The sequence below is a fragment of the Ursus maritimus genome, unplaced genomic scaffold (assembly GCF_017311325.1).
Source record: "Ursus maritimus isolate PB19 unplaced genomic scaffold, ASM1731132v1 scaffold_20, whole genome shotgun sequence".
NCBI lineage: Eukaryota > Metazoa > Chordata > Mammalia > Carnivora > Ursidae > Ursus > Ursus maritimus.
Window position 1 is genome coordinate 51,819,507 of NW_024424453.1, and position 288,358 is coordinate 52,107,864.

The 288,358-nt window shown below is 41.3% G+C and overlaps 5 protein-coding genes and 3 long non-coding RNA genes across 18 annotated transcripts in view; 4 read left to right on the forward strand and 4 right to left on the reverse strand.

Moving 5' to 3' along the window:
- Positions 1-14,136, forward strand: part of LOC103680785 — a 25,048-nt gene extending 10,912 nt beyond the window's left edge. Inside the window, exons 2-3 of the long non-coding RNA XR_573164.2 lie at positions 12,478-12,558; positions 13,822-14,136. This is a non-coding gene — a long non-coding RNA (uncharacterized LOC103680785). The remainder of the gene's footprint in view (positions 1-12,477; positions 12,559-13,821) is intronic.
- Positions 1-18,307, reverse strand: part of GOLGA4 (golgin A4) — a 114,382-nt gene extending 96,075 nt beyond the window's left edge. The window contains 2 exon segments of the mRNA XM_040636973.1: positions 2,175-2,264; positions 17,917-18,307. Coding sequence (XP_040492907.1) covers positions 2,175-2,264; positions 17,917-17,988 — 162 coding nt within the window. The 5' untranslated portion in view covers positions 17,989-18,307.
- Positions 18,308-70,734: 52,427 nt separating this feature from the next.
- On the forward strand, positions 70,735-175,748 carry LRRFIP2 (LRR binding FLII interacting protein 2). 9 transcript variants are annotated; one of them, XM_040636982.1, is made up of 20 exons: positions 70,735-70,871; positions 90,312-90,454; positions 108,331-108,417; positions 115,194-115,238; positions 118,611-118,679; positions 120,439-120,480; positions 121,949-122,014; positions 138,895-138,939; positions 140,300-140,416; positions 143,234-143,305; positions 148,873-149,043; positions 156,113-156,205; positions 158,496-158,588; positions 164,512-164,613; positions 164,890-165,022; positions 166,597-166,646; positions 171,217-171,337; positions 173,628-173,707; positions 174,272-174,376; positions 174,808-175,748. In XM_040636982.1, the coding sequence occupies exons 2-20, from the start codon at positions 90,365-90,367 to the stop codon at positions 174,916-174,918; spliced, it is 1,692 nt and encodes a 563-aa protein (XP_040492916.1). In that variant the 5' UTR covers positions 70,735-70,871; positions 90,312-90,364; the 3' UTR covers positions 174,919-175,748. The 9 variants fall into 9 exon arrangements, with proteins under 9 accessions (XP_040492916.1, XP_040492909.1, XP_040492912.1 ...); XM_040636975.1 differs by lacking the exons at positions 158,496-158,588; positions 164,512-164,613; XM_040636978.1 differs by lacking the exons at positions 143,234-143,305; positions 158,496-158,588; positions 164,512-164,613.
- Positions 173,015-174,307, reverse strand: LOC103680805. Its single transcript, XR_573165.2, has 3 exons — positions 174,166-174,307; positions 173,744-173,875; positions 173,015-173,623 (listed from the first exon to the last, which is right to left on the reverse strand). It is a non-coding gene; the product is annotated as an uncharacterized LOC103680805 (long non-coding RNA).
- Positions 175,749-177,111: 1,363 nt separating the features above from the next.
- On the reverse strand, positions 177,112-219,971 carry MLH1 (mutL homolog 1). Of its 2 annotated transcripts, XM_040636974.1 has the most exons (20): positions 219,823-219,971; positions 217,918-218,008; positions 215,546-215,644; positions 212,642-212,715; positions 210,786-210,858; positions 209,541-209,632; positions 208,098-208,140; positions 207,868-207,956; positions 205,771-205,883; positions 203,428-203,521; positions 202,405-202,558; positions 195,178-195,551; positions 193,392-193,540; positions 186,141-186,249; positions 184,174-184,237; positions 179,267-179,431; positions 178,605-178,697; positions 178,207-178,320; positions 177,557-177,608; positions 177,293-177,432 (listed from the first exon to the last, which is right to left on the reverse strand). In XM_040636974.1, exons 1-19 carry the CDS (start codon positions 219,936-219,938, stop codon positions 177,558-177,560), a joined length of 2,157 nt encoding a protein of 718 aa, XP_040492908.1. In that variant the 5' UTR covers positions 219,939-219,971; the 3' UTR covers positions 177,293-177,432; position 177,557. The 2 variants fall into 2 exon arrangements, with proteins under 2 accessions (XP_008708566.1, XP_040492908.1); XM_008710344.2 differs by lacking the exon at positions 177,557-177,608 and having other exon boundaries at positions 177,112-177,432.
- A 344-nt stretch (positions 219,972-220,315) lies between these two features.
- Positions 220,316-228,152, forward strand: EPM2AIP1 (EPM2A interacting protein 1). The gene is made up of 2 exons (XM_008710371.2): positions 220,316-223,015; positions 226,330-228,152. Exon 1 carries the CDS (start codon positions 220,415-220,417, stop codon positions 222,239-222,241), a length of 1,827 nt encoding a protein of 608 aa, XP_008708593.1. The 5' UTR covers positions 220,316-220,414; the 3' UTR covers positions 222,242-223,015; positions 226,330-228,152.
- Positions 228,153-245,501: 17,349 nt separating this feature from the next.
- LOC121104231 lies at positions 245,502-246,388 on the reverse strand. The gene is made up of 2 exons (XR_005836519.1): positions 246,258-246,388; positions 245,502-245,834 (listed from the first exon to the last, which is right to left on the reverse strand). It is a non-coding gene; the product is annotated as an uncharacterized LOC121104231 (long non-coding RNA).
- A 31,663-nt stretch (positions 246,389-278,051) lies between these two features.
- The window catches only part of TRANK1 (tetratricopeptide repeat and ankyrin repeat containing 1), a 79,524-nt gene continuing 69,217 nt past the window's right edge, over positions 278,052-288,358 (forward strand). Inside the window, exons 1-3 of one of the 2 annotated variants that reach the window (XM_040636985.1) lie at positions 278,052-279,724; positions 284,146-284,272; positions 287,364-287,567. In XM_040636985.1, the coding sequence (XP_040492919.1) occupies positions 284,242-284,272; positions 287,364-287,567 (235 nt within the window). In that variant the 5' untranslated portion in view covers positions 278,052-279,724; positions 284,146-284,241. The remainder of the gene's footprint in view (positions 279,725-284,145; positions 284,273-287,363; positions 287,568-288,358) is intronic. The other variant, XM_008710395.2, reaches the window with a different exon arrangement.

Below are 288,358 nucleotides of genomic sequence, written 5' to 3' on the forward strand. Positions count from 1 at the left end.
ATTAATGTATCTATTAGAGGAGGGTCTCTAAAAAGTTTAGTGTCTTAGCAAGTGTGTTAAAGCAGCCCAAACTGACCAAGACAAGAAAGACCTGCTCTACGGAAGACAAGATTTAATATAAAACTACTGTTATTATGACAGTGTGGTATCAGATCAAAGACAGACAAAGCAAACAAGAGAACAGAAGAGAGAGCCCAGAACCAAATCCACTCAAATACAGACACTTAATTTCTGAAAAAAGGTAGCACAGTAGAGCAATGTGGAAAGACTGGGGCAAGTGGAGAGCCATACAAGCGGGGTTGGGGGGAGACACACAGACTTGATCCCTACCTCACACCATGTGAAAAAAATCATTTCCAAATGGAATGTAGATCCAAATGTGAAAAGTGAAACAGGATATGGGAGGATGGGCAAAATGGGTAAAGGAGAGCAAGAGGCTTCCTGTTATGGAATGATTAAGTTACAGGAATAAAAAGTACAGCATAGAGAACACAGTCAAAGATATTGTAATAGCATTGTATGGTGACAGACGGTGACAGGTGGCAGCCACACTTTTGGTGAGCACAATATAACTGACAGACTTGTCAAATCACTATGTTGTACACTACACCTCAATTAAAATAAATGATTTTTGAAAAGTAAAACAGGAAAATACTCTCAGGGTAAGAATTCTTTAAAAAGAAACAAAAACACTAGCAAGAAAATAAAATATTGATAAATTGGAATACATTAAAACTAAGAATTTTGGTTCATCTAAGGACACCATGAAGAGAATAGAAGGGTAAGCCACAGAGCAGAGGAAGATATCTGCTAGGCATATATCCAATAAAAAGCTTCTATCTATATATGTTAACTGGAATTTAAATAAAAACTTGAAACAAAAAAAAAAGAAAAAGAAGAAACATCGAGACACAGAAAAAAAAACTTCTCATTACAAGAAAAAAAAATTTGTAACTATATATGGTGATGAATGGTAACTTTAGACTTATTGTGGTGATCATTTCAGTGTATTCAAATATCAAATCACTACACTGTACACATGAAATTAGTGTTATATGCCAATTATACCTCAACAAAAAAACTCCTATCCAAACCATATAAAAAAGAACTACAAATCAATAAAAGACAAACCAAGAGAAAATGAGCAAGATACATAAACAAGCACTTTACAAAAAAAGATACCAAATGGCCAATACACAGATGAAAAGTGCTCAATCTTATTAGCCATCAGAGAAATGCAAATTAAAACTATAATAAGAGAACACTACACACCTATGAGAATGGCCGAAATTAAAAAGAGAGCACCAGCAACTTTCAGAAACTCCTGTTGGAAAAGTAAAGTTCTACAACTATTCTGAAAAACAATGGGCATTATTTTCTAAAGCGTTAAAACTCTATATACCTTTTGACCCTGTGTTCTACTCCTAGGTACAAAGCAAAAGAAATGCAGGTACATGTGTACTAAAAGAAATGTACAATGATGTTCACAGCAGCATAATTTATAATAACCCCAAACTGTAAACAACCCAAATGTTTATAATGTTCACAACAGAAGGCATACTTAAGTGGTACTATAAAGAAAAGGAAAGAAACAGATACCAAAAGGTCAGGATGATAGTAATCTTTGGGGGGGAAGAACACAGCGCTCTAATGCTAACAGTGTTCCTTTTGGAACCTGTGGTGGTTACATGAGATTTACTTCATAATAACTCATTGGTTTCTGCATCTCTGTTTTACTCTCTTCTGAACCTGTCTCACATGTTCACAGCAAAAGAAGTTCAAAAAAATCTAATCTGAGCTATGCAGCTAGCTACAAGTCTCACAGAATCAGCTAAATTCACAGATTCTAGTCAACAGCTTAAAAATATAGAACTTTTCCCTATATGACGCTATGTTAAACAAATTATTATTAAATTATGATAAGCCTCAACTATTAAAGGCAGAGGATAAAGGTATATTATCCATTCAAATTAAGATTCTCAAAGAAAACATACTTTACAAAAGCATAACTACTATTTACAAAAAAACAATACTAATGTTATTAATAAAAATAACTAGCAATTAAATAATTGACCTGTCAAAATAATTTTCCATTTTATTATCAACAGTAGCCTGCATTTTAGATTAATAAGCTTCTTATAAGAGGTTTATTAAAGAAGAAATTCCAAACTTACCTCTCTATTAGGTGTACCTTCATCAAGTTGCTCTGTAAATGAAGATGTCCTGCTCCTGGTTCTTGTTGGTGTTGAAGAATTGGAGGGAGCCTAGATTTAAAAATTATTGCACAAATTAGAAAGACTACATTGGCTAACGGACTATGTATTGTGTAGTCCTTCTCTCAGTTCATGACAAAGAACCCCATGAAAGAAAGGAAAAAAACAAACACATGAAAAAGAAAACAATACCTAAAACAAGCAACTAGAAGACCTAGGCTGCCTACTGGGTCCTTGGTCTGATTCTGCCACCAACTAGAATTGTGACCTTAGCCACCAACCAGAACTGCGACCTTAGCTAAACTAACTTTTTGAGGGCTATGTGTCCTCATATATAAAATAAGGTTGTGATGTTAACATAAGATGATAACATCAGGGGAAAGTGAAACCAGCTGAGGAGTATATGAAAACTGTACTATTTTGGCAACTTTCCTATAAATGAAAATTATTCCAAAATTAAAAGTTCAGTAAAAAAAAATAAGATTGTCAATTCAATCTTTAAAGTGCCTTCCAGCTCTAATATTCAATACTATGTAATGCACAAGTAAACATCTCTCTAGTTAAGGGCCTTGCTTTAAGTCTACCTCGCACACCACAGCTAGATCGTAAGATGCCAATCCATTTAGTTCTGTAAAGGAGAGCCTGACTCCTATAATTTTCAGTACAAAAACCCTCAGGAGAAAGGGCCCAAAATTTAAACTAGAAGGTTGAAGTCTACTCTAAGGTGAACTAAAAAGAGTCCTGAAAGTATAAACCCTCCCTCACCCATAATAAAATAGATCTGAACTCATCTACACATAGAAGTCTTGATGTCTTACCCTTTTGTAGTCTGCAAAGCTCTACATCAGTAAAAGGCCTTTAATAAATATTTGTTAAATAAATGATTGAATGAATGAACCAACGGAACCCTGATCTGTCAAGTGGGCACATACTGTTGCGGCTAGGCTGGAGCAGAGAGGTCATTAGGAATAGTGTACGCACATACACACACATACATATTTACGTTATAGTAAGCACAACATTTCAAATTAAGATAGATGTTCCATAAATGGTTTTGGGACAAATGGCCATCCATACAGGGGAAGAGACACCAATCAGATGCTTACTTCATACTTAAGCTATATTAAAGATTTCATTTTTAAGTTTTTATTTAAATGCCAGTTAGTTAACAAACAGTGTAATATTACAACAGCCGCTGCACATCACAAATGCACTCCTTAATCCCCATCACCTATTTAACTCATACGAGAGTTTATTTCTAGAATCACTGAATGGGAAAGAGATTTTTCTGTCAAAACCAGAATCAAAAGGAACAATTTAATTGGGTGGAGGGGGGGAAATATCAACAAAACAATGACAAAAATTTAATAACCCTTTTTTTTCCTAAACAGCTCTTGTAACTCCATAAGTTAGAACTCAGAAAACTTAACTCAGTCTCCCTCTCATCTAGGGCAGGTGACCTGAGCTCCACCAATGAATATATCCACTTATGACTCAGTGAGGGATGTGAGAAAATAGACGTACAAATTTAAAGTTCATCATCTGGTGAGCAATGGAGACAAAGCTTTATGCAGTTGTACAGAGGAATTATTGATTCAGCTTTCCAGACACCAGGAAAGGGCTACTTTTTGACAGTGACCATCCAATCACTTGGAAAGTATACCCCTACTATAAATATTTACAATCTTTATACTTTGGCTTCATGCGAGCCTAATCAGTAACTGAGAACCTCATCACTCTGGATTAATTAGCAAAATCAAATGTTGAAGTTTGCAAAGTTGAAGAATAGGTAGGTCATAAAACACACTGTCTTCAGAAAAGTAGTACCACCTGGCAGGCTTGGCCTGATGACTGGCAGGTCTTCCCCCGGAGTTGCAAGAGTAAGAATCACATACATTACGTATGATAGTAAAATATAAAACATGCATAAGAAAACTAACTGTACTTGACCATTTATCAGAAGGTCCTGGATCTTTAAAGGGCTATCCTCACTTCAAAATATAAAGGGATTTAGATTCCTCCAAACTAAACTTCGTCTTGTTAATTCTCATGGCCATGAGAAATCTGGACAGGTTTCTAAGCTATTTCTCACAATTAATATCTTTATTGCCCACCAACGGATTATTAACTAACCATTGGCCTCAATTTCAGTACAGGAAAACTATTTTAGTCACGGTGATAGGAAGAATTCTAAGATGACCCCAAATGACCCCTCACCCTGTGAATATGATGAGATCACTCCCCTGACTATCTCACATTACATAGTAAAAGGATTTCTACAGGCATATTTAAAGTTTCTAACCAGTAGTCTTTGAGTTAATGAAAAGATTACCCGGATGGGTCTAGCCTAATCACAAAAGCCCTTCAAGTAAGAGTCTAGAATGCAAAGGCAGACACAGAAGGTAAAGAAATGCACCCCTGCTGTCCTGAAAGAAAACAAAATGCCTATGTGGGCCAAGTGACAAGGAACTGCAGGTGGCCTCTAGGAGCTGAGTGGCCCCCTTCATCAGCCAGGAAGAAATAAGGGCCTCAGTCCTGTAACCACAGAGGACTAAATTCTACTACAGCCACATGAGCACAGAAGAAAACCCTAAGCTCCAGATAAGAACACAGTCTGGATGACACCTTGTGAAACTCTTCGCAGAGATGCCAGTGAGTGGCCCACGCCAGACTTCTGACCTACAGACTATGAAGTAACAACTGCGTTATTAGGCACTAAGATTGTAGTAATTTTGCTATGCAACATAAGAAAATGTATACAATCACTTTTGGGAATAATAAACCTTGAGTGGCTTGTCCCTATACCATGACTTTTCATTATCCATCAAGACTCTGCTCAGATGTCACCCTGACTCTCTCCAGAAATGCTTTCCTACGTGCAGCCACAGCACCCTCTACACACTACTACCATACTAGGCGTACTTGTCTCTCAACCCCATGGTACAGAGACTATATCTACCCTTCAAGGCAAATGCAACACCCAGCAAAGCACCTTAGGAGGCCCTATTCAATAAATAAGTGCTCTAAAATTACAAATATATATATTTGGAGATATATATATACATATATATGTATACACACACATACACACACACACATACACACACACATTTTTTTTTATTTGTATGTATATACTTAATTTATTGGTAGGCTCCACACCCAATGTGGGGCTTGAACTCACAACCCTGAGACCAAGAGTTGCATACTTTACAGAGTCAGCTACGTGCTCCAACAAATGTTTTTAAATACTTAATCTCTTTTGATCCTCACAACCAATCTGAAAGATAAGCAGGGCAGATATTACCATCCCCAACTTCTCATCTCTGATGAGAAAATAAGAAGGTCAAAATGCTTATGTAGCTTGCCCAAGTTGCATACAAGATCTGTGTGATGGGTCAGGACACAGGTCTTCCAATTCCCTCATCCACTTCCCTGGTATTCTTTAGATCACTGTTTCTCAGATTTTTTTCACTGGGACCCATGGTGTAAAAAGACAAAACAAAGCACCCATTTTACATACAGACACCTCTAAGACAAAAGTTTTACAGAACCTTAATCTTTATGACAGAAGTTGTTATATTTCCTGACCCAGTTTATTCTTTCATTTAAAAAAAAAAAAAAGCCAGGGGGTGGCTGGCTGGCTTGATCGCAGGGTTGAGTTCAAGCCCCACGTGTAGTGCAGAGTTTACTTAAAAAAAAGAAAAAAAAAAAGCTGATCTCAACCCACTAAGACTCCACAACCCTCTTAACTGCTTTCACTATACCATGTTGTCCTTATAAGAACAGTGTACATACACACAGCCACTAACTCTTAAATCTAGACTACCTCAAATATATCTACTATATTTTATCTTGAAAAATAAAAACTAAAAAGCATTAACCCTAGGCTGAACAATATAATCTAAAGATAACAAAAACACACATTTTGGATATTCGTATTACTGAAAAGGTCTATATTAAAGTCAAAACTATGTTAACCAAAGTTTATTCATTAGGGGCTCTACTATCTGGGAGTTTTCATGGAAAGAATTAATCAAGACAGCTGAATTATTAGATTTAGAAAAGTATAGATATAAAAAAAGACATAGGTAGAGATATAGATATCTATCTAAAATTACAGATTCAAAATGGTTACGCCTCATTCATACCTGAAGGGCTTTGCAGATACAATGAGTTGTAACCATTTTGAATCTATAACTTTCTGAAATCAATCAACTAATTCTAGTTTCTAAAGATAAAAGGAGAGGCACCTGGGTGGCTTGGCTGCTGAAGCGTCCACTCAGCGGGGAGCCTGCTTCTCCCTCTTCCTCTGCCTCTCCCCACCACTAGCGCAGGCGCACTCACACGCGCACTCTCTCGCTCTCTGAAATAAATAAAATCTCTAAAATGTTTTTAAGATAAAAGAAAACTGAACATAGGGGTGCCTGGGTGGCTCAGTGGGTTAAGCATCTGCCTTCAGCTCAGGTCATGATCCCAGGGTCCTAGGATGGAGTCCCGCATCAGGCTGCCTGCCTCTCCCTCTCCCTGCCACTCCGCCTGCTTACACTCGTGCTCTCTCTCTCTCTCAAATAAATAAATAAAATCTTTAAAAAAAAAAAAAAAGGAAACAACATAATTTAACATTTAACATTTTTTCTCTTTAAAAAGAACAATGCTATGAAAAAGGAAAAGACAGTAAGAAACAGCCCTTAGAAACTCTAAAATAAGATAGCCAAAATTAAAAATTCAATTGAAGAGTTAAATACGTTGTCACTCTTGTAAATACGCTACTTGTAGTAAGTCTTCGCTACTCATTTTAGCCTGCTACTAGTTTAGAAACTGGATCACTACATTTATTGGAACTGTAGACAAAATAAGCATAAGGAAACTCTAAATGAGGGTTTTTTTAAGCTTCCTTATGAATAACTTAGATTAGCTGTGGAATGTGAAGTTGGTGACACTAAAATCTGGGATGCCTTCTGACTTATTTCCTGGTTCTCAAGTTATGCCCCAAAGAGATAAGATGTTATCCTTATTCATGCATAAAAAAATCTGGCTTCATTTCTCCCTCCCACACCCACTGACAATCAATCATGGCAAGGACACACCACAGAATCTTTCCCATCACGCCCTGCTGAAAGTCTCTCCCCAATCTATTTGATATCCCAGCTCCACAGGAATGGCCAAAGTAACTTGGAGTTAATTCTTCACATAAACTTTTATATTCTAATTACCAAAAGTATTAGAGCTTTCACCATGTCCTTCGTAAAGCACCTTCTGCATCCTGACATCTAAAATAGAAGTGCCAGAAATGAAATATTGCTGCTCATGTTATAAATGCTTACCTCAAAACCAGCCCTTTAATATAGTCAAATCCACTCACCCAAAAGTAATTTAAGAAAACTTCCAATTAAACACAGCAGATGGAGTATAGGCTCCTATTTTCTCTGCCTCCCAAAGAGTTAAGAAATTTCAACCAGAGGTGCTTGGGTGGCTCAATCAGTTAAGCATCTGCCTTCAGCTCGGGTCATGATCTCAGGGTCCTGAGATCGAGCCAGACATCGGGCTCCCTGCTAAGTGGGGAATTTGCTTGTCCCTCTCCCTCTGCCCATCCCCACTGCTCATTCTCTCTCAAATAAATAAATAAAATCTTAAAAAATATATATGAATGAAAGAACAGTAAAGATTTAACACAACTGAGAACACTACAACCCCAAGGAGCTACAAAAGAGAATAGTAATGAGAAGCAAGCCTATTTTCATCCCCAAAACCATGAAAAGACTTAGAACTTAAAGCAAAAATATAACACAAGATGCAAAAGTGAAGAGACAAGACCAAAAACAGGAACACTGGTTGAAAGATCCCCAGGTCCCTGTTCTACCTTACAGAGCCTCTGAAGAACGAGAGGTTTATTTGTGGGAGCCAATAAGGCTCCAAACTGGTGAAACCAAGCACCGTAAGATAGGAGTGAAGGGCAAAGTATACGACTAACCTTAGTGGGATTAAGCGGTATCTGTGCAGTGAATCAGCCCTGCTTCCAGAAGGTTGGCAGCTTGGCTTATAACCCCCTCACCTTTTCTCCTCTGGAGAAACCAAATGACCTCCAGACCTGTGGTTACCAGCATGAAGATATTTCCCGCAATAATAACCCAGCAGAGAACCCCAGTGTCTCTGTCACATGCTACCTCCAAACAGCATCAGACTTTTAGTGTCTCACCCTTAAATATGAATGGAAAGCCCAGAGCACTCAATAAAGTTTCCAAAGTAAAAAAGTGAGCCAAAAACAAGCAAAAACACAGCAACTAGAAAAAAACAAAACAGGGGCGCCTGGGTGGCACAGCGGTTAAGCGTCTGCCTTCGGCTCAGGGCGTGATCCCGGCGTCATGGGATCGAGCCCCACATCAGGCTCCTCTGCTATGAGCCTGCTTCTTTCTCTCCCACTCCCCCTGCTTGTGTTCCCTCTCTCGCTGGCTGTCTCTATCTCTGTCGAATAAATAAATAAAATCTTTAAAAAAATAAATAAATAAATAAAGATTAAAAGAAAACTTAAAAAAAAAAATCACCATTATTCTGAGAAATAGCATATCTGTATAACAAGAACAATGCTATGAAAAAGGAAAAGACAGTAAGAAACAGCCCTTAGAAATTCTAAAATAAGATAGCCAAAATTAAAAATTCAATTGAAGAGTTAAATAAGTTGAAGAAATCTCTCAAAAGTAGAGCAAGACAAAACACAAGACACAATATCAAAAAACCCAAAATAGAACATAAATGGTAAAAAAAAGAAAAAAGAGAATCTACCTTGAAGGCACAAAAGCTACCAAACTGCAGCTCAAAAGAGAAGAGAAAAAATAAAGGAGAGGGAATTATCAAAGAAAAAATATGTAAAAGTTTCCAAGAATGTAAGCACAGGAGTGGCACCATACAATGCCCACTGAGTGTCCAGCACAATACATAAAGAAATCCATACACAGGCATATTTACCATGAAATTTCAGACAACAAGATGTAAAGGGAAGATCCTAAAGTCTCCAGAAAAAAAAAAAAAGCAGCAGAATGACAACGGACTTCTCAACAGCAACAGGGCAAACAGAAAACAATGGATCAATGCTCCCAAAATCCTCCTCCTTGGCAGGAAATCAGTAAATATGGTTTACAATGCACAACTCAACAAAGAGCAAAGCAACAAAAGGTTATTATTAGAAATATGAAGTTAAATATCTGAGCAAACAAAATATTGAGAACATGGAGAATAGGACTGGAGGGTTGGAGCAGACAATGGTTTTTTGCATAATATCCTTTCAGTAGTACCTCACCTTTTAAAACCATGTAGCATATTAGTTTGATAAAAATAAAAGCAAAATTTTATTTTAAAATTTTAATTAAAATCATAAGTATTTAGTGTGTTCAATACAAGATACCCAATAAAATTTAAAACATACAGATTAAAAGATCTATTTCTCAGCTTAAATCTCATCCAATAGTTGATAATGAATAATAAGTGGACTGATATTCTCAACACTTCAGATACTAGCTATTGTTAACAGCATATTTCAAGGCCAATCACATGGTTTATGCTAACTTAACTGAGTCTACAAAATAAATAAGATAGAAAAATCAGGTAATATCCTTACAATCGAAGGAATATACTCTTGTTGAGAATTTGTAATTTAAAAGTCTCCCTCTGTTGTTCCCCCCTGCTTGTGCTCTCTCACTCTCGCTCTCTCAAATGAATAAATAAAATCTTAAAAAAAAAAAAAAAAAAACACATAGGGGCGCCTGGGTGGCGCAGTCATTAAGCGTCTGCCTTCAGCTCAGGGCGTGATTCCGGCGTTCTGGGATCGAGCCCCACATCAGGCTCCACTGCTGGGAGCCTGCTTCTTCCTCTCACATTCCCCCTGCTGTGTTCCCTCTCTCACTGGCTGTCTCTCTGTCAAATAAATAAATAAAAATAAAATCTTAAAAAAAAATACACATAAGTTCATCTTCTAACATATCTAACTTTTATTTATTTTTTTAAAGATTTTATTTATTTATATTTATTTGACAGAAAGAGAGCACAAGCAGGAGGAGCCGCAGGCAGAGGGAGAAGGAGAAGAGGCTCCCTGCTGAGCAGAGAGCCGGATGTGGGACTTGATCCCAAGACTCTGGGATCATGACCTGAGTCAAAGGCAGATGCTTAACCGACTGAGCCACCCAGGCGCCCCTGAACTTATGTTTAAATACATCATGATGATTAGGTTTCTAATATAAGAGTGAAAACTGAATACTATCATTTACCTCCTCTCCCTCCTAAAAACCCACTGAAATGAAAGTTAAAAAAAAAAAAAAAAAAAGGAAAAAAAAAAGGTAGAGGGGCGCCTGGGTAGCGCAGTCGTTAAGTGTCTGCCTTTGGCTCAGGGCGTGATGCCGGCGTTCTGGGATCGAGCCCCACATCGGGCTCCTCCGCTGGGAGCCTGCTTCTTCCTCTCCCACTCCCCTGCTGTGTTCCCTCTCTCGCTGGCTGTCTCTCTGTCACATAAATAAATAAAATCTTAAAAAAAAAAAGGGGGTAGAAAAACATAGATTAATTAAAACTCAAGAATAAAACAGAGAATATCAACAGTGAAAAGATAATGACAAATTTCTGAAGAATCTAAAGCAAAAGGATTCAAATTGGTGGAGAAATCAGGACAAAGGTAGCCGTAACTCCAAATTTGCACAGAAGGCTGAAGAAGAGGCAGAAGCAAATTCTTCCAATGGGGGAGGGGGGGGGGAAGCAAGCACAGGTTTAGAGTATTAGAATGGGAGATTATTGTTCTCAGGGATTAATTAAGGGTTTGTGTGACAAACAGGTACTTGAGGTCAGCCTCCTTCAACCCAAACATATTTCCAGACAAAGGTAACTGCAAAATATAATGAGCAACCTACCTTGTAGGAGTTAGCTCTTCAACAGTGGGGGCTGGTACCACAAAGTAGCAGGGTACCGATACACCTGAGTTTGCCCACTGCAACCCCAGTCCCACCCAGTTTATGCCAGTTTATGTTCCAAGATCATTATTAGAAGTAGTGTCCCCTTTCATTCTCAAGAATGTTTGCATGATAAATTATATGGTCACCTTTCAAAGTAGGTAGACCCTCTTTGTTTGGGCTGGCAGAGGAGGGATCCTCTGATTGTTCCCTTTCCTAAACACTCTCCACACAGGGCAGAGGCACATAAGAGCAGAGAAAACCCATGTCAGCTGTCAAAACAAATCACCTGCCAGGACTTCATAAATACAAATGAACATCCAACAATCACAAGACATTTTTCTTAATAACAACAACAAAACCAACCAAGATGACCAGTAAGAATATAAGTGACCCAAAAAAATCAGATAAATCAAGAAACAGAACTCAAACATGGATATGTATATATATATATATACTATATAATGCTTATCCTCTCAGAGTTTTGATAAACTCTAGTTTCTTTAAACAACCATAAGCTGCTACTAAAAAGTAAAATAAAGCAACAAGTATAAGCACAGTGGTTAAAAACAATGGGCTTCTGAGCCACACTACCTAAATTCATCTCAGCTTTACCACAGATTAACTGTGTACCAGAGACAAGTTACTTTACCTCCCTTAGCCTCAATTTCTTATCTGTAAAATGGGGATAATACAAGTCATATGTCATATTATTTCAGGTTTTAATTTGGAAATCATGCAATACAACCAAGAAAAGTACCTGATTGATAATAATTACTCAATAAATGTTTACTAGTGTTATTTGTAAAAATTAAATATATGGTTACTAGAATAAATTTAATCATTTAATAAATTATTAAATTTATTCTAGTAATAAAAATTGAAAAAATCTCTCAAAACAATAGAACAAACAGGAAAAAGGGAATATATAAAAAGAAAGTTAGAATACACAAAGAAATTGTCCAGAAAGATTAATAAGATTTTTAAGGGGTGTGGGGTCAAAAAACAACAACAAAGAACTAAAAGAAGAAAATTGGGAATTTTCTAAAATCAGGGAAGAAGAGAATAGTCAAAGATCAGGTTAACTACAATGAAGAAAGAACAGGCTTGGAATTAGACTTCTCAACTGCAACACAGGATGCTGGAAGATGAGGAGAAAGAAAGATGCTCAACACTCTGAGGGAACATTTCCCACCTAGAATTCCACAAATAAATGAGAATGTCTTACTAATACCTTGTGATTTAGAAGGTGAAGGAACCAGCCACTATTGGTTAAAATCCTGTCCTTTTAGAGCCCTGACCTTCATTATTAACACATTAACTGAATTCTACATCAGTTTCCAGCCTTGCTCTCTTGCCTGGGCCCTGGATGATGCCCTTTGAATTCTCCTACAGTTTCCACAGGATGTAAAGTTGAGGTATGTAAAACTACACCCATGTCTTGGGATCTTTGACTCTCACAATTTAACAAACTGGGTTAATTCATCCCAAAAGCTAGAAAGACAAAACTTCTCTTAGAACTTTTTCCTCTAGCTCTATCAAACTAAAAAGCAAACAAAAGAACTCTGTATGGCCAGTACTCTATTCAAGTTTCAAGGCACATTTTTTTTAATCCCATAAAACTAGGATTGTTTTATTATTTAAAATATGAGAACTTGGGACGCCTGGGTAGCGCAGTCGTTAGGAGTCTGCCTTCGGCTCAGGGCGTGATCCTGGCGTTATGGGATCGAGCCCCACATCAGGCTCCTCTGCTGGGAGCCTGCTTCTTCCTCTCCCACTCCCCCTGCTTGTGTTCCCTCTCTCACTGGCTGTCTCTATCTCTGTCAAATAAATAAATAAAATCTTAAAAAAAAAAAATATGAGAACTTAATGCACATTCTATCTAAAGAATTATCAACTGCCACTATATGCTACTGGTCAAAATACAGATTATTATATACTAATGTTCTCCTTGGGAATTATGGTTTCCCCAAGTTCAAGGTGGAGGGTAATTATTTAGTAAACCTGGATTTACAGTAAGGCTATGTTCCTTCAGAAAGGGACTCTTTTCCCTGCTTTCTGGGCATTTTTTAAAATTTTCTATTACATAAACTATTATTCTGGAGTCCCACTTCCTACTGTTTTTAATTATTTTTATTGTGGTGAAATGTATATAACATAAAAGTTACCATTTTAATCAGTTTTAGGTGTATAGTCCAGTGGTGTTAAGTATATTCACACTGTTGTACAACCATCATCATCATCCATCTCCAGAACTTTTTCATTTTTCCAAGCCAAAACTCTACCATTAAGCAGTAACTCCCCAGTTCCTCCTCTATCCAGCCCCTAGCAACCACCGTTCTATTTTTTGTCTCTATGAATTTGACTAATTCAGGTACCACTAAGTGGAATCATACAATATTTGTCCATTTGTGTCTGTACTTTTAACTTTTAGTAATATTTGGAAAAGGCTAAAAATGTTTAAAAATATTTTTTATTTATGTTGGGGTGCCTGGCTGGCTCAGTCAGAGGGGCATGCAACTCTTGATCTCACGGTCATGAGTTTGAGCCCCACACTGGGTGTAGTGATTAAATAAAATAAAATTTAAAAATATATTTTTATTTATGAACTACATATATCCCAATTACAATGTATTCTATATTATTTTTTAATGTTTATTTTATCCAATTCATTCTGTAAGGTTGCCTTTAGATAACAGCTTGAGCAACAGAAACTTGATCAAGGCAAAAGGGCCCACAGCGACCACCTGGCTACATACAGGCAGGCCCATCAGACAACCCACCTCAAAATATCCATAGGCCCTAACTGACCAATGCGCTACTTACAACCAGGCACAGTTACCAAAAAAAGGTAAAATTCTGTATATCCCCATTTGTACTCACCTTCTTGCTTTAAATACAGCCCCCACTCACTGCCTCCCATTGCAGTCTGTTTTGCTGTCCTACCAGCTACTCCCTTGAGGTATATCCAATAAACTTCGATCTCCTTTGTTCTACCTTGTATGAATCCTTTCACCGCCCACGCCACCGGCCCCCACCTGATCAGGACACTCCACATTTGGGGGGCCCCCATCCAATCAAGACAGATACCACATAGGAATTTAAAAATTCAAAACAGATATTCATTGTTTAAAAATAGTGTAAGTGGGGCGCCTAGGTGGCTCAGTTGGTTAAGCATCGGACTCTTGATTTCATCTCAGGGTCCTGAGATCAATTGGGCTCTGTGCTGGGTATGGAGCCTGCTTAAGATTCTCTCTCTCCCTCCTCTCCCTGCTACGCCTCATGCACACACTCAAAATACATGCTCAAAATAAATAAATAAATAAAATAATAATAATGTAAGTGCGGGCACTTGGGTGGCTCAGTCAGTTAAGCATCCCCCTCTTGATCTCAGCTCAGGTTTGGATCTCAGGGTGGCGAGTTCAAGCCCTGCATTGGGCTCCACACTGGGCATGGAGCCTACTTTTAAAAAATAAATAATAATAATAATAATAATAATAATATAAGTGAACCTTGATTTAAAATTTTTTCAACTTCATTTTTAATTAGTGATAAGGCTGCAAGTCATCATCAGTGTTGAATAAATAATTACTTCAAACAAGGAATGGTGCAAATAACCTTAGTAGCAACCAAACAGAAGTGATTAGGGAACATTAAAAGGCTATTTCTTGTTTTTATTGAATGCTTTCAAACTCTTAAGGAACCCTATACTATATCATTATTATTATTGCTAGAAAGTTTTACAAATATTGTGATGTAAATGCTTCATTTATCCCAGAAGTATCTATGCCTGACAACTCAATCTATTGGAAAAATACCTATCAGGCCACCTCACCTATGAAAAGCAAGCTAAGAAACAGGAAGTATGCACATAAAGGCCTCCAAACACTCAAAATTTGTGTTGATATACTCCACTGCGCTAAAGAATCCCTCAGGTTCTTGCCCTTATTTCACACAAAATTTTAGAAGTTTGCGTATCTTAAAAAAAAAAAAAATAAGAAGTTGTTTATATACCTTGATTCAAAGCCCACAACAGTTCAAAAGCAGAAAGAAGAAAAACATGTGACAGATAGAGAGCGAGGTTACAAAATTACAAAAAGTAGACCAAGAACAAACAAACAAATCCTCTTGAGTGGGTAAAAGGGAAATGCCTTTCACACCCAGGTAAATTCTTGAGGGCATGGTGCCTTCAACACAAAATAATTTATACTCAAAAATGAAGAAATGATATTATACAAATTCAAGATCCTTTGCTTAAGAAAACAAGGGACAGTGTAATGCTGTGAAAGGACTGGCATCAAAAAAGGTTTTGTGTTTTGTTTTTTTAATTCACCCTTGAAAAAAAATCTTTTAACTCTGAAAACAGTAATCTAGACCGTCTCATCCCGAAGGGTTCTTAATAGCTCAAGATCTGAGACCAGAACAGAATTAAGTTTCTGTGAGCAGATAATCACTAGTTAACTTTTACCTTCTTGATATACATATTATACATACTGTCAAAGAGGACTGTTTTACATTTTTCATACACAGAGTGCTTTTATTTGATCCAGAGACACTGTCTCACCTAATACATTAGTTAGCTCGTTAGCTTTTTTACTATTCTAAAAACGACCTCTGTTAATGCATAAAAGCAATTCATTTTCATGAAGAAAAACTAAACATTATGAATAACAAAAATAATCATATCTCATGAGCACTTCCTTCTTAAACTAATTTCATTGCTTGTATATAAATATACTTTATATACATATTTTCCCCACAAAAGTGGGATCACACTTTACATGCTGCTTCTTAATCTGTCCTTTAACACAAATATCTTTGCATGTTATTACTTTCCTGTAGGCTCTAACAATAGGGGTGTTAGGCCAGTTAATCTCTTTGAACCTCACTCCTTCATCTGTAAGAGTATCTACCTCTTTGGTGTATGTAAGAATTAAATAAAATGATCTGTGTAAAATACAAAACAAAATACCTGTCACACAGTAAGAGCCCCAATAAATGTTGGCTTTTGTTAAAAGCTGCATAATAACAGACTACCTAAAACAACCTGTTAATCAATTTTCTATTTTTAGCCAGTTTTTACCTATTAGCACAATACTGAAATAAAAATCCGTGAGATTAAATCATTAATATATCCTAAGCTTTTTTTAAAAATATTTATTTATTTGAGAGACAGAGCAGGAGAGAGCGAGAGAGAGTGCATTAGCAACGGGGAGGGGCAGAGGGAGAAGGACAAGCGGACTCCTGGCTGAGCAGGGAGCCCTATGTCACATTTGAACCCAGGACACTGGGATCATGACCTGAGCCAAAGGCAGACACGTAACTGACTGAGCCACCCAGGTGCCCTATCCTAAACTTTCTTAGAATAAATTTAGAGGTGGAATCTTGGATCAATGATATTTTATACATTCCCAAATGTAACTACTTTACATTCACTAACACGGTGTTTCCCCATATATCTCATCTCTACCTCACTCTTGATTTTTTTGTTTCTAAATAAATGTGTTTTGTAAAGTTAGAAAAGCTTGCAGTAAATAGTATGCAAAGTAAGGTATTTACTATCTAAATTTTAATCACTATTTACATTTTACTTAGGAGAATGAACAAGCGTTCAGTGTCATATTCCAATGCATTCAAGCACTTTTACTCTACATGAGCTTTAAAGAGAACTTCAATTTATAGTTGATGGTTGTTTTAATGCAAGTTGATTTAATAATTGTTAGTTTAACAGTTGTTTAAAAGTTGTATAAGACAAATGTTGTATTTTTAAAACTATCTTTAAATGTCTCCAAATGAATCAAAATTCAGCCTTTCTTATAGAAACTCTAAAATTTGAGGAGAGAGAATTGCTCAATCTGTTGAGACTGAGAAAGCCTGGGGAAAATTTAGCAGAAGCCCTCATCTTTGCTCAAGAGACAAGTGCTGCTAGCACCAAAACACATTCTCATTGGTGTCTAGGAGACTGTTTCTTTAAAGTTAACACTGCTAACACGCCCCCTTTTTCCTAGAAACTGTCATTTCCTGAAGCAATAGCAGTCATGAAAAAACAAAGGGAACAAGACTCTTGAAGAAGCAGAAGCCCGGCTGGGGATAAGCAGAACCCCGGCCTGGCCTCCGAATGTCTGTTCCTACGCCTGTCCGGGATCAACCAAGTTATGCGAAGTGACTAACTCGTGACAGCCTCGGGCGTTGGACGCCGGCCACACTGCCACCTCTTTCAGGTCCAACGCTCGTGCAAGCAGCCTGGCCTGGAATAGCTCGACCCTCGGCCCTCACGTCTGGACTACGGGCCGGGAGTCTAGTGGGATCCAGTCCCCTCGGTACTCAATCTCGGGTCGGTGATGGGAGAGCAACTTCAACCAAGAAGTCAGATATTACAAAAGACCCAGGTTTTCCCATCCCACCCTCACTCCTGGGTTGGGGTCTCGGATGGGTAGGGGAACTAGGGGAACCTTCGACAGGGGTCAAAAGTCATGCAAGATAGGAGCCCTTCTAACTTATTCTCAGGCCAGGGTCGTGCGTTGGGGAAAGGCTAGAGGTCAGACGTCCCAAAAGATCCGGCCACCCCCTCCCACTCTCCTGCATGGAGTTTGGGATAGGGGCTGAGGGTCCCCAACACACAGGACCCAGGCCACCCTGGACTCGTTCCCAGTCCGGAGTTTGGGGGAGATTCTCAGGTTAGAGATCAAAGGTCACGGAAGAACCTTCCCTCCTCCTGGCCCCCGAACCTGTGTCAAGGGGTGTCGGGAACTAAACAAGAGCAGCGGCCATAGTACCTGAGTCGAGGCCAGCGCCTGCTGGAGCTGCTGTTGCTCCTCGCTTATCTTTTGCTTCAGTTTCTTGAACATGGTGCAGCGCGGGGTCCTGAGTGTGAGACCTGAGGAGCGAGTGCCCAGGGAGACCCGGCCGCGGCGGCGACGGCGGCTTCTCTACACCAGGGACCGTGGGGGCCGGGCCTCACCACCTCCTCCTTGGGCTCGCGGGCGGATCGGGACACTCGTCCTGCGGGTGTCGGCGTCGCCGCCGCCGCGTCTCTTTCTTCTGGGTGCCACTGGTTGGCCTATGCCCCCCATCCAGCCCCGGCAGCGGCGGCGGCGACAACGGCAGCAGGTGAACGGTGTGCCAAAGACGCCTGCGCGGCCTACGTGGAGCTCGCCAGGGGAGCTCTACGGAGCGCCGGAGGGGCCAAGCACGAAGTCGCGCCGGCACATGCGCGCTCGGGCTGTCGCTCCCGAAAGCGGCAGCGGGGAGTAATACGCCGTGTTCTTCGCTGCTCCAATTCATTGCGTGCAGGGATGCCCTCCGAGCTGGGGCCAAGGCTGGTCTGAGCACTGCAGTGACGCACACCCGGACTTCGGCACTGCAGAGTCCCGCACGGAGGGTGCTGCGTCTATTAAGGACGGCAGGGTAGACAGGCCCACCGCGAAGAGCCGCGTGTGTGAGCGCCTGGGGTGGGTGAAGCGGGGAATCCAGGGAACCTGCCTTGCGCTCTGAAGGATGGTGTACTTTTGTTCAGTATTTGTAGTTAAGAGTCTGTATCTTCAGTGCCTGGAACTCCTACTGCTCCCCAGAGGGGCCGTCTTTCCTTCCCTGGACTCTCCCAGAGGTCAAGAAGTGCCTGACACAGACTCCCAGGGTCCAAACGTTTCAGGACGATATTGTAAAATCTCAGCCGTTTGGACATCCGTCTTTATTTTTTATTTAACCGAAGTCGTATATTTTCATGTATTCATTCCAAAATCTTTATCATTCTAAGTGCCAGGTCCTTTGGAATGTGAAAAGAATTCACAGCTGGTGGAATACACAGATTTCCAAAGGGTCCAGGTTTCCCCCTAGCATCTGCAATCATCCTGAGAAAGTTTAATGTTTATGTGCCTAATTCTTCCAGCACCCTGAACTTGGGCAATCTGTGAACCCCCATATCCATCTCAGCAACTACCTCTGCATGCTATACCAAATTGCTTCACACTGCCTCGTAGGAACCTGAGAGAATATGGGCTGATCTTCACATTTCAGCAAATTTTATTTACTAGCAAATTCTGCTAGATTCCAAAGCCTGATCCCTAAATGCAGTAGAGCCAGAACAGGGCCTAGTCTGAACCCCGCATTGACAGCTGGGCCAAGTCCTCTCTTATCTAATAGTGAACACCTATATATTTACCAAGAAAGTTGTAGCACTGTGACCTTTGGCCACATAGTACAAAGTGAAATGCCTGAAGGGACAGAAAGATTATGAGTGACACACATATGGTATAAGACAATGGAGAATGAAGGAAAGTACCAAACTGGATAGTGCAAATCCACCCAGAGGTATTTTAAATCACTGCAGCAAAACAGCTCTTAGAATAAAATTCAGCCCAAAGGCCAGATTGTGACCTCTGAGTCTCAATTCTCTGCCCCTCGTTTTCCTCATCTATAACACTTTAATAATATTTCATAGGGATGTTGTGAAGTTTGTGTGCAGAGGGTATAGCTCATAGTAAGTGACACTTAAAAATTCTAAGAGTTTCGTTCTCTTCTTACTTCTGACACTCCCCCTCGCTGTGTTGAGAGCTCTAGCCTAGACCTCTCCCCTGAACTGCAGATTACTGCATCTTCGTTAGGCTGTCCAGTTCGGGAGGGCAAAAACCACGACTGTTATACAAATCAACCAGTGCCTAGTAGAGGGCCTGACACTAAATTTCCACAGAATTACTTAGTCGTAATACATCCAGCTGCCTACTGAACAATTTCTCTTAATACTGCATAGGCACCGCAATTCAACATGTCTGAAACTGGAATCATCTGCTACTACACCCCCTACGATCACCATCCCAATTTGCCCCTTCTGTGTTTCTTCTCACCCTCTTGCATCTTCTCCTCTTCACAAGCTTGCTTTGCCATCTGTATTTTCTGCCTTGGCTGGTGTCATCTCCATCTGCCCAGTTAGCCAAGTGAAAACTGTTGAAGTTAGTCAAAACATTCCTCTCATTCTTCACCCACATCCAGCAAATCACCAAGCCCTCTTTTACTCTGAAATAGTTCTCAAATTCATTCTCTTTCCTATTCACCCTGCCACTAGTTAGTTTCAATCTTCATTACATTTCACCACTTAAATGATCTCCCAGTTTCCAGATTGGCTTCTCTCCAGTCAATCTTCTATATAGCTGATGTTACTCTCCTGCTGAAACCCCATCAGTGACCTCCTTGTCCTGCAGGACACTATTCAAATTCCCAGGGAGTACAAGAAACCCTTAGCAGCCTGGTTCCTGCTTTCTCTCTCATTACACCCTCTCCATACTTCACACTTGAAACCTCCAGAAATTTCAAATTAGCTGGTAGTTCCCTTGCACATCCGGCTTTTGTATACCTCCTTGCCGTTCTTTTTTTAGTCCCCAGGTTATGCATAGTAGTTTTGAACACCTTAATGAATCCAGTATACTTATTATCTTCTGTGACTTTGTACATTTCTTCTTTTTCCACGTTTCTTATCTATCCTTGATAATGCTACCCACATGCCATCTTCCCTTTCGAGCATTTCCTAACACCAGCCTTAAAAACACACACACATCAGTGGACATAATCATGCTCCCCTCTTTACAACTTCAGTCTCACAAGCTGTTAATGTATGTATCACACTGTATTTTTATCTTTTATTTCAAAAGTAGTATAACTCACTGTAACAAAAACAAAAGTTCAGTTGACCCTTGAACAACACAGATTTGAACTGCACAGGTGAAATTATACATGGATTTTGTTTTCAGTAAATACAATACAGTACTGTAAATGTATTTTCCTTATGATTTTTTTCTTTTTTCTAGCATTCTTTATTATATGAATACAGTCTATAAATACACATAACATACAAAATATGTGTTAGTCAACTGTTTATGTTATCAATAAGGCTTTTGGTCAACAGTAGACCGGTCATCAGTGGTTAAGTTTTGGGGGAGACAAAAGTTACACACAGATTTTTCAACTGTGCAGGAGGTTGGCACCCTTAACTCCCACATCACTCAAGGGTCAACTGTATAATCTTATCCCCCCAAATAAGCTCTATTAATAATATCATTTGTATTCTTTCCATTTTGTTTCTCTATTAATGAAAATATAGAGATGTGTAAATGTAATTATGTATTTGTAGTTTTAATTTATTTTATTTCATTTTAATTAATTTAATTTAAATGTTTTATTAAAAATGGATCATACATATTCTTCTCCATCTTGCTTTTCTCAATTAGTATACCATGAATATAATTTCTAATCAGTACCTGTATTTCAGTCTCCTTAATGACTGCATAGTATCTTATACTATGGATAAAGGATTTATGATTGATGTGTCAGTGTCCACGTATTAATGGATATTTCACTTCTCCCCAGTTTTTGCTATTAAACAATATTAAAGTGAACAACTTTATAAATATGTTTGTGTACTTGTGTGTATAGTTCTGTGGAAAATAGTGGATTTCCAGAAAGGTAATTGAAGAATCCATTCATTATGTATAGTTAATGTCAACTTGACCTCCAAAATGAATACCAATTTATGTTTCTTTTTTTCTTTTTTTAAAGATTTTATTTATTTATTTGAGAGAGAGTGGGAGAGAGAACACGAGCGGAGGGGAGGGGCAGAGGGAGAAGGAGAAGCAGACTCCCCACTAAGCAGGGAGCCCGATGTGGGGCTCGATCCCAACACCCTTAACTGACTGAGCCACCCAGGCACCCCAATACCAATTTTTGTTTCTACCAACAGTGGAAATGCCCAGTTCCATTTTTTAAAAAGATTTTATTTATTTGAGACAGAGAGAGTGAGTACACAAGCAGGGGGAGGGGCAGAGGGAGAGGAAGAAGTAGACTCACAACTGAGTAGGGACCCCAATGGAGGGCTCCATCCCAGGACCCTGGGATCATGATCTGAGCCAAAGGCAGATGCTTAACTGACTGAGCCACCCAGGTGCCCACCCCCCATTTCCATACTTTTAAAAGTGTTTTGACAGTAAAAAGATGACAAATGGCATTTTGTTTTGATTTCCATTTAATTATAAGTAAAGTTAAAATTCAGTCACAACTATATAAGTTATTATAAATCTTTCAGATTATATTATAAAACTCATGTAACCCAGATATTAGCTTTTCCTTTTCCCCTAAGGGACAACCCCTCTAAGTAAATTTGGGGAAATGGAGTGTTCCTTGATCTTCCAAGGTTCTTCTAAAAGTCTCTACTAAATCCCATTCCACCATGAACCTCTTCATTTGTTATTGGTCTCAGTCTGGAAATCATGACTGCAGTCTCCCTGGGTACTTGGTACTATACCTCTAAGGGACTTTGTAGGATGAGAATCAGGAGGGAGGAGAAAAACAAGTTGCATTTGGAGGGGATATCAAATATCCTTATGGACCCAGCTCTCATTTCCTTCCATACAGCCCTGCTCAAGACATGTAGACTTATCAAATTTATTAGCAGACTGAAAAACACTAAAGGAATTATGGCACATTAAAGGAAGAAATTTAAACTATATGCTAAATAAGGGGTGGGGGATTGGGCAAAATAGGTGAAGGGGAGTGGGAGATACAGACTTCCAGTTATGAAATAAATAAGTCATTGGAATTAAAGGCACAGCATAAGGAATCCAGTCAATGACAATGTAGTAGCGATTTAATGGGACAGATGGTAACTACACTTGTGCTAAACATAGGTAACATATAAATTTGTCATATCACCAAGTTGTACACCTGAAACTAATGTAACACTGTATGCCAACTATATTCAAATAAAAACAAAAAAACTATATGCTAAATACAACTTTTCCCATAGTTGAAGGGGAAAAAAAAGCTCTTCAAGAGTTATAACCTTGGCTGGCTCAATCAGAAGAGCAAATGACTCTTGATCTCAGGGTTGTGAGTCTGAGCCCCAGGTTGGGTGTAGAGATTACTTTAAAGGGAAAGAAAGAAAGAAAGAAAGAAAGAAAGAAAGAAAGAAAGAAAGAAAGTTTTTTAAATATTATATCCTTAATAGGATATAACTTAAAACGATCCATTCCCAGACTTTAATCTTATTCCCTTGTCTCTGTCCATAAGGACCCCTCTGCTGGAGCATCCTCTTCTGGCTTCTACGTTGCAAATCTCTACCAACCTTTAGGAAAACTCTTACCTTTACCCACAGAAGTTGACCCATGCTCCTTCACCATCCAGGTAGTCTTGGAGACTCAGTACTCCTTAACTTCACATGGATCCCACCCTGAGCTATTCAGACTAAAATAACACCACATGGGAAGGGGACTGAGCTTCCAATAGTAGATCCCATGGTAGACTGCGGCACTCCAGCCCATCCTCTTCAAAGTGTCCCTTGAGAATTGAAAGTATGCCACTTTATGCTTCCCAACAGCATGGAAGACCTTAAAAAGCAGCCAGAGAAAAAAAGACATGTTATATACAGAAAACAAAAATAATGACTTCATGGAATAGCATCTTTAAAATGTTGAAACAGGGGTGCCTGGGTGGCACAGAGGTTAAGCGTCTGCCTTCGGCTCAGGGCGTGATCCCCGCGTTAGGGGATTGAGCCCCACATCAGGCTCCTCTGCTATGAGCCTGCTTCTTCCTCTCCCACTCCCCCTGCTTGTGTTCCCTTCTCTCGCTGGCTGTCTCTATCTCTGCCGAATAAATAAATAAAATCTTTAAAAAAAATGTTGAAACAAACTAAAAAATGCAGAGAAAGCATTCATCTATAATGAAAGCAAAACAAAGACATTTTCTGAAAAAGAACAGCTGAGAAAATTCTTTACCCACAAACTTGTACTATAAGAAGTGCTCAAGAAATGATACCAGATGGATATACAAGAGGGAAGGAAAAGCTCCCCAAATGAAAAATATGCAGATAAATATGAAAGACTATTTTTTCTCCTTTCTTAATTTCTTTAAAATCAAATTGACTGTTGGGGCACCTGAGTGGCTCAGTCATTTGAGCGTCTGACTCTTGATTTCAGCTCAGGTCATGATCTCAGGGTTATGGGATTGAGCCCCGCATTGTGCATTCAACACAGAGTCTGCTTGGGATTCTCTCTCTCCCTTTCTCTCTGCTCCTCTCCCTGCTTGCACATTCTCTCTCTCTCTCTCTGAAATAAATAAAATCTTTTTTTAAAAAATCAAATTGACCACTTAAAACAAATATCATGACCATAAATTGTACAAAGAAGTAAAATGTATGATAATAATAGCACAAAGGACAAAAAGTTGGTAAATGGAAGTATACTGCTATAAGGTTCTCACATTATATGTGTAGTATAACATTAATTTAGACTGTGATAAGTTCAGGAAGCATATTGTAATACCTAGAACAACCACTAAAAAAAGAAACAATAAAACAAAAGATTTAAAGTCCCATAGAAGATATAAAATACAATCCTAAAAACTCAAGTAATCAAAAAGAAGACAGCAATGAAAAGAAAAGAGAACAAAGAACAAATGTGACAAATAGAAAACAAGGAGCAAGATGGTAGACTTAAACCCAATCATATCAAAATTACACTCAATATAAATTGATTAAATACTTTGGTGAGAAGCAGAGATGGTCATGATGAATAGAAAAATAAGATCCAACTATATGTTGTTTTTAAGGCATGCGGTTTCAATATAAAGACACAGATAAGGGTGCCTGGGTGGCTCAGTTGATTAAGTGTCTGCCTTCTGCTTGGGTCATGATCCCAGGGTCCTAGGATCAAGTCCCGCATCTGGCTCCCTGCTCAGCGGGGAAGTCTGCTTCTCCTTCTCCCTTTGCCACTCTCCTTGCTTGTGCTTGTGCTCTCTCTCTCGCTCTCTGTGTCAAATAAATAAATAAAATCTTTAAAAAAAAAGACACAGATTAGTTAATAATAAAAACATGGAAAAGAATATACCATATATCACACATCAAGATCCCCTGGTAACAGACTCTGAGATTTACTTACAAGAGATTTGTTAGAACTTGTTAGAGGGGAAAGGATTTGGTGGGGGGGGGCAATAAAGACAATTGTGAGCCACACTACTAGCTGCTAGTGAAATGAATGCCTCAGTGCTGAAAGCACATCTGAGCAATGCACCAGAGATACCAATATACTATGCAAAACTGAATCATAGGAAAGCTGGTATGACTATATTAATATCAAATAAAGTAGACTTCCAGACAAGGAGTATTACAAAAATAAAGAACTTTTTCTTAAAAGATTTTATTTATTTGTCAGAGAGAGAAAGAAAGAACACAAGCAGGGGTAGTGTCAGGCAGAGGCAAAAGAAGAAGCAGGCTCCCTGCTGAGCAAGGAGCCTGATGTGAGACTCAGGACCCTGGGATCATGACCTGAGCGGCAGGCAGACACTAAACCGACTGAGCTATCCAGACACCCCCATAGAGAACTTTTTTTTTTAAGATTTTATTTATTTGAGAGAGGGAGGCGGAGGGGCAGAGGGAGAAAGGATCTGAAGCAGACTCCATGCTGAGTGCAGAGGCAGATGCAGGGCTTGAGCCCACAACTATGAGATCTTGACCTGAGCCAAAACCAAGAGTTGGACACTTAACCCACTCAGCCACCCAGGCGCCCCTAAAGAACATTTCAAAATAACAAAAAGGTCAACTCATCAGGAAGACATAATCCTAAATATGTATCTACATAGTAACATATCTTCAAAATCATGAAGCAAAAACTGACTAAAATGAAAGGACAAAATTTTAAATCCTGAATTACAGTTGGAGATTTTGATACCTCTCTTAGTCCTTGATAAAACAAGTAGACAAAAAAGTAGGTAAGGATATAGAGGACCTGGGTCAGCTAACTTTGCCTAATTGATCTTTTTTGAAAACTACCACCACCAACTGCAGAATACACATTTTTTTTTGAGTACACATGGAACATTCACCAAGATAGACCATATGCTAATTCATAATACAACTCTCAATAAATTTCAAGGAATTAATATCATATAGCATGTACTCTGACCACAAAGGAATTAAATTAGAAATCAATAACAAAAAGATATCTAGAAAATCCCCAAATATTTTGTAGGCAGCTAACTTCCAAATAAGCGATGGGTCAAAGAACAAAGCTTGAAGGAAATCAGAAAATGTTTTAAATGAATGAAAATGAAAATAAACAAATCAAAATTTGTGAGGTGCAACTAAAGCAGTGCTTAGAAGGAAATTTATAGTATTGCATGTTTATATTAGAAAAGGAAAAGATTAAAAATCAATAATCTAAGACTCCAACTCTTAAGAAGTTAGAAAAAAGAAGAGAAAATTAAAACCAAAGTAAGTAGAAGGCATTAAACAATAAAGATAAGAGCAAAAATCCATGAAATAGAAAACAGAGAAACAGTAAAGAAAAAACAACAAAGCTAAATTTTGGTTTTTAGAAAAGATTAATAACATTGATAAGCCCCTAGTAAGACTCATTGAGAGGAAGAAAAACACTAATTATTAGTATTAAAGAGGGGCTATCACCGCAGATTCTACAGGTAGTATGAGGAGTATCACAAAGAGGCTCAGGCCAACAAATTCAACAATGTAGAAAAATGGACCTATTCCTCGAAAGACACAAATGATCCCAACTCTGATGTTTCTCAGCCAGTGAATGGATAAACAAAGTGTGGTATATCCATACCATGAATATTACTTACTCTACAATATAAAGAACCAACTACTGATCCCCACAACCACTTAAATGGATCTCAAGTAAGTTTTGCTAAGTGAAAGAAGTCAGACTCAAAAGAAGCCATACATATATATGATTCCATTTATATGACATTCTGGAAAGACAAAATGATAGGGAGAGAGAACAAATCACTATTTTCTAGGACTTGAGTAGGGCAAGCGGTGGGGGTGAGGTGGGAGAGGTATTAAAAGGGCATAGTGAGGGAAACTTTGGGATGATGAAAGAACTCATTTCAGAACTATGGTGGTAGATATACAACTCTGTGCACTTCTCAAAACCCCAAAAAACCTATACACTACAAACACTGAATTTCACTGTATGAAATTTTTAAGATAAAAATTAAAAACCCAAAGCTCAGAGAGGTTAAGAATCTCACCCAAAGTAACACAGCCCAGACATGGTAGAGCAGCATTCGAACCCAAGGCTCTCGTGACTCTAAAGCCCACGGCACACCACCACCCATACTACACCTGGATCCTTTACTGTTGAGGCGCAGACTTTCCTTGACCTTGATTTCTCTGTGTTCTCTAACTCTGCTCCAAAATGATGTACTGATTGATACTGAAGTGTGCTCATTAAATACATATTATTTCTTGGTTGTCAGAAAAGAAATGTTTTACTTTTGTACATTCAGAGCACTGTCCTCAAATGTGAAAGTGGTACAGCTTCACACACCAGACTGGTATGGGGGAGGGGGATGTGTATGTATAGATATAGAGAGAGGGATGGGTCTGTATATATGTACACACACACAGTTTGGTTGTAGCAAGAAACAGATCTGGAGCACTTTGAAATACTTCATTACACTGTTTTAATGCACTTCATGAGAGCAGTTTAAAACATATTATGTTTTTAATATTTACTTTTGCAAAAGAACATTATACGTCTATGTAAAGTATAGTCGTAAAACAGTTGGAAAGCCGCCCATGAAAGAAAGGTCTCCGTATCTTCGTCTAAACTTAGGCTATGACTCTGTCAGGAATTTAGCCTACTTTTCTGCCTACGGCCTTTTTTTTACCTTTTTAAAAATAATTTTGGGGGGATATCTTTGTTTTTAATTTAATCCCTACTGGAGGCAGAAAGTAAGTAAACTAGAGAAAAATGAAGAGTTACATTGTCATTGCTATAGCCCCTGTTTGACAAATAGGCACAAAGAAGAGCAAAAAAATTACTCTCCTGAAGTCATATGATCTCGGTGACAGAACTGGAAAGTGACCTCAGGCCTTCTTGCTCTTTATCCCGGCCTCCCAACTGTCATAAATTTAACACTTCCTTCTCTTCTCTGAGACACACCCTGCTCAATTTTTAAAACTTCAATGTCAGCTTTAGCAGTTTTATCATTGTTTACGTGACATGTCCTGGCACTGTTTACACAGCTGATGGTAACAATTAAATGAGAAAAATCTTTTGAAGGGAAAGCCCAACAATGAGCTGAGAAAAAAATCATTTCAAGAATGAGGTCTTGGTAACAAAGACAAGGGTTGAGGGAATAAAGGTGAGAAGTGGCAAATTCCTTGCTCCTTACTAAGTAACCATTTGATAATCAGATTCTTTTTTTTTTAATGATTTTTTATTATATTATGTTAGTCACCATACAGTACATCCCCGGAAACCCCCGGTTTCCGATGATTCATTAGTTGCGTATAACACCCAGTGCACCATGCAATACGTGCCCTCCTTACTATCCATCACCGGTCCATCCCATTCCCCCACCCCCCTCCCCTCTGAGGCCCTCAGTTTGTTTCTCATAGTCCATAATCTCTCATGTTTCATTCCCCCTTCTGATTACCCCCCCTTTCTTTATCCCTTTCTTCCCCTACTGATCATCCTAGTTCTTATGTTCCATAGATGAGAGAAATCATATGATAGTTGTCTTTCTCTGCTTGACTTATTTCACTTAGCATTATCTCCTCCAGTGCCGTCCATGTTGCAGCAAATGTTGAGAACTCGTTCTTTCTGATAGCTGAGTAATATTCCATTGTATATATGGACAATCAGATTCTTAAGTAAACAAATTCACTCTTGCAAACATTTGGATACTGTGTTTGTGTTGCAGGAAAAACAAAAAGAGCCCTCCCCTCGTACACAAGATATCATGTTGGTAGAGTCCTTCCATATGGAAAGGCTGGGTAGCATTAAGGAATAGGCACACAGACATTAAACTCAACTGGCTGGGTTCAAATCCCAGCTTTGCCATTTATTATTCTGTGACGGGGGAAGTTAAGTTAGCTTCTCTGTTTGTTTGGTTTTTTTTAAGATTTTATTTATTTATTTGAAAGAAAGAGAGAAAGGGAGGGAGAGCATGTGTGGGGGAAGGGGCAGAGGGTTAGGGAGAAGCAGACTCCCCACTGAGCAGGGAGCCTGATGTGAGGCTCCATCCCAGGACCCTGAAATCATGACCTGAGTCAAAGGCAGACGCTTAACCAACTGAGTCACGCAGGCGCTCCATTTCAGTTTTTTCATCTGCAAAATGAAGACACATTATTATATCTATCATAACTTTCCTGTGAGGATTAAAGAAGTAGTTGGATAATAAGTCAGTATCTTGAAGAAGAAAAAAAAAAGTTGGATTCCTTCCTCACACCTACAAAATGAAAGTATGAAAGCACTAGAAGAAAATATGGGCTGGTTTATTCTATAATCTTGGAGTGGTAAAGACCTTTCTAAGTATAACACAAACCCAGAAACCACTACAATAAACAAAGTTGAAATGATCAATCTATATAAATGTTTTTTCTTAATTCTGCATGTCAAAAAATGCCATAATATAATGAAATGTTGTGGAGTGCCTTGCTCTGTCGTAATCACGTGGCAACATGAATGAATCTTATATAATGCTGGGCAAAAGAAGGCAAAGAAATGAATGTATACTATGTGATTTCATGCAGGCAAAACTAACCTATGGCTTCAGCAGTCAAAGAAACTATTGTCTTGGGGTGTAGGGAAGGCACTGCGACAAGGAGGGGAGATTGAGGGCAGATCCTAGGGCAGCTGAGGGTAACACTCTATCTTTGCTGTTGCTAGTGATTACATGGATATGCTTGAAATACGTGTTTCCTGATGGTGGTGGTGGGTATACAGATCTACACATATGTTAAAACTCAGAAAACTGTATACCAAAAGTAAAATTCAGTTTTACTGTATGTAAGTTTTCAAATAATAATAGTTTACCATGAAAATAATAGGCACAAAGTTTAAAAAGAGTGAGGCAGCTCTATGCATACAAATGTGGGAAGATCTCAAGATTTTTTAAGTGAGATATCAAAGTACACGACACCTTGTACAGCATGCTACCTTTAGTGCCATTAAAAATTGTATTCGTGGGGCACCTGGGTGGTTCCATCAGTTAAGCGGCTGACTTCACTTCAGGTCATGGTGTCGGGGTCCTTGGGTTGAGTCCCACATCAAGCTTCCTGCTCAGTGGGGAGTCTGCTTCTCCCTCTCCCTCTGCCCTTCCCCCTGTTCATGATCTGTCTCTTTCTCTCTCTCTCATAAATAGATAAAATCTTCGAAAAATTGTATTAGTGTATACATATGTGTTTTGTTGAGCCTCATGAAATTGCTGATTTTTTAACTCCAAAAATGGTAATTTCGTATGGTTCAGCATATGTGCGTGTATATATATTTATAAAGGCATAGATATCACAAAATACATCTCAAACGATGCATAAAAAGCCAATGACAGTGGTTATTACCAGTGAAGGAAACGAAGCAGCTAAGTATCAATGGTGGGGACATTTACTTTCACGTGCTTTTCTACCTTTTGAACTCATGCCCAAGCATGTGTTAACTATTCAAAATTGATTTTAACACGTTCAAGAAGAGGTAGTCAATGGAACATTACCTTTATAATTTTAAAGAGAAATTGTTTTCAAACTCGAATTCTTTTTGAACCAAATAATTTATTAATCATGTATGTGTCCACAAATGCTTAGGAAAAATATTGAAGGATACACACCAAACTATTAGTTGTGGGTGGGTTAATCCTGAACAGTATAATTAATCAAAATGGGAGGAGTGCAAATGTCACTTTTTACTTTGTGTGTTTCTGTATGTTTTGAATATTTAAAATGTACGTATAATACTTTTATATAACCATGTGGATGAGCCGCAGAGGCAGGCGCTGTCCCCTTCCTGCCTGCGTCTCAGAACAGGATACGACTTCAACTGACTCTCCAAAGGAAAACAGACTCCTCTCTATGCAATAGCAAAAACTGGGTATTTCAGTTCAGAATCTACAATTTCCAGGATCTAAATTTTCTAAGGAGAAAACAGATTCTGGTTTACACATTCTAGTGCAGACTATTTTACTCATTTTCTTAAACATGTCTTTTCTCCCCAAACCACCCTACCTGCGGCCCTCTGGGTGGATGTCTTCATCTCCCCAGGCATGGGTCAGCTCCGTTTGGCTCGGCTTCCTCTACCTGGGCCTCTAGCCATTTCTGCCTCATTCCTCAAGCAGAGCCTCCTCTGCCCCACCTCTCTAATCTTGCATTCCCACATTGATCACTTAACTCTGTCCTCATGGGCGGGAAAGGCCATTGTTACAGGGAAGTTGATTTTACACTTGGCAAACAGAAGAACTTCTGGTTACTAGGGACTGCCTCCTTAGGAAGAAGGAAGGGAATTGTAAACAATAAGGCTTTTTCTGTCATCAGTTTTTAAAAGATCACACTTGTAATTTAAGAAAATCAGAGCTAGGGAGCATCTCTCTATTGGCTAGATGGGGGGCTGCCCGATTCATGAATTGCTTAATAAAACCAATTAGATCTTAAAAAAAAAAAAAGTTGGGGCCTCTAGTCTCAGCCAAAAGCTCTACTGGCCCCACCTCCAGGTCAAGCTGTGTGCTTGGCTCAGAAAAGATAAAGGAGCACTCCTTCTCAGAGAGCGCTCTCACCCTAGACCACGCCCCAAGGGGAGTGTTCAGCAGCGCCCCAAGGGGAGTGCCCAAGGACCGGCAGTTCCTGGTTTAACCTCCAGAGGAAAAGGATTGGAGAAAGCACCTTGGCTGATGAGTGTCCTTACGTGTGCAATTCCTACCTGCCCTGTACTCTCAGCCTGAGCTCTATACTTCCAGGCACAGTATAGTTGTCATCTTGATCATGGAACACTTGAAGGATGATAACATACATATATATACATATACAAACATGCAATATTCTGAGTAAATACACTATTTCTGACCTTGAGGCTTACATTTCATTACGGAATCTTCTTGCAAAAATCATACTCAGTAAACTGCCATCGCTAACTGTTCCAGGAGTATGTGATTCTAGAATTCTATTCTTCCTCCATTTGAAAGGGCATTATTCAGAATGCACTGGCCTTCTACTTGAATGGTCTTTGAGAGTAAAAGACAGTCTCTCTTGTATCTTTTTCCATTATGTATGAAAGAATTGCCTGTCCTCTCAGGGCCCAGGGACAGATGCCAGGGTGAGCTGTAGCTCAGCAATGTGGGATGACTGTGAAAATATTGACACTTGACAATAGGCCCTAACCACCAACTATGACAACTCAGCAGCTGGTCCAACCCAGACCGGTTATGCATGCAGCCAAAAGAAGTTGTCCCCAACCTGTTCCCAGATGAAGAGGTTTCTGCTGGACAATTCCTCTGACCCCACCCCAAACAACTACACAACAGCACTGATTTATTTGTGACTTAAAACCAGACAGAGTCACTCGTGCAGGGAGATGGATTGTCCTCTGTAACTACCCTTTTCCCTATTCATAAAACTTTCCCACAACTCCCACAGAGTGGAAGACATTAGCTTTCAAAGGGAAGTGCTATTGGAGTGATGGTAGGTAAGAACTCATGACACAGGGGCGCCTGGGTGGCACAGCGGTTAAGCGTCTGCCTTCGGCTCAGGGCGTGATCCCGGTGTTATGGGATCAAGCCCCACATCAGGCTCCTCCTCTAGGAGCCTGCTTCTTCCTCTCCCACTCCCCCTGCTTGTGTTCCCTCTCTCGCTGGCTGTCTCTATCTCTGTCGAATAAATAAATAAATTCTTTAAAAAAAAAAAAAAGAACTCATGACACAAATATGCTGTCATTGCCTCCTGGGCCCCATTACCTGGGCCTGGACTTCAAGGTTGTCTATCGAGTCAAGTAGAATTTGCCTATTTCTTTAGGGATCATGCGTGGTTCAATTGGTTGAGTGTCCAACTCTTGATTTCAGCTCAGATCGTGGGCTTGGGGTCATGGGATCCAGCCCCACATCGAGCTCCGTGCTTGGCCAGCATCTGCTTGGAATTCTCCCTCTCTCTCTCTGCGCCTCCTCTCTCTCTCTCAAATAAATAAGATCTTTTAAAAAAAGAAAAAAGGAATGTGCCTATTTCTCAAATGTTCTCCCTCCCCCAACCTCCATTTTCTGATACTTCCATGTATCAGTCAGTCAGAGTATCCACTCAGGAAAGCATAACCCATCTCAGGTGTGGGGAACTAGTTACATAAGTATTGGGAAAGTCAAAAAGCCAAACAAGGGATAGTGAGGCCACCGAGAGATTAGCAAAAGCAGGGAGCTCTTACCATCCCTGGGGACTGGAGGACCAAGGGCAGGAGGCGGTGTTAACAGAGTCCAGGAGCGGGACCAGAACCACGAAAGTGGTGCTGCCTCCATGGAGACACTCCTCTCCTCCCACCCTCAATCTTCCACCAGTGCTTCCCACTGGCAGCACCCAGTTGGCAAGGGAGCCTGAAAATACAGTTGTAGGGTCAGCCCCTTGCAATCTCAAGAGTGGAGAGTAGACCTGAGAACAAACTGGAAAATGACTGACTCTGAGAATGTCATTTCTGCAACTAATCAGAGCTCAAAATCCTCAAGTGGACTCTGTACTCTGATCACATAGTGCAAAATGCACAGGGCAAAGAGCGACATGCTGTCACAAAGCTGGGACCGATGACTGCCCAGTGTTTACCAAAGAGGGTCCTTGGAAAACTCGATTTAGGAAATTAGCAGTTGTGGAAGGGAGGGAGGGTGGGAAGGAATCTGGGAGAACAGGATGTTTCTAGTGGAGATGAGATAAGATCTGATTTGCATTTTTACCGGAGAATCTTGGTTGTGGTTTAGAGCACATTAATGTGCATACAGATCTCCTGGAGATTTTGTGAAACTGCAATTAGCAGGCTGGGGTGGAGCTTGAGATTCTGCATTTGTAGCAGGCTCCTAGGTGATGTTGAGGATGCTGGTTCGTTGACCACATTGAAAGCTAAGGATTTAGTCTCTTGAGTTTGTGTAAATGCTGATTGGAAAGATCCAGGAAGGAGGTGTTAATCCAGAAAAAGATAAAGGGATGCACCCTGACAGTCCCCCAGATCTATCTCTTGCTTCAAGTGTTTGGACAGGACCCAGGGACATGCCTTCTTTCAGCCTCCAACCACCTTCCAACCTCTCTTCCAGCTGTCCCATCATCTCAGCCATCCTCTGCCTCTGGGATCAGTGAACACTGTTGTGTGGTGTGTGTGTGTGTGCATGTGTGTGTGTGCGCACGCATAGTTTTTCATTGCCAACCAACTGTGAACTCCCAGATTTGTCAGAATTATTCCACCAAGGTGGAGGCCACTGTCAGCCACCTGTCAACATGCATCTGTGGCCCTCCCATCCTTATCTCTCTCTCTGGGCTTCTATTTCGACCCAATGATGTGGCTCTGGAGTAGGTGGGCCGCTTATTCCTGGAGCTGGCCAAGGAGAACCACAAGGGCAGGGTCCATGCCCTCTTCCAGGACATACAGAAGCCGTCCCAGGATATGTGGGGTAAAACCCCGGATGCCAGGGAACCTGCTATGATATGGGAGGAGAACTTGAACCAGGCCCTTTTGGATCTGCATGCCATAGGTTCTGGCCAGGCAGACCCTCATCTCTTTAACTTCCTAGAGAACCGCTTCCTAGATGAGGAGGTGAAACTCAAGAAGATAGTCAACCGCTTGACAAATCTCCGCGGGCTGGCGGGCCTCCATGCTGGGCGGGTGAGTATCCCTTCTAGAAGGCTCACCTGCAAGCACAACTGGGTGCTTTGGGAGCTCAGTGGCCCCTTTGGCATTCCCCCGGTGTCAGGGCTTCTGCCTGAGCTTCTCCCTGCAGTTCCGAAGGAGATTTTTAACCACCCTGGAGCCCTCTCCCAAGCCCTGGACCTAATGGAAACATAAAGGTTTTCTTGCAGAAAAAAAAAAAGAAGAAGAAGACTCCTGAGGCTGGGGGAGGGAATAAGATGCTGGGCATTGATGAAGGGACTGGTTTTAGGTGGAAAGAGATCATCTGGGAAAACAGGAGGGAACAAGAGAAGATGGATGCGGAAGCGGAAGGTTTAGCATCCAATAGTTTTGCAAAATCTTTTTGTTCAACGTTAAAAAGAGCTCAGTTCATATAGGTTTTATAACTGTAGTTTCTTCCAGAACCTTTAACATACTAACATGCATTGTGAATCAATCAAAGGTTTCCTAACCATAACTGACTACGGGAACCCCTCTTCATGAATACTCAAGGAGCTCACATTCTGGAAAAGAAATCCTAGCAAAACACCGACCTGCTTAGACATTCCTAGTTATTGAATAGAGACAATAAGAACTTATCTGACAATGACTTCACAATGATATTGTGAAGATAAGTTTGAAAACTATGTTCCATAGTTAAGTTCTCAGTGTGGAGGAGATTCAAACAGCAACAGGTATAAATTCCATCAACAGTATAGTCCGGGTTGATATCCGAGAAAGTAGAGCAGACTGTGGTCCAGGAGACCTCCCAGGTTGGCATTTACTTATCGTGCTGAATTTGGCAAAACTCTCAGTCTTGCAGGCTCAGAGACTGTTTCCCCAACACACTGAGAGCAGACATCTCTGGGATGCAAGTGCGTGAGCATGAACCAGTCTCTTGAGAAAGAAACATCAACTACAATTTATTAATATATAACAATGGGGCTGTATCTGCCACATGGGCCATGATAACTTCATTCATTCATTCAAGAATATTTACTGATCGGGGCGCCTGGGTAGCGCAGTCGTTAAAGCGTCTGCCTTCGGCTCAGGGCGTGATCCTGGCGATCTGGGATCGAGTCCCACATCAGGCTCTTCCGCTATGAGCCTGCTTCTTCCTCTCCCACTCCCCCTGCTGTGTTCCCTCTCTCGCTGGCTGTCTCTCTGTCACATAAATAAATAAAATCTTTAAAAAAAAAAAAAAGAATATTTACTGATTGCCTGTTATATGCTGGGCCATGAAATGGACATAAGGTCTAGTCAGCACCTATCAGTGTCCTTCCTGGGAAGTGATACACAGACCTCTTTCTGCTGACATTGGTAAAGTTGGGGATTAAAAGTGTCATAAACGTCTGCCTGCAGAGAGAATAACATGAACATGCAAAGAAAAGCAGGACAAAGAGTGTCGAAAACTGGATGGAGAGAGAGTCCTACTGGCAACAAGCCCACAGTTCCATTTCATGAGACCCTAGGTTCTACCCCTTGAAACTGACAGAGCCCTGATCTGCATACCTGCTCTCTAACTTGTCTGGAACAGGACAGATTTGAAGTCATTAAGAGCAGCTGAGGTCCCCTCATGATTCATGAACCTTGACAGAGAAGATGAGAGATAAAAGCTAAGCAAGAGAGCTTTCTAAGATCAACATCTGCAAAATCTGAGAAAAGATCTTAAAGAATGGCATTTTCCTCTCTGCGGCTTACCAAAGCACGGTATCACCCCTTTACAGACAAGAAGGATAGAATTGAGCTAGTCTTTTAAATATCCAGTTGCAGAATGGATGAGTACCATCCTGTTCCTTACTTGTTGTTTCTCCTCTGCCCACAGCCGCAGCCCAGCCTCCTGCGCCCAGACCTAATCATAGCCTGATAAAGGAGGCATCTGACCAGCTCGGGCCCCATAAGCTCCGCATCAGCATGGATGATGTTACCCCACTCTGGTTGCAGAAATCCAGTTCTGATCAATGAGCTCTGGTCTCACCAACAGGATCACATCCCCAGCATCCCTAAGTGCTCTGATTATTTGGCTTTCGCCTTGCCTCTGTTCCTGAATTTCTATTCCGGTATGCCCCCTCCTACGTCATTCTGCCTCCTCTGTGCGATGTAGATTTGCTCCTCCCCTCAGGCCAGTGGCCAGCATCTAGCCACCCTCTGACCCATCTGCCTGAATTTTGCTCATCCTGAACTGCTACCTTTCTACCATGCTTATTGCAACAGTTTCAGGAGACTCAATTAATAACCTCCTACTCTCCTTTCAAGTTGTGAGCCAGCCGAAAGATAAACAGCAGGAGTTGGAGAACAAAGTTTCAGCTTTATAACTAATAAGAGTGATAGGGGGAAAAGTGATACGGAGCAACTGGTATGTTGTATGCCTCATGCACTTGCTAATAATCTTCACTCCAGAATAAAACTAACTATTCGGCAGATATGGAGTCAAAGCATTCTGCTCCAGCCCCTGTGCCCTGACAATGGTCCTAGGGCTCAGGCTGGGCAGCAGTCCCCAGGAACAACTGGCCTGGTGGAATTTACCTAGGATCATTATTGGGTTCCCTCCAGAAGCAGATGCTGAGACAATGACTCAAGTGCAAGTAGTTCATTTAGGAGCTAAAAAAAACACCAGTAAGAGGGGGAAGTGAGACAGTATGGGAAAGGCAGTCAAATAAAGGGAGCTCCGACACTGTCAAGCCAATTACCATGATGACAACTGGAGCGCAATCACGATGGGGCACTCAGAGCCAGTGTAGATTCACGCTCAATATCCTATCCAAGGGATGAGGAGCTTTGGTATTTATACGCTAACTTCCATTAATCATTGGTTGAAGACTAGTGGGAAGTGGGTGTCGGATGAGGGGAGGGACAGCAATTCCTGGACACCTGCAGCCTACCACACGGGTAAGCAAAACGGGCTTCAGTGGCCAGAGAACAGCCCTCAGACAAAGTTGCGGGTGCCCACAGTTGGAAGTTGGGCTGGTGTGCACCGAGGGAATGTGAGTGAATAGAACACCACTAAGATCATGTAGTCTCTGGATTCTATCCTTGACCCAAGGAGAAGAATCTGAATAAGCAGCTCTTCTGCTTCCTGCTCAGGGATGACTATGACTTAGGCTCATGCCACCTCCTCCTGCACCCCCACCCACCACCACCACAGACCAAACCAGTGATGGAACAGGTCCTCAGGGCAGTGAAGCCCTGACATGAGCTGGACCAGCCACTCTGGCAGCAGCAGGTATTGGGAGGTCACGGAGAGTGAAATCACATACTTGTGTTATCTGAGGACTTTTCCCTAGAGAAGAATTAACTCCTGATCAAGGAGCCGAGGAAGAAGAAAAGGATGTGTCACTTTCCCTAGCAAACGGTGGAGCTGAAAGCAATGTTTCTAAAGCAGCAATAATAAAACATTTTAATAAACCATGCAAGATAAAAGACTGAATTATCTGCTCTTCTCTTTATAGAAGATGGCATTACATGGCTAACAGACACATGAAAAATGTTCAAAATCATTAGCCATCAGGGAAATTCAAATCAAAACCACACTAAGATACCACCTTACACCAGTTAGAATGGCAAAAATAGACAAGGCAAGAAACAACAATTGTTGGAGAGGATGTGGAGAAAGGGGATCCCTCCTACATTGTTGGTGGGAATGCAAGTTGGTACAGCCACTCTGGAAAACAGTGTGGAGGTCCCTTAAAAAGTTGAAAATTGAGCTACCCTATGATCCAGCCATTGCACTACTGGGTATTTACCCCAAAGATACAGACGTAGTGAAGAGAAGGGCCATATGCACCCCAATGTTCATAGCAGCATTGTCCACAATAGCCAAAGCGTGGAAGGAACCAAGATGCCCTTCAACAGATGACTGGATTAAGAAGTTGTGGTCCATATATACAATGGAATATTACTCAGCCATCAGAAAGAACGAGTTCTCAACATTTGCAGCAACATGGACGGCACTGGAGGAGATAATGCTAAGTGAAATAAGTCAAGCAGAGAAAGACAACTATCATATGATTTCTCTCATCTATGGAACATAAGAACTAGGAAGATCGGTAGGGGAAGAAAGGGATAAAGAAAGGGGGGTAATCAGAAGGGGGAATGAAGCATGAGAGACGATGGACTATGAGAAACAAACTGAGGGCCTCAGAGGGGAGAGGGGTGGGGGAATGGGATAGACTGGTGATGCGGAGTAAGGAGGGCACGTATTGCATGGTGCACTGGGTGTTATACGCAACTAATGAATCATCGAACTTTACATAGGAAACCAGGGATGTACTGTATGGTGACTAACATAATATAATAAAAAAACATTAAAAAAAAGATGGCATTACAAAACTGGTGTGCTATGAAGAGGTAAGCAAAGACTAGACAGACAAAAAACATAGGAAAATGTGTTACAGAAGCATAGTGAGCACTTCATAACTTATATCCTCACGTTCTTTCTAGTAGGCCACAGAGGCTAGATGAGGCAGTTCTGGGAGCAGATCCATGTTCTGTGCAGAGTCATCACCCCTCTTTGACACTCGGGCACTTTTTCTAGGTCTTACTCACTGGGCCGTGTGCCTCTCTCCCTTAGAGGCTGCTCTCTGAGCCTCCATTGCCCCCCCTGAAATCTGAGTATCTCGAGTTGGTACACATCTGAAACAGGGATGGATATGGACCAAAGGTGCTCCCTAGTAGTAATCCCAGGAGATGATGAATTCCCAGATTCTGGATTAGCAGGGAAGCAGTGTTGTCTAATCACTCTGCCAAAAGTATTGCATCCCAGCTCATGCCCACTTGACACCAGGGTGGTAGTCATCATTGGTACTTCGCTTAGGTCCCTTTACGTAATGGCCAGTCTGGAGCTGCTGTGGGTGCTGCTGCTGCGGGTACTGTGACTTTCCATGCTCTGCCTGGGGGAATTGCCCTTGGCTGATTGGAGCCACCTCCTCAGGTCTCCCTGGAGGGGTTATGTCACCACTCCCCACAGGACAGCCATGACTGACCAACACTGCAATGCAAAAGCATCAAGGTGGGGCAATTGTGTGTTATCATTTACATTCCACAGAGCTATCCAGTAGGATTTTCCGTGATGATGGAAATGCTTCTGTCTGCTATGCTCAGTAGGGGAGCCATTGGCTCCCATGTGGCTACTGAGCACTTGACAGGAGACTAAGGAACTGAATTTTAAATTTTAATTCCTTTTAACTAATATAAATGTAAATAGCTTCACGTAGGTGGTAGTTACCATATAAAACTGCGCAGATCCAGAACTTCTCATGGATCAGGCCGAGGACAGACTTTGCCTGAGACTACTTGTCTCTTCCCTTTTCCTATCCTCTCTCACTCCCTTCTCCTTTACTGGCTTGTCCTGAGATCACAACCTCGATAAATCACATACACTCGAACTTCTATCTCAGATTCTGCTTCTAGGGACCCCACGGAGACACTATGTTACAATTATTCAACAGTAGATTAGAGAAAGCTTAAACCCTGAATCAAAAGTGCACATTCGAATTCAGGAGGACCAGTCAGAATTATTTTAGCAGAAAACATAAAAAAAACTCATCCGGCTAAACAACAAGGAGATACCTGGAAGTCCAAGGATAGGACAGCTCCAGGATAATTCCATGACTCAGTGACATCTTGCCACTCTGCCACCTTCGTGGGCAGGCTTCATCTTTGCACTAGCCTCCTTCTTATTGTCACAAGGCGGCTATCCCAGTGCCAGCCTCCACACCTGGATACAGCCATTCCNGGGGGGGGGGGGGGGGGGGACTATCTTCTCCAGTGTGTCTTTTATTAAGAGCAAGAAAATCTTTCCCAGAAGCCTCCTGCAGACGTCTCCTCAGTTTCATTGGTCAGAACTGTATCACATGGCCATGTCTAAGCCAATCCCTGAAAAGGGGACGGGAAAACCGTGACTGCCAGAGACCAATCGGGCCCGCCCCGTGGGTGGGTGGCCTGCCTCTTCCGGAGCACCTGGCTGAGCAGACAAGTATGGATACCAAATACAACTTACCTTCTGCGTGTACGGGCTGGGAGCAGGATAAAATGGATGTTAGCGAGACAACCGTAGGATCAGTTATAGGTTTCTCTAGGCCTGCTTCTCCTACAATGTTCTGTGAACCACCTACACGAAAATCAATTAGGAGGCTTGATAATATGCAGATTCTAGGGCTCGGTCATTGTCTTATACACTGGGATGGAAGGGAGGGTGAAAAAGCGGCCTACTGAGTTAGAGTCACCCTCGGATGGTTGTTCTGCTCGTTAATGCTAAAGAAACCACTAACTTAAGCTGAAAGCTAAAGACTCCCCGGTCCGTTCACTACTAGGCTCCCTGCGAAAGGATGCAGCACGTGACCATGTTGCCACATGTACGCCTCTTTGGTCTCACACTCTCAGTGATGTTAAGACGACAAGAGTGCCTATCAGTTGTACTTAACATGCATTATTAATATGACTTTCAGCTTCACTTGCTGAATCCACGATTCCTGTTACAACACTTTTGAAAAATAAATGAGTGTGGTAATGGCTTCCACTTTACTAGTTAATATATTGAAAAACATCTAAGAAGACATAAGTATGAAGTTTGTGGAAAGCAGCACCTGGGACCATTTTTTAATGCAATAAAAGGTCTCAGGGGTGATAATGGCATCTGGGGAGCATCTGCCACCAACAGTAAAGCCGAGCCGTTTACGTTCTCAGTACCGCTAAATGGAGTCAGCTATAATGCTCAGTCTCGAGTTAACCGACATCAATCCCAGGGAAAGAAAGCCTGGGTAGTGACGGAGATTACGTCAGAGGAGGGACTTGTTGCTGGAGCAACTAGACAGTGATCAGCTCCATGGGAATAATTTGACCATTTTACCAAATGCCTGCTTCAATTCTTCATCGGATGTCTAAAAATCATTTCAAAATTTAATATACCCAAAATAAAATTCTTTTTTAAGGATTTTATTTGTGTATGAGAGAGAGAGAGAGCACAAGCAGGGGGAGAGGGGGAGCAGCAGAGGGAGAGGCAGAGGGAGAAGCAGGTCCCCCCCCCCCCCCAGGCAGGGAGCCCAATGCGGGACTCCATCTCAGGACCCTGAGGTCATGACCTGAGCTGAAGGCAAATGCTCAACTGACTGAGCCACCCAGGCGCCCTTCCAAAATAAAATTATTGATTCTAGCTTCACTGCAGATGTTCCTGTCTTAGTTCTTCTCCCTTCTTGTCTGTCACCACTCCTTCATTCTGTAACCCGGCACCTCCCTAATTCAGTGCTTTGCCCAAACCCTTTCTTGCTTCAGTCTGTGCTTTTGAAGAAACCCCAACTAAGACAGGTGACATGAAAAGAACACAGGTTTCTTAAGACAATACTGGAACATTATTTCAAAGAATTATGAATATAGGATGCATACAGCCACTTTAATAGCCACTATTAAAGATGCGCAAGAAACTGGCAATAACATTTACGTCTGCAGAAAGGAACTGGAACCAAGGGAAGGAATGAAAAGGGACCTTAGTCTTCACTGTGACCTTTTCTAACTTGAATGCTTTTGCCTAGTTAAAAATAATTACCTGTTTTAAATGTGGACAGACATAGCAACTCTGAAATCAAGGGCCTGGATTGAATCACCCCAGTATGGAATTTGCCTTGTATCAGCATTTGGGGAGTGTATTCCTTGTTCCTGGAATCTCTGTTTTTGTGATAACCACAATTGGTTTAAGTTGCTTTGTAAGGAGAGTCCAAGTATGTAAAGACCTACTGAATTTGGTGAACAGGGTAGCAAATAAGAGAGGATTTGTCGTATGTAAAGCTCCATGGCTCTAACTAGGAAAAAAAAATGTATTTCACAATTCAAAGTAATTAATACAAAAAGTTTCTACTGTGGCTTCCACTGTGCAGTTCCATTACCCTCAAGGTTTTTAGGTCTTTGGTCTGGAAGTGACTCAGGGCCTGGAGGACGGAATTACCAAGGAATAGTTAGATGATTTTTCAGAATATACACTGCAAGTAGGTGTTTCTCAAAGGGTGGATGGGACACACAAATCTCTAGGGTACAGGAGGTGATTTTAGGTGGTCCCTGGCCTTTCCTAACTGATCTGCCTTTCACGGTGACTCATTTCGTATGTGCCTTCTGGGGGAAAGGATTTATTAGTTCTGAACAAGGCTGGCAGAGAGAGTAGCAGGACTGCTGACAGCACATGTTCCTTCCACTGATGGAGGCCTGGGCAGAGGAGGCTATGACCGACACCTCAACCAAGGCCACGGATGAGGGTGACCTCTCTATCCTAGTTCATGGATAGAGGGAAGGAGAAAGCATCATGCTGCTACATTCTCTGGATCTGATACAGAAATTGATGCTGCAGTTGGATACATGGAAAACATTGTCCTAGACAATGAAGGAGGCCAATTATCAAGGATAATTCTCTACATATTGTAAAATTCAAGGCAATCATACACCACTCTGCAATGCACTTAAGTAAGTTTAATATTAGTTGAATACATTCCCTAAGTTATTCTCAGACACCTCTCCATCTCCTGTCAAGCTACCAAAAGGCTCAGGGCTCCTGTGCTGGTATCCCTGAGTTTTCAGTGTTGGTCACTTAGTATGGCCTTGAAACTTGGTTGGGTTCCTGGCTGTTTGCTTATCTCAGACTCAGGTTTCTGTTAGACCTTGGCAGACTGTCTTGAGCCCTGGCTTCAGGCCTGCTCCTGTCCATTTTTAACCAAAGTTAAAAGGGGATGCTGAATGGGTTGCAGCAACAGAACAGGAATGTTCAGGCAGGGGCAATGAGCCAGACCTCAGAAGAGCCGATATTGAGAGATGACCAACCATTAAGTGTCAAGAATGGACAAGAACGTTGAAAGTCATCAAAGAGATATATTTGTCATATATGTGGGTTACAGCAGGCAGTGCTGGGTTAGGTGATAAAATCTAGGTTCAAAAAGAACTCAGTTGGCTAGAATGTGAACTTAAAACATCAACATGATATTTTAAAGTAGTAAAAGTACTTTTGCTTTTGGTATCACCATGCCATACGCACTGATGGAAGACACTTGGCTTGGGAACAATTTTACGTGGAAAACATCTTGGGGGTTAGATTAGCACAGCCCCAATGTGAGCCCGGACTATGGATCCTGGGCTACGAAGAATGGGATTTAATGGCCCTCTCGAATTCTACAGGTCAGACCACATCTGGAATATGTGGGTCTTGGTCTGGTATCTTAGCGGAAGGTTGACAGATCCCCTTTCCTAGGCACCCATTCCCCAGATGCCATGACTGTTGGCTGCTAACAGCGCCCAGCTGTACCTTGCTCCTGAGAACCCCTTACAACGGGAACAGGAATCACTTTCCTTAGGAAGGTTGCTCCTAACTCCCCATACTCCCAGAGCCAATGACGGAGAGGTGTAGAATACAAAAGGCTGAACCACACATCTCCTGGTGACATCTCTTTGGTAACAGTCATGCTCCAGATCTGCCCTGAGGATCACCCTCAGCCTCGTCTCCAGCTGAGACCACATACTTACTCAGCTCTGTCCCTTGTTCCATCCAGCATCCCTCGTATCCCTACAGGTGTACCCTGAGGGCTCGCCTCCAGTAAATCACTTGCACTAAAACCCCTGTCTCAGATTCTGCGTCTAGGGAAACTGACCTGAGAAAGAAGCACAGGATGATGAGGCCTCTGGAAATCGTATCATGTAAGGAGGGATAAAGGAGCTGAAATAGTCAGTCTAGGAATAAAAAATGTGGAAATATGATAAGCAACTACCTTCGAATATGAGAAAAAGAAACAGACAATAGAAAAAGGACAGATTAGATGGAGATGAGACCAAGGCAGAGTTTGGCTCAGTATCAGACAGAACTTTCTAATACTCAAATATTTACAACACAGGTATAGACTGCCTTGCAAATTGGCAACCTGCACAGGAAATGTTCATTCAGAATCCAAAGAGCATTGGATGAGGTGTAGGAGGAGGAACTCTGGGCATTGTCTGGTGGGTGATTGGTAAGACCAAAGTCAACACTCTAATTGTTATTATTCTAAGTGGCCACAAGATGGCAGCAGTGGAGAATTCCTCAAAAGATGATTAACCAGAAAATTCTAGTTGTTTCCACAAATTTAATTCAGATCTTCAGACATTATAGGAGGTATTGTATATACCATTTTAAGCCCTTATAGATTTATGACACACAAAATTGAAAAGTAAAAACATTTCCCCCAAATTGCGTATTTTTACTATTGGAAAAAACAAAACCTCAGAGGTCAAAGTAGGTAAACCTTAATCATTAAGGTCACACTGAATCAGGGTAAGCACACTTCTTACCTTCTGATAATGATGCTACTTTTATCTTGTCACACAGGTTTCTAGGTCCAGTCTTTGCGTACCTTCCAGGGAAGGGGGTCTGTGTTTGAAATAGGCTTAACAATGGGGCTATATGGCAGGCCTCAACCTGTCCTAGCTCATGGTCCTCCAGAAAAAATTCTCCGCGTTGCTAGGCCTCTTCCTGCATCCACCTCAAAGTCTGCAGGAAGATGTACTGGTGCTGAGGGCCTGACCCAACTCTATTGGGGAATCCAAATGCACCTGTGAGTCCATGAAGCCAATTTACATCAGCGTTCTGTCTGCACCCCTGAGGCCAATTAATCTCACCAGGCCTCACAACCCTCCATGTCTGGTCTCCATCTGTGGTAGCTGACCTTCAAGATGGCCCCCTAGAGATTCTCTCGTCTTGATATCTGTGCCCTTGTGTCACTCCCATCCACATTGAATTATGGCTGGTCTGTGTGACCAATAGGATGTTACAGAAGTGAAGGTGTGTGCCTTCTGAGGCTAGATGGTGAAAGACGTTGCATTTCTACCATACTGTTTTGGGATCACTCACTCTGGAGGAAACCAGCTGCCATATTGTTAGAACATTCAAGCAACCCTATGGAGGGTTCCTCACAAGGAAGAACTGAGACCTCCTGCCAACAGCCAGCACTGACTTGCCATCCTCATGAGTGAGCCATCTTGGAAACAGGTCCTCTAGATCTAGATAAGCTGTCAGGTGACCACAGCCCTGGCCAAGATCTTAACTGCACCCCCATGAGAGACTCTAGGCCTGAACTACCCAGCTATGCTGTTCCTGAGTTCCTGATCCACAGAAGCTTCGAGACAATGTTTACTGTTGTTCTAAGTTACTAAGTTTCAGAGTAATTTATTACGTAATAATAATACAACACCCTAAATGCCAGCTTCCCTGGCTATATACACTCCTTTTCCAAACATTTTCCTCTCTATACTCTGGCTGCTGTCCTCACCATTCTAGGTAAGTTACAATAACCTGCTAACTTTGAAATGCAACAGCCATTTTCCAACACCTTTCCAACACTGACTCTCTCTGCTTTATGTGCCAATGGGGAATCTCCTTGCGAATTCCTACTCCCAGGCTTCCATGACACTACCAACCTGGTTCTACAGATTTTCTCTTCCAGGTCTTCCTGCTTCCTTCTCCTCCAAAGAGGCTCCTTTTCCACATGCTACATAAATGTTGGTGTTGCCTCAGATGATAGCCTTGTTCTCTTCATTTGACCCTGAGCCAACTCCTTGGGCCATCTTGTCGTTCCCCTGACCATCACTCTCCAGATGACCACCAAATCCATCTCTCCAGCCTACATCCCACTCCCGAGCATGACACCCTCACATCCACCTGCCTGCAGGCAGCGGAGTGCAGGAACCCTTCGCAGCAACTCCCGAGAACCAATTGTACACATCTCTTCCCGACTCTCTAGTTAGCATTGTGTCACAGGGAGCCTGAAATGGGCCACCGGGGGAGTAGTTACACCATGGCATTCAACAAATGCTACTCATCAGGTCTTTATCAAGAGCCAGTTGATAAACACTTATCAGCACAACACTGTTCAACCAGATGCTTTGCCTTCTGCGTCCCATAAACAGCTCAATTCAATATGTCCCAAACTTGAGTTTTATTTTTTCATTCATTTATTCAAAAATGTATTTCTTTTATTCAAAAATATTTCTTGCAGTTTTTTCAGGTTCTAGCGAAGGAGAAACATTCTGTACCTTCACTAAACTTGCACTCCGTTGGAGGAGGCAAAAAGGTAAATGGGCAGTTTCAACGGCTTGGAAAAGGCTGGGTGAGCACAAGAGGCTCAGTGGGCACAGAGCAGGGAAGACTTTGAAGAGGCTGTCTCATCTAAGCCAAGACCTGAAGGGTAGGAAATGTGCTCTGGGTAGAGGAAGAAGCACATAAAGTTTCAGTGTGAAGACACAGCATCCCATGTTTACGGGGCAGCAGATGCTTCAGAAAGGGATAGGCCTCGTGTGAGGCAAGTAGAGGCCGTGAAAGGCTTTAGAAGCCTGATCATTGCCTTGGACTCTTCCTGAGGCGGTGGGAAGTCACTTAAAGTTTCAAGCCTAACGACATGACTTGGTTTGCTTTTTGGAGCATTCACTGCCATTGAAGTCTTGGAAAGGGGCTAAATAAGACCCACTTTCTGCTTTGAAAGTCTTTCTTCTCTTGGCTTCTGGGAAAAGAGACTCTGGTTTGTTTCCCACTTCTCTGTCCACTCTTTTGCTGATTTCTTGTCTTGTCATTGACCTGTTGGTAAACCCAGAGGCTTCTGCCCTTGCTCCGTACAATCTCCTCCCAATACAGCAGCCAGGGTTATTCTTTTAAAACTTGAGTCAGACCATGTCATTTGCTTAGGACCCTCCAATGGCTTACTATTTCACTCAGAATAAAGTCAGAGCTCTTACAGGGGCCCATGAGGCCCTAAGGGTCTGCCTTGCTTATGTCTCCTATCCCTTTGCTTACTCCGCTATAACCACCCTGTCCGCCTTTGCACACACTAGAAATGCCTCTGCCTCAGGGTCTTTGCACTGGCTCTTGTGTCTACCTGGAATCCTCTTTGCCCAGATATCCCAAGGTTCAGTCCTTGATCTTCTTCAAGTCTTTTTCTCAAATGTCACCTTCTCAGTGACACCTTTCCTGACCACTCTGTTTAGAGTTGCAACCCTTCCTCCCATCCTGATACCCATTCTCCACTCTAGGAGTGAGATTAGGCTCCAGACAGAGTGGGTCATGGTCACAAGTCCACTTAGGTGGGGGAGGGACATACATGTCATGGTCAGGGGTATGGAGAGGATAAATCCTCTCAGATAGGACAAATCCTAACAGACTCTCTGTAAAATCTAGGACTTCTAACTCCCAGGTCAGCACTTTCTCCGTTCCATCTTCTTGAACAGTGATACATGAAATTATGTTAACAATATAATTACATTTTCAAGTCCAGTTCCTTGGGCTCACTGGGTACTTCCTGGACCACCATTCTCCTGTTGAAGTTGTATGGCCTATGTCTGTATCTAGTTTCCAAGGATCTTTATTAGAACAGGAAGTATTTTAGGTTTTGTCCCAACTCTGCCAGTTAGCTGGCTCCCTGTCTATGCCATAATTCTATGTATCGGACCACCATTTCCCTTTTAACTTAATGGTAGAAGTCTCCACCTGTTGGATCTTTTTTTTTTATGTTATCTTATTGGCTTTGTCTCAGGTTTATTAGTCTGTAATGTCAGGCTGGGCCCCGGGGGCATTTCTGAAGTATAATTGTGTTTTGTGTGTGGGTGGCTGTATGTAGGGATGGTCTGGGACTTCGAATCTGAAGTTTAATTTGTGAAAATGATAATTGATAATTAACAATTTAGATTCATATAATCAGATTTTATTGACAACAATAATAATATCAATAATAACTATCATTTACTGAGTGCTTATTATTGGCCAGCCACTACATTAAATTGAAGTAGGGACTGTTTGAGGGTAAGGAATTCACTCCCACACAGTCAGTGATGGAGCCAGGATTTAGACCAGGCAGACTGACTCAGGTCTATTCTATCCTCTGACAATCACCACCTTCTTATATTCTCTCCTCCACCATAGGTCTTGTCTTCGTGAAGGTTCCCATCTTTTTGCTGCCTCAACTTAGCAGACAGGTGAGATTGCCCAGCAAGACCCGCTTCCCTGGCCCATCCCCAATTTCTAATATGTACAGTACAATTCTGCTGGCTGGCTCTCCTTCCATCTGCAGCTCTCACTGACTATGGCCCAGCAGTGTGTCCAACAGCATTGTGGGAACCTCTGCTGTAGGAGAAAGACAAGTAGGAAAGGACTTTCCCACACTAGCCCCACCCCAAATCTCCCACCTGATTTCTCATACTTCCTCCCCTAAAGTCTGCCCTTGAACCAGGCGAAGCAGAGTTCTTGAGAGCTTTGCTGATACCGTCCTCCTTGCCTGGAATATGTCCCATATCCTTCCCAGGTGGATGTGTCAGCTCACATCCCACATTTTCTAGGAACCTTTCTGTATAAGACAGGGTTCTCAGGTTGCCAGCAACAGAAACTGACCTTAAAATACCTTATTGGAATGATATTGGAAAGCTCACAGAATATATAGAGCCTGACCTGGCCACCCACTGAAAGAAGAGGAGGACCTGAGGAGTCCAGGTAGCAGGAGTTAATGGGTGGTCCTTTTAGGGAGCTTCAGGACACATTTTCCACCCTATGTTCCTGCGCTCAAGATTCAAATTCCCAGAAAAAAGAGCATGAATGGCCTAGTGGGTCACTTGGTAACACATACCCCTTGTCCACAGCAATTTAATTGACAATCTCATCAAGACTGTGTGCAATGGGTTGAGGGCAGTATTGGGGGAGGGGGAGATAACCAAAGTGCTACAACCAGAAGAAGGGGGAAGGGAGGCCGAGCAGGTCAAACATGAGGCCCACAGCCTTTTCTTCCTTCTTTGGAGACTTAGACCCACATTGCTGTCTTCTCTTGTGATGGCCTCTCGCCTGCCTGCCTTGCCTACAGTTGTCATTTAAACTATGTGCAGCAAAATCACCATTAGGGCCATCCACGTTCTTGTTTCAGAAGCACATAGGTTGCCTTCCTCTAAAACCTGTAAACCCCTTAGAGCCAAGAGCTGAGGCTCCTAATTCTGTATGTTTGCTGAGAGCCCCACTATTGGTCAGGTAACAGCTGGGTGATCTGCTGCGTGTTGGGGGGAGGAAAAGGACACCAAGGAGGTGAAGGGCTCTAGGTAAATAGGAAGCTTTCCTGGAGGAGCTCTTTACCCCCAAGACACACCTATTCCCGGGGAAGAGCAACTAGTTCAAGAAGCTCTAGGGAATTTCTATAAATCATGTGCAGTCCAAAGTGGCGTCCACTAGGTCAGGCTCCTCTAGATGTGTGCCATGGTTCCATGTGCTTTTGAAACTGTCTCTGTCATTGAATCTTCTTTTATGCTCTTTTTTTTTTTTCTCACTTAGTCTTTTGTTTAAAGCCCTTATGAGAACCATTGACTTTCCCTTTGCTAGCCCGCGGTTTGGGAAAGAGACTGGACGCAGGATATGTGCATCCAGAGCCCACTCTGCCTCTAACTGCTTTGCTGGTTGTCCATTCATTCATTCATTCATTCAACAAATAGGTATTCAGAACCTACTGTGTGCCATTCAAGGCACTGCTGGGGATGCAGTAGTGACCAAAGAGACCAAGTTCCTACCTTGCTGGAGCTTATATCCACACACCTGGGTCTCCATTTCCTGGAAGGGGGAGGCTTTCGTCAGCTTTCATGGCTTTTTCAGAATTATCATTCTAGAATTATATGAAGGGAAGACAATTTTCTATATCTTGTTCAAGGCAAGGGGGTATTCAAATTACCCCAAGAGGTAAAACATGGTGGTGGTGTTTCCGAATCTGGATGAAAAGATGGAGAAGGGAGTGTCTGGATGACTCATTTTGTAAAGCGTCTGCCTTCAGCTCAGGTCATGATCCTTAGCTGCATGGGGCTCCCTGCTCAGTGGGGAGTCTACTTCTCCCTCTACCCTTCCCCCCTGCTCATGACCTCTCTCTCTCCCCCTCACATAAATAAATAAAATCTTTAAAGAAAAGATGGAGAACGACAGACAGAAACAGAGACACAGAAAGACTAAATAATAAAAGCTCCACAAAAGTTTATTCAATGGCATATCCTCAGCCTACAACAATGCCCGATGCCTAATGAATGTTTAATAAATATCTCTTCAGTGGATGAATCACATGGGAAAAACAAAAAGGATGGTTGGAAGGGAAAATTTCCTCACCATGACCTCAGGCCCTTACATATACCTCTTTCCCTCTTTCCTGTCTTGGGAATACTGCTCCTTCAGAGTAGCGTTTTCTGTTAACTCCCCCACCTCCTCTGACATTTGGACCCAAGCAGGGTCCAGGCCTGGGGGTCCAGAATTGAACTGTGAACTCTGCTTCTTTTTACTCTCCATGGTTCTAAGAGGTTCTGGCTCATTATTGCCTATAATCCTGGGCATTCCCTCTTCTGAATGAAAACTTCCCTCTCTAATCTTCCTGTTCCTTCCTCAGAGAAGACAATGTTCGCTTCCTGGGCACAAAACATGATCTTCCTTAATGGGTTTAGACCTAGGGTCGCAGATTTGTATGCACACAGAAATAAGCCAGGCAGGTAATGTGATAGGTAATAGGGAGTGCTGGGGACTGTAGCAAACTGTTGAGCTGAGCCCTCTGTCCAAAATCAGACTTTGAAAAAGTACCGTGTGGTCCAAAAGAACCTTCTCTGTAGACACTCTAAGACCAGTGGACCATCCATTTATGGCCTCTACCAGTCACGAGGAGCAAGCTAGAAAGACTTGTCAACTCTTCACCTGTCACTCTACACCAAGTCCCCCTAAGACCACAGGACTGTCTGCCTGAACAGAGGTGGGGGTGGGGAGAGAGGAGGACACGCTCACTGGGAAATAGAATGTACATTAATATCTTAAACTATCATTCTGCTAGATCCACATTTGGCTCCGGTAGCAACTTGTCTTGGGCTAAAGTACCGAAAATTGCTGTAGAGGCACCATTTCTGGCTCCAACAAAAGCTGCCTTTGACTATTGAGAGGGGAGAGTCTGGGTCAGAAGGATCAATTTTCTGATGAATCGGTGAACAGTTCTGAGTGGAACTAATCAGGCTTGTGTTGTGTCACCCTTTCTTTATAACCCATAGTTTAGTGATCTGAACTCTGACTACCCGCCTGTGACTCCCCCCCCCTTCGGCCTTCCTAATATGGACGCAATACCCTGCGTATACTTGGCACGTACGTACACACAGAGAGAATGAGGATGTAGAAAAGTAAGTTGGAGGGATAAGAAGTCTCAGAGAGATGCTGGAACCTCCTGGACAGGACTGGAAACAAAGGGAGATGGGAGAGGATGATGTCCAGTGGAAGGAATTTATCTTTTCATGCCTCCAGGGAATCCAGAAGGTCTCAGGGAAGCTTGGTCCTGGGTAACAAATTAGCTCCTTAGCAAGGCAAATTCCTGGAGGATTACAGGACGGGGAGCGTGCCCAGCAGCACTTCTAGTTACTGATGCCAAGGGAATAGAAAGGGTAATCAATTATTTTTTTCCCTCAAGATTCCAACTCATGTTATACCACAAAGCACTGGGTCATGTTAGGTCACAATCCAAGGCCATGTTAGGTCAGGTCTGGATTACCCATCATATTAGTTAAGGTGATACCGCTTTCAGGGCAGAGAAATGGACTTCAGCTGACTTAAACAAAAAGGGGGATTATCGGAAAGCTCCTGGGGGCTTTTTGAAATCAAAGGAAAGCTGAATAACCACAGCTCGGCAAGGGAAGAAACGGAGCTCTAGGAGTTCATGGTTGTGTTGACATTGATAGGATTCTTTCAGCCTGCCTGGGCTCTCTGGCTCTCTGGGGGAAGAAGATCTTATGCGCCCTGTGAGTTAGCTTGGGTTTCCTACAAGCAGAGGGATCCTGGTGCAAGTGATTTTTGGGGGGAGTGCTCTCAGCAGAAACCTGCAGGGCAGTGAGGGAAGCAGGATAGAGCAGGAGCTAGTCTAGTCTCAACCTGATCCCACAGTGGGATCTGCAGAGTTACCCTGACTTGAAGCAATGGAGTGTGCCTTTTGCATCCCCATGTCCATCAGTTACTGGCTGTGGGCAGAGTTTCTCAAGCATTTTTGGAAAAGGCTATTCAAGAGAAGGGGGTAGCTGTGAGCCACGAGCAGCCAACATTCACAGCAGTTGGGGGTTGGTGCACTGCCCTCACAAGGGGATCCGGGATCTAGGCAGAGCACCAACTGTGTATCCACGCACAGCACCTAGCTTGGGTAAGGTGTCCACCCAAGAGCCATCAGCCATAGAGAGAGAGGCCAAAACCTGAGATCCAGACACGGCAGCAGAGGTAAGTGAACAGAGGAGTGAAGGGCAGCTATGCCAAATGATGTCCAGCATATCGACTTGCATCACTTCCACTGAAAACGTCCTTCTGGGCAGTATGCGGAGCTGTGGCCAGCTGTGTTTCTTCTTCAGTAAAGAGAATGTTTGTTTCCCAGGCACCTAACCGAATCTTTCTTAATGGCTTTAGGTTTGGGGTCACAAATTCCAATATAAACAGAGATAAGCGTGATAGACAGTAGGGAGCGGAGAGAGTTTACCACAGTCCCTGACACTCTGTATTGCCAATCACAATTAATATGATTGCCTGACCTCTATCCGTATGCATTTGAATGTATGATCCCAAGCCTAAACCCACTAAAGAGGGTTCACATTAGGTGCCTAGGTATGAACCTAGAAGTGGAATCTATAAGTCATAGGGTATAAATGTGTTGAGCTTTAGTAGACATTGCCAAAGAGTTTCCCAAAATGGTTGTACCATTTGATACTGCTTTTGACAGTTTATGAAAGTTCTAATTGCCCCATATCCTTACCAGCACTTGGTATTGTTTGTGTAATCTCATTAGTAATATTAATTTCCATCTCTCTGATGACTAATAAAGTTAAGCACCATTTCATATGCCTTTTTTTATTGTTTATGGGGATGCTTTATATATTCTGTATATGAGTCCTTTGTCAGATATATAACAAACAATATATAGAGATATGTATAGATATATAGACACATATATGCACATAGACACATATAGAGTAGAAGATATATGTAATTTGTATGTAAAAATATGTTTGTTATACATAACTTTATATTTAAAAGTAAATATTAACATATTTATATTAAAATATTTATTTGAAAAACACATTAAATAAAATATTTAATACAAATATATATTTATTTATAATATATAATTACATACATAACATACTATATAAAATCACGCTGTGGCTGCTTTTTAAATATTTTCTTAAATTATTTTTTTTAAGATTTTATTTTTGGGGCACTAGGGTGGTTCAGTCAGTTGAGTGTCTGACTCGTGGTTTAGGCTCAGGTCATGATCTTGGGGTTCTGAGATAGAACCCTGAGTAGGGCTCCGGACTCAGCAGAGGGTCTGCCTAAGGATTCTTTCTCTCTCCCTCCCCACCCCCCGCCCCTTCTCCTACTCATGATAGCCCTCTCTCTCTCTTTCAAATAAATAAATCTTTTTTAAAAATTAAGATATTATTTTAAAATAATCTCTACACCCAATATGGGGCTCAAACTCACAACTCCAAGATCCAGAGTCCCATGCTCCACCAACTGAGCCAGCCAGGCACCCCTCTTAAATAATTTTTATAATGAAAACAGAATTTGGGGTGCCTGGCTGGCTCAGTTGGTGGAGCATGGGACTCTGGATCTCAGGGTTGTTGAGTTCGAGTCCCACTTGGATGCAGAGATTTCTTAAAAATAAAATCTTGAAAAAAAAAAAAGAAAACAAGCATTTAAATTTAATTTAGTCCAATTTATCAATTTTTCCCTTAATGTTAAGCATTTTATGCTTCCTATTTAGGATATCATTGTCCATATCATAGTCATACAGATAATCTCCTACTTTTTTCCTAAAAGTTTTACCACTACACTTTTCACATTTAGAAACACAATTTATCTAGAATTTATTTGCTGTGTTATGAGTTAGGAGTTTATTTTATTTGTTTATACTTGTGCCAATATCACACTATCTTAATAACTATAGTGCCATACTAAGTCTTAGGGTGACTGATTGTCCTGGTTTTCCTAGTACATTCTGCACACGCCCCTCCCTTTCCATTTGAGATATTACTGACATATAATTGTGTATTAGTTCAAGGTATACAACATAATGATTTGATATATGAAAATTTCTGGGATCTAAAACTGAAAGTATTGCATCTGAGAAAACCCCTCAGTCTCTGGCAAACTAGGATGGTTGGTTATCCTCCTAAGTTCTTTTTTTTTTTTTTTTAAGATTTTATTTATTTATTTGACAGAGATAGAGACAGCCAGCCAGAGATAGAGACAGACAGAGAGAGGGAACACAAGCAGGGGGAGTGGGAGAGGAAGAAGCAGGCTCATAGCGGAAGAGCCTGATGTGGGGCTCGATCCCATAACGCAGGGATCATGCCCTGAGCCGAAGGCAGACGCTTAACCGCTGTGCCACCCAGGCGCCCCCCACTCCTAAGTTCTGGTATCTGGTGGCATAGATCCTCCTTTGTTTTTCTTCTTCAAAATTGCCTCAGCTATTCTTCACCCTTTGCATTTCTTTAAAATTTTTAGAATCAGCTTGCCAATTTTCACAAAAAAAGAAGAATGAAAGAATGAAAGGAAGAAAGAAAGAAAAAGAAAGCAAGACTTCTGGGATTTTCATTGAGACAGCATTAGCCTATAGATAATTTGAGGAAATTGACTGCACATCTTTCATTTATTCCTACATATTTAATGTTTTTTCATGCTATTGCAAATAGTACCAGTTTTAAATTTTTATTTTATTTTTGCTGTTATTGTGTTCTGTTATAGAAGTAAAATGAAATTTTGTAGGTTGACCTTCATCCAATGACGTAACTGAATTCACTTATTAATTTTAATAATTTATAGATTCTTTGGATATTATATGTACGCAATCACTTTCTGTAAAAAATTATCCATTTTTTCTTCCTTTACAAATTGTATGTTTATTATTTCACTTTCTTGTCTTATTGCACTTGCTGAAAACTCTAGTGCAATGTTGAATAAAAGTGGGGATGGAGTTACACAATTATCTTTTAATTTGATCCTATGGAAGATATTGTTTTAAAAAATATTTTATTTGTTTATTTATTTGAGAGAGGGAGAGAAAGAGCAAGCACGAGCAGGGGGGTAGGGAGGGGCAAAGGGGGAAGGAAAGAATCTCAAGCAGACTCCCTGTGGAGCGTGGAGCCAATGTGGGGCTTGATCTCGTAACCCTGAGATCATTGCCTGAGCCAAAACCAAGAGTCAGATGTGCAACTGACTGAGCCACCCAGGCACCCCAGAAGATATCGTTCTTTAACTTTAAAAAATAGTGTTCTGAGGGGTGCCTAGGTGGCACAGTTGGTTAAATGTCCAACTCTTGGTTTCTGCTCAAGTCATGATCTTGGGGTTGGGAGAACAACCCCCAGGAGATCAAGTGCTGTGTTGGTTCCACGATCCGTGTGGAGTCTGCTTGAGATTCTCTCTCCTTCTCCCTCTGCCTCTCACACTTGTGCACCCTCCTCTCTCAAACAAATAAATAAATCTTTAAAATATGTATATTTTTCCGAGGATAAGAATTTTATGTATGGTGGCCAGTGAATAGTTTTATGGCAGGTGGGTCTAACTGTACCCCTCCTTTTGTACAAATAAGCCCCAAAAGATGACTTATTCTCACATTCACCCATTTGGTGCTGAAGTTGGGATTAAAGCATGTTTCCTGATAACCTTTTGTGAGTACATCTGTTGGTTTTTGTCTGCCTGGAATCCCTACCCCCTTCTGACTTCTTCTTTATTTCTCCATTCCAACCATGTAATTAAAGATTCCCAATCACGTTACTCTATCCTTTAGCTCCAGGGTCTTACAGTAGGCCCATTGGTTTATTTCTCCCCAAAATTCAAATGGAAGGCTCCTGAAGTCTTGTGGAAATGCCCTGAGAGCAGGCACAGGGTCTCCTGCTATTGAGGACCTAGAGGTCTCCAGATTCCTGTCCTTCCAAAGGTTATGATCTCTACCTCTCCCATCAACTCTGGAACTGTTCAAGAATCCTCTTTCCAATGAACTACCTTTTTCTCTTAGCCAGAGTTGGTTTCTACTGTGTATTAATCAAAGAATAGGTATACCCCCTATTCTCTTTACTCTGGCACCAAATGGAGCAAAATGGGAACATACTTTTAAGGATTTAACTGTATTCTATTTATATTTTATTTATTATATTTTTAATTTCTTCCTGATTGAAAATAGTCATTGCATATTAAAATCATAACTTAGAATTACTCTTATTGCATATGCATAATTTAAATCCATATACTCCAGGTTTATTTATCCCCAGGAAAGCTAACAAGTTAGATATTTTCTTTTTAAATTTTTGTCCTTTTGACTCCTCTACTATAAGAATAAGAAAACGTTTCTGTAAAGGGCCAGATAGTAAATATTTTAGGCTTTGTGAGCCATCTGGTCTCTCTCACAACTACTCAACTGTTGCTGCAGCCATGAACAGTACCTAAATGAATGAATGTGTCTGTGTTCCAATAAATGGACACTGACATTTAAATTTCATGTGTCATAAAATATTCTTCTTTTGATTAAAAAAATTGAAAATGTCAAAACAATTCTTAGTTTGTAAGTCATACAAAAATGGTAGCTAAATCTGTTGCGTGAACTATAGCTGGTCAACTTCTGATCTTTCTCCCAATTGTGATACATTATTGGACAGGAGAAATTTGACTTGTGAAATTGAGATTATAAAGTAATATGCATTATTTATGGGATACAGAGCAACTTGTTTGTCTCCTAAATTGATAAGCATGTATTCAAGGATATAACTAGAAGGAGATATATATCTATAAAGGATATAAGTAGATAAGATCTTCCTATTCCCAGGAATTCTTATGTCACATGGGAGAAAGCAGAAAGATCATACTATATGCTAAACTTCTCTGTAGTTATTTCTTGACCATCTAATTTTATAATGTACTAATTAAACATTCATTGTTAACACAGAATCAAAGAAAATAAGGGACTTTCAGAGGTAGATCACCTAGTCACGTACAGTAATAATGATGCCTTATATTTGTACAGCGTTTGATAGTTCACAAAAATTATAGTTCCACATATTATCTCTTCAGATCCTCAAAACAACTCTGGAGGTAGAGAGGCAAGGTATTATTATCCTAATTTCAAGAACAGCAACCTGTCCAAGATTACACAAGGGACAAGGGAGTGGGAGGAATTTTCTAGTCATACCTCTGAGTCATAGCCAGAATAATTTCCATCAAATATAATGATACAATCATGCAATTCAAGAGCTGGGTAATGAGTAAGTCCTGCTTCACCAGCTGACGAACATGTGGTGATTCAACATAGGGACGCCTTTGGTTTGTCAATGCAAGCCTCACATGTCTAGCTCAGTGGGAAATCCAGACCTCCTCTCCTCACCTCTTTCTCTTATACATCTAGGAATCACAGCAATCATAATCATGGCTGATTGTTCTGGGAGGTGTTACCCTTGCTGCTGTAGGAGCTGGGAGCCTAATGCCATTGCTGACTCCAGAGCTTTCCAAAGCTATGCCCTTGGAAAGCAATGCCCTTGTCAACTTCCACTTCTGCCCACAGGATTTGAACATAGTGTCCTTGTAACTACTGAAGCACCAGGCTGAGATAATTACACTCCAACTCACACCCAAGCTCCAGTGTCACCAAGACCTTTGGCTACCATAACTTTGTCTATGAATACACAGGCCATCAGAAGGAAGGGACTTGGATTGTGCTTCCTGTCCTCACTTAGCTGTTACTGGGATGCTTCCCTTCAGTTGTTCCACAAAAAGAGAGATGCTCTTTTCCTCAGGATGACATTTAAGACAGCGCATTGACACCAACTGGCTCAGGGATCCTAATATTACAGTTCCTTGGATTCATTCACCCGGTCACTTACCCAGGGCACAAGCTGGGTATAGAAATAAGCTGCCCTAAAGCCTTTATGTATGTTTGTATGTTAAGTACATATGCATGGGTTGATTGATTTAAATTTAATTTCCAGTTATGGAAAATTTAAAACACACACAAACAATAGAGAATATGGTATTAAATCCCATTCGTCCCTCGTACCCATCACTCAGCTTTAATACTTAAATCCTTGCTTAATCTTGTTTTCATCTCTCTTGCCACTTCCCTCCTTCCCTCTGGAATATTTTCAAGGAAATCCTGTAGATCGTAGAATTCCGTCCTTATTCAGCATGACTCTAGTAGATTATTTTCAAAAACACAACCACAGTATCATTATGACAAGGACAACATTACAAACCCTTAATTAATAATTCCTCAATATCATCTAATATCCAGTCCATGGTCAAATTTCCCAATTGTCTCAAAAATGTCTGTTTATAACTTGTTTGTCAAATCAGGATCCACATACTGTATTTGGTTGTTAGGTCTTTTAAATCTTTTTTAATTCATTAAGGTAATTTGTTTGTTGAAGAAAGCCCATCATTTGTCCTGTAGAACTTTCCACATTCTGGGTTTAGTTGATTGCATCTTCTCTGGTGTTGTTTTGACAGTTTTCTATATTGCTCATTCTCCTTTCTCCTCATAAACTGTTACATTTAGAGGCTTGATTGGATTTAAACTCAAAATATTTTGGGGAGTAGCAAAAATACTTCATAGGTGATTTGATATATTTCAATTGCACCACATCAGATGCATATGATTTATGGTTGTTCGACTCTTATTGATGTTAAAAATTGATCAGTGGCTCCAGGTGTTTTCACTCTACCCACCAATCTTTCATTTAATGTTTTAGTAGCCATTGATGATTGGTATTTAAGTCTATTTTATTAGGAGATTACAAAATGATCTTTTGTCATTTCTTTTATATTTATCAGCTGGAAAGTTTTTTTAAGATTTACTTATTTATTTTGAGAGAGAGAGGAGAGACTGCACGCACGTACATGGAGGGGGGAAGAGAGAGAGGGAGAGAGAGAACCTCAAGCAGACTCCATGCTGAGCGTGGAACCTGACGGGGGCTTGATCTCATGATCCTGAGATCATGACATGAGCCAAAACCAAGAGTTGGGCGCTTAATGGACTGAGCCACCCAGGCGCCCCACAGTTGGAAATATTTTATACAAAGAGGCTTTTTCTTAACAACTCTGGTCACCCTAAAATACAATTTGTACAGGAGAAACAGAATGTTTGATTTTTCTCCTTTATTTACCAACTGCCATTACCATATAACTCAGCAACTTACTGTAGCAACCTCCAGGTGACTTGTACATTTTCTTTTTTCCTAATGTTATTATAAACTTGTGGATTTTAACATCATTGAAGTGATAAATGATTTAAAGTATATTCTGTAGGGGCGCCTGGGTGGCACAGCAGTTAAGCGTCTGTCTTCGGCTCAGGGCATGGTCCCGGCGTTATGGGATCGAGCCCCACATCAGGCTCCTCTGCTATGAGCCTGCTTCTTCCTCTCCCACTCCCCCTGCTTGTGTTCCCTCTCTCGCTGGCTGTCTCTATCTCTGTCAAATAAATAAATAAATAAAATCTTTAAAAAAAAAATAAAGTATATTCTGTAGGGGTGCCTGGGTGGCTCAGTTGGTTAAGCACCCGCTTTCAGCTCAGGTCAAGGTCCCAGGGTTCTGGGATCGAGTCCCACGTAGGGCTCCCTGCTCAGTGGGGACCCTGCTTCTGCCTCTACCCCCTCTCCACTCCTGTGCTCTCTCTCTCTCTCTCAAATAAATAAAATCTTTAAAAATAAATAAATAAAATCTATTCTGTAAGCAATGGTGAACCACGCAACTTTCAAACATAAAGCATACCTGATCATGTATCTAAAAATCAAACAGTAAACTTATTGTTTTAGGAGGAATCCTTTCTTATGGAACTAAAAATTAAGATAAAAATCTCGAAACATATCTAAAATTTAGTCACAACATTTAACAATGAATATTTTCAGGATCTTATACTTGTTCTCTGATTTTCTTCTTTACTTCCACTCCTATTTTTAGACTTCATCTCATGAATGTCTGAGTATCTGACTGAGGATAGAGATTCAGTTTCCAATGATTTCCATCTTTATATCGTTCGGATTACATTTATAAGACCTACATTTCCTATAATTAGTGTTTGCAATTTCATTTTTATAAAATAAGAGCAAATTAATATCCAAATAATTGGCCAGTACTCTGGTAATTGAGCATGAGTGTGTGGACAGTGGGGACGCAGCTCCAATGGAAGCATTGACCAACAGTGAGTGCCAGTGTGTGAGATCAACGTGCTTGTCCGCTCACATACCAAAGATAGATTTTGATGCATGAAAAGAGGGTTAGGTGTTTTAACAGAGTATGCATGAAACTCTACTATCAACTGTGACAAGCTGGATTGTTCGTCAGCTGACTTGTTATAGCTCCACCAGACAATTTGTTCTGAGAGGGCAGAAGCCACACCTGTATTGTTCATTTACTCCTAGCATCCAGTACATGATTTTTAAAAACGGAAGAAAAAATGATGCATGCAAGGCAAGAGAAAAATCTACAATGGTTTTGAGCAGTGAGAGTCATAACTAGATCCATTTTTTAGTTGTACCTTTTGCATATTTTGTCTCTGGGCTACTGGTATGATACACATATTTCTTTAAAAATTTCTTTGAGTATAGATGTAGTACATTTCATTTAGGAATATTCTGAACAGTAAACCAATCAAATAAAGTCCCCGGTACTTCCGTTCCTTCAGGTTAACACTTGGGTGTCTATGTCTGTATAATATTAAACAATATAGGAATCACCTTGAACATATTGTTTGGTAATCTGCTTCTACATTTAAATACATGGTTAATGCTATCCTATGTTACCTTCTCCTACAATAGAAATTGTAATGGCTATATTCCATGATCATATCTATTTTTAAAGTAACCAGACCCAAATCCAAGTTCCAAACATGAGATTCTGATGAACAGGACCACAGAGCAGTGATTCTGATCAGAATTGTGCTTGTTAATAACAGCAGGCAGTTCCATGGCACATACAACTCCAGGATGTGAGATTAACCTCAACAACTATTCATTTAGTTTGGTTTGATTTTCTGCCAGTCTTATGACCAACTTAAAGCAGGTCCTAGAACAGAGAACGTTGTTTGGTGTCCAGGGAAGCAGCAAACTAGAGAAGCCATCCCAAATTCCAGAATAATAATAATAATAGAGAATAATAGAGAGAGTCAACATTCTGTTTATACCTACATTATCCATTTTCTGCAGCAAAATTTGAACTAAAAGGATAAAAATGCCATAGAGGTTAGGTTAAACACCTTGGGGGAAGTAACCTATTGCTGTAGAAAGGAATGGAAATGGTGAAACCAAAAAGAAGCTGAAAACAAAGCTGTCGATACATTTTGCTTTCAAGATTCTACACTGTGTAAATGTCCTTCAAGATGATAAACTTAAGGCTGATTCATTGTCACTTGCTTCTGCGGTGGTTTCCCAGGCATCTTAGCTAGCAACCACCCTGCCCCCAGGGTACAGAGGGCTAGTAAATATTTTTCAGGGAGACTGACAATAGGAAAGAATTGTAGGACAAGAAACTACCTGCAGTACTGAGGTGGGAGTATCCTGGAAAGTGATGTGCTGAAAAACTGACCCTTCCAGCTGGTTAACTTTTATTCTTGTGCATTTATTCATTTTTTTGCGACATTCACTCATCAATGACGAGTGAATATAGGACAGCGTAATGATACAGGGGAAATAATGCAGTATTGTGTATAGAATTGGGAGACATGCAAAACAAGTGTCATGGTATTTCTTTTTCCTTTCCTTTTTTTTTTTTTTTTTAGTAATCTCTACACCCAAGGTGGGGTTTGAACTCAGGTCACCGAGATCAAGTTAAGTGCTGTTCCGACTGAGTCAACCAGGCGCCCCCATGGTATTATTTCTTTTAAAAGCTTAAGGAAGGAGGCTCCTGGGTAGGGGTGCCTGGGTGGCTCAGTTGGTTCAGTGTCTGCCTTTGGCTCAGGTCATGATCCCAGCGTCCTGGGATCTATTCCCATGTCAGGCTCCCTGCTCAGGGGGAGTTTGCTTCTGCCCCTCTCCCTGCTCCTTCTCTCACTCACTCTTTTTCCCAAACAAATAAATAAAATTGTTAAAAAAAAAAAAAAGCTTAAGGAAGCATGCTTTAGGCCTTTGTTATTTGATATAGTATGTATTATCTTCTGACCATCAGTATCCATTTCCTTATTTTGGTGACAGCACCCCAAAATTTCTTCTGGGGAACCACTCCTCTCCTATAATCCATGTTCATTGGATGAAACAGCAGTGAAGCATGTGACTCACATTTGACCAATCACAGCACAGAATTTGCCTAGGTACAGTAATTTGTTAAGGGACAGGCAGATAATCTGTGTTGGTTTAATTAGTGAATCCGGGGACTTCTGGGAAGGATCTCTTTCTTGCTGGACTTGGACCAGGATGGATATAGACTTGAAATTGTTGGGAACCATCTTGCTACCACATGAAGCCTGAATATAAAGGCAATGTGGAGGAGAGGTGAGACTTTTTTATTGTTGCTTTTTGTTTTTCATTTTTTTATTCGATAGAGATAGAGACAGCCAGCGAGAGAGGGAACACAAGCAGGGGGAGTGGGAGAGGAAGAAGCAGGCTCATAGCGGAAGAACCTGATGTGGGGCTCAATCCCATAACGCCGGGATCACGCCCTGAGCCGAAGGAAGACGCTTAACCGCTGTGCCACCCAGGCGCCCCGCTTTTTGTTTTTCAGAAGGACTCTCTCTGATCTGATCTGAAATGGGCATGAGTGGCAGTGGGTTGAAAGTTCTAACTCCACCCTTATTTTCACAGGACTGCTAGAAGTGTCTAAATTATGTATTAAAAAAATTGATACTTTACGGCAACAAGAGATATGAAAAACTGTATTGGAATAGTTTATTATATAAACATCATATAGTAGTTCTAGGGATATGATTGTGGAGTGTATAAAATAGATATTTTTTCAAGAAACATATAATCTGCTTGGAAAGACATGAACAACATTAAAAACGAAACCCTTTAGAACACAAATGAATTGCAAATAGCATGCATATAAATGTTCTGCATGGCAATAGAAAGTGATAACTATCTAGAAACAAAACCAGCCTACAACAAAAGCATGGGTAGAAGGGTTTAGGCTAAACTCTGAGTATTTCCATTTAATTCTCAAGGCACTGGTCCTCATATCCCTAATCTTTAGTTGGTTCGTACATTTGTATTTCCTATCTGGATGTTTCCTCTGAATTACTGACTTGTATATTTAATTGCCTATTTGATATCTCCACTTAGATGTCCAATAGGCATCTCAAACTTACCTTGTCCCCAAGAGTCTTTTCCTCCAAACTTGCTTGACCTAGACTGTTTTCCAAATTTCAGTAGATGGCAACCTCATCCTACTAGTTGTTTAGGTCTAAAACCTTACAAGTTGTCTTTTACTTTCTCTCTCTCTCTCTTTTTAAAGATTTTAATTAATTATTTGAGACAGAGAAAGAGAGAGGGTGCCTGAGCTGGGGGAGGGGCAGAGGGAGAGGGAGAAGCAGATTCCCTGTTGAGCACAGAGACTCAGGGCTTGATCTCAGGATCCTGAGATCATGACCTGAGCTGAAGTTGGACACTTAACCGACTAAGCCACCCAGGAGCCGCTACTTTTTTCTTTTTCTTGCATCTTGAATCCATTCCATCAGCAAATCTCAGTGTCTCTATCTTCAAAATGTATTCAGAATCTAACCACTTCTTAATACTTCCACTGCTGCCCGAATTATTGTAATAGCCTAACTGGTCTTTTTGCTCTCATCGTTGCCCCCCTAAAGTCTATTCACATTATAGCAGCTAAAACAGTCTCATTTTATTAGATAAATTTTCAAACAAACGGCAAAGGTGAAAAAATTTTACATTGCTCCATCTGTATACCCACTCCCTAGATTCTACTATTAGCAGAACAGTCCTGCTTCACGATGACAGATTCTGTAGCTCCTCTGTCCGAAGCTCTCTGATAGCTTACCTCATTCAAAAAGGAAAAGGCAATTTCTTACCATAGTCTTCAAGACCTAGTATGATCTGGTCCCTAATTCCATTCTTCCCTGTTATTACTCTTTAGCCTCACTGGTCTTGTTGCTGCTCAAACATGGCAAGTACATTCTTGCTTTAGGGTCTTTGCACTTGCTGTCCCTTTGCTTGGGATGCTCTTCTCTTAGGTATTTGAATGACTTGCCTCTTTCTTTGGATCAGTTCATCAGAGGTCTTTTCTGACTCCTCCAAGTAAGTATTAGGTTGAACAATTTAATGTCATTCAACCATGTTGAACCACATGAATCTAATATTGTTCTGAGTTTAAAAAGAATGTAAAAAAAGATCAGGAATTTCATATGGTTCAAGCTAATAAAATAGCACCACCCTACCCTTTTATTCTCACCTGGGTTCCAGTATTCTTTATAGAGCTTCTCACCATCTTATGTACTATCATAGTGTATTGTCTAGAAGGTCCTCAAAGATAGAGGATCTTTCTGTTTTGTTCAATGCTGTGTACTCAGCATGCAGATTGGAACTTGGCTATAGTGGGCACTCAGGACATATTTAAGGAATGAATTCTTCACATTGAAGCCAGAGCGATCTTTCAGTAACACAAATCTGATGTCTCTCCCACTAAAAATTCTTAAATTGGTTTGGATCACTTTTTTTTTCTTTTTTTTATCACTTTTGAAACAAAAACGAGAATCTTTACCAGGCCAATAAGACCCTGCATGATGGGTCCTTGCTTAATTCTCTAGGCTCATCCACATTATCTCCTTCATTTCTTTTCATGCCCTGGGACTCTGTTGGTTCCATTATGAAGTCTTTATGTTTTTCCGTTATGATTCTTCTACATCAAGTTCACTCTGAGCCAGTATATTTTTTAAGATTTTATTTATTTATTTTAGAGAGAGAGTGTGCAAGCAGTGGGGCGGGGGGGGTACATTGCAGAGGGAGATAGAGAGAGAATCTCAAGCTGACTCCAAGATGAGCACAGAGCCCGATGCTGGGCTCCATTCGAGGACCCTGAGATCATGACCGGAGCTGAAATCAAGGGTCAGATGCTCAACCAGCTGAGCCACCCAGGCGCCCCACCCTGACGCAATTTTTAAATCTTGGCTCATAGCATCTCTTGCTAGAAGCCATTTCAGACACTCCAGATTAGGTTTGAGTTCCACTTCGATGCCGTCACGCACCACCTCCCTACCCTTAGTAATACCTATTTGGATTATAAAGTTACTTTTGTATGATAATTTGTCTCCCTTATCAGACAGTAAGTTTCATAAGAAAACACAGCTTTCTTTCTACTTCCCACTGTATCCCTACCATCTGTGAAGTATCTGGCACATAGTAAGAGCTTAATACTCCTTTAAAAAAATCGATCCTATTGTCATTGTTACTCGTGTCTAACTGGGTACCTGGTACACAGTAGATGAATACCTTTGCTAAATGAGCTGTAGTATGAAAGATGTTTGACTACACATTTACAATAAATATATAATGTAGAAGAGCCATCACTTGATTATCTGTGATTAGGCATTCATACACAATTGATATCTACACCAAATCCCAGATTCTATCCTCTCATCAACTTTTCCTCACCACTAAGACTGAGGAACTTAAGTTACACTTCTTTCCTTTCCTCTGTTTACTCTGTGAACTGTCTGGCTAGGAAAGTCCACATAGAGCCAGAGTGAGCCATAATTGAGATTGGCTTCTGAACCAGCAGACCGCATTCTCTCTTAGTTAGATGTTAGAAACATTTTTATCTTACTTATTTTTTTTAAAGATTTTATTTATTTGAGAGAGACAAAGAGAGAGACAGAACACAAGCAGGTGGAGGGGCAGAGAGAGAGAGAAGCAGACTCTCCACTGAGCAGGGAGCCCGATGTGGGGCTCAATCCTGGGACTCCAGGGTCATGACCTGAGCCAAAGGCAGATGTTTAACCAGCTGAGCCACCCAAATGCCCCGAAATTTTTTTATTTTTAAAGATTTTATTTACTTATTTAGAGAGAATGAGCAGGGTAAGAGGCAGAGGCAGAGGCAGAGGGAGAAGCAGACTCCCCGATGAGCAGAGAGCCTGATATGGGCTGGATCCCACAACCCGGGGAACGTGACCTAAAGCTGAAGGCAGATGCTTGACCAAGCCACCCAGGTGCCCCTAGAAACTTTTTTTCCCCAAATGAAAAGCTTTCCATTATTTTTCTTATTTTTTTAAAAAAGATTTTATTATTTATGTATGTATGTATGTATTTATTTATTTATGGCGAGAGCAGGGGGAGGAGGGGGCGGAGAGAGAGAATTCCAAGCGGACTCTGGGCTGAGCCTGATGCGAGGCTCGATCCCATGACACTGCAATCATGATCAGAGCTGAAATCGAGTCAGACACCAAACTGACTGAGACAGCCAGGTGCCCCTATTTTTCTTTTAATTTTAACAGCAATCTCTTTGAAACATTTCAGTGGTTAGAGGATATAGTAAAACATACACATACACAGGTTGTATACATTTACAGGTTTATTAGGGCAGAATGACATGGAACAATATAAGCAGAAAAAAAAGCAAAAATCTTACAAATGACTTCCTTTTAAGTGCGCTGAAACAGACATTTTTAGTAAACTTGTAATTCCAGATGAGCACTGTGGCAAGCTTGTTGACTTTGTCATGTTAATTTAGGAAAAGAGAGAAGAGCCAAATCAAGTACAATAAAAACGATTTACAAAATGGTATAAAAATGGTAATTTTTGGACATAATGAAACATAAAAAGAAACTAAGAATCTAAAGAAGATAGAGGATGTTAATTTTCTAGTTTTTAATAATGTATTATGGGTATGCAAGATGCTACCAGTGGGGGAACCTAGGTAAAGGGTACCCAGAACCTCTCTGTATTATTTTTGCAACTTCTTGTGAGTCTATAATTATTTCCAAATAAAAAGTGAAATAAATAAATTTAAAAAGTAAAAAAAGACAGCAGGAAAATAGTAAAAGGAGATAAGAAGGAATTTTTAGAAAGACAATTTAAATATACATAGTTGAAGACTGCTTTGCCAGATTTCCATAGGTTTGTAAGGAGTTAACCAAAATTTTAAAAAATGCTTCCAAGACAGACAGACAGACAGACACACACACACACACTTTACTAATAAAAAATTAGGCTCTGAAAAGTGGCATCCTATTTTTAATGTTGGAACTAGTGATATTTTCCAGAGACATGGAGAGAGTGAAACATAGTACTGTTTGCAAAAAAATAACTTAATTTTGCAAAAACCACAAAAATGAGTGTTCGCTCTTGAGAAAGGAAAACTTTTATTTCTTGACATCATCAAAGAAAAACGTGAAAGATCTGATATGAAAGGAACAAAAATGTACAAATCATACCACCTCATTCCTCAAAACTGTATAAACATTTGCAAGATTTTCCTTCATCCATTAAATGTCCCTAGAGCAGCCAGCCTACACAGACCTGGGGGCATTCACATGTCACAGTATTACATACAAATCTGGGAACACATATCTTTGGGAGAAAGAAATCACTTATGTGCAAGGAGAGACTGCCTGTGAAAGAATTCAGAGTGACATTTAGGCAGGACCCCTTTGCAATGACAAAATGTTAGTGTCATAATTTATCACATTCTTGGGAGCATTCAAAAGACACATGGCATTATGAGCTTTTATGAGTAGCTTTTTTGGTGCTGAATAGATGGCAAAAATCCTATAGAGGGAGAAGTAAAAACACGGAGAAGCTCCAAAATTGCCTCATATCACTGTACCTTAAAGCTTATTAAAGCAACATGCAAATCTGCTTGGCTGCACATGGTGCAAAGTAAAAGGGGAATTAGGGCTAGAAAGACCTGAATTCAAATTCTGCCTCTTCCAGCTACTAGTTTTGTTACCTTGGGCTAGTCGCAGTCTCTGACTCTCAATGTGTTTGTTACTAAAATGGGTATAATAATCCCCATATCTCAAGGTTGGTCCTAGTACTGAAAGGGATAATATATTTAAGTGCCTAGCACAATGCTGTGCAAACAGTAGGTAGCAATAAGTGTGAGCTCCTTCCCAGCTTTCCCAGAAGACACAACAAAATATTTCTTTCTCTGTTAGTTTGGTATGTGTCAAAACAAATGGCTAAGGGGTAAATAAAAAGGGCAAGAGAATCTAATCCTACTATTATCCAAACAATTGTTCTATTAATTATGCAGTTATATAAACTAATATTTAATAAACATTATTAGCTTTATTGGTATTATTCAGGTAATGCATTAATACCTGAATAGGTCCTCTATTTTGCAAGCCCACTTTTTATTTTGACTTTAACTGATTTAGCAAAATAGGCCATCAATTCTTTTATTCAGATAATAGAGTACGATCTTTCAGGAGGATTATGCTCCTCTTTTTTTTTTTTTTAAGATTTTATTTATTTATTTATTTGAGAGAGAGAATGACAGAGACAGCACAAGTGGAGTTGGAAGGGTGGAGGGGTAGAGAGAGAGGGAGAAGCAGGCTCCCATCGAGCAAGGAGCCTGAGGTGGGGCTTGATCCCAGGACTCGGGGATCATGACCTGAGTGGAAGGCAGATACTTAACCAACTGAGCCACCCACGCGCCCCAAACTTCTCTTGATCCCAGGTAAAAATCATAGTTTTAATGTTTACTCATGGGTCTGAGAAAAAGTGACGCGGAAAAAGAAATGGTAAAAAGTTAAAGAATTTGTTTTTCAAGGCTGATGGTGTAATGCTCCCTATGATGAAGCACCTGTTGATATCTGTCTGGAGACCAACGTTCCCTAACTCATGCCTTGAACCTCCGCTAAGAGTGCCATATTCCCAGGCTCCATCAACTCGAAAGGGTGAGCAAGCCTTGTGAAATTGCAAGGGTGGACAGCACAGACACAGCCCTTAGAAGGCCTTAGGGACAGGTTCTTAACACGGAATCCGTGGGCTTACTCAGCAGGTTCTGGAACCTGCAGTCCCTGCCTGTGAAATTGTGTCTAAGTGTATTTCATGGCTTTTCCCCAGGAAGCTGCTCAACTATCACTTCCCTCTAGAGGCTGGATCTCTAGCCATCCTATCCTGAAAAAGGGGTCTCGCCTACACAATCTCTCACATCATTCTTATGTATTTCCTGCACAGCCTTACCACAATCTGTCATTACCTTGTTTGTCTGCTTAAACCCTTCTACCCCACTAGAAGGTAAGCTTCCCAAAGAGCTGGGCCCTGGCCTTTCTCCAGCACCTTGAACCTGGTGAGTCTCGAGAGACACTTCTGGAATGAATGACACGTCCGTGTCTAGCAGATATTTAACAGCCTCTACATCCCTCCATCTGCACCGCCCCCCCCCCCACCTCGCCGCATTCTTCTCCGGAAATCATTTTAAAATCACGCGTTTTCATTTTGGAAATAAGGCTTTTCGCGTTGCCACTACACCCACTCGCTCTCGCACACTCGTTCCCTACAGTCGGAACCGCTGCTCCGGCCCACTTACCCAAGCCCACTAGGCCGGACAGTTTAGAGGCAACCAGGGCAGGTGCAGCCTCGAGCGGGCGCCCGCCTCAATTCACCTTCCCGGCCCCCGGTGATCCGCGGGAGCCGAGGAACCACCTCTAGGCCGCCCGGGCCTCCGCCCACCGGGGTCGCACCCCGCCACCCTCCCTCCAGCGCGGCGCCAGTAGCTCTCAGTGGCCGCGCACAGCAGCATTAGCACCGCTCCCGGGGAGGCGCGCAGCCGTCGCGGGTGAGCCAGCTGTCCTTCGCGAGGCCGGGATCCTGCCCGTCCCGCAGCGCGCGCCGCCGCGGCCGCAACTGCTTCCGGGTGAGCGGGTCACCGACCCTGTGGCCCCGCCCCTCCTCCGCCTCCTTAGCAAGCCGCTCGGGCTGCGGCTCCTCCCGGGGGCCGGTTCCCGCTGTCTCTGTCTCAGCCGCTGCACCGCGGGACCACCGGTGTGACTGACCGACCGGCCGCGGGCGCGGGGAGCCGCCGCGTCTAGCCCGGCCCTCCTGGCTGGGAGCTTGGGACCCAGTTCGCCGTCCGCGACCCTCGCCCTCCGCTCCTCGCTTTTCGCCTGGCCGGCTCCCGGCGGCCGGCTCGCTCCCGGCCCTTCCCGGGCGGCGCCGCAGCCACAGCCCGCGCCCAGGGACAGGTAAGGGCCGTCCCTCCCGCCGTTCCGGGGGCCCCTACCCGGCCTCTCCAGCCCGTGCGACCCGCGCCGCCGCTGACCCCTGCTGGGGGCCGGGCTTCCCTGCGGACTCTCCGGTCGAGGTCGCCCCCCGCCTACCGCGTTCGCCGGCAGCACGCCTGATTTCTAACGCGCACCCTCCGTCCCTGCGAGGGGAAGGGGTTACTCCCATTGTGGGAGAAATTACATTGGGCCGCTGTCTCTCTGCCTCGGGTGCTCGAGGCTCCTTCTCCTCTTCCCAGGCGCGGCACTCCCTCGCTTCTGCCCCCAGACTGGCACCCCAGCGAACGGTGTCAGGCCGGTGGAGGGCGTAGCATTTTTATGGGATTTTTTTTTCTTCCTCCTTGACCCGAACTGAAGCGCGGGCATAACAGGCGCTTGCTAGGAGTGTCGGGGTTAATGCTTGACTAATATGGGGTGTTATTCACATCCAGATTGTTAAGTTATACAGCTCCAGTCAGGCCTCCTTCTCTTGCCTGTGGATATCCAGCAGAAAGCAGGACCTAAGGAAACGCACCTCTTTTCCTTTCTTAGAGGGAAAAAAGTTCAAGTGTTTGCTCTACTTTTCCACCGTGGGAGATACAAATATTAGGCTGCTGAGACATGGCTAGGGAAATACTGTATCCTAAACTTTAACTCTTTGTAGCTCATTTTCTTTGAGTTTCCATTTAATGACTCAGCATTTCTATGGTAAACAGAAAAACTGCGGAGTAGGTTAATTGACTAAAAGATAATATGTAAGAATAACTGAGTAGCTGTTAATTTTTTATGTTATCACAATGGGAAGAGAACGTGGATGCAGTAAATGGAACCAGAGATATGGTGAGCAGGTACGGGTGGGCGAGTTCATAATATTTAAAATAACATTTTTTTCAAGATAACGTTTTATGTGGGGGTAAATCTATATATAAAGGTGCCACTGTTGGAGAATGCAATGTTGCAGATAAGAGTTCGCAGAGACCTGAGGTTTGCTGTGGTTTGGAAGTCTTGCAGAATTAACCCTGTTTAACCAACATCATGCTCTGTTTAACAAATATAGAGATGATGACCTAGTAATATTATATTCATGTTAGAGTAAGAATTTCAGAAAGTGTGATTCATTTAGAAAGTTAGGTCACTCACTTTGTGAATCACTGTTATGGATCTTAAAATTGGAACAGAGGAAAGCTAGAAGTTTGTTACTGCCTGTTTAGATGCCTTCAGTCATTTTGTGTGAAGTATTGTATTATGCTTTGTTAGGTTTGTTGCTGGATACTTACCGTCATGAAGTATGGTAAGAAATAAAAATTGAACCTTTGTAGAATGTTTGGCTTTGGAATAGTTAGTTCCTAAGTGGATTGTTGTAATTTTACTCCCCCCGCCCTTTTCTTCGCCAGATGTGGGAAGATAAATGAAGGGGTCTAGAGACAAAATAAATGTCAGTGAAAAGGTATAAAAAAGTTTACTGAAAGAATCTACAGTATATAAAAGTCTTTTCAGTGAAAGATCTCACCTATTTTGTGAATCCTTAAAAATGTGGAATGAGACTATACCGAGTTCTTATGTAAGTTCTGTTATAGAAGAAAGTGTGTATTGAAGTTGTGATTTATTATTGGAATGAATTCATTGTAAACTAGAAATAACTTTTTATTGCTGAAATGTAATTTGATCATTTTTGGCTTTAAAAATTGTTAAGCAAAATAACCTTGAATCACAGAGTACTTGATACTTATTCTTAGCCTTGTTTTCTTTTACTTCTTTTTGAAATTCAGCTTATTTTACCTTGATTTTCAATTTTAGGGAACTTTAGTTAGTTATCAGCTATAAAGTAATGGTAAGCTGGTCTTGCTTACCAGGTTCCTTTGATTATTTGAGTAAATTTTGGCATCTTATTTTCTTGGATATCCATTCTTATATACAGAGTGTTCCCTAATGTTGCTTTTGATTTTTGTCCAGCTAATAGTGACTTAATTAAGAATTTCAGTTCCCAGTAAACAGAGATTCCCTTTTGGAAAATCCCTCGTGGAAACCACCATAACTAACAGTCTTGATAGGTAGATATGCAAGAGAAGCCTTCTTATGTCATGATTTAAGCATTTCCATAATGAAGGAAAAAAAGTGATAGGAGGGTATATTTGGCAAATAGATTCTTTTTTTTCTCAAAACAAAACCAAAAACATATTTTTACTAGAAATGAGAGCTGTGTCTTGGTAAGCTCTCTGTGAATTGTTTTACCCGGCTCTTAGTGTGAAAAGGAACAGAACTGATGATGTATAGAAAAAAAAATTCTCCTGGCAGCATGCTGGGAATGTTGATGAGGATCCTTTAAGAGGAAGTACAGTTCTTCTGTCTTCATCATAGGAGCACTGTCCATTGCACCTACAAAATAGAGGCCATTTCTTAGCCTTTTCCTTTTAGGTAGTTTCTTTCTGGAAACTCTGAATGGAGAGATGGGCCTTTAACCAGGAAAATGTACTACCTTATCCAGTTTGCAAACAATAGACTTTATGACAATTATTCAAAACTCAACTTTTAAAACTTTAGAGGGAAGGGATTGAGCAGAATTTGCCCAGTGAGTAAAATAACTTTACCTTTTTCTCCATTTCTCCTTTTAAGATACTAGATAGACACCTTTGGAAATGACCCATTTTTGTGTTGCACATTGCACTTTTCTTTTAAAACTTTTTGCCTTATGAGAAATTAGGCCAGACTTAAAAGGAATCAAACATTGGACTAAAAACTGGGTTTATTATAAGTATATTTTTTCATTTATTCTATTATTTCCTTATTCTGGTGGGGGGATGGAGAAAGGATTCTGTTTCTTGGGGGATCTCTGAGATTTGCTAAATGTGTATGCTTTTGTTTTGCTCTAGTGATAGGGAGAGAAGTAGGTGAGAGTAAAAATGGTTGAGAAGCAGAAGACATGGCGTACATAAATGGAAAGAGAATGCCCACTTAATGGGTACAGATGTTTGTAGGACTTTTAAAAATTGATAAAACATTTACAAAGAAAATGTTACATGGTGCAAAGGAAGCCTCCTTTCCACAACAAACTTCTAGCTTTTTCTCACTCCTCCACCCCCTAATCCAAGCAACCACTGTGAGTAGTTTCCTGTATATTCTTCTCTAAATTTTCAATTACATATGTAATCACCTATGTTTAAGAGAACTTTCTTCTATCTTTCATTCTTACCCTTGATATATCTTAGAGATTTTTCCATATTAGCACGTGTGTCCATCTGATTTTTAAAAGACTGGGAGTCTTGCTCAGTGTAGGTGAACCATAATTTATTCATTTTCCATGATTTATTTTACCATTCCCTATTAACAGACATTTGGGTTGTTTTTAGCTTCCTATAAATGTTGCTGGAGTGAACAACTAGTATATAAATCTTTGCACTATACCATAAGTATGTATATGGAATATATTTCTGAAAGAGTGATTGCAAAGTTGGGCCTTAAGTTGTGAAGATTTATAAATTTGTTTCAGTCTTATATTGGATTTTATTTTATAATAGAAGTTAACTTCTTTCTCAACCTTGTAGAAGAAAGGAGCTCTTACTTTGTATTTTATCCTTCCATTTAAAAAAATATTAAACTGTATTTTATAAGTCAATCTTAAACATTTTAGAGTGACCGGTGGTTAATTTTGTTTGTACTGGTAATGGTGAAAATACTGTAGCTTGAAGACTGGTGTTACAGACAAACCACTTCACTTACATAGGGTAATAGTAAAATGAATACCTTTTGTAGTCGGTTAATTGTTTTAGGATTTTATGACCAATATCAATTAAAAATATTGTATATAGTTTAACTTCTTGCCTTGATGAAGTCTGCTACTATATTATTAGTCGCAAAAAATAGTCCACCTTCTGTCTTCCTTTACCTTCCACATCGTAATCTATTCATAATAAAATAAACCTCTGTAGAGTTTGAGATTCAAAGTCATTTTGCAAACCAGAGCGCTATGGATGGATTAATTTCCCAAGGCGGGGGGTAGGTACAGCTTCAGTTTTTATTCTGCAAGGTGTTTGTGAGCAAATTTAAGAGTTTAATTTCTGTATTATACAGCTCACTCATGACCAGGAGAAGGGGGGTTCAGGAACTTTTTCCCTTTTAAAATGAGAGATTCTAGAGAGAGAGAGTAAAAAAAAAAAGTACCGAGGGGCTAATGTATGATGATGAAGTTGGAACTTGTGAGTGGCAATGTCTCTGGCTGGTGCCCAGGATCTATTTTGAGGCCTTGTCAGAGTACCTCTGACAGAACCTACCACATAACTGTAATCTGTCCTGGCCCTGCTGCCAGTCAGGAAGGCCTGCGGTTTAGGAAAAGCGGCAACCGCAGAAGAGTGAATTTATAAAAGACATTTGCCTCCAGAAGATTAAGGCTAAGTTTTGGGGTGAAAATCTGCTTAGCATGCATATCCTAGGGTCATTTTTTTTTTTCTTTTTGTCTTTGTTTTAAAGAGAAGGGCTTGTTTCAGGAAAAATAATGAGGAAAGTATTTCAGAAGAATGTGCAGAAGGAAGAGCACAGGATTGTATCAGTATTGATGTTATGTCCTGGGTCTAAGAGTGATCAGTCAAATGTTTTACAACAGGGGAAAGCCATTACTGATATTGGCATAGGGAGGCCATGGCCCTAGTTGAACTAGTCCAATTCAGAGACTTGCACACATGTCTTTGGATCAAAAGGACACTGGGAATGATGGGCTGTTTTATAGGATTATTTTGAGTTCGTACAGAGAAATTAGCTTCTTCCCATAGAACAGCTACAGTCTCATGTACATTATCATGAAGTTACCGCTTTAAAAATAACTCGAGGCTGTTACCAGATGCTATCTCCCAGCACAGCTGTCTCTGTGTATCATGTGCTTTCTCATGAAAACCTTGGTGTTTTCTATCCTTAGTGAATGAGGCACTTGAGTTTAAAGTTCTTTAACTGATTTCACTACTTAGGCTAGAAACCTGTTTAAAGGGCTTAGTACTCCACCCATTTATCCAAGGTTTCTGTCACCATATTAAACTGCAGCCTTGTATTACAGTCAAGGTTGTTTGAAGAATTCCGCATGCACTGCAAACATAATTTACAGATGCAAAGCCAGCAGATGGTTTCCTTTCTTTTGCTTTAGGTTAGGTTGTAACTCCAAGAAATTTTGTTTTTCCTTGCCCTCAGAAATTTGGATTGTTTGCATTAGACAATAACGATGTATTTAGGACTGTATTCAGTGTGATGAGAAAAAGTAAATGGGAGTATTTATCCCTTTTTTTCTATTTCTATTATCCCTTTCCTGTCTCAGGTCTCAGCCTTCCTCTACCAAAAAAAAAAAAAAAAAAAAAAGGAGGTGAAGATAGTGCACGGCAGAGAGAGTGGAAAAGAGGTTAGGAAAAGCGTTGGAGTACAAATGTATATCAGGTCGTTTTTATTTCCTCAGAAGTGAACTATTAAAACCCTTCTTAAAAAATCGTAGTTTATCTTTTTCATTGTTTTCACTTTGAAGTTTGTATGTCTTAGTTTTTTTCGTTATGAACACCAAAATCTTAACTAATTTTGGATAACATAGCTTTACTGTTTTAGGAAACTAATTTTAAAGTTACTTGTTGTGATCACTTTGTTATTCTTTCTATATCCCCCACTTTCCTAAATTGAAACATTTTAACAGCCAGGAGCACTCTTTTGGCTCTCTGTTTTCTAAGTAAAATAGAGTATACTGTATGCAGAGGATTAGGATGTTAAAATATTTATTTCCCTTTTAAATGGTTTAAGTTAATTTATAACAATAAACAATGTAATCAGGAAGCATACATGTTGCTATTAAAAAAAGAAAATACAAGAATTTCAGTAAAGTGACCCAATGATTATAGGATTGAAGATAGAAAAAAAAAATCAGTTTTAGGTTAGATATCTGTTCCCGTCATGGATATTGCCATATCTAAGTGGATAGTCAAAGAAACGAGAGTCATTGTCTGCCTCTCTTACTTACCCAACTCACCCTTTGTTATCTATCCAAGTGGGGTTTTTTAAAAATTGTGATAAAATATACATAATATAAAATTTACCATTTAATCATCTTTAAGTGTACAATTCAGTGTCATTAAATACATTGACACTGTTGCACAGCCTTCACCACCCTCCATCTCCAGAACTTTCTCATTATCCCAAACTGCAACTGCACCCCTTAAAAAATAACTCCTCGTTCCCCATAGCACCTGGCAACTACTATTCTACTTTCTGTCTCTATGAATTTGATTACTCTAAGTACTTCATATAAGTAGAATCATATATTTCTGTTTTGTGTCTGGCTTATTTCACTTAGCACAGTGTCCTCAAGTTTCATCCAAATTGTAGCATGCATGAAAATTTAACTCCTTTTTAATGCTGAATAATATTCCATTGTATGTATATTCCACATTCTGTTTATCCCTTTGTGCATTGATGGACACTTGATTAGCTTTTACCAAATTGTGAATAATGCTATTGTGAATAACGCTGCTACCTGTGAACAGAAGTGTATAAATATCTGTTTGAGTCCCTGGTTTCATTTCTTTGGGGCAAATACCCATAAGTAGAATTGTTAGATCATATAGTAATTCTGTGTTTAATTTTTTGAGGAATTGCCATACCTTTTTCTATAGTGGCTGATCATTTTACAGTCCTACCAGCAGTGTACAGGGGTTCTAGTTTCTCTGCATCTTTGACACACTTGTTGTTATTACTATTTTTAAAAATAATAGCCATTCTAGTGGGTGTGGGGTGGTGTCTTCATTATAGTTTCGATGTGTGCTTCCCTAGTAACTAGTGATGTGGAGCATCTTTTTGTGTGCTCATTGGCCATTTATCTATCTTTGGAGAAATATCTATTCAGGTCCTTTGCCCATATTTGAATTGGGTTGTTTGTTTTTTGTGGTTGAATTTTAGGGGTTCTCTATGTATTCTGGAGATTAATCCCTTATTAGATGTACGATTTGCATCCTATGGGGTCACTTTCTTTTCTCTTGATATTATTGCCCTCTGATGCACAGAGTTTTTATTTTGATGGAGTCCAATTTATCTACTTCTTTTGTTGTTGTTGCCTGGGTTTTTGGTATTATATTCAAGAAATCATCACCAAATCCAATGTCATGAAGCTTTTTGTGTATGTTTTCTTCTAAAAGTTTTGTACTTTTAACTTACACTTATTTCTTTGATCTATTATGAGTTATTTTTGTTTGTGGTATATGCCAGTAAGGCACTGTTTTGGTTACTGTAGCTTTCTAGTTAAGTTTTGAAATCAGGAAGCGTGATACCTCCAACTTGTTCTTCTTTTTCAAGATTGTTTTGGCTGTTCATGATCCCTTGAGATTCCATATGAATTTTAATTTTAGGATGGGTTTTTCTATTTCTACAAAAAATGTCATTAGGATTTGATAGAGAGTGCATTGAATCTATAGATGGCTTTGGGTAGTATTGACATTTTAACCCTGTTAAGTCTTCCAATCCTTGAACAGGAGGTGGCTTTCCATTTATTTATGTCTCCTTTAATTTTTTTTCACAATGTTTTGTAGTTTTCATTGTACAAGCCTCCTTGGTTAAGTTTTTCCCTAAGTATTTTATTCTTTTTGATGCTATCGTACATGAGATTGTTTTCTTTTTTCTTTTTTAAAAGATTTTATTTATTTACTTGACAGAGATAGAGACAGCCAGCGAGAGAGGGAACACAAGCAGGGGGAGTGGGAGAGGAAGAAGCAGGCTCATAGCGGAGGAGCCTGATGTGGGGCTCGATCCCACAACGCCGGGATCACGCCCTGAGCCGAAGGCAGATGCCCAACCGCTATGCCACCCAGGCACCCCTGGGATTGTTTTCTTAATTTCCTTTTTGGATTATTTGTAGCTAGTGTATAAAAATTCAGCTGTTTTGTATGTGTGTTGATTTTTTTTATCCCTGTGCCTTTGCTGAATTTATTCATCCAAAGTTTTTTTTTTTTAATCCAAAGTTTTAAAAGCTGTTGCATTTGTTTTATGTGTTGTGTAACAAGTTACACAAATTTAGAGTTTAAAACAACACACATTTATTATCTTACAGTTTCTGTGGGGCAGGAGTCTGAGCATGGCTGAACTGGGTCCTCTGCATAGGGGCCTGATGAGGCTGTAATCAAGGTGTTGTATGTGGCTGGGTGGAATTCTCTCCTGGAGACTTACATGATAAAAATCCACCTCCCAGCTCACGGAGGTTTTTGGCAGAATTAATTTATTTGTGGTTTTAGGACTGAAGCTTCTTGCTCACTAAAGGTTATTAGGATAACTAAAGGTTATGTAGAGGCTGTCTTCAGGCTCCTAAAGGCCGCTCTCAGCTCTTAGAGGCAACCTGAATTTCTTGGCCCTGTGGTATTTCCTAATATGACCACTTGGTCAAATCATCAAGGAGAGCCTAGAGCAAGCCTGCTAGCTGGCTAGTCTTATATAATGTAACATAATCATGGGAATGACATCTTATAACCTTTGTTGTATTCTGTTGGTTAGAAGCAAGTCACAAGTCCTGGCCACATGTTTTGTGAGGTGTTTACACAAAGGTAGGAATAGAAGGAGGGGGGATAATGGTGGGGATCCACCTTACAGTCTGTCTGCTATAGCTGATAACAACATAGCACATACTTTATAAATCCATTTTTGTTTAAAAAACATATATGTGCAGTTAAAAGAAGTATCTTACAAAATAGCACATACTTTATGAACCTATTTCTCTTTGAAAAACATGTATGTGCAGTTAACTAAGTGTTACTGGTGGTTTTTATTGTTATTTTGTGTTTCTTCATTATTTCCCCCTTCTCCTCTCTGTAGCATTCCGTTTTGCAATTTTAAATCAATAGTTGGTGTTTTCTTTATAACTAAATAAATATTATTTACTGCTCAGCTAAGTATTGTACCATGATTGTTTTCTTTCTTGTTTAATTCAGTTTTTCCAGGGGGGCTGCCAGGGGGTTTCCTTTCTTTGCTTAGTTTTTTCTCTTCACCTTATTTTTTCCCAAATGTTCCAACATTGTTTTCAAGTGCCTCATCCTATCCATCCAACTGATTTTGAACAAAATAATTAGTTTATTTGTGAAACATGGAGAAATATAAAACAAAAATACAGTTTCAGGAAGAACAATAAAATGAGCATCTGTGTTTCACTACCTAGGTCAAGAAATGAACATTACAATTATCCTAGAAGTTCCTGTATATATTTTTTAATGTACCCCTTCGTCTCCAGGCAATCACAATGCCATTTTACATGTTAATCACTCTCACCATTCCCTGCCCAGCTTTGCTGTCCCACCCTCCATACATGTATTTCTAATCAATATGTGGTTCAGTCTTGAAAAGTGGAATAGCTCTATCACCTTTTTGTGTCGATTAGTCAGGATAGACTAACCTACTTTAACAAACAACCCCCAAGTTTCAGTGGTTTAACACAATTTAGGTGTATGTCTCACTCCCATCTCTTGGTTGTGAGTTGGGAAGCAGTGGTAAAGGAGTAGTCACCAGCTGAAAGGAGCCTGAGTCCCTGGATGACTCTGTGCAACAAACTATTCCTTTGATTTTCTCTTTTATTTGGTGAAGTGTATCTTCTAGTAGCTTATTGACAAAGGGCATAAAAGAGGTAAATTTTTGAGGCCTCTCATATCTAAAAATGTCTTTCCTCATCAAATATGAGAAATAGAATGATTTGACTGGTCATAGGCTGTTGATAGGTTGTCTTTAGTTTTCCTAGAAGTTTGAAGGCATCACTGTATTGTCCTCTTTCCAGAATTACCTCTTTTTTTTTTTTTTAAAGATTTTATTTGTTTGAGAGAGAAAGTGCATGAGTGGGAGGAGGGGCAGAAGGAGAGGGAGGGAGAGCATCTCAAGCAGACTCCATGCTGAGTGGGGAGCCCTATATGGGACTCGAACCCTCCACCTGAGATCATGACCTTGAGCCGAAATCAAGAGTTGGTCACTCAGTTGACTGAGCCACCCAGGTGCCTCATTTCCAGAATTAACTTTTAAAAGTTTAAAGGCATTCTAATTCTTAATTCTTTCTACGTAGCTTGATTTTCCTACCCATGGAAGCTTGTAAAATCATCTTTGTCTTCAGTGTTTGAAATTCACTATGAAATACTTTGATATGGACTCAGGACTTGTGTTGAGCATTCTGTGGGTCCTTTGAATCTGGAAACTTATGTCCTTAACTTCTGGGAAGTTATTAATGGTATCTTTCTCTCTCTCGTGTGTGTGTGTGTGTGTGTGTGTGTGTGTGTGTGTGTGGTAGGTTGTGGTGGATGAACAGGTATGGGAGGAGGGATGGTCAGTTTGTCTTTATTTGTATAAAAAGGAGCCACCCAAATGTTGATGTTAAGTCTTTATGAGCAGAAGTCGATGTATCTAAAGTGGAGCTCATTGCGTGTGGCTTTGGATCGGATGGCACTTGGATTAGCTACTCTCACAGTTGTGCCGTCAGTTTGGCTGTCTTCTCTAATTACTGCCTTGTGAACATTGTACTTACATTGCATTATATCTTGTTGACTTCCTTTTATGGGCCTGATTGGTGTCTTACCTACCATTTCAGAGTATTACTTTGCCCTTTCTAAGATAGGTGTAAGCTACACAGACCTGACCAACATGGCTCAAGAGGGGGGAAATGTTGGCCTCTCCCTTTATGCTATAAAAGTGTCTCATGGCACTATTTTATTTTCCAGTCAGTGAGCTATGTGGGTGGAAGGTTTCATAGAATAGAGGTCTTCAAGGAAAGCTGATAATTTGAAAGGATTTTGCTTTGATAATAAAAAGTTGTATACTTAAAAATTGTTGTTTTCCCCCAGAATTTTAGAGTACATTAAGGCTTGCTTCTTTGTTCTAATTTTGACCTGTTGATTCAAGTTAGATTTTTAATTTTTAAGGTTAATCCAGTGGTGCTCATTCTATTTAAAATTAGCAATGTGTTTTTCACTTACTTAAAATGTCATTATGCCTGTAAAAGTGATGGTCACCGTGACAGTTTTACCAGAGATGACCAACATAAATTTTTATAGTTCTACTTTGCAATTGCTCTGACAGACTAAATGAATCTTTCCCCTTTATCAGTTCATTAATATTGTTTCAAAGTTGGTTATTTTTATAAGTTTGTATTTTCATACTATGAAGTAGCCCATAATTGTAGATTTTAGCTTAAATAATTTTTGTGATAAAGTGATTATCAACAGTATATAAAGCTTTTGGAAAAGGAAAATTCTTTTTATACATATTGTCTTTATTCATTATTCGTATGTATGAAGTTTTACGTATTTGCAGTCATACTTTACATGGCATTTTGTTATCTTTTTGCACCTTATAGGCATAATATTAAATGTGTCCTTGTCTTTCCTTCCTTCCTATGAGTTTTCTCCTTCCACAATTTATTACATCATGTTGACTGGCCTTGACTTAAAGCTGTTGTTGTCAACTTGGGTCATTTTCAATTTTATCTTTGGTTTTACTATAGACTAACAAAAAATTAAAATGATCATATTTATTAATGTAAGTTTTCCTCTTGCATTATATTCTAAGTTTTATTTTTGTTATGAGAATATAGTTAATATAAGTATTGTCAATAGAGTTCATCTTAATCAGAAGGAGAGCCTAAGGTCTAAGGCTAATTTAAGTTCTTTTTTCCTTTGAGACTTAATTCTGGTTCCTTCTATTTTATTATTAGTAACAGAGGATAGTTACTTGCTTCTGTCATGTTAGTTTTGATTTTCATTTCTTTTGGTGGAGGAAATATTTCAGTAATAATTCTGTATACCCCGGAAAGAAAGCACACACTTGTATAATTTGGTAAAAGGACTTCCCGTTCCTTTTATTGCTGCTGCATATCTAGTAAATTGGAAATAGTAAAAAATGCCTTCCCACTAAGAATATAGGTGTAGTGTTGGATTATATTTGTGTTTGAAAATATGCAATTCCCCTGTCCACCCATAGCTCAACTAAGATTAATCTTAGCCATGGGATTTACTTCTGAATTTTACTTTACTACCTTCTCTTTTGCTTATTTTGATTTTAGATGTTTTGTTTTTTGGTGTTGGTGATACAGTATATTTCTATAGCATTTTACACTTTTTAGAAACTTTTTAAAAGATTTTATTTATTTATTTGTCGAGAGCGAGGGAGCACGCAAAAGCAAGGGGAGTGGCAGGCAGAGGGAGAAGTGGATTCCAATGTGGGACTTGATTCTAGGACTGTGGGATCATGACCTGAGCAGAAGGCAGACGCTTAACCGAGTGAGCCACCCATTCATCCCTATAGAAACTTCTATGTCTATTTTACCTAGGAATAAATTTAATAAAAGAGGTATAAGAATTCATTGAAAGCCACGAAACATAGTGGGATGAAATTAAAGATCTGAATAAATGGAAAGACACCCCATGTTAATGGATTGGAATCAATATTGTTAAGATGGCAATATTTCCCAAATTGATCTATAGATTCAATGTAATCCCTATCAAAATCCCAGCTGCCTTTTTTTTTTTAATTGACATGCCAATCCTAAAATTTATATGGAAATATAAGGGAGTTAGAATAGCCAGTAAAATCTTAAAAAGAACGTTAAGTTGAAAGACACTGTCTTCCCAATTTTAAAACTCACTGCAAAGCTACAGTAGTAATCAAGACAGTGTGATACTGACAGAAGGATATCTGTATCTATAGCTATCTATCTATATTTAGATTTATGTAGATAGGTCAGTGGAATAGAATTGAGGGTCCACACATAAATCCTTATTTTTATGGTCAGTTGGTTTTTGACAAGGCTGCCAAGGTCATTCAGTTGTGGAAAGAATAGTCTTCAACAAATGGTACTGGAACAAGTGGATATCCACAGGCAAAAGAATGATGTTGGTACCCTGCCTCACACCATATATAAAAATGAACTCAAAATGGATCATAGACTTAAAAGTAAGAGCTAAAATTGTAAAACTCTAAGAAGAAAATGTAGAAATATATCGTTGAGATTTTGGGGTAAGCAGTGCCTTCTTAGAAATGACATCAAATGGGGTGGTGCAGTTGGTTGAGTGTCGGACTCTGGGTTTCCATTTGGGTCTGATCTCAGGGCTATGGGATCGAGCCTGTGTCAGGCTCTGTGTTCAGCGTGGAATCTGCTTGGGATTCATTCTCCCTCTCCCTCTGTCCCTCCCACTTCTGCCCTCTTTCTATGTCTAAAAAATAAGTAAATAAATCTTAAAAAAAAAAGAAAAAAGAGAAATGACATCAAATGAAACAACAAGAAAAAATAGGTAAATTGACTTCCTCAAAATAAAAGCTTTTATGCTTCAGAGAACACCATTAAGAAAGGATATGTAGAAATAGTGTAAGTACTTTTCTCTGACTTTTTCTTTGCCATTTTAATTTTTCCATTTACTCTTTTGTCCACTTATAAGGCAATGATTATTATGTACATAGTGCTTTGCAAATTGGCAGTACCTATTTGTTGGAAAGAGAAAATTTAAATATATGTATTTTATTTTATAACAATTTTCTAATTTTAGAACCTTCTTCATATTAATTACATTAAAAAAAAATCACATCTTTATTGTATGCTTCCCTATTTCTTCCTCGTCTTTGGTTTTATCCTCGTTCTTTGCTGTCTGAGCTTCTGTTGTTTTCCCTAGTACTTCTGTTCCTTTCCTGTTTTCTGCTTTATTGCACACTTTTAAGTCTGATCTATCCTCAGCAATATGTAATTTTCTCTCTCCCTTCCTTTCATCCTCTGAATTATGTTCATACACACATTCCTGAGGTTCGTTCATTTTTTCTCTTTTCTTTTCTTTTCTTTTCTTTTCTTTTCTTTTCTTTTCTTTTCTTTTCTTTTCTTTCTTGTTGACATTGAAATACTTTTTAAAAGCCATAGGGAAGGGAGGGAATTTGAATGGTACTAGAAAATGGTTTTCTTCTCAGGGCATACTGAGTATGCAGTTGTTGGGTAAGAGCACATCTTCCTAATTTGGGTTCTGCACAGTTGATGAAAATAGTATTGTAAATCGTGTTGAACATACAGCCTATTAGAATTCATTTATTTAAACATGGTTAGCAAGGAAGGAAGTGCAACCACTGGCATGTCATCTTATGAAAGGAGAAAATGGAATGATTATCAATTGTTTTGGGTATGTGAGACTATGTATTCAAAATATGAGACTTTAAGAAACATTTTTGTTAATTCTTAGGACTACCGAATGGGGAAGTTGGAGATGACATTATACAGGTTATTATTGACCCTTTATAGGCATTATATTTTGTAAAATATGAGTTTAATTTAACCATTATAGGTTCTCATATTCTCCTTTCATGTTCTGCCAAGTCTTCCAGTTTTGCCTCACATATACATATTTTCCTTTTGTACTTTGCCTCAATTTCTAGGTGTACCTTTTATTCTTTCTGTAGGTTCTGTTAATGATTTATTCATTTTGCATAATGTCCTCATCTAGCTATTTGCAGGAATTGATGTCTTTAAGTGTTAAAAGACGCTTAACTTTCCTCCTGCCTGCCCGCCCTCCCTCCTTCCTTCCCCTACTGCTTTGCTCTTGCCCCTGGCCCTTCCCCCTTCATTTTTTTCTCTTCTAGCCAGCAATTGAGGCATTCTTTCCTTTGCCTATAATCTTTCTAATGAATACTAACTATTGTTATTCTTCCATACTGTGAATACCTCTACCTTCCTTTTGGTTTCAAATCAAGGTTTTCTAATTGAAATTACCAGGTCCCATGCCTTTTGTTCACTTAGTCATCTGCATTTCTCAACCAGTTATTTTTTCCCAACACTTACTATACACATTTTGCAACTTACAGAAAAGTTGAAGAGTTCTTTGAACACTCATGTACTTACTACTTGGATTCCACTGTTAATATTTTACTGTACTTGGGGCACCTGGGTGGCTCAGTCGCTTAAGCATCCCCCTTCGGCTCAGGTCATGATTGCAGGGTCCTGGGATCAATTCCCACATTGGGCTCCTTACTCAGTACAGAGCCTGCTTAAATGCGTCTCCCGCTGTGGGCTGCTCCCCCTGCTTGTGCTTTCTCTCTCTCTCTGTCAAATAAATAAATAAAATATTTTAAAAAATTTACTGTACTTTGTCACCTACTGTCCCTTTATCCACTCCTCTGTTATTACATCTTTTTTTGTTTGTTTTTTGGGGGGGTGCATTTCAAAATAAGCAGCTGATATCAGTACACTTCAACCCTAAATATTTTATCATTTGTCTCATTAACTAGGATAAAGTGTTTGTCTAGAGGAATTTTTCTTTTGAGTTAAAATTTACATCAAAAGATACGCACAGAGGGGCACCTGGGTGGCTCAGTCGTTAAGCATCTGCCTTGAGCTCAGGTCCTGATCCCCAGAGTCCTGGGATCTAGTGCTGCATTGGGCTGCTTTCTCAGTGGGGAACCTGCTTCTCCTCTGCCTGCCGCTCCCCCTGCTGTTCTCTCTGTCTGTCAAATAAATAAATAAAAAAATTTTAAAAATCAATTAAAAAAATATTAATTGTGCCATGTAATGACCTCTGTCTTCTAAATCAGTTGTGTTCTTGTGGAGAGCTAACTCCCATTGTAAGGCCGCACTTCTAAAACTTGTGTACTCATTTAGATTTTCAAAGATAGACTTTGAATGCCACAAAGTGCCTTAAAAATTTCTTCTTTTTAATTTTTTGTTATGTAAATGTGCTACATAGTATAATGATTATAGTTAAAGGTATTTTATTTTTTCTAGATTTTTCCATGCTTCAGCAAATATTCTTAGCATTGCTAATGATATCACATAATGCCTGCTGGGGGAAGTAACTTGAGGATGTTTTTGTTTAGTTAGTTAAAAGTACAAGAATGTAAAGAAAGGCCAGGATTGCCCTTTTGTCTACTTCATAAGCTAAATATGTAAAAGAGGTAGTTAATTCAAGGCACTCAAAACACTTATGGAGTGCTTTCTAAGTTTATTAAGTGCTTGCATTTACCTGAACTCACTTGAGCTCACATTAACCATGTTGTATAGGCAGACAGTTGTTGTGTTTGCTCTGTCAGTGAAGAAATGAAGCCTTAGGGGAAAGGGCAGTGCATCAGTTGAACTCAGGTCATCTCACTTTAACTTTGGTCCAGTGGCAACAGCTGCAGTTCCACTCAAGTCTTTAGTTCAAGTGCCATTCCAGATACTGCTATTTGCTGATGAATAAAAACCAAATGTTTTATTGCATAGATAGTGTTAACTGTAATGACGACTCTGATACAGAGGCTTATGCCAATATTTTGAATTCCGCGTGTTGGAATACTCAGATATAGGGAACTGCAACTATTGGGATCCAGACAGAACTCTCTAAGTGTGCTATATTTAGAATGTGACATACTGATATTACATACCCATTCTGTTCTCACAAGAGTGAACAATATCACGATTGAAGTGCCACTTAATGTGGCAAAATTCCTATTTTTCAGAAATGTATTATGTGAGAAGCTCATTGGAGAAAAGAAAGCCTTGTTGATATATCTATCATGGAAGGTTTCTATTTCACAACATCCTTGAAAGTACTTCCCTTCTTTCCTGTAGGTAGACAGATCCTTAATGACGAAACCATGTGGAGAATAACAACTTGACATTGTCTGGGTAATGGACTTGACAAAATGTGGGCAGTTTTGTTTTTGTCAGTGGATGTAAAGGTTTGGCTCTTAGTTTGGTCAATACAACCAAGGAAAAGCTGGAAGAGATTAACACGGCTCCTGAAGAAAAGTATTCTTGAGGAAACCTTGCAATAGTAACTTACTGGAAGTCCTTTAGGATCAGAAACTGGAAATAATCTAATTGAGATCATCTTTTGAGTCTATATCCTTATTTTTGTCATTTTAAAGATAGATTGCATAGGAGCTGAAAACCTTTTACTTTTTCTAATATTAGTAGGGATGTCTGACTACATAGTACAGATCATGTAATTCTTTCAAAAACATTAGATTGTTTTTTGACAGAGGTAATGGTTGATCTGCCTCGTGTACACCTGAAAAAGGTGACAGGACCTGGCCAATGTGTGTCATGTAAACCCCTAGATTTTCTCTATAGATAGGACAAGAAGGATAAGGAAGACAGGAAGTTGTTCCCATTTCCTATTTATCCTGTGCCTCTGTCTCTTTTCTTGTCATCTTTCTCTCAGGGCTGGCTAGCCTGGAGCCTTTTTTAGAGTTTTGCTTTGAGGCATTTTTAAGAAAAATAATTCTTTGTAAATCTGTGTGCTAGAAGTATCCTGGCAGGTCTGAGGTTTAAGGCAGTATTTGTTGAGAAAGAAGGAAATGAATTATGGAAAAAGAGGAGACAGAAATCCATTCAAAAGAGTGCTACCAACAGTGGCTTCAGATAGTATGTCTCAGCTGTATACCATACCCTAATTTGGGTGTGATCCACTTTGGGGCCACTTTTTTCTTTGAGCCTTGGATCTGGATGGATGGATGGATTGATTGATTGATGCATCTCTCTTTCCCCAATGTTATTGGAATGTTAGAAAATCAAGAAGAAGAAAAAGTGCAGCCATAATTCTTTCCTCCTAACGGAACTGCTGTTAAACTTTTGATAAAATCTTTATTTCTTCTTCTGTAATTATTTTTATGTTCCTGGAATTAGAAAATGCCTCCTTTTGTTTCCTGTTTTTGTGAACTGTCTTTGAATGTGTCTTTGGAAGGCTGGCTGAAGGACGAATATTGGGTGATAACTACTGTGCATCAAATTGTCACTCCAGTCTTTGAAGAGAAAAGTACTACATGCTGCTTTTTTTCTCAGTAGGTGACTAATCTTGTACGTTATTACTATTAAGTATATGGTCTTTAAAATGATGCTGAGGGTGAGAGTGGTGGGAGACTTCTGAAAAAACAACACTGAGCTTTTCAGAAATTGTCCTGATTTGTGACTGGGACTTCTCAGCTGCTGCCTTCAGACATACATTCCTTCTCTTCGTTTCCATTTGAAGGAGTCCTTTCTTATCGTCCAGATAGATTTTCTATGGCAGAGTAATGAACTATCATCAGTCTTCATTCTGATTGACAAACATAGCATGCTAGCTATGTGGGAGTAGGAAATGGTGTCAGATAAGAGGGGAATGGCCTGAATTTTCATTGGAGAAGACTTTCTTTGGAAGAGTGACTTGATAAGTGGTTCTGTTTTATTTTGCCTGAAACAAGTAAATTCCAACACATTAAAGTCACTTGGAGTTTTAATGTAGTTCATTCTACTGGGACAAACTTACTTGAGAATTCCTTTGTGACTCACGGTTTAATGAAATTTCACCAGTTTATTTTGTTAAAGCTAGGAAAAAAATTTTTTTAAGTTAATGGGTATTTTGCTAAATGAGCTGTACTTCTTAGGAATGTGTATAGGAGAGAGGGAGGTCATGCAAATTAGGATGCATTTTCTTATGGGAATCTTTAATTTCAAATACCACATGTTTGGAAGGTCAGATGATCTTTATTATCCTTATTTAATCCTGGCAGATGAATTTTTCTTCTTTTTTTTTGTAAAAATGAGTCTATTTCATAATAACAGCAACAATAATAGATCCATAGATATATTCTTAATCGTTGGCCTACATCAGTTTTGTTTGTCACCGTATCTTTGGCACTTTCCACAGTACCTGGCAGTAACAGGCACTCAGATTATTTGTTGCATGGACAGTGTTGGTAATTGTTAATTGCAGAATAATAAACCTTCAGTTGTTCTTTTATGTGGTAATAGTTTAATTGGAATTGTTTTTTAAATTACACTAAAAAGCCAACTTATCTTTGTAAGTTTAAGGTTCTGTATTAAAATTTCTTGAATATGTTCTTTCAGAGCTTTAGAATGAATGACTTTGCTGAAATGTTTTTTGCTCTGGGATGGAAATGAGTTTTAGAAATAGCCGTAGTAATTTTAAACTGCTAAGTAGAATTACTGCTGACTGCAGTTTTCTGAGGCTAATGTTACAACATGTTCTTTTTTTTAAGACTTATTTATTTATTTGAGAGAGAGCGCGTGCATCCCTGCGATTATGCGAGTGGGGGGTGGAGGGGTGGGGGGTGAGGGAAGGGAGGCCGAGGGAAAGAATCTTCAGCGGACTCCTTGCCAAGCCCATAGCCTAAGGCAGGGCTCCATCTCCCAACCCTGAGCTGAAATCAAGATTTGGCCACTGAACTGATTGAGCCACCTGGGTGCACCTACAACACATTCTTACAGGTTTCTGTCTGTGGGTAGCATGGTAAAAAAGAATTGGGAAGTTTAATAATAAGTATAAACTTAAATATTCTAAAATTTGTTGGAATAATTTGACAGTGAGGGAAAAGTATTTGGTGACTAAGTTATATGTAAATACATAAATGCAATTTCTCTTTTCTAAAAGTGAATGTATAAAGGAGCTTTAAAATGGTACAAAGAGAAGCATCCTAAGTTAATTCTGTTTCTGTTTATTTCAGGGCCGAAAACAGTGAAATCACATTTCACGGTTAAAAACTATTAAGAAGACAATATGGGGACTCCTGGTTCTGGAAGGAAAAGGACGCCTGTAAAAGACCGATTTTCTGCAGAAGATGAAGCTTTGAGTAACATTGCCAGAGAGGTGTGTCTGGAAAACCCCCTCTCAACATTGAGTTGCACAGTTGGGAACATTGTAAAAGTGCTGAGGGGAGATATATATAGACTTTGATTCACTGAGCTGGTTTCAGTATGTTTACTGTGAATAAGGTGTTACATCTGGCCTCTAAATACTGTATTAGAATAAAATGTAGTTACCATCTCTATTTGGATATCTGTTGCTCTTATCTAAAATTAATTTTTCATTTTATTTTTTGTGAATTACTTTAGGTAGGTACCTGTAATGTTTAGAAGTTTATAATTAATCTTCAGTATTGAAACTTCAGGTAATTAGAATGTAGAAAATATGATAACTGTATTATAGAAACACTGTGGGCTATACAGTTAACATAATCCAGGAGGTACTGTATAAATGTTGACAAAATAGTCCTTATTTGGTGTCCACCCAGATTCAGTTGTTTTAGCTGTTTTTTGAAATATTGCAGTGGAATTTTTATGTTTAACTTTCAGCTAGTACCAGAGCTTCTGGAGCATTTTTGTTTTGGTTTGTTGACAACTCAGAAGAAAGAAAAAAATGGAAAGGGTTGTCACCTATTGAATCACTGGCAACATTTCCTGTTACATATTGGAAATTTAAGATAACTCCCAGCTGTGATTTCTTAGTGAGGTGCCAACTTTGTTTCAGACTCTGACTCTATCTGCAGCTGCAGACCTGACCATAAATTAATCTGGTACAAGAATTGGTTAGAACATTATTAAATTATATTCTTTTTGTGAGGATTAGTCCCTCACCACTTCCTCTTTGTTATTCTTAGTAAAATAGCTCATTTAGGACTAGTGCTATTTCCTTTTGACATATTATACAGTCTCTTTTTGATCCAGCTCATTGTTACATTTTTCCTCTGGTAAGCTGCTCAGTTAGCTTTTGAATTAGAAGTCAAATTCTGTAGAGGGATGTTTGAAGCAAAATAAAGTTGTCTAAAAACTGTTGACAAGCTTGTGATACTTTAACAAAATCACTTTTAAAAAATCAAGCGAGATATTTTCAGATAAAAGGGTAAAAGATAGTTTAAAATGAAGTGAAAATGAGATACAAGGATCTTAAGTATTTGCTCAAATGAAGCCTTTTGGAAGCCACATAGTGTTATTTTAAAACTGAAACTACTCAAAATGTTTACTTCCCAAATTAGAGGGATTTACCCAGATTTCTATAAGGAGAGAAAATGTTGGCACCTTCTAGGCTTTTTTGTACTGTCACTAAATATTTGAACTCTTTTTTTGGCTCTGTGATGCTTTGTTTGCAAAAGTGGTGCATTCTAAACATTTAACACTTGAGTGCTTTCTATGTGACAAACACTTCTACACATTTAAACTGCATTAATTCATTTAATCTTCACAGAATTCTGAGATTGGTTTTATTATCTCCATTTTAACAAAGAAACCATTGCACAGAAGAGTTAAGTATCTTTCCTAAGGTCACACAGCCAGAAAATAGCAGAGCTTGGGTTCAAACAAATGAAGTCTGGCTCCAAGGTCTGAGCATTTAATTACTTGCTGTGCTGTGCTGTTTCTCAGTATTCTCCAACTCCCCCATCAGTAGTTTGTTTTTTGGTAACTATTCATGATTTTGAAAGTGCTTGTACATCTTGAGTCTCATAATAACCTTGTGAGTTAGGAAGGATAGGTATTATTATTAGCCTTAGTTACAGATGAGGAAACAGACAAAGCTGAGAAATAAATGTGTAAAAGATAACAGAGCTGGGGCTCAAATTCAGCTACGTAAAGCCATTGTTCATTCTCCTATACTATACTGATTCCAGAAGAGGCTGGCTTTGGAGAGTTCTAAGTGTGGCTTTTAATCCTGCCTCTACTAGTTGCTAGTTGAGTAATTTTGTTAAGTAACTACTATGGACTTCAGTTTTCTCATCTGTGAAATGGAAATAATATTGTCTTCCTGTATTACAGGGCTGTTGTAATAATTAAAGGACAAAGCACGTAAACCTTTATCATAATGTTAGATTTGCAGTGGGCTATTTTGTTGCCTAGTAATAAGTCAGAATTGAAAGTGAGACTAGAGGTAAAATAGTCTTTTTTAAAAAAGAAATTTATTAAGATAGGTGTTCTAAAATAAGGTTGATCACCAGACACCCTCAGGGAACTTCTTCAATGTATGGAGTCCCAGGCCTTGCTAAATCAGAGTCTGTGGGAGTTGAGCTCAGAAACCTGTATTTAAGTGCGTGTGCGTGCATGCATGCACACAGACACACACACACTTTTCTTCTTGGGGGATCTTGATGGCCAGTCAGATTTGGGAACCATGAACCAAAATGCAGAGAAGAAAAAAACAAAAACAGCAACAACAACAACAAAAAACAAACCAAAAAACCCGAAAACAAAATACAGAGAAGATTCTATGGTCAGTTTTTTATACCTACAGGTTGTTTTCCTCCCTGTACATTATTATTTTGCTATGAAATAACTTAGTTTAATATAGTTACTAAATCACAAATTATAATAATAAAAGTTATTATTATAAAAGGATGTAAAAGGCCAGTATTTTTAGTTTTTATTTCTGTTTTCAGAGCTCTGAATATGAATATGCCAACTCTTTTTTTTTTTTTTTAAAGATTTTTTTAATTTATTTATTCGACAGAGATAGAGACAGCCAGTGAGAGAGGGAACACAAGCAGGGGGAGTGGGAGAGGAAGAAGCAGGCTCATAGTGGAGGAGCCTGATGTGGGGCTCGATCCCATAACGCCGGGATCACGCCCTGAGCCGAAGGCAGACGCTTAACCGCTGTGCCACCCAGGCGCCCCTGAATATGCCAACTCTTAATAACCTGGTCAAAAGTCTCAGCTTAACCTTCAATATGAAAGGTCCAGTTTTCATTAAGATTCAAGATTTTTATTTGTATGAGTGCCTAATATGTGATGTAGTAGTTTGAAAACTTTAGAGGAAATAATAGGTTTAGCAGTTTTAATAATTCCTTCATATAGTTCTTGTGATTCTTTTCCTTTAATGTTTTCATATCTCATTCTCAGTTATGCATTCATACATTACATGGTTGACATTTGCAGATTGCCCCTAATCCTTATTTTCTCCTATATGATCATCCCTTTCACAAAAAACACATGCTTGAAATTGGGAAGAAACCAAACAGAACAGAACTCCCTTAATGATTAAAAACGGCAAATAGCTTAATCCTCCCTTTTTAGTTTTTAAATCTCAACAGTTTGTCTTTTCTCACTTCATATTGTTTTTTGAGGTAGACAGGGAATGCCATAAATAAAAATAACCTCTTTTTCCTCCTGGTTACAAAGAAATGTCAGGTTTCTTTGCTCCTCAGTTGGCCCCAAGTCAGGGAACTACAGAGAATGAGAAGGAAAAGAAACAAAAGGCATACACATATTCTGCAAACTGGATAATTTGCATGTAAAATATGGAACTGAGTACATTGTGGTAAACATACATAACATAAAACTTACCCATTTTTAGAAGTGTAGGATTCTATGGCCTTAAGTACATTCACATTGTTGTGCAACCATTATCACTACCCATCTACAGAAGTCTTCGTTTTGTAAGACCTGTGTACATTTTAAAAAGATGTTTGGATGTTTGAAGACTGTTCTGTGAAGTCAGGAATGTGGATGGATTTAGAAGCCCCGTCCCGTCTGTAGTAGGTGTGTTGCTGCTCTGTGAGGGGAGCATGGGCTGTCACAGCTCTTGGAAGAGCTCGGAGGAGCAGTGTCAGAAGGGGTCACCAGCAAGTCCTCTCAGGTTTCAGGACCAATCCACATGGTTTGTTTTTTTTTTCTTGCTCCTTTGGCTTCGATTGTTGCAAAGGTTTGGGGGAAATGCAATTGACTTTAAGTCAAACTTTACTGAAAGCATGGAGTGTATCAAATTGGGAACCTTTAGGCAGCTAGCTCTCCAAAGGAGAAAGATGAGGGTAGCATGGAAGCTACTTATGCCACCTTACTGCAGTTAGTTTGGCAAATATTATGGTGAGCGTTCCCAGGAAAAGAAATTAAGCCTTTTGAAGGGATAGCAGTCTTTTCCAAGGCATCACAGAAGCCTGGAATATTACTGATCTCCTTGTTTTAGAACTGCAAATATGAAGAAAACGTTCCATGTACATCTTTCCAAATGGAAGTTATCAGAATGTTGCTTATTTTTGGATCTTATGATCTGAAAGCCCTTCTAGCTCTAAAATTCTTTGAGTTCCCTTGAGTTCCAGGACCCAAAGAGATTCATGCTCATAATGCACAGTTCTCTTAAATCTAAAGGATCAATGACAAGCATAGAAATTGATCATCTTTTATAGGTGTTGGAGTTTAGCAAATGGACTGTTCAGAGACTTTTGTTGTTGAGCAGAATGTACATGTAGACATATTGGGTGCATACACCTACTTGAAATAAAGAAGAAAGGAAGCTTTTATGACTTTTTGGCATTTGTGGCTGCAAGGACTTTCAGATTTCATTTTTTTAAAAAAAGATTTATTTATTGAGAGCGAAAGTGCATGAGTGGGGGGAGGGGCAGAAGAGAAGGAGAGAGAATCCTCAAGTAGACTGATATCATGTAGCCTGATACATGACCTGAGCCAAAATCAAGAGTTGGACACTTAACTCACTGAGCCACCCAGGCGCCCCCAGATTTTTTAAAATAGCTTTGTTGAAATTTATTTCATCCATTTGAAATGTACAATTCAATGGTTTTGGGTAGTTTATGATATTAATTTTTTAAAAGTTGTGATTATAATATGTATAACAAAATTTGCCATTTTAACTATTTTCAGACTACAATTCAGTGGCATTCATTGCATTTACAATGTTGTGCAACCATCACCACTGTCTATTTCTAAAACCTTTTCATCACCCCAGACAGAAACTGTAACCATTAAGTAATAACTCCCCATCCCCCCCTTCCAGATCTTGGTAACCTTTAATCTACTTTATGTCTCTGTGAATTTGTCTAGTTCTGAATATTCCATGTAAGTGGAATTACACAGTATTTTTCCTTTTGGCTTTTTTCACTTAGCATAATAACTTCAAGATTCATCTATGTTGTAGTATGTATCAGAACTTCATTCCTTCCCCCTTCAAATAACTTCATTCCTTTTTTAAGGCTGAATAATTTTCCACTGTATGTATATGTTACATTTTGTTTATCCATTTATCTGTTGATGGACACTTGGTTGGATTTCATTTTGCTGCCTATGGCAGTAACAGCCATCCCAGGCCTCTAGTAGTGAGAACCAGAAATTTGCAGGTTTTGATTATGTATTAATTAGCAGCCTGAACAGAAGGATATAAAGGCAAGAATTGTGCTTAGTTTAAAAGATACTGTCCAGTGTTATTGTTTTATGGAATGATAACCATGATACCTTGGTAGAACTAATCTCATAGTTACCTCACTATTTTACTTGAGTAATTTATTCATGTTTAGGGCTTGGCAAATTAAGGATAAAAAACTTGGTAAAGATAGCAGCTTTTGAAAATGCAAAGAATTACCATAATCACAATACTTATGGTTGTTAATACCATCTTTCATTTAAGAATAGAGTTTAAAAGGGCACCTGGGTTGCTCAATTGGTTACACATTCGGGTGTTGATCTCAGCTCAGGTCTTGATCTCAGGGTCATGAGTTCAAGTCCTGCATTGGGCTCATGCTGGGTGTGGAGCCCTAAGGGGGAAAAAAAGAAAGAAAAAGGAATAGAGTTAAAAAACTACACAAATTTTGAATGTCATTCATTCAATAAATGTTTTTTGAGCATCTATTCTCTGCAACTACTCTGTCAGATGTGAGGGATAGGCAGTGGACAGGTCTAACATATTCCTTGCCCTCATGGAGCTTAGAATCTATAGGGGGAACTAGACATTAAACAAGGAGTTACAGAAGGACTAGTTGTTCAATTTTCAGCTCCCTTTTTTCTTCAAAATTAATGTCTGCATTTAACATGGTAATTTCTGTCTTGAAAGCTGTGATTGTCAGTGTACGTCACAGTGGCTGTCTTAGAATTGAGGAAATACAGTGATCTATTTATTTACAACTGTGTTAAGTGCTTTGAGTGGACAGTAAATGATTTTATTAAAAAGTGTGTGATGGGGGACTTGACATGTTTGGGGGCTTTGGGAAGGCTTCCCTGAGGAGGTGCCCTTTCAGCTGATTTCTGAAGGATGAATGGAATTATTGAGGGGAAAGAATTGTCAGATGAGGAAAAGAGCTTTCCAGTCAGAGGGAAGAATGTGTTACAAGCTTTTGAGTCTGAAAGAGTATGGAGAATTCGAGGAATAGCAACAACAGCTAACATGTACTGATTACTGAGCTCATATTACATACCAGTCACTGTCCTAAGTTCTTTATTTTATCAACTATGAATGCAGGGCATGGAGAAGTGAAGTAACTTGCCCAAGGTCACGTAGCTAGAAAGGTAAGGCTGAAATTTGTGCTTAGGCTCCTATGCTTGTAAACTGTTGTGCCTTCTATGAGATCACTGTTAACACTAACATGCACAGCAAGGAGGAGGGTAGCCAGGAGCCAGATCATATAAGCCAGTGGTTCTCAACCAAGGGTGATTTTGTTCCCCACAGGACATTTGGCAATGTGTGGAGATATTTTTGTCTGTCATAACAGGAGGAGGGGTGCGCTCCTGGTGTTTGTGGGTAGGGACCAGGGCTGCTCATACACATCCTACACTGCACAGGACAGCTCCCCACAACAAAGAATTACCTGGCCCAAATAGTCAGTAGTTGGGAACTCTGTTACAGGTTCTAGACCGTATTTAGGAATTGGTCTGTGTCCTAAGAGCAATGGAAAAACATTGAAGGGTTTTGGGCAGGGGTATGACATGATCAGATCTGTGCCTTAAACGGATGACTTCAGTGCAGATTGGAGATTATAACAGAAAGGACATTAGTGGATTCGAGGAGATGAGTTGTGAGACTTGCAGAGGCAGTGGGGGCCCGGCCCAGAGGGACAGCAGTGGGGATGGTGGGAGATGGTTGGGACGGAGATGTAAGTAGTCGATGCTCAGGGAGTGTCTGTGTTTAGAGAGGGGAAAGTTTGGATTGTGCTTCTGGGTGGTGGTAGGGGACATTTGAGTGGGGAGGAATCTTGAAGAGGGAGGATCACGGACTTAGTTTTATGTGTTGTGTGTTTAACATGCCTGTGAGGCATCTAAGTCGAGACTGAAGAGGCAGTTTGCGGATGTGGATCAAGAAATCCAAGGAGAGGTCTGGGCTGTAGATAAACATTGAGACCTGTGAGCATGTAGAAGGTAATTGAAATTGTGAATGTGGATGAAATTTGTCTAGGGAGGAAGTGTAGAGTTGAAAATAATCACTCCTCAGGCTGAATCCTAAGGCATTCCAGGATTTCAAGGTCAAGTCTTGAGTCTTAATTCTGACACTTTTTTGGTCATCCTTTTGTGCTTGGTTCAGATTGTTCTGTGCAAATCAGATTTGTCTGGAAAGCTAACTCCACAGGAGGCATAATTACTCTTATTTAAAATGCTTTTGAGTGTTCTCAATGGTGGTACACAAAAATTTATAAAAAATTATGAAATGTAAATTAATTTTTTAGAGTTATGAAGAGTGATTTTTAAAAATTTCGCCCCAGTTAAAATTCTCCCCCTTTGTGCTTACGTCTTTATTAGACATATCCTTTGAAAGAGCAAATCTAAGTTGTTGTTTTTAGTCATTTAGAATTCCTTCCAGTGGCATTAGTGTATGAATTTAGTCAATTCCCATTTCGTGCAGACTTTTCTCCATTTTTCCCCCATTCACCCCTGGAACTAAGTCAGAGCTCTGGCTCTGTGATGGCCAGTTTCACTCTCTCTCACTTTTCCTTGATTTGTTCCTCTAGCCAGAATTAACAAGACTGAGTTTTATGTCTTGGGGCGCCTGGGTAGTTCAGTCATTAAGCGTTTGCCTTTGGCGCTGGGCGTGATCCCAGGGTTCTGGGATCAAGCCCGGCATCGGGCTCCCTGCTCTGCTGGGAGCCTGCTTCTTCATATCCCCCTCCCCCTGCTTGTGTTCCCTCTCTTGCTGGCTGTCTCTCTGTCTCTCTCTCTCTCTCTGTCTCTGTCAAACAAACAAACAAACAAATAAATAAATAAAACCTTAAAAAAAGAAAAAAGACTGAGTTTTATGTCCGTGTGATTGAAGAATATTTGGTATAGCATTCAGTTGTCATAATCTTCACCATTCCTGTGACTTAGAGGAATTTGGAGAAAAAAATTCAAATAGCACAGTATCAGTAACCTAAATGTGAAGACATTATTGGCAATACCCTTTTTCTTCCCCCAAAGTATTTCTATGAGAACTATGATTCACATTTTCTCCTTTGGTTAGATGTCCCTGCAGATCCAGAATTTCAATTCTCCTTAGCTGTCTATTTATTAGGTTGTATTCTGATCTGAGTAATATAGTCTATAATCTTAAATTTCCTCTCTCATTCCAAAAGAATATTTTGCTATCAAAAGGTCTCTGAGTAAAAGGAAGATACAGTTGTTTGACATCATGACATCAGAAGAAAAGGGCTTAAAATCCCTAGATTTTTATCTAATACAAATAGGTGTTTGTACTCAGAAAAATTTATATAGTTGGTTTTCAACTACGAAAAGCTTTTTAAAAAGTAGTCAATCATAATTATATTGTAAGATCTAATTAAGAAAAATGGCACCTGAGATTTTTACTAAAGGGAAGTTGCTAAGAAATTGAGTAATGGTTTTGTTAGTCTGGAAACCATAGCAACACAATAAATATTATGTCTCTTAATTTGTCTTTCAGGGTTCTTTTGGCATGAGTGTCATGGAAAAATAAACAAAATTAAACACAGTAAACTCTGAGTCTTAGCTACCTGAATTAGTCATTTTCCTTGAATGTTTCACTTTGTAGAATTTTGTATTACACATTTATTGAAATTAAAACATAGCCTGTAAAGATACAGATTATTTTTTGTATTTCTTACACCAGTTGCATGGGTTTTATATTATAGGTATACATGCAAGCTGGCAGCTCTGCACTTGGCTTGACTAAGTGCATTTCTGTCATATTACGGAATTTTTAAAAATATTTTTTTAAGATTGATTTATTTTAGAGAGAGGGAGAGCCAGCGCATGCAAGTGAATGGGGAGAGGGGCAAAAGGAGAGGGAGGTAGATTCTCAAGCAGACTCCTCGCTGAGTGTGGAGCTGACATGGGGCTAGATCCCAGGACCCTGAGATCATGACCTGAGCCGAAATCAAACGAGTCAGCAGCTTAACCTACTGATCCACCCAGGCACCCCTCAATTATGAAATTTTAATTTGGCTCTCTTGAAAAGTGTTACCTGATTACAGTAGGACAGAATTTTATTATTTTTTTATTTTTTTATTTTTTTAAAGATTTTATTTATTTATTTGACAGAGATAGAGACAGCCAGCAAGAGAGGAAACACAAGCAGGGGGAGTGGGAGAGGAAAAAGCAGGCTCCCAGTGGAAGAGCCTGACGTGGGGCTCGATCCCAGAATGCTGGGATCACGCCCTGAGCCGAAGGCAGATGCTTAACGACTGAGCCACCCAGGCGCCCCAAGGACAGAATTTTAAAGCTAGAGGTTCCCCTTCTTTTAAAGTCATTCGAGTGTGTGTTTTCATGTACTTCTCTTTGAAAATATTAAGTGCAGGAAGGTTTTGATAATAGTATAACTACTCATGAGTCTACCGCCCAACATTAACTGATATCAGGGTTTTGTGATAATTGCTTCAGGTTAAAAAAGATAAGAAAGGAAGAAAGAAGACATTATAAATGAATTTTAGGGCCCTATTTTCACTTCCTAGGCCTCTCTTTCCACCGCCCTATACCCAACAGTGAACAACTATAATAAAATCACAAGATTTCCTTCCTGTCTGTATTATAAAAGTTCGAATACATATCTCCACAAATAGTATTGTTTTATGGGTTTTTGTGTATTGTTTTCTAAGTGCTCAATAGGCGTGCGGGTGTGAAACAAGTAGAACCATGTGGGAAGCTGCCAGAATAATGGCTCAGTATGGCTGGAGAGAGATTGGGTAGTGGGAGGAGATGATGCTGGAGAGACTGTAGGGCCAGTCATGAAGGGATTTGTGTGCTGAGGAGTTTAAATCTGATTTTGGAAACTGTGGAGGAGCCATTTAAGAGTAAAAGATTTTTCAGGTTTGACTCGTAGTATCATTGCTTTAGCCACCATATGGAGAATGACTGGTAGGAGGCAGAAAACTAGCTGGGATGCTGCTCTAGCCATCTTGGCAAGAGGTGCCAAGAGCCTAAATTAAGGCAGTAATAGTGAGAATGGAGAGGAAAGTTTGGATGGAAAGAATAGTAAAGAGAGAGAATCTTGAAGGGAGCTATGTAGTTGAGGTTTGGTTACTGAAAATGTGGGCGGAGGGTAATAAAAGAGGAGCCTATGATGATTCTTATCTCAGTTTTTGGATAACTGGACAGCTACCAAGGAATATAAAGAGGAAGAGGAAGTTGCAGGGAAAGATTATAAATTCAATTTGTGATACATTGAGTCTGAGGTTCCAGTGGGACAGCCTCAGTGGTTAATAGCCAGTTGGATCAGGACTGTGGGAGAAAAGTCTGAGTTGGACATAAAGATTTGCAGATAATCAGTATCACAGTGGGGGTGGGGGAGGGTGGGAGAGCGTAGAGTGAAAAGGGAGATCAAGCCCCAAAACTTTGGAGCTTATGATAAATTCTGAGAAAGAGAGGTTGGAGAGTTAGGAGTAAAACTGGGAGATTAGTATTGCAGAAAGCCAAGAGATGAGAATTTTAAGAAGGAGTTGAGTGGTCAGGGAAGTTGGAAGTCCAGAAAGGACAAATGAGGTAAGAATAGAAAAATCCTATTGGGTTTGGTAGTTAGAGGTCATTAGTGGCTTGCTAGGAGCAATTTCAGTAAAATGATTTGGGCAGAAGCCAGAATGCAGTCACATGGAGAGAGCAGGAAGTGAGGAGGAGGTGTAAGAAAAGTTGACTATGAAAAGAAGACAAGGCAGAATCGATCCAGGATGGGATTGTTTGTTTTTATTTGTTTTTGAAAGATGAGAGGGAGTCTGAACCTATATAATGAGAAGAACAAGGCAATAGAGGAGAGAGTGAAGATGGAGAAGAGAGATCACATAGTTGAAGCAAGATCCCTGGGGAAGATGGATTTCACATCGTAGCCTGGGGTGTGTGTGTGTGTGTGTGAGAGAGAGAGAGAGAGAGAGAAGGAGAAAGAGAGAGAAAGAGAGGAGGGATATGCTTATATATGTTTTATATTTATATTAAGTTATATGACTTATCATTCTCTTGCCTTTGAATCTTAGGGTGATGGATTAAAACTTTTTTTTTTTTTTGAGCCCAGTGTGGGATTTGAATTTACAACCCTGAGATGAGATCGAGTTGGATGCTTAACTGACTGAACCACCCAGGCACCCCTAAAACTATTTTTTTTTAAATTAACATAACCTTTTTTTCCTTCAAATAACAGTCCTAAATGAAATCTGACTTGTGAATTTTATTCCAAGGAAACAGTGAGCACTGTGCAGTGGATCGGATGGATCTTACCTTACTTGCAGACCCACCGGACAGATGGAAGATTTATAATAGGATTTTTTTTTGAAGATTTTATTTATTATTTATTTGAGAGAGAGTGAGAGTATAAGTGGGGGGGGGAGGGGCAGAGGGAGAAGTAGACTCCCCGCTGAATGGGGTGCCTAATGCAGGGCTCCATCCTAGGACGCTGGGATCATGACCTGAGCGGAAGGCAGACACTCAACCCACTGAGCCACCCAAGTGCCCCAGCAGGATTGGTTTCAGTTGAGTTTCTTATTTGGAATGCCACTGGTAGCCACTGTGAGTTTATTTTAGCCTGTTCTTCTATGTTTATTTTACTTAAAGAGTAACAGAATCCAAATTTGTGTAAGGGTGCTTTTGGGCATTGGACACCACAAGATACATTATGGCTAATCATATATTATTTTACCTCACTTGTTCCTTGGTGTTTCAGGCAGAGTCATTCAGCAGTGTGTAGTGTGGAATAGCAAGGGAGGAGGAGAGTGAGAATGGAGAAAGTGAGGTTAGAATTAGGAAATGAAGTATTCTAGCTGAAAGTGTTAAGAGCCTGCTTGGAAGAGGGGGAGTCTGTTGGAATGGAAATCAAAGGTGGTTGGAAATGGAAAATCAAGGGATATTGTAAAGGAATATTTGGTTAGGAAGTATGAGGCCCTGAGACCTTGGGTCCTGAATAAGTGTGACAAGATTTCCATTTCTGGAGATTGGAAAATAGGGAAGCAGAGCCTATTTCCTAGAAGATGAGGTCTTTACGGTCTATGTTTGATGTTTTAAAGAACTGCTAAACTGTTTGGAATAGTGGCTATACCATTTTATCTTTCTAGTGTGTAAGGGTTCTGATTTCTCCACATCTTTGCCAACATTAGTTATTTTCTGTTTAAATTTTTTTTTTTATTTTAGCCATCTTAATGGGTGCGAAGTATCTCACTGTGGTTTTGATTTGCCTTTCCCTAATGGCTAATGTGTTGAGTATCTTTTTATGTGCTTATTGGCCATTTGTATATCTTCTTTACAGAAATGTCTGTTCAAATCCTTTACACATATTAAAATGGAATGATTTATATTTTTTATTGCATCTCATCCTCTTTTTCTCTTTTTTCTTCTCTTTTCTTTTTCCTTTTTTCTCTTCTCTTTTCTTTTCTTTTTTTCTTTTCTCATGTTTTTATTTAAATTCCAGCTTCCTCGATGTGGCTTCTTCTCTTCCTCTAGTTGTGCAGTTTGTTCTGTCAGTTCTCAGGTCCATTTTATGGGTATTCAGAATGATTTGATAGTTATCCAGTTGTGTTCTAGGGACGGGTAAGCATAGGGTCCATATGCTGCCATCTTAGCTCACAAAGTCATTTTTTCTTCTTAAATTCCGGAAGAACATAATACAAAATCCTGATGGTAAAGGAAAAGTCCGTAATGTAGAAGTACTCAAACCATATGTGGTTAGTTCTCAGCTTTTCCTAGAAGTTCTTTCTGGATAATTTTAAAAATGGTTTTATTTGAGAGAGAGAGAGCAAGCGTGAGCAGGGGAGGGGCAGAGGGAGAGGAAGAGAGAATCTTTAGCAGGCTCCAACCCCAGTGTGGAGCTGGTTACAGGGCTCAATCTCACAACTCTGAGATCACGACCTTAGTCAAAATCAAGAGTCAGATGCTTAACCCACTGAGCCACCCAGGCGGCCCCCCCAAAGTTCTTTTTCTTGTAAGGTTATTTGGGGGGGTAGAGAGTGCATGTGTGTGGGTGCACATGCAAGTGGTGGGAGGGGTAGAGGGACAGAATCTTCAAGCAGACTTACCCTGAGTGGGGAACCCGATGGGGGGGCTTGATCCCAGGACCCTGAGATCATGACCTGAGCTGAAACCAAGAGTCCGATGCCCACTGACTGAGCCACCCAGGCGCCCTTAGAAGTTCTTTCTTAGTGATCACTGTATGATTCCTAATTATTAGTTGAGTTATAAAGTGAACAGCCTACAAATTTAAAAGGTTTCTGAATTAATACAACCTAAGGCAGTTTGTTCCAGGGGTGGTCAAGTCCCATGATTTTTGCTATCATTTTATTTTTCCATTTGCCCCAGGCAATTAGTGGGAAATGGATTTAATTCTATCCAAATATATCTTTACTTTTTGTGTTGTCATTTTCACTGTTCTAAGGAGAATACATTTCTATACTTAGGTGATTGCATATTTCCTTTAATCAGTCTTATTGTACCTAATATTTGAAAGCATAATGATGAGAAAAATTTTTAGAAATCTAGTCCATTGACCTACTTGATTTCACAGGTAACTTCTGAACCTGAATTTCCAGTTCCTAAATTCTCCTATTAACTTTATTTTAGAAGTTAAAAGTTTGAGTCATATCAGCTTAAAGACTCTACAAGTACTTAAATGAATTAGGCTCCTGAATAACTCTGATTTCATGTTTTATGCTGACTTTAACTTTTTTTGTGTTAAAATACATAACATAATTTACCGTTTTAATCATCTTAAAGTATACAATTCAGTGGGATTGAGTACATTTACACTGTTGTGCAGCGAGCACTATTCTCCATCTTCAAAACTTTGTCATCATCCTGTACTGAAACTGCGTACCCATTAGATAAAAATTCCCCATTTCTCCCTTCCTTCCAGCTCCTCGGAACCACTGTTCAACTTCCTGTGCCCATGCCGTTTGATTATTCTAGGTACCTCAAATACGTAGAATCATACAATATTTGTACTTTTGCGTCTGGCTTGTTTGACTTAACATTATGTCTTCAAGATTCAGCTATGTTTTAGCATGTGTCAGAATTTCCTTCCTTCCTGGAATCATATTCCACTGTACAGATATAACATATTTTGTTTATTAATCCATTGATGGACATTGGGTTGTTTCTACTTTTGGCCATTATGGGTAAGGCTGCTTTGAACATTGGCATACAGATATCTGTTTGAGTCTCTGCTTTCAGTTCTTTTGTGTATGTACCCAGAAGTGGAATTATCAGATCAAATGGTGATTCTATGTGTAACTTTTTTTTTTGCCAACTTTGTTTTAAACTTAGTTAATTTTTTGTGATCCTTTATTCTTTTTTTTTTTATTTTATTTTATTTATTTATTCGACAGAGATAGAGACAGCCAGCGAGAGAGGGAACACAAGCAGGGGGAGTGGGAGAGGAAGAAGCAGGCTCATAGTGGAAGAGCCTGATGTGGGGCTCGATCCTAGAACGCCGGGATCACGCCCTGAGCTGAAGGCAGACGCTTAACCGCTGTGCCACCCAGGCGCCCCTGTGATCCTTTATTCTTATATCCCGTTTATTTTATATCTGTGACTATGTGTAAAATGAATGTAGAAATCATGCAGTTGTATTCTGAGGGGAAAATGCTGGTGTTATACCTAGAAGTATGCTTTATGTACCTATAATTTATCTACTTAAAAATACATTGGTACCGGTATAGAATACATGTTTTGTCTACTGGATTGGAATCATCTTTTGCTTTTTGCTACTCCTACTCTCAGTACTGCTTCAAGCATCTGGTAGCAATGTGTAGAAAAATACTAAGATAAAGTACTTTTAAATCCTCTTTACCTTTTTTTAAAGCTTGTTTAGTGGCCTTCTTCAGTACCATCTCCAAGGGAGGCATATCTGAGTTTGGATAAAGTTGGCTAAGGAACAAAGAGAAGGGCTTTTTTGTGACTCTGAAGCCCATGTTCTGTTACACAGCAGCCAGGTTCCCTTTCCTTTTGTTGTGAAAGAAATCTTATCAGAGAGTAGATTTCAATTATCTATAATTTAGGTTTGCTGAGAGAAAAATGGTGAGCCATTTTAGCATAGAATGTATAGAATTGGCCATCGATCTTGGAAGGATGAAATGGGCATTCTCGGTAAATTTCTAAAGAAGGCTACAAGTACAAAGCTAGTAACATGGAAATGACAGTCCCTACGCATTGCCATGGCTTTGCTGAAATTTAAAAAACAAAAAGTTTGAAAACTTTCCCCAGAAAAATGATACTTTGTAATTTAAAAATATATTTGCTATCTGCTCAACTTAGCCTTGAAGTATTTTTCTATAAAATACAAACTCTAGTAAGAAAGTGGTGTCTACCCAAAGTCAGGGGGTAAAGAAGGTAGGAATAGCTTTTTTAAAAGATAGAGGCCAATGACAAATTCATGTGAGAAGATTAATTGCTCTGGTCATGTTCTTGTTAGAGCTTGAGGTTGGAAGATACGCATTTAGAGTTTGTGCTACTAGGAGGCCATCTAGGCAGACTGGGGAAGTGCCAAAATTGGGGTAGTTGAATAAGTGTTAACTCTTAAGGTGTCTCCTCTTCTTAGAAGCCTGCCAAGACCTTGCCAGGGAAAACGAATTGCTCTCTCCTGCATGCTCCTTCCCTTAGCGTTGTGTCTCCACTTCCCTCAACTAGATTGAGGACTTCTTTGGGGCAGAGATGTCATCATATCTTACACTGTATTTTCAGCACCAAACATAATTGCTTCCACACAGTAGATCTTTTTATTTTATTTTATTTTATTTTATTTTATTTTATTTTATTATTTTTTTTATTTTTAAAGATTTTATTTATTTATTTGACAGAGAGAGAGACAGCCAGAGAGAGAGGGAACACAAGCAGGGGGAGTGGGAGGGGAAGAAGTAGATTATTTTTTTTATTTTTAAAGATTTTATTTATTTATTTGACAGAGAGAGAGATAGCCAGAGAGAGAGGGAACACAAGCAGGGGGAGTGGGAGGGGAAGAAGTAGGCTCACAGTGGAGGAGCCTGATGCGGGGCTCGATCCCATAACGCCGGGATCATGCCCTGAGCCGAAGGCAGACACTTAATGACTGAGCCACCCAGGTGCCCTGCGTAGACCTTTTTAAACATTGGCGGAGTCTCTTAATGTGAGACTTGCGCACAAATGTAACACCACAGGAGAACAGCTATTGTAGTTATCACGGGGCCATCTGAATCAGAGTTAGGATGTGGCCAAGAACAGAGGAAACCACTGCAAGATAGAAATCACTGAGGAGATTTTTAAGTTTCATGTGGTACATCAAGCTGTTTCCTTGTCTCAATTCCTCGATGCTTTGATCCTTGGCCTGAAATTCTTTTATTTAGCAGACATCAATTGAGACATGGAAGTTGTGGGGGTGACAGAAGTGTGTAATTTTATTTGTTTTGTATTTCTTAATATTGTATTAAAGAGTGCATATGTGAGTGGGCACAGGGAGGGGCAGAGGGAGAGGGAGAGAGAGAATCTTAAGCAGACTCTGTGCTGAGCGTGGAGCCCAGTGGAGGGAGGTGGCCTGCAGCTGTTCATTTGGTGCAAGTCCTGGGAAATAAGGGTGACATATGACTGGGAGGAACCTTATTTCTGGTTGTGTTTTTCTTCTCTCTTCTCTTGTATTTGTGCTAGTCTGTGAAATTTTGCTTTAACCAGAAGTAATGGGGAGCCAGTGGAGGGTTTTACACCGCTTAATGATAAGTCAGAAACGTGTTTTGAAAGACAGATTGGAAATCCTGTAACATTGTAGACGGGAATTATAGGGCAGCTTCTGGAGGCAAGTAGATGGATTTGAAGGCAGTTGCAGTTGTAGTGTTCAAGCAAGAGATGAAGAGTTCCTGTTGTATGATTTCACTGATATGAAATTTCCATAATGGGCAAATTCTTAGAGACAGAAAGTAGAATTAGTGGTTTCCAGGAGCTAAGAGGAGGGGGAACGAGACGTGCCTCCTAATGGGCATGGGCTTTCTTTTTGGGGCGAGGAACATATCCTGGAATTAGATGGTAGTGGTAGTTGTGCAATCCTTGTGACTGTAGTACTGAAAACCACCGAACTGTCTAGTTGTAAGTGGTGTATTTGATGGTATGTGATTTGCATACTAGTTTAAAAGGAGAGAGATATGAAGAGTTCCTGAAACAGAAACAGCATAATGGCCGAATGGGGGTGAGAGAAACCCAGCAGTAGAGAATTGGCAGTACATTGAGACTGGATATTGGCAATGTCCAAAATGAAATAGAGGCTGGTTCTGAAGTTTCTAATTTGTATGATTGAATTGATAGGGAAAGAAATTTTGGNAAACGAGTTTGCGGAGACATAATGAATTGTGTGAAATGTTTTGAATGTGGAATCAAGGCAAGCAGTTAAAAATAAAGGCCCAGATTTCAGGAGAGACTCTGGGCTAGAACAAAGAAGTGACTGTACAGGAGCTGACTGAGGCAGTGACACAGCTGAGCTAGAGGGTATCTTGTCTGCCCACCTGCTATGGACGGTTATGTCCCATCTGCTCCTTAGCCTCGCAGCTGGTGTGCAGGTTGTTGTTGTTGTTGTTCGTAAATAAAGCTGCATCTTTATATTACATTTCAGGCAGAGGCAAGGCTGGCGGCAAAACGGGCTGCCCGGGCAGAAGCACGAGATATACGCATGAGAGAACTGGAGCGACAACAAAAAGAGGTAATCTGGGGGGGTGATCCTAATTTTGTGCTAGTCTCCAATAAATTAATACTTGGCTGGTTTCCTTCTGAGATAAATCTGGCTCCTGTTGAAACACCGGGAATAGTATAACCTGATGTGTATATTTTAACAAGCCATTTTATGTCAGCAAATTAAATACAATATTTGCTTTAAATAATAGCAAACACATAAATAGCTCTTACTGTGTACATTGTAGCAAGTTGTTACAGTGTGATAAGTGCTTTACTTATATTAGCTAAAGTTAGCTTAGAGATGATGAAGTTATTTACTATACTGTCTTAGAGTTTAGGTTAATTATATTATGATATCTACATACTAGAACACTGTGAAGTCATTCAGCCTTAAAGTTTTTAAGCATATTTAATAATGGAGGAAGACATTCATGCAAAAAAATTAAAAAAAAAACCAATTGTAAGACTGACTGGTAGGACTCCCATTGTGTGTTACAAAAACTAGTATTATATATAGGGACAAAAACTACTTAGAAAGAAATGATTACTATCAATACTTTGGTTTGTCAATGGTGGAATTGATTAGTTTTGTTTTTTTCTTAATGCTTTTCTATAGTTCATAAATTTCAGTACATTTTTATTGTCAGAAAAGCAAAAAATAAAATAGGCTTATAGAAATTGGGCAGCTTTAATATGAAACAAATACTCTTTTTAACTCTTTCCTTCTGACATCAATCTGACTCCGAAAATTCACATAAAAATTATTTCTGATGCCATATGGGTATGAAGGGGAGAAAGCCTGCAGGATATTGTTAATAGCATTAAACACTTTATTTTGATGTTGGTGGTGGACTTCTGCTAATGTGTTAAAGAGAAGTGTATAGATCTTATTTACAGCTCAAAAAGTAAACCAAAAAACCGTTGATACTTATGTTGCAATTTTTGTTTTTGACCTCATATATAGTTTCAAATATTGAATGCAATTCTTGGCTTAAAATGAAAATGTTGCAATGCATTGTCTTTTATGCTCCTAAAATTATAGTAAAATTATAAGGAGATTGTTGCTAAGTTTAAGTTCCATTTCCTCTAAACTGCAGAGAGCCATATATCTCTTCATTGTTCGACATATTTAGCTTAGTGATTCTGTATTTTGAATGTATAACTTATGTTGAGCTAATGATCATTGCTCTTCAGGGCAAATGTATAGGATTAATCTAAGACTTTTCAGATCATGCAGTATGTTGGAAACTTCAGTTGATGAAACTTTTGCATTTGTAGCACTCTCATTATTCCTTTGATCGGAAATGGGGACAGATTCAGAAGTGGCTGGTAGGCCGGGATTGCCTGCCTTGCATGTTGTGATCAGTTGCTGAAATTATGCAATCTTGAAGTAGAATATTGACTAATAGTTTGCCAAGTAGGATTGTTTGGCATGTTTGAACCTAAAGGTCAGAGAGTGTCTCTTCTGTCTGTAGTGGACCAAATGTGTACTTGGAGTCCATCCATTTTCTCTTGTAGTCTACAGCCTCACACTTGTGTCATGAATGCTCTTGACCAAGAAAGATTGAGTAAATGGATGTGTTTTCTTTCTCTGAGTTTGTTCTTGTCTCCCTCAAATTTGTCCCCCTCTCCTTTCCCTCTCCTTCACTCCCTCCTCTGCCCCTCTTTCACTCTCCCCTCCTCCTTTCTCTCTTTTTTAAAAAAGCTAGGCAGAAATGTCCTCGTTGAGAGATGACCCAAGTCATTCTTTAATTTTCTGTGAAACTTACTCTTATGTTTTCACTTCTCTCAGTTCCTTTTCGAATCTTCTACCACCACTCCCTAATTTTTAGCTATAAGACCAAATCATGAACCGGTAAAATATTAGTTATGGGGAGTCATTCCTAAATTTGAACTTTTTTCAGTATCGGTAATTCCCCAGCTGTCTCCTGTTGCAGAGGTTCTTCATCCATGTGAATAGGCTTGGGAGGTGGAGCAGGAAGCCTTAAAATCTCATGCAGACTTTTGAATATATGTGTATTTTTAAGTGAAATGCCCCACAGGTGTTATTAACATCATATTCTCAAGGGAGTCTGTGATCCCTAAAGGCTTAGGAACCACTAATTGCTGTTAAACAAGAAATTTTTATAAGCAAATTCCTTCTGTAGCAGCATTTTGAAGTACAACCAGAATTAAAATATTTATGACTGTAAAAAAATATGACTGTATTGACCTACAGATTTAAAACTTTATCATACTTCTTATTGTGATATTTTAGAAAGGAGAGAAAGATGATGTTTGGTTACTTATAATTAAGTGATTCCTCACGAATGTGTTTGTTACTTTGGAGTAGAATCCGTCCTTTCTTGTTACTAAAGCTAGCCTAATTGGTTTTATTTAAAGTGTCTTCTGCATGAAACTGGGTTATCTTACTGTTGATGCATTGAGAACATATTGTGTGAATAAAAGAAATCACTTTTGCTTGCAAATTTTCCATGGAAATATTAATTTTTAAAAATTGTATATTATAGTTCTAAAATTAAATTGCCTGAGAGTTTATTATCACAGGGCATACCAAAACATTAAATAAGAAGAAAAGCCTATATTAAAAGTCTCATATTTGATTCTTATATTCCAAGGCTGTGAAGATAAAAACATATTTTTTTATCTCTGAAATGTGTGCAGTTCAAGAAGTGAGTGTACTAGATTTTCATGGAAGGGGGAACATTTTGGGTTCAGAGGCTTAGAATGTAGATGATGACTAACTCAAGTCCTGAGTGATAGCTCGGACTCACAGAGAACATGGGTGGGGTTTAGTTTCAGGTGGGAATAATTATCACTTAACCCCTTCTGACACTTGCTTTTACTCTTTTCAAACTAATTTTTCCTTTCACTTCTCAGCTTATCTGTCTCTCTGGCTGCATTCTGTGAGCCTATAGTAGAAGTTGGCATGTTATAGTCACAATATAAGATATAAAGAATAATAAATTTATAATAAAATAATGCATATACAAATAATAGGATTGTCAGTTATTAGAAGGAAAAATCTACCCATGTTAAAAATTGCTCCTGATTTTCACACTTTCTGGGTGTCGGGTTAGGATGTTGGGATGTGAACAGGAAAAGCCAGGGCATGAGGCTCAGGAATGAAGCTAACAATGAGCTTGCTCTGTATGCCAGCGCTGTGCTATTGCTTTTTATACAGGTCTCCATTTCACACAGTAAGAGAGGTACCCACCATCTCCGTTTTGCAGATAAGGTGATGAAAGATTGGTGAAGTCAACGACTTGCTCAGTCATTGGCAGAGCGAGAATTCAGAGGTCGGAGAGCTCGCCACACCTGCTAGTGGGTTGGAAGGGGAAAGGACCAAGATGAAAGGGCCTACGTCTTTGTCGGCCTCCAGATAGTCCTAGTGAGGCCAGTGTTTCTGTTTTTAAACTGAGTGTCTCCATCAGCAGCATGTCGGTGACCTGGACGAGAACGTGTGATTTCTGAGGTTTCCTAATTTGAAACTAAGGGGATGGCTCCAGCCTTAACTTAAATATTTCTTGTTGACAGAGAACAGGGCCAAGTGTTTTCAGTGGGCTGTGGTCTTTCTTTCAGTAAAATCACTTCATCCCCACATCAAGTGAATTTTTTAAAAGCAGACTACATTCCATTTCCATTGATTTAAAAGTATCAAAACAACTTTCCAGAAAGCCTTGAACAAATATACATCCATTTTTTAAAAAGATTTTTATTTATTCATTTGACAGAGAGAGAGAGAGGGAGAGAGAGCACAAGTAGGCAGAGCAATAGGCAGCAGGGGAAGAAGTAGTACCAGGCTCCCTGCTGGCCGAGAGCCTGACTTGGGGCTCGATCCTAGGACCTTGGGATCTTGACCTGAGCTGAAGGCAGATGCTTAACTGACTGAGCCACCCAGGCTCCCCGTACATCCATTTTTTAAGGCATTGTCCTGTTTTTTTCTGCCTTGGATCCTTTATACTACTAATGACTTCCAGGACAGTGAAATTGGATTGTTTCCCAGACTGTGGAAGAGGATAGTCAGCCTTGTAGTTGGTATCTAGAAACATAGTTGCTAAAATTTTTTCTCTTGGCACCCGGTGCTGTTAATTCAGGAAAAGCCAATTGGCAATTTAAAATACTATTCTAGAATACCTGGGAAATGAAGTTGCTTATTCTTCAAAGAAGGAGAAAGTGTAAAACCTAGGCTACCTGGCCATTTTCTTCATGCACTTATTATGTAATCAGTGTAGATTTAGCCAGTGTAGGATGGTCTCTTTATGGTTTGGTGGTCTAGTGAGTCAGAAGATTTGAATGCTAGTCCCGGCTTTGTGTCTTTGTGAATTCCTACTTAATCTTTTTGTGCTGCAATTTTCTTTACTTTAAAATGAAGGGATCAGACTGTATAATCTCTAGGGACCTTTCTAGCTCTTAAAAATAATTCTAGGGTCTTTTCTTTTATACAAGAGTTTCCTCCTCTTTCTGTCATATTTGTCACTGTGCAGAAGTATTCAAGATAGGGGCAGTAATTCACAACTACCTAAATGCCTGCCTTTTTATTTAAGAGTGGTGCTACATGGCAGCTACTTAGTAAAGTATGTGCTTTGTGGTTTTTTTGGTATAATGAAAATTTGCTTTGAGCTTGCCTTACTGTTTGTACAGTAGCCACCAGCCATATGTGGGTAATTACATTTAGATTTAAATAGATAAAAATTAAAAATTTAGGTCCTCAATTGCACTTCTAGCATTTCAGGTGGTCAGTAGCCACACGTGGCCATTGGCTACCGTATTAGACAGCACCAACAGAACATTTCCACTTTGTCACAGAAAGTTCTGATGGACAGTGCTGGTTTAAGGTTTAGTTTATAACTGGAATAAACTATATCCTCGCAGTTCACATTAACTGGCCAGTATGGGGTTTACATTTTATTCTGTAGTCTTCTAAAGCCTTTTTAGGCCATTTTTTCCCAAATGGGGCTAAAAAAAAAATAAGCTGTTTAAGGTATTTTTATTAAGAATTATTTTTATAAGTAGCATAATGGAAAATAAATATGAATTCATCCGTCTTTGCTGCATCTTTAATGGGCTGTGGTTTTTAGAGGTCGGTTTTAAAAAACTGCTCTTGTGTGATAGGTGGAATGAAAAAAAAAGGGTAAAGGGAAGATTGAACATTAAACTATATATGTTGCCCTGGTACCCCAAATAAGACTGGGAAAGGACATGTAGAATTAGCCTTCCTGAATAGCACAAGGTTCTTTAAAGCTAACTAGCCTAGAACTGGTTACTACTTAATAAACTGTGCCTACTCTGCTGGGTTTATGCTCATGCTCCCAAAACTTTTGTAGTATATAACCTGATAGGGAAAAGGAAGAAATTTGCTTGGCTTCTTCCAGGTTACATGTGTCTGTTATATAACAAAAATGTAAATCAGTGATGAACTCCTAAAGTTCGTAACACTCTTTTGGGTATTGTATCATGGAATCATATTGACCCTTATAAATGGACTTCAGAATGGATTTGATCACAGGCATCAGTGTACACAGCAGATGACAACCAGAAGTGTTCTTGAAGGATGCTGAAAGATGTGACCCAAATTAGGCATTAGGTTGTGGTGTTCCTGTTGAATTACTGTTTCTATAATTTCAAATGAATGATCAGACATAGCCACACCTGTTTGTTCCACCTGTGTAATGATCATGCTATAGTGCCACGTGGTGTTGAGGTATTGATTCATTTTGGAAAAGACGGCATTGATTAGCTATGAACCCAACTGGACAGTTGTGTGTAGATTCTTAGCGCAAATTACTTTAACACTTTGGACTTGAAATTCTGAAAGATCAGAAGTTCCTTACTGTTGCAGTTGATTAAACTGTAGGAACTAGTCATTTGATCTCACAGACAGGACTTAATGCTCCACTGCTAGTAGCTGACTGTGGAAAAGTTTAGAATTGCATTTAATTTAGTCAACTGTTAGGCTGTGGTCATGGTTTTTGTTTTGTTTTGTTTTTTGGTGGTTTTTTTTTTTTTTTACCATCTTCATGAGGCATAACTCTTGAAATAACTTTACCAACTCTAAAATATTTATGTAGTTTCTTCTAATTATAAGTAGTTTTTCATATCGCACAGGGGCTTTTTTATTTAGTTATTCTTTTCCATGTAGAGGGGTGCAAGAAAACAAAAAGAAATTCTTTGGTAGTGAGCACAAAATTATGACCCCAATTTTTTTAAGTCCTTAAACTATCTTTGTAATAAACATTTCTTCCTGCCTTGCATAAATGAACATTCACAATGATTAAAAAAAAAATAGATAAAAATCTGTTTTTAATGCTGAACTCAATTTCTGTTTGTTAAGTATACTTGCTTATTTTTATCTTGGCATATTGAGCTCTCTTTGTCGTTTATAGATTACATTCTACAAGTGGTCAGACATACATACACAAGATTATTATTATTGCTACTTTCTTTCCACCTGAAGCATGTGGCGGCCCCAAACCCAGCTTTAGAAGCTGCGTTGTCCACACCTGCTTGCTCTAAGGAAGGTGCTGCTGTCTGCCTGCCATAAGGAAGGTGCTGCTGTGCTCCTAACCGATTGTTGTTTGCGCAGTTGTTCTGATAGACAACCCTCTGTTCAGTGATTAACTCTCCATGTACTTTCTCCTTTCCCAGGAAGATTCAGAAAGGGCCAGGTATTCCCACCGGTCCAGTCATCATCGACCTTATCTGGTTTGTAATAACCAATAAACTTGCCCCTAATACTTGCCCCTCATTAACTTAATGCATTCACCCACAGACTTATGCTGTGTTTGTTTTTGTTCTTATCAGGGAGTTGAGGATGCATTGTCCCTTCGAAGTCTTGGCAGTCACAGGGTTGGTATTTTAAGTTGTTTGCACCATGATAGCAAAGCTTATAGGTGTGAGCTTTCTGCAGCATTATTGCCTGAACAATCTGACAGTGTTCATATTCCTTTGCCTTTAAAAAAAAAATGGAGAAATTATTGGCAGAGTCCTTTCATTGGAAAGTGATCTTTCTCTTAAATTATTGCTATAATCAATATAAATCAATTCTAAAATCATGAATATTTTTAACTATTAAAATGTATTACTATTTTTGTGTAAAAGGACCTTTGATTTTGGAAAATTATCGCAAAATAATAAGATTGATTTTTATGGAATGACATCTGTGTGGTTCAACTTTCAGATTTTCCTACTTTCATATTTTTTAAAATAATGGTTTATTGAATGGGTAATAGCTTTGGGGCTTGGTTGACGAATTATAGTTTTATTACATGGAAGAATTGAGCTACTGATTTGAAAAATTCTCTGCGTAGCATATTTTCAGTAATTACCATACTTCAGCATTTTGATTAACATTTTGTAGTATGCCTCAGCTTTTTAGCATACATTGCTGTAAATCAAGGTAAATGAGAGTTCATTCATTAAAGTCTTGTATATTGTGCCAAGACACTGATCTCTTTTTAAAGAATTGTGCTTTAAAGCTTAAAGCAATGCTTTTAATTTGTTCGTTGACGATATTGATATGCGTATATCTAGATTTTTCATCAGTAAAATGATCTTTCGTGTTGAGGTCTGTGTTGGTTAACTTTCCCTAAATCTAGTTTTCTTCCTATTTTATGTAATATATAAAAGTACTCTATAATAAACCAAGTGTGTTTTGGTATATGAGTTTCAGATGTGCTTGTACTCTTAGGTAGTCCTTTAGTCATATTTCTTACTGGTGACTGTAATCTACTTTCTCTTTTTACAGTAAGTTAGTACACTTATTTTGAGTCATAAATATTTTAGTTAATTGCAAAAGTTTAGATTTATAAGAATATTAACAAGCCTTCACAGCAACCTAATCAGCAATTTAAGAATGATTTTACAGAAGAAACATTTTTTTAAGATAATAAACTCATCCTGCTTCTCCCTAGAGATTTTTTTCTTTTTAAACACTTTGAAAATAATCATACAGGGAGTTAGTCAATAAAAGTTTAAAAGTTGAGTGTTGAGGGTTTGAAAATAATCTCTCCCCATTTAAAAAAAATTTATGGCTTTTTCCTTTGCTTTCCATTATAATGTTCATAGTGTGAAGTTTCACACAGTTACCATTAAGCTGGTTATTTATAATTTTCTAAGTGGTCTCAGGGAAACTTGATTATGTATTAGTTATATTAGTTTAACCGAACAGTAAAACCATCCAAGTTTGATGTAATTTAGGTCAATTTTTAAAATCATTTTTAAAAAAGATTTTATATATTTACTTGAGAGAGAGGGAGAGAGAGAGAGAGAGAGAGAGAGAGCAAGTGATGGGGGGAGAGGAGCAGAGGGAGAGGGAGAAGCAGACTTCCTGCTGAGCAGGGAGCCCACCCCGGGGCTCAGTCCTGGGACTCCAGGATCATGACCTGAACCTAAGGCAGATGCTTCACTGACTGAGCTGCCCAGGTACTCCTAATTTACTAGCCTTCAAAACAAATCTGCAAACAAGCACAAGAGAAATTAAACCTGCAATTAAGCTAATAAGGAATTGGTTACCATGAGTGTTTATAAAGTAATAATGATGATTTTCTTCTTATGGGAATTATAGCATTAAATAAATTTAAGATAAAACTAGAACTCTCACAGCATTTTATTTCACTGTGGTAAGTGTGAAAATTTGCTGCTATGGTAAAGAGTAAAGCTTCCAGTTTTTAAAAAATCTGAGCGTGAACATGAAGATTAATAAAAATTTTACACCTTAGAGGAGACTCTAGTACGTTATTGTGTATGAGTGTACATCCAGCACATTTTAAATAGTTAGATTTCCTGGAAATAAGTCTGAAAGCTCACTAATAACATTGTTTAAAAGGAATATAATTGAGGGGCCACCTGGGTGGCTCAGTTGGTTATGTGGCTGCCTTTGGCTCAGGTCATGATCCCAGGATCCTGTGATGGAGACCCACATTGGGCTCCCTGCTTAGCAGGGAGTCTGCTTCTCCCTCCGCCTCTCCCCGCTCTCCCTCCCCCTGCTTGTTCTCTCAAATAAATAAAATCTTTCTTAAAAAAAGAAATATAATTGAGGTAAGTTTTTTTTTAAAAGTAGATAATATTGGGAATTCTAAGTTTTTGTCAGATTATGTACCTTTTAAGATTTTATTTTTAAGTAATCTGTACACCCAGTGTGGGGTTCGGGCTCACAAGAGTCGCATGCTCTACCAACTGAGCCAGCTAGTAGCCCTCAGATTATTTACTTTAAGAAGAAATAACTACCACGGGAAGCCTGGGTGGCTCCAGTCAGTTAAGCGTCTGGCTTCGGCCTAGGTCATGATCCTGGAGTCTTGGGATCGAGTCCTGCTTCTGGCTCCCTGCTTAGCATAGAGCCTACTTCTCCCTCTGCCTGCCTCTCCCCCTGCTTGTGCTCCCTCTGTCTCTCTCTCTGACAAATAAATAAAATCTTTAAATAAAAGTTAAAAAAAATAAAAAATAATTACCACATACATTAAGCTGAATATGTAGACAGCTTTTGTTCTCTTTTAAAAATAAATGTGATGGTCTAAAACACTGACCTAATCTTTATTGGGATTTGCTATATAATTTGGGAGTTTTGGTATTTCTTTGCCAGTTATCTTTTAAAACGTATGAGCTGTATATTAAAAAGGTCTAATACTTTTGGATCGTGTGTTTGATGTATGAACATGAGCAGTACCTGGATGTGAGGCAGATGTATTTAAGGTTTTCTGCCATATTCTTAGGACTTTGAACTTTCTTTTTATCCAGTTAACTTCAGTTAATACTTTCTTGAAAGATGACCTGCCAGAAGGTATTTGGACTGGAAATGGTGTCCATGCTATAGATATTCTATAAAAAATAAAAGGAGCAAAAATCGTTCAAGACTGTGAATGATAGGTTTGGGGGAAGGAGGATGAAATCGAAGCCCTGAGCTTAGAATTTAAACTGTCTGTTTCTTTAAAAAATGATCTGCCCATAAAAAACATCTTACAAATGCTTGGTCACTGCTTTTTATATTGAAATACGAGAAGACCATAAGGTAGAGGTCCAAAATTAGAAAATTGAGGCCATCTTGAGCCAGAGCAGTAGGGATGGATACATTGCAATTTCTTATTGGTGCCGATTTTTACTGTTATATATATTAGTTCTTGTTTAATTATCAATGCCTGTAGTATAATTTTAATGAATTTAATTTTAATATGCTTGCAATTTGTGTTTTGTCATTTACTACTACACTGTTTAATTCCATGGAAGAACCCATCGAAGGACATAACTGGGACACACTGGAGCAGAGCTGGTACACCCAAAAGGAAAGACATCATGGTGTGTAGTTCAGAAAAATGCGTAGTGTTAATATTATGCACTTTGATACTCAGAGTTCTGCGGGCTTGAGTAATAGGTATATTCTAACAGAAATTGACACTTGCTGAGCTTTGTTTCCACAACTTGTTTGCTCTATTTCTTTTAATTTTACTTCCAATGAAGACTTTCACGTAACTTTCTGTGAGAGTTAAAATCTTTTTGATAGACGGTCATAGAAGATTTGGAAATATTTTAGCTAGAGCCCTTAATATATTCAGTTCTCTCTCCTTCGATGACTTATTTGTTTTTAAACAACATAAATACCAATTGACATGTACTAGGGGGATTCTTTTTGTTTACCCAGTTGTTCTAGTAGCAGTTGGAGTGTCCAAGTTATGGATTTCTTACCAGATAGATTCAGCAGTTTTTTAAAAAACAGCTGAATTCTGCATTATATTTTGGAAAGGGAAAATTGAAACAGGTCAATTTCAATTCTCTTGTTAAATTCTATGCCTTTGTAAAATGCCATTGGTGCTACAGAGAGGATCAGAACACATAAGACATGACTGTTTTCTTCAGTGAACTTATCTGGTTGGGAAGGCAGAATAGTTTATATGCAAGAATGTGTGGCTTGAGTAATACGTATTTTAGAGATGGTATTTTTTTTTAAAAACAAAAAAGTTATTTTGTTAACGGAGAAGAGACCTAAGTGAAATTTCTATAGAAAAGGAACTTTACTTTCAGGGAAATATCACTCACAATACAGTGACATTTTACCATTGCACATAATTTGCTAAATGCACACCGTTAGGCATTTTAGAAAATTTTAGTTAAACAAGATTTTTGTTACACATGTAATAACACTATCGTTTGCCTCTTCTGGGTAAGATTGCTTAAAAGGTGTAAGCTAGAATGCTTGAAAGACAAGATTAGGAAATCACAAATCTAAGTATTATGCTATAATGCAGTTTCTTGGATTCGAACTGTGCTATTATGCCTGTTGTCTTATTTTCTTAAAGACCTACATGAAATGTGATTTTTCTGGTCTTATCATAAATTTTATGTGTTTTTCTTTGATTGATATTTAATGCCACACCTGTATGTATAGTGTACATATTCCGCACTTTGCTTCGACTAAGTTTCCAGTTTTGTTCAGTGTTTTTAATAGGGAAGCTCTTGAGAAAGGAAGGTTTTCAGCTGTATGTCCACAGGCAGATCGAAGGGGACTTCCACATTTTGATGCTGGAATTGGTTTTTTTTGTTTGTTTTTTTTTTTGTTTGCAATCCTGATTATGTTAGTTATGTGCTCTCGCTTCATTGTCCATGCCTTGCTTTTGCCATGTTTCAAACAATGGGAAATGATGGTAACAGTCACAATAATAGAAAGTAAAACATCTTTTTAATTTCAAAATGCTTAATTCTGCATGTAAAGGCTCCCTGTGGATGTTTTGTGCTAAAGTATACCGAGGTTGAATCATCTCAGCAGCATTGACTAGGAATTCTATGTTTGAAAGGGAACATGCAGCTTTACACGTACGTGAAGTTTAGCAATCACTTACACTAGGGAAGTGTGGGTGTGAGGAAGAAGATTCTTTAATTCAAATGTAACAGCCTTTGTGTATAATAGTTTTTGACTTTTAAGGTAGTGCTGGATTTTTAAAAATTGTTTTTATTTAAATTCCAGTTTGGATTTTTAATAACTTTGCAAATGTTGCTTTTTTCCTCTTTATATTTCTAATTTTGGGAATACAATCAACTTTCAACTTTTTCTGAAATCCAGTATGATGCTGTCAAGGATAGATCGTCAAGACTTTCATCATTAGTATGTAGTGCATGACTTTGTGTTAAATGTAGTTTTACTTTATAAATGCCTGATCATGCTAATCACAGATTATGACTAACTGTCACAGGTTTGTTATTACGTTTTGGGGAAAGAGTATGGCCAACAATGCAAAAACTGTTGTTTTGCGATTGTGGCATAATTTAACATTTGAATAATTTTTTCTTTTAGAATTTCAGGATCAGATAAAAATGATTTGCTTCCTTATTCAGGACTAAGATTGGTAGTAGTTTTTCTTAAAGTGATAAGCACCTCAAATGACACATATGCATTGCCTGGAAGTCATGTTTCTGGCAGTGTTTGATACCCATTGACCTACAGGCCCTGCTGTGTTTCTTTTTATGTGTCACAAGCCAGCGGGTGTGCAGTTGCTAAACAGGAAACAGCCAGCAGTGACAGGTGATACCTGAAACAGCATTACGCCTGCTCATTTTTGCTTGATTGGCTGGGTTTTTAGGTATATCATTTTAGCTAAAGAAGTTTAGTTACAGCGTGTTTTCCTTGGGTTAATATTATGTCAGTAGATTGCCTGAGTTTCTAGACAGTGTAGTCATCTCTTAAAATGTTCAGGGTAATGTATAAAAGGAAGGATATGCATATTCACAAAAAAATGAGTGGATGGATTCAGAATCTAGCTGTGCATATGTCAGGTGATTTGCCTAGAGCAGACTGCTAAGAAGTGGGATATTTCTATCTGCACCTCCTCATTTCAGGTGAGCAGTGCATAGCTAGGTTGGGTTTCTTGTCTGCCTAATGACCTATATAGTAGTATTTCTGTCCTTTATGCCCTCGTATACACTTGGCTTTGCACTCCTGGGAGAAGTTATGTATTGAGACGGTGCTGTCTTCAGAGGACCTGTGTGCAAGGTCAATGTCTGGTAATGCTTTTGCTACAAGGGGCAGTTCATATCATCTTGGCTATTTTCCTCCCGAGCAGCATGTGCTGTGGGACCACTAACTTGGGTCAGGAGTATTTTCTTGGGCAAAGCAATGCCATGTTCTTTCTCTCTCAGTTTTGTTTTGATTGATTCCAAAAGATTGCCTTTTGGCCTTTTGCTATAAGAAAGACCTAGAAGGAGGTGGACCCTCTTGTCACCCATACCTTTATAAAGAAGGTAGAAAGGACTCAAATAAGATGTGGGGTGAGCATCCTTACAAATGCCCTGCCTGGCTCTGAGTCCTAATTACATCTTTTTTAGCTGGCTGTATGTGAGACGGACGGCATAGGGGGAAGTGAGGAGGAATGCAGATGCGTAGAGGTACTCTATCTCTTAGCTAGTCAGCCAAGTGCCATGAGTCATTTACTAACAGCTGGGAAATAGATCCCATGGGGACTACTCTGTATCTCATGTGCATCTTTCTGTGTATGATTTTAAGACAAAGTTTATTAAGTTATTTTTTAAACTTCACTATGTGATCGTGAAAGTTAACTTCAAATGTTTACTTCCAGAATCATTCTTACAGTCACTCTTATGGAATGAAGAAGAGGTCTTCTGGTTCTCATAAAGACCCACTGGTTAGTTGTGTTCTGTCTCATGTCCCACTGTCTTGTGCTGCTGTAAAATTCACTGATTACTTTTAGGGAACTTAAGAATTATGACTGCTTTGGTGTGTGCCTTTGGCATTATTGAAATTTGATAACATACTGAAACATGATTTATCACAATCTTATTTAGAAGTAATTTTGTTTTCACTTACAGGATTTAATAGCAAGTCAATACAAGAAGTTCATTAATCATCTATTTTCAGTTATGAACTGTCCTTTGGAATATACTTAAAGAATCAGTTTAGTGAGGTTTTTGTTTTTGTTTTTGTTTTTAAAGATTTTTTTGTTTAGTTATTTTTGAGAGAGAGAGAGAGAGCATGAGCAGGGGGAGGGGCAGAGGGAGAAGCAGACTCCCTGCCAAGCAGTGAGCCCAGTGCTGACTGATTCCAGGACCCTACGATCATGACCTGAGCTGAAGGCAGACACTTAACTGACTGAGCCACCCAGGCACCCAGGTTTAGTGAGATTTGTATCCTTATTTTAGAAATTTGATTTAGTTGTGGTATTATAGGCAGTGCCAAACTCACAAATAGGTTTCATTCTGAGAGTTTTTTAGTTTGTAGGTTAAATTTTGGGAAGGTGGAATGAATTTTCTGGTAGAAACAATGAAGTATGTGTTAGCAGAGTTCCCATGTTATCTTGCAGGAAACTCTTTAACCTAGCATGTCATTAAACTATAGAACTAATACTGCTCCATTCCAGCCACCTTGCTAAACATTTCTGTGGGGGAAAAATGTGTCCAGAATGCCCATTTGGATTATTAGGAACACTTCTTCCTGTTAGGCTGCCACAGTACTGGCAGGAGAATCAGTCCCAAACTCCCTGTTACCTGGTTTCTGTGTAAGGGGCTCTGATCTTTGGTGGGGTGAGAGAGGATCAGTAGGCTTTGGCAGGTAGGAGGGAATATAATGGAGAGGATATTAGTGAGAAGCCCTGGAGGGTGAAGCATTGAGAGCTCTGGGGAGAGGTTAGTCCTGGTGCCTTGTTGAGGGTGTGGTGTGGGGAGGCAAGGCTGGGCGTGGCAGGGCTCAGTGGGAGTAGGGATCCCCCCCCCCCCCCCGCCCCCGGCCCATTGCAGTGTCCGCAGTGCAGGAGGAGTCTTTCAGTCAGGGCTTGCTTACATTTCCTTAATTCTGAGTGTAAAAGATGGCTGGATAAGTTAGGGAATTACATAGATGATGTTCTCTTCGCCAGGTAACCACCATCTGTATAATGACTTGTTCTGTGCAGCATATTGAAAATGAACCTGCCATAGATGTTTTAGGCCAAACCTGTTTAGTACACACTGGCACTGTGTTTTTGGTAATTTAATCGGATCATTTTATTTATTTATTTATTTATTTATTTATTTATTTATTTATTTTAAAGATTTTATTTATTTATTCGACAGGATAGAGACAGCCAGCTAGAGAGGGAACACAAGCAGGGGGAGTGGGAGAGGAAGAAGCAGGCTCATAGCGGAGTAGCCTGATGTGGGGCTCGATCCCATAACGCTGGGATCACGCCCTGAGCTGAAGGCAGACGCTTAACCGCTGTGCCACCCAGGTGCCCCTGGATCATTTTATTTTGACAAATAATGGGAGGGACTACGAGAAGTTTGAAGAAAAAGCCTTTACTATTTTCTGTGGCATTGCCAAGTGGATTATAAAAGTGGTAATAGTTGTTTTGGATTTTTCAAGGCTGTTACTAAGTATGACATGAGAGTAAATCATTTATTATTTCCATTCCATTTTGACTGAGGGTTTATGCTCATGTTTTTATTTTTATTTTTTTTATTTTATTTTATTTTATTTTTTTTAAGATTTTATTTATTTATTCGACAGAGATAGAGACAGCCAGCGAGAGAGGGAACATAAGCAGGGGGAGTGGGAGAGGAAGAAGCAGGCTCATAGCGGAGGAGCCTGACGTGGGGCTCGATCCCATAACGCCGGGATCACGCCCTGAGCCGAAGGCAGACGCTTAACCGCTGTGCCACCCAGGCGCCCCTATGCTCATGTTTTTAAAGCGAAAAAGTTAGTAATGACTTGGTTTGAATACAGTTAACCTTTAATATTAGTCTTTTTTTGGAGACTTGAGATAATTGTTATTTTGACTTTTACTTAATGCGATTCAATGCTTTAAAGTCATTGTTTTGGAGGAGAGGGGGGTTTGTCAGTATCAGAGTTTGCCTTTGTGTATTGTCAACAACGTTTAACCTAAGAAAAATGTGTTTAATTTTACTTTTTGCAGAGTGGCCTCTACTTTGACCAGAGAAATTATAGCAGTCTTAGACATAGCAAACCCACCTCTGCCTACACTCGGGTTTGTCTCAAGCTTGTTGGCTTTGTGTGTTTTATCCAACTTTAATGTACTTCTAACCCCTGGTTTTGCATTTTGACTAGTTAGAACTAATCTGTGAGTGGCTGTGTGTACACTAGTTTGTGGTAACTGAATTCGTAGAGTCTGTGTATCTTTACATGATGTGAACTATTGAACCACCACATTTGTAAATGAGTACCATTTTCCCCAGTTTTTTAAAATGAAAAGTATTTAACACACAAAAATATTCAAAGAATTGTATATTAACCACCCACGTGCCTACTACTTAGATTCTACAATTAATATTTTACTACATTTCCTTTATCATATTAATGTCTGTCCGTCTATCCATCCACTGATCCATCTTTTGGGGGGGATGTATTTCAGAATAAGTTGTAGGCATCACTATACATCATGGTGGATGGCCTTTTAATAAAAGCTTACATGTAAAAATTTAAATGGGATGAGAAGAATATAATTATTTGTTTAATGTTAGAATCCTTGTTTTTTCAAGACATTTGGCACATTATACATTTAAAACAGAAATATGTGGCACATAGTACATATAAAATAATTCAGTTGTCAAAACCTGCACACAACTTAGATATTCTTATTTGTCTTGTCTGATGGGCTTGGAAAAAAGAGCTGAAAATTATTTTCAAATGACATCAGAAAAAGAAAGATTTAATTCCATTTTTAAAAATGCAGTGCGTTGTTAGTGCCTTGGATTCTTTGTGACCAGTAGGTTTTTTCTGATTAAATTAAGACACTTAGTCCATGGCTTGTTTTGAAATACAGGGTTTCTAATCTATTTGGAAAAGAGTTTTTGTAGTGGTAACTTGGAGCTCATTTACCTTTTCCTCAGTAATCAGGCCAAGCTCATCAGGAGTCTGCCGTGAGATCTCAGAAAGTGTCTCAGGACCTGCTGGTGATCCGGGTGTGGCTGCTGTCCTCCACACTCACTGCGCTGTGGCCCTCTTTTCTTGAGTGTTCTCTTAGGCTGCCACCCCATCTCCTACCATTACTATTGAAAGCCCAGTAGGACTTAAACATGTTTATAGAAAACTATTCCAGGTGTTTCTCTTATCCCTTGAAATGCATATTCAAAAAGATTTCTAATGGCTTAGTTTTTCTCACCTTATGTGTTACTTAACTACCTTAAGCACTCAGGAATTGCTAATGAATTATGGAATGTAGAATAAACACGGCTTCTGTTCTCATGATGGAGAAACCAAGTCTCCTTTTGTTTTGCTGAATTATCTTGTTCTGTTTTGTTTTTGTTTCTTAACAGTCTTCTTCCCTGTGTAGTGACCCTCTGGCGACATCAAAGAGTACCAGGGTTAGTACTTTCTGAGAAGTGTGTTGCCTTCAGAGCTACCAGTTGCTTTTCTTTGGGTTAAATCATGCGCTTTTTTCATAGGCCTCCTCTACTGCAAATTCTGGTCTGCTGAGAAGTACCAGTCTGGTTTGTATTTTTCTCTTCCAATGTATGCACTTCTGGTGGAGCCACTGTCATGGTGCTGACCCTGGCTTGACAGCTTTCCTCCAGAATAGTCAAGGACACATGGCTTTAATGCTATGTACACTGCAGAATGTGCTGCCAGTGCTTAAAATGTAAAACTTTATGGTAGTAAGAAACAAAACAGCCCTACTGCTGGCTGTTGGTAGGCCCTTGCTTACAGTTGTCTTCCTGTAGAGAAGACAAACTTGCATGGGCTCCACTACACTTGTATACTTTTGTGAGATGGTTGCCCATGCATAGATGTCATATTTTTCTTTGGGACAGCTGTGGCCTTGGCCATGTTAATACTAGGCTCTAATAAAGCAAGCTGACTTGGAAGCAAAAACCATATCTCTGTGTAACGTGCGCCATAGCTCTCTGTAATGTGTGAGTTGTGAGCTGGTTGCTTTCAGGCTGTTGCTTTGTTGTGCTGTGGCCTGTTCGAGTAGACTGGCAACTTGAGGCTTTGTAGTTTCATTTTATTGTGCCAATGGGCAAAGTGCTTTGTGTCCCTCACTTTTCTGCTCAGTTCCTTCTTTTGAGAGAATAAATTCATAAATGTTCCTTCTCCTAGTTTCATAACATGGTGATGAAAAGAAATACTGTAATGGTGCTTTTTAAATGAAGTGTGAGTTTGAAGTTTTGGGACTGATGTAGGACTTTACGCATATCAGTGAGTGTTCTCACCTGACACACACAACACTTTTTGGAACTGAGTACTACGAAGAAGTTGTGACATTTTCAAAACAACTTTGGTGCCTGAATAAATAGATGAGTGGTATTTCCTCTGTTTTTTAGGTATCATTGTATGATGGTGGATTATATAATCCTTATGGGTCTCGAACTGTAAGTCTAACCAGGGGGAGGTGGTGAGGAGGGTGTGTGTAGGTGGGCACAGTTTACTTACAAAGAAAAAGTCATTTAATCTGACCTGCAGTTGCTCTATAAGGTATGACCCATGAGCTAGCCAGTTGTGACTCTGACCCAAGTTGTGAGGAACTGCCTGCCAGAAATCATGGCTCACAGTTGAAGGGAATATAGGTGGAGAAACCTCTTTTCCTGCTCTTTAGTCCCTGAGGAAGAGGATGGGAGCAGTGCTTCTCAGGGCATGCCCTTCCCCTCCTCACCCTCCAGCTGAGGGCTGCTGGATCTGGAGGGTTGGAAGGGAGGTGGAGTTCCAGTCACCTTCACCCCGGGAGCCAGTGACCACTTAGGTCCAGGGTCACAAATGTATTCCCCCAGCAGGAAAAGGAGCTAGCCATTATTGTAAAACCTTTCTTCTTGGCAACTTTATAGCCATCTGAATACAGTTATTACTCATCAAGAACAAGTTCGACCCGAAGCAGTCCTGTGGTGAGCTGTCTGGTTTCTTTGCATGCTTTGTAGATACTTTGGGTTGTTTCCTTAATCTGTACTCACGATTCAGAATGTTAAAGATGTGTGTTTCACTCTCTTGTGCATGGTTTATCATTTTGCTTCAGTACACAGACTCAGGTATACTAATTTGTCCTAATTGCTGGTCTGCGTGAATGTGACTTAGCACATAATTTCTAAAATGAGTCTGGAGCCAGTGCCATTAGAAGTTTTAAAAAAATTTGTATTGTCGTTTATGTGAACTTCTTATCTCTTCAGTGGTGATATTTCACTAAACGGGTTGATTATCTTATGTTTCTCCTTTCCATCTCTGCTGCCTGCATTGAGCCGTTTCACTTGCTTGCCAGCACTTCAATCAAGGGAGTGAAAGAAGAAGTAATAAAACAAGTCAGCTTTTAAAAGTTGTTTACATAAAAGACAAAGCTGGGACAAGTCTAATCACCTAATCTTTCTGGAATATTAAAACATTTTTTTAAGTTATAAAAGTAGTATTAGCTTAAGGAAAGTGCAGAGTAGAAGTCCCCTGACTCTTGCCTTATGTCCCCTTTTCTGTTGAATGTGTTTTGGAGATAGTTTTATGTCAGCACATTCTTTTTAATGGCAATGTATTATCCCACTAGTGCATGGGTTGTACATTTCTTTTTGAGGATTTCTTGGATATGTTAATTTTTTTGGTAGGTATTGTTTTTGTTTTTTGTTTTTAAATTGAAGTACAGTTGACACACAAGGTTACATTAGTTTCAGGTGTACAACATGATTTGACGAGTTTATACGTTATGCTGTGCTTGCCACAAGTATAGCTCCCATCTGTCACCATACAATGTGATTACAATACCATTGACTATATTCTCTATGCTGTAGCTTTTATCCTTGCCACTTAATCTTATTACATAGCTGGAAGCTTGTATTTCCCACTCCCTATCAATGGACATTTAAGTTGCTAGATTTTTGCTACAGCAAACACTTGCATAATGGACTTTCATATACAAGTATATTTTTGTGTACTTATGAGTAGATTTCGTGTAAGATAAATTGCTACTCATTAAATGATGGGGGCCAAAGAGTATATACATTTAAATTATGCATATTGCCATATTGCCCACCAAAAAGACTATGCTAATTTACATTTCCAATGGCAAATGATGACTTTAGGAGCTACTTTGTTATTCTTGACAGTGTCAAAATAGGAGAAATTATTAAAGCAATTTCTTAATGGTAAATACAGATTGCTTTGTGGAGTGGAATAGGGGAGCTGTATGGGTTTTCTTTTACATACATGTTGGGCTCTGTTCTGCCATTTCCAAGCAGCACTTCTCAAGAATTCCACTCCTATACTTAACAAAAATGTACGTAGGAATGTTTAAGGAGATGAAGGCTTTTTGATATAAGTAGGAAGTTTACTTTTACCTCACTCCGTAATAAAATTCCACTTGGCAGTTCTTGGGCCTGGTAGCATTTTTAATGTACCAATGTGATGGCCCCTTGCAAACAAAATTATGGTAATATATTTTCAAGCAAGTGTAGAACCTTGTCCTTGTGTGCTGGCTACATGTTATTTCATTCGCAAGTTGGGTTCAGAGTTATTATCTTGGTGATGCCAGCATGGTTCCTCAGTGATGTCAGAATAGAGGTAACCTAGACACACAGAAGATGAGTCTTCTGCTGCTCGTGAAACAGGAAGAAAACTGTAGGGTGATGTTAGAAATATCTCCACCCATTGCATAGGAATGAATAAAGGAAAATAAGAATCATCATTTCAGTGTCTTTGCTGGTAGGAAATTCTGTCTTTGACTTATTTCACTTGAAGATATTCTTGTATTTTCTCTCCCAAACTTAAGCATTAAGTATACTTATTGACACCCCCCCCCCCCGATGGGATCCCAAAGGGCCTAGCGATTTAAAAAGCATGAAATCCCTAGCTGGTTTTGGTTGGTCTATTTATGCCCTAGCCCTCCACTCCTGTCCTCTTTCTGTAATTTAAATAAAAGATAAAGTAGTATTCTGTGTGCTTTTTTGGAAATATCGTTTAGTTTTCAGTGATAGTTTATTATACTTTGAAGCCACTTTTCTATTCTATGGTGCACAATAGATGGTGCCAATTACATGCCCATGTAGAGTAATTGCATGCTTTCCCCAACCTTACCTAATGTGCTTACAGCCAGGTAAGACCCGTAGTGAAATCACATGTTTGTCATTATCTGCTTTTAATATCTGTAGTTTCCTGACGATGACACTGCAAGCATTGCGTCTTCTGGTCGCTCCAGTCGTGGGCGAAGGGACAGTGTGGTGAGCGTGGTTTGCATGCAAACACATACGATAAGTTTTTAAATTGCCCCTATGTGTGATCCCATGAAATCTACTGGAAAGTGAAATTTGCATTTGACAAAAATGAACATTTTCCTCAAATTTAGTTTATATGAATAATTTGCCTTCAAAAATGTGTTCCTGTGAATATGTATTCTCTGTGGGCTATGGAAGCTTTCATCAATAACTTGCCTCTTCACACCTTTTATGTGCTTGTCTTTGTGTATTTGAAAGATTTTCACTTTTTATTCTTTGTTGCTGTTTTATGCATATGCATTTATGTGCACAATTCACCAGAAACAAAAAAGTTTCTCCAGCAAAATGAATGCTCCACTTCGCATAAAACTCCTGACTATGGATTACAAATCATGTTGCGATCAGTTGCTTTCTTCACTATGTATTTAAGATGTACTGTTTATAGTCCATACATCTTTTTTTTTTTTAAGATTTTATTTATTTGACACAGAGAAAGAGAGAGAGCGCACACAAGCAGTGGGGAGGGGCAGAGGGAGAGGGAGAAGCAGACTCCCTGCTGAGCAAGGAGCCCGCTGTGGGGCTCCATCCCGAGACTCCGGGATCACGACCTGAGCCGAAGGCAGACACTCAACCAGCTAAGCCAGCCAGGCACCCCTATAGTCTATACATCTTTTAAGACCTGTGAACTTTTTAGAGTCTTTGATGGCAAAATTTAGAAATTCTGGTCAAAAATTCTGGTTAAAAATTCAACTAGTATAATAACTGTAGAGGCAACAAATAGCCAGGTCAAAAGACAAATTATGTAATTTCAGATTATTTTGATGATGCTGGAAGTTTTTCAGAGAGCTGATAGCATTTTTGCTATATTTAAGAATTGATTTGAAAATTACATTAAGGATGATATGTCAGCCTAAAGCTAGTAAAGAGCCGTGTTTTGTGAAAGATTGTAAACCGGAAGCTTTCATAGAAAAGGAGAACACTGAATGTTTGTGAGATTTGTTGCCAAGAATGCAGTGATCTAATTAAGGCAATTGTGGTCCATTGGTGAGCCAGTTAATGCTCATACTCACAGCTGAAGGAGGAAAAAACAAGGCAGGACCCCTGAAAGTACCTTGCAAAATGATGGAGTGGAAGGACAGGCGGGGACTTTAAAGTAATGATGCCTGGGTTTGAGCCACTTCTACAAACTGTTAGTTGTGTTAATGGCAGTTAATTTGTAATGGGGATGTTAATGACGGTCTTTGTGGGTAGGCTTAATATATGCATTCAATGAATTACTATATGGAGAATAACTACAAAATTCTTGAGACAATAGGAACCAGTAAAATATTAGGTATATGTAAATCTAAGTTGTATTATTATTACTATGAATAAATACACTGTTGCTTGACTGCATTAGCCCTTAGCAAAACTTCACACTTGTAAGCCTTCTGTGTCTCTGTGGATGGCCTTCCAGATTCCCTTCCTGGAGGGGAAGAGTTTTTAAGCAAGGTAATCAATCAGACAGAGCTGAGTAAGGAAAGCTGATGAGTGAGGTAAAAAAATACTCCTTATTTATTAATTCAACAAATGTTTATGGAGTACCTATTATATGTGAGGCACTGTATTAAGTGTTGGGAGTAATGTGGTAAGCTAGACAGACCAGATTTCTGACTTCATGGAGCTTATATCCTGGTGAAAGAAATAGAAAATAAACAAGTTAACAAAGGAAGAAAAGAGAAGTAACCCCAGTAATTGTGAAGGGTAAAACAGGTGATAGGACAAGGAACATTGAGAGATGCATGTTAGAGAAGGCTTCCCCAAGGGAAGTGACTTTTGAGCTGTGACTTGAAATGGGAGGAGCTAGCTGCCTGAAAGGGGGGGGGGGGTGGAGAGCTTTCTAGGCCAGTGACAAAGTCTCAGATGGGAAAAGACTGAGTTTGGGGAACCAGAAAGGGGCCACTGTAGTTCTTCCATTGTTTTGTCCCACAGTTCCTGGTCTTGAGGAATATGAAAAAGAGGCAAGTGTAAAAATTGGGCAAAAGGTGCAGTAAATACCCTGCGAAGAATGCCTCATTGAGCACACATGTGCTTAACAGAGTCGATAGCTGTAATGAACTACAAATTTTTGAAATATGGTAGAGGCTTTAGGTAAATACTGCCCTAGTGAGGATGATGCGTGTGCTAAACACCAGAGCCTTTTCTGGCCCTCGGCAGTAAATGATCTCTAGTACACAACTCGAGTTAAGGTGCACAAAAGCTTGCTTTAGGGAGCCGTGATTTCCTTTGGGAACCCCTTTACATTTCTTTTCTACTTTTTTGACTAGGTTCATTGCAGTAGTTGCCTCATTGCATGACACTTTATCAAGCACCAAAACAGTATTTTTTCCCTCATATGCCAATGTTCTTATCCTTTTCCTCTCTTTTCTTAACCTTTAAAGCATTTCATTTTTTCTGATTGAAAGGTTTCTACTGCCGATTATTTTAGTCGCTCCAATCGTAGGGGGAGCATAGTCTCTGAGGTGGATGACGTCAGCATCCCCGATTTGACCAGTGTGAGTGTATTGCATGGGGGTCGTTGTGGTGTCTCAGGCTTGTGACTAACGGCTAATACATTAGCTATTTGAAAGTTAGGAACTTAATTTACTGCCTTAATTTTTATTGGAATATGGTAACATAAAGTACAGTTATTTATTTTGTTTTGGAATATGTATATTAATATGCTCTGATTTTTTAAAAAAACTTTTCTGTGAACATTTTCCCCTGTAGAACCCATTAGCAGCTTCAACAACTACCAGTGTTTTGCCAGTTTTGCTTCATCGCTTTCTTCCCTTTTCCTTTTTTTTTCCTGAATTATTTTAAAGCAAATCCATGCCATTTTCCAGTGGTTCAGTATGCATCTCTAATTGAGAATTTCTTTTTCATATTCACTCTACCATTATCATACCTAATAAAATTAAAAATAATTCCTTAAAACCTCTAATACCTAGCCTGTATTTAGATATTCCAGATCATTCTTAAAAGTTTTCTTCCCTTTTTATTTTGGTGAATATATAAAGTACTAGACAGACTTTGAAGGTCGAACAATAGAAGATATTACTTTGTAAAATGTCACTAATTTATGATAACTGGGAAGAATCTGAATAGATTTTAAACATTTGCTCTATGGCATTATTTTGAAGAAATGCCTATCCATTGCTTTCACATTCATTGGGAACTGAATTTAGGAAAGATTGTCCAGTAGAGATGCCTCGAGGCATTTGTCTTAAGGAAGGAACCCCAACCAGCAGATACCTCCCTGCCTGATCCAATAGCCTCATTTTCTCTTTGACACCTCCTCTCCAGTGCTGGGATTAGTTTTGTTTTGCCCATCGACCAGTGCTGTCTGATTTTCAAGCGCTTTGAAGCAGATGAGAGGCAGTGTTCCCTAACCAAAAAGTTTGTTTTTGAATGAAGAGATGTTATTTATATTTGGCACATTGCTGGTTGTATTTAAATAGCTATTTTTGGGGTGCCTGGGTGGCTCAGTCGGTTAAGCATCTGCCTTCGGCTCGGGTCATGATCTCGGGGTCCTGGGGTCAAGCCCCGTGTCGGGTTTCCTGCTGCGCAGTGAGCCTGCTTCTCCCTCTCCTCCCTGCTTGCGCTCTCTGTCGCTATCTCTGTCTCTCGCTCTCATAAATAAAATCTTTAAAAAAAAAAATAAGTAGCTATTTTTGAATAACTTTAATCCTGGAAAATAATTTTAAGTGTGGGCCTTAAATATTCCAGATTGTTGGGTCTCAAACCTGGCTGTATAGCAGCCCTGTCTTGCCCTCTGTCAGATCAAGGAATCTCTGCACGCCAAGTTGCAAGATTGGCTCCCAATTCTTTCCTCTGAAATACTGCTCATTTTATTGATTTGCTTAGCAACTTACTTTTTTTTTTATAGATATAAACCATTTAATTTATTGTATACACCGTTTTTTCTTAAAAACTTTGAATTCTATTAGCCTTTCATTTGTGATGGTGGTTATGTCCCCCTTACATGTATTTCTTGGCAATTTATTTTAGTAACTACACAGAAGTGAAAAGCTTGATAGTTTAAAAAAAAAAACTCTCCCTGCTTCTACTAATTTAATATAACTCTTTTCTTTACCCAGGTAGTTATTTTGGTTTATTTACATATTTTTAAATAAAAATTATACATATTTAAGGCATATTATGTGACAATTTGATATATATGTGTTATTATATCAAATCATCATGCTGTACACCTTATAACATAAAAGATTCTCCAGAGCAGTGGTTGGCAAATCTGGCCAGCACCCTCTTATTTTATAGCCTCTGAGCTAATGGTTTTTATATATTTTTTTCATGATTATCTAAGTACCTATACGATATCCTTAATTTTGCCTTTTAGCAAAGCCTAAAAATTTGCTGTTCCCCTCTCTAGAGCAAGAATTTTCTCTAATATTATTTCTTCTAAAGGGTAACTATACAGCTTATTGTAGACAAATGAAAAGTGGACTTGACGGTAAGATTCCCCCCCCCACACACCACTTTTTGATATAATAAGCTAGGAAATGTGCATTTTTATGTGAAATATCCTGATTTTAAAATGCTGACAATGAATTCAAAATTTGAAAAGACACTTTCAGGCTTCCCCATTGTGTACAGTCTGCTCCATTTATAACATCTGAGCTAGGAGTGCTGAAAAAGGGTGCAAGGCCCTGATTTGGCGAGACTCATTATATAGTATTTATGATTGCTCTAGCCTCTGGTCTTTTCTTCTGCATTGTTCCTTTGTCCCATCAGTCAGGCTGGGGAAAAGCATGTAAATGTGCTAACTTTCATTTTACTAATTGTTAATAAGACCATTTCTGAACGGAATCAGCCATTTTTGCTTTAGGAGATTATTAGAATTAATTGATCCCTTCCCTTCTGTGGTTAGGGAATCAGTCTTCAGTTTTCTGGTTGTTGTTTTTTTTTTGTCTTTGTCCATCAAACAGAATTTTTGATGTGTATTATCACATCCATATATAAAATTAGAAGTTAAAGGATTAGACTCCAATAACTACATTAAACAACACTATAAATATTTTGTTTGACTATAATTTTATAACTTAAAAAATAAGTTTATTCAAATGCCTTAATATGAATACCTTTACCTTCTGATCATATATATTACATTAGATTTACTGATACAGTTGACAAAATGTGTGCTGCATGCTGAAAGTTATACACATCAGATATGCATAGTTCAATTATATCAAATCTCTGATATTCTTTTTTTTAATTTTAAAAAAGATTTTATTTATTTGAGAGAGAGAGAGCGTGAGAGAGAGAGAGAGAGAGAGACCACGAGCAGGGGGGAGGGGTGAAGGGAGAGGGGGAAGCAGATTCCCCGCTGAGCAGGAAGCCCGATGTGGGACTTGATGCTAGGACTCTGGGATCATGACCTGAGCTGAAGGCAGATGCTTAACTGACTGAGCCACCCAGGTGCCCTCAAATCTCTGATATCCTTTTAAGAAAAAAAAAAAAAAACATAATTAGAACAAGATACAAGTCTTTATTTCTAAACAACTCTTTTTAAAAATCTTTTTTATTTTTCTTTTGAGAGAGAGAGAGAGAGAGAGAGAGTACACAAGGGGGGATGGGGAAGGGGGAGAGGGAAAGGGAGAGAGAATTTTAAGCAGGCTCCATGCTCAATGTAGAGCCTGACCTGGGGCTTGATCTCAAGATCCTGAGATCATGACCTGAGCTGAAATTAAGAGTCCGGATGCTTAATCAACTGAGCCACCGAGGTGCCCTTCTAAACAACTCTTTTAAATGACGGTATCAAAATATATTTGCAACTAGAATTCTCTATTTCTATTCAAAAAGATTCAAATGTATTTTACCATTTTAGTAAGGTAAAATTATCTGTCAAACTAAGTAGCCATATGCTGAAATGAAGTTCAAAGGGCCTTTTAACCAGAGAATAAATAAACATGTTTCTTTTAAGAAGAAACAAGGAGTTTGAAGGATTTGACAAGATATGTATTCTAAGAAATATTTCTCACATGTTCTAATTTCAATAAATATTAAAGGAGTTTAGATTTAAAGAGAAACAATCTATAATCTCTAGTGTCAAGAGCAAAGCATTTTCAGATGTCCCAGACCTAAATAAGGCAAAGGCATTTATTACTGAAATGTGGAAAAGATTATATTTAAGATTTTGTTTACTAGTTGGTAATTTAAAATTCTTTAAGAAAATACTACTTTTGAACTTTTAAGCATCTAAACTGAAATAAAAGTCTGCTACCATGTGCTCTTCTTTCCTTTTTTCCTGGGCTAGCAGGGGACAAAAGGGGGAGGGGGAGGGAGAGGGAGAGAGAATCTCCAGCAGACTCCCCACTGAGCAGGGAGCTGGATATGGGACTCTATCTCAGCACCCTGAGATGATAACCTGAGAGCTGGAATTAAGAGTCCAACACTTAACCGACTGAGCCACCTAGATGCCCTTGCTCTTCTGTTCACATTAATACGAATATGAAATACTGCAAGCTTGTTAGCTGACTTCCAGGTTCCAGCTATCAAAAACCCTTTTCTTGTTTGGAAAATTACCTGTTTAATTATTTAAGGGTACAATGACATGATATTTACTTGAAACTTTTTGAGAATAGTAAGCTACAGTTAACATTAATGAGTAAGTCCTGAGGGCCATATTTGGGAGAGGGAGGAAGCTTTGCTTAGTGCTTTTTTTTGTTTTGGGTTTTGGGTTTTTTTAATCTTTTTTATTAACAACTTTCTTTTTTAGCAATTTGATTTACTTGTAGTATTTTTTTCTATCTCGGTTTAATTTGCATGTTTTAAAGAATTGTGACCATATAGTATTTACAGCCTTTGTTTTCTGATTTCTCACTTACTAATCTTATTAGTACATATTCATTTTTCCATTGTTATTTATAGTTTTTTTTATCAGCTGTAGTCACCATGTTTTGCATCTTATAGCTGAAAGCTTGTATCCTTTTACCAACCTTTCCCTATTTTATACCTTAATATATTAAACACGATTAATTTTATTCCATTTAGAAGCCTTTTCAGGATCTGGCAGACTCTAGGTCATCATTATGAACATTACTATGTCATTACAGAAAAGTTGTGTAGAGCTCCTGGCTGCTAGAGAGAGCACTGAGACTTTTAGAGCACCAGGTTTCAAGGAGCTTTTTATCTGAGTGGAAGACGGCACATAATATAGCACAATCTGAGAAGGAGAACTGGAGTCTCTGGCCAAGTCACTGCAGCCCAAATGACTGGACTGCGGCATGGCGGCTCTTGGCACTTTTTGCTGCCTTAACGATCCCTGAGGTTTGGCGCACGATCAGTTGGGGTTGCGACAGTTGGGATCTGTCAGAAGACAGTGAAAGCAATAGAATCAACATTGCGATGGACTAGTTCAATGATGCAGCCTCTGAAATGTAAGATCATTCCAAGTTGACGGTTAAAAAAATAGGTGGATTTGGGGGTCATTTTTGTGAGGGGGAGTATGAGCCAAGATTTCAGATAGACCTAGAAGAGTGTTTCTGAATGTTGCTTGTTTTTCTCTTTAACTCATTAATAGAAGAGAGTTGGGAGATACTCTGAGGAAAATATGGCAGTTTTTCAGATACAGTATTTCTTTGATTCTGAAGAATAACACTCTAAGTATCAGGCAATGTGTTTTACTAGTATGAGTGTGATGGAAGGTTATTCCTTTCCATGATAATAATTGCCAGTATTAAAAACTACTGTAATTGCTTGTTTTTATGCGATTAAAAAAATCAACGTTAACTAAAATCAATTCCTTTTTAAGAGTATTACAGTAAAAAGTGGCAAAAAGAGATCAAAGTCTAAGATAGTGTTTATATTACTGATACAGTACTTCTAATAAAGTAAACACCTTTTATTATAAACAGTTTTTATTATATAAACACTGAGAGGAAGAAATGAACATGATAAATATGGGCAATGAAAAAGAACAGAAAAACTTTCAAATATGAGGAAGTTAGAGTGAAGTGATCTGAGTAGAGCCAGAAATAATGGCATTTTGTGTTTTAATAATTAACCGAGCAAAGTTTTCAAATCTTTTTTCTAGATTGGGCAGGGTGGGTTGGTCTAGGAGTTGGAGTCTGGGTATATTTTCATTTAGTTAAATCTCTCTGTGATCTTTCCCCCCTAATGCTAATTGGAAGAGTATATACAGGTAAATCATATGAACACAGGGTTAAAGATTCACAAAACTGAGATCTGGACTCAGCCCCGACATTTAGTAGTTATTCAACTTTCAGGAAAATCGTTCACCTCTGAATTTCTCTTTCCTCGGCTGTAAGGTCAGGGTTTGGGATTCGACCTATAAGGTACCTCCCTATATGAAAGAAACACTAATCCTATCCGCAGAAGGTAGGATAACTCAGTTACGGTGTGCCCAGATGATAGGACACTGCTGTTGTTAAAGTAAATGAAATAAGTCTGTAAGTACAGCAGGGGTATGATGCATTTACTCATTTGCCTATCCCAGGTGCTATATGATGTTAGGAATACAGAAATGAACATGTAGACATAGAGCTTACATTAAAGAGAAAGAGATCAGACAGTAAATAAATGAATAAATATCATGGGGTCAGGGAGTGATAAATGCCATGAAGAAAACTGAGGTAGTTTCTTTAATCTCTGGAACTTGGTAAGGAGAAAAAGAAGATATAGAATGTATTTGGGACATTACTTTAGACTTTTGTTAAAGACTCGGGGGCTGGTTGCCCTTGATGGAGAATTGGAAGGTCTGGATGTGGTACAGTAGGGAGAGAGGCTTACTTTCATGTACACTTTTGTGCTGTTTGATTTTTTTATTTTTGACACATGTGCATGTGTTGCTTAAAAAAGCCAAAGAACTGAATCCTTAAGAGCTGTGGGGGAAATCTTTTTTGATGATATATTTAACTTGTTTTAATAGAATTTGAACTTTTTTGGCTAAGTGTACTGGTCTTATCTGTGTGTCCTGTGTCCTAATAATGTTTAGATAATAAAGTTTTTTGGCTTTTGGTTTTATCAGTCTTTTCCTTTTGATGGGTACAAGTTTTTGTGTGTGTATGTGTGTGTTAACATTTGCATTGCCAGAATTCAAGTTGACATATTTTTTCTTTAACATGTTTCAAATAGCATGAAAAGAAAATCTACAAGTTCTAAACTTCTGCATAAGGACAGCTTGCTTACTGCATGTCATCTTTAGGACAAGAATTAAAGTTCTTGACATTTTGTCTTATGTGTCTTAACTTTTATTTCAGTTTCCATATGTTTACTTTTAGGTTCCAAACATGAGTTGAACTTGGAAAACTCAAATGAGGTCACTTTTTTTTTTCCTCTAAAAAAAACCCCAGCATGCTAAGCATCTTTCCTGATTTTTATCTCTGTTCTTTTCTAGTTGGATGAAAAATCTGACAAACAGTATGCCGAAAATTACACAAGGGTGAGTACATAAATTCCTAAGGGAATTAGATTCTCAAGGTCAATTAAACTTAATTTCTGCTGCTATTTCATTATTTTACTACATTTGAACTGGTGGAGCTACTCTTCCTTTCTTCATCTATTTCCTGTCCTTGACCCCCCAAATTCCTGTGAGGTTGAATCATGTGAAGCACTGGGAAGAGAAAAGACACTGCATTTTATTTCCTTGAATGTCACTTCTTAAGCTTTTGGCTGCTCTTTCGATTTTCATTCCTTGGAATTTGGTCCTGAGAAGAAGCCATTAAACACTGAAAATGAACTGTCTTTAGGAATGGTGGTGACAAGGGTTTCCCGCCCCCCCTTAGTAGTTGTTATTATTATTATTATTATTATTATTATTATTATTTTTGAGGTAAAATAACTCCTTTCTAGGAGTTGTTTTCTGTTAAAGTCTCTAACTTCTAGAAGTATTTTTAGAAAGTCATCTTTGGGAAATTATCAGGATTACTTTCATGCTGTATCCAAAAAACATATACCAGTTCTGTCTGATAGAGATACAGTGCAAGCCACAGATGTACCCCACATATATGTAAGTTTAAATTTTCTAGTAGCCTCATTAAAACCGTAAAAAGAAACAGGTAAAATTTATTTAAATAATATATTTCATGTAACCCAAATATGTCAATGTAATCAATGTGAAAAATTATTAATGAGATATTTTACATTCTTTTTTTCCATACAAAGCCTTTGAAATCTAGTGTGTATTTTACAATTAAAAATAAAATCTCAATTTGGACTAGCCATGTGTCAAATGTTCAGTAGCCCCATGTGGCTAATGGCTACTGTATTGGGCAGCATAGATCTGTGTCATTTATTAATCCAGTAGCATAATCTCACATTTAAACTAACTGTAGGACTAGCAGTCTAAATTCATCGTGATCCACAATTTGCTTGAGCTGTAAATTTTGTTTCCAACTTTATCAAAGTATTAGAAAAAGAAAAGATTCTAAAGGAGTGGCTTCAGGAACTCAGGAGGAGGACTGCTAATCAGTGTACCAGTTATAAGTCCTGAACTGTTTTAAATTAATCTGATGTGCTCACCCCAGTGTTGTTTACAATATAGCAAAGATAAACTTAGAAAACAGCTTGCACACAAACTATTTCCTTTGTTATTATGAATTCTAGATTCCAACAAAGTGTTGGAGTGAACAAAGTTACGCGCCGTGTGCCCGGACCCTTTTCTGGATACCCACTTCCCATAGCAGTCTACACTGTCTACATCTTCTCATCCACACCCCCACCCTGGGCCCATTTTTGGTTTCCACAGCAAACGTATTTGGAAAGAAACAAGACTTAGATGTGTCCTCTTCCTCTTTCTCTAGCCTTCATCTCGGAATTCTGCCTCAGCAACAACCCCTCTGAGTGGAAACTCATCCAGACGAGGGAGCGGAGACACCAGCAGCTTAGTAGATCCAGACACCTCATTAAGTGAATTGCGGGTAAACCGCAGTTTTGGTTTGCTTTTTAAAAACCGGTTTTTGGCTTCTTTGTAGTCTAGTATACTGGAACTATTTAACATTTAATGTGACTTAGTAGAAAGAAAAGGAGTATGAGTTCTTTAAAAAAAATGGTTAAAGACAGTTTAGGAATGTGACTCAGATCTGAAAGGAAGGAGATTAGTTAATTCTTTTTTCTGTTCTCTTTCCTGAACACTTGATGATATTGGAATGAGTTCTGCTAATTTACAGATGCCAAAAAAGCTTGTTAATGTATGTAAAAGTAGTTCAGAAATAATTGGCCATATTTTAAATGGAAAATATGTGGATATACAGGGAACCAGACTCTAGGAATTGTCGGTCTTTTGAGCCATTATGGTATTATTTGGCTGCTTGAATATAGTTATCTCTCAATTTTTGTAAGTGTAGTGATATTTGGAATAACAGAAATACCTGACTTGAAACCCCTGGGTTGAGTCCCCATTCTTATTAACTTTTTTATTTAAAAAATGAGGACTTGCAAAATGTTTAAATGTCCATTTGCTGAACCTACTATTTGTGAGCAATGGGGGAAGGGTAGTAATAAAAATTGGATTCATTCATTCATTCATTCATTCAACATTTATTGAGCCCTTCCTTGGTCCCAGAGTTTTAGGCCGTGAAACACACTGTGAACTTCAGGAGTTCACTATTTCATAGGGAAGACAAACTGATAGGAACCAGTAAAACCAGGTCATGTGATACTAGGTAGTAGCCAGAATAGGGCTATTAAAGGAATTCAGAGAAGTGTCAGCTATGTTGGACTAGGAGAAGAGATAACAAAAGGCTTTTCAGAGGAGACACACTTTGAACTAAGGTATGAAGGAAGCATACAAATGAACCAGTCAAAGTTGAAGGGCAAAGGCTTTCTCAGAACTTCAGAGAACCAGAAGGTTCTCTGTATAGTACAGTTGCCTGAGGGTAGGATGAGAAGTGAGGAGGAGAGGCAGGTGAGGAGGATGACCGGAGAAGTAGTCGTGGGCCAGACTACAAAGCATCATGTATGGGAGCCTAGAAGGCATTTGGTCTTCCCCTGGCAACTGTGGGATACTAAATAGGGGAGTGAGAGTACCTGATTTGCATTCTTAAAGAGTGACCCCAGATCAGAGGAAGCACTGGAGGCAAGGGGAACAGTACCCTGTGGTTGAGTAGTGAAGTCAAAACTGTGATGGAAGAAGATGCAGGAAACTTGCTCTGAAGAGAATCCTGAAGGATACTGGAGTTGATTGGTCAATAGCAGAGAGAGACAGGAGGTTAAGAGAAGGTTTTTGTTTTCTTACAAAGGCAGGCTTGATTATTATTCTCATTGCTTGACTTGAGCCAGTAGAGAGATGACAGGAAGGCGAAGGAGAGAGTGATTGAGGAGCAGAGTGCCTGAGTGCGCGAGAGGAATGCTAGGGTGCGGATGAAGGGGAGCCAAATGTGGAGGTCCTGTCTGCTGACACAGGAGGAGGTGGGGACTGGGGTACTGAGTCACATTGTAGGTGGGTAGGAACAGGAGTCCGGCTTATGAAATGGGCAGCCTGTGAAAGTGGGCCAGTGGTTAGAGGGTAGAGAGGTTTGCAGCAGTGGCAGTGGCAGTCGAGAAGGAGAGCTGCCCCAGGCTGACATGGCATGACTTTGCAAGTATTAGTATTTACCAAGCTCTTACTAAGTACCAGGCATAGGTGGCAGGGGGGGTGGTGGTGGTGGTGGTGCAGAGTTGAGTAAGATAAACTCTTGCCTTCAGTGGGACAGAACACAGGAGGACAAAGGCCCTCTAGCCTCACAACTTAGCTTGTGCTTGCCGTTTCCTTGTATTGCTTCTTTAAGAGAATGACTTCCTTGAAGGAAATGAGAAGTTTGTATCCTCACACTCGGCTCCTCATAGCCCTTCGATGTGTGTCCGTTGAATGAATCAATGAGCAGAAGACAGACAGACCTACTAAGGAGGAATGAAGAGGGCAGGGGAAGTATAATACAGAAAGTGTCTGTAACTGGCCTTGGAGAATTGATCCTGTCTGTATTGCAGAATGGTACTTAGGGAAAGTAACCGTGACAGTTATTTTCTCACTAAATCAAGCATCCGAATAGATTGTGTGTAGCAGGGTCAGGTATAAGGGAAACTGGATTTTCCATTTAAAATTTGACCTGCTTTACTTTTAAGGATTATGGTAACATTTGGAGCAGATGCTCTTTTCTCATCATTTAAATGGCATCCTCAACATAAAATCTCTCATTTGACATAATGTTTAAAATGTTAGTGTTTAACTTCCTTCCCTTTACTTTCTTTCTCCCAAATTAATTGTGGTTGGTAAGCAAGTCATTGAAAGACAGCTTTGTTCATATCCATTTATTACAATTTTTAAAACTTTTGCATGAGTCAGTAAAATTTGCTGCTTATAATTAATTTACTACATGTTTTACTAATTCTAGATGAAGCATTATGTTAAAAATTATTTGATTTATAAAATTTTTAATATTATATGCTAAAAATGTTATAATTTATATAGCTTTCTTCCATATACACCCTCTCCCCCGCTAATGCTGTTTCAACACGTGTTAATGTCAAGAAAATATTTAATACTTTAGATTGGTTACTCAACACCTTCTCCAGCCCCACTGTCCCCGACCTGTTTGCTCTGTTCCATGGTTTGGAGTGGCAGTTATGCTTGTGTACTTTTATTTCTCTGCTTTTAGTCTGGAATATATGAAAGTAGTTTACATTTTCATCTGAATCTTTGAGACTTAAGATATGTTTGTGCATGGTTTTATGCAATGGTTCATTCCTATGTCCTGCAGGATATCTATGACCTTAAGGACCAGATACAGGATGTAGAAGGGAGATACATGCAAGGGCTTAAAGAACTAAAGGTATCAGGGCCCATTCTGCAGCCCAAGCATGCTATCTGTACGCAGAAGGGTTGGGTAATGGTGGTTTCACAAGTTCTGTTAACCCCAGTGCACAGAGCTTTACTAACAGTGTTTGTCTTTCAAGCATGTGCTTAACCTGCAATGCATAGGAAAGGCGAACTTCAGTCTCTCCTTATGTCTAAATGTTTAGTGTGATTTTTGGACTATTCAATAAAAGATATTATACCTTAGAGTTTTTAAACTTTGTAAAATATTTGCATGTCCCTTGTGTCATAGCCATACAAAATCGAATTGGGCAAACTCTTAAAAAGTATTCTGAGACTATACATATACACACATATATATTTAATTGAAAATTAGACCTTAAAGTTCTTCCATGCTAAGTGAGAGAGTATTGCCTATTTCTGTCACCAAATTCAGTCAATATTAAAGGCAGGAGGAAGAAACATCTAAGAGTGCATTATTATAAATATTCCTTTTGGAGGAAGGACCCTGCGGTAGGAGGCCTGTGTTTTCGTTTTGTTTCTTCTTCTTCTTCTTTTTCTTCTTTTTTAAACTATAGGTCAAAAAGGATTACACAGATTCAGTGCTTTAAAGAATTTGGAGGTAAATTTAAATGGGCCTAAATCTTTTCTGAGCGAGGATGGCTACTAGTTTTCAATATAAAGTGTCCGAGGGAGGCAGACAGATTGGTTGTCATGCACTTCCCCATGTTTTATTATGAAGTTCAAATCGAATATGAGGAAACTAAAAGTTTTCCTGAACACGTGCATGTCCTTATTTGAAATAGAAAATACACATCAGGCCTCTAAAATCACGTAAGCAAGGCATTCAGAAAGGTGACTCAGGATACACACAAAGGACAAACCATTGGCCTAATGGGCAAGGCTTTCATCAGCTTCCCTGGAGTGATGTGAAGTAGTTTCCCAGGCAAAACCTTCATGTGGATGATTATTGTCCATAAGGAACTTATGGTTAAGACTGAGGACCAAAAAGGGTAGGAAGTCCTATGGAAGGAAGAGTGGAGGCGGCTGGTATGGTAGCCTGCAACTCTCAGTAAACATCAGTAGAATTAAGAAGGTAGTGTCGTGCTCTGTTAGTTTTAATGGCTCTAATCGTCAGTATTTAATCCCCTTTTAAGGTTTTAGAGATAAGACTTTTGGAAGTATCTTGGATCAAGGGAACAAATCCTATATATTAAGTAAATACTCTCATACTGACATCTCATATGTAATATAACGTATCAGGAAAGCAAGCAAGTGATTCAGAGGCATTCTTACTTGCTTTTAGTTTTATTTAAAACGTTTTTTCTTATATTTTAGATCTACCATTTATTATATTCTTTGAAGGATACGAAAGAACAGATTAAATCTGTTTGAGACCAGACACAAGACCCTGTTTTTTAAGAGAAAAAAGCAAAACTTAATGTTCCTCACATAAGTGATACCATGTTAAGAAAAACTGTAAGACATTAAATATATCCATGTTCAGTGCAACAGTTTTAAGCATATCCAGAGTAAAGGAAAAACTACTTTGTGATATACAGTGGTGTACTCTGCTTTATTTTTTTCATTTAGAAGAGATCTATTTAATTTATTTTTATGTTATTTATTTTATTCAGGTATAACATATGGTGCTATATCAGTTTTAGGTGCACAACATAATGTTAACAAGAATTCTCTCTACATTACTCAGTGCTTATCACGGTACATGTACTCTTTTTTTTTTTTTTTTAAGATTTTATTTATTTGACAGAGACAGCCAGCGAGAGAGGGAACACAAGCAGGGGTAGTGGGATAGGAAGAAGCAGGCTCCTAGCGGAGGAGCCTGATGTGGGGCTCGATCCCAGAACGCTGGGATCGTGCCCTGAGCCGAAGGCAGATGCTTAACGACTGTGCCACCCAGGCGCCCCATGATACATGTACTCTTAATCTCCTTATCTATTTCATCCACCCCCCCACACCTCCCTTTTCTTTTTTTTTCCACCCCCTCCCCTTTTCATAATTCATGGTCAGCATATAATTGAGCTTGACTTCAGGTTATATTTATCCTTGAAATGACTTTTTAAGTGGAAGAAAAATCGTTTAAAAAAATGTTCTGATTGGTTATCAAGCATGGTGGTGTGAATGTATCCTATTAAAAAAGGATGCTGGGTCATTGCTTATGACATTATTCTTGATTAAGTGAGGTGGTTTTGGGGTGCTTTTCCTCATTCTAGCCTCCGTGCAGAACCACCTGGGTTATGTCAAATCACAGACTGCTGGACCCTACTCCCAGATTTTCTCATTCAGTGGGTCTGGGATGGGATTGAAAATTTGCACATTTACCCAGTTAATGCTGTTGCTGCTAGTCGAGAATCTACACTTGCAAAATCACTGCCTTAGACACATTTAAGTAAAACTAATTCCTAATAGTTATCACTCTGTAAGCTAGATTGAAATCATTAAAACTACCTTGACACAAATTTAAAACCATCCTCCATGGTCTGTTGTTTAAAGGAAGAGTACATGCCATAAATGTTATGTCAAGTTTATTGTTAAATATTGTATTTTTGCATCTGTTGGTAAACTATCTTAGATTCTGATGTTCATGCAGTTATGCGCCATTTTCTATGGGACTGAGCTGTGAGGAAGACTTTTTTTTTTAAAAGTTACTGGCTTTTTAAAAAGAAGTTATTAGCTATTAGCCCCCGAGATGGATCAGAATCATTCTAAATTCTGTATTACTATTAGGATCCCACTATATTTAAACCATTATACAATTGGCTTTGCTTATATTTTTTATTTGGGTTGTATTTGTTCCCAATCCTGGTGTAAATGTTGCCTGTTAATACAGCCCTGGTTTGTGAAGCATTCTTATGTGTGTGTATATCTTTATTGAGATATACTTCACATACTGTAAAGTTTACCCATTTAAAGTGTACACAATTCAAGCGGTTTTTAGCATAATCACAGAGTTGCACAACCATCACCACAACCCTATTTTAGAATGCTTTCATTACCCCAGAAAGAAACCCTGTACTAATTAGCAGTCATTCCTCACCCTTCCTCTTCCTCCTCCACACCCAGCCCTGGGTAACCACTAATCTACTTTCTGTCTCTGTGGACTTGCCTATTCTGGACATTTCATATAAATGGAATCATATAATATGTAGTCTTTTGTGATTGACTTCAGTTAGTATATTGTTTTCAAGATTCATCCATGTTGTAACATCTTTCCTTCCTTCCTTCCTTCCTTCCTTCCTTCCTTCCTTCCTTCCTTCCTTCCTTCCTTCTTTTGTTCTATCTGTCTGTCTATCTATCACGACTGGTTAATACTGCAGTGTATGGATTTGCCACATTTTGTTTATGTGTCAGGTGATGGACACTTGTGTTGTTTTCAGTTTTTGGTTGTTATGAATAATGTTGCCATGAACATTTGTGTACAAATTTTTGTATGGACATATCTTTTCATTTCTCCTAGATAGATACTTAGGAATAGAATGGCTGGGTCATATGGTAACAATATGTTTAACACTTTGAGGAATTGTCAAACTGTTTTCCAAAGCAGCTGTACTATTTTATATTCTCCCCAGCAATGTATGAGGTTTCTAGTTTTTCCACATCCTCACCAACACTTGTTAATCTTGTTTCTGTTTTTTTAAATTATAGCCATCATAGTAGGTCTGAAGTGGTATCTCATTGTGATTTTGATACACATTTCCCTAGTTACTAATGATGTTGAGCCTTTCTTCATGTGCTTATTGGCCATTTGCATATCCTATTTGGAGATATGCAAATAATCAAATCCTCACCCATTTTTAAATTGGATTATGTCTTTTTATTATGGTGTTGTGAGAGTTCCTTATATATTTTGTATACAAGTCCCTAATCAGATAATAAGATTTACAAATATTCTCTCCCATTGTATGGGTGGTCTTTTTTTTTTTTTAATACTTTCTTGATGGTATTGTTTGTACCACAAAAGTTTTTAATTTTGATAAAGTCTTTCATTGATAGTGCTTTTAGTATTGTATCTGGGAAACCTGCTCCTGTCTACTCCAAGGTCATGAAGATTTAGTGCTATGTTTTTTTTGAAGAATTTTATAATTTTAGCTCCTACATTTAGGTCTCTGATCCATTTTGAGTTAATTTTTGTGTACGGTGTGATGTAGAAATCCAACTTTATTTTTTTGCATGTGGCTATCCTGTTGTCCCAACACCATTTGTTGAAAAAATATTCCTTTCCCATTGAGTTGTCTGGGTACCCTTGTCAAAAGTCATTTGATCACTAATGTAAGGATTCTGGACTATCAGTTCTGTGTCTTCTGTCTTGATTTGTTGAACATTTACATTAGTATTTTTAAAATTTATTCCTAGAAGTAATGACTTTTTATGTGAAATGCTTTTTTTTGAAGATTTTATTTATTTGAGTTAGAGCGAGAGAGAGATACTGAGAGTGCACAAGCGGGAGGAAGGGGCAGAGGGAGAGGGAGAAGCAGGTTCCCCCCTGAGCAGGGAGCCCAATGTGTGGGGCTTGATCCCGAGACCCTGGGATCACGACTTGAGCAGAAGGCAGACGCTTCACCCACTGAGCCACCCAGCTGCTCCAAATTTTTTTTTTTTTTTTTTTTTTTAGCTTTAAAAATTGTTACTTGGGGCGCCTGGGTGGCTCAGTCTTTAAGCGTCTGCCTTCAGCTCAGATCATGATCCCAGGGTCCTGGGATTGAGCCCCGCATTGGGATCCCTGCTCCGCAGAAAGCCTGCTACTCCCTCTCCCACTCTCCCTGCTTGTGTTCCCTCTCTTGCTGTCTCTGTCAAATAAATAAATAAAATCTTTAAAAAAATTTTTTAAAAACTGTTACTAGGTAGTAATAATATACCAAATTAGAAGTAATAATCTCCCAAATTAGAAAGTTATTAAAAAATAGACTTGTAAACAGTTTTAAGCAGAAAACTGAATTATATAAAATTTCAGACATTTTGTTGTTGCTTTTTTGTTGTTGTTCTTTTTTAAAAATCATTTTTGTATTGCTTACTTATTTAAGAAAGACCAGAATTTGAATAATTGCTAAAAAAACATGTTTATGCCTTTACATTAGCATTATTATGCAGAACAGGAAAGTACTGAAAACAGATGTCTGGAAAGTAGCAAAATTCAAACCAGTATTAAGTTTACTTGTGTGAAGAGAGGCTGTATTCTGTTGTATCATTGTATTCTGAATACGAAACAGCTTGTTGTTAAAAACAAGAGTAACATTTCTGAAAACACTGATGCTTCTTCATTTTATGACTCTTCACAAATATATGTGGTCTGCATACCTTTTCATCTTTCAGAGGCTACATTGCTGCTTGATTTTGTTTTCTTGGATAGCAGAGAGGATATAAAGTTCTTATCCTGGCATAACTGGCTTATTACCCTCCTTCCATTTCATGTGCATGTTACTAAACCAGGAGTTCCCCCAACTGCTTGTATTTTGCAAAAATGCATCTTCATGTGTTTGTGCCAGTGCTGTATTTCCTGTTATACTGCATATAAGCAATGAACGTATGTTAGATAGTAGGCTGATGGCTGTGACTTTCATTTAGGAGTCTTTGTCCGAAGTGGAAGAAAAATACAAGAAAGCCATGGTTTCCAACGCACAGTTAGACAATGAGAAGAACAATTTAATCTACCAGGTAGACACCCTCAAGGATGTTATTGAAGAACAGGAGGAACAGATGGCAGAATTTTATAGAGAAAATGAAGAAAAATCAAAGGTAATTGTGCATCTCATCATTCCTTTCTCTGGGTTGGAAAATTAGAACCTGCCATTTCGGAGGTGCTGGGCTTGATGGAAGAGTGCAGCCTACCTGGGACTGAAGCTCCAGTTGAAACTGATTGGTCTGAGGAAGTTGACAAATGTGCGATATCAGATCTTAAAATATTTTCCTTTTTAAATTTTTGTAAAATCTATTTAATTCTCTTAAGGAAAATCTTAAGACCTCCTTCATTTTCTGAAGATAGAATACAACTCAAGTTTTATCTTTATTTGCTATCTCTTAATTATTAGGGACAATTATAGTGAATTACTTATTTCTTCCTGTTTTGACTGGCTGGAATGCCACAAAGCTCTGAAGACTTTCAGTGAGATAGTTCATTTTTTTCCTTTTCTATCATTTTTCAAGATAATCTGTTTTCTAAATGATTGGAGAGAAGTTTTTAACCAGTTATTTAAAAACAGCAGGATGGAGACATGGGTCAGACGTCAACAGATGTTTTCTTTAGAGGTTTTGTAAGTTATATTGTTAAAACGTGCCCATGGAAAATAAAAGCCACTGTCCAAGGTTCAGATTTGCCCTTTGACAACTGCAGAAAACAAATTGGGTTCTCTTATTGGATTTGGACTTTTTAAAGTGTTGATGTCAGTCCAAGCAGAAGACAAAAGGATATTACTGCCAAAAAAAAAAAAAAAAAAATGAGTTGTGACTACATTGCAAAAATAAAAAGCCCAGAAAACAATTTAGGAAATGTACATTGGTGAATTGTTAGAAACATCAGTAAAATGAAGGGAGAGAAGCTGTTAATACAACCTCAAAAGGACTGGTATTAATACTATAGACTCTAATGGGGATTTTTTTCCTTGAGGACTGAAAATGCTCATTCCAGTCTGTTTTGGTCGTGTTTAAAAAGTGTTCGGAAGTGTTTGTCAAGGGCTTGGGGGAAGGAAGGCTGAATAGACAGAACATAGAGGACTTTTAGGGCAGTGATACTATTTTGTATGATACTATACTAGTGGATACATTATTTTTGTCAAAACCCATAGAATAGGGGCGCCTGGGTGGCTCAGTCGTTAAGCGTCTGTCTTCAGCTCAGGTCAACATCCCAGCGTCCTGGGATCGAGCCCCTCTTTGGGCTCCCTGCTCAGCGAGAAGCCTGCTTCTCCCTCTCCCACTCCCCCTGCTTGTGTTCCCTCTCTCGCTGGCTGTCTCTGTCAAATAAATAAATAAAATCTTAAAAAAAAAACAACCCAAAACCCTGTAGAATATGTAACACTGAGAGTGAGCCTCAATGTAAACTATGGACTTTGGGTGATGAGGATGTGTCATTGTAGGCTCAGCACTTGTAACAAATGTCCCACTCTGGTGCAAGCTGTTGATAGTAGGTAGGAGAGGCTCTTTGTGTGTGGGGACAGGGCTATATGGGAACTCTTTACTTTCCACTCAACTGCACCAAATTAAAAGTGCTCTAAAAAATAAAGTCTATTAAAAAAAAAAGTTAGGTTAAGAAGACTTGTGTCTATATAAGTTAAAAGGAGACCTCTGGATATTTTCATTCTGGATGACGGGCTCATCGAAGACTATGATTTGGTGGCATAGGTGGTTTCCTCTTTGATTCTTCCTGTTTCTCAAGGGCAAATTTCTGAGATTCTGAGCTGTCATATTTTATGTAGAGCCCTTGGACTCCTTTTTGGCCTTTCCACACATTTTTTCATGTCTATTTCTGGCTCTTTGTTTCTGGTAGATTAGAAGAAAATCTCATGCTAAGTATTTAATGTTCAGTACTAAAATGAGTTATCATTCCATCTTCTCAAATGCCCTTGAGCATTTTTAAAATACAAAAAGAAAAAAACCCACAAACCTCCATGATTAACTTACTAGGCAACTTTATTTTTTCCTTTTATGTTTTTCTAATATGTAGAGATGTGTTAGTATACATAGAGCTGTGGTTTTTTATTTTTATGTAAAAAAAAAAAGTGTGCTTTTCAAATTTAAAAAATCTGTATGCTTTTTAAATACCCTGTAAATCTGCTTTGGGTACTGTAATGGCAAAGACCTTGTGATAGTGTTTTTCTAGTGCACCTTCTCTTTGAGCTCTTCTTTTTTTTCCCCCCAAGAGTTTGTTAGTTTGCTTGTTTGTGTGAGAGAGCAAGAGAGTGAGTGAGTGCGGGAGCAGGAGCCCAAGCAGGAGGAGGGGCAGAGGGGGAGGGAGAGGGACGTGTAGACTCGGCACTGAGCGTGGAGCCCAACGCAGGGCTTGATCTCAGGACCCTGGGATGATGACCTAAGCTGAAGTCAAGAGTTGGCTGCTCGACTGACTGAGCCACCAAGTGCCCCTATAGATAGTGCCTCATGCAGTAGAATGTTCACGTTTAGAGACCTACAGAGAGGTCAGGCACTCAAGTATGTTTCATTATAGCTCAGAAGGAAAGGGTAGATAAGGACCATTCAATTATAACAACATTGATATTAATGCAGTTTTTCAAAATGTCTTCAGTGCTTCCTGCTGGGGTTATAATTGCGTCTTAAATATTGTCTCTGTACCCACTCTGGGGAAGAATGCCTGATTAGGAATGTCTCAAGTATATTATTTTCTTAATATCTATTTATTTTGGTAGTGGATCCTTTCTCTTTTTTTTAAGGCTTATCTGAGATTTTTAAAAAACGTTTTATTATAGTTTTTAAAAATACAGAAAATAGCGGACTATTCTGAACCCTCCTAAAGCCCATCATCTACCTCCAGCAACCATCAACCTATGGCCGATTTTGCCCTACTTCCCTCACTCCTATTCTTTGAGACAAGATTTCAGTCACTCATATTTTTAAAAAAGATTTTATATATTTGAGAGCGTGAGCGAGAGACAGCAAGCAGGAGCCAGGAAGGAGCAGAAGGAGAGGGAGAAGCAGACTCCCCGCTGAGCAGGGAGCCTGATGCGGGGCTGGATCCTGGAACTCCTGGAACTCTGGGATCATGACCTGAGCCGAAGGCAGACGCTTAACGACTGCGCCACCCAGGTGCCCCTAGCTTAGCTATTTTTGACATTCATCTGTGTTGTAGTGTGGGTCACTACTTGATTACCTGACCACATTTTGTTTGTTCATTTGTGTGTCGATGCCCATGCTATCATGAATAGTGCTGCTATAAACATTTGTGTACAAGTCTTTGTGTGCACAGATGTCCTTTCTGTTAAGTGTGTACCTGGGAAGGGAGTTAGTTGCTGGATCATATGGCAACTCTATGTTGAACCATTTGAGGAAAGCCAGGCCATTTTCCACTGTGGCTGCACCATTTCACGTTCCCATCAGCAGTGTACGTGAGTTCTCATTTCACCACAGCCTCACCAACACTTGTTAGTGTCTGACTTTTTTTCTTTTTACAGCCTTTCTAGCAGCTATGGTTTTGATTTGCATTTTCCTGATGACTAATAATTATGAGTATATTTTCATATGCTTCGTATATTTTCCTTGGAGAAATAACTATTCAGATCTTTTGCCTATTTTAATTTTTTTTAAAGATTTTATTTTTTTGGGAGAAAGAGAAAGAGTGTGTGTGAGAGAGAGAGAGCACAAACAGGGGGAGGAGCAGAGGGAAAGGGAGAAGCAGACTCCCCGCTGAACAGGGAGCCTGATCCATCCCAGGACCCCGGGATCATGACCTGAGCCAAAGGCGGACACTTAACCGACTGAACACCCAGATGCTCCCTCTTTTGCCTATTTTTAAATTAGGTGTTTTTTTTTCTTTTTATTATTGAGTTGAAGAATTTATATATTTTAGATACAAGTCCCTTATCAGATACAACTTAAAAAATATTTTAAAATGTCATTATGTCATTATGAAGTCAAGAATACAAGCATTTGATGATTTGAATTCATCGTAGCTTTTGTTCTTTTTAATTTTCAAATTGTTCAACCTTTAACTAATATGAATGTGTTCAGGTTGATTTCCAAGTAATTTTGACATGAGTCTAAAATTTTTTTTTTTTTTTTTTTGATAAATTCTTTGCTGTCTAGCACAAGAAAGTGTTCCAGGCTCATCTGGTACATTTCCTGCTCCAGACCTGGAGTTAGCTGTTTGTCCAAGGAACCTTGGTTCTTTTAGTGGGGCGGCGTTGGTGCCAGAGAGCTCTTGCCACTGAGAAGATCATTGTTTATAAGGCTTTTTTTAGTGGATGTGTCAGGGAAATATTTATGTGGACTACTTTTTTGTTTGTAAAGTCAAAATGTATTATGAATTTATGCTGGTAGTTCTAGTTCATGTTCAGGACCTTGGCATTTTTCCTTACCCTCTGTTTTACATATGTGTATCTCCGTTCTCAAAGTCACTGGGAATGATAGTAATTATGTTATATTTTGTTCTCTTTGCTCTATCCCACAGTGCTCAGAATAGCCATACCAGTGTCGCCACGAATGATACAATTACTGAAAATAGTTAAAAGTTTTTTGTTTTGTTCTGGTTGGTTGTTATTTTGCTGCTATACTATGTATAGTCCAACCATTGTCTTTAAAAGTTACTCGAAATAGTTTCTCTGTGCTTATGCTGCTAACTGGATATATAATTAGGCTCACTGCATTTTATTTTCGATACTTAGGAATTGCTTTAAAAATTTTTATCTTTAGATTATTTTTGCTTTCAATTGTGATGAAAAATAATACAAAATTTACCATCGAAACCATTTTAAGGTGTTATAGTTCAGACAGTTTGGTAATATCAAATATATTCACATTGTTGTGCAGTGGGAACTTTTTCATCTTGCAGAACTAAAACTACTCATTAAACAACCCCCCCCCCCCCCGCCGCCCAGCTCCTGGCACCCACCTTTCTACTTTTTCTCTTTCTGAGTTTGTCCACTCAAGGTAGCTCATAAAAGTGAAATCATACCATATTTGACTTTTTGTGACTGTCTTATTACACTTCACATAATGGTTTCAAGGTTTATCCATGTTGTGTTGTAGCATGTGTCAGAATTTCCTTCTTGAATAATATTCCAGTGTATGTATGTACCACATTTTGTTTATCATTATTCTGTGTCTGGATACTTGGGTTGCTTCCATCAGGAATTGCTTTTTGAGTTTAACTTTGTTTTATAATTACATAAGATATTTACATATATCTGAAGTCAAACCAACAAAGAAAATATATTCAAAGAAGTCAGTCTTCTATCTCTGTTCATCCCTATTTCTTGAGGGGATTTTTTAATTAAATGCTTTATCCTTCCATTTTTTAACTTAAGAAGATATATTTTGCTATTTGAAAAAATATATACAGAGATGTATGTGTTTATCTCCCCTTTCTTAGAAAATGGTAGCATACTATAAATAGCACTGCACACCTAGCTCTTTATCGCCTCATGACCTGGGTCTTCATGCTTTGGTGTCACTACTGGTGCTTCCATTGTGTGCAGGTACTATAGGTTTTTCCACCAGCTCCCTGTTAATGGACATTTGAATTGTTTGCAGTCTTTTGCTGTTAAAAATAGTCCTGCAGAAATGATGTCTTACATAAGTCTTTTTGCATTTTTCCTGGGCTAGCTAGGGAAGTCGTCAAAGTGGGCTTATTGGGTCAAAAGGCACGGTCATTCTGCTGGATGTTGCCAGATTCCCCTTTGTAGTAGTTACGCCACTTTGGATTCCTACCAAAATGTACAAGAAGGCCTGTTTTCTTCCCCTTAGTATTTTCCTGAATACGTTGTCAAGTGTTTGGACTTCTACTAAGTTTTTTCTCTTAGTGTGATCATCTTTTTATATTCAGAGTAATTTCTGTTTCTTTTTCTGTGAACCATCCATTTCTTTAGGCTGTTTTTCTATATAGTACTGTTTTTTTCTTTTTAATTTTAGAGACTCTATATAGAGAGACAGTAACCTTCTGTTTCTGATACAAGTTGTAATTTTTTTTTTTTTGTAGATTATCATAGGTGTTTTTACTTTGCTTAGAGTGCCTTTTGCCATTCAAAAGTTTTTATGTACTCTAATTTTATTACCCATTTCCCTTTCTTGCTGGTGGATTTTTAGGTCATTTTTAGTAACATTTTTCCTACTCTTTGGTTATAGGAATTCACTCATTTTTTTCTCTAGTAACTGTATCCTTCTTTCCTTCTCTCTTTTTCTCTCCCTTCTTTCCATACATTTCCTATCCTTTTGAAATTTGTCCTGGTGCAGAGTGTGAGGGGTGGTTCCAAGTTTTTTTTCCATTTGGGTATCCAGTTATTCCAGCCACACTAACATAAAACTCTGTCTTTTCTCATTGATTTGACATGATCTTTTTGTTTTGTTGCTTAATACATTTGCACATGTAACTGGGTGTATTTCTGGATTTTCTCTTCTGCTCCTTTGGTCTGTATTCATAAGCCCTTATAAACATTGTTTTAATTATATAGGCCTTATGTCTAGTAAGGCTAGCTTTCCTTTGTATTTTTTTTTTTTTCTGGCTGTTTTTTCTTACGTTTTTCTTCCAGATACACTTTATAATCAATTTGTCAAGCTCTGATGAGAAAAAAGCCTAATGGTATTTTTATTTGGACTGCATTAAATGTATAGATTAATCTGGGGAGAACTGACATTTTTATGATGCTACGTCTTTTTGTCCAAGGTGGTATGCCTTTCTATTTGTTTGGTCCTACTTCTCTGGCCTTCAGTAATATTTTATATGATTTTCCTCATACTGATTTTGGGTATTTCTTGTAAGTTTACACATGTATTTTTTTAATTATATTTTTTGATATTGTGTTTATTATATTTTTCTCTCTAGATTTTATGTATATTTATGAAGCTTATTAAATATTATATATATTTTATATATTTTATAACCTGTTACTTTAGTAAGTCTTTTCATTGTTCTTAGTCATTTTGCCATTGATTAGTCTGGGTTTTCTAGATATATACTCCTAAGAGATGAAAAATGTTAATTTTCTGAACCTTTCCTTAGAATACAGAATTTTTCTAAGTCATTATGCATGGGAAGTCCAAGTGGGTTTCTGGAGGTCAGACTTAGCCTCTGTGTTATTATACTGGAGATGTGCCAGTTTGTTGTGTGCCATTATCTGTGTAAACCATATCATTTGTTTATTAACAGGAGTTAGAAAGGCAGAAACATATGTGTAGTGTGCTGCAGCATAAGATGGATGAACTTAAAGAAGGCCTTCGACAGAGAGATGAGCTCATTGAGGTATGTGCATGAACTGTGGAAATACTTCATTTTGAACAAAACTCATTGAATGGGACGAGGGAGTGTGTGTTGGGAGGGAAGGGAGTTAAAATGCTATAGAGTTTCCTTGTCTCTTCATCTTTGCTGTACCCTAAAATTTCACACACATGAAAGAAAGTTAGGCTTAAAAAATTAATGCTACCAACTGTGTAAGCATTCCCCCTTGTAGTAGCAAAAGCTTTTGTAATTATCTTTTATTCCTTAGCACATTCTTTCCTATAGATATCTGAAGAAATGGCAAAAGGAAAAGTTACGAGTACCATTATTCTTTGGAATGTAGTGAATGCTGTCTGCTGGGACAGGGTTCTTGGGGAGTAAAATGTTTGATCTTCACTGAGGTAGATCTGTTTCTGAGGCAGCTAAAGGAAAAGAGCTAGTCAAGACAGACACCTTATATATAAAAAGCTGGAGGTTGGCAGGTTATGCTGGTGGAGGAACCCCCGAGTGCCCGTGTTGGCAGCATCCTTAGGAATGTGAAGCGGTGGGGTCCACCAAGAAATCTAGAAAGCATTTATTATCCTTTTGTTCCTGCTACCCCGTGAGCATCTCTGTTTCTCTTTAAATGTGGTCTTTCCTCTTGAGGAGGGTTTTCCTCGTGTTTCAGAAGTATGCTGGGCAGGGATCCTGCCCACTGGCGTGCTGTGGTTATCAAAGGTGTCCTGTGTTGACTTAATGTTGATGATGTGGGAGTGATTTCAGGATGGCCAGCTCTTACTTATCCCTGGGAGAGGCCTCCCGTAGGTACCACACTCACCACAATCATCCACGAACCTGTCACTCAGGACCCGCCCTTGCTCTGTTCCCCTCCCTCCTCCTCTCTTCCCCCATGGACCTGCCCCACTTAATCTCTCACCCTGTAAATGACTTAAAAAAAACCATTTAATTGAGGAAAATAAATGACTACTTTTCTATTTGTGGATTTCTGTTAACTTACCTTCTTTCTTGAGAACGATTGAATTGATTGTAGCCTGCTGAAAGCAGATTGAGTTTGTGAATTCTAAACGCAGACGCAGATAACCTTTGAAAATATCAGATTACATGTGAAGTTAGTTGTCCTAGTTTTTCCATTTTTGCCATGAAGCATATTATCTAAATTTTATATCCTGCTGGTATTTAAAAATATGTGAATTCCTCTTCTTTTTTGTCCTTTTGTATTTTTTGTGTCTATATGCCAGCCACTTGTTATTTCTTTTTCTAATTAAGATATATACTTTTCCCCACTTTTGGTTTCAAAAGAATAATAAAGCTGCTTTGGCAGCTGCTTCTGAAATACAGTAGCTTAAGTTAGAATTGGTTAGGTGTTCTAGTTTTTTTTAATTTGATGATTGTGCTTAAGAGGAATTATAATGCTTGATTCCCATAACTTGTCACTGTGGTTTAAAAGCCGAGGGTGCTGGATGTACAATCTTTAAAGACCTTAGTTTTAGGAGATTTTATGTTTAGAATTAACATCTCTTGTATGTTAATACCCATGTGTATGTATAACTGAAAAACCTTGAATATGACAAAATGATGCTTTTTGGTCTTTCATGGTAAAGTAGATAAGAAATGTGTAAGTAGGAAGAGTAGGAGATGGTAATTTACCAATAATTCTTAGAAGAAAACCTGTTAAATATTCAAGGATATAAATTGAGCCTCGTTGCCTAAGGAGAACAGTTGCTTAAGAATTGCTACATGCTGAATTCTGGTTTTTCTAAAAAACTAGACAAAACTAAACTAAAAATATGGCTGTTCCTTCGAGTTCTTGATATTCTTGCTGTCATAGGTTCTGCTAACAAATTCAAATGATTAAGCTGAGATACGTCTTATATTTTTTAGTTCTGTTTAAGAAAGTTTAGAACTATGACTTGTTCTCTGTACTAAGGATCATGTGTTCATATGCAAATCTGAATTTCCCTCTCTAGAAATGTAAGTGGCTCCATGTTTGGAAAAAAGGCAGTTATCAGAGGAAGAGCACACACACGGAGCTGTGTATACACAGAAACCCTAACTGGCTTGTTGCCACAGAGCTGTGCTTGCAACAGTTCTTCCCACTTCCCTTGTGGCAAGCCAGCGGGAGTCCTGTCACCAAGACACTGGATGTCATCTTTCCCTTTAGCAAGCAACTCTTTTCCTGCTCAGCACAGACTTTCTTTCTCCCTTTGCTAAGTTTCTTTATCGGGTTTATTTTTTGTTCTCTTTTCCTCCCTCTTACCCCCCTCTGTTTTTTCTTTCTGCTCTTCTATTACTTCTCTCCCCATTTCCTCTGCAGGAGAATCAACGAATGCAGCAGAAAATAGACACCGTGACAAAAGAGGTGTTTGACCTCCAGGAGACACTTCTTTGGAAAGATAAAAACATTAGGGTATGAAATGAAATTGGGCTTTGGTCTGAAGCTCATCGATGAGGAATAGACCAATATAATTAACTTAGAGATTCCTGAAAATGTGTCCTTTTGCTTATTTTTGAGCATTTATACACTGAAATGGGGAATAAGCAGAAGACAGAAAAAAACTTCCAGGGGAAAACTTGATACTATGCCTGGAAAGAACTCTTCTTGCTAGCAGGACTCTGGGCTTGTGAAACCTACAAAGTAGGAACTTTCTAGGGAAGTTTATTTCCCCAGGATTCTCATCCAGAAGCAGCCACAGGCATTTAATTCAAACTCAGTGGGTAACTTGATATCCTTACATTGCAAGAATTTTGGATGAGAATCAAGAGAACAGTGAGTGGGGGGTGGAAGACAAGTAATTAGTATCCCATAAATCCTTGGTGAATAAAATAGGAAGAGATTAACATCAATTTAGTTACGGAAGTGGATAGGAATGTAAGATTTGCCAGAGTTGCCAAACCATGACGTCACCTCTAATTATAACCCCATGACTCCCCAAAGCGGGGGCCCAGATAAGGAAGTCTTCAGTGCTTTTTTGCTAAGCCCTTTAGGTAGATTCCAAGTGCACAGGAGGCTGGAAAAATTCCCACCAGTTCATCCCGTGTCACACTTTGACATGTGCCCCATCTCATGGTGTGAGCTCTCTCTTCCGCACTGGGGGTGCCACACAACCATAGCTGCCAGAGGCTTACCTTGTCAGGGAAGGGCTACGGTGGAGGAAGCAGAGGGAAGGAAGGAAGGAGGGAAGGAAGGAAGGCCGGCCCTGTCCTGAGAACATAGAAAGTTCTGTTCTGCTTGAGTTTAGGTGGCGTAGGGAAAAGTTGGCAAAGATCCCTGAGAACACCTGTGATAGACACGCCTGGATGAGAAGCCCTCTGGGTCATACCCCTCAGTGTTGTGGGGGGGCTCTCATATCCAGTTCTTTTCATTCCTCCAAGGACCTGTCTTTTTTTTTTTTTTTTTTTTTAAGATTTTATTTATTTTAGAGACCGAGAGTGAGTGCACAAGGGGAGGGTGGGGGGCGGCAGGTGGAGAGGGAGAAGCAGACTCCCTGCCGAGCAGGGAACCCTTACTTGCTGGATCCCAGGACCCCGAGATCATGACCTGAGCAGAAGGCAGATGCTTAACTGACTGAGCCACCCAGGCACACCCCATCCTCTTATTAATAAACACATGGGAAACAAAATTACTTTTTAAAAGTTTCTAACATTTAAATACTGAGTTTCTAAAATTCCACCCAAAGCTAGAAGAGCCTTCTGGAATATAAATTAACATCTGTTAAGAGTTTTGAAATTTTGATTGTGAACTCCCGATCTTATTTACATTTTTACTTGGGGAATTTAAAATGAGATGTGAAAAAACGTATGGCACAAAGTAGGTAATTTGTAAAGGGTAAAGTCTATTCGCTATCTAGAATGGTCTTCTTTTAGGATCTTTTTTTTTTTCTTTAAGATTTTATTTATTTATTTGACAGAGAGAGAGAAAGCCAGCGAGAGAGGGAACACAAGCAGGGGGAGTGGGAGAGGAAGAAGCAGGCTTCCCAGCAGAGCAGGGAGCCCGATGCGGGGCTCGATCCCAGTACTCTGGGGTCACGCCCTGAGCCAAAGGCAGATGCTTAATGACTGCGCCACTCAGGCGCCCCTTCTTTTAGGATCTTAACATAATTTTCCTTAGCACAGATCTGTAGGTCCATGATTTCTATTTTGTATAACTGTCTTAGTATTTAAACTGATTATTTTGGATCAGCCATAGGAAAACCCCAAACCATGCAGTCCAATAAAATAGCTATTCAAAATAAAACAAAAATATTTTTTCTACCAAAAAGATGTGCTCATAGTTAAGAAATTATTTGACTTTTAAATACTCATGGCATTATTAAATGAATAAGTGGCTATCTTCTTTCTGTATGGTATATAATAATGTGTTCCTTTGGCTTTTTTAAAAAGTTACACTTAAAAAAATTTTTTTTGAGGTAATTGTAGATTCACATGCAGTTGTAAAGAAGTAATACAGAGAGGTCCTGTGTGCCCTTTATCCAGTCTTTCCTAAATGGAACATCTGCAAAAACTATATAGTAGAGTATCACAGCCAGGATATTGACCTTGCTGTAGACAAAATACAGAACAGTTTCACCACCACAAAGATGTCTTCTGATGCCCTTTTATGGCCTTATCTACTACCTTTCCTATTCCTCCCCAAGCCCTGGCAACCACTCATCTGTGCTCGTTTCTGTAATTTTGCCATTATCAAACCACTATATAAATGGGATCATAAAGTATTTAACCCTTTGGGGTTACGTTTTTCACTCAGCATGATTCTCTTGAGTTTTATCCAAGTTGCATTTAGCAATAGTGGGTCCCCTCCTTTGACTTTTTAGGAAACTTTATAAATTGTGGTAAAATACAAATAATGTCAAGTTTACCACTTTAACCATTTATCGGTGTGGAGTTTGGTAGTATTCAGTACATTCACACTGTTGTGCTGCTGTCACCACCGTCCATCTCCAAGCTCTTTCATCTTATAGAACCAAAACTGTGCCCATTAAACAGCTCCCCACGTCCTCCTCCCTGTAGCACCTGGCAACCACCATTCTACTTTCCATCTCTCTGGATTTACTATTCTAGGTACCTCATATAAGTAGAATCCTAGAGTCTTTGTCTTTTTGTGACTGGCTTATTTCACTTAGCATAATGTCCTCAAGGTTTGTCCGTGGTGGGGCATGTGTCAGAACGTCCTTCCTTTTTGAAGGCCGAATGATGTTTCATTGTATGTATATACCACGTTTTGTTTATCCATTCATTGGTTGGTAGACAGACACTTGGTTTGCTTCCACCTTTTGGCTATGGTGGATAATGCTGTGCACATGAGTTTTCAAATACCTCTTTGTGGCCCTGCTTTCATTTCTTTGGGTTGATATCCAGGAGTGGAATTGCTGCATAATATGATAATGGTATGTTTAATTTTTTGAGGAATAGCCAGACTGTCTTCCACAGCAACGGTACCATTTTCCATTCTCATCAGCACTGCACAAGGGTTCCATTACCAACACTTGTTTTCAGTTTTTCTGATAGCCATCCTAATGTGGTCCTCCCACGACTTACACAAGACACATTTTCAATATAGTCAGTGACTATCTCTGGTATCACTTGTCTCTAGCTTCATTTTCAAGATTTAAAGTTACTAACTTAATAAAGAAACGTGACCATTATTTTTATGTTAGAGTTTGTTTTTCTTTAGTTCTCCTTCATCGATCCTTGTGGTCATGCTTGTAGCCCTAAAGCAGGTCCGAGGGCCAGGTGACTATGTGTGGAATAAACACATACAGGACTTGTGTATCTGGATAGCCCCATGTGAGACTCCATCCCGTTCTGATTAGAGATCTTTCTGGCCCCGTGCAATTATATGGAGAAATAACCTGTTGCCCTCAGAGTTCAGCCTGTTATACATAGCTTTCAGGCTTCTTGACACTAGAACTTGAGGTTAGGTCAGGGGTAAAGAATTATTTAGATCTCCACAAGCATGCAGTTTTATCCTGAGTGGGGGGAAAAATCTACTGTAAGAGCTATTCTTGAATGCAAACACAGGCTAGTGGTCTTATGGTCAGGTACTACAGAGCACTTCAGATCCGGCGTGAATACATGTGCTCCAATTATAAGGTATTTCAGTAGCCTCCAAACTTTGTGGTGAAATGGGGGAACTTATAGGGTGTATTTTATTTTGCTGTCCGTAATTATGGGAAGTTGAAAAGTCCAAAAGTAAAGATAAAATGCATTGCTATAGGATGTAGGAAGAGGAGCAAATGGCATGTACTAGCATTTGCTAGAATTTCTAGTTTCAAATTGGTCTGTTCCTAAGAGATCGTGTATACTTAGTGGTGGTGTTGATGCAGAGCACGTTGTGGCAGTGATCGCTGACCGGGTTATACGTGGTGATGCATGGCGTAACTGTGCACGCAGGTACCGATAACCCACAAATGTCTAACCCCACAGAGGTCACAGTGTCTGTCAACAGATGGGAAAGTATTGCTTGTGCTTTTTTTGTCCTGATGCTAACATTTGTTATTCATGTAATAGAGTGGTAATAGTAGCTTGAAGTGTTAGGCTAAATGCCTCATGATGCTAGAAACTCAAATTGTTAATATAAAGGCAGACTCAAGACAGGCCATATGGTGTGAATGTAAATTGCTGAAGGGAAATCAGGTATTGGTGTTACAGTTTGGGTAAGTATGGGGTAGGGCTTGCCCTTATAGACTACTTTTCCAGCAGCATCTGGGATGACAGTAAGGAAACATAATTGTGGTCTTCTTGGGGCTGTGATATAGAAAAAGTATGCAAAGGCTTTGAAACCAAAAAGAACTGGATTCACATTCTGGCTTTGGCACTTATTTCGACTTTGGGCAAAAAAATTTATTTTATTTATATAATATATATATATATAAAATCTGAGCTTCAATTTTCTGATCTGTGAAATGGGGATAAGACCAGTGCAGGATATATAAGGGAGAAATTACATGTATTAATCTGTCAGAGCAAAGTTCTATGTCTTTGCAGCAGTGCCTGCTGTGTATTTGGAGCCGCACAGTTGGTGGTTGCTAGCGCCCCTTACTTATCGCCAGTTTGGGTGCGCAGTAAGATGATAATGATTTAGAACATTGTCCACGACTCAGCAGTCAGTAATGAAGCAGTTGGCTCATTTCTAACCCCATAAACCGAGAGGAAAGTTACCTGTTGTAGTTTAACTTCTTGGCCTAGTGGGGCTGTTGGCAGACAATGTTAAATATAGGAACACTTGTGTCAAGAAAGGCTTTTTCAGAATAGTCCAGCTGTCAGGTGTCTGCATAGACTGCTTGCTTGCCTGGGGTATGTTTCAAATTCTGGGTTATTTCATTACATAGAACAAATTGGATTTGTCACTGATGACCCAAGCGCGTGCTTGGCCTCAGCTCTGACAGTTGTGATTCAGGCAGTGGCGGGGGCGATCCAAGTGGGAAGAAAAGTGGTGGGCTCTTCCTGAGCCTTCCCGGGACTCTCGCATGACAGCAGTGCTTCTGCCGTGTACGTGGGGCGGTACTACTGTTGTCCCTTCCGTTTTTCAGATCAGAAATCTGAGGCACAGGACTCAAAAGCCTGACCCCGAAATCCATATTCTGCTGCACTTCATCAGTGGGCTGTCTCTATTTTGTCAGTGATTTATTTTTGTTTTTCCCATTTAGAAAGGTGTATCAGAAACCAGATTCTTAATTGTATTTAACTAAATTAACAAAAAACAGGTCCTTGGGAATCCCTTTGGAGATTAGCTATTTTGAATTAAGTGGTATTTGAGGACTGTTTTGCCACACTGCTTGGGAAACAATCACTACAGTCAATATTTAATTAAAATACCTTGTGCATACTGGTTACTTTTTCCTCCAGGGCCATTAAAATATTTTTAACTAAAAAATTTTTTTAATTTTCTTAATTAAAAAATTTCACTGTATTCTTGAATGAACAATTTTAGTTGAAATGTATTCGTTTTCTTGTTTTGGTCACCATATGAAAATGTAGTAAGGTCAGTAAGGAAAGCTTTATTTTAATACGACTGCTGTCTTCATCTTCCTTTTCCTGTTTTTTTTTTCATCGACTGGAAAAGAAAGATCAGTTCTCCTGCCTGATGTGATAAGCATGTTTTGGTGAATTGATGCACGATTAACCAGTTTCTGTTTAAACTCTCCTATGGAGATGTGTGTCCATATGGCTTTGTATTTCCTCTCATACCTAACTGCGGGTTTCCAAGCTTTACCACTCCCTTGTCTTTTATGGCCTTATCTCTGTTTATTTGAATTAGGTGCTCTCTGCTACCTCTTTCACTTGCTCTTTTTCTGTGCCATTCTTTCCCTTGCTATCCTGTCTAAAACCAGGCCCTAGAGAAACAGAAAGAATACATTGCCTGCCTTAGGAATGAGCGAGATATGCTCAGAGAGGAGCTGGCTGACCTGAAGGAGACAGTGAAGACAGGAGAGGTACGTTAGCTTTAGCCTGGAGTTTGAGTCCCTCACTGCTTTATTCTTCCTTCCTTTCATCCTGTTATCTTTCCCAGCCCGAAGACAAACCAGTGTTCATTCTTCAGTGCAGATTTGGTAGGTTTCCGTCATTTCTTCTACGGACCTATATTCCGTGTAACTAGTTCTGACCCGGTGTTACCTGTAGCAAACATATTGTCGCAGAGTCACCTCACAGAGCGTACTGCTTCCATGTGGGCCATGTTTTGTGACGGTGGGTTTTTTCCTTCTCCACAGAAACATGGCTTAGTTATAATCCCTGATGGCACTCCCAATGGTGATGTCAGTCATGAACCAGTGGTTGGAGCCATCACCGTGGTGTCTCAGGAGGCTGCCCAGGTCTTGGAGTCTGCCGGAGAAGGTCCACTAGGTAAGACACTGGCTGCTGCTCTGCTGGCTTGGATTTCCCGTCGTATTAGACTTCCGGCTTACTCATATCCCATTTTGGAAAACAAAAACAAAAGAGCTATCTGAGGTTTATCTAAATTCTTAACAGGAAAAAATCTGGGCACAGTGTCTTTAGGCATCCTTGAACTTGGGAAACCAGCATCTGGGTCATTGTAAGGCCCCGGGATGGAAGCACTGTTGGTGTATACACATTGCTTTTTACTTAAATACAAACCTTCCTGGAAGAGATAATCCAGTATGTGTATCCCAAGGAACCTGTGGGCTGGTAGGGGACTACCCAAGTATGTTTTAAGTATCTTCTTCCCAGAGAATCTGGTTTTATGCTCTGCTACTTATCCCAGGGTTTTGTAGCTTTTTGCCAGTGCATTTCTTAAGGCAAGAAACAGGTAACAAGAAGTCAGATCTTAGAGGAGTGTTCTTTGTAGAGCAGGGCTTCTGAGCCTCTTAACATCTAAGCCTCTTAAATTTAAGCCTTTGAGACTTTAATAACACCTCTCCCAGGAAACCACGCAGATGCCCATCCATTGGCTCCACTAAGAATTCTGCTCTAGAGGAAGGAAAATGGCACAGATACTCTTAACACCAGTTCACTTTTTAAAAATTTTCATATATGTGTAGGTTTCCTAGAGGAGTGGGACTTTTTCACTTAGTAAACAGATTCTCTAATGCACAGAATTGCAGAAACAGAGCACTTCGATATAGCAGAGGACGTGGGCTAGGCACAGGGAGCCGCTCTAGAGAAGGCACTGAGTGTGTGGCTGGGGCGGTGGGGGCAGCCCAAGGCTTCCCTCTGCTTGTTTGGAAGGTACTGGGGAAGCCAGCGCTTACATTTGGCCATGACCCTAGTTGGTTCTGGGAGGCGCTAGCTGGGTGTCGGCTGCTGCTTTTACTCACCTATGGTCCCCCTCAGCCCGAGGGGCTTGTTTTAATGGCATGCTTGGGAAGCAGCAGCCCTCCCCCTAGGCCAGGAGGGAGCCCTAGCAATCCTGCTGGCACGCCTCAGATTAGCCCTTGACTGCCTGCAGCTTGGCGTTGGTCCCCATTTCCCCCCAGTAGCCTGTGTGGGCCTTTGCTTCTTCAGCATTGTGTTCCCATTTTCCCTGTTTCAGCCTCCCCATCCAGGCCCCCTCGTACCCCATCTGTCTTCTCTCCCAGATATTGTTTGCTCCTGGGAGGCTTAAACCTGTGGGAGCACCCAGCATTTGAGTTGTCTGTCTACTGGTGAAAGTTTGCACATTTTTGAAATAAGGAAGTGATCTTTGTACTTTGGTTTGTCTTTCAGTGGAAAATCACTGCCCTTGGGAGCAAATGTTGTATTTAGTGCCTTGATAGCTGAAATTCGTTGTGTGGAAATATGTGTTGAATGATTTAGTACTTTTCCTAAGCACCGTTAACTTAAGCCTTCATTTCTTTTGATATTGAGAGCTGTAAGTTATCAGATAATGTTTGTTGTTTTTGAATTTCAAGAATAATTTTTAATTGTTTCGGTACTATATCATAACCAATTCAGTTTACAACCTTTTCCATTTGTTTTAGATGTCAGGCTACGGAAACTTGCTGGAGAAAAGGAAGAGCTACTATCACAGGTAAAGGCTTTCTTCTCACTGGAAGGTAATGTTAATTTAATGGACTAAATAAATCACATGCCAAAACGTTAGTGAATTAAAATGTACACACGAAAGAAATTGGCTTATTTCAAACATCAGTACTCAAGATTTGAAGGATAAGAAGATAAATTCATGTTTTGTCTCTTTGTTGTTTCCTGTTCTTTTAAAAAAATGCATCAGATGTGGAGTTTAAGGAGTTAAAATAGTTCTACGAAGCTTGTTGTGAAGACAGGAGTTCCCTGCTCTGCCACCTCACCTTTACCCCTGACCATTCCGATTGGTTTAGCAAATTCTTCCCATGTGTACTGTTCTTGTATGTTTCTATCCCACACGCTCATGTTGCTTCTTGGTGGTTCTGTTTTGGGCACTGTTGACATCCCTCTGTGGAAGATGACCATCTAGGCTTCTGTCCCAGCACACACACCTGTCCCATCAGCCCCTGTCCTAGTGAAGGCCCAGTGCACATTCTGTCCACGCGTGTCATCAGGACTCGTAGGCGCCGCTCGCCGTGGAGCCCCGCAGCACTCCAGGGCTGCCTTCCCTCTTCTTCACAGCTCCGCTCCCCCGGAGTGAACACTGTGGCTTTTCTTTTCCTCTGCTTGGTTTCCTGTGTATTTATTACCAGGGTAGCTGCTGCGTCTGCAGCATGGGTTAATCTGTTCTTAGTGTTTTCAGATGCACCAAGTATTCTTCCAGTTCCACTTGTTGGTTCTCGGAGCATCTGACCTGGCCCGCTGGGAACTTCATGCCTGTTCCCTCCGTGCCCAGCTGGGCTGCCCTTCATCGCCACCTAGGGTTTCCTCTGCCTGGGGTTCATGTTGGATTCCCTTTTTGCAATGCCTTAGGCCTTCCTCCTTTTTTATTCATTCTCTTTTGGTACATCCCCCGGCAACTTCCTGAGCAAAGGGTATATAGGCTGTAAATTTTTCTTAACTTTGGAGGCCTGAAAATGTCTTCATTTTACCCTGTTACTTAACAGTTTGGGTATAGAATTCTTGGTAATTTTCCTCCTCCTCCTCCTCCTCCTCCTCCTCCTCCCCCTCCTCCTCCTCCTTCTTCTTCTTTTTTTTTTTTTAAAGAAATTGCTCCACTGTCTTCTGGCTTCCATTATGGAAGTCAGCATATTGAGGATTTCAAGGGCGTTCTGATTTTTTCATCTTTTGTATGTGACTCCTTCCCCTCTCTGGCAGCTTATATCATACTTTCTCCTTCCTGTTTGGAAGTTTCACAGTGATGTGGTCTGGAGTTGTCTGCATGGTTTGGGCCCCTGTCAATTCTAGGAATTCCTGTCCTCCAATCCTGGGAAAATTACTTGACTGGTTTTCTCCCTTCCCATATTCTGTTCTCTCTTTTTGAAACTCCTATTCAGTCATTCGAATGTTGAATGAGATTCCACTCTTTAACAGGCTCTGTGAACAGATCAGTTAAACAATCCCTGCAGTAGTAGACCTTACCTTTCTAGTGGGAAGAGACCAGACAATAAACAATAGATGGAATGCATATGTAAGTTATATGGTATGTTCGAGGTTTGCGTGACCACACTTACTGTATGCGTTTCTCTAGCCACATTTAGTGGCCATAGGTGCAGGCGTGTGTTGGTGGAGTTGGATTTTACCTGGGAGTGTAATTGGGCAGAGGAGGTGAGGGCATGTGCAGGAGAGTAGTGATAATGACCCTGGAGATGAAGTGGGTATGAGGCTAATGGGTAATCCAGGAAGATATCAAGGCCCAGTGGAAAGAAGATGGGAAATATCAGTGGGATTGAAGGACTGGGATTTGGGTTCCCCAGGGAGCTGGAAAGACCAAGAGTAGAGGTTAGAGAGAAGATAATGGGACTGACTCATGCAGGGACTGCACTTAATCGAGTGGGAGATCCAGTATGTGACTGTGGGAGAGCAGTGAAGCCAAGAGGAGAGAGACGGCAAAGTCCTTGGAGAGGAGGTGTTCTGGAAACTGCCATCAGTTGTAGGAGAAATCCTCCATCTGTGAATCTTGAAATTGCTCAGGCTATGCTTGAGCACAGGTCGGGAACTAAATGGTGAAGAAGGAGTGGGGTAATGGCAGTGATGAGGAGTGGTCGGTATGTGGAATGGGAGGGGAGGAGGTCAGGAAGCAGGAATTTTAGGGAGCACTGAGGGAGAACAGTTGGGCAATGGCACAGAAAGCAGGTTATATGTTCTGTTTTCAGGCTCAGTGGTAGGAGGGCTCTGGGAGAAATTGCAAGAGGGTCAGAAGGCTGCAGAGGGAACAGGCTTCTCAGGGGAGAGTGGGTTTCTGCTAATGCACTAGGTAAAGGGACCACTCAGGAAAGAGACTGAGAATGAGGGGAAATGGTAATCCGGAGTTTCAGGCATTGGGAAGGGTTAGGAGGTGCAGATGGGGGAGATGGCTGTACAGAGTCCTTAGGGGAAGAGTGAGGAGGATGACTGTTCCTGAGATGGACATGATGATGGGGGATAATGAAAAACTAGTCCTGGTTCACTCAAGGCAGATGTTGAAAGGGTAGAGGTTTCTGGGAAGCATGGGTTTCCTCTCTGTGCAGAGCTCGCCCTTTCCCCATTGGGAGAGTGGCCCACTTGGTCCTGGTGTCCAGGCTTCCCCTTGACCACTGTTGATGGGGTCCCAGCTAGGGAAGCCCCCTTGTCTGAGCGTCATACTCACCCTTGGCCCTTGATAATGAAGGGCGAAGGAGGCCTGGGGAGGCTCGTTCTTGGTCCCAGAGGCAGCTCCCCCTTGTAGTTCTGAGCTGTAATGCTCCCCAGATCTCTGCTGATAAGAGTTGTAGGCATTCAGGGAAACATGGCTCTGATTTCTGAAGGAAGGGGCAGTAGACCTCTGGGATCAGCACCTTAACTTTTTTCTCTCCTGTTCATCCATCCCTTTTGATCTCTTGCTCTACTTTTAAAAGATTTTCTCAACTTTATCTTTGAATACTTCCATTGGGTTTGTGTTTCTGCAGTCATTTCCAGGATGTAGATATTTTCACTTACCTCAGAGGATATTGATAGTTTGTCACTGTTCTCTGCTGTTTCCTTCCATCTGCATAGTTTACTTCCTAACTGATGATTTTTATGTGTATTTATTTGGCCCTAAGTTTCAGGGGGTGGGGTGGGGACTAAAACGCCGATGGACTGCTCTGAGCATATGTAAGGCTGATGTGGCTGGGTGTTTTGTTGGGAAACTTTGACGTGGGTATGCTGGTCTTCACTTTAGACTAGCAGACAGTTCTGTAGGCAGACATCCCCTAGTCCTCTGTGTGTGGGGAGCAGTCCTGCTGGCAGCATTCTGGGGACTGAGGCCGGCCAGACTGGGGACCTCAGCATCAGTACATGTCTGTCACCTGATCCTGTTCTCCATGCATGCGGGGCTCCTGTCTCCGCTGGGTCCTGTCTTTTCCCACACTGAGTCCCTTTGTATTGGATTCATTTTTATTTTCTTCAGTTTGCAAATTAAAAAAAAAAAACCCAGCTTTATTAGGGGCCCACCCTATTCCAGCATGATCTCATCTCACCTTAAGTAAATGCATCTTCAGTGACTCCATTTCCAAGTAAGTTCACATCCTGAGGTACTGGGAATTAGAACTTCAACCTATGAATTTTGTAAGGACACAACTCAACCCATAACAATACTCATGAAACCATGACCACAGTCAAAATGGTGAAAATATTCATAACCCTCCAAAGTTTCGGTGTCCCTTGGTAAATCTTCCTTCCTGAGCCTCCCTCTTTCCCCGTCTCCAGGCAACAACTGATCTGCATTCTGTCACTGTGGATTAGTTGCCGTTTTGTGGAGTTTTATAGAATTGGAATTACGTAGTATGTCGTCCTCTTTTGTCTGGCGTCTTTACACAGTGTACTTATTTTGAGACTCAGCCATGTTGCACGTGTCGGTAGTGCTTTCCCCTCTCTTGCTGGGTAGTAATTCCACTGTGTAGATGTGCCACAGTTTGTTTATCCTCCTGTTGATAGACATTTGGATTATTTCCAGTTTGGAGCTATTACGAATAAGCTACTGTAAACATCCTTTATTTTGGGTAAAATAAGGTGGATCAACTGTGTAGCCAAATTAAAAAATACATTTCCAATTATTTCTGCATACAGAAGTTTTTCTAAATATTTAATCTAATATTTAAGTGTTAATATTTAATACTTAATTTAACATTTTAATTTAGTTATTAATTTTAATTGAATTCGAGTTTTAATATTTAAGTTTCCTAAATATTTAACCTAGAACATTTACCCTAATTCTAAGACAAAACACAAACATCTAACTTTGCCCGTGGAATTTTATTAAAAATGGAATGAAGGTAGTGAAGAACTCTGAAAAGATCTGCCGTTCCACCAGCCTACACAAATCATAAAATAGGTCTGCTCTGACTGGGACACCTGGTCGTGAAGCTCACTCCTTCTGATGTTGTTCCCAGTTTGTCACTAGCGCATCTGGCCGTGTGGCCCCGTGGTAGTCACTCAAGTTCTGGGTGGATGACTTGTGTGGCTGAGGACCCACGTTGTCCTGTGGATCTTGTGACGGACCTCTCTCTCCACTTCAGATCCGGAGGCTGAAGCTACAGCTGGAGGAAGAGCGGCAGAAGTGCTCCCGGAGCGAGGGCTCGGCGGCTGACGTGGCGGGGCTGCACAACGGTTCCGACCTGCAGTTCATCGAGATGCAGAGTAGGTGCCGGGGCCAGGCTAGCGCCGCTATGCCGGGAGGCTGCCCGTCTTGTCATGTGCATTTCTCTAGTGCAGCCGTGTTACAGATTGCTTAGTCCTCAGCGAGCCCAGAAGGTAGTCCTGATCCGTGGTACAGCCAGGTAGAGGCTTCTAGTAGCCTCTGCACTTCAGGGAATGGATTGAGAGAGGACTGGGTTAGTGCTCTTACCCAAATAGTATCCTCCTGGCGCTGTCCTCTTCCACACCTGGGTCAACTGTCAGATCCCATACAGCACCCTTCCTAACGGTATTTTTCTTGGGAATCTATTTGGATAGTGGAAGGATACATTTGGAACTAACTCACACTAATGCTGAATAGTTTCAGAACTTTGCGAGAAGTTTTCGTATTAACCAAATTAATCTTTATAGATGGAATTTAAAACAAGGCCACAGAATAGCCTATTCAGTTTACCTCATGGAGTTTTTCTCCCTATTTTTGACCCCATGTTGTTTTACAATGCCTGTACTCACAGTAATAATCTCCATGATGCGGGGAGGTCAGCAGCCATTTGTATATAGTTAGATAATGTATCGTTTGTGGAAAGGGAAAACCTACTTTTTTTTCAATTTGAATTGTGGCTTTTCTGATAACTTATTTTAAAATATCAGTTATTTCATGGCCTTTTCATCTATTTTTGCATTAGGCTAAAAAGAAAAGGCTTCTTGGATTAAGGCTTTTTAATACTATTAATACTGGCTTTTGAGGTTAGTGTCATGTCCTTTATTAGGTATCAGTTGGGACCCTCGTGACACTTCCTTTTGAATATTTTGTTCTAGAAATATTTTGGCGTGGGGGATAGATGAAGATGGGCATGATGAGAGGCAGGCTGACTAGCGGGGCGGCTGTGATGATCAACTGGACCAGTACAATGGCTGCCAACAGTCTTAGAGAGGGGCAGGGGGTAGATCTGAAAGAGATTGGCCTAAAGCAGCAAATTCAAAAGGAGTCACACTGAGGGAGAGGGGGCATGCCTTACGTGTGAATGCTTCTGGGGCAGGTGGGCGTACCCAGAGTGAGCTGTAGAACGAGGTGGGCCCAGTGGGATCTGATAGACTGGGCCTGGCTGGCAAAGGAAGCCCGGGGATGTAAACATGGTGTAGTCGAATGGAATTTCATGGCAAGCACAAAATGGCAAAGATGAAGGACTTACACTCTTGCAAACAGGAAGGAAAGTGAGGTTTGCCACGAGAAGGAAGTAGCACATTGTGATAGTAAGTGGCTGGGATGAGGAATTAAAAACCCAGATCCTGAAGCTTCTATTTTAGAGCCCAGCAGTAGGAATTCTTGTCTCTCACTGCCAGATGGGCCTTTGGGGCAAGAGTTTTATAGCCCCATTACTTTTCAGGTGACAGTAACTACCAGTGAGAAGAACCTCTCGCTGAAGATTATATAAGTAGTTGTAACCTCACTGATGTGGAAAAGCAGAAAGTTCTCAAGTTAGATAGCTTCGATTTGGCTTATCTCCTGTAGGCCTTATGATTCCTACCCTGTAATAATTTCAGAGTGATTTTTATTAAATTTGGTTTGCTGGAGGGAATTTTTAAACTTCTCATTTTAAATGACTTCTTAGGTCAGAAGTACAACGAATGACGTAGAAGTCTGCCCATCCCATTATCACAACAGGTTACTGAAAAGCATTTCTTTGAGCAGGTGTTTATTAAGCACATGCTCAGAGCCCTTGGTGAGATAGAGAAGTAGATTGAAGAAGGCAGAGCCAGGGCCCCTCTCCTCACATACAGGTTTAGAAGGCACGATCAGTGTTAGCAAAGAGTGCAGATAAAACGAGACAGGGAAGGTGAAGTTACAGGGAACTAAGCAGAGTCTTGACGGGGTTGCTGAGGACTTCAGTCAGAGGCAGGGAGAGCAGGGCCCTCGAGGTGTGGCAGCCGAAGAGAGCTGGGGAGGCAGGACGGTGAGGGAAACTGGAAGCTCCGGGGGAAGGTCAGCATGTAAGGTTGGTGGGGGCCACGGATGCACTGACAGGGCTCCTTGCTCCAAGGTCAGCCTTCCCCCACCATGGGGTAGAGAGTACATTTTCTTCCAACTCCCTGGTCCAAGGGATGCTGGGATTAGGATAGAGCTTCTGGCAGGAGAGCCGTTCTAGAGCCCAGGCTGTGCTGTGGCCGCCCCATGGGCGTTTGCGCTTTGTCTCCTTCCACTGTACAGTCCCCTCCTGGGCTGCAGAGGCTGTCACTGCCGGAGGTCACACCTGCTCGCTGAAAGGTGATTCACTATTCTCTTCTCTTCTAGGAGATGCCAATAGACAAATTAGTGATTACAAATTTAAGCTTTCAAAGGCAGAACAGGATATAACCACGTTGGAGCAGAATGTAAGTACTTCTTCAGTGTGCTACCAAGTGACTTACACTCCCTTCGAGACTTCTGCATCCGGGTGCCTAACTCCAGGAGCACCCAGGTTTCTTTGGGCTGCCTCTACGGTGGGGTCAAGTAGAAAGCCAGCAGAGAGAACCTGGCAGGACACTTCAGCCTTCTGTTAGCTGTAAAACGTAGAAGACCATAGCTATAATTCTGGTTTTGTCCAGGTATTTCAAGAGACTTAAGGAAGACTGTAGTTTGAAAATCCCTTATTGTCTATTCTGGAGAGTCTAAAAGCTTTTCCATTTAGTGAGTCTTGTCCTGTCATGTAACTTTGGCACTTTAACAGTATGTTCACCATAAACTTAACATGGGAAATTGGCTCTATACTGACTCTCCAGCTGTAATCCTCTCCAGGGACATTTCTCGCTCTATAAATAGCTGTCGGGTTCTGAGAGGCCGTATGACTCACCGTGAGGGGATGACTTGGGATTTGTAATGACACTGTGTTTCCATGTGGCTGCGAGAACGGGGCTCCTGGTGCCCATTAGCAGAGGCCGGCGTTCTCTTGTTGACAGATCAGCCGGCTCGAGGGCCAGGTGCTGAGGTACAAGACCGCCGCGGAGAACGCTGAGAAAGTGGAAGACGAACTGAAGGCAGAAAAGAGGAAGCTACAGCGAGAGGTACCTGCTTTTCTTGCTCACATTCCTACAAAGAAAAGATCCTTCACTCCGTAAGGAATTGGATCCTGGGTCCAGTTTTAAGGCAACAGCAGTGGAGTCTCTTACTCTTCAGTGTTGGTTTTTGACCTGCGCAGTGATGGCCATTTACTTTTAGGTTTTGGTCAGTTAGAGACTAGAGAAAGGATAGGTCTCCCTTTTGTTGTAGAGCCAGTCTGTTTCCCCACCCGTTGTCTGTCCTTTCTGGGATTGAGGCTCAGTGTCCCTGTTCGGCACCGCCAGCTGGCAGAAGAGACAAGGCCACGGGGTGCAGCGCAAGGCCGAGCTGGCAGTGCTTCCATTTCCCAGGCAGGGGCGGGGGGGGGGGCGGGACTCAAGTGGCACTGGGGTTCGTGTGTGACCATGTGAGGTGACTGGGCTCTCCCTGTCTGCAGTTACGAACAGCACTGGACAAGATTGAGGAGATGGAGATGACCAACAGCCACCTGGCCAAGCGGCTGGAGAAGATGAAGGCCAACAGGACAGCACTTCTGGCCCAGCAGTAGGAGGCCACTGTCCTGTTCGGGTGCCGCTCCTGGGGCCCCTCCCAGAGGGACTGACTTTTTGTCCATTGACACAGACCCCCTTCAGTACTGTTTGAGTTTTGTCATTAAAATAGCCACCTTTGTATTTTATAATTTATGAGAGAATGAAAGAGGTTTGAATCTTCATGAATGAACACTTTGGATTTCGTTTGTAGTTTGATTCTAGACTAAGAACTGGTCCATGCTGTTTTTATTTTTTATTTCCATAATTTTAGAATCACGTTTACTCACCATTTTTCCCCAGCTGCCTCAGTGACTGGGCACTCAGAGGCCTTGGCACGGGTTCCAGAGGACAGCGACTCTGTGAGTGCCCAATGAGATAACTTGGCTGGAGACCTCGGAAAACACAAGTGCCTTCTCCATGGTGCAATTCAGACGTCAGTCATCTCCAGCGCTCAAAAGACACTTACCCTTAATATCAGATAGCATTTATATTTTAGTGAAGAAACAAGTTCACAGGTGGGGAATATATGTTTCACTCAAATTTCTATGTTTGGAGGAAAAAGCCTTTTTTTGTAAAATATTTAAATTTATATAAGAAAATGTTAGAAAAAGATATGGGGAGTGTATATAAAACTTGCTTTATTGCATGTGGCCGGGAAAGTCCAAAGCCTCACACTCTTAAAGTAAGAGTAGGGCCCTTTGTCTTCAACATCAACTGTGCTGTATCTCATGTAAAGTATCTCATCTGCTGCTGATTCTGGAAGAAACCTCAGACGAGCCCGGTGGGGGGGGCAGGCAGGGGGGAGGCCGGCCTGAAGACTCTATTAAACGCACCCTCTTGCTGACCACAGCTGGCTACTGACACATTCATTTTTGTTGGAGGAGCCTTTAAAACACCTCAAGGCAGCCATACCCACCCCTCTTATCTTGCCCCCTCTTCTTTTCTCTCCTCCACAAGGAGAAGGATCTGGAATATACAGCTTTTTAAGAAGTTCAGTTTCATCTTTAAAGGCACCCGGTTCAAGGGGCTTTTATCATCGAGTATGGCCACTCTTCAGGATTTGTGATTCTCTTTTGCCCTCAGAATCAAGGTGGTTTTATGGAGATGGCGGCTGTATCTTCAGAACAAATGCTGTGGGAAGTCTAATGAATTAAAGGCACGTGAGAGAAACTGAAAGTTTAGACGTTAAACTAGATACTAAAGCTAACTTGAATGTGAAGAAAATCTCTACGAATTACCCCCTTCTTCAGAGCAATGAGCTTATTTTTAAAATATGGAAACCACTGTCCTGGATGGAGGGGATTTCCTATAAATTCTCTCTAGTCATAGCAGTAATCACCCGTGCGGGCGCTGCGGGAGAGGGCTGAGGCGGCGAGGGCCTGGAGCCCCACAGCTGGGCTGCTCAGCCTGTGCCCCGCTGGGCTCACCGAGCCCCACTGCTGAGCCGCCCTGTTGACTTTTTGGAAGTTCTATGTGGTAGAACCGGACCTCACCCCTTTTGCGGAACAACAAATTTGTCTCTTCTGTTGTCCCATTCTCTTCCAAAGGGAATGGCTTCATGTCTTCATTAGGTAAAGTTCCCTGTTCTTTCCCATGGAACGTTCTTCACTGAGTCTTGTAATCTGGATTTTACCTCAGTACTGTAGGCGTTCTTCCTCCCCGTGCTCACTGCACATTTCTGTTAAGGCAGCTTATTATATTGGCATGTACAGCTTAAGTTTGTGTTTTTATGTCATCCTTCAGACAAGAATAACTAGAATTTTATCTTAAGCTGGTAGGATTCAGATCCATTAACAAAGGGGGCTCACTTAAAGTGCACACCAGTTACAGACTCCATCAGGACTGCTGCCTTCTCTCAAGTTTTTTTTTCATTACAAATTAATTAGCTTTGGTTACGTACAGTAACAGATTATCAGTTCAGCTTTCTCCATACTCAGTGTCACCAGAGCCTCTTACATGTTTGAGACCTCTTTCCAAGGCACGTGAACCAACGTAATCCGTATCAGCTGATATTAGAAATTTACCAGAATACACAAAGAATCAAACCAGAGCAAGATTTATAAAATCTTCAAGGCCTTCTTAGAATTCTTACCAGATGCCCAGACGGCTTTCAAACCAGTTTTGGATTCTTCAACCCAATCAGGTATACTGTAGGTGAAAATGGACCTAGAAAACCTTTCAAGTATAGTGAAATTAAATAAGAAATCATGTTAGGACACATCTGACAATTTATTTCTGGTTGATCCACCAAGCGTGAAAGAGTGCTACTAGTTAGAGGGCAAACGGGAGTCTTCATCCATAAGACCTACCCTTGTCAGGACACCGTCCAAGAACCGCACCACTCAGTCTGCAAGTGAGCGTGGTTAACACCGCTCGAAGACTTTGTACAGATCGGGCAGGTTAGCAAGCTGTAGGATATTTCCATCTTCTGTGAAATGTTTGGGAGGCAGAAGATGTGAGCGGAAGGCTTTATAGACGATGTGTTCCACAGTCCACTTCCAGGGCTTTGCAGAGGAGCCAGACACTTCACTCTGGAAGAGACGTGTTAGAGGTCACAATCCTCCCTGTTTGCCCCGCTCACATCCCAGCATCTGTGGTTTCCTGGCTGACTGTACTGGGCCTGGAAGTCTTGCTGGTTAAAATGGGCTGTTTTACCTCATGCTGGTGAAACATCCTCTCTGGTCAGCCTCTCAGGGATCCTACAGCCCTGAATGTGCGAGAGGAGACAAGGGGAAAAGAAGGCAGAGACTTTCTCCCATGGAAACTTTGTTTCCATTTGGGAGGAACAGTTGATTGTAGCAGGATCTAACATAATGTCTGATCCTGACTACAATGTTCAGCCGGCAAGGCATGCACCCAGGCCCTTTTTGTTTACAGCTGATCTGTAAGAAGAGCTAGGGATTGGACGTCAGTACTGCCCCGTGTGCCTGGCAGAGCAGTGGTCAGATGTAAAATAAGCCGAAGCTAAAGGAGCGTGGGGAGACTGGGGCAGAACCTGAAGACTAGGGCTGCACACTTGAGGGCGAACGATGGGAGACGAGGGCTCACTAGCCCTGGATCGTCCAGCTCAGCCTCCCAGCTCACTGTGATGGCTTGTGTTTCCACATTTGACAGGTACCGAGATCATTCTAGAGGGACCTTCCAAACCAGCAGAAGGAAGAAAATTCATGAATAAAAGCAGACCATTATGTTTAAACCTTATGTGCAGTGAAATCCTAGGAATTCAGAGGCGGCAAGTTTCATTTCCTAAAGGTTGTGTGAGGGCCCATCCCTGTCCCAGGAGCTAATGTGCGTCACCACAGTACCTGCTGGCCTGAGAGGGTTGACTCCTCAGATATATACTGCTTCCGAATGGAGTAAAATATAGCACATTCTTTACTGAGGCTTTCAAAACATTCCTTCTCCTCATCCCAGTTCACCTGGTCCAAAGAGAGAATTCAATACCTCAACATAGGTACTTGCTTTAGTAAACACATTTCATTTCCAAGTGGAGATCACAGACTACTTAAAGCTTTTTACATGTAACATTTTAGGCATTAAATCTGGAAATGAACTGCTGAATACTGCTGGGGTAGGTGGGGTAAGGGGGGACCTTCAGCTGTTTTATCCTTTATATCATTCCACGTGAAGGTGTGGTCCCGTGCCCTCTCCCTCCAGCCCACACGCAGGTACCCACATACTTAGGAATGGCTTGACCACTTGCCTCTGTGGCTAGTCGAAGAATGAAGATAGGCAGACCCTCCAAAGGGGGCACATAGTTGTCGATCAGCAGGGGTAATCCAATCAGGTTCCCCTCCTGCTTGAGGAGAAAAGGCCACGACAAGGAGACAAAAATTAAATTGTTAGAATTTAATCAAGTTCCACTTCCCCAGTGCTCCTTCCAGGTCTTGTTCGCATGCCCGCACCTTGGGTGACCAGGTGCTTGACTGGGCTGGGCACCGGGGGCAGGAAAGCAAAGCGCTTAAAAAGAGCTTTTTGTATTGACATGAAGCAGAACAACTTCTTTCAGTATGCTCGCCAACTAAAGAACACATCGAAATGGAAAGCCCCAAAGGTTAAGGGATAAGAGGAAGAAACAAGAAAGCAAGTGGCCTGGCATCATCTCATTCGCTGCGGCCTGTAGGGACTCTGGGATTCAGCTCTCCCTTGTCGGGATCCTTCACCCCGGGAACAGGAATGGGCATGAACGGATGACAAAATGGTTGTGTAACCTAGACATGCAAATAGGGAGTGAAGATGTGAATGGATGTCACATGCTGATCCTCTCAGAGGTGGGCGGCCTTCTTGTCCTGATCTCAGACCGACTACAGAACTTGATACTTATCTGAGGAATACAACAGAGGCATAAAAATGGCTGTCACACACCTCATCGATTTCCAAAGAGAAATAGTCTGCAAGCATCTCAGCCTTCTTCTTCAGAAACTCAACAATGTACTCAGCAAGTCCTTCTTTGGGACCATCTTCCTCCGTCCAGCCACTCTCAGGACTATCCAAGGCGAGCATGGCCAGGTCAAACAGCGGTGCTGGCTCCTAGAATGGAGGCGGTGTTAACAGTGCATCCATGTGAAGCCTGTATTCCTTCCCACAAAACCACCACAGGCACACCTCGGAGGTACTATGGGTTTGGTTCCAGACTGCCATAGTCAAGGAATATCACAATATAGTGAGTCAGATGAATTTTTTGGTTTCCCAGTGCACATAAAAGTTATGTTTACACACATATATATCCTATCTATGAAGTGTGAAATAGTATTATGTCTAAAAAAAACAATGTACATCCCTTAGAAAAACAATTCAGCTGTAATCATCAAGACAGTATGGTACTGGCACAAAGAGAGAAGGAAAGATCAATGGAACAGAAGAGAGAACCTAGACGTGGACCCTCAACTCTATGGTCAACTAATCTTCGACAAAGCAGGAAAGAATATCCAATGGAAAAAAGACAGTCTCTTCAAGAAATGGTGTTGGGAAAACTGGACAGCCACATGCCGAAGAATGAAACTGGACCATTTCTCTGACACCATACACAAAAATAGACTCAAAATGGACTAAAGACCTAAATGTGAGACGGGAAGCCATCAAAATCCTAGAGGAGAACACAGACAGCAACTTCTTGCTAAATCCGTCTCCAAAGGTAAGGGAAACAAAGGCAAAAATGAACTATTGGGACTTCATCAAGATAAAAAGCTTTGCATAGCAAAATAAACAGTCAACAAAACCAAAAGACAACGGACAGAATGGGAGAAGATATTTGCAAATGTCTCATGAGATAAAGGGCTAGTTATAAAGAACTTACAAACTCAATACCCAAAGAACAAATAATCCAATCAAGAAATGGGCAGAAGACATGAATAGATATTTCTACAAAGAAGACATCCAAATGGCCAAGAGACACATGAAAAAGTGCTCAACATCACTGGGCACCAGGGAAATACAAATCAAAACCACAGTGAGATACCACCTCACACCAGTCAGCATGGCTAAAATTAAGTCAGGAAACGACAAATGTTGGCGAGGATGCAGGGAAAGGGGATCCTTCCTGCACTGTTGGTGGGAATGCAAGCTGGTGCAGCCACTCTGGAAAAAAAGTATGGAGGTTCCTCAAAAAGTTGAAAATAGAGCTACCCTACGACCCAGCAATTGTACTACTGGGCATTTACCCCAAAGATACAGATGTAGTGAAAAGAAGGGGCACCTGCACCCCAATGTTTATAGCAGCAATGTCCACAACAGCCAACCTATGGGAAGAGCCCAGATGTCCATCAACAGATGAATGGATGAAGAAGATGTGGTTCATACATACCATGGAATATTATTCAGCCATCAGAAAGGATGAATACCTACCATTTACATCGACAGAGATGGAACTAGAGGGTACTATGCTAAGCGAAATAAGTCAATCAGAGAAAGATAATCATCATATGGTTTCACTCATATGTGGAAATTAAGGGAAAAAACCCAGAATCATAGGGAAAGAGGAAAAAATGAAACAGGATGAAATCAGAGAGGGAGATAAGAGACTCTTAATCATAAGAAACAAACTGAGGGTTGCTGGAGGGGAGGGGGTGAAGGGATGGCGTAACCAGGTGATGGACATTGGGAGGGTATGTGTTGTAATGAGCACTGGGTATTATATAAGACTGATGAATCACAGACCTGTATCCCTGAAATAAACAATACATTATATGTTAATTAATTGAATTTAAATTAAAAAAAGTGAAAACAAAAAAAGAAAATGTGTGCTTCTGGAAAAAAAAATTATTGCTAAAAAATGCTAACCATCTGAGCTTCCAGTGAATTATTATCACTCATCACAGTTTGTATTATATACAAATACAATAATAAAAAAGTTTGAAATATTACCAGAATTACCAAAATGTGACACAGAGACATGAAGTGAGCAAATGCTATTGGAAAGATGGTGCCAACAGATCTGCTCAATGTAGGGTTGCCACAGATCTTGAATTTGTAGAAATGCAAGGTCTGTGACGTGCAATGAAGCACAAAATGAGGTGTGCCCGTGTGAAAACCACAAAGCCATGATCGTGACAGGTGAGAAACCCCAAATCTAACACTCACTCCCCATCTCCCACAGAGAAAACACCTGAAAATCACAAGAAAACCTCTTCCTCCTCCTCCTCCTCCTCCCCGGTGGCCACTGCAGCAGAGAGGATGTGACAGCCTGCNGAACAGGTGGGAAGGGGGAGGCCGTGTGGAGGCACTGCCCTCGTGCAGCTCTAAGGGCTCCATGCCTCACTGAAAACTAATGCAAGGGGACGGGAGAATCAGTTCAAGGACATCTCAGGTAAATCATCTGATTAGGAAGAAGACTGAAATATATGCTTAAAAATAAGATGCCTAAATTTTCTTCCATTTCTCCCCTTCCGACTTTACTATGGTCATACATTTTACTTTTACACATGTTACAAACCCACAGAACACTGTTTCTATTTTTTCATAATAGAGGAGTCAGTGAAAGGATTCGACAATTTAAATGTTTATGGACTCAGTACCAGAGCTTTAAAATCTATGATCAAACGAATGGAACTGGCAAAGAGAAAAAGACAGATTCGCAATTACAGAAGTTTCAATACCACTCTTTAAAAAAAATAAACTAGAAAATCAGGATATGGAAGATCTGAGCCTCACTGTCAACTTGCTATACTTGCCACTCCACTCAAGCAGACCAGGCTACACAGTCGTTTCAAGTGTGTGTGGGCCACTGAGCAGCACAGACCATACTCTTAGTGATTTCTAATTCAGTAACAGGTATCGGGAAAAGCTCCAAGTAACTGGAAACAACATACTTCTCAATAACCTGTGGGTCAAAGAAGAAATCAAAAAGGAAATAAAGTATTTTGAACTGGATGAAAATGAAAACAACTTATCAAAATTTGTGGGAAGCTGTGAAAGCAGCACTCAGGAAATGTATTAGCAATACATTAGAAAAAAATGATGTCCTATCAGTGACCTCAGCTTCCACCTTAAGAAATCTGAAACAGAAGAGCAAATTAAACCCAAAATAAGTAGAAAGGAAGTAATAAAGATCAGAGTAAATATCAATGGGATAGAAAACAGAAAAACAACAGAGAAAAATCAATGAAACCAAAAGTCAGTTCTTTGAGATCAATAAAAATAGACAAACTTCTAGCCAGACTGATTAGGTTAAAAAGAGAGGCCACACATCGCCAATATTGGGAATGAGAGAGGATCTAAACATTAAAAGAATTATGAAAAATACTATGAACAACTTCATGCCAATAAATTCAAAAACTTCAATGGAAAAATTCCTTGAAAGAAACCAAAACCAAAACTCCGTCAAGAAGAAAAAGACAACCCGAATAGTTACCTGTGAAAGAAACTGAATTTGTAGCTAAAAATGTTCCCATGAGGAAATCTCCAGACCCAGATGGCTTCACTCACTGGTGAATTCTACCAGAAATTTAAGGAATCACCCCAATTCTATACAAACTCTTCCAGATGATGAAAAAGGAGGGGAGAGCTCCCAACTCATTCTATGAAGCCAGCATTAATGCTGATACCAAACCAAAGACTACAAGAAAAAGAAAAACCAGTATCATTCATGAACATATATGCAGCAATTGTAAACAAAATTCTGGCAAATCAATTTCAATAATATATAAAAAGAGTACAGTTCATCCCAGGAACGCAAGATTGGTTTTTAACATGAAAATCAATGTAATTCATCATATTAAGAAATTTAAAAAGAATACCACGCAATTATCTTAACAGATACAGAAAAGTCATTTGAAAAAACTCAATATCCATTCCTGAATAAAACCAACTCTAAGCAAACAAGGAACAGAAGGGAACTTCCTCAACCTCATAAAGGACATCTCATCTCTACCTACAGCAGAAAAGCATACTTACTTTGGAAAGACTGAATGTGCTTCCCCGTAAGATCAGCAACAAGGATTTCCATTCTCACCACTTCTATTCAACATTGTACTAAGGGTCTAGCAGTCAGGCAAGAAAAAGAAAGCCATCCAGGTTGGACAGGAAAAATAAAACTGCCTTTATTCACAGAGGCTATGATCATCCATGTAGAAACTGATAGAAATCTGTAAGAAAACCACTAGCACTACTAAATGAGCTTGGCAAGGTTGCAAGGGACAAGATCAATGTACGTAAACACCTGTGTTTCTATATACTAGCAACACACAACTGGAAAATTTTTAAAATGCCATTTATAATAGCGTCAAAAAATGTGGGATAAGAAGGGATAAATCTAACAAAAGATTTCCTCCCCAAATTGCTCTGCAGATTCAAGACAACCCCAATAAAAATCCTAGTAGGCTTTTTTGTAGTTATGTCGGCTGTACAAAGATGATATGAAACTACATAGATAAGTAGTCTGATTTTAATTCTAAATTAAAATTAAGCAATGAAAAGGTCTTGGAAGAAATGACCTAAGACTGTCAGTTGGGGTTGGTTGTGTTTGGGTCATAGGCCTTAGAGGATGTTTATTTCTATTTTTATCTCTCTACAGGTTTTCTTAAGTAGATATGTACTAACCAATACAATAATAAACTTTTGTTTAAGCTGGCTACCAAGTGACTATTCTGCTTTGTATAAAACTGTGTTATAACTAAAGATGCTTCCATATACAAATCATACAATACAAACACGATCCTAGGCATATTTAGAAAAACTTAATATACCGCCAAGCAGATAATTAGGGTAAAGCTATTACTTTCAGAAATGACCAGGTGCTGGAAGTTTCAGAAGTGAGAAGCAGGAAGTAAACTTACCGAGAGTCTCAGAACACCAAAATTGGCAAAATCATAAATGAGTATCTGGTAGAACAGTTCTTCACTGAAAATAAAAATGAAGTGACTTTAAGGAAATGCTGAATCCGTGCTTGAAAGCCAAGCAGTCAGGACAAACAGAAGAAATAACCCCTGCAACATGGATGGGACATGCCGTGGAGACTTCCTGACAGTCTACAAGACCTCCTCCTCCTCTAAGGAGCTGGGACCCATTGCGTGCTCCAGTCAGGGCTTCGGCTGTCCAGCTGCCCCACGCGGCTTAGAGCACTAAGGCTAAGTCTCTAAGTCACCCAGACTCTGTCCCCAACCCCTGGTGCTGTAAAAGGCTGCTGAACGCCCTGTAGGTGAAATGTAAGAAATTTTTGTTGGCTTACTTTTTCCCCCACTTACAAAGAATCCTATAAATCACTTTTTTTTTTTTTTTACAACTCACCATTAAAAATGGTATGGAGTATATAAGGAGAGCAGGAGACTTGCTAAATAATCACAAGTGCACACAAGGCAGAACTAGACCAGCTGGCTGTTTGGTGTAGGATGATGCACTGGCTGGCAACGCTCCGAAAGCAGCTGTGGGGGTACAACACGCTGGCCTCCTTACACAGCACGGTGCTGAAATTAATGGCACTTTATAGTTCTTAAGCAATCTGAACCATATAGGTCTGTTTAAAGCCTTCTCATTATCAATCAAAGTAGACAACGTATCTGCTATGCCTGCGTTACAGGGGGAAACTGAGGCACCCAGCGAGTACCTAACTTGTCCCAGGTCAGAGCTAATAAGATGGAAAAGGAAGGAGTTGAATCCAGATTCTGCACTCTGAACCTGATTCTCAATCTGTTTCTTTTAGCTTCTCACTGGGAAACCATTCACATTTATTAATAGCTGAAATTCTAGCGCTGGCCTGGCTTTCTGTTTGTAAAATGAAAGAACCTGAACACAGTGTGATTTGGAGTCTTGGAAATGTACTTATATGAGATGGGAAAGAAAGAACAAGGGCAGTAGAATTCCCAACACATTCATAAGAGACAGCCCACTGCACAAGCCAAAGGATTCTCAAAGAAAAGACAAGGGATCCTGAACAGAGCTGCACCAAGACAGCCTAGAAGGGGTGAGTTCTGAATATCCAAAGACATGTGTGTGGCAGCAGTCAGCTCTGGGCTGGGGAAGTTTCTAGGTGAGGGAGGAAATTAGTTCTTATCTTGTGCGCCACCCCCAAGCAACGTATGGCGGCTGCCTTGCTCACGGGCTCACGAAGCACTGCAAGGCGTCAGCAGGGCTTGGTGGGAAAGGGCCCCACAGTGGCCAGGTGATGTCTAGTAGATGCCGGGTGGCAGCACCCTCCCATCTGTGCCACCTAATTGAGAACAGATTTGATACAGGTTCTAGACTCACTAGGAGCTCATCGACCAAGGTCTCTGGGAACAATCAATAGCTATGTACTAGGCAAATGGCACGGCTTGTCAACCCCGCTGGCTCATGCGGTGGCGAGAGTAAGCCTTGGCGACATTCCCTAAAGAGGAAAGGGGGCATTGGGTCTTCTTTCTCTTGCATCCCACATTACCCCACTGCACACAGCAGATGCTAGAATTCTCTACTGGCACTAAGCCCTCAACACCTGGTTCAACCACAGTGGTCAACATTTACTGAGGACCAAGAACCTGCCAAACATGAGGCTTCTCATGTCATTTCTTATCCTCACAAAACCCTGCAAGTGAAGTAGTAATTTCCAAATGTGCAGATGAGAAGTCTGAGACACAGTTTAGGGAAGTACCTTGTCCAGGGTGACAAAAATGGTAAATGGTTGGGCCTGGACTGGAAACCATCCGTCTGTCTCCAAAGCCTGGGACCTTCCCCAACAGCTCAGACCGCTCGCTGTCCCTGGCTTTTTGTGCCTGCGCCTCCAGACCATTCTTGTAGTGGCCCTGCTTTTGTCATGCACTTACTCGTTTACCTCAGTTTGGTGGTGTTGAGAAGGTATAACTTGGTCTGATGCTGTGCCAAGGCCCACTGCGGATTCACGCAGCCCACAAAGGAGTGGTTATGCAGCATCTCTCGGAGCGCTGGAAAAGAAAGAGCCGGTCAGGAACGGCATCCCACCAACACCGCTTTGCAGCCCAAAGCACCAGAGCTAGAGACAACAAACGAGCACGATGCCTGCAATGTACCTCTTGCTGAAAACACACACAAATGAGGAATAAATGATAACTAATCTTTCAAAATGCAACAAAAACATTGCCCAAAGGTAAAGGAAAACTTTGCCCAACGATCACACCCTAAGGCAAAGCAGGAAGCCAGAGAAGTACTGCGAACTCTGAAGCCAGCTTCACCCAAAGGCACCAGAGGAACTCGGGAATCACAAACGCTAGTCTGTGCAGGCTCTCAGGTGCGGGGAAAGAAGAACAAAAATGTAGGGATGGTTTGAAACGGGGAGTCTAATAGGAGACCACTTCCCCAGCATGTGAAGCTGAGATGCCAGGGGCCGCACCCTCAGGCAAAAGAGAAGAAATCCTGCCGTGTCCCGAGTCCCAGGGCAGGGAGCAGAACTGCCCACGGACCTCAAGCCTGGGTGTTGGGGGTAAAGAAAAAAATCACAGCCCCGAGAATCTGTAACCACGAGCCGGTCCTCACAAGCTTCTGCAGCCAGGATTCACGCTAAGTGCGTTGCCTAAAACCTTGTATGGAGATTTTAGTTTAACATTGATTCCAGGGCTGACTGTTCCTCCAGGTCCCTGATAGAATCAAATGCAAATTCTCTGCGGAGAAATTCAGTTTCAGTCCAGGCTTCAAATTATCCCCCACAGATAAAATACCAGAAGCTAGCAGTCAAAAAATTACAAAACACACAAAGAATGTAGCAAGAACCAGAATCCAGAAGAAACCACACGACCTCTGCAAAGGTTCAGAGACTGGAAATACCAGCAAAGAAGAGAAAATAAGTATGTTCAGGAGGCTTAAGAGGGATTAAACAATGAATAAGTAGCAAGAGACTATCAGAAATGACCAAGATCTACAAAAGAAACCGAATTTCTAAAAATGAAAAATATATGACTGAACTTAAAAATCAAGACCGACTTCACAACAGATGAGACAAAGTTGCCAAGATAATAACTGATAGGTAGATCTGAAAAATTATCCAGAATGCAGCGCAGAGAGACAAAGAGGAAAACTACAGAACTGCTTATGCAACATGGAAGATAATAAATATATAACTCGAGTTCCAGAAGGGAGAGAGGGCAGGGGGAGATGATATTTACAGTTTGAAGACAAAAAATATCTGCAACTATCCCAGAAGTGACAGAAGACACCAAACCTCAGTTCTAGGAAGCCCAACAAAACCCACACTTGGCATACAGAGATACTGCGTACACTAAAGAAAAGAGATCTTAAAAGCACTCAGAGACAAAAGAGAGATTCCCTACAAAGTAATAAAATATAAGACGGTTAGCTGGATTTTCAGCAGTAAGAGTGGAAAATGATATCATTTTACCAAAAAATGATAGAACACCACCTCTGGTGCATTAAGAAAAAGTCAATCTGGAATTTTAAACCCAGCAAAAAACACTTTCAAAATGAGCATAAACTGGACAAAACAAAACTCAGTTGGCCACCCAAGACCCCACCTAATGGACAGGCTTCAGGTAGACCATGAACGATCTAAGGGAAAGAATTATGAGCAAATAATATTCACTAAATCCAAACAAAGTGACAATGACAATGTATTATAGAACAATTTGATATCCACATGAAAACCATGAATCTAACACCATACACCAAAGACGAATTCCAGGAGGACTAGGGATTTACGTATAAGCATTTTAGGAGACAATATAAGAATATGTTAATTAAACCCAGAGTTAGGAAACATTTCCTACATTAGATTTAAAAAGCCAATCTGTAAAGAACAATTCACAAAACCTGCCTATGTTAAATCTAAGAATTTCTATTCATGAAACAAGTATTTGTTTAAAAAAAGAAGAAGAAAATGGATAAATACTAAACTGGGGGAAGATGTTTTCATGTAACTGATCATTATCTGGAATATTTGAAGAACTCCTCAAACCAGTCTGAAAAGACCACAAACCCAACAGAAAAATGGGCAAAAAACTAGAACAGGCACTTAACGGAAGGGGAAATATCCTTCAATTTATAGTAATCAGGGAGATGCAAATTAAACCACCATTAGCTACCATTCCACAAACACCAAAGTGGTAAAAAGTCTGACAAGACCAAATGTAGGAGAGGAAGTGGAACAAATGCAACTTCCGTGCCCTGTTGGTGGGGCCAATGGGTACGTTTATCTGACCCCTTTGAAAAACAATTCATCATCTTCTGACTCAGCAGTAGCTCTGCTGAGTATATACCCACAGCAGAGCTTCCCCACCAGTGTGCCTTGCAAGCTCTTGAATCTCTCATGGCCAGAGCGGGAGGGGGTATGAGCAGGCAGGGATGAGGCCATCTGAATCCAAATGTCCTTCAGCAGAACGAATGAACAAACGTGCAGTTACAGTCACCAACTGGAATCTATTACACAGAAAAAGCAAACCAGAGCTATATGTAGTCAGATGGATGAATCCTAGAACAGAATGCATGTGTATGTATGTTTTATGCACACACACACTATACACCCCCCCCAAAAAAACCCTTACAGTATGATTCCATCTATGTAAAATTTAAAACTTGCAAACTGAACAAATTTTTTAGGGCTATAAATACGGCTGGTAAAACTATATTAAAAAGAAATAACAATCATAAAATTTAAGAAAGCGGTTACCTCTAAGGGAGAAGGGAAGGGGTTAGTTTAGGGAAGAAGAACCTAAGAGATTCAGAGGTGATGAACCCACAATGCTCTATCTCTTAACCAGGTGTTCACGTGTTTTCTTGTATAGATCTTAGGTATGTATTTTATAAATTTGATTTTTTTATTTACCAATACATCTGTGTGTGTGTAAGTAAAAATACCACCACCATAAAGGGGGGTGGGGAAGGGTCTGGGGACAGCAGTAAGCCTGTAGACCATGTTTTCACTATACTTCTCTTTTTTAGCTTAGGCACCACAAGTGAATTCTCATATTGTTACATAAGTTCTGTAATGCTCTCCGTCTCCCCAAGCCCCAATAGAAAGAGGCTTATTTTCTTCATTTTTAGAATGAAGTGTTCCCCTCTGTTCCCACTGGAAACTCAATGTCTCTACAGGATGTACTGTGTAGGCGGAAAATGATTATTTTAAAAGCTGGAGAACATCGAATAATCTTGAATAATGAGGCACTGGAGGAAAGAGAAAGCAGTGTAATCCACTAAAAAAAGGGTCAGAGATTTTTCCATACAGATTTTTCATAGAGCCCTCTGACGCATCCTAGCTACCGAGGTGCAGCCCTGCCAGCCTGGGTGGGGAAGGGAGGCGGCTGCTGGCTTGGTGCGGGCCTTCCAGAGTCACTCTTTCATCCAGGCGGGACTTTTCTTCCCGCCACTTGGAGCTCTTCACAATGTATCAGGACCTCAAGAACCTCTCTTTCATCCCTCCTCTAAATACCTCCCCAGCATCACAAGTCTGTGGGCATCTCCCTGCCGTTTCGCCAGCAGCAAAATGGGACAAGATCCTTCTGTGCTTCAAAGCCCAACCACACAGCTGGGCTCCCAATGGAGGTCCCGGGTCTCGCTCGGCCTGTTTTTCTGAGAAGGAGCAAGTAAAGCCAAAGCTAAGGAAGCGCGCCGGGTGCTCTGGTTCTTCACGGCCGTGTGCGGAGCAGAAGCTCAGCGCCCTACCGGACCGCCTGGCGGGAGCCCCCGCGGGCACGGCCTCTGGCCGCCGCCCCAGATGAGCCAAAAGCCATCCCGGCAGCTCTCACCCTGAGCGCCACTGGTGTGGCCTTCTACCTCCATTACAGAGTAGCTTTCATTTTACCTGCTGCGGAAGCCAGCTACTTACTAACCACTGCCCAAACCACGGCGGAATCCTGTACGGCAGGGCTCATTCACCTCTCCCTCTGCCTCAGCACCCAGCCCCGGGCATTTTGTGCAGATAGCATACTTGACAGGTGTTTGCCAACCTGATTTCATGTACCAAAATGATCACCTGAGGACAAGCCATATAAAAGTATGAACACTGACACCCAGGACCGTTGCCCAAAGACCAAGGGAAAAAAAATAAAATAGTGGGTAAAATGTTAAACACGTTCACATTCAAATGATGGCAAAAAAATTACAATATTCCTTGTCCTCATTCATTAATAGATCAAAATTATGAGACTTGCAAGTACATTCAGTCATTATTAATCTGAGATGAGCCTAATTCCTCGGAACTGACTGGATACCGGGCCAAAAATGTCCCGCATTTGCCCACCAGGGCTGGGGAGATCCAGCACACTCGAGAGAGGTGCCTGGTTGAGTGTTCAACTTCGACATCCTGTAGAAGAAAGGTTCACCTCCCGGGCAACTGCTCTCAATCATGTACACACTGCTTCAGCAAATACCTACGGAGTCCACCTGCCAGGCCCCCTGTGGACACCGAGGGTGATGCACTGAGTGTGACAGACACGATCCCTGCACAGACAACACACCGATTGAATAAAACCACACAAATGAGCACAACGAGGAACGTGGGTACAAGGAGAGCATCCCTTACTTCTCTCCTGGGCTGGGGCACGGCCAGTCCCTGCGGGGGAGCAGCCGGGCTGCTGGTCTGTTAAGGGAAGTGGCCTACCTCACCAAATCTGAGCTCCAGGGAAATCCCTGGACAGCATTCACCTCGAAGACAAGCAGCTTCCCCGACCTGGGGCCACGGGGCTAAAGTACGCGCTAGTGGGCAGGACCCAAGGCCCCATCCCGTGGACAGAGGCCTGAGCTGACGAGGCACGCACGAGGGATCTCAGGTGTTCATCGCAAGGGCCCGGTAAGGGCTGAAGCAGTGCTATCATGCTGTGGAGCAGGAAAATAATGCCCTAAAAAGGTGAACCCATTTCTGCTAGGTGAGGGAATGGTGTAGCTGGCAGGAGCTTCCGCAGAGCCCGTCCGGCTCACTCCACTCCCACACGAAAGCCACCACACCTTCTGTGAGACCCTACACCGGCGCGTCTGAAAAACCAGCCTCGGTGGCGGGGATCAAATCACAAGGGGCACCTGCCCCCTAGAGCAGCTGGTTTGTTTAGCCTCTGAGTCCTGGGCCAGCCACCTCGTGTGCAGACCGTGTCAGTCACCATCCGCCCTCGGTGACGTGTGTCCCTGGGCCTGTTTCTGACTGCTGGGATGTTCTAACTCATCTGTCCACTCCTGTCCTCTCCATCTTCCATTTCATGTCCTCACCTTCAAAACAGGTAACAGCAGCTGCCTGCCTCCCTCACAAGTTGATTCTAGATTTAAATGAGATAACATGTACAAATACACAGTTTGGGAACATTGAGATTCATCATCTGAGCCTCAGCAATGGACTCCAAACCTGATCCAACTTGACTCAGGTTAGCTTGACACTGCACTGAAAATAGTGTGCAACTAGTCAGAAATTTCTCAAAACTCTAACTTTAAATAGCCAATTTACATAAGGGATACAAGCCCTCAAGGAAAACTCCGTAAACTCCAAATCTGAGGGAGGCTGTCAATTGAAACTACTGTGAACAAGCCTGCTAAATAAATCAAGGAACAGCCCACCTCTCTTATAACGTTTCAAACGGTTTTAAAAGCTTCCAGCTTGAAAGCCAATAAGCGGAAGTAAAGAGCGACTGGAGCAAATCTTCGTGCAAACAAAAATCGGAGGCCAACTGGCAGCTACTTCTACAGCTGGTCAGACCTCAGTCACAGGAAGCTTTTACTCTTCCCACGTGTAGAGACACCTATGGCTTTGCCCACATGTGGACAAAGCCCAGAGAGCTGAGAAAAGAGAGAATGAACAGGAAAGGCAAACTGAGGCCTTCCTGAATTCGTTCAAACAAGGGGTGACTGGGATAGAGAAAAATGTAGGGGGCCACAGAGTCACAACAGTGCGTTAGAAAGTGGAGGACTGGGGCAGCTGGCTGGCTCAGTCAGTTAAGCATCTGTCTTTGGCTCAGGTCATGGGTCTCTGGGTCCTGGGATCGAGCCCCTGTGGAGCCCCGCATTGGGCTCCCTGCTCAGTGGGGAGTCTGCTTCTCCCTCTCCCAATGCCTCCCCCCCAGCTTGTGCTCTCTCTCTCAAATAAATAAAATCTTTAAAAAAAAAAGAAGAAGAAGAAGAAGAAGGTGGAGGATTAGTGTGAAAAGTGCTAACCTGCTCTGCTCCCCGGCCACTGAGGACTTTAACCACGTTGTCATATTTTAAGATGCGGGTTGAAACGTAACTATTTTAATCAGGAAATGTGTTATCGATGAAACATGGAAAGGCCATGACTAAACCGCTGAGACTCAAGTGCAGAGCTGCTGTCTGGAGCCCGGAGCCGTGCTGTCTCCGCTTGGAGCATGACCGTCTGACTCAGCAGGTGAGGGTGGCTCTTTGGGCCAAGCTGGTGTTCTGGTCCTCAATCCCTGCGCAGTTTGTGCCTGGGACATGACTAGCCCCCTTTAATTCCTAAACCCACATCAGCTGGTTTTGAAGTAACCGGGACCAAAACGGAGCTCTATCCTCAAGTATTCTGAAAAGCTGTATCTGAGGAAGGTGATGTTGATTCATGGCTTTGTCTTCCGGGTATAAAAATATCTACTGACTTCTTACTCTGTAACAAGTGTTTTACTTATTTTCTCTCTAATCAGCACAATCATCTTCAAGGGTAAAATCAATCCCGTTTTAAAGATGAGGAAAAACCGAGGCAGAGCAAGGATAAGTCACGAGTCTAAGGTCACACAGCGGAATTGGTAGTGCCAGGAGAGCCACTGGGGGCCCTCCAAAGCCTGCTCTAGCAAGAGCACGCCCCGCTCAGGCCACAGATTAGAATCTTGTGGGTCATCACACCGCTTTAAACTAAGAAACAAACTGAAAATTATGTAAATGACTCCTTTACTCTGGCTGCTAGGATTCAGCGAGAATATCGATCAATTATAATTAAAACCAGAGATTACTTTTTCCATTCCCTCCCAGCTGAAAATAGTCTTTCAGCTGCTGCTGCTGCGGGTGAGGAAAGGGAGGCGTGCTCAGCACACCGCAGCGGCCGCCCTACTGTCAACACTTTCTGCATTTCCTAAAACTTGACGTTAGCAGCTCTGGCCCTTGGAGGCCCCGACAGACGTCGGCACTTACGTACTCTCATGTCCCCGCTCGTTAATTTCTTCCTGGAGGCTCAGCACACTGGTGAGGTTGATGATCCTCCGCCGAGGGGTACACGCTGCTGTCATTTCCTTTCGGGAATCATCTTCCACCATTTCCACATCAGAGCTTTCCCGAGGCCTCTTTCTGCAATGAAGATAAGAAGCCGGCAGATCATGACTATCCTTGAAAGCTTTTTTAAATCACCCAAATTTTGTGTATTGCATTTTGGAAAAGGGAGCAGCTTCTCGTGCTGGCTCTGCACATCTGGGGCGGGGTCCTTGTGCAGGCGGCAGATTAGCAAGATTGGTCTGTTCTCTGGCACCCCGTGAATCAGAGGACCCGAGCCCCCAGCAGCCAGCCCCTGCGCACAGCAGGCCTCTGGAGTCACTCGCCCGGTGCAGCTGCAGGGCCCTGAGCGTGTGCGCCCACCTCGCCAAGTGTCACCCGTTCAGTCCTCCATCAGACACTGTTACAGCGCCAGCTCCACACGGCCGCGCACCAGACAGACAAGGTGCTGGCTCTCACGGCGCTTACTTTCTAGCTGGAGAGTCAGAAAGCCACAGAAAAAAGATCCTTTGAAGCAGCAGAAAATGCTAAGAAGAAAAGTAAACAAGGCAACAGGATGATGGAGGAGTGAGAGGGCCTCTGGCAAGAGGTGACTCGTGAGTGGAGGCCTGAGCGACAAGAAGGCAGTCCTCCTAGGCCCTCAGCACAGGGAGGGAGAACAAAGCAGGGGAGCTCAGGCAGTGCAGGCCAGCCACACAACAGTGTGGCCAAGGACCCTGCAGGAGAGGGAAAGTGGGGGCTCAAGCGGGGGGCAGGGTGGTGCACCCAAATGCAAGGGGAAGCGTTGATTTTCAGCTGAGGAGTGATACAATCTCATTTCTGGTTTCAGAGATTTCTTTCAACTGCTGTGTGGTAAAGAGCTGGTGGTGTTACTTCCCCCAGTGACAAAGAGACACGTAACCCTGCCCTGCAGGGCTGCTAAGAGCACAACACGAGATAGTGCAGGTAAAGTATCCAACACACACTGGGTTCCCCACAGGTGGCAGCACCCCTGATTATTCCCTGGAGACACCCCAACACGTTGTCTTGCTAGACTGACTTGGCAACAAGCAAACTGGAATCAAGTAACTCGTCCAAAACCCAATGGCCGCTTAGCACTGGGGTTCCGGGGCCAGGCAGGTGCGTAGCCCTGGGAGAGCACCTTCCCCCTGAGCCCAGGCGCTGTGCCCGAGCCCGCTGGGGAAGGGGCATCCGCCTGGGCTCAGTGCCGCACCCCTGGGGAGCCTGCGGAGCATGTCCTTCGAAGGCAGGGAAATGACAGCCGCTGCTGCCAACCGCCCTTCTCCCGCTCTCACCTCCAGCCCGTGGGCTTCAGGGCCTTTATAATCTGAACTGAGAAAAATGTGTTTTTCCTGAGAGGAGTGGAAGCAGCCTTGAGTGGGATGAGGGAAAATCCTCTGGATATTTCAGGGTTCTCTCTAGCCTCCTCTGCTATTGAGGCATTATCAAAATCCAGTACTAAAAATAAAAGATAAATCTTACTTTTTTTTCCTGATGTGTGTTTAACTCATGCTTGGAACCATGGACATTTAAAATATCTCAAAGGCCACTGAGTGGGGGGCTCTCAAGCCATAGTCAAAGGCAGAGCGCTGTCCCATTGGAGGCAGAGGGCGGGTCAGGCAGAGAGAAGCTGCAGGTGGTTCATGCCAAGTCAAGCCAGAGGCGGTTTCAGGAAAGAACAGCAGAGGCAGGTGCACTCCTCCCAAAGTCCATACCTGGGGTTGCCTGGGCTGGAAGAGGGCCCTCTCTTCTCTGACGTTTCCGAGGTCCCCTCTGTCACATCCACCTCCGTGCCCTGATTTGTGGCAGCCACTTGAGCAGGCTCTGGGAGTTCAAGCATTTCCTCATCTTGCTGCCCAGCCCCACCACTGGAAGCATCAGTCCTGTCTTCTGGGACAATGGCCTGAGGCTGACTGGACAGAGCCTTGCTCATGGGCTGCAGAAAGGCATCGAGCTTCTGTTCCCGTGAATCTGTGCGGACCATCTGGTGGGCATAGACCTTGTCGCCACTTCCAGTAGATGAGGGGGTCACACCCGTTGTGGATTTAACCACCTCCACAGAGGAGCCAGCAAGACCTGGTAGTAAAGTCTATGTTAAAAAAGAAGGTAGTGGGTTAAAAAATTTTTTTTAAATAAATAAGATTCCTAGCCACTGTGATTTTTTAAGCTCAATGGCATTTATGTAATGTATGATTCACTTTATGTTTTTGCTGAACCCTTTCTATATTCTGTCCTATATGTTTCAATAAAATAGAATCTCTCTGGAAAAAAAAAAAAAAAGGCGGCAGTGGGACAATTCAGAATATGAAATAAATGTCCAGGTCCCAGGGGCACCCAGGGGCACCTGGTACAGCAGGTGACTCTTGATCTTGGGGTTGTTAAGTTTGAGCCCCAAAGTGGGTGTAGAGATCAGTTAAAAAAATAAAATCTTTAAATAAGAAGAAATAAAAAAAAGAAGTCCAGACCCCAAAGTGGAGCAGCACTGGAGAAAGAAGCTAGAACTAGTATAATCATCGTTACAGAAATACTAATATAGACTCAATTCTGACCAAAACTTGAAGTCTAAAAGATGCACCAGTAAAAATGCAAAAATTCAGAAAAATCCTCACAATTTTAAAATTGGTTTGAAAATGGGGAATACTAGTGTAAAGTGCTCATATTTTTTTGCTGCCATAAGAGGATTTCATTTTTTATTGTAGTAAAATATACGCGAAATTTGTCATTTAACCATTTTTAAGTGTACAGCTCTGTGGCATTAAGTATGTCACATCATTGTGCAACCATCACCACTATCTATCTCTAGAACTTTTTCAAAGTTCCAAACTGAAACTTTGTACCCATGAAGCAATAACTCACCATTCTCCCCTCCCTACCAGTTCCTGGCAGCCACTATTTTGTCTGTTTTTAGATATACAGATTTCCTAGCTCTGTCCACTGGAAAGGCCTAAAGCCAATGACCAGCCAGCAGCAATAAGGACCCCCAATCCCAGATTATAGTCTCTAAATACCATCCCCACTAAAATACACCAGAGTTCCTTGGAGAAATGGCCAATTCCAGGGCCTGGGCTGGGCAAGTACAGGGTGAGCCTAAAACATCTTCTCTTGCCAGAAACAAGGAAACCATCAAAGACTAATGGAATTGGGTCAAAAGGACAAGAGCACTAGTTTGAAAGGGCTTTTGTTGGTCTAAGATGGGATAATTTCAGGATCTAAAAGAAAAATGACTATCATGAACTAAATTATATTGTTTTGTTAACAGCTATGATAAAATATTAAGAGAAAAAGAAAAAGATGGAGAGGGAGAGGGAAAGAGAAAGAGAGCACAAAGTCATTAAACATCCCTGGAGATCACTAGGACGTCAACTCATTCCTTTGCAAACTGATAATTAAAGGGACAGAACTCAGCATTTACCCTTACTTTCTAGTGTGAACTGTATTTTAGGATAACCAAAAAGTTCTAACAAACGAGGAAAAGTTACTGTATACAGAAGAATTATAATTAATATAGAGAAAATGATAAAATCAGAAAATCATAATCTAGCAATCCTAGTAAAAAAACTGATTCAGGTAATGGTCATCAGTGAATGGTGAAACCATTAAGCTAAATATTCCTGGGAAACTTGACAATGAAGGAAACAGCTAGCACCAGCTGAACCCATGGAGGAGTCTTAGCACCAAAATGACGTAACAAGTCAGTATGCGCCTCCTGCTGGGGCATGACAGACAGTACATGGCATCATCTATCAAGAATTCTCACACAGAAATCTCATTCATAAATCTGAATGTAATCATGCCAGTTTATAGGAATTCCCAGCTTACAGGAAATGTGGAGGATTAGAACAAGTTAAATGACACTAAGAAGAAGCAGTCAGCCAAAGAGAAATGTGCATTATTCTATAGGAAGCCTTTAGAAAAAGCCAGTAAGAACAACAAAAAAGTGTACAGGGACTTTTCTGGTTTCAAAGAGACTTTTTTAAAAGAGATTTAAAAGACAACAACTAAATACAGTGAGTGGAACTTAACTGAATATATATTTGAATGAAGCTACTTAATAAAAGGATCTTTTTTGGACAGTTGGGACATTTGAATATGGACTAGATATTAAATGATATTACTATTAATTTTGTTATGTATAAAAAAGGACAATTGTGATTATATAAGAAAAAAATATTTTAGGGGCGCCTAGGTGGTGCAGTTGTTAAGTGTCTGACTTTGGCTCAGGGTGTGATCCCGGCAATCCGGGATTGAGCCCTACATCGGGCTCCTCCGCTGGGAGCCTGCTTCTTCCTCTCCCACTCCCCCTGCTTCTGTTCCCTCTCTCGCCGGCTATCTCACTCTGTCAAATAAATAAAATCTTAAAAAAAAATTTTTTTAAACACATATAAAATACCAGGGAAAAAAGTAAGTCCCTTAAATGAGCTTTAAAATATTCCTTTCCCTTGGGGCGCCTGGGTGGCATGGTCGGTTAAGTGTCTGACTCTTGGTTTCACCTCAGGTCATGATCTCAGGGTTGTGAGATCAAGCCCCACATCGGGCTCCATGCTCAGTGCAGAGTCTGCTTGAGATTCTCTCTCTCTGCTCCTCCCGTTTGTGCTCTCTCTCTAAAATAAATTTTTTAAAAAATGCTTCACATCACTTGCCATCAGGGAAATACAAATCAAAACCACAATGAGATACCACCTCATACCAGTTAGAATGGCTAAAATTAACAAGACAGGGAACAACAGATGTTGGCGATGATGTGGAGAAAGGGGAACCCTCTTACATTGTTGGTGGGAGTGCAAGTTGGTGCAGCCACTCTGGAAAACAGTACGGGGCTTCCTCAAGAAGTTAAAAATAGAGCTACGTTACGACCCAACAATTGCTCTACTGAGTATTTACCCAAAAGATACAGATGTGGTGAAAAGAAGGGGTACATGCACCCCAATGTTCACAGCAGCAATGTCCATAATAGCCAAACTGTGGAAGGAGCCGAGATGTCCTTCAACAGATGAATGGATAAAGAAGATGTGGTCCATATATACAATGGAATATCACTCAGTCATCAGAAAGGATGAATACCCACCATTTACATCAACATGGATGGAACTGGAGGGTATTGTGTTAAGTGAAATAAATCAATCAGAGAAACACAATTATCATATGGTTTCACTCACATGTGGAATATAAAGAATAGCACAGAGGACCATAGCGGGAGGGAAAACTGAATGGGAAGAAATCCGAGAGGGAGACAAACCATGAGAGACTGTTGACTCTGGGAACCAAACTGAGGATCGTGGAAAGGGAGGATGGTGGGGAGATGGGGTAACTGGGTGACAGGCATTAAGGAGGGCAGGTTATGTGATGAGCACTGGGTGTTACCCGCAACTAATGAATCACTTGAACATTGCATCAAAAACTAATGATATGTTGGATAATTGAATTTAAATTAAAAAAAAGTAAAAAACAAACAAAAACCACCACTTTTTTCCCTAATCCCAAGTGAGAAAGGGAAAGAGAAAACAAATACGGCAAAATGCTGATGGTTGTTGAAGCTGGGTGACAGGTACGTGGACCGTTTGTGTAGTACGTACTTTCATGTGTACTTAGAGTCAATAATGAGCTAAATAATAAACAGTTAAATAAAGTAGCAAATCTGCTAAAAAGGAAAAACCTCCCTTCATGGACAATGTAAAGCACTTGCAGCACACACAGGCCAATGAAGTGAGTACAGCTGGCCCTTGAACAGAGCAGAGGTGAATGCCATGGGTCCGCTTACATGCAGAATCTTCCCAACACAGTGCTGTGAATGTATTTTCTCTTCCTTGTGATTTTCTTAGTAAGTTTTTTTCCTGCATTACTTTATTGTAAAAGTACAGTGTATAGCACATATACAAAATACGTGTTAGTCGACTATTTATGTTATTGGTAAGACTTCTGATCAACAGTAGGCTAACAGGAGTTAAAGTTTTGCAGAGTCAGATTTTTGACTGTCCAGGGCTCTTAACAGAACTACTTTGCAGATAGTAATTTTAAAGTCCAGAAAAGTGAAACACCTTGTCCAACAGGATGGAGCTGCCACAAACCCCCAGAGCCCCTAGGCTTCCTGATTTCTATACCAAATGGTTTCATTGCAAACCAGGGCTTGTGCTGTAGGCCCCGGGCAGTATCGTGCAAGACACAGCTGGGGAATAGGACAGAAGATATTCTGATGTCCCCAGAGGAGTGGGGACAGCTCTGAGTTTGGATCCCACTACCCACAGCAATGCTCCAAAGCTTGTGCCACTGCACCAACAGAGGCAGGCAGTCTGATCCAGAAACACACTTTCCTTCTGAAGACACATGGGTCAGGACTATGCAGAATTCTATGGGAAATTACAGTGTAAGCTCACTAAATGAATCTGACTTATGCAAAATAAAGACACAGAGGAAGGTGAGAAGTTCCTTCCCCAGTGCAGCCATGGACACACTCCAGGACCTCTGGCAAATCTTTTTTTTTTTTTTAATCTCAGCTAAGACAGAGCAAGGGATAACCACTCTGGCCCAGACAATGTGCTCCTCATTTTCACCTCGTACTTTGAGCCTGTTCTGCTCCCTGCCAGCCAAACCTTTCCCAGGTCCTGCCAATTCCAGATCTTCAACCGTCTGGGAGTGGAGCTACTTCCTCTGCCAGACCCCTCACTGCTTCTCCCAAATAGCTGCGGGCCTCCATGTTGCTATCCTTCCCCCACTGCGACCACAGGATTCTTCATAAAACGCACATCAGATCTCGATTGCCATCACACCAAAGGGTAAACTCCTTAACACGCTGACAGAAATGTCTACCTGGCAGGACCTCTGCAGCCTCCCCTCTCCATGGCCAGCTCCCCACCAGGCGCACACTCAGGCCTCCCCCTGACTGCACATGACAGCACCTGGGAAAATTGTAAAACTACTGATGCCCCCTCAACCCCTGCCTGAGACTGATTTCTTGGTTTGGAAAAGGCCCAGGCAAAGGTGTTTTCTGTTTCCCAGGTGATCCTGATGGCAGCCAGGGTGAACTCTGGACCTACCACGTGGAACTTTCAGATCCTCGAGCACATGTCCTCCTGTCCCCCCGACCCCTCAGGCCTTTTCCTCACCGCCCCTCAGCCAGAAATACTCTTTCTATGCCTTGTCCCCTTCACCCATCTCACTCTTACCCAGCCCTGGGGTCCCAGCCTCTGAGGCCCTTCCTTCCCTTCCCTGACTGCCCAAGTCTGGGATAGGAGCCTACCCCCACCCCCTCCTGAGTCCCTCCTTTCCTCTCTCTCTCATGGGATGTATTCTCCAGGAGCCCAGGAGCCCGGGAGCCCGGGAGGGCCTCTGCGAAGGCAGGAACCAGCAGCCATGCATCCCCAAGTGGCCAACAGGGGCTCGCCCACAGGAGGGTCCCCGTGCATGTCTGCAGCAGAAGCAGAGGACGAGGGACAGCAACAGATATAAACCAGCTCACGGTGACTGAGCACTCCCTGTGTGTCACCCACTGCCCTGAGAGCCTGACCCACGCACACCAGGCCCACCAGCCCTGTAGCACGTGCATCGTCCCCTCAACCACCAGCACTGCAGGGATTTGTGCACCCCTTACCTCCACAGACTCAAGGCTCACGTGGCACCAGGGCACCAGCAAACCTAAAAGAAGACTGAGGGCTGGTTCAGGGAGAACTTCCTTCTGCCCACCTGCCACATACACCTTCCAGGTGGCATCCGTAGCGACCTGCGTGGACTCACTGCCCACGTCACTGCCTGGGCCCCAGCGGTGGTGGGGCTGCCCCCACGGCATTTGCTTTCACTGCTTTGTGCCCATGCCCTCCCGGCGAGGGGTGTTCTGTGAAGGTTCCTATGGGAAGCATTCACTGGCCTGGGAACTTAAAAGGTTTTCTGCGAAGTAGGAACTTCTCTGCGAAGAAGCCCATTCTCTGCTTGCAGGGCCCGGTGCTTCCATTTATTTTTTTCTTTCTTTTCTTTTTTAGGGGGGAGGAGGAGCAGAGGGAGAGGGAGAGAGAATCTTAAGCAGGCTCCACGCCCAGTGCAGAGCCCGATGCAGGGCTCAATCCCACAATCCTGAGATCATGACCTGAGCTGAAATCCAGAGTCAGATGCTTAACCGAGTCACCCAGGAGCCCCACCCCCTGCTTTTTTTTTTTAGAGAGGGAGATATTTTATTTAGAGGGGGATATTTCCGTTTCTGTGGTTCTGGGGTCTGTTGTGCTCTGAACACACCCTCACCATGTGCTGCCTAGAAACACATCATGTCAGAACTGGGATGAGACACTGGAGATCGTATTATCTACCTATTTATTTTACAGATGGGAAAACAGAGGCCCCGGAGAGCTTGAAGTAGCTTAGAATCATAAGCACTTAGAACCTGGGTAATTATAATAAGGTGGATAGTGCCAGGCCCTGCATCAGACACTTCCACCTACTGTTTGTCCCCACCCTCAGAGGTGAGGATGACCAGTTCAGTCCTCACCGAGGGAGACATGGAGACGTGGGAAGGTTAGTCACATGGTGGCACCCAGGCCCGTCTGACACGAAACGCCCTGCTCCTCCCACTGTCCCACTGCCTCCCAGGATCCCACCCCTCCACTCTGCCCTGTGCATGTGGACTCAGCCTCCTCCTGAACATCCCCAGGAAAGACGAATGCATGAAAGAGGTGTCCTATTCTGTTTCAGACAGCTTGTTTTCCCGAGAAGCCAGTCTAAGGTCTTAAATGGAGAGAGAGTGAGGCCGCGGGCCCCATGACTCCAGGCCCAGGGATAACATAATACTTTCATGGTTAGTTCAGAAAAGGAGATGTTACCAAAGGAAAACTATCTAAGTAATCCTTGGAAAGATAGTCCTAAAGCAACAAGCAAAACTCTGGGCTCTCGTGTCTGACGGGCCACATTTTCAGGTGGTGGGGAAAGCGCCAGAGCCAGAGCTGGACAGCAAGCGCCCTGACCTGGGTGAAGTACATCCTGGAGGAGTTGGAGCCCAGGAGCTTGCTCTCAATGTGCTGCTGCACCCGCTCCAGGATGCTGTCCTCGTGCAGGAAGTGAACTTCATGCTTTGTGGGGTGTACATTGACGTCCACGTTCTGGGGGCTGATGTCTAAGCTGGAGGAAGGAAAGCAAACAATTATGTCGGGTGGTAGAGAACAGGGAAAACAATTCTCACCAGCAGGCTTGGGGGGTTCAAATGACACAGTGGTCAAAACTTTAGGGTCAAGTCTGAGCGACCTGGATTCCGAAGCTGTGTAGCCTGGGGTCAGTGACATTATCTTTCTGTGCCTCAGTCTCCTCATCTGTAAAGCGGATATACTTGTGGTGGGGCTTAAATTCATGCAAAGCACACTGCGTGTACCTGGCACATTTATGATACATCGGCTGTTACCATCACTCCGGAACTAGTAGAATTTCTTATTGTGTGACCTGGGGCAAGTCACTTAACCCGTCTGGATGGGTTTTCTCATCTGTAACCATGAACCTGTTCCCTAGGTAATTTTCAGTATTATGAGGATCAAAATAAGAACACACGTGAGAGAATGTTCTATTACCAAAATGTACTGTAAGAGTCAGTTTCGAGGCCGTGCCAGCTATCACCTGACTGCCTCAGCTCTACAACCATCTTCCACTGCTTACCCCGTGACCACAACGTGAATCTGTGTCAGGAGAGGGCACTGGAGGGACCGTGGAGGAGGAACAGGTTTCTCTGCCAGGTAGGGGGCAAGATCCGTCATTCACCTTTGTTTCGGCAGCACGGTGGCTGGCACATGGGAGGCCCTCAGTGAGACTCTGCTGGGTGAGTGAGTAAACGAAGGCAAACTGTGCCCTTCACCTGTGAGAAAGGACAGAACGTCCTTTCGCCAGTGGAGGATGGGATTCGCTCTGCTGGAGCTATGAGCCAGCCCACCTCTTTCAAAGAGGACAGCTGGACAGAATGTATTCCTTGTGAGTCTCTGGTGAGGAGCCCGGTGATGCCTTACCTGAGGTACAGGAATGGGTGTGTGTTTTTGGGCAAATATGCTGCATACACTGTTTCAATGGCTTTTCTTAAGGAAGTTGACTCTACCAGACGATCTAGAAAATAAAAGGAAAGTAACCAGCTCAAAACTATCCTGAAGAGAGAGGTAACAGGTGCACATTCATACCATGCCATGAAATCACTCAGGAAAAACACTTCTGGAGAGACTTCCACAGCAGACCCTAGGAAAGAAAGGCCTCTTTTAATGTGTCACCATCCACCAGCAACTGGCTCTGGGCTTCGGGCTTTCTCCTCTCAGCCAAGTCACAGGAACATGGGAGGGCAATAAGTTCTGCCTCCCTGCTTCCCTTCCCTCAGTCAGCCCGGAAGGACTACCTTTGCCCTTGCCGGGCATGGTGGGCAGCGTGCCGTCAGCTCTCAGACTTTTCACGCTGCACATACACACTGGCTGCCTATCACATATGCCATGGGCTGAGGGACAATAAGCTGGTGACTACATAAACTCCAGTTCGAGGGGGTAAGCACCCCAAGAGATGTGTGTGCTAAGTGGTGGGAGGATGGAGCGACCAACTCTGCCCAGGGGGGTTCCAACAGTGGGGTATCCCAACTGAGCAATGAGGGTAAGAAAGAGTTTTCCAGACACTTCAGGCAGTACAAATATTTGATGTATGTTTAAGGTAATTTAGGAAATGAGACACGGTTGAAGGGGGTAGAAAACACTAAAAGCTGGGAGAGACAAGACAAAAATCAGAGGAAAACCTATTTTCAGAAAACACAGCCCTCCTGTCTCCCCAGATAGGTGACCTCCTGGTGGTCTGTTCTCCTGCGTCGGTGTAGCCAAGGATATGTCCTATGGTTTTATTTCCAATGGGAAGAGAGCCTGTGATCTTATCAATGAGGAGACCATTATTTTCCGAGTGCTCACCACCTCCGTGGGCTCTCAACAAGGGCGCTGTACTTAGTGACACGTGCCCTGAGCATGCAGCCTGAAGCAGGTGTGGGCACCTGACAAGGGGATGGCCAGAGCCCCTCTGCTGCGATTTCAGGACTGGAGACATGCCAAAGGAGTGTTCCTTTTCCCACCACCTTTTCCTCACCGCCGTGACAGCGCACGGCATGGAGGTAACTGGATGATCATAACCTAGAGTCTGACCTCTATGCTACTGGCAACTTGGTTCACTGACCAGACTCGCTAACACTGATGCAGAGCCCGTGGGGTAAACAGCTCACCAGCTGCACAGACGGGCTCCGCATACGGAACTTACACTGATTTCTGCGCGTCTATTCTGTAGCCAACACATGTGTCACAAAGCAATATTCTTCATGGTTAGAAAAACAAGTGAAAAACATTTCTGAGCCTTGATTAAAGCCAGATTTATTATAGATCAGGCTTAAGTCCTTCTTAATGGAGTAGGAAAAAAACCCCCACTAATATAATATAGATCAGTTTAACAGACTGTGTCTATAAAATATTGACTCCCTCTTTCCTGTTTATATATGGCCTGGAAAACTGCTGTAAAACATGTATAATCTGGGACACTTCTGGCCGGCTTATCATTATAAACGGAACAGGGGAATATACCATTTTCCATAGCAAGCCAACAAAACTATAAACTAACTACAAATTGCTTTGAACAATAAAGGTAATGGATCTGTATGACAAAAATATAAGTACTGAACGAATGGCAAGATGCGTGACACATTTCTGGCTGGGAAATTAAAAACTGAATCAGATCCATTGTGGCTCTCCTGTCACACTTTCTCAAAACCATACTATGAGCAATTAAGTAAAAAGAAACAGAATGCAAAATAGTATTTACTCAACAAGCAGCAATCATGTAAAACAATACGACTGCAGAGAGAGATAAAGACCAGAGAGGAATCTGACAAAAATCCAAACTCATTTAGTTAATTTCCTCCCTGATTTCTCGTACTGCTCATTATACCATAAATACCTCATTCTTTAAAAAGAAAAATCCCAAGGGGCTTAACATTCCCTTTCTTTACTAATGACACTGCCTACACCCAAGGTACCCCCTCCCTGTGTCCTGCTGTGTGATTCAAACAGCTGACTCTTAATCTAAGGCTAGAACAAGCATCACAGGGGTCTGTGATGCCCCCTCCCAGAGGCAACAACCACACTCTGCCAATAGTCAGCCAGCAATGAGCACACATCAGAGGGCTGAGTAGACTTAGGTAGAAATTATAAATGCTTCCTCATCAAGCCACACTTCGGCCTGAGGGCTTCCTGCGTGTAATCAAACCTGTGGATGCGGAATTTTTCCACCATCCCATAAAATTCCCTGTGGACAGACTTCCCCACATGGTTTTTTTTTTTACTTACGGTTGATGAAGAGTAAGAAGATGCACTTCTTTACCGAGTAATTTGCATTGGATATGTAGCCATTCATTTTGAAGGCTAGGGTTTTATCCTCACACCCAACTTCTATCAGTTCTCTGGTTGAAAAAGAGAAATTTTGAGGGTCTTGAAAATAATGCAAAATTCGAACAGTATAAAGAATCAGTGTTGGAAAAATCAGGGCTTCTTCATAAATTAATTCTCTCAAATAAGGACTCCCAAGACTTGGCTTGTTGAGGCCCTCTGGGCCCACCCATCCACCCATCTGCCCCACCATCCACCCACCTACTCACCCTGTCACTGTTTCCAAGCACTTATGTTCTATGCCAAGCCCTGCTCTGACTGCTGGGACATAATGACAAATCCAAGCTCTGAGACCGTATTTTGCTGAAACTTTTATGTATCTTAGTACCTAAACCCCAAAGATGAAATTCCAAAAGGGCTCATTTCTACTGAATCCCTTACTATGTGAACAGCACCACAACAGACCAGTGTGGTGTCCTCAGGGTTGTGCTTATGGGGAGGTGAAGTTAATGGGTGAAAGGTGGTCTGCACCTAAGCCACACTCGTCTCTGCCCGAGGATCTTCCCAAGTGCGGGTCCCTCTGCCCAGAAAGCTGCTACTGAAAGCTAGTTAATTCCTCCTTATCCCTCATATGTCTGGGCTTCCTCCTTCAAGGAGCTTTCTCTGACTAGCCCTCTCCCTGACCCTGAGAGATTCTCCTGTTGTGCCTTATGTTTTCCCTTTGAGACATCTAGCACAATCACTAACGAATGGTGTGATTATTCCATGTGTCTTTCCAACTGGATTAGAGTCCTCTGAGGGCAAGGAGCATTTCTGCTTTACGCCCTACTAGATTTCTCAGCACCACACCCGGCAAACAGTAGGCATTCGTTAAGTCTTTGCGGAACGTTCGGTGGAAGCTGTCAACTAGTAATGTGCACTCTGAGTCTCTGAGCAGAAAATACAGCTTGCGGTGTTTCTCACACACAATAAACCAGCAAGCCCTTTCTTCTCCAAAATGTCTAAAGAGGCTGGTGTTCTGGAAGCACCCTTTGGGAACAGCTGGTCTGTGTGATTTCTAATCTCTTATAGTCCCTAGGAATTTCATAACGACTAATTCTGAGTCTTTAAATAATAAAGAAGCTCTTACAAGTTTCCTGGTACAATAGTGTTCTCTCTCTGCTCTGGGAACACAGTTTAAGAAACTTACTTCATTAACAATTAGTAAAGAAGAGGGCAATTAAAAGCAAATTGACTGTTCCCTAGTTAGGAACTTGGTTTTGCTCAAAGAAACGAGTAATTTGTCCTCTGAAGTAGAAAACTGGGCTCTGGGACTACTGCTGCTTCTAAGACTTTTGGAAAAGGGGAAACCAGGGGCTGTCTTCTCCATCTGCATGTGCCCCTCATCCAGGCCATGCCTGGCATGTAGAGACCCTTAGCACTTTCCCCTCAGATTATGACATGCGCACTTTGGACTTTGCAAAGTCCTGAGATTTAGCTAGGACTCTGCGATGGAAATGATGGTTTTTGCCTGCACAGGGAGTGCCATGAGGAATCTAACTGGCAAGTTCCCCTCTGAGGCTTTCCCTGACAATGAAGATTTGGTAACGCTTAGAAATCTGCTCGCCACCAGACAGGGAAGTCTTTAAGGACAGGGAATATTTTATTTGTCTTTACATGCTTAACTTTCTGCACAAAGCCTAGGATATGGGAGACAATTAAGAAATGTCGAACAATAATAAGTGAAATCCCAAAATGACAATATGGGAAGTATTAGGAAATGAGGGGGTGCTGGAAAATGAAAGAATTCTTCTATACTGTGACTATTCTGAAGACAGAGACTAGAGAGAACACACTGATTTACAGCCAGAGCATCTGGGAGATTGCATGCACCCAAGAGGTATGGGCTCCCTGAAATCATGACTCCACAAACAAGTCTGAACCATGGAAATAAGCCTGCCTATTTCAATAACGCAAACTCTTAAGGCAGGTGCTACTTTGACAGATTCCAAATTAATGTAAAAATGGTAAACCAAGACGTGGAACGCAGATTTTTCAAAATATGAATTTCTGACATACCGGCTAACAGCATTTCCAAAGATGGAGCGAATATTGTCCACCGTTGTGGCATTAGGCAGTGTCCTAACGTCAGCTACGGTCTCACCTTGCTGATAAACAGAATGGAAAATACAACTTACTGTCTCACAGTTGTGAATAAAACATCCCAATCTTATCTCCTCAGGTGAACTATTAAAAAAAAAAATCCCTTTTTCTAATACATAACCATCCCTTATAATCCCGCCACTTACTTTTTTAACTGAGAAACTAATGCCTGAATTATGTATTGAATACCTGGCAAAGAAAAGACAACAGAACAGTAAGCAGAGTGGCCAAAGGCACAATATAACACAGAACTCCCTATTGGTTAAATAAATCAGTGGGGTGACATGATTTAAACAAAAATAAACACAGTCAAGAATATCTCTATCTATCATATTTTACCCACAGGAAAATAAGCCAGCACAGACTTTATGGAGATATCAATGCTAAATGTGGCAGACTCAAACAAAAAACAGGGGTTTTTGCTTTTACAGGGTTCTGACTAGACTCAAGGATATTTCAATACAATTTCCTCCTTGCTTACAGTTTTACTTTCACAAACCCACTAGGGTCCAGCTTGCATCTCGAGAACCTAGACTTTACAACTCCTGGACTCTTTTATTCTCTCCCAGAGCCCCTCAAGACATCCCCTCCTCACCTGCTTCTTTATCGGCCCCAGGCCCTGTTCCAGCATCTCCCAGTCTTTTCTCAGTTGGCTATTATTTATTTATTACTCCTCCCTCCATGGGCCCCACGAACTGAAGGACTGTGTCTAGCAAAATGCATTCATTCGGCTAACAATTAAGAATTCACCTGACCACACCCAAAACCAAAAGAGCCAACTAGAACTCCTATATTTCCAAGAGGTAATATGCTGACGGTGACTTATACAACTCCAGGGAAAAGCAAAGAAACTTGATGTAGAAGTCTGTTCCACTTTATGAGGAGGAGCAAATGTTTTATTCATTTTGGAGTTTTCAGAAATACTGAAAAATAGTTAACAGATCTCTGCTACGATTCAAGGATGTGCAGGCTTGGAGAGCCCATGCTGGATCCACTGAACCACCAGACAAAATCAGCCTCCAGTGGACATAATGTTATTTTCACCTGCCCCAAACCCTTTCTCCTTCTTCTTTTAACAGGCTCTAGTCTTCCTTTGGGAAACCACCTCTTCCCCATTCCACCTGATAAACCCTTAGACTGCCAATCAAGGAATCTCCCCATAGACAGAGGCACATGACGGGGGGACCCAAGCCATGCCAATCAGATGTGCTCTCCCAGGAAACAGGCCCTTGAGTCGAGTCAGTAAAGAATGAAAACAACTGCACCAGGGCCACTATCTAATCCCCAAAGCCGGCCTGGTTCTCTCTCTCTCCAGGAAGCAGCTGCTGACACTTCTTGCCACTCTTAGCCTTCCAATAAATTTCTTTTGGGCTCAAGTTAGCTGGAGTCCATCTGTTTTGCTTTCCACCAAAGAACCTGCAGAGACCAACTGCTCTCTCCCAGGGAGATGAGAGAAAGCCCAGAACTGGCAACTAAACCTTGACCAGAAACAATCCACAGGCTAGAATACGATGTGCTGTTTTCCATCTAGCTCACCAACCGTTCTCAGTTTATAAGCACGATGAGAGATCCCAGGTTTTGGACTGTACCTGCCAACAACTTCCAATATTTTCCCATATTCTTCACTTGGATTTTTTAAAGCTTTCCTCCTCGTGGATATGTTGTAAAAAAGGTCCTCTACCTGAAATGAAGATTGATTTTTTTCTTGTAAATTCAAAGAAATACATGGAAATAAAGACCCACGCTGTCTACCTAAAGCTGGCTAGCAGAGAATCCAACTATACTTACCAACCGTACAGTTCCAAGCACTGACTGGGGGAGGGGGCAAGAGATAAGTCAGCCTTAACAAACAAAGGAAATAAAGGGCATTTTTCCTGCTTCCCATATTCATTCACTGATTTCTCAAATAGGTACTGGGGGCTATCTCCAGGTCAGGTTCTTTGCTTTGTGTTGGGAATACAAAGACCAACAAAGCACAGTCTTACCCAGGATGGCACACAATTCAGTGGGAGCAAACATGTAAATTTACAAATAATTATACTATAACATGGCATTCAAGCATATTTTCCAAACTGAGAATTCTTTTAAAATTTCTGAGATCATTTGGGATTCTTGGAAATCACACTGTGGCCATCCTATGTACCAGATCTGTCTTAGCATGCACTTAGAAGCACGCATTCATTTCTGCCTCCTGCCTCCCTTGTCAAGGCAAGGGTTGAGAGCCTTCAGGGAAATGTGTGCTAGCTGGGGCTGAGGTGGAGGGGTGGGACGCATAACATGACAGCAGGATGCTTTGTAGGCTCACACAATGGGAAGAGACCAGATGTGGCACCATAGAAATAAGGCAGCATACTAGATTTTCTCTGATTAATGATATAATCATATTACTCAAACACTCTCTGAGTGGGCAGGTATTCTTTGTTCCATTTGAGAGATGGGAAAAGTGAGGTTAAGGGACACTGAACAACTTGCCTCTGGACACACAAACACTGAGTGGCAAGGCTGAGACTCTAACTCATGTCTTCTAGAGCCAAGTTTAAAGGTCCTTTCAATGCCAACTACTTTGCCACTGACTTCTGCCATCCCATACAAGAATCTCCCAGGCTCTGGAAAAAGATGGAGGGAGTGCGCACAGGCTACCATGCCATAAAAGCCAATGACCAGTCCTCTTGTTTAGAAAGAAACAGCTTTCTAGTAACTAGCAAAGATTCATTTTATTATTACTTTGAAAAGTCAGAGATAATTTTATTTTTTTTGAGACAATTTTATTTTTTATTTCAATATTTATACAAAGCTCTTTGTCAACAATTTATACTCCCTTGTACCATTCTTACCGTGATCTGGGTCCCCTGATTGCCTGCACATGGTTTAGGAGGAGCTTTCAGCTTTCCATCTGAATAATTTGCTCTTAACAGAAAATATAAGAGATTATTAATATCCAAAAAGCGGAACATCTACCCAAAGGGTAAAAAATGAAATTATATCAACAATAAGGTAATGCTATGTTATCTACTGTCTTAATCACCATTTTCCTCTTTTTCTACTATTCCATTATCATTCCAATTAGATACCAAAAAAAAAAAATCCCTCTTCTTCTAGCAAATGTTGCTTTTTAGTGCCTGAGTTTTGAGCTACAAAGCAATAGTTTTGCCATTGCCTATGGTGACAGTAACATCTTTTTGGTTAATTCTGTAATCATTTATGGAGGGGCTACCACATGACAGGCCTGTAGAGGCCCTGGTAACAAAGAAAGACCCTGGAGAGCTCTCAATCTAGGGAACACACTTTTTCCTAACGTGGAGAACATTGTGCTAAGTAATCTAGAGAAGCAAACATTCAGCTTGGGGTTGGGGAGGGGGCGGTGAAAGCATCACAGAAGAGATGGCAATTTATCTGGGCTCTAGGGAGGAAGAGTTTCAGAGAGAAAGCACAGAAGACCATCCAGGAAGAGAAAAACATAAAAGCTCAGAAACTTTGGAACACCTGGCAGCTGGAATTTGTGGAGAGAAGAAGCTGGAAAGGTGGATGGAGAGCACAGTGTGGGTGCTGTTTAGGGACGGCTCTGGATTTCATAGCACCATAGAAGGGGAGCCATTGGCGGTCATAAGCAGGAGCATAATATAATGTCAGTGGTGAAGGAACAGAATTTGTCCCAGGCTATTTAGGAAGACATTAATTCACAAGTATCTCCCTATTTTGTTAGAAGGAATTTTTTTTTTTTTAAGATTTTATTTATTTATTTGACAGAGAGAGAGAGGCAGCGAGAGAGGGAACACAAGCAGGGGGAGTGGGAGAGGAAGAAGCAGGCTCCCAGTGGAGCAGGGAGCCCCATGCGCGGTGCGATCCCAGGACCCTGGGATCAGCCCTGAGCCAAAGGTAGATGGTTAACAACTGAGCCACCCAGGCGCCCCTGTGAGAAGGAATTCTGATCCTTCACACAGCGTCAAACTCGCCTAGCAACAGTGCTGTCTACTCTGGAATGCTCCCTGTTCCATTACGTTACACGTCTGTCTGCTGAAGACTGACAAACAGGCAGAACTGCCACTGTTGGAGCTATTTTCCGTATTAATTTATGGACAATCTGTATGATTAAAAGAAATTCTTTTTAAGGTACTCCTAAATAAGGTACTCCTGTCTTCTACTAGCAAATGGCCAGTGCTTATAAAAACAGAGGTGTACCTCTGATTCCTCAAATCCTGTTTTTGTTCTGTTCCAAACTGTCAGCCTTTGAAGACTGGGCCAGCACAACAGAGAGCCAGCAGCCCCCCGTGGGAGGGCAAGCCAGCAAAGGCATGCACGTGGGGCAGGGAGCCAGGGTCTCAAGAGCCAGCTAAGGACCCGTGGGCCTCTGGCACCCCAGCCACAGCCCTGTCATCAGACAAAGTGATATCCTACTAAAGGGCTCAGGGGCAGAATAACATCCACACCTACCACCTACTTAGAATACATCTGTGTAATAGAGCTTGTAAGCACTTATATGTCACATATTTTCTGTTAAGGATCCAGGAGTAAGATTATTACCTAATAATCATCCCTGTGGATTATCCACTAGTCCATAGAAAGGAAAGGAAACTTACCCAAGATTTTGGTCAAAAAAAATGACACTGGTGTTTAGATAGAGTCACTTTGAGATCTAGGCATAAAGCATGTTTCGGGATGAATATGTGAATAAAAGCAGACTGAGCCATACCTGTAGGCGCACTTTGCATCAGCTGTTTTGGTTGTAATAGTAACATGAGCCACGTGGCTGATGCTGGCTAAAGCCTAAGGAAGAAAAGAAAATGAAATGAAAGAAAAGCATTGCTGGGTCACCCACTCTCACCCCATTAAAGACAAAGATGGATCTAAATTATCCCTTCCATTTTGTATTAGCAAATGGCAACAATGGGCATTTTGTTCCCTCACTTTCATGACGTGTTAAGAAAAGGATATCAAATTGAATTTGTAGCATATTATCAGAACAAGCGGAAAATACATATTTGAAAAAGTCCAAAAGGAAACACAACAGAGTATTTTTTAAATTTATTTTAAATCCAGTATAGTTGGGGTGTCTGGGTGGCTCAGTCAGTTATGATCTCAGGGCTGTGAGACAGAGCCCCACAATGGGCTCCAAGCTCAGTAGGGAGTCTGCCTGAGACTCTCTCCCTCTGCTGCTCCCCCTGCTCCCGTGTACACAAGTGCATGCACTTTCTTGCTCTCTCTCAAATAAATACATCTTAAAAAAAGAAAAAATAAATAAATCCAGTATAGTTAACATACACTGTTACGTTAATTTCAGGTGTGTAATACAGTGATTCAATAATTCTATACATTACTCAGTGCTCATCACAGTAAATGTACTCTTAATCCTCTTCACCTGTTCCACCCATTGTCCCCCACCTCCTCTCCTCTGGTAACCATTAGTTTGTTTTCTGTAGTTAAGAGTCTGCTGTTTGGTTTCTCTTTTCCCCTACCTCGCTTGTCTGTTTTGTTTCTTAAATTCCACGTATAAGGGAAATCATATAGTTATCTTTCTCTGACTTATTTCACTTAGCATAGTACCCTTTAGCTCCACCCACATCTTCGCAAAGAAACTCACCAGAGTATTGATGTATTAGAAAAAAGTGCATTCAGGCAGCAGAATTACAGGCATGCTTAATATTATTCTCAATGATTTGCCTCCCAACAATTTGAAAACTTGCCTTCAGAAATGAGGGCACTCCAAATACATAATGTTGCATACATACACAAAACTGTTTTCTGTAAGCACTTAGAGGTTTAGAAATGTAAATTTTAAAATTATCTAATTAAGAAAAAACAAATTTGGAAAAAAAATGACCATTTTCCCCTCTTATAACCAAGACTGCTTTCCTAGCCCACTGGAATCCGTTTCTTCTTTCACAAAAATGACATCACAGAACATAAAAATGCAACCAGGCACTGTGATGAGGTCTGTGTGACAGCATCTCAGCAGACAATGAACACAACCTGTGGCAGGTTTAGTTCATTAATAAGGAACTTGGCTTAGGCTCAGAGATTATCAGGTCCTAGCTGGATTTCCCTAGTTTACGTGACTGAGCTAATTTTTATCATTAAAAATGCACATGATTTTGAGACCTGTGTAAGGAAGACATTAAATATATACAGTACATACTCCATCCCAGAACCCCGAGATCATGACCTGAGCCAAAATCAAGAGTCTTGGATGCTTAACCAACTGGGCCACCCAGGTGTCCCACGGATGTTATTTCTATAAATTTACCCTGAGACAGTAATTAAACAAAACACATTGTATACGAATATATAAATACTCACCAAGAAAATGGCAAAAAGCATAAATGTTCAACAGGAAATCATTTAAACTACAGTACGTTCATATAATAAAACTATTAAAAATTACATAGGACTATATATATACTGAATGAAAAGATAACCACAGCGTATTGTCATAAAATTATAAGATCCTATTTTAGTATTAAAATGTTTTTATCTACTTTTTATATTGTATGTTCCTCCGATGCATCACATAATTTTATTCACAAATATTCCCATATATATTTTAAATAATAAGGACTCCTCCCTAGTAATAAAAACATACTATTTTTTATACCAAGAAAATCAGTTTCTTTTTTATTTTTTTTAAGATTTTATTTATTGGAGAGAGAGAAAGAGCACACTCAAGAGAGAGCACAAGCGGTGGAGGGAGAAGCAGGCTGCCCATCAAGCAGAGAGACCGATGTGGGGCTCGATCCCCGGACCCGGGGATCATGACCTGAGCCGAAGTCAGCCAGCCACTTAACTGACTGAGCCACCCAGGCATTCCAACAATTTCTTCTTAATATTATCAACTGACCAATGTGTTCAAATATCTGTCTCAAAAATTTTTTTCAGTTTGCTCAAATCAGGATCCAAGGAGCTGGTTCATGTGCTTCTTAAGCCTCTTTTTTTTTTTTCTTTAGAGAAAGCAAGAGAGAGCATGACAGGGGTGGGGTGGGGGCAGAGGGAGAGGGAAAGAAACTCTTAAGCAGACTCCAAGCCCAGTGTAGAGCCCCAGCTGGGGCTTGATCTCATGAACTTGAGATCATGACCTGAGTTGAAATCAAGAGTCAGACACTTAACCAACTGAGCCACTTGGGTGCCCCAAGCCTCTTTCAATCTACAGGTTTTTGTTTCCTTCTCCACTTTTCTTCCTTGCAGTTTGTTGAAGGAAACAAACAAGACTTTTATCATGTGGCTTCCTAATCTCTGTATCATTTACCACGCTCCCTTGCCTCCTATATTTTCCCAGTACGAGCACTTAGTAAGCATTAAACAGATTCGCATTTGATAATTTGACAAAAAAGCTTTGTGGGTGGTGTTGCATTCTCCATCAAAAGACACCTAACATCTTGGAAGGAGGTTGTATCTGTAGATAAAACAGTTTTCATTGTGTTAAGTACTTATGAACAATCCTTGATTCTCGAAAGTGAAATTTAACTAAGTTTGTTTGATTTACATATATTTAACAAGTAAAAAGAATCACATCTTATTTACCTGTTGAGAAACATATGTTGACAAATGGCAGAAATGTCATCATAGAAGGATACTTCACACATTTCTTTAATCTTTAGCTTACCTCACCCCGAAAGCCATAGGTAGAAATACTAGCTAAATCCTCAAAGGACTGCAGTTTACTTGTAGTGAACCTCTCACACACAATATCCAGATCTTCTTTCTAGAAGATACCAAAAAATAAGTAAATAATTATGTTATTCATTTTTACCAAATCTTGAATTTCCCTTCTCTGGAGTGAATTCAAGAAGAAACCCCTCTTAGGGGATGAATTTTAAAATCAGCAGTAACTTCCTCATGTGGCATCCAGAATGCCACACTGTCCTGGTCTCCCTTCTCTCTCACGAGTCACATTTCTCATCTGCATTTGCTGGTTCAGGCTCATCTCTGATTGCAGAGTAACCCAGGACTCCAGCCTTGGACCTCTTTGCTGTCTACACTCACTCTCTTGAGGAGTTCTCCACCCACATGAATTTTATAAAAATCATTATTATTATTAGAAAACTTCTTTATTAAAAATCTACAGAGGCATTTAATTACAGTAAAACATACATAACAAACTTCACTATTTTTAAGTGTACAGTTCTGTGGCCGTAAATACACTGCACTGTCGTTTAACCATCACCACTATCCATCTCCCGAACTCTTTCATCCTTCCAAACGGAAACTCTGTCCCCATTAAGCGATAACTCTCCATCCTCCCCTCCCCCAAGCCCCTTGCAACCACCATTCTACCTTCTATGAATGGGACTACTCTAGGTACCTCTTAGACGAGGAAACATACAATATTTGTCCTTTTGTGACTGGCTTACTTCACCTAACATAATGTCTTCACGGTTCATGCACATTGCAGCATGTGTCTGAATTTCAATCCTCAATAAGGCTGAATAATACTCCATTATGTGTATAAATCACATTTTTAAATCCACTCATCTCTGGAACCCTGGGTTGCTTCAAGCTTTGGCTATTGTGAATATGTTGCTATGAACATGGGGGGACAAAGCTCTTCAAGACCTTGCTTTCAATTCCTTGTAGTATACACTCACAAGTTCTACTGAATTGCATGGTAATTCGGTTTAATTTTTTCAAGAATCACCATACTATTTTCCACGGTGGCTACACTATTTACATTCCCACCAGCAAACGCACAAGGGTTCTAATTTCTCTATATTCTTTTTTTTTTTTTAAAGATTTTATTTATTTATTTGACAGAGAGAGAGACAGGCAGCAAGAGAGGGAACACAAGCAGGGGGAGTGGGAGAGGAAGAAGCAGGCTCCCAGCGGAGGAGCCTGATGTGGGGCCACGCCCTGAGCCGAAGGCAGACGCTTAACGACCGAGCCACCCAGGCGACCCTAATTTCTCTATATTCTTTATAACACTTGTTATTTTATTATACTGTTTTTAGAACAGCCATCCTAATAGACGTCAAATGGTGGTTGGTCATTGTTACTTTTATTCTTATTTCCCTAACGACTTGGTATGTTCAGCACCTTTTCATGGGAGTCTCATGGTTTCTAATACCATCAAAAGGCAATATACCAAATTTTTATCTCCCCAGTCCAAACCTCTATGCTGCCCTCCAGACTCATACGCTTACTCAACTAAGAGCCATCTCAAGGTCACCATGCCCCCAAACAAATTTCTGATCTGCCCTCAAGTGTGTTTTTTCCATTGGCTTTCCCACTAGTAAATGGCAACTCTGCCATTTTGCACAGGTCAAAACCTTGAAATCATTCTTGACTCCTTTTTCTCTTACACCATGCATCAGCAAATTCTGAGAGCTCTGTGTTCATAATCAATGCAGAATCTCATTGATTCTTGCCTCTCTACTGCAACCAAACTGGTCCAAGTCATGGTCACCCTTCTCCTGGACTGCTCCAAGAGCCCTCTCACTGCCTCGGTCCTGTCCTGCTACAGTCTATCTTCCATATTCTAGACAAAAGGGTTCCTATAAAACTCACCAAACTATGTCACCTCTTTGCTCAAAACCCTTTAATAGTATCCCACCTTATTCAGAGTAAAACTCAAAGATTTTACAATGGCCCACAAGGTCCTACGTGACCAGCCTACTTCTCTCGCAGACTTCATCTCCAGCTATTATTCCACTCCCTCACCCTGTTAGACACACTGGCCTCCTTGCTGGTCTTTAAACAAGTCAAGCGGGCTTCCATTTCATGGTGTTTACATGTTCTGTCAGCGCAGAACATTCATCCTTTAAGCAGCCTCATAACTCTCTCCTTGACCTTATTTTCCTGAATAGTGTCCAGCTTAGAATATGTATTCCAAATATATTTATCATCGGTACTGAAAATTTGAGTTAAATATCCCATCCACAAAAGCCCAGAGTTTCCCGAACAGGGAAAGGCTCTATCACTTCCTGTTAGATACACCCCACAAAGCACACAAATAGCCTGCTCCTCTGAGGTTTTACTTACCCTGATCCCAGTGCCATTGTCTTGGATCTGAATCAACTTGAGGCCTCCCTCTTTAACAACCACTTGGATACTGGTGGATTTTGCATCTAAACTGGCAAATTAAACAGAAAAAAATTTTTATTATTCTGCAACTATTTTAATATATATATTTTAATATAAGCCAAGGTAGAACAAATTCCAGATAAATACAAGACTGTTTAGTGTGTTTTTCCCTCTGTTTTATAGGCTCTGTGACTACACTGTAATGAGTTTACATGCTGTGAGAGAAAGGGAGAAGAGAGAGGCAGAAGGAGGTAATCATCATTTCCAATAAGACATTAAACACCACTTCTGTTCCTCTGGGAAAGAAAGTGAAGTTAAAAGTAGGATCCTTTTACCACATGCCTATTTCTTACCCTCTTCTCAACTGATTTTGCCATTTATTACTTCAACTTTATTCAGTCTCAGGTTCCCAAGTGACCCTAATGAGATGCCATATCAAAAAAATCATAAATTTGTTTTTCTACTATGTATTCCCTTTTAAGAAAATACGTTTTGTTGGGGAAAAGCAAAAAAGATGACAATGCACAAAGTTCTTTGAGAAGCCAAGAAATCTTTTGTACTTTCAAAGAGTAGCCAACAATCACAGAGAGCGTGGGCTACAGAAAACAAATTCAGTCTGTGGCTGCATGAGAAAGAAAAGTAATCTGCTCTTCACACAGAAACTTCTTTCCTCAAAAATCAGACAATAAGTTACTTAAACATTAAAGGTCTTTCTCAGAAACCCTTGAATTGAAGTTGTATTAGCTATCTTGGTTCACATTCTAAAAAGAGCATAACTGGACTCCACACAAAATCCCTGCCCATAGAACTAATTATAAAGCACTTAGCTAATATGTTCAGTTTGGTTGTGCAGTAGTCTGGCGCATTACCGTAATAGGTCCAAGTTGTTCTGTCAGTGAATTCTAACATTGTAGAAACAAAAGCCGGCCTTTCCAATAGGTGAAAGGAGAAACCGTTCCCAGGTTCCCCGCTTCTTTTGTCTACCTCCTAATTCTGTTCCTTTACCTCAGTGGTCCCTTCTGCCCTGTTCTTTTAGTCCCATTACCCTGAGTGGTTGTTTATGCTTTCACAATCAATCTCCTTACAAACCCACCATTCTTAGCTCATGTTGTTCTTTTCGTGTATTTATTTTATTAACATCAATTGATTTCAACACGAAGGTAACGTTTAGGTACATCATGAGTATGTCTTTTTGAAGTTTATACCCAGATTTTTAACCTCTTCCTTCCACACTGTCTGACACTTCTAAAACATTAGAATCCACGGGATACCCCATGAAATCAGGTATCTTCGATGTGTCCCTCCCCAAAAAAGGTAAAGGAGAGGAAAACACTAAGCTGGGTCACTAATTTGGCAACACAGCAATCATAAGTTAAACCCAGACAAAATCCATCGGCCTGTCCTAAAATCTCGATAACTTATTTGGAATAAAAAATCAAATGAATTGCATTCTTGAAAGTTCATGGGTTATTTTTGGAATAAGCAAGAAACGTTAACACGCATAATACGGTACCCTCTGAAGTATGAATGGAGATCGTCCCCCCGAAAATTTTTATGCATTTAAAATTTTGCACCTTCTGTACATATAATTTTAAAGTATTTCCCTTAACTAATGGCGCCATTAAAACAATACAACGTAGCCCTCCACTTGGACCCAACAACCCTACTAAAGTCTCGCGAGAGCAGTCACAAACTCGCGGTACTCGGGAAGGAAGATGGCAGGACCCACGAGGCCTCCGGCGCCGTGGGCATGCGCCGTACACGCCTCCGCTCGGGGCAGGGAGGCGTATCCGCGCGCCATCCTGAAGACAGGCCTGTTAAGTCGTAGCTAATAAGGAAGCCCGGCTCCAACTTCCTCCCTACCAGTTCTCAATCATCTCCTTGATGGCATTAGCCGGCCGCTGGATAACTTCCCCTGCCGCGATGCGGTTCACCACTGTCTCGTCCAACCGCCGAATAACCCCCGCTACGAGCGACATTTTGGCGCCAGAGGAGCCTAAGTTACGTGGAGATGCTCACCGGAAGTGTCTTCAGCCAATCACCTCAGGGCTTGGTGCTCACGTCTTTTCACCGACTCTGTTTACGCGGTCTTGTCCCACCTTCCCGCGGCAGCCGCTTTCCGAAGGAAGCTATTGATTGGACAGCTGGATGCCAGTCAAGTTTCTTAAGTCCGCGGGTTCCTGGGTCTCTTGGTCCCTCCCTAGAGCCCGACTTCAGGCCACCAGTTAGAAGGGTATGCGCCTGCGCGCTGCCCGCTCTCTCCATTGGCTCCTTCCTGGGCTAGGGAATACGAAATCTCCAGCCAATAGGAACGCAGGTGGCGTAGCCGGAGGTTGGTGTCCCCCTGCTGGGGTGATTTGGCGCAGAGCGGAGGAGGTGCTTGCTCCTGCTCCTGCTCCTCCCCTCTCCTTGCGGCCTCTCGGAGGTCGGCCCTTTTCTTGTGGCCTGCAGTAAAATGTGGATGACGCCCAAGAGGAGCAAAATGGAAGTCGACGAATCTCGGGTTTTCCGGACCGAGTGGACCCAGCGTTACTTGGTGGTGGAGCCTCCGGAGGGCGAAGGGGCCCTGTGCCTGGTCTGTCGCCGCCTCGTTGTAGCCACCCGCGAACGCGACGTCAGGCGCCACTACGAGGCCGAGCACGACTACTACGAGCGGTATGTGGCGGAGGGCGAGCGCGCGGCCCTAGTGGAGCGTCTGCGGCAGGGCGACTTGCCCGTGGTCGCCCCGCTCACTCCCGAGGAGAGAGCTGCTCGTGCAGGCCTCGGGCTCGCCCGCCTCTTGGCCTTGAAGGGTCGCGGCTGGGGTGAGGGGGACTTTGTGTACCAGTGCATGGAGGTGATGCTGAGGGATGTACTGCCCGAACACGTAAGCGTTCTGGATGGCATTGATTTATCTCCAGAGATCACGCGGCAGAGGGTCCTGAACATTAACAAGAATCTACGCAGTCAGCTTTTTAACAGAGCCAAGGACTTTAAAGCCTATTCCCTTGCCTTGGACGACCAGGCCTTTGTGGCCTATGAGAACTACCTCCTGGTCTTTGTCCGCGGCGTGGGCCAGGACTTGGAGGTGCAAGAAGAGCTTCTGACCATAATCAACCTGACTCGTCACTTCAGTGTTGGTGCTCTTATGGCGGCAATCCTTGAGGCCCTGCAGACAGCAGGGCTTAGCTTGCAGCGAATGGTTGGACTAACCACGACCCACACACTGAGGATGATTGGTGAGAACTCAGGACTAGTGTCATACATGAGGGAAAAGGCTGTAAGCCCCAACTGTTGGAATGTTATCCATTATTCAGGATTTCTGCACTTGGAACTCTTGAGCTCCTACGATGTAGACGTGAATCAGATCATAAATACTATATCAGAATGGATAGTTTTGATTAAGACCAGAGGCGTTAGGCGCCCCGAATTTCAGGCTTTACTAACTGAATCTGAATCAGAGCATGGCGAAAGGGTTAATGGACGATGTCTGAACAATTGGCTTAGAAGAGGGAAAACTTTAAAACTAATATTTTCCCTGAGAAAAGAGATAGAAGCATTCTTGGTTTCAATAGGGGCAACAACGGTCCATTTCACAGACAAGCAATGGCTGTGTGACTTTGGCTTCCTGGTGGATATTATGGACCACCTTCGAGAACTCAGTGAACTATTGAGAGTCAGTAAAGTCTTTGCTGCTGCTGCCTTTGACCATATCTGTACCTTTGAAGTGAAGCTGAATTTACTGCAGAGACATATTGAGGAAAAAAATCTAACACACTTTGCTGCCTTCAGAGAAGTTGTTGATGAGCTTAAACAGCATCTTAAAGAAGATCAAAAAATATTTGATCCTGATAGGTATCAAGTTGTGATATGTCGCCTACAGAAAGAATTTGAGAGACATTTCAAGGACCTCAGATTCATTAAAAAGGACTTAGAACTTTTTGCAAATCCTTTTAACTTTAAACCTGAATATGCACCTATTTCAGTAAGAGTGGAGCTAACAAAACTTCAGGCGAATACTAACCTCTGGAATGAATACAGAGTCAAAGACTTGGGGCAGTTCTATGCTGGATTGTCTGCTGAATCTTACCCAATTATCAAAGGGGTTGCCTGTAAGGTGGCATCTTTGTTTGATAGTAACGAAATCTGCGAAAAGGCTTTTTCATATTTGACTCGAAACCAACACACTTTGAGCCAGCCATTGACAGATGAGCATCTCCACGCCCTGTTTAGGATTGCCACAACTGAAATAGAGCCGCATTGGGATGACCTTGTGAGAGGAAGAAATGAATCCAATCCATAAGCTTTGGTAGTACAACATTGAGACACTCAAAGAGAATTTCATTCTAAAAGCAAACATTTGTCCGATTATTCAAGTTAATTAATTTGGATTGTGGCAAATCATCAAGTTTATTCATCCAAATTGATCATGATTCAGATTCTTCTGACAAATGTTTTTTTCATCTCAAGAGGCAGCATGGGACTGAGACATGCAAACACCTTTTTTAAAATTTAATTTAATGACAAAGTCATTGTCTTTTGCTTTTATGATATTGTTTTTAAAGAAGTTCAGTACTGATAATGTGAGTTGAATTAGAAGTCTGTTTTTCAGATGTTTTAAAGAAATTTTAGGTGTTATTTTAACAAAGTGTTAAAATTCTGATGCATATGGTCTGAAGTTATCAACTCCTTAAATGTATGTTTGAGCCAGTTTGCAGAAACTCACATAGCAAGTTCAGAAGTTTCTGAGAAGGAAAAACGTACATACAGTGGAGGTATTTTGTCTAACTATCAAAATGTTTGAGACTATATTTTTTTTTAACATTTTTCTGAGTCTGAAGTCAATACTGACCGATTTCCTCCCTCACCCCCCCAACCTGCCCTAGCGATAATATTACTAATAGAAGAAAATAATTATACAAAATTTTAGTCAGAGGAGTTAAGAATTATTTTTAAATTGCTGGTTTAGGAGGCTTCCTGCATTTTGGAGATCAGACTATCCAGTTACTGGGGGGGTCTCCCCTGAATTTTTCACAGTTGGGTGCTGTTTTATCAGCTTGCCTATTAAAGGACTACGGTAAGTATAGAATCTTAATGATTGCCCATTAGTAATTCTTTATTCTACTCCAGATAGAAGTTTGGCCCTGTCAAAAAAGTATGACAGAATAAGATTATTGCCCTCCAGGATCAGGAGGTGTGAGATATTTTAGCTTATTATGCATGGGTGTTACTGCTTTATAAAGAAATCCTGTTTAAGGAAACCCTTTATTTTAGAGTGATATGACGTCAGATTGTGTTAGCTGCTGGAAGTGGATTTATAGAATTTAAAACTGTCCCACACATTCTATATTTAAGATAGTGCACAAGTAGAAATATTTAACTCTCAAGAAGCAGCTTTATTAACAGATTGCAGCAATTCTGTATTTCTAGTGAGACATCTGCTTTGTGTAAAAAACAGTAATTTCCAAACTTACGTTAACCATGAAAAGGAAATCTTACACAGTAAAGCCAAATACATAAAATGATTTAAAAGCAGGACCCAACTTAGAGGTTATCTCAAGTACAATTTGCAAACTTATGCTAAAGTCCTGTCGTAACTATTGTAACATGTTATTCTTGTTCACTAATCCAGCAAATTCATGGAACCAGGATACGATCAACAATTTAGTCAAAAGAGATGGCATAAAAGCTCAGGAACCAAAATTGTGTCAGTGGTTCTCAACCAGAAGCGGTAACCCCTCTTTCCAGAGGTTGTTGGAAAACATAGGGGACTTTTTTGGTTGTCAGTCTTACCTGGGGGGATTCTGCTGGCATTTAGGCGCGAAGGAACCCCCCCCACCCCCCCCACCCCCGCAGTGCGTAGGACAGCCAGGCACAAAGGAGAATTATCCTTTTCAAAGTGCCAGTAGATCCCCCATTGTAGATTATTTTATTTTGAGGGAGAAGGCAAATTACTGGTAGAAGCAGAATGAGAAAGGCGGGTCGGGCAAACTGACACTACTTGATAGGAGAGACTCATTCCAACATTCCAGGTTTGCCTAGTAAGATGAGGTAAAGTCCTTGATAGATTCTGGTAGCTCACAGTAGCATTTTAAGTCAGTAGCTTATATTGAACTAGAGGAAAGAGCTCTATTCTATTAAACGTAATTAGAGCAGAAGAGCAAGTATTAACAAGCTAGTAATCGAAAATGGTCAAGTTGAGATTTTTGGTGAACAGGGAGTAAGCTTAAATATCTGGAAGAAAAACAATGAAAAACCAACCAACTCCTCCCCCCCCCACCCCCCGCCCCGCAAAGAAAAAAAAATCTACCGGTAATTTGCCAGTAGTTTGGAGTCTTCTCTTTCATGTCAAGTGCTTTATTGAAAGAATGTTTGGAGGACCTGCTTCTGCTTTCCTACCCTAGTTCCTCAAATATTGAAGTCTTGTACATTTTGTGAAGTTCCACTATATATTTTGCTTAAGGTAATAAAACTAGTTTGCGTCATATAGTACTGAGTTGGGGGGAGAGATAAGCTAAGGATTTAAAACTGACCCTAAATAGTAGAGAATTTGCTATAAACTAGTCTTGTTTGTAAAAAAGAAAAATGTGTGTATATTATTGTTTTCTGTATTAAGTAATTCTGTAACTGCATGGCAGTCTTTTAAAAATTTTTTTTTACAAAATAGTTGTTACTGGTCCTGTCGTATCAGTGAATATAGTTAAAATAAGTACTATTTTTTAAAAACCCTATGTCCCTCTATCTCCCATTCCTACTAGTTTTCTTAAAAGATTTGTCTGTATTCCCAGTCTCTCAGTGCCACTCAAACTGCTCTACCCAGCTAGATCCTCGTCAGCATTCTTACCCTCTGACACCACTGACTGCTCTTCCTTGAAGTACTTGTATATGTTGGCTTCAGGGGTAGATACTATCTGCAGGTATGCTTTCTCAGTCTGCTTCATCGGCACCCCTATCCCTTACATGTCTGTGTTCTTGTGATTTTAAAATTTTGTTGTAGAGCTACTTTCTGCATCATCTTAGTTGCTCTCATCCCTGTCCATGGCTTCAGTTACCATCTGTATGCAATGACCCCCAAATTCATATCTCCTTTCTAGGCCTTTCCTAATTCATATATCTATATAACTGCTAACTTAAGTCCCTCTGCTGACTTGTGGACACCATAGCATGTCACTGATCTTGCCCCCAGATCTGCTCTTCTTCTGTTCCCTCTTCCAGTAGATGGCACTACTGCTACCAGTTGCCCTAGCCCAAGCCAAAAACCAATCTATCCGTGACCCTTCATCACATCCACTCGCGAAAACCTTTGTGTTAGGTCTACTGTCTCAAGTTTTTCTCATTTCTCCAGTGCTACCATCCTGATTCAGGCTGTCAGCCTACCTAAATTATAGCAACAGCATCCTTGTTAGTCTCTTTTTCTCTGATTTTGATCATTTTTTATGCTGCAGCCAGATTGTTCCAAAAGACATACTGGTCATATCTCTCCACTGCTTTCACCATGACATAGGATAAGATACAATTTCTGTTCTCTTTGAGGTGTCAGTTTAAATACCACTTCCTCTAGGAAGGCTTCACTGATGCCCTCTAGACTAGGTGCCCCCACTGTGCACTCTCTAAGTACCCTTTTCTTTTCCCAGCCATACACTTGGCACATTTTGTTGCTATTTCTTATTGATCACTGCTAGACTGTAAGCTTTACCAGGGCAGGGACTGTGCCTTGCTAGCTGTTCTGTCTGTAGTGCTTAGCACAATGCCTGGCATTCCAATAAATGTTTGGATGAATAAATATATGTGTAGTGTTTTATGATCTCTGAAGCCTTTTCATAGTCTCATTTGACCTTCACCGAGGTCTTCCTGCCTTAGCCTGCTTGTTGGGTAATTGTTATTCACATATTATGAACTAAGAAATGAAACTAAGTTCTTTGTGACTAGGGAATTGTATTCCCAGAATTTAGCTCAGTGCTTGGTATGTGGCTCAAATATTTTATTATGTGAATGTTGTCGAGGAAACAAACTTAGATTGCAATTTGCCCAAGTAAATTTAAGTAGTAAAGCGAGGATTCAAACCCAGGTATACTTACATAAATCTATGGAATATTAAGTCTTTACCTCCTTTATTTAGAAGTCTTAATTTCTTTTCTTTCTTTTCTTTTTGACCTTTCTTTTTTCTTTCTTTTTTTTTTTTCTTATTTCCAAAGGTAGACTTGCAAAGGAACCTAGTGAAACAGATTGAACAACTATTTAGTGGACTAAAACAATACTTTGGTAATTAAAAAGTTACACTCAGTATCAGAAAAAGATAATGCCGTTTAAAATACTCATTTTCCTTTTGTAAAGTATCAATCCTAGAAGAAAATGGCATACTATTTATTTACTTGCTACTTTTCTTTACAGATGATTTCTGGCTCTTCTGGGATTTAAAAGTAAGTAAATTTAATAAAATATTAGAGGAATGACTTGGTCTTCCTGGTCCCTAGATACCCAGTTCTCTTGCTTTCTTGCCTACAGAATATCCTTATCACTTCTCCAAGGAACCAAAAGTGACATGTAGTCAAGGTGTACTTCTTAGATTTGCTGTATTTCTTTGCTTTCTTGTTCACATGTCTCTGAACTTAATTTTTGGGTAACCAGGGCTTTTGGGATTCGTGGAAGAACTATACCCATAGTCTTTTTTCTTGAGCCATTTTGTCCAACTTAAGGGATTAGCCAGTGTTATACTAAGTTGGACTTTTAGTCTGAGGCACATTAACTCATCCAGAAATCTTAATAGTTGGTATGATAGTCATCCAGTGATCCTTGCTGCAAAACTGGGTGTTAATGGGTTTCTTTAATCCTTTGGATTAAAGAATTTCTCAGTTTTATCTTTTCGTGATAGAGAAGTAGCCTCATCCTATCCAATAAGTACTCGAATTTATGAACTCTACCCCCTTTCATTTCTGCTTGCAAATTGATGAATTCTGAGGTCCTCTCTTTCTTACACATTTTGTCAAATGCAGCCAACAGCAACCATAAAAAACAAAAAAATGTGTTTTTTTACTCCCCACCCCCCTTCAGTAAAGGGTAGATTCTGTGCCTTCCAGGTTTTCCCAGGAGATAGTTTCACCACTCCATAACATGAGTTGCTCCCATAAGTTATTTCTTCCATCCTCCAATAGCAATTTCCTGAACGCCTACCAACTAAGCCAGTGTGTAGTATGTTGAGTTTTTTAAAAAAGGAGCCAATTTCTATGTAAGGATAGGTGAGGTTGTCACAGTAGCAACAGCAAAATCTCAATGCCTCGGAAACTTCTCTCTTGCAACTTGGCTAGGGACTTCGCTCGAGGTCAGGGGTCAACAAACTACAGTCCACAGGCAAAATCCATCCTGTTGCCTGTTTCTATAAATAAAGTTTTATTGGAAGACAGCCTTGCCCACTTATTTATATCTATGGCTGCTTTTGCTCTATGATGGCAGAATTGAATAGCTGTGACAAAGAGTGTGTACAACCCACAGAGTCTAAAATATTTACTATGTGACCCCACAGAAAATGCTCACCGATCCCTGCTCTAAGTTGTTCTCATTCTGGGACTCAGGTTAGCCAGATATCATGTACGGTGTGGCTGCTTATTTTGGGAAATGAAAAAAAATGCAGCAAATCACTTAGAGGCCCGTAAAGCACTTTCACTGCCCAAAACAAATCCCACGGCCACACCAAAGTTCTAGGAAGACTCTAATCCTTCCATGTGCCTCAGAAGAAAACCAGAAATACTTGGAAGATGACACTAGATTAACACATGGTTATATCTCTCCATTTATCTAATTTCTTTAAAAATATTTTTATTGAGGTAAAACATATTCAGTAAAGTGTGTAAATATTAAATGTATGCCTCAGTGGGTTTTTATATACACCCTTGAACCCCTCCAAGATACCGAACATTTTAGCACCCCAGCAGATGCCCTCATGTCCCTCCTGCACACAGATAACACTGTTCTGGCCTTTATCACCAGAGTTTACTTTTGTCTTTTTAAAGCTTCATGTAAATGTAATAATTATATGTGCTCTTGTGTCTTTTGTTCAATACTATGTGACTCATCCACGTTGCATGTAGCAGCATTTTTTACTTCTGTGCAGTATTCCATTGTACGACTGTACTGCAATTTATAAATCTGTTCTACTGTTGATGGAAATTTTGGTTGTTTCCAGTTTGTGGTTATTATGAATAAAGTTGCTATAAACATTTTCGTATCTGTCTTTCAGTGAACATGTGCACCCATTTCTCTCAGTATACTCTGTTGTATCTTTAAAGGCTTTTAAAGATATTCATTAAAAACAGATCATTCCACTTTTTGCCTGTAATTATTCATACAGCAACCAGAGTGATCCCTATTGTAAAAATATAAATCAGACCATGCCAGTCCTCTGCTCAAAATCCTCCAATGACTTAGTATTCTAATTAGAATAAAATCCAACATCTTTATTGTGGTCTGCAGAGCCCTGCATGATCTGCACCCCCATGTAACCCTTGTTCTTCCTACCCTGTCTTCCCTTGTATCCTTCAGTCCCTTTCCCCTACCCTCAGTCATTCTGTATTGAACACTGCTTGTGAGTTGGGGAATCAAGATAAATGATTTGACCCTGTCCTTAAAGTGGTTGTGATCTACATAGATTTTTAACAAGCCTAACACTGGTTTGTGTTAAATCAATTAGTACTGTATAAGCAGTATAAGGAATAAGAAGCAAATTTGCCCTATGATTAATTAGTGTAAAATAATTTACAATTATTAAAGTGTAAAGTAAATTGCAACCCCTGGAAGGGATTTAGAGAGTAAGATTAAAATGTAAAAGTTTCCTGATAAATTCAAAAAATGTGTAAGGTCTTGCATTTTAGGTCTGCTGATGATGAATTAAGAGTTCACCAACTTGACTACTCTTACAACTTACTATTTGCTATTACATGTTTACTTCCTTGAGGGGTAGGAGAGAGCTGGGGGTGGGGGTGGGGGTGGGGGTGAGAAGGCATTGGAATAAATAAACAAGTGCTGATATTAAGCACATTCCAAAATACCACCCTCATGGCAAAGGGCCTTCTTAAACATTGTACAATTATTGATACATTATTGATTATTGTAAAATAACTGAAAGAATTTGGCTTAAGCTCTTCCCACATTTTTTACTTTATTGATACATAATTGAAGTACAATAAACTGCATGGTTTAAAGTATAAAAAGTGATTGGCTTAGACACATGCGTGAAACTCACCACAATCAAGATAATGAGCATTTCATCACCCCACAAAGGTTACCTTTTGGTTTTGACTAGTGGGAAGGGAAATTTATTCCAATTTAAGTGGCACTGGGGAAAAAGGACTTTATTGAAAGAATAGGAGGTTCTCTCAGAACCACTATTGTTGACTTCCTTCTCTGAACTTTTTTTTTTCTTAAGATTTTATTTATTTATTTGAGAGAGAGAGAGAGAGCACAAGCAGGGGGAGCAGAGTGGGAGAAACAGGCTCCCTGCTGAGCAGGAAGCCCAACACGGGGCTCGATCCCAGGACCCTGGGATTGTGACCTGAGCCAAAGGCAGATGCCTAACTGACTGAGCCACCCAGGTGCCCCTCTCTGAACTGTCTCATCAATTTTGCCTGCAAACCTTTGTACATCTCCCTGGCTGTTGGTCACCACCCCTACTCCAGGGCCACTGACCACTGACCGAGTCTCCTAATACACCAATTCCACATTCTTGGTCAGGACTTGTAAAGGTGCAGTCTGGTGATGTCTTCCCTGAGGCCAGGTATGTATACCCGTAGTGAAGTGAGTGATGGCTGTGAAGGGAAGGGTCCCCTAATGTGTTTGGTGGGGCTTTCTGGTTGTAAGAAACCAACTTGTGCTAGCTTAATGGGAAATAAGAGAATGATTACAGAAATAGACAAGTATCTCATGGAAACCAAGTAGCAGAATCAGATTCAGCGGTCATTCGACAATCACTAAATGAAAGCCTGATAGTGCCAGGCACTGGTCTGGGCACCAGGGACTCAGATTCCTAAGCCAAATTTCTTACCTTCGTGGGTCTTGTCTGTGCCCTCCTTGCACACCTGCTTCATTGTCTCTGAACACCAGCTTCCACTGCACGTATGCGTGTGTGTGTATAGATTTTTTAATGGGGGAATATGGTGGTTGTGATTGCAAAGATGTTTTTCTCTAAAGGGGTCTATAACATGCGGCTCGAGGCCCAGTCCTGTAGTTGAGGTGGGTTGTAGAGGGAGCCTCTATAGGAGGATTTGGGCTGGGCAGATGCACCAAAAGTTGCCTATCACATCTCTCAGTGGTTAGCAACCACTCTTATTTAAGGCATTCCAATAGGTTATTGCTTCCTGTCACCAGCGTTTTCATTGACCCTTACGAATGAGAGTTTATAGAACTGAATATTCAGGAGTCCATAGAAAGAGCATTCACTCCAACTCCTTTACAGGTTGAGAAATTGGGTCCCAGAGAGGTGGCTAAGGTTATTCTGAATTATGCAGCAGACCCAGGGTGAAAGCTATTTCCTGTTCCAGTGCTTTTCCCACTCTGCCATTCTGTCATTGCCAGATTGGCTCTTTGCCTCCATTCCTTTCAAGAAACTACTTGTTTGCCAGGTGGGGGACCCCAGAGTCCTCACAGCCTTGGCCTTTGGCTCTGGCTAGCAATGGCTGAGACAGTCAGGGTATCATCTTAGCACGTACACAGAAATCCTTTGGGAATCTAGAATTCATTGAGATTTGTTACATTAGATACATAATAAAATTATTAAAATTTTCATATTTTGGTGTGTATTCTAAAACAGTTTAAGTAGTGTACCTCTAGACCTGTTTCTAGAGGGCTTGAAAAAATCTGAAAAGAATGGGACTGGTGCCACTTAGGTAGGTTTTTAAAAAATTCTTTATTTAAATTCAAGTTAGTTTACATATAGTGTATTATTAGTTTCAGAGGTAGAATTTAGTGATTCATCAGTTACGTAGAACACCCAGTGCTCATTCCATCTGTGCCCTCCGTAATGCCCATTGCCCAATTACCCCATCCCCCACCCACCTCCCCTCCAGCAACCCTCAGTTTGTTTCCTAGAATTAAGAGTCTCTTATGGTTTGCCTCCTCTCTGTTTTCATCTTATTTTATTATTCTTTCCCTTCCCCTATGTTCATCTGTTTTGTTTCTTAAATTCCACATAGGAGTGAAACTATATGGTAGTTGTCTTTCTTTGACTGACTTATTTCCCTTAGCATAATACACTCTAGTTCCATCCATGTTATTACAAATGGCAAGATTTCATCTTTTTGATAGCTGAGTAATATTCCACCACATATATATTCCACATCTTCTTTATCCATTCATCTGTCAATGGACACCCAGGCTCTTTCCATAGTTTGGCTATTGTGGACATTGCTGCTATAAACATTGGGGTGCATGTGCCCCTTTGAATCACTGTGTTTGTATTCTTTAGGTAAACAGCCACTCAGGTAGGGTGTTTGGTTTTTTTTTTTTTTTTAATAATTTTTCAATTTCTTCTTATTTGCTTGCATATTGAATTAATTTCAATTTTTTTGGATTTTCTTAGGAAATTTTCCATTAAATTAAGGTTTTCAAGTCTATTGTGTTGTTCATAACATTTTTGTTTTATCTCCTCTGTACTTCTGGTTATACTCCCTGTCTCATTCCTAATGTTTGGGCTTTCTCTTTTTCTTAATTAGCCTCACTACAGATTTTTATTTTCTTGTCCTTTTCAATGAATATCAGTGATATTCTATTAAGTATCCTATAAAATAATTCTATTTTCTAATTCATTGATTTCTGCTTTTATTTTCTTTAATTCATTCTTCCTATTTTCTTATTCTTTTTCTCCCTTCAATTATTTTTTCTGTATCCTTGACTTGAATATTTTTACACTTTGTTTAGTAGTTAACCTATCTTCATTGTACAATTAACTTATTATCAATATACAGTAAATTTCTAAGGCCTCTGTTATGCCTTTTATTGACTTGAATTCTTATTTGATTGACGTGGACGCTGTACCACGCCACCTAGATGCCTCAGTTAGCACCGAGGTTCTTATTTCATCTCTAAAAACTAAGAACGTTTTCATATATAATACCATCATCCTAGCGAATTAATTCTTTGACAAAAACTAATGCCTAGTCCATATTGTTTTCTCCAATTGTTCTCAAAATGGACTTTTTACGGATAGTTTCTTCAACTCAGGATCCAAGCAAAGTCCACACACTGTATTTGGTTGTTGCATCTCTTAAATCTCATTTAATCCAGAGGAGTCCCTCTGCCTGCTCCACATTTCCTCACGCCATTGCGTATTGAAGAAGCCAGGTCTGCTGCTGCTGTATGGACTGTCCCACCTGCTACATTGATCTGTTTTCTTCTCTGTTGTATTTAATTTGTTCCTCTATCCCCCATATTTTATTTAGCCTTGAAGTTCATGCTGAAGGTTTGATTTGATTCAGGTTGGACTGTTGTGGCTAGAATGCTGGATATAAGGTAGTGGGAGCTTTCTGCTGCCTCACAGTGGGATCATACACTCTGGTCTGCCCATTTCTAGAAATGCTAGCACTGGTCAGTGGGTCCGGGCGTTGCAGCCCCGTCCTGCCTCTGTCAGCCTCCCTCCCAGTCATCATCTCCATCTTCATCAGGACTTAAAATATAGTTGTCTTTCTAACTCTATCACTTCTTCTACACTTAGGAGCTGAATTCTTCTGGAAAGTAGAACTTTTCCTCAATAACAGGACTATTTAGTTACCTTGAAATACAGTTTCATGCCAAAGAGTCACAGACAAGGTCCACGAGGGTAGGATTTTATTTTGCTTTACTGACGAATCTTCAGTACTGAGGCCAGTGCCTGGCACTCTAGGCCTCCACTAAACCGTTGTTGAAGGGAGAATAAATGTGTGATTCTTCCCCATTAATTACTAATTTTCACGGTTAAGAGTTGTGTCTCCATTTTTGTTTGTTTGTTTGTTTTGGTTTTTTTTTTTTTTTACTTGTGGACTTTTTTACATTTCAATAAAAACTTTTATTTATAAACTCGAAGACTTTATTTTTTAATGGTTTCCGTCAGTTTGCAGTCACTATTGTTCTTCATGCTCATGTGTCCTCACCTTTGACCACTGGCTGCTTCCTTGCGTTGGTACCTATATCCTTTGCCACAGTCCCATTAGTCTTTGGTAGCTTCCGTGCTTATCTGCCTCAGATGTGCCAGGCTCATCTCTATAGTCCTATCCATACTTGGTTGCTAGAGTCCCAGTCCTCGAAGGAGAGAATGGTTGATAGTCAGAGATCACCGTTAGGATGTTGGTGTTGCTCATTCATTAGCTGTCATTGCTTCTAGGCCTTTCCAGTGCACAGAACTAAGAAATACATATTTTATGGCCATATTAGTTTTTCCAATTTGAACTTAACATTGCAGAGTTTTATTCAACTTCTTTGATTTTGCACTAATATTTCTTTTGTGCTGAAAATACTTGTTTCTGAAACATTAGCATAGTAACTTATTTGCTTTACCTACAGTACACATGGCAATACTTTCAAAATAACAACAGTTTCAATAATTTGGTAATACTAATAATAGATTAACAAATGAGGTTGAAATTTCTGTACAGTTCTAGTTGTCTTTACAATTGTCTTTAAAATATATTTCATTAACAATGTATAGTCAAAAGATGGTGCTGTAAAGTTAATTTAAATCATTATTTTTGTGCGAATGGTTATTTGATCGACTTGATAGTCATTTAAGTTTATTTGTTTCAGTTTGGGACAAGTTTTTTTTTTTTTAAAGATTTTATTTATTTATTTGACAGAGATAGAGACAGCCAGCGAGAGAGGGAACACAAGCAGGGGGAGTGGGAGAGGAAGAAGCAGGCTCACAGCAGAGGAGCCTGATGTGGGGCTCGATCCCATAACTCCGGGATCACGCCCTGAGCCGAAGGCAGGCACTCAACCGCTGTGCCACCCAGGCGCCCCAAGTTTTTTTTTTTTTTTTTTAAGATTTTATTTATTTATGTGACAGAGAGACAGCCAGCAAGAGAGGGAACACAGCAGGGGAGTGGGAGAGGAAGAAGCAGGTTTCCCAGCGGAGGAGCCCGATGTGGGACTCGATCCCGGATCGCTGGGACCACGCCCTGAGCCGAAGGCAGACGCTTAACGACTGCGCTACCCAGGTGCCCCCAGTTTGGGACAAGTTTTAGGTTGATTTTCATTTTTTATTTAATTTTATGTTTATATATAAAGGGAAGTATTGTTTCTGAAGATAAAACTGTATGATGTCTCATTTCCACCCTGTTCCTTTTTATGCAGGGGGTAAGACCTCTTGAAATTAACTTTATGTTCTCACCATGGATTGTCTAGAAAATGAACGAGCTAGGTTCTCGTCTTTTCCTTGATGGGATGACAACACCTATGAAGAGTCAGGGCCAAGTACAGAATTAGGGGGATACCGTCCACACAAGACTGCTCTGACTTCTGAGACAAAAGCAAGTTCAGGGGGCTCCCAAAACTAACCCTCAGGTTCAATTACACACTAGAGGGCCTCAGAACTCACTGAAAGCTGTTGTACTCATAATTATACTTTATTACAGGGAAAGGATACATACAGAAGTCAATCAGGGGAAGAAGAGTATGGGGCAGAGTCCCGCGAAGTATCAGACGTGGAACTTCCTTTGTCCTCATCCCATGGAGTCAGGATGCATTCCTTTCCTGGCATTGATGTGTGACCAAAGGCAGGAGTATGATCACCCAGGAAAGCTCACCTGAACCTCAATGTCCAGAGTTTTTATTGAGGTTCCATTACATAAGTGTGATTGACTGTCCACGTGGCTGATCTCAGTCTCGAGTCACTGTGGGTGTGATCCAAAGCCCATGACCTAAATCACATTGTTGGATTATGGGGCATGATCAAAGGCCCCCAGGTAAACAAAGACACTTCTATCAGGCATAGTACTCCAAGGGTTTAGAGATCACTTCCCAGAAGCCAAGGACAAAGGCCAGACCTCTTTTTGCGTAAGGTAAAAAATGTTTAAGTTGAGATATAATTAACACAGCACCACATAGCACCTAAGCTCAGCTTCTCATGTTATCAACAGCTTCCCTCCTGCATAAAGGATTTGTAAAATGCCACAGGCTTCAAGGTCCCTAGGTACAGGATAAGTGACTTTTCCAGACAACCCCTGTGAACAACTGACACCTCCAATCCCAGACGGCCTGGCATCAAACAGCTTGTTTACTTCTGCACTGATAAAATCACTTTACCACTTGTCTAACAGTAGGGAGGAGTTACTCTGATGGAATTGAACACACACTGCTTCCAGCAGATACCCTGGACCCCCTACACCTGTCCATGGGATTATGGAAAGACTGGGTGATCGTATACATCTTTGTTTTGCTGAGTCTGGTCATAAGAGTTTTCCCCAGTAAAGCCAATTCCTCACCTATGCTCTGTGAGGGCATAGACTTTATCTTAACCCCTTTGTACAAAAACTGGCAGCCCCAAAGGGATCAGACACATGAAGGAGCATTATATAAACTTTCGTTGGCCCTTTTAAAATGAACAATATAAACAACATTATCTTGGCGATTACTTCAAATAGATACAAAGAGATCTTCCTCATTCTTTTTAATGCTACATAGTATTCGTTTGTGTGAATGTATCTAATTTATTCACCTATTCCTGTAGATTGTTTCCAGTCTTCCGTTTTTACAAATAATATGCTTATGACTTACTTTATGCATAGGTCGTTTCATAGTTTTGTCAGTGAAATTTTGAGATAGATTTCTAGAAGTAGAACTTCTAGGTTAAAGCATAAATGCATTCATTATTTTCCTAGATGTTGCCATATTTTTCTCCTTTGTGGTTGCTTCATTTTACGTCCTTACCAGCAATGTATGTGTATCTGTGTCTTCATAGTCTTACTGAACACAAAAGTTGTAAAACTTTTGGATATTTTCCAATCCAATGGTTAAGAAATGGTATTTCAGTGTAGCTTACTTCATGTTTCTCTTAATGAATAAATTAACTTTTAAAAAATATATTTTAAGATTATTTGTATTTTTTTTCTGTGAACCATATGTACAAATCTTTTGCCTATTTTTCTATTGGGCTGTTGGCCTTTTACAATTTTTAGGAGATCTTTATATATTAGGGATATTAGTCCTTTGTGATATAAGTTACAGATACTTACCAAGTGTGTCTTTTTTCCTGATCATGTATATATATTTTTTCCTATGGGAAAGTTGATTTTTTTTTAAACAAACCTCTAACTAGATTGACTAAGGAAACAAGAGAAGACTCAAATTACTAAAATCAGAAATGAAAGAAGGGGATATTACAGAAATAAAAGGCGTTGTAAAGAAACAGTAGAACAACTGTATGCCAACAAGCTAGATCACGTAGATGAAATGGACAGATTTCTAGAAAGACACGAATTACCAAAATTGACTTGAGAGGGAATAGACAATCTGAATAGACCAATAACAAGCAAAGAGATTGAGGGGCGCCTGGGTGGCGCAGTCGTTAAGCGTCTGCCTTCAGCTCAGGGCATGATCCCGGCATTACGGGATCGAGCCCCACATTGGGCTCCTCCGCTGGGAGCCTGCTTCTTCCTCTCCCACTCCCCCTGCTTGTGTTCCCTCTCTCGCTGGCTTCCTCTCTGTCAAATAAATAAATAAAATCTTAAAAAAAAAAAAAAACAAGCAAAGAGATTGAATAAGAAACCAAAAAATTACCCACAAAGAAAAGCCCAGGCGGCTTCACTACTGAATTCTACCAAACATTTAAAGAAGAATTAATATCAGTTCTTCACAAACTCTTCCAGAAGATAGAAGAAAAGGAAATACTTCCCAACTCATTCTGTGAGGTCAATATTACCCTGATGCCAAAACCAGAGACATCACAAGAAAACTACACACAAATATTTATTATGAATATAGATGCAAAAATCCTCAACTAAATACTATCAAACTGAATCCAGCAACAGATGAAAAGAATTATCCACTACGAACATGTGAGATTTGTCCCAGGATGCATGGTTGGTTTACCCTCTGAAAATCAATTAATATAATATATCATATTAATAAGATAAAAAACAAGGACCACACGATGCAGAAAAAACATTTGACAAAATCCAACACCTTTTATGATAAAAACACTCAGCAAACTTTGTCAACATGATGAAGGGCATCTATGAAAGATCCCACAGCTAAAATCATACTTAGTGGTGAAAGATCGGATGCTTTCCCACTAACATCAAGAACAAGATAAGGTTGTCCACTCTCACCACTTCTTTTTTTAATTTTTTTTAAGATTTTATTTATTTATTTGACAGAGAGAGAGACAGCCAGCAAGAGTGGGAACACAAGCAGGGGGAGTGTGAGAGGAAGAAGCAGGCTTCCCAGCAGAGGAGCCTGATACAGGGCTCGATCCCAGAATGCCGGGATTGCACTCTGAGCCGAAGGCAGATGCTTAACAACTGAGCCACCCAGGAGCCCCCACCAGTATGACACATACTGGTGGTTCTAGTCAGGGCAATTAGGCAAGGAAAAGAAATACAGGTCATGTTATTGGAAAGGAAGAAGTAAAACTATTTGTAATTCTAAGATAACATAACCTCATATATAGAAAATCCTAAGTAATACAGTAAATACAATTCCAACTAATAAATTCAGCGTGGTCTCAGGATACAAGATCACTATACAAAAATGAATTGTATTTCCATACAGTAGCATTGAGAAAAACAAAAATGAAATTAAGAAAACAATTCCATTTACAATAGCATCAAAAAGAATAAAATATTTAGGGATAAATATAATAAAAGTAGTGCAAAACTGACATTTTGGAAACTACAAAATATTGTTGAAATATTAAAAATGAAAAATCTTTATTCTCTCATTTGGGGTAAATCTTCAAGTAACTTTTTCTAAAAGTATAGTTTTTCAACTCCGTGTTTCAAAATCTATACTTCACAACATGTTCTGGGATATATCTAGGTATGGGTCTTTTCACTCACTTTTTTCCTATGGAGGAGCTAACTTGCAATGAACTATTTTTCTAGTTCATTGGCCTTTTGGGTGAGAATTAGGGGTGAAGAAGTGATGTTTCAAAATACAAGTTTTGTTATTCAAATATGATGAGACCAACAGATCAGGAGATGACTGCCACTGAAAAGGTAATTTATTACTCAATAGTTCCCAAGAAGAGGGGACACTCCACTCCATACCGGGCAACACAGGGAAGCACCAGGGTAGGTCAGGATTCATAAGGAATGAGGGGAAAGCATAGGCAGGAACCCTTATTGTGGTTTCCATGGGAAAGACAAAACAAGGCAGGGTAAGCATGTTTAGGATTGGCTAGTTTGAACAATTTCAGCTGGTTATGGGACATAGGGGCTTTGTTCAGTTGTCTAGTACCTGGCCATGGGATGATTAGGATAGAAGAATATGGCCTCTTGGAGTATAAACACCAAATGGTGGCTCTGGATTAGTTGGTTTACATATGACAGACATGCTCAAAGGGAAGTCATTTGCTAAGTCTAGGAATTGGCTAGCCCTGGGAGGGGCACTCTCCTGGGTCAGGAAGGACCCAGACACCAGAACATCAGGAAAACAGAAAATGAGAAAATACAGTTAACATGATGGGTAACTGCCATTCCCGATCCCTAAGTTTTCTGGCAGGGAGAAGGCAAATTCCAGCTCGGGGATAGCGGACTTATTCTTGCAGGTGTTTCAAAAGGATACTGGCTCTTTCTTCAAGCATGAATGTGTCAATCAAGGGCAAGGCAGTGGCTTGATGGAGAATTCAGTTCAGGCTTTTGTGCTTGGCTTGGGTTCCTCCAGTTTCCATGTAACCAGGCATGGACTGACTAGTGCTGTCAGATTACCAGGTACCTACAGCATCTGGCTTAGTCTGCCCCTTGTGGATGACATGGGTTACCAAGACAAATCAGAACCTCCGTCTCCTATAAAAGGGAAATCATTTGTTAGTTGGAATATGAAGGATGATGGTGAGGGTGTCTTTTTGGCCCCTTGATTGTAACCTCTCTCTGCTGCTCCTTTACCAAGTATGCTTGACTGTTAACTCATCTCTTGAACACAGGCAGAGAGACTAGACACTAGCTATCCAGCCTTTATTGGCCAACAGCCTGCAAAACACTGTCCTTAGTTGGTGGTTCCAAAGAGATCTTTGTTTGTCTCTGCTCTCACAGCTGCTTTAGAGAATGCACGTTCTTCTGTGCCTGCTATCAAATGCCAATAATTGTTAAAGCTTGTGCGTGGGCACCTGCACCTCTCATCTTTTGTGTATGTTTGAAAATTCCATAATAAAAAGATTTTTGAAAATGAATCACAATTTATACCCATTAGGATGGCTACTATAAAAAGAAACAGAAAATAAGTGTTGGCAAGGATGTGGAGAAATTGGAGCACTTGTGCACTTTTGGTGAGAATATAAAATGGTGCAGTCCCTATATAAAAAGGTATGGCAGTCCTTCAGAAAATTAGAAATAGAAATATCATACAATCCAGCAATTCCACTTCCAAGTATATACTCCAAAGAAGCAAAAACTGGGACTTGAAGAGATATTTGCATGCCCAAGTTCATAATAGCGTTATACACAGTAGCCCAAAGGTGGAAATGATGGATGAATGCATAAGCAAAATGTGGCATGTGCATACAGTGGAATGTCACTCAGTTTTAAAAAGGAAGAAAATTCTGACATATGCTCCAACATGGGCGAACCCTAGGACATCATGGTAAGTGAAATAAGCTGATCACAGGACAAATACTGTTTGATTTCACTAGAGTGTCAAACTTATGGAGACAGGAAGTAGAAAGATGGTTGCCAGAGGCTGGGGGGATATTTAATGGGTTCAGGGTTTCAGTTTTGCAGCATGAAAGGAGCTCTGGAAATGGATGGTGCTGATGGTTGCACAACAGAGTGAATGTACTTAACACCACTGAACTGTATCCTTAAAAATGGTTAAGATGGTAACTTGTGTTGCTTTTAAATCCTACCACAGTTTTAAAAAAGAATCAAGTTCCACTACTCTATAAACAGAAGCCTATCCCATGACTCAGCAATTTTACTCCTAAGTATTTACTCAAGAGATATGAAAACTATGTGACAAAAATGTTCATTGCTAAGGAATATTCATAGCAGTTTGAGTCATAATAGCCAAAATCTGGCAATAAACCAAATGTCCATCAATAAGAAAGGAATAAACAAATTGTGTTCTCTTCATACAATGAAATGCCAATCTGGAACACGTAACAACATGGATAAATGTCAAAAACACCATTCTGAGCAAAAGAAACCAGATGACAAAGGAAACATAATTGCTTATATGAAGGTTAAGAATGGAAGAATCCAAATGACGGTGATACTATGGTGATAGAAATTAGAGCCTTGGAGGGGTGAGTGGGATGCAGAGAGGGTAGGAGGTGAAAGTAAGGTGTGTGTGTGTGTGTGTGTGTGTGTGTGTGTGTGTGTGTGTGTGTGACTGACTAAAACGGTCCAAAAAGGAACTTACCAGGTTGATGGAAGTATCCTATATCTTGACTGGGGTGATAGTACTACAGGTGTATGCATTTATCAAAACTCAAAAGCTGTATCCTTAAGATCTGTGCATTACTATCCGTTATTTAGACCTCAACATAATTAGTATAAAAAAATGTCTTCTCTTTGCTCTCCCTCTCTGCTCCCGGGGCCAGTGAAGCAGGCTGAAAAAAACAATAATGTGGCTTTTACACTATTCTCTGTGCTTTGAGGTATATCATTTAAAAAACAACCGCTAGTCATTTCAAATGAGCAGGTTTGCTTGTAACAAAACAAAGGCAGAGGTCAAGGTCACGGTGACTGGTGTGGCCCCCTAGCCAGTGTTGCAGGCCACAAAGAGTGAAGTGAGAGAGTGCAGGTGTGAGCTTCCTACAGCTGGACAGCATCACACAGGGGCAAGAGATAGTCCAGGAAGGTGGCGTGACTCAAGAGGAAGGTTGCTTGGTGAGTAGCAGGCCTCCGCATTATCTTTGGTATCAGTGAAAAGCTGGTTTCCCTGGCAACAGGGGCCTACCTAATGAGCAGTGCTGGGCAGCAGGCATGAACACGTCCGTAGCAAGCATGCAGAGAGAGAGAACACCTCCTCACCAAATACTCCCTTTCAGTCTGCATACTCAGCCCTAGTGATGGTTAAGAACAAATCAGAAAATGCCAAAAGGCATGATAAAAAGCTTTGGTGCCCCCGGCCTCTTCTCTCCCCCTCCCTGCTATGCTCTAGTAATAACCATTTGTAGGCTTTCCTTATGTTGGTGCTTTTGGTTTCATATGAATCTCTATATATCATGAATTCAACTGCTCACTGTCAACATTGTCTCTTTATTGCCTATTACAATAAATATGGGGGTAGAGTTAGGGGACCCCACTTTTGTATTTACATGGTCAAGGTTGAAATCTTTTACATTCTGTTCAGGAATCAGAACTATTCCCCACACCTGGTCCCGAGGTGATGATACAAGCTTTAAATTAGTAAATAATCGATTGCTATGACATATGATTAGTTACATTTTCCCCTATCCTTATAATGTCACAACCCTGGGCCCCTCAAAGGACGATGTTCCCAGCAAATCATCAAATTGATTCTCTTTTCTTAAACTACTGCAGTTGCTCAAATTCATACCACATTTTAGTTTGCTTCTAATATGGATCATGACTTTCCTGTCTTCTTGGACATTTTTGTTGCCCCTCCCCCTCTCTGGGAGAAGGAAAAGACTTTTTCATCATAGCACTGCTAGTTTCTTTTTCATTCTAATAGTGCAGGGCCTATTCTAGAATTCTTCTTAAGGACATCTCTTTGGAGATGACTGAACTCCTGTTTTAATTTGGGCAGATATCTTTCAAAACCTGCTGCAAGGTATCATCCCAGGATTTCTTTTCATTAGATTAGCAAGGTTAGTTCTATCACTTCTTGTTTTCTACATACAGCTCACTCTTGATTTCTTGGCCAACATCTTCGATTATCTCCTTCACAAGGCTAAATAGGAGACAAACTATTTTATATCTGTACAGGTATAAAAATGGTTTTTGTTCTCAATCTTTTTAAAAAAGATTTATTTATTTATTTGAGAGAGAGAGAGAGAGATTGAGTGGGGTGGGGGCAGGAGGCAGACGGAGAGAGAAACTTAAGCAGAGTCCCCACTGAGTGTGGAGCCTGATGTGGGGCTTGATCTCACAACCCTGAGATCATGACCTGAGCTGGAACCAAGAGTTGGAAGCTTAACTGACTGAGCCACCCAGGTGCCTCTAGTTATCAATCTTAATAGCTAATGCGGCTAAGTGTAGATTTCTGGGTTCAAAATCACTTTCCCACAGTACTTTGAAGGGGTGCTTCACTAATTCATTAAAAATTTAAAAATCGTGGGGTGCCTGGGTGGCACAGCGGTTAAGCGTCTGCCTTCGGCTCAGGGCGTGATCCCGGCATTATGGGATCGAGCCCCACATCAGGCTCCTCCGCTAGGAGCCTGCTTCTTCCTCTCCCACTCCCCCTGCTTGTGTTCCCTCTCTCGCTGGCTGTCTCTATCTCTGTTGAATAAATAAATAAAATCTTTAAAAAAAAATTTAAAAATCGTGAAATGGAATCCATATACAGAAAGGTGCATAAACACAAATACATATCTTTTTAAATGATTTTTATTAGTAATTTTTTATTATGTTATGTTAGTCACCATAAAGCACATCCTTAGTTTTTGATGTAGCGTTCCATGATTCATTATTTGCACATAACACCCAGTGCTCCATGAAACATGTGCCCTCCTTAATACCCATCACCGGCCTATCCCAGTCCCCACCCCCCTCCCCTCTGAAGCCCTCAGTTTGTTTCCCAGAGTCCATAGTCTCTCCTGGTTTGTTTCCCCTTCTGTTTACCCCCCCTTCATTCTTCCCTTCCTTGTCCTACCGATCTTCCTGCTATTTCTTATGTTCCATAAATGAGTGAAACCATATGATAATTGTCTTTCTCTCTTGACTTATTTCACAAATACATATCTTTATGAATTGTTATAAAGTAAATACCCATCCAGGCCATGAAATGACATTTTGTCAAAACCATAAAGGTCTACACCATCAACTCCATCCCCAACTCATATGTTCCTTTCCAGTTACAGTGCTGCCCTTCCCTCCTAGAGATAGCCACAATTCTGACTTTTATGGAAATAACACTTGCTTTTAAAAAAATGATGTTATTACACAAGTATGTATCTTGAAACAGTCTAGTTTTGCTTATTTTTGAGCATCACATAAACAGAATACTACAGTATGTATTATTTTATATCTGACCTCATACACTCAACGTTATATTTTGAAATTCATCCGTGTTGTTGCATGTAGCGATAGTTCATTCATTTACATTGCTGTATAGTATTCCATTGGATGAATCTGACACAATTCTACTAATGATGGATAGCTAGTTGTTTCTAGTTTGTGGCTATTGTGAGTAATAAGCTGCTGCTATAAACATCCCTATACGTGTCTTTTGGAGTTGATGTATATGAGAATTTTTGGTTGCTTGTCCTACCAGCTAGTGATGTAACATGGTTAAAATTTCCCACCAGCACTGTGAATTTCTCTTTGTGGGTCTGACACCTCTTGCTTTACACACTTTACAGGCCGTTATTTGGTACATACACATTTAATATTGGTAATTTGTCCCGATGACTTGAATCTTTTGTCATAGTGAAGTGGCCCTCTCTAATGTTTTTTTATCTAAATTCTATTTTGCTTGATGTTAATAGAACTACATGACATTTCTTTCATTTTTTTATATCTAAATCACACATAATACAGAATTTTGCATTTTAACCATTTTAAAATGTACGATTCAATGGCATAAAGTACATTTACAGTTACCACTATCTTATCCCAGAACTTTTCATCATTTCAAACAGAAATTCTAGACCCATTAAACAACTACTACCCCTCCCCCTTTCCTGTCAGCCCCTTTTAGCCAGTATTGCACCTTCTGTCTTTATGAATTTAAGTATTCTAGGTGCCTCCCTGAGTGGAATCATACAATATTTGTCCCTTTGTGTCTGGCTTATTTCACTTGTTTTTGGAGCTTTAAACAAACATGTTATATCATCTACATATAGATTCACTAAGCAAAGATTTTTTTCCCCCTTAAAACACCTGCAGTGTGTATGGCTCTGTGGGGAAGCAAAGATGAATAAATCTCTGTCCCTAAATCCTTTGGTACAGACTGAGTGGGAGGCAAACACAAGACAAGGAGTGAGCATCAAGAAGGGGCATGATGGATTGTGAAATGAGTATGTGCCGTCTTCCTTTTGCTTGACCTCAGCTGATGTAAGGAGAAATCCGTATGACATTTAAATGTTACTCAAGTTATTGGATCTATAAACGTGCTGGGCTTGAGTACGGATCCACCTGCCTGGAGGTGAAGCCCGAGCCTGCCGCCTGGTGGTGTAGCTGGACGCTCCTGCCGCACGGGGGCGGCATACCGAAGTGAAAGGAGGGCTGCCGGCTTGCCTGGTCCCTCCAGGAAGGAAGCTGGGGAAAAGAATCAGCACCCGAGGAAACGAAACCCTTTCCAAGTGTGGCACCGCTAGGGTGGCTGTCAGAAGGGTGCTGCAAGCACTTTCTAATTCTTATCCCCCCCCACCTCATTTGCCCCTGCACCCTACAACTCCCTTTTAAGACCCCTCCATTAGGGCTGCTTTATTTGATCTGTCCCCTTACTGTCCCTACATCCTCAGCGTGAGAGCCGACCAGGCTTTTCTGCCCTTCGAGCCTTTAGTTTCATTCCAGGGATTATTTGTTTGTTTGTTTGTTTGTTTGTTTATTTTCTGCTCCTCCACTTCCTCCTCTCCAATGAAAATCAGTTTCCCAATCCTTGGCCATTCTGCCGAATGTTATTTTGCCCTATTCCCAAGCTCTGATGATGATGATGATGAACTGATTGTCACAAATACCAGTTTGGAACTACTGTTGACCCTTGAACAATGCAGGGGTTAGGGGTACCCATTTTACCCAGTTGAAAATCCACCTATAACTTTGGACTCCCCCAACTTAACTACTAACAGCCTATTGTTGACCAGAAGCCTTACTGGTAACATCAATAGTCCATTAACACATATTTGTATGTTATATGGATTATACACTCTGTTCCTACGGTAAAGTAAGCCAGAGGAAAGAAAATGCTGTTAAGAAAATCATAAGGAGTGGCACCTGGGTGGCTCAGTTGGTTGAGCGTCTGCCTTCGGCTCAGGTTGCGATCCCAGGACCCTGGGATCCAGCTCAAATCAGGGTCCCTGCTCGGTGGGCAGTCTGCTTCTCTTTCTCCCTCCACCGCACCCTCTGCCACTCCCCCTGCTTGTGCTCTCTTGCTCTCTCTCAAATAAATTAAAAAAATATTTTTAAGAAAAAATCATAAGAGAAAATATATAGAGCTGTACCATGTTTATAAAAAATAATCTGCATAAAAGATGACCAGCACAGCAAATGGTGTTGTTCAAGGGTCAACTGTATCCCCAGCAGCTTCACAACACTGCTCTCATTACTGATATGTATTGTTTATTCATTCACTCTTCAGGCATTGTCAGCTAAGTGCCAGGGCACTGGAAACACAGAATAAACAAGATAAAACCATAGACTTGGAGGCGCTTATGGTCTAGTGGTAGATGACAAGTAAACAGTTACAAAGCAACGTGGTATGGGCTGAAACTGAGACAAGAGTAAGGAGCAGGGAGCAGGAAGCGGTGAAATGGAGAGGCCAGGCTGGGGGGCTGGGTCAGTCCAGGCGTTCACATGGGAGGTGATGACAGAGATGAGTCATATAGGGACTTCGGGGTTTACCAGATGGAAGAGGGTGGATGCAAAGGCCGGATCATGCTGCCAAAACAACAACACGTGAAAACATCATTAGTTCCTCAAACCATCTGGAGTTCAGTGAGGGCAGGGCAAACCACAAAGTAGGGTAGCACCCAGCTAGCCTCAGCCTGACAACAGGATCTGGTATGGGTGTTTAGTTGTATTAGTGGCAATAAACTTGGCTGTCCTATCTGGCTTGTCTGTGGTTGGGTTTTATTTGGTGGGAACTTCTTCACATAATAAAATCAAGATTTCTGGTTTACACACACACACACACACACACACGCACACACACACACACACACACACACACACACACACACCCCAAACGATTTTTCACATCAGGCCCACCTTCTCTATGGCAACCACCAGCTGAAGCCACTTCAGTAGAAGGAGCCTGGCTGTCCTGGTTTGTTACAAACCATACCTCCCCCTGGTACTTACACCTGGCCAGATATGCTCATTTGTGACACTTGCTTGGTCCCTGTAGGCAGCCAAATTTAGGACCTCTGCTTTGACATTCTACCCAGCTACAGATGTGGGCCACGGTTCTTAAGAAACCTGGTGCAGAACTCCTTCCTCGAGGTGGTGAGGAGAAGGAGGGAGAGAAGGGAGCAGGAGGTGACTCAGCCACTGATATTATGTGTATTGAGGGTTACCCAGATGTCTCACCCTCTGCAGAGAGATGAGTCAGAGCAAAGGAGGAGGAATAAGGTGGCAGTTCATTCCTGTGGCCAGGACCGACATAAGAAACACAGAGAGTGATGAAGAAACGGGCCCCTTCCTTGGACGGTATTCCTGGCCTGGGAGTGTGAGAGCGTTAAGTCCACCCCAGCTATTGTGGGGGGGGGGCAGGGCAAGGGTACGAATGGAGATACAGCCTGCTCTTTTCCTCCTCCTGTTTTCATCTCTGCCCCCCAGGATGAAGTGCACACATGTGTGGACACCCCAGCCCACAAGCTCAGTTCTGTCGGCAGCTCTCCTTGCTCCTGGCCAACAGCCGCTTCTTGGCCACCCCTTGGGTGGACACTGGAAGTTTGCTGCAGTCTTGGAAGGACAGACTCAAGAACCAAGTCCGAGCAGACCCTGAAGCAGGCTTGGAGCCATTTGGGCCAGAAATTATGGCCTAGATCACGGTCTTGAAGGAAGGTGTGGGCCCCTGGAGGGGCACATCACTTTGGGCCAGTGGGCTCCTCAACCCCTAGGGGGTCAGAGGAGAGTCTGAATCCTCGAGTTCTCTAAAGCCCTTGGCCAGGATGAAGTGTTAAGACGAGAGAGGTACTTGGGATATCTCATGTGCTGTGTCCACTGTGAACAAGTGCCACCAATTGGGTGACTTAAACCAACAGAAACTCATTCTCTCATAGTTCTGGAGGCTAGAGGTCAGGAGGGCTTCTTCCTTCTGAGGGCTCTGAGGGAGAATCTGTCCCATGCCACTCTCTAGCTTCTGGTGACAGCTGGCAATCCTTGGCTTGACACGCATCATTCTGACCTCTGCCTTCACCCTCACAGGGCCTTCTCCCCATCTGTCTGGCTTCATATGGCCATCTTCTCATAAGGACCCCAGTCCTGTTGGATCAGGGCCCACCTGACTCCTGTGTGACCTCATCCTACCCAATTCCATCTGCCACAGCCCCATTTCCAAATAAGGTCACGTTCTGAGCTATTGGGGGTGAACTCTTGAATGTTCATCAGGGGGAAGTGTTACAGTTCAGCCCACAACAGGATCTGTCATCGGGTCACAGGCTGTGACAAGGGAAGGAAGGTGCAGGTTCGCAGAAACCACCTTTGAGCGGGGCCTCCTGCGGTTGGGGAACGAGGTGGGTATTTCCTTGGGCTAGCTCGGTTCTCACTGGCTCTTGCCAGTAAGAGCTCACTGAGCATCTAACATCCTGGCACCCACATCTGCGCATCTGCTCGCACTACTCCCGCTGCATTGCCAGCCAGCTGATCTCTCTGCCCGTCTCTCCCTCTGCTTGGTGCCTCTGGCTGACTCTGGCCTTTATGACGCTTAGAGCTCTTCTCGCTCAGTATTTTTCATCTTTTACTTCTGCTACTAGTTGCCCTGACTCTGACTGCCAGTTTAAATTGCTGAGTCTGGAAAATTCTGGTCCAGAAAATCACTGTGGTCCCTTTTAGAACAGCTTTCTCATCAGTTTGCCTCAGTGAGAACTGGCAGTCTCCATTGGCTACTCCTGGGTAGATGCCTGCCCATCCTGGTCCAAGTAGCTGTGGCCAAGGTGTGGATCTTGTGAGACAAACCATGCTGGTTATCACAGAGGAAACAGCCCAAGGTGGTTTATTAGCAAGTTGTTAAGGACAGGACAATCGCCCACTGCTTCCCAAGCAAGATTTCCCAATCTCGGCACTATTGACATTTTGGGGCTGGGTAATTCTTTGTTGTGGGGTACTGACCTGTGTATTGTAGGATGTTCAACAGCATTTCTGGCCTCTACCTGGTGGGTGCCAGCAGCCCCCTTTCCCCACTTGCACTGAGTTATGATAATTGGAAATGTCTCCAGACATTGCCAAATATCTCCTGAGAGGAAAACCACCCTGGTTGAGAACCACAGTTCTAAGGGAATGGGGGGCTCCAGGATTAGCCCGTCCATGCCAGGATAGTCAGCAGTGTGAGTATGGAGGGTACCGATGAAGGATACTGATATATAATCAGTACACCTGCCTTTGTCAGGGCTGGCTTAGAGGCTGAGAGAGGCGGCTCCTGCTGTGGGCAGGGGGTTGGATGGAGCATTGATGGGTTCAGACGTGAGTAGCTGTGCTCAAAGTGAGGAAAACAAAGGGCACCTGGGTGGCTCAGTTGGTTAAGTGTTGCTTTCGGCTCAGGTCGTGATCTCAGGGTTGTGAGATGGAGCACCGTGTTGGGTTCTGTGCTGGGTGTGGAGCCTGCTTAAGATTCTCTCTCTCCTCCCTTTGTGCCTGCCCCCCTTGCTCTCCCTCCCCTTCTTAAAAAAGAAGTGGGAAACCAATACTGAGTATCATATATGTGTGTGTTTTGAATGAGCATGTTCACTGGTTTACTCTTTGTACATTTCTGAGAATGTGCAATCCTCTATGTGGGTGTAGGTGTCTGAGTGAGGGTGTGTATATCTGTATGTCTCGAGATTGGACGGTACATAGTCCACACTGCCCTCCTCCTATGTTATCAGGATAGGTTAGTGTCATATATGACACACTTGATTGGTATTCTCAGAATGTCACATAGGGTGAGAATCAGTTCTGTTGACGTTGAATTGAAAAACAAAATTTGCTTCAGAGTGGTTTTTCTTGTTTAGACCTGTCTGCCTCCAGGCATATACAATGAGCAGTGAATGGGTAATGGCCCCAGTGATCTCAATGACATCTGGCTTCAGCACCAGAATCCAGGGTTGACCAAACTCCGTGTCCAAGAAGCACAGCCAAGCCAAGTCCAAGCTCATCTGTGTTTTCTAGGCTCAGTCCCTGACCAAGTAGCTGTACAACAAACTGTTTGACCTTTCTTTTCTTTAGTTTTTCTTTCTGTAAAATGAAGATAATGAATACCCTTCTCAGAGGACTCTTTTGAGAGCAACTTACATGATCATACTTTAAAAAGTGGTACTACATAACTGTTGAATGAAAATTAATTGTACTTCCTCCTCTATTTGGCATTAGGTGAGCTTTTCCTTTTTAAAATGTCAACTGATATTTATTTATAGACTCTATGTTCCCGATCATTTATCTAAATATTTGTCCTTCTTACTTGGTTAGCTAGCTGGGCATGTAGGGTTGGGTCCATACCTTCCCTTATTATAAAGGTCATTGTGGCCACTAAAGACTCAATAGTCATTCGTTCACATTGATGTTTTTGACATTGATGATTCTAGCCTGCCCAAGTTCCCAGATTGTCTATCAGTTTTCAGTTATTCAAGGTCATTGAAATGGGTTCTTGGATACTTTCAAGGGAGAAGAGCTTGTCATTCAACAATCGGACCACATGTGAGAAACAGAAAGGTATGTGAGGCAAGACTCTGACCTTCAAAGCACTATAGTAAAGGACAAGCCATGGACTCAGGGCAGAGAGATCGATAGACACTCTTGCCAGGTCATTTTCCTGTGCTTTCAAGTTAATATCTTTTTCATTTCTCCAGCTTTATTGAAGTATACTTCACAAATAAAATTATATCTATTTAAAAGGTACAACTTGATGATTTGATGGACTTATTCTTTGTGAAATGATTACCACAATTAACACATCCGTCATCTTACATAGTTACCTTTTGTGTGTGTGTGTGTGTGTGTGTGTGTGTGTGTGTGGTGAGAATGTTTAAGATCTATTTCCTTAGCAAATTTCAAGTGTACAATACAGTATTATTAACTCTGGTCATCATGCTGTACATTGTATCTCCAGAATGTATTCATCTTATAACTGAAGGCTTGTGCTCCTTGACCAGCATCTCCCCATCTCCCCAATCCCCAGCCTGGTAATCACCTCTCCACTTTCTCCTTCTATGAGCTCAGCTTTTCTTTTTCTTTTTCTTTCTTTTTTTTCTTAACTTTCTTTCTTTCTTTTTTTGGTTCCACATATGTGAGATCATATAGTTTTTATCTTTTTCTGTGTGGCCTATTTCACTTAGCATAATGTCCTCTAGGTTCATCCACGTTGTTGCAAATGGCAAGATTTCCTTCTTTCTCATGGCTGAGTAATAGTCCATTGTCTTATCTCTCGGTATATATTACATTTTCTTCAACTATTCATTCATGACTAGACACATAGGTGGTTTCTATATCTTGGCTACTATGAATAGTGCTTCAGTGAACATGGGAGTGCAGACATCTCTTCGAGATACTGATTTCATTTTCTTTGAATATATACCCAGAAGTGGAATTGCTGGATTATATAGTTCTATTTTTAAGTTTTTGAGGAGCCTCCATACTGTTTTCCATAGTGGCTGCACCAGTTTGCATCCCCACCAGCAGTGCCCAGGGGTTCCCTTTTCTCCACATCTTTCCCAAGACTTGTTATCTCTTTTTTGATGACACCCATTCTAACAGGTGTGAGGTAATATCTCATTGTGGTTTTAATTTGCATTTCCCTGGTGATTAGTGATATTGAATACCTCCTCGTGTAATTGCTGACCATTTGTATGTCTTTGGAAAAATGTTTATTCAGCTTCTTTACCCACTTTTTAAAAAGATTTTATTTATTCATTTGACAGAGAGAGAGAGAGTGAGGAAGAGATCACAAGCAGGGGGAGTGGGGGAGGGAAAAGCAGGCTCCCGGCTGAGCGGGGAGCTCAATGCAGGGCTCAATCCCAGGACCCTGAGCTACCCAGGTGCCCCATTTTTTGCCCATTTTAAAATCAGATTGTTTTTTGTTACTTAGTTGCTTAAAGTCTATTTTGTCTGATGTAAGTATAGCTATCCCTGCTCTCTTTTTGTTTCCATTTGTAGGGAATATCTTTTTCCATCTCTTCGCTTTGAGGTTATATGTGTCTTTAAAGCTGAAGTGAGGGGCACCTGGGTGGCTCAGTCAGTTGAGCATCTGCTTTCAACTCAGGTCATGATCCCAGGGTCTCAGGATCGAGCCTCACATCAGGCTCCCTGCTCAGTGGGCAGTCTGCTTCTCCCTCTGCTCCGTACCCCACTTGTGCTCTCTCTCTTTCAAATAAATGAATGAAATCTTTATGAAAAAAAATAAAGCTGAAATGAGTCTCTTGTAGACAGTGTCTTGGAGGCAGGGTCTTGTTTCTTCATCCATTCAGGCACTCTATGTGTTTTGATTGGAGAATTAAATCAATTAACATTTAAAATAATTATTAATAGGTAAGAACTAATAAAATAATAGGTAAGAACTAATAACAAAAATTATTGTAGCTATATTTATTTTAAATACCTTTGTTCTTTTGTCTTTATACTAGAGTTAAATGATTAACACACCACCATATTACATTATTAGAGCATTCTGAATTTGATTACATACTTACTTTTATTTTATATTTTTACATGTTTTCATATTACTATCTAGCATCCTTTCATTCCAGCTAGAAAAGCTATCAGCCTTTGTTAGAAGGCGGGTCTAGTGGTGGTAAACTCCCTCAGTTTTAGTTTTTCTGGGAAAGTCTTCATCCCTCCTTTGTTGCTAAGAACAGCTTTGCTGGATAAAGTGTTCTTGGTTGGCAGTTTTTCCTTCAGCACCTTCCGTATATTATCCCACTGTCTCCTGGTCTGCCAGGTTTCTGCTCAGAAATCTTTCACTGATAGGCTTATGGGGGTTCCCTTGTGTGTGAGGAATTTTTTTTCTCTTGCTTCTTTAAAAATTATCTCTTTGCCTTTGGACAGTTTCATTGTAATGTGTCTTGGAGAAGATTTCTTTGGGCTGAATCTATTTGGGAATGAGAACTTTGCAAACCTAAGGAGACATTTGAACATCAAGTTCATGAAGCTTAAATCCATGTTCAACCTGACCACAGAAGGCAGACCAGAGGGTGCAAGGACAAAGGCAGAGGAGGAGGACCCTGCTGGGATGTCAGCCTCCCTCTACAGGCTGGAGAATTTATCTGTGTCTCAACACTTCACATACTCTGCTTAGTACAGGCTGAGTTCTACACTTACCAGGATCCGCCCTCCTTGGAAGACAGTTCAGTGCCCATCTATTGTTAGCGAACTTGTCCTTGGGGTCATTCTGCATCCTTCCCCCTAACCCCAAACCAAATGATGTTTCCACATACTAATTAAAATTCCATATAAAACTCTCCCCAGAGTTTGGGTAGATACAATTTTTTTCCATCTTTGGGACTCCAATGTTTTGGAGGTAAAATGGCAGTTGTGCAGATGAATCACCCCTTGATCTGGCTCTGCAATCTAAGGCCATGAAGAAGGGGTATGCAGTGTCACAGAGCAAAAGCACAGCCATGCTTGAGAGTAGGGATGTAGGGTGGGAGAAGCAGCGTTACTCAGCACATTCTTCAAAAGGCAGATCTTTCAACCGTTTAAAAAGAATATTAGAGGACAATAGCGGACAGAGCACAAGTATATGGTTTTATTGCCTCCTGAAGTCCTACTAAAACTATAGTAAAGAGATTTTTAAAAGGCATATGGAGAGGGAGAACAGGAGAGAATATAACAGCAATTAAAGCTTGGTGCTGGAAAGCTACTAGAAGACTGGGAAATGACTTAGCAGACAAAAGAGAAACAATGGTGAGCTGGCAGAGGGGAAGCCAAGGGCCAGCTCATTTTACACAACAGAATCACCAAAAGTCTCAGAAACTATTGACAACAGATATTTTTGGAAGTAGGGCCAATGAACGGGATAAGGAAGTTTGGTTGAACATCTATTTAAGAAGTGTAGATCCCTAGATCCCACCCCAACTCAGCATAGCTGCCCACTGCCCCTTCCTCACCTGGCCACAGGGGCTTTCCCCTGAGGAGGCAGAAAGGCAGGTCTCAGGACTGGGGAACATCAGGCAAAGTTGAAGATAAAGGCACCTCATCGCAAGCAGTCAACACGTATATACTGGAAGCTGAGGCCCTTAACTCCTGTAGGTCCTTAGGTGCCCATAACACAGACATCCAGACCTTCACCCTCTGGAAAGGAGATTGCTTAATCTAGCCAGGCCCAGAGGGAAAACCCAAAGACCCTGATGTCAGAGATTCTTTATCCCAGAGGCTCACTGACTGCTTGCAAGCTAATAATCACACTCACATGCTCTGAATTTCCAATTAGCTTTTAATCCATCTCTCTCTCTTTTTAAACTCTTCTGTGTGGAAAAACTTCCAACTTCACAACAGTAGAGAGAATAATATAATGAACTCCTATAAAACCTACTACCTGGCTTCAGTAATTATCAATATTTTGCTAATCTTGTTTCTTCTATATCACTACTTTTTTTTGGTTTTACATGAGTATTTTAAAGCAAATACCAGACACCATATCAGTTCACTGATTAAAAAGGAGAGAGAGATATCTAGTTTGTATCTCTAATAGAGACAGACTTTTAAAAAACAACCACAATACCATTATCATACTCAACAAAATTAACAATAAATAATTCCTTAATATCATCATAACATGCAGTCTGTGTCATATTTCCCAGATTGTCTCAAAAATTTACTTTACAATTGGTTCATTAGAATCAGGACTCAAACCAGGCTAACATGTTGCATTTGGTCGATACGTCCCTAAGTCTCTTACACTCTATTATAATTACCTCTCCTTCATTCTTTCTCCATGTTGTTATTACCATTATTTTTGGTTGAAGAGAGAAGTCATTTTCCCTATAGAATTTTCCACATCGTGGATTTGGTTGATTGCATCCTTAATGTGTCCTTGTAACATGTTTCTCTATCCTCTGTGCATCCTATAAACTGGTTGATAGATCCAGAGCAGGGATTCTTTATCTTTTAGGGGTCATGGACCACTTTGGAAATTTGACAATGTCCATAGATCTCTTCTCAGGAGAATATATATTTTTTAAGATTGAATTTATTTATTTGAGACAGACAGAGAAAGAAAGAGAGAGAGAGAACACAAACTGCAGGAGAGGGGAAGAGAGAGAGAGGAAAAGCGAGAAACAGACTCCCCACTGAGAAGAGAGCCCGATGTGGGACTCAATCTCAGGACCTGGGATTGTGACCTGAGCCAAAGGCAGTTGCTTAACCGACTGAGCCACCTAGGCACCGCTCTCAGGATAATATTTTTAAATACATAAAATAAAATGCATAAGATTAGAAAGAAAACTATTCATTATATTTATATTGAACTATAATTCTCAAAATATTAAAAAACTAATTGTGATATAATAATATATCTTCTTGATTAACACATTAAATAGCAAGACCTTGAAGCAGGTATAATAATTAGCATAATTGTGCAGTAGTTATAAACAAAAACAGTATTTTGAGGTGGACATAAAGATGGTGATGGGATAGGAAAGAATCTGATTTCACTGTCAACAGAGCCTTATGTACTGGTTTTATTGTAGTTTTATTTTTTGTTTGCATTTGCCTGTATTCATAATTGAAGATAATACTAAGTTTCAGTTAAACGTTAGTGAAAATCAAGATGATAATTAGGTTCTTCTTCAGATTCACAGACCTGAACTCTACCCAAGGATCCTTGGTTTAACAGCTCTAATTTACAGACTAGCTTAGGTTTAGATTCCATTTTGAGAAGCAAAAATTCTTCCTTGGAATTGCTGTGTCCTTCTTTTTGCAACACAGCAGGAGGCACATAATGTCTGGCTGTCCCAGTTTTAGTGATGTTAGGACTGACAAGTGGGGTTAAAAGAAATTACCAGAGTCATCTTTTCTTCAGTAGTTTTCCTACCACTGGTGATCACTCGTAGATGGGCTCCTACTGTTCAAATACGGGAACTTAAAGCCTTAAGAAGAGGACAATTGTAATGATTGAAGTACATGAAATGTTTTCAGAAATTCATGAGAGTTCATAAAAAAAATTTGTTGATTACTAGTGTACCAACTCATTATTCCAAAAGCTGGTCAATAAAGGAAGGGAACAAGCATTTACTCTGCTTTTTCTGTATGAAGTGTTTTTCAGGGCAACCATATGATTATAGATGGAAAGTTCTTTTTTATTGAAGAACTCTAGCTGATAAATGCAGAAAGAAGGATAGAATTAAAAAATGACTTAAAAATGCTTGAATTTCCCATTTGTGAACAATGGAAGCCTCTAGAAGTTGGTTTCTGGATTTTTTGACATAACCCCATTTTCCCTTTGGTAGCTTCTTTGCTTTCTGGAACAATAAAATCTCCCTGTCTCAACTAGTACACTTCTGTCCCCAACATGGAATTAGTGATTTTTTTAAAAAATGAGTCCTTGTTCCTTGTAGAGAGGAATGATATTTAGAGATCACCTCGTGGGTGCTGGGGTGCACACTATTATTCAATCCAGAAATATTGCAACATCACATCAAGGATGGACAGAATGAATAGAGTGAGGCAATAAACCATAAGTTCATAGTGATATTTCCAGTTCAGTTCTCAGATTACAGAATTTTTCCTTAATTTTTTTTGATTTTATATTTGTATTTCTTTGCTCTTACACTGAAAGTCTCGGTTCTGCATAACATTATCATAGTTAACTATTTGCTTATTCTGATTTATACACAGTCTGAGTAATAAAAGTATCACCCACTAATATTTTTAGATAAATGTTTTAAAAACATATCAATATTAAAACTTGAAATAATTTTTGTGTGGTTATGGTACCCACTTGATATACAGTTAAGTTCATTTGTTTCAGTATGTTTCCAATTTTAAGAACTGTTTTTTAAAAATTAGATTTAAGTTGGGGCACTTGAGTGGCTTAGTCAGTTAAGCATCCGACTCTTGATCTCAGCTCAGGTCTTGATCTCAGGGTCATGAGTTCAAGCCCCATGTTGGGCGCTATGCTGGGTGTGGAGACTACTTAAAAAAATTAGATGTAAGTTTTCAATTATGTTAAATATTCACATGGTTCCAATGTCAAAACTGTAAGACAAGGAATATCTATATCTATCTATAGTATCTATCTATCTATCTATCTATCTATATATGTTTTTATTTTAATTCCAATTAGTTAACATACAATGTTAAACTAGTTTCAGGTTTACAATATAGTGATTCAACACTTCTGTACATCACCCTGTGCTCATCACAACAAGTGCACTCCTTAATCCCCATCACCTATTTAACCCATCCCCCCATCCATCTCTCCTCTGATAATCATCAGACTATTCTCTATAATTCAGAGTTTTAAAACAAGGTATATTTAAAGACACTTAGCTTCCCTAACTTTCCCTTCTGCTCTGTTCCTCCTTATAATTAACCATTTGTCTTAGTTTTTGGTTTTCCTTCCATTGTTTCTTTCAGAAAATACAAGCAAATGAATGAAAATATTCTCCTTCCCTTCTTACTCCAAAGGTAGCATACTATCAACACAGTTCTCACCTAGCTTTTTTCACTTGACAGTATTTCCTGGCCTCAGCCCATAGTGTTATACAGCAATCCTCTTAATTTCTTAGTACAGCTGCATGATTCTCTATAGTGTGGGTATACCATGGTTTATTCGATCAGTTCTCCACTGATGGACATCTTGTTCCCTTATTCTTAATCCTGAGCAGATAACCACCTGAGGGAACTCCATAACAAGGAGAATAAAATAAGAAACATTAAGAAGAAAAGGAATCCAGAGAATGGAGCCTATTTAGAGAAAAAAAACAAAACAACCCAGTAGTAATATCTGCAGGGAGATGAGAGAAGTTATGTAGCCATGAAAAAGAGAATGGGGTATTCCAACAAATCACAGAATAAGAAAGAGCTCTTGGAACAATCAAAGTATGCTATTAGAAATAATTAAAAAAAAAACCTCACTAAGAATCATCAGAAGATAAAGTTGAGGAAATCTTCCAGGAAAAACAACAACAACAACAACAACAACAACAACAACAACAAGTGATATGAACATCAGGGAAACGTATCACAAGGGCCAATCCTGGAAGTTCAATTTTTGAATAACAAGATTTCAAAAAAAAAAAAAAAAACCAAGAATAGGGAAAATGGAGGAGAAGAAACAATCAACAAAAGTATTCAAGATCATTTCTCAGAACTAAATAGCTTAAGTGTCAAGAATGAAAGAACCCACCCAGTACATAGTGGAATAGATGAATGGACCCACATCAAAGTACATCATGGTGTTATTCCAAAACACTGGGGAGAAAAAGAAGATTTTTCAGGTTGCTAGAAATTTAAAAGAGGTCACATAAGATGGGTAATTGGATGTGTTCAGATTTTCAACGGTGGTACTGGAAGACAGTGATCACTGGAGTAATAGCTTCAAAATCCTGAAGGAAAATCATTTTCAACCTAGAATTTTATACCCAGCCAAACTACATCAAGGGTGAATTTTTTTTCAGACAAGCACAATCTAAAAAAGACTTACCCGATGATGCATAAGACTGGGGGGAAAACCACCCAACAAGAAGAATTAGCAGTGTTATGTAGAGGCAGGAACAGAGCTAAAAGAATGATTAGATAGCAGCAATAAAATTGGTTGCCTCTGGAGAATAAATCAGGTGGGAGGGGGGACTGCTCTTTTAATTGAGAAAATGTAAAATTTTGATAAAAATATTAAAAAATCAGAAAGAGAAGAAATGATTTTAAAAAGAAAGGTGACTGTTTTCTTTTGAGCTGATGTGATTATTTTGAGAACCATGATGAAAGATACAGAGGAAGAAGTAGGACAAAAAGAGTCTAAGATGCTTATGAAAACCGGTCAAAGGGTGGTGAAAGTTTAGAGGCGCCTTCTTAATCTACTGCACCCTCACCAACTTCTTGACTTGCTCTCCTTCATGTAAGAACCTGGAAGTCTTCGGGAAGCAGAGACTCCTTGAAGTTGGCTAAAAAGAAGAGCCATATTAGAAGAGGTGGCATGGACCTTTCTTAAATATAGAACTGGGAAACACTGAGAAAAAATTGGAGGAAGGATATGTCAAGTTTCCCGAAAGTGAAAGGACCAATGCTGCTTGGTTTGGAGACTAGAAGTGTTTTCCAAACTTTGCTTTATGTTATCATCACCTGAGAAGCTTTAAAAAATCTCTTGCCCGTGTCATAGCCCATACCAATTAAATCAAAGTATTTGGGAGTAGGAGTCAGACATCAGGATTTTTAAAAGGCTCTCAGGTGGTTCCTATGCTCAGCCAGGTTTGGGAACCACTGGAGTAGTCTGTGTGTGAGGAAGCTAAGACTGGAAGGGTTGGGCAAAATTGTGAAGAGTCTTGAATATCCAGCTACCTAATTTGATCTGTAGTAGGCAACGGAGGTGCCACTGAAGGATTTTGAACTGGAAATGATGCAATGTGACATTTGGGGAAGATTAATGGACAGAAGAAACGGGAGGACCTGAGACTCTAGAAGCGAAGAGACCACTAGCTGTAGTGATAGGCTGGTTTTTGACTCAGAGTAAGCAGCGCAGAGGACACGGGTTGTGTGCTTAGGGGTGTACATGAGTCACCAGATCCTCCCTGCCTCATTGGAAACTGTACTGACCCTCTCGGAAGTGCTGTGGTGTTCTCCCCCGCCACGGGGGAGGGCTGCCCCGTGTGGTGGCCCTCCATGGGTGAGAGAATTGCCAGGAGGCAGGGCAGGCCAAAGCCTTGTCCCAAGAGAGGACTGTGGGCTTTGCTCTCGGATTGGGTCAAATCCCTGGCGTGCGGGGAAAGTGATCCCAGGATCAGACAAGCTGGGGGCCAAACCTGAGGGGTCGATGAGAAGCTGTGCGGCCTGTTGCACCGACAAATGAAGGCGCAATGGCAGTCTGAGGTTGTCCTAACCGTCCCCAATTCTTTCAGTCACCACTGCCCTTCCAGGAGCGTCCTGGCCATTCCGCCTGTGGGCAGAGGCTCACTCCTCTGCAAGCACTTGAACGCGGCTGTGAGCGTCAAGACATCGAGGGGCCTAGCTGGTCTCTTCCCATCTGAATGCCCCGTGTCCCCAGAATGGAGGCCCGAGCACACAGTAAGTGCTAGATAGCCAACGAGTGACCGCCCAAGGCGACCGCGGAGTGGGGCACAGTATTAGTTGACCAGGCTGGTGTCTCTAGCTTCTTTGTTGGAAGGGACGGGAGGGAAGAGAAGAGGCAAGCTGGGGCCCCTCAGCTGACGGTGTTCTTGGTTTCCCCCACCATCGCGATGGGCCAGCCTACGAAATCCCAAGGACCCAAACGTGTCGCAGGATCGTGTGTGCGCGCTCGGTCCGTCGTGGCAGCCAGCTCGAAGCACTCGGCGGCCGGGAGCCACCGCATTGGAGTACTCGCATGCATGATGGGAAACATCGAAACGCCTCTTTTGAACACGGTGACAAACACGCCCTCCCACCCAGCAGCGACGTGCACGTGACAGTTTTCGGGCTCTCGCAACTACGTGGAAACTTGGAATAGGGCTGCGGCTGCACACAGCCGGGGCGCCGGGGTCCCCGCGCCCCCGCCCCCTCGGCAAGCCCGGGAGCCGCGCCACCGCCAGCAGGGGCCCCGCGCGGCCGCAGCTCCCGCCGCTCCCGCCGCCCGCGCCCAGGGCCGCGGCTTTCGGGCTTCCTCGCCTCCCGCCGCGCCCTGCCCCCGGGAAGCGGCCCCCGAGGCGGCGGCGGCGGCCCCTGCCATGTGGGACCCGCGGGCAGCTAGGTGCGTAGCGGCGCGGGGAACGCGGGGGGCGCCTCCGGCCTGCCGGGCCCCGCGCCTCTTCCCGGCGGGAAGGGGCGGCGTGCGGGGGCCGGCGACCCCCGAGGCGGCGGCTGAGAGATCGTCCCCGTGGGCCCCGCGGGCTCCGCCGGCTCCGCGGGCCCCGCGGTCATCCAGCTGCAGACCCGGGCCTGTTGTGCGGGGGCGCGCGCGGGGGGCGGCTCCGGCCTTCCCGGCCCCGGGGGACGAGGGCACGCGCTGCGACAGGACTGCGGCGGCGCGCGGCCTGCCTGGTCCTCACCCGGGGACCGAAGCTTCGGATCCCGGGCCCACCTCCCACCTCCAGCTCGGGACCCCGGGGCCGCTAAGCAGGTGTAGATGAGCGGGCCAGCGGACGCGCCCCCGGGGCAAGCAGTCGGGCTGGCAGGTCCGGGCTCCGCGCGGGATTTGCGGGAACTTGGACAGCGTTGGCCGCTGCCCGGCGGGAGGAGGTTCGCGATTCCAGCCCCGGGCAGGCCTCGTCCCCAGCCCGCGCGATCCCGAGCTGGGCTGGCCCGAAAGGGACTGTCCAGTCCTGGATCCTCCGCTAAAGGAGTGTAGGGGCGGGGTAGCAGCGGGGCCCCATGGCTGAGAAGTGGTGGGTTCTGCTAGCGAACGTTTGCAGTCGTGGGCCCCGAGCCGGTAGGCTGTGCGGTGCGCTCCGCCCCCCTCTCCGCGCGCCCCCAGGGAGTCCCGAAGCCCAGCTGGAATAGCGCCTCTCTTTCTGTGTGCAGTGTAGCGCGGGCCAGCTCCGCTCCCAGCTGGAGGCGTTTCAGGGAGCCTGCGAGCTTTCGTGCTTCCCAGGGACAATTTCTAGGGAGATGTGCAATTTGAAAAAAGAAAAATTTTGAAAAGAGGGGGAGAAAGGGGGGCTTCTGAGGTCTGTAGTCCCCAGCCCAGTTGCTGTTAGCCCAGTCAATCCTTAGGCAGGGAGAAAGCTGGGAGTAAAGGGCCCAGCATTCTCTGTGACCAGGTTCTCCCCCGCTGCCTGGTGTTGAGCCTCCCTGGATGCCAGGCACCTTTCTGAGGCAAAGCTTTTACCAGGTGGCTTGGTCTTTTGTTGAGCATCCTGTTCTGTGCCTTAATGAAAGTACTACCTTGTAGCAGAGTCAGAAGTTTGTTTTAGCTGTTTTCCAGGCTGGTCTGTTTTGTAGGATTGCAGGATGGGCGTTTGAGTTCTAAGTAACCTTTGCTGTTCTTGTATCCAACGCGAGGGCTGGGGGTAGGATAGGTGTGTGCGGCGTTCACCCCAAGTGGGATCCCAGTGCCTCAGGATGTGGGTTTCCCGTCTTTTTTTTTTTTTTTTTTTAACCAGACCCACAATAGAGACCCACACCTACCCACATAAGTATAAAACTGCAACAAGGCTTAACAGTATATTTATTCTCTCTACAGGATGGAGCACAATGTTGTTTTATATTGTTTAAAAAATCCTGTCATAATTCATGAACTTGATGTTGTGATGGACTAATCAGTTTTAGGTGGGAACTGCAAGTTGTCTTTGGGACACCCTAAGAGAGGCTGAGGAGACCATCAGCATTTCACTGAGGAAGCAACTTTGGAAGGGGGGAGCTGGTGTAGGAGAGATGGAGGATGCTGAAATTCGTACCACATTAAGGAAATTCATACTTGAGTAATGAGAGTCCATTAGGACTTGACTGTGTGGTTCCCACCAGTAGCATCTATAAAGGCAGACCAAGGGATGCTTCTAGTTAATCTAGGTCCATCTGTCTGTCCACAGGGAGCTGGCTGCCTGCAATGGAGGCCAGTGGGGCCTTGTAGAAGTTTTGGAGAGATAGGGACATAATGGCTTCTTGGCATTAGGCCTTTTTTGTGTTGGTGTAGGAAGAAGGAAGGATGTGCCACGAACTCTGGATTCATGAATTTGGAAGAGGATTCTTGAAGTCTCTGCTCAGAATTCCACAACAGCAGTGTTAGGAGTAGGGCTGTGAACATTTTATAGATGGAGAAACTGAAGCCCAGCCCCCATTAGTCATTACAGCTAATAAAGGGTAGCTCTGGGATTGGACACCCACTGTCTTGCTTTCCCAGCCCATGGCTCTCAGGGACCAAATAGAGACTTTGCCCTTGTGGAATTCTCAAACTTCTCTTTGCTGATTAGTTCTGTTTTTCTGCGTTGCTGCCAATGACCCATTTCTATGGCATTTACCATCTTACTATTTTATTTTTGCTTCTTGGGATGGTGATTCTTTTTTTTTTTTTTCCTTCTGGAAATGTGCTAGGCTTAGGAAAATTATTTTTGGCAGTAAATTGTGACAATTATAAGGTTCCCCCTCTTTTATTTTTTACTTATTTTTAAAAGATTTATTTATTTATTTTAGAGAGACAGAGGGCAGAGGGGAGGGCCAAAGGGAGAGAGAATCTCAAGTTGTCTCCCTGACAAGTGGGAGCCTGTCACAGGGCTCGATCTCACAACTCTGAGATCAGGACCTGAGCTGAAATCAAGAGTCTGATGCTTAACCGACTCAGCCACCCAGGCTCCCCAAGGTTCCCCCTCATTTACTTCCCGTCTCTTAGGATCCCTGCCCCTCCCCCCCTTTTCAGGTCTATAGCTGCTGACTTTATTATTATTATTATTATTATTACTTCAGGTTCATTTAAGGTTTGGCCACATATTTCCTCTCAAAACCTTAGCTGTCACTGGGAAAATGTCACAAAGAAGTTTTCTGGACCATAGTACCACCTTCCTTTTATCCTCTCTAGATACCAAAGATAAATGCTGTAAAAATCATTTTATACATATACTTTTTTCTCAAAATATTTGGTGAACCACTACCATATCATAGTCACTATTTTAAGGGCCAGCTTACATTTTGGCATTTATCATATGCCAACCATGTAGCCTCATTAATTGTCAATTAAGATTCAAAATTGTATTGAATGTGGAGGCCATGTCTTACATATCTGTGAATCCTTTTCTATTCATAGAATGGGTAACAGCATTTTGTACATATGGGTGTTAAGAGTTAATTGAATGATGGAAAACAAAAATAAATGAAAGTCTTTTCTCCAGAGTGAGGTATGCAAAATCAGATCAGTTATGTTTTTTTTTTTCAATTTTCTATTTTATAAATATGTACTCCCTTCACCCATTTCTTCCATCCTCCTTACCCAACTCTGGCAACAACCAATCTATTCTCTGTATCTACGAGATTTTTTTTTTTTAATGCCACATATAAGAGAGATCATACGGTACTGCAGGTGTGTTTCGGTAGCCAAAGTGGAGCCTGGAGGTCCCGTGTTTGTAGATGTTTTTAAGGCTGAAGTGGAGGTTGGGGTGTGGGCCTCCCTCTGGCCATTGCTGAGAGTGTGGCATTGTTTCATCTGACCTTGAGGAATGAGCTCTCCTTTGCCTTTCCAGTTGGGGAAGTGGAGCTGACACTGATCTGCCTCCGGTTGTCCAGCCAGTGACACAGCTGAGTATGGCCTCATGGCTTTGGGAACAAGTTTCCTTGGAGGGCAGCCTGAAGTTCTAAAGGCCATCAAATCCTTGTTATAAGAAATCTTCACAAGAAAGAGGAAATTGGGGAAATGGACAGTTTCCTTAGCCAAGATGACACTTCAAGTTATAGCAGAGATTGATCGTGGGGACAGTGGCGGGGTGAACATTCAGGTTTAAAGTTAAAAAGTATTGAACCAGGTAAACAGACATTGGTCCCTAAATGTCACAGGGCCCAAACCAAGAGCAGTGTTCTTCTTTCTGGTCAGGTCAGCGTGGTTGTCCATGCTGCCTGACCAGATATTTTTCTTGGTCTCAACATTCATACATAAACATTGCCTTGTTTCCTTGTTTTTGCTGATTATCTGGAGGGGTGAATGAGCCTTACCTGTGATACCCTGGACCCAGTTTACCCAAACTGACTCTGTCTTTTGTCTGGTCAGTATCAGTGCCCACCTGCACTCACCATGACGTGTTTACCTGAGCTCTTGTGAGTCTGGCAAGCTGGTGGGACTCTCTGTCTGTCAGACTCAGGATGGGTCTGAATTTGGCTGTCTGTGTTTGAAGTTCCAATACCACTTAGACTGAGATGTTTTTATTTTTATTTTTTTTAAAATATTTTATTTATTTATTTGACAGAGACAGCCAGTGAGAGAGGGAACACAAGCAGGGGGAGTGGGAGAGGAAGAAGCAGGCTCCTAGCGGAAGAGCCTGATGTGGGGCTTGATCCCAGAACACTGGGATCACGCCCTGAGCCGAAGGCAGATGCCTAACGACTGCGCCACCCAGGCGCTCTGAGATGTTTTTATTTTTAAGCACTGGGTCCTCCTATCAGTGGGATAGCATTTGGAAAGGCAACAAGATTGCTAACCCTGGAAAATGCTGATGATATTTTGGGGGAAACCAGGCCAGCAGTACACAACACAGAAAATATAGAGAATTACAGTGCCGTACAGGGCAATTTGATTCCCTGTGACAAGAATACGACAAGAATACTTGGCTCACAGCCTTGAAACGGAATGAGCTTCATATCCAGCTGTGGCCTCCAGGGCGCTCTCCTTTGGTCACCTTTGGGCCAGCTCATCATCTGCCCATTGGGATCCACTCTCCCCGGAGACTCAAAAATTGGTAACTTTGAGGGCTCACTCAAGTCTAAACTTATTGGCCAGGGACTAAGGGTCCTCTAGTCTGGCCCTTTGACTTTCTCTCTGATAGGCCCTTTCTTCTCCCCCCAGGGTCTTCCCTATTCTCCCCTCTTTTTGTTCTTCATTGTTCAAGTCAGTTCTCCTCATTGACTGAGGGCCCTGCATTGGCCTATGGAGGATGTAAAGATATGAGCCGTAGGTGCTTCTTAGGGTGGTAGAACAGAGTTAATTCCATGCAGACCTGTGAGAAGGCATCTGTGGACATGTAGACAAACACTCCAAGACAGTTGCCAGCTCCTGAAATCTTCCCAGGAGGAAGTAGGGGAGGTTAGTGTTGAACCATGCCCAGGCAGACAAAGAGAACTTCCAGTGGGCAGATCAAGGGGTGCCAGGAGGGAGAGAGGGACAGTCCAGGTAAAAGCAGCAGCTTCTTATCAAGAATAACAGTGAGCAAAAGGGCTTAGACTCTAAATACCAGTGTAATAATAGTAATAATAATAACAGTTGATTTTGAGCTGGGCTTTATGTTTGGTGTGTTTCAGGTATTCTCTTATGTAATTGTCACAGAAGTACTATGAACAGTCCCCATTTTACAGATGTCCCTGCACCAGAATGTAAGCTTCTGGGCAGCAGTGTTTTGGTCGGTTGTGCTCATTCATATATCCCAGGCATCCAGCAGCGTTGCAGCACATTTTAGACATTCAACTAATGTGGTTGACTGACTGAGGAAACAGAGAGTCCAGTTCTACAGGTGACGCTGTCCCCATTTCCCAGGAAGGGAACAGGCCTAGGCTTATGTGGTATCGGGCCTGGAAGAGGTCAAGTGTGACTTGATCTCATGCTTTTGGCCTTTCTCATACAAGGAGGACACACTCATATCCTTATATTCTCCTTCTGGCATTAGCTCCAGCACTGCAGAGGCATATGAGAGGGAGGGAGCCGGAATAATTTGGATTATGTGGCTACAACATGGCAGGCATATAGGGTTGGAGAATACTGGAAAACTAAGTTGAATGGTGTGTGTGTGTGTGTGTGTGTGTGTGTGTTTATGTGTGTGTGTGTGTGTGTGTAACTCTGTGTTTTATTTAGAAGGCTGAGACTGGATGAATAATTGCTCAGGCTGGCCAAAGTTCATACTTTTTTCAAGGCCAAGTTCAAGTCCCCTGTGTTTCAGGAATCTGTCAGGTGGTGTTAGAGCTGAGGCTAGAACTCAGGTCTTCCCAGCACTGCTAAGGGACTTCCCTTCACCAGGTGTGCCTTTCAAGGTCCCTGCCTGGGGGAGATTGTTTTGTTTATGGGGAGGTCCTGGGCACCTCTGGACCCTCCCCAGACTACAGTGGGTGGTATGTTAGCTCTCTGCTGGGTTTGTCTTACCTTCCAGATTGAGAGGGAAGCAGACTGCTGTGGTTTTGAGGATGGGGGGGCATTCATTAGCATTTAAGTGATTAAAGAAGGCTTGGGGGTGGATCTGGAGGAGAAGGTGACAGGGCTGCTAGTAACCAAACTCCAAGTTCTCCTTTGAATGAGAAAGCACCTTTCCTAAGGGCTGTCATAGGAGGGCCTTGTGTCCTCCTTGGGGGCTGCCCCTGACTTCACAACCATCTATAGCTCCCAGGTGTTCCAAGGGAGAGTGGGAAAGCTAACTGAGGGGAATGTGGCAGCTGTTGGGTGGCTTGGGTTTAGCCCAGACACCGAGTCAGGATTTGTGAGCACTCTGTACTGGCCTATGCTTACCTTCCTCATCTGTCTTGAGGCAGAGTGTGGAATGTTCACTTTTCAGTTTCCTTCAGGTTTGCTTTTGTAGAAACTTTATTATTATTTTTTAAGATTTTATTTTTAAGTAATCTCTACACCCAATGTGGGGCTTGAACTTACAACTCTGAGATCAGGAGTCACCTGCTCTACCAACTGAGCCAGCCAGGTGTCTCTGGATTTGATTTTAGTTTTGAAGGCCGTCCTTTCTGTTTTCCCCAATCACCCTCACCTTTCCTACATCCATCTTCTCCAAAGAGTTGTGAACACAGATTTTGGTATCAGACTGGGGTTTGTACCTTGCTTGGAGAAGTCCCTTCATCTTGATGAAACCTGTTTCCTGATCTGTACTATTGGGGTGATAGTTATACCTCCCTCACTAGCAATGTTAGGGATGTTCCATGAGAAAACGCCCAAGAAGGGCTTAGCACAGGGCCTGGCACATAGTAAGCGCTCAGTAAATATCAGTTGTTATTACACAGCTGCCTTGGACTACTCTCATTCAAATAGCAAAATGGACAGATGCCAGTCTGTACACACACTGAGGAGAAATCATGCCCATCACCGGCTCCCGGGGAGGTCAGGTGATAGGGACTCTACTTTAGAACTAAGAGTTGTAACTGGTCCATCTTTGCCCTTAGCGATATTTCTTGAGTAACTGCCAGGGACCTGGCATGATTTTAGGAATTCGGAATGTCTACTCTTAAAGCTCATACTATCTGCACACCATCCAAGCCTACAATATATTGTAAGGCTCTTGGTTCATCCTTTTGCAAGAATGGTGTTCTTTAGTCCGAGTTTACATTCTTCCTCCTTTTTTTTTTTTTGAGTTTAAAAAATTCCTTCTTTTGTGAAATTATGGGGGCAGTAGATGGTACACCTTTTAAAAATGTTTTTAAATTAAAAAAAATTTTAAAGTAAACTCTGCCCAACATGGGGCTTGAAATCATGACTCTGAGATCGAGAGTCACATGTTCTGGTGACTGAGCCAGCCAGGTGTCTCCTGATGGTATGCTTTTAAAAAAATATTCTTATTTGGCAAAACAAAGAGTTGGCAACTCTATTTAAGTTCCCTTCAATTTCTTTCTTTCTTTCTTTTTTTAGAGAGAGTGTGCGTTTGAAGAGTGGTGGGGGGAGGGGCAGAGGAAGAGGGAGGTTGAATCTCAAGCTGAGCACGGAGGAGCTTGGTGCAGGGCTCTATCTCACAACCCTGAGATCATGACCTGAGCCGAAATGAAGAGTTGGAGGCTTAACCCACTGAGCCACCCAGGCCCCTGGTACCCTCCAGTTTCTTTTCTGTGTGTGTAAATGTTTCTGTTTGTCAGTTCCAAAAGTCTAGGAACCACTGATCTATAGAATTATTCTTTGCTTTCAGTATTTCTGAATCTCCAGGAATATAATTTCACATGGGAATATACGGCCCTGTGTGCCATCTGTTGAATTTTCAACAGGTGCTTATAAATTTGTTTTCCCAAAGTAGCCACCAGCTCTGGCAGATTTTGGTTGGACTTATCTGGTTGTTTCTGGTTTGTCCTTTACATGGTTGGCTTTTCTTAAATTTGTGTCCTTTTCCAAGGGAGCAGCTGACATTCTTGGCTTCCCAGGAGATGGTCAGAAATCCGAAACCAGGAGTGAAATTGTGTAGTTCAAAACTCCAGAACCTTTCTTCCTTTCCCATTTCTCCAGCTTAATCTGATGAGTAAAGAAATGTCTAGAAAGTCATTTATTCATTTAACAATGCTGAGCCCTTGGTTGCAGACATAAGACTCAGTAAGACTTAGTTTCTGCCTTAGGACTTTAGTCTACTAGGGAAAGCAGAAAAACCTAGTACTGGGTGTGAAGCATAAAGGCTATGTGGGAGATATATGTCGAGAGGAGTAGATCGTAACACAGGGTGTTAAACCCTTGGGAACTTTCATGGAAATGATGCCTGAGAGGAGGTGGGATGGGAGATCATGGAGGCTTTTGAACCCTCCCAGCACGTGGTCTGATGGATTTGCGGTCCGTCTTGCCAATGACCGTGAGGAGGCTGAGCTGGAGCTGGGTGAGCTGGGGTGACAGGAGGATCACAAGGCAGATACTGGAGTAACCAGGGCGACCGGGAAGATGTCTCTGGAGGGTGTGTGCAAACTGGACTCTGAGACAGCTGTTCTGGGGCCTGTTTGCCTCTTAGAGATGATGAAGCTGAGGGAGAGGTGGGGAACTGTTGCCTTGTCTTCAGCCTGTTGTTTCCTAGTTGTGGCACTTCCGGGGGTCGTGTTTGGATGCACAAGTTGATTTTTGGCCCAGCTTGGAATGGCCCATAGGATTCATTTGGGGCATGGATGTGTGCCACCTAGAATGAATGTTGGAGGAAGGGTTCTGAGGCCTTGTCAGGCCCTGAGAGAAGAAATACCATGACTGGAGATGTCTGCGGTGGGGTGGGGACAGGGCACCCCTGATATACACCTTTGTCTAATATGAACCTGCAGAGAGGGGTGAAATGGGCAAGCCGCTCTCATTTCCTCCCTTTCTAGTGAATGCAAATAAAAACTCAAATTGTTCAGGTAAAAGGAGGAAAGTTCTAGAAGGCTGCTGATGTCTTTAGTAACTAGGGAAGGGGTAGGGAAGCAGCTGGGCCTCAGAGGCAGGGGGATGTGGAGGGATCCCCTCTTTCTGCTCTCTCTGGGTGTGAGTATTGTATTCTCTCAGTCCAGAGTGGCTTCTTCTCAGGGTTGGGGGAAGGCTGTGCCCCTCTGGAGCCTCCTACATCACCTCTACCAGAGGAGGCTCTTCCCAAAGTTCTGATTCAAAAGTCCCAGGGAAGGGCTCTGTCAGGGAACTCTGGCCTGCAGGTCTGGCACAAAGAGCACGTGGGAGGCCCTGGGGCCTGCCTCTGTGCGCCTCAGACCTCCCCTCAGAAGGCCTCTTCGGTGAGGCGAGCATCCATCCCAGAGCTCACCCTGGTGACTGTCCAGCTGACAAGGGTTTATCCTGTAAGGAGGAGGTGGACCCTTCTTTTCAAAGAAACAATCACAATAGAGAAAGCTTGGGGCCATTTTCAGATGCCACAGTGCTGACCCCCCTCCCACTCTTTATTCAAGGAAGGCCTGGAAGCTCAGGTTTTCTCATTTGTAGTCGTTTAACAGACTGTTAATTTCAGGGAAGCCCTGTGGAAACAGGCCAATACTAGGGCTGTGTTTTTTACCAAATATTTTCTCTTTGCTGGGTAAACAAAGCAAAGGTTCTGTAAATGTTGCAGGGATTACACTCAAATAACCTATAGAGGTCGTCACTGCCAGTCCCGTTAGCCTGAACCTTCACAGACCAGGGGCAAGACCTGGCTTCCGGTCCTGGCTTTCCTGCCCACCCACAGTGCTCTAGACCAGTGCGCCGGGGGTGGGGGAGGCTGGGAGTTTCAGCTCTGGTGCTCACTACGGTGTGACCATGGTCAGGCCCCCAAATCTTTGAGCCGTGGCTTCCCTGGTCCCGAAATGGTTATCTCACTTTATTAAGTCCTTTCTGTGTATATGATTCTGTGAGCATATTCAGAGAAGGTGTCGTTTCCTAGGGCTGCAATAACCAATTACCACAACCTGGGTGACTTACCTCAACAGAAGTTCATTCTATCATAGTTTGGGAATGTTCTCCCCATTCTCAGATCTACTCCCCAAAGATCACCACTCTTGTTCGTTTCTTAAGGCCTTCCAGAAATTCTCCCGGCAGGTCCGGTGTACACACACACACACACACACACACACACACACACACACACACACACGTATCCTTAAGCTCTTCAAGTACCTCTACAAATTGGTCTCCAGCTTGCTTTATTCACCTTCACTGGGCATCTTGACACGGCTTCCTCTTAGATCACCTTCACGGTTTTAACAGCTATTTCGTGTTCTGCACTCAGCCGTACCTTTGTTTGTATAAAGGTCTCCACTTACTGGACTTTCGGATTTGTATCATACTTTGGCTTTCTCAAAGGACGAGGCAGTTAATATCCTCATGTACTTGAAAGAAATATGTTTGTAGAATACTTACCCGTTTAGTTAACTAGCTGTGAGGAAGTCTGTGCATTTTTTCCCGTAGACAGACGCCCCACCACTTTACCCGGCCATCAGCTCTGTGTGAGTGACTCTCCACCCATCATCTCGCTGACTCGGGGTGTTTTGGGGGCTTTTTGATGTACAGGAGTTTTTAATTTTTAATGAATTCTCTTGTATGGTTTCTGCTTTTGCTATCATTAGAATGGCCTTTTGAGGGTGAAGATTACATACAATGTTTTTCATTGCATTAAAACTTTTGAATTTATCTAATTCAGGAATCCAAAACTATAAAAGATTTCCATGGAAAGGAGAGAGTAGGTCTCACTCCTCTGCCCTCCACCCCATCCTCCAGTAAAGGTAAATAATTTTATTTTTGGTGGATCCTTCCAGAACTTCTTTATGCACATGTAGGCAAGGGCGAGTATAATTTATTCAACTCTTTCTTCGTTTTTTTTTTAACTTGTACAAAAGGTAATGTGGTATCACACTATTCCGCATTTGCTTTTTTCAGATATATTTTGGAGATTATCCCAGATCAGTACATAGAAAGCATTTTCATTCTTTTTCTTTCTTGCTTGCTTTTGTAAGATTTTGTTGTGGGGGCTGCACTATAATTTATTAAACCAGTCTCCTGTTAATGGGCATTAATGCTGGTCCTAGTCTTTTATAATTACAATTTGACAAGTGAATAATCTTGTAGATTTTCCATTTCCGGCGTGTGCAATCCGTCTGTAAGATTGGTTTCCAAAAATGGAATTGCTGGACCAAAGGCTCTATGTATGTGTCACTTGGTTCGGTATTCCCAAATTTCCTCCTAGAGCCATTGCACATGATCTAAAATTTGTACCTCTATTTTCTCATACTGCTTTTATGGTTTCTTTCTCTCAATGGCTTTTTTAAAAAATGAGATCTTTGCATGTAATAGAAGGCACAGATTTTAAGCATACTGTTCAATGAGCTTTAATATAGAACATTTCCATTCCCCCCAAAAGTGCAATCATTCCCCTTTCCAGTCAATAGCCCTCCCTCCCTAGGCAACCACTGCTCTGATCTCTGAGATTTGTCAGTTCTAGAACTTCATCCAAGTGGAACCACACAGTAGACACTCTTTGGAGTCTGGCTTCTTTTGCTCATCATACTAGTGTTTAGGTTCTGATGTTGCTGTGCACTTTATTACACAATTTGTATTGCTTTTCTCTTGTTGCCATAACAAGTGACCACAGACTCAGTGGCTACAGAAATGAATTGTGTCACTGTCGGGAGGTCAGAAGTCTGGGTTAACTTGGCAGGTTTCACAAAGCTGAAGTCAAGGTGTCAGCTGGCTGGGCTCTTACGGAGTGGGTCTGCGAAGAAGTGCCTTCTAGCCTCCTTCACATTGCTGGCAGGATCCAGCTCCTCGCAGCTGTAGCTGTGAGGGCCTTGGGCCCTTACTATCAGCCAGGGGCTTCTCTCGGGTTCCAGGGCCACCTGCCTTCCTCTTGACATTGCTTCCTCTCCATCATCAAGGCAGTCAGTGCCGAGTCTGGGTTTTCTCTAGTGTCACATTTTCTACTACATCTCTCCTGCCTTCTTCCGGAATCTACTTGACTCAGCCAGAGAAGGTTTTCTTTTTTTAAGTGTTCATATGATCAGACTGTGCTCCCCCAGGGAATCCAGGTTGATATCCTTGTCTACAGGTCTATAATCTTAATTACATTGACAGAGTCCTTTTTGTATTCACAGATTCTAGGGTTTGGGGCATGGACATTTTTGGCAGTGGTGTGTGTATCTACTGTTCGACCTACCACATGGTACCAGTTAGAAATTTAACTTCTTTTTCAGATATACAGCCCGTTGTACCTTATCACATGTGGAATTCTTTCATACTATATATTTGTTTCTGGATATTCTGTTTTGTTCCACTGGTCTGCCTACTCTCACATTAGTATCATCTTTTAAAGATTAGATAAGTTTTATAGAAATATTTTATTTATTTTTAAAATATTTTTGTTTATTTATGAGAGAGAGAGTGAGAGTGAGAGAGCACAAGCAGGCAGAGTAGCAGGCAGAGGGAGGGAGAGAGTCAAGTGTCTCTGCTGAGCAGGGAGCCTGATGCGCGGCTCGATCCCAGGACCCTGGGATCATGACCCAAGCTGAAAGCAGATGCTTAACTGACTGAGCCACCCAGGTGCCCCTATAAAAACATTTTAAAGTGGTAGAGAAAATTTTCTCTAGATCTTTGTTTTTTCCCTATATTTCTACTTGGTCCATCCCTGATAGTCACGGGCATCCATCCTCAGGCTTTTGTGTATTTCCTTAAATTGTGTACTTCACAGAGCATATACTTTACCCCATTTGATTCATTATCATCAGAATGGCTCTCCTCAGGGGCTAAGCTGTGTGTGCGTAGAAGAGAATTCAACATTACCTGTATTTATGTTTGAAACCAGAGATTCTATTTCTGTAATGCAAGGTAAGGTTTGACTAAAGCTTTGGTGTTGACTTTTCCTGCGATTTCCTCCCGTGGGGTCTGTCTGCCTCCTGACTGTGTCTTACAGTGGCCCATTTCTCTACATCTTGCCTGCAGCCAGCATGATGCAGTTAGTTCTTATTAATCCCCCGCTCAAAACCCTCTGGAGCTGTACTGTCCAGCATGGCAGCCACTGGTCACCTGTGGCTCTATACATTAAAGTTAGTGAAAATTACATAAAATAAACAATTCAGTTCTTCAGTTGGACCAGCTGTATTTCAAAGGTGTAATAGCCACATGTGGCTAGTGGCTACTGTGTTGGATAGTATAGAACAGAACATCCCCATCATCACAGAAAGTGTAATGGACAGTGCTGCTTTCCTGATTGCATTTAAGATGAATTCTAGGACCCTCGGATAGCCTTCACGATCCCAGGTTGTCCATCTCTTGGCAGTGAGGCAGCCATTGCCTCCTCCCCAGCCTTACTTCTGTCCCCTACCGCGTGGCTCTTCTTGAACTGTGCAGCTCAGAGCCTTTTCATACACCATCCCCCTTGCCCTACTCTTCACTGGACCAACTACTCATTCTTTGGATCTTGGGTTAAATGTCACTTTCTAGAGAGACCTGCCTTGCATCCCACATTCTAAAGTTATACTCTCCTTTCACATGCTTTCTTATACCCTCTACTGTTTCTGCTTCAGAAGACAAATCCATCAGCTATAATATTTGTGTGATTATTTGTTTAATGTCCATCTCCCTCACAGACAATACATTTCTTGAAGGTGGGATAGTGGTGGTCCTTTTGCCATCAAACGCTCGATACCGAGCACAGGGTAAATTCCGTGTCTCTATTAAAGTTGGAGTATTCTGAAAGTCACAGATCCTCTTGAGAGGCACAAATATGTGGGGTGAGTAAGTGAAAATTTCGTCAAAATGGGCATAGATTTAAAAACAATCAAGAGACCCTACATATTAGGGAGATATTTATGGTGTTTACTTTTTTGCTGGGAGTGTGGCCTTTAGGATATAAATTTTACAAGGGTGGTTTGGAGCTGGACTAGTCAACTGGTTTTCAAATCACCATCTTGACTTTGGTGTACATGTAGTTGGAGGCAAATGAGGCTATGAATTAAGGTGGAATAATTTAAAGTTGGTGGATAGAGGGGATTGGCTGGATTGGGACAGCCCCAGGTTTATGGCAGGCCACTGAGCTGCACTTTGGTGGGTTGGGGCAGGCTGGTGAGACAGCTGATGGTGGGGGGGCAACACAGTGGTCTGCGCTTTCTTGTCCTATTTAGAACACCCAGGTAGGAAAAGCCTGGGCCCAGCCCTTCATACTTTTCCACAGGCCTTTTGAAAAAATGTGAGTTTCTTACGAAGATCTCTACTCTTCTTCTGCATTTACACCCCTTCCCTCAGGAAAAAAGAAAGAAAGGCAAAGAAAACAAAACGAAGACCCCAGAATGAGTTCTGACTTTGAATTTCTTCTTTCTTTCTTTCTTCCTTCCTTCCTTTTCCTTCCGTCCTTCCTTCCTTCCTTCACTCCTTCCTTCCTTCCTCCCTCTCTCTCTTTCTCTCTCTCTCTTCCTCCCTCCCTCCCTCCCCTCCCTCCCCTCTTCCTTCCTTCCTTCCTTCCTTCCTTCCTTCCTTCCTTCCTCCCTCCCTCTCCCCCCCTCTTTCTTTCTCTCTCTCTTTCTTTCTTTCGTTTGTTCTTCCATCTCCATGCCCAGCATGGAACCTGAACTCACAACCCTGAGATCAAGACCTGAGCTGAAGAGTCAGATGCTTAACTGACTGAGCCTCCCAGGTGCCTTCTGACTTTGGATTTTTATCCCGGACCATCTGTGGCTGCCTTCTCTCCTGTGGGGAGTAGGAAGGAGTCAGGTTTAAGAACTGTTCTCCCTGGCCTCAGTTTGGAACTATCTCTATTCCCAGCATTCCAGAGTTCATCTTAGATCATTGATGGCTTTTGGACTCTTTTGAAAGGGTTTTAATATAAAATGGGGGGAAAAAACCCAAAAAAACAAGAAAAGTAAATTTTCTATCAAGATTTCGAGTAGCACTCAGATAATGTATGAAGGTGAAGACTCCCTTGCCCATTTTAGTGGCCTCAAACCCCCCCCCCATTTGCAGGTTTAGCTCTATTCCTGTAAGTCAGTTATAGAATTTCATGTGTTTATACACAACAAGTAATAAAAGCCACAACAACCTGGATATGCTCTATTTCAGATTTGCTTGTTTCAAAATCTGAGTGCATTTGTATTTTTCCTGTTTCTAACATCCTTGCATGTGACTAGGCAGCCATGATACCTCCCTACAACCGGACCCTGAATTCTGATAGGGACTGAAAGCCAGCACCACCGCTGTGAAACGGAGTATATTCTTAGCTTTCATATGACCAGCAAAACTGGAAGTGAATGCTGGATGCCAGCCAAATCATAACATACCTAGGGGATTGACTGTGTGCTGACCTTTGAGCCTCTGTCTTGGCCTTTCAGAGTATAGTTTAAAGTTGCACACAAGGCAAGAAACAACAATTGCTGGAGAGGATGAGAAAGGGGATCCCTCCTACATTGTTGGTGGGAATGCAAGTTGGTACAGCCACTCTGGAAAACAGTGTGGAGGTCCCTTAAAAAGTTAAAAATTGAGCTACCCTATGATCCAGCCATTGCACTACTGGGTATGTACTCCAAAGATACAGACGTAGTGAAGAGAAGGGCCATATGCACCCCAATGTTCATAGCAGCATTGTCCACAATAGCTAAATCATGGAAGGAGCTGAAATGCCCTTCAACAGATGACTGGGTTAAGAAGATGTGGTCCATATATACAATGGAATATTACTCAGCTATCAAAAAGAATGATTTTTCCACATTTGTTGCAACATGGACAGCACTGGAGGAGATAATGCTAAGTGAAATAAGTCAAGCAGAGAAAGACAATTATCATATGGTTTCTCTCATCTATGGAACATAAGAACTAGGAAGATAGGTAGGAGAAGAAAGGGATAAAGAAAGGGGGGGTAATCAGAAGGGGGAATGAAGCATGAGAGACTATGGACTCTGAGAAACAAACTGAAGGCTTCAGAGGGGAGGGATGTGGGGGAATGGGATAGGCTGGTGATGGGTAGTAAGGAGGGCACGTATTGCATGGTGCACTGGGTGTTATACGCAACTAATGAATCATCAAACTTTACATCAAAAACCAGGGATGTACTGTATGGTGACTAACATAATATAATAAAAAATATTATTATAATAAAAAAATAAAGTTGCAGCACCTGGGTTTGGATTCTAGTTCCACCACCTTCTAGGTAACTGTGGCAAGTAGCCCCAGTTTCCCTGTATGTCAAATGGGGACAATCATGACTACTTCATGGGTTTTCTTGTAACACTAGAATGGCCTGATTGACATAAAGCACATAGTAGGTGCTCAGTACCTGTTAGCCATCAAGTGCATTGTCATTACCACTTGTATTCAACAATTTCATCTTATTAACAGGCTGCCCAGGTGTTAAAAAAAAAAAAGGTTCAACAACTAAAGCATTATTCCCTATAATGAGAATGTGACTGCCAATAAATCCTGTTAAGAAGCAAAACCCTTCTGTGTGCTTGGCAATCCCCTGATTTCCTGTGATGTGATTTTACCAAGAAAACGCAGAAACAAACGAAGGAATACCTTTGATGTTTGCTCACCTAACATTAAGAGCTCACTCTTGGTGTCTAGAGGAGTATGAAAAAACCCCAAATACTGACATGAATAGTTTTTATTGTATTTGTAAATACAGTGGAAATGTTTTGTGTTTGAATTCTTCAATTAAGTCCTTGAAGAGTCTCATTTGAACAACATTTATGTTCTGATTATTAATGTTGTCCATTGTAGAGCAGTTGAAAATTCAGAAAAGCACAAGAAGGAAAATTAAAACCCTGCCTAATCCCAATGGTGTGGCTTTTAGTTAACGTTTTGGCATATTTTCAATATATTATATGTGTTTAAAATTCAATTTGGGGGGCGCTTGGGTGGCTCAGTTGGTTAAGCGTCTGCCTTTGGCTCAGGTTGTGGTCTGGGAGTCCTAAGATCGAGCCCTGCATTGGGCTCCCTGCTCAACAGGGATCTACTTCTCCCTCTCTGCCCCCTGCCCCCCCCCCCCCGCTTGTGTTCTCTCTGTCTCTCACACTCAAGTAAATAAATAAAATCTTTAAAAAAAATTCAGTTTGGGATTATGCACCAATTTATGTAGACTGTATTTTTCATTTACTAACTTAGCCAATCATTACATATCCTTTTACAACATGATTTTTGAAATAACTGTGGGGTGTCCTACCATATGGATATTCTATAACTGATTCAAATCCATTACGAGTTATAGGATATTTAGGGTTATTTCCACTTCTTCACTGTGGCAAACATCCATGAAATGAAATCTATCCATGATGTAGTATATTTCCCCTGTAAGCAGCATATAACAGCCCCCAATACTTGGGGTCATTTTAAAAAGTATTTTCCAGTGATATGTTGTTGCTGTAATTCTTCATTTCTTTGCTCACCAGTGAAGGGGATCCTGTTTGTCTACTCTCCATATACTTAGAAATTACTTGTATTCCTGTGTGAATTGTGTGTTTAGGGCCTTACAGATTTTGGACAAATTCTTGGCCTTTTCTTGGAGTGGAAAGGTATTTCTAAAAGAGGCATATTGGGATGCTAGGCTGGCTCAGTCTGTAGAGCATGCGACATGATCTTGGGGTCATGAGTTCGAGCCCTACCTTGAGTGTAGAGATTACTTCATACAAAAATTAAAAGAGGCATATTATTTCTTTTTAAAGATATTATTTACTCATTTATATGAGAGAGAGAGAGAGAGTGAGTAAGAGAGCACAAGCAGGGGTAGCGGCAGAGGGAGAGGCAGAAGCAGGCTCCCTGCTGAGCAGGGATCCCAAAAGAGGCATATTAATCCTTGTCAGTTGTGAATGGTGACTTTTTTTTTCCTAGTTGCCTGGTCATGGCCAGTTTAAAAAACTGGACAGATAGCTGATGATACTCAGAAGAGAAACATGTTTATATCTGTAGTCAATCAATTCTTTTTTTTTTAAAGATTTTATTTATTTATTTGACAGAGAGAGAGACAGCCAGCGAGAGAGGGAACGCAAGCGGGGGGAGTGGGAGAGGAAGAAGCAGGCTCCCAGCAGAGGAGCCTGATGTGGGTCTCGATCCCAGAACGCCAGGATCATGCCCTGAGCCAAAGGCAGACGCTTAACGACTGCGCCACCCAGGTGCCCCTGTAGTCAATCAATTCTTGAACATTTTTTCATGTTCACCTCTGTCATCTCTGTATAAATTTGAGTCATGGAATTGAGAGATTATTTAATGGAAAGTATATGTGGAATTTTGTACTCTGACTTGTTTAGGAACCATGAGCCTCATTCAGATACAGCTCTGGCTGAGGAACGGAGCGCTGATCCAAAACCCCATCCTCGATAAGCTCATGTGGGTTTAAAATAGGCCACCACTTATATCTGCTTGGATCTCTTCCCCTGTCCCAAAACTTCTCACCAAGATTTGAAATGATAAAAATAATATGAATCATTATCTAAGATCAATAATAAAACCCCCTGATAGATTGTGTGATCTCCCACTCCCAGGTACATGGCCTATGCAAACACCTGAATTGTCCTCCTTCATATTTCAGACTCCCCTTCCCACTGTTACCCTGGGAGGAGGAGATTCTAAGGGGCATCTCTTCCGAGCCCCACCTTTTCTCTGCCTCCTTGGCGGCTGCTTCCCAAGACATCCCTAGATGCTCTCCTTTCTGCTACCTTTGCCCAGCAAACACTCCTGGGCTCCTCGGGCAGGTAGGGCTCCAGGCGCTTGTCTCCGACTACGCAGCCCACCCGAGAGAGAATCAGTAACAGGCAACCTTCTGGGTCTGGCCTTCACACCTGTTACACCACAAATATTTAAGTGCCCATCGCTAGTCTGTGCAACTACAAAAATGAGTAAGACAGAAGTCATGACCTGCAAGAAGTAATCTGAGGGACACATACTCCAAGGCTTATTTTATAGTGTTTTAGGAAGGGAGGAGGGCAGGAGAGGCAGTGGTTGTGGCCCTGTGTCCCAGCCTCTTGTATATGGAGGCCTTTAGAATTGCCCTTCCCCTCCCTTTTCCCGCTCCCAAGAGAATGGCGGGACTATCCACTGAGCTGTGTTTGTACGGACAGGTGATGTGGTATAGTGGTCAAGAGCAGAAACTTGGACGTGAGGTCAGAACCCGGCAATGCCATTAGCAGATGCTTGGGCAAAGTGACTTGAACCTCGTTGAGCCTCAGTTTCCTCATCTGAACAGTGGGGACAGTGCCTCCTTTATGGGCCGTCATGGTGGGTAAGGGAGAAAGTAACGATAGTGCCCTTTTGGGGAACAGCTGCCACTTCTGGGGCACAGGCTACCCATGAGGTGCGAGTTGTCTCGGGCTTTGGCGGCAGCCTCCTCCCTCAGTGCCTGGCTTATCACTACCACAGGATACCTGGAATTGCTCGGCGGCTGCCTCCCAGGTCAGAAAAGAACTGGGGAAGAAACGGTCTCCTCGGACTCCCTGTCTGGTCCCCGGGGTGGTGAGGGGCGTTGTCAGGATGTGCTCCGTGCAGGTGGGTGGGGCCAGAGCGGACAAACTGCCTCTGCACACTCCCAGCCATGCAGACGTAAAGGGAGCCGGGTCCCACGCGGGGCCTGGCCGCCAGCCCTAGCCCCCTCTCCCCACAGGATGGACCCCACGGCTTACGCCGAGCTGCTGAAAGAGTCCGGCAACCAGGTCCTGAAGAACGGGAACTTCTCTCTGGCCATCAGAAAGTACGATGAAGCCATCCAGATCCTCCTGCAGTTGTACCAGTGGGGGTGAGTGCAGTTTACTCCGCTCTTCTGGTGTTGGGTTTGTTTCTGTGTTTTCAGTAAATGGAAACTCCCTCTGTCACTTGTTTACCTCCCGTTTCTTATCACGTCGCCTAGTTTCTGTTTTCTTTCTCTTCCTCCTCCCCTCCTCCCCTGCTTCCTACGTATCTGCTCTGTACTGTGAGCTCCGAAACTGCACAGAGAATACTAAGAGGGAAATAGAAAGTGAAACACAGGGGCTGTTGCACAACTTCCCCTTTTGTCTGGTGATGGGAATCAGAGTTCCTGGGATGGTCCAAGGCCCCAGCCTCTTCGCTGGCATTTGTTTCGTTTTCCTGGTTCTCTGTGCCATTTCCCCTGTGGCTCCAGTGGTACCACAGGGGAGCTCCAGCTCACCTCTTCCCCTGCCCCTTCAACTTCCAACTGACCTGTGCCCAAACATTTTAGTACCATGACATGCTTGACAATTATGGAGGACCCTTAAGAGCTTTTGTTTATGTAAGCTGGAGCTGTCAATACAGCCAGGATTTGAACTTAAAACTGAGATAAATTTAAAATATAGATTCAATTACCTCATTAAAATTTCAATGACAAAACTCATTCCACGTCAACCTCAGTAATGTATTTTAATGAAAAATAAGTATATTTTCCAAAACCAGAAACTTCGTGAGAAGAGCTGCACATTTTTCATTTTTGCAGAGCTCTTTATCAATAGAAGACACCTGACCTCTCATATCTGCTTCTGCATTCAATCCTTTGGGATATCACACATCATGTAGCCCCCCCGGAAGATTCCTGGGATACATGTGAGAGAATGTGTGAAAAAGGCACATAATATCTCAGTTCCTTGTTACCACTGTACCTAATTACCACAATTTAGTGGCTTAAAACAATACATGTTTATTATCTTACAGTTTTGGAGGTCAGAAGTCCAAAATGAGTCTCACGAAGTTTAAATTGAGGTGTCTGTAGGGCTGGTCTTTTGCAGAGGACAATCCATTTCCTTGCCTCTTTCCACTTTGGGTGGCCTCCTGCACGCCTTGCCTGGTGGCCCCTTCTTTCATCTTCAAAGTGCATCCTTCCAGTGTGCTGTTGCATTGTATCACTGTCTCCTGTTCTGTGTCGTGTCTCCCCCTGTCTGTCTCTCACAAGGACCCTTGTGATAGAATCCTAACCCAGGATAATCTCCCCCCAAGATTTAGAAATTGATCACATCTGCAAAGGTTCCCCCCCCATAAAAGGTAATATTATTTAGGGACCATTATTCAGCCTGCTACCATTGTGAAAATATTTGACCTTGTGGACCAATTGAAATGGTCTTAGGGACCCCCAGAGGTTCCCACACCACGCTTTGGGAACAGCTGCAATAGAGATTGTCATTTATGGGGTGCATGGAGCTTAAACTTGTGCTGGGAAATGCCACTGAATGAAATTACTGAATCATGCCTCCTACTTCCTACCTTCTATCACCTTGGTGTCTACCCTCTAGCTGGATGTGAGTTGAGTGCCATTGGCTTGGATCTGTAATTCTGCACCTCCTGGCTAAGATCAGAACGGTGTCAAAGCCAGGCTTAGAGTGCAAGTCATCTGACTTTTTTTTTCTTTCTTTCTTTCTCTTTCTTTCTTTCTTTCTTTCTTTCTTTCTTTCTTTCTTTCTTGAATTTATTTATTTATTTGAGAGAGAGAGAGAGTGAGTGAGAGAGCACAAGTGGGGAGGGGCAGAGGGAGAAGTAGACTCCCCACTGAGCAGGGAACCCAACATGGGGCTTGATCCCAGGACCCTGGGATCATGACCTGAGCCCAAAGCAGACACTGAACCGACTGAGCCACCCAGGTGCCCATAGCATCTGACTTTCTTAAAGATGAAATGTTGTGTAGCAGTTATGGCTGTAGACTGACCCCACACTGTGGGACCACTAACGGGACTTCTGCCTGGACCCTCACGTATTGTCTTTCACGACCTTCCTGCCACTGGCCGCTGAACTAGGGATTTAGGTGCAAGTGCTCTCAGGAGGAGAGAATGGAGGGAAGCAGGATGGGGCAGAGAAGGCTCCAGGCAGGGATGGTGTGCCAACTGAAGGCAGCTTCAGCCTGATCCCCTGGGGAGCTCCGGGGCATGAGCTGTACTGCAGAGCTGGTCCCACTTTGGGGCAAGGGAGCTGACCTTTTGATTCTCATGTCAGTCAGCCATCTATTGTAGGCTGTCTGGCCCTGAGAAGTTGTCCTAAGGAGTGGGGCTGTATTAGTCAGCTTGGGCTGCCATAACAATATACCATTGCCTGGGCGGAGTCAACAACAGGAACTTATTTCTCGAAGTTCTAGAGGCTGGTAAGTCTGAGATCAAAGTGCTGGCCAATTCAGTTTCTGGTGAGAGTTCTCTTCCTGGCTTGCAGATACCTACCTTTGCACCATGTCCTCACATGGTGGAGAGAGAGAGACAGAGAAAGACAGAGAGAGAGACAGAGAGGGAGGAAGCTCTCTGGTGTCTCCTCATATAAGGGCACTAATCTTATCATAAGGGCCCCACTTCATGACCTCAGCTAAACCTAATTACCTCCCCAAAGGCCCCATCTCCAAATACCATTACACTGGCTGGTAGGACTTCAACATATGGATGGAGGGGCACAATTTAGTGCACAGCAGGGTCATAACCTCCGGCGAAGAGTGCAGCTCCCGTTAGGCTGAGGGCAAATCTGGAGAACAGGGCACTGGGAGCCCCTAGTGGCAGCCAGTGCTCACTGCAGCTGGGGATGGTGGCCCTGGGCAGGGTATCTGGGCTCGGCACCTGCAGTCATAGCTTCCTTGCCAGTCACCCACTGGCTGCCCCACTGCCTCTCCTGTGCTTCTGGGGCCTCGTCCCTTCACCTAGAGGGAACGACGGGCAGTGACAGAAGCCGGAAACATAAAGCACTGAGGCTGGGGCAGTAGTAGAGGTGATTTTTACTTTGCTTTTTATTTGTGCTTGTCTGCATCACTTACCTTTTCTATAGTGATTTGTAGTACTTTTGCAATTAAAATATTCGATAAAAAAGAGGTATAAGCCTGGCTTTTTTTCTCTCATGTGTCTTGAATTGAATGGCATCTAGGCTTCAACATATTGTGGTACACTTTGCATATGTCTTCACATTTGGTGTGGTTTTGGCACCAAGCTTGGAGTATTATCCCTAGACCCAGGCAAGAGGACCCACCCTGATATGCTTTAGAGGGCCCTCCTGTGGCTTCCCTCCAGCTGTGCCCACCACCCAGGCAGGAGTCTGTGGGGCCATGGGCTTTACCCACCCAGAGTCTTTTCCTCCCCTTTGGTCCACTCCATGGGTATCAGGACCCTGGAATTCCTGCCCATGGACTCTGCTCCCAGGGCTTTCACAGACCTCCTACCTGCAGCCTGTTCTTCCGAGGGCTGGGCAAGTTCATGCGTGTGGACAGCACTTGGAATCATGCCTCCTGCAGGGCAGGATGAAGGCTGAGATGGAGGGAGTGGGCAGGGGTGCAGTCTTGGCTCACTCTGCCCTGACACAGTTCCTACAGTTCTAAATTTGAACCAGGTATTATAAAGTAGGAAGATAGAACATATTTTATTGAACACTTTGTGAACTTGATTTATGACCTTCAAATACTTAGGGTAGCACTGTCCAATAGGACCTTCTATGATGATGAAGATGTTCTATAATATAGAATGGGGCTATCAAGTACTTGAAATGTGGCTAATACAGCTAAAGAACTGAATTTTAAATTTTATTTAAATTAAATTAAATTAAATTAAATTAAATATGAATAGCTACACATAGCCAGTGGCTACCATATTGGACAGTGTGGATTAACCCCAGTGTGTGTGAGCCCCATTTGCACTCTGGCCCTGGGTCCTGCAAATGTTAGGGCGGTCCTGCCTCTACACTACAATGGTGCTTATCCTGCACCTGTCACAGTAGGTCCGTGGGGATGGTGTGGTCACATGTGTGAAAGGCCCTTCCTGTGATAAGCCCTGCATCCATCCAGTGTGGACATGCACGTAGAGGGGCTCACCCCACACTACACGGATCAGTGTCTGGACTCTGCTGAGGCTCAGTGGGAACTTCCATCCTCTCCGTCCTTAGGACCGGTCACCATTTTCACAGCATCTCCACCAAGGTGGTCTCTAAAAAATAAAAAGATCGGTGGAGAACAGTGAGAGGTAGAGCTGAGGTGCTGAGAACATTTGTCATGAAAAGGAGCAGAGGATTTGGGAGCGAGGAGGGACAGACTTGTACTTTGCGAATGTCCTGGGCTTTCTGGGGTGGGGGGAGAGTTGGAGGGCCAGACGTGATAGGTGTAACTGGGACATTAACTGGCGATGGTGGCAGCCAGGCCCAGCATTGCGGCCTTCAGGGTGGTTTTCTGTATCTGCAGCAAGATAGCTCTCCTGACCACCGGTCCGTTCTTTCTGACAGGGTTCCCCCCCGGGAGCTGGCTGTGCTTCTGTGCAACAAATCCAATGCATTTTACAGCCTTGGGAAATGGAATGAGGCCTTTGTGGCGGCCAAGGAATGTCTCCAGTGGGATCCAACCTACGTGAAGGTACGGTGACAGCTGGGGGCCCTGCCTATCTTCCTCTCACCTCCTCCTTCTTTGTAAAATGAAAGTGTGAGGAGAGCTTGCCTTCAACTCTCTGCACTTCAGACAGATGCCCATAGGGCATGCGAGCCCATCTGGAGGAGACTAACAACCATGGTGGCCAGCTGTGGAAATGCCCTTGTGGGGGGAGCTCGTAGTGTTCTGATATAGTTACACCAGGACTGGGCGTCTGAAGTGACGCTTGCAAGTTTCATTTTAGCCAGCTGGGTGGACATATGACACGGATTCTTCAGGAAGCACTTCTTACGTGGAAATCAGCTCCGTTGGAGAGATTGGGGACGTTTGAGAGGCTGGAGTTAGCAAAGGTCAATAAATGACCATTTGGTTGTTGTTCTCAGCTAAAATTCTGTCAGTGCCCACTCTGCGAGGCACCTCTCTGTTCTTCGTTCTTTGTGTCTTGAGGAGGGCAAACAGACAGGAAGACACCATCCCAGCTCTTGAGTAATAACTCATTGTCCAGTTGGGGAGAGCACAAAAAGCAGAATCAGAGTCCGTAAAGGAGTGGACATTCAGGAGCCTGAGGCACATGCAATGAAGTGTCTGTCAGTGATCTAGCCTATTTATAGCGAGGCTCCGAGATGGGAAAAGCACAGCCCTTTCTCCCCAGTGCTCTGCTGTGGATTGGTTTCAGCAGCTCCAAGGAGCTCCTTTTCCCTCCTTAAGCCTTCCTCCCCGCCCCCGACTGTAAAGGGAAATGCTATCTAGATCCTAGAGTTGCTTCCAGGATTAAGAGTCCTCACTGGCTGTTATATGCAAGTAATGAATCATGGAACTTTACATCAAAAACTAGGGATGTACTGTATGGTGACTAACATAATATAATAAAAAATATTATTAAATAAAAAAAAGAATAAAAAAAGGAGTCCTTGGTTCAAGTTCTTGGCCCTCGGTAAATAGGAGTTTGCATTATTTCCTCAGGGGTCTGCCTTTTGTGCACAACTGCTAGAAGCTGAACAGTGGGAAGTGGGGAGGGGCTTTGACCTACGGATTCTACATCCTCAAGGAAGGGATTTGTCTCTTTTACCTTAAACCCCTTATATTGGAGGATGGATACTTTAGGAACTATTGAATAGTTTTAAAAATGGGAAAGCATTCCTGAGGAAGTCTCCCCAGAGACATTTTAGGATTTTCCCCATCCCCCAGCTGGATGGGGGGGGGGAGGACTTGGGGCATGCGCACATCCCCAGGCCTTGGATGGACTTCCTTGAGGGGCCAGACCTACAGCAGTCCCCAGCAGCACAGTGACCAGGACCCACTCCCCATTCTTACTCCTGGCTGTCTCCCTCTTTCCCCATTCTCTCCCACTTGCCGTCCTCCCCTAAATGTCCTCTGTAGGGGAGGAAGAATGCTTTCTGTCTACCTTCTTTTGGTTCAGTGGCTGGGGCCCTGCAAATCTGACTGACAAGAGACAAATTAACAAAAGAAAACCATATAAATTTTATTTTGTGTTAATTTTTACATGACACAGGGGCCTTCCTAGGAAAGACCCCAAGAGAAGCAGGTAGGCTTGAGAAATCATATATATATTTTTAAAAGATTTTATTTGTTTATTTTAGAGATAGAGAGAGAAAAGAAAGTGGGGGGAGGAGCAGAGAGAGAGGGACAAGCAGACTTGGGACTGAGCCCAGAGCCCGACCAAGGGATCTATCCCATGACCCTGAGATCATGACCTGAGCCAAAATCAAGAATCAGAGGCTTAAAATTGACTGAGCCACGCCCTGAGAACTTATATACATTTTTAACAAAGAGCAATAAACTGTGGAGATGGGCCGGACAAAGGAAAGGCGTGTAGACTTCTGGGGCCTTGGACTGTGGGAACACACGTATGTGTGGGAAACTAATGGGAGGGAGATCAGGCTATCTTAGCAACACTTAGCAGTGCTGGTCCCGCTCAGTGCCGATTTCGGCCTCCTTCATGGCCATAAAAATTCCCTGGGAGAGGGAGAGGGGATTTATGGCAGTCCTCGTTTTCTTAGACTATCTGCTTTCAGTCAGATAAGGGAGGCTCCAGGAAGGGTTCTTTCTGCATCTGTTGAATCTCAAATGCCTCGGACTCAAGATAACACCTATGCCAAAGTGTCATATTTTGGGGTGGCATATTCTCATCCCCTTCATCCCCCCCCACCCTGCAAATATAAAAGATGAAAGAAACTTAAATCTGAGGAGGGCAAGGAAGTGGGGAATTCTGTGTCCAGCTTACCCAGTTGGGGGGAAAAAACCCCACCTTCTCCCACCCCTCTTTTCTGGTTGTTATCTAAGGTTCTAGACTTTCAAAGGAAGGTGAAAACAAATCGAGAAAGAATCAGAGATTTGGTGTCAAGTGCAATTTTTAAGTGCTTGCTTTTTTTATGAAGCCGATTGGTGAACACCTTTCATTATCTTAGAATGTTGTCTTGGTAGGTGCTGGTATGGATTCCTTTAGAGAATCAAAGAGGGGAAAGGCAGTATCATTTTGTTCCTACTCAAGGTACGCAGTGTGTATATAGGTAAAACTAAACCATTTTTCTGTTACTCATTGTAATTTGCCTCTTTACAGAAAGAAAAAATTTTTGCCTCTGGTGTGCATTGCCTACAATGTAGAGCTCAATACATCTCAGTGCTTGTCGTTACCATTTTCATTTTTTTTTTTCCGGCTACATACCCAGTGGAAATTGTGTTTACTTTGATTGAAAGGAGCAGGGAACAACTTCTGTGTTTACATGACAATCTCATTCTTTTTTGGAACACTGTCATCCTAGGATTTTTTCATTCTCTTCTTGCCCGGGCTGTGATTTGAGGCATGAATAAATAAGCCACACATGTAATTGGAACCAGGCCTGCTTCCATCACTCTGTGTCATATGTTAGATGCTGTGTTTAAGTCATGGATTTGAAAGTGATTATTTTCTTGGCGGTTAAAAAACGACAGGAAAAATGTGGCACAGAACGTAACGTGGGAATGCTGTCTCCAGCGCTTGTTAGAAATCTGTGTTTACATAGAAGCGAAACCTCTACAGTCCATTCCCCCAGGTCATCAATCTTTCCTTTCCTTTTAGCGGCTGGTTGGAAGAGATGGGCGAGTTACGGTTTTGCTTTTCTTCTGTCCCAGGGATACTACCGAGCTGGTTATTCTTTGCTGCGGTTGCTCCAACCTTATGAAGCGGCTCGCATGTTTTTCGAGGGTCTGCGGCTTCTGCAAAGCACTCCAGACCAGATCCAGGTTGCTGATTTCCTTGTGGGAATCTTCACCACGATGGGCAGTAAGTTGGAACCGGAGGGAGCCTTTGTTCATTCTTTCTTTCCTTTTTTAAAAAATTTTAAAATCCTATTATTTTATTTGAAAGGCTCTTGGGGAGATAATTCCAGGGTGTTTCTTTGTGGCTGGTTTATGTAGTTTGAATGGAATTATTTTCACACTAGAAAGCATTTTAGAAGCTTTGGTGGCTCATGTCCTTGTAAAAACAACAAAATCCTTTTGCAGAAACCACTTATAAAGCTCTCCCAATCAGACTTCAGTTTTCTCTGTTGCTTCTTATAGATCTTTTCCTCTCTATGCTACTTATTTTATGTGATTTGTGCTCTTTCCTGTGATGTTTGCATGTGTTTCTCCAATACGCCGAGAAATATTCCTGTTTGCTATCAAAATACCCTGGAAGGGCTCATAGAGGTGTTGCAGGAATTCTCTGCCTTTAGTGCTTGTGGTTCTTGGTCATGCCGCTTGGAAGAATGAACAGGTAGACCAGAGGAAGAGTGGTGGGCAGCAGAGCAAAGTTTGCTGAGCTGTAGTGTAAAGCTCCCGGAGGCGGAGAGAGGCCCGAGTAGGTTGCCCCCCGAGTTTCCAAGTCTAGGGGATTTTATGAGCTCTTTTGTGGAACTATTTTCAGCAACCAGGGTGTGCTGAGTCGTACCAATCAGGACTTTGGTCACATTATCTACCTATTAGATTAACGTCAACGTGTGGATGGTCTTTTTTGCTGATATCTGGGGGCTTATGTCTTAACTGCCATTGCCTGTGATAGTGACAAGTGCTTTGTGGGTAACTGTCTTACTT

Excerpts from the sequence above, each read along its gene's own strand:
- MLH1 (XM_008710344.2), bottom strand. The coding sequence starts at position 219,938 with ATGTCGCTCGTAGCGGGGGTTATTCGGCGGTTGGACGAGACAGTGGTG. Across the intron at positions 207,957-208,097 it reads TTAGTTTCTCAGTTAAAAAA|CAAGGTGAGACCGTAGCTGA; the intron begins GTAAGTGGCGGG and ends TCTGTTTATCAG. Across the intron at positions 193,541-195,177 it reads TCCAGCCCAGGCAACCCCAG|AAAGAGGCCTCGGGAAAGCT; the intron begins GTATGGACTTTG and ends TCTTCATTGCAG.
- EPM2AIP1 (XM_008710371.2), top strand. The coding sequence starts at position 220,415 with ATGTGGATGACGCCCAAGAGGAGCAAAATGGAAGTCGACGAATCTCGG.
- LRRFIP2 (XM_040636982.1), top strand. The coding sequence starts at position 90,365 with ATGGGGACTCCTGGTTCTGGAAGGAAAAGGACGCCTGTAAAAGACCGA. Across the intron at positions 115,239-118,610 it reads GAAGTCTTGGCAGTCACAGG|AACCCATCGAAGGACATAAC; the intron begins GTTGGTATTTTA and ends ATTCCATGGAAG. Across the intron at positions 122,015-138,894 it reads GTTCTCATAAAGACCCACTG|TTGGATGAAAAATCTGACAA; the intron begins GTTAGTTGTGTT and ends GTTCTTTTCTAG.